Source organism: Tursiops truncatus, chromosome 1 (genome assembly GCF_011762595.2).
Source record: "Tursiops truncatus isolate mTurTru1 chromosome 1, mTurTru1.mat.Y, whole genome shotgun sequence".
Taxonomy (NCBI): domain Eukaryota; kingdom Metazoa; phylum Chordata; class Mammalia; order Artiodactyla; family Delphinidae; genus Tursiops; species Tursiops truncatus.
Window position 1 is genome coordinate 146,427,427 of NC_047034.1, and position 286,683 is coordinate 146,714,109.

The following is a 286,683-nucleotide window of genomic DNA, read 5'->3' on the forward strand; positions in this document are numbered from 1 at the left end:
CCTCACATCTGGAGCATAATCCATTGCCTTCCACCATGGCCTTGCCTACAAAGGTCAGAACAAGAATTTTATTTCCGTCCAGGTTCAGACATACTGAGAAAGATTCTTGGGGAGGATTCTTATTCCAGTCTGTCAAGACTCAGGCAGTTTGAAATATTTAGGGATAAAGACCTGGACCTGCGGGCTTCCCTGGTGGCACAGTTAAGAATCCGCCTGCCAATGCAGGGGACACAGGTTCAATCCCTGGTCCGGGAAGATCCCACATGCTGTGGAGCAGTTAAGCCCCTGCACGCCACAGCTACTGAGCCTGCGCTCTAGAGCCCGCGTGCCGCAACTACTGAAGCCTGCGTGCCTAGAGCCCGAGCTCCACAACAAGAGAAGCCACCACAATGAGAAGCCCGTGCAATGCAATGAAGAGTAGCACCCGCTCGCGGCAACTAGAGAAAGCCCGTGTGCAGCAACACAGCCAAAAATAAATAAATACATAAATAAGTTAATTTAAAAAAAATAAAAAGAAGCAGTTAGACCTTCTAAATCATCTTCCCCAGGGCAATGGAAAACTGGAAGTTTATTTTTTGGAGAGGGTAAAACAAAAAGGAGGTTAAACTGAGAGAAAGTTGAGGGTAGAAGAAGTATATGGAAAAGACAGGGATTAAATGAATGATTACATACAAAACACTGAGATCTTGTGATAGACTCCTAGTTGTCTTCCAATATCGATTTTTCTCTCCTATAGTAGTAATAGAACCCTGATTCTTATTTATTTATGCATTTATTTTAGTGCATAACCCCCAGAATAAAAACCAAAATTGTCAATGTCCCCTGGAACTAGAAGTGCTCGCATGATGACACTCTGGTCAATGGAAAGTGAACAAAAGCAATTTGTGCATCTTCCATATAGTGATATCAAAGGGAAGGGGCTTCTCTTTTCAGAAGGTGAGGTGGTGAACTAACTTGGACCAAGTCAATCAGGGCAATGCACCAGGAATGACAAATTAGTAAGATGCCTAGGTTCCTAGCATCACAGAGCCACCATACAAGCTCTGGTCTGCTTACTCCAAAAATGTTATATAAGAGTGAAATAAACTTCTTAAATATATCCATCATATATTAAGCAACAACTATAAGAATTTCAGAAGAAATAGAGATAAGTCAACAATTGTAGCTGAAATTGTGACTCATGTCACTCAGAAACAAGCAGACGAAAAAGTAAGCAGAGATAGAGAAGACATGACTAATATTATTAATATGCTCTAGTGACTAAATATATAGAAATCTATGCTCAAAAATCAGCAAATACACATTACATTCAAACATCATAGATCACTTACAGAAATGGACCATTATTAGGCCACAAAGAAAGCCTCAATACATTCTAAAGAATCATTATCATTTTCATATAGACCATCTTCTCTAACCACAAAGCTTTATTGCACTGCAAATTAACATTTATATATTGTATAAATAAATAGCCCTTGGGTTAAAAAATCATGAAGGAAGTTAAATACTTAGAGCTGAATGACAATAAATACACTACATGTTAAAATTCATAGGACAAAAAAAATTCATAGGACACAGATAAAGCTGTATTTTGATGAATTATAGCTTTCAAAAAATTTTATCAGGAAACAAATAGAAAAATTGCTCAAAGAATTCAACTCATGAAGTTAGAAAAAGAGCAAGAGAGAGATCTCAAACAAGAGGGGAAGTACATAAGGAAGATAGGGCAGAAATCAAGAGAGAAATAAAAGATTAACTAGAAACTGGTTCTTTGAAAAAATAAAAATATATAGACAGAAAAATATAGATAGCAAATGCAAAATAGAAAATGCAGAAGAAATAACTACAGAAATCATAGACACAATGGAAAGATAATTGTATTAAGAATAATTATATGCTGGGACTTCCCTGGTGGTGCAGTGGATAAGACTCTGTGCTCCCAATGCAGGGGGCCTGGGGTTCGATCCCTGGTCAGTGAACTAGATTCCACATGCATGCCGCAACTAAGACCCAGTGCAAACAAATAAATAAATAAATATTGAAAAAAAAGAATAATTATGTGCTAATAAATTTGAAAACCTAATGGAGTGATCCTAGAAATAAACAAAGTGTCAAAATTGGCACAAGAAAAAACAGACCTTAAGTAGATCAATAAATAATAAACATTTGAAAATGGTAGTCAGACGTCCCACCATTCCCCCCAAATGCCCAGATGGTTTTATAGGTGAGGTTAACACATTTTCAAGAAACATTTCCATACGTAGAAAAAAAGCAAAAACTTTTCTAGGATAATAATAGAACTCTGATTTTTATTAATAAGATTTAGGGAAGACTTTCAGTTAAAGATGGTGGGTTGAACACATACATTTATGTATAGCAAAAAATTAAAAAAAGAAAGAATTAATGTAGTCTTTTTTTTAATTTATTTTATTTATTTTATTTTTGGCTGCTTTGGGTCTTTGTTGCTGCACGCAGGCTTTCTCTAGCTTCGGCGAGCGGGGGCTACTCTTCCTTGCAGTGTGCGGGCTTCTCATTGCAGTGGCTTCTTTTGTTGCGGAGCACGGGCTCTAGGCACGCGGGCTTCAGTAGTTGCGGCACACGGGCTGTAGAGCGCAGGCTCAGTAGTTGTGGCGCACGGGCTTAGTTGCTCCACGGCATGTGGTATCTTCCTGGACCAGGGCTCGAACCCGTGTCCCCTACATTGGCAGGCGGATTCTTAACCACTGCACCACCAGGGAAGTCCCAATGTAGTCTTTTTTATTTTTTTAAGCCGTGCAGTACAGCATGTGGGATCTTAGTTTCCTGACCAGGGATTGAACCCATGCCCCTGCAGTGGAAGCACAGAGTGTTAACCCCTGGAACTCCAGGGAATTCCCAAAGGTAATGTAGTCTTGATTCCAGAAATAGGAAAATATAAAAAATAAAACTGTAAGCCCCTTTCACTTATGAATGTCACTGCATACATCATAAATAAAATATTAGCTAACTGTACTAATTAAGACAGGGTAGGGACTTCCCTGGTGGCCCAGTGGGTAAGACATCACACTTCCAAGGCAGGGAGCCCAGTTTTCATCCCTGGTCAGGGGACTAGATCCTACATGCACACCGCAACTAAGAAGTTTGCACGTCGCAGCTAAGAATCCCAAATGCTGCAACTAAGACCCGGCGCAGCCAAAATAAATAAATAAAATTTTTTTTAATTAAGAGAAAAAAAAGACAGGGTAATTTTTGCTGTGGTAGCAAGTAAACCCAAAACTTCAGCGGCTTCATTCAATAAGATTCAGTTTCCACTCTTACTATATTTTCATCTCAGGTCAGCTGGAGGCTTTGCTCTGTGTCATCCTCATTCTGGGTCTCAAGCTGATGGAACAGCAACCATAAATAATATAGAGTATTGCTTGTCACTGTTTCAGAGGGTAAGAGAGAATATGTTGGAACTCACACTTGTTCTTAAAGCTTTCACCCGGAACCAACACATAATCACTTTTTTTTCCATTGGCCAGCACAAGTCATGTTAATATCTCTGGAATACTAGAGTAAAGCTTTAATGCAAAAAATGACACCCTGGATCTCCACAAATAGAAGTATCATCTACCTCTGTTGTGGCAGAATTGAATGGCTCTTGACCTCATGATGATAGCTCAAGGTGATGTTTACACTGTTGTCAACACAAGTCATTAAACTATAAAGTGAATTAGAAAGAAACATCCCTAAAATTAAAGAAACAGTCTTGGTTCTCCACTCCATTGAGAGAGAAACAACTGTTTAATTAATTCAGGTAGATCCTGGATGTAGGGAAATGAAACAGAATGAGATTTAAATGCAATTAAATGTGTGTTAATTATCCTGGCAAAAATATATGCTCTCCATGTATTCATTATACTAGCTGAGGCTTGCTTGTCATGTTGTATAAAACAACCTATTAAAACCTCAAAAGGCCAAAGGCCCAAGAGGTAGTGAAACAAAACAAAGACACATCTGGACAGGCATATTTATAGCCTTATGAATATACAGATGTCAAAGTGCAGATGATCCTCAAAGAGGAAAATCAACGGAACTTGTCATGAACATTCTAGAAGTTAACATCTCAAACCAATAAAGTGATTTTCAATGTTTTAATTCTTTGGACAAATATCAGGACTCCTTCATAGATCACATTTTCCTGGACAAATACTGTGACCTCTTTCATATGTATGTTATCAGTCCCCTTTCACCAAGTATTCTTTTTTGGTTTGCCAGACTTTTTTATTTTTTTAGTATAGTTGATTTACAATGGTGTGCCAATCTCTGCTGTACAGCAAATGACTCAGTTATACACACATATACATTCTTTTTTTTTACATTCTTTTCCATTATGGTTTATCACAGGATATTGAATATAGTTCCCTGTGCTATACAGTAGGACCTTGTTTATCTGTTTGCCAGACTTTGACTACAAGGTTCATATTCTCTCTCCTACATAATGTCACAAGGTCTCAGTTTTCCTACTTGACTGTGAGATATCCCCTCCTCCCTGCAGACTGCAGGGCAGTTTCTGAAAGGGGTCTTAGATTGTACTTGTGTACAAAAAATTTTGATGTAAGGAACTGGAGTGTGGTGGTGCTAGCCTCTGGCTGGTAAGCACTCCCTTCCTCTAGAATGTAGTCTAATAAAGGCAAATCTCATTTTAAAATCTGAGTTTGTGGTCTTTTACTCAAAACAATCATATAAAGAATCCTTTTTGCAAAAATACTTAAGGACTTCATAGTTTTCCCAAAGGCCTTCCTTAATACTTTGATAAGCCAAATATCCTCTTTTGAAGTCTAGTGTCTTCATCTTTGATTTTCTTTCCCAATTAACTGTCAGATCCTCACTTTTCGATAGCTTTGGGTATGATGTGTTAAGTTTCTAACATCACTTCCATTGCTTCATAAAGTACTGTTAACTTTTGCAAGATTTGCAATTTCACTTTTCACTGGATGTGCACTGTACTGCCCAGTGATTTAGACAAAGATGTCAACAGAGAAATGCTAATGTTAAGCACGGTGAGATGTTTGAGTTAAGAATAATTTCTAAGTAGTCAACTTATTAGTGAATAATTTGATGTTATGACAACTTTCACTTCCTGATATGAGCTGAATTGTGTCCTCCCTCCTCAAAATCATATACTTAAGTACTCACCCCTAGTACCTCAGAATGTAACTGTATACGGAGACAGGGTCTTCAGTTAAAATAAGATCATTAGGATGGGCCCTACTCCAATATGACAGCCTTATAAGAAATTTGGGCACAGGGAATTCCCTAGCAGTCCAGTGGTTAGGACTCCACGCTTTCACTGCTGGGGCCCACGCTTTCACTGCTGGGGCCCAGGTTCGATCCCTGGTCAGGGAACTAAGATCCTGCAAGTCATGTGGTGCAGCCAAAAAACAAAACAAAACAAAGAAACAAAAAAAGAAATTTGGACACAGATGTGCACAGAGGGAAGACAATGTAAAGTCACAGGGAGAAGATGTCCATCTACAAACCAAGGAGAGAGGCCTGGAACAAACCCTTCCCTTATGCCACTCAGAAGGAACCAATCCTGCTGATGCTTTAATCTCAGATTTCTAATTTCCAGAACTGTAAGAAAACAAATTTCTGTTGTTTAAATCACCCACTCTGTGGTACTGCTATGGCAGCCCCAACAAACTAATACATTTCAAACTCATGTTACCTCATAACTGTGGGTTGGATCGTGAAAGGGTATAAGGGAGCTATGGAATCATATAGCAAGCCACCTGGGGAGGGTGAGATCAGGAAAGATGTTCCAGAGGAAGTGACAGCTAAACTGAATATTTAAGTAATAGATGTTCATCCAACAGTAGGCTAACAGGTGGATTGTTCCAGGTAGAAAGGACCACAGACAAAAGATTAACTTCTCAGGTTGGTAGATGCAAACTATTACATTTAGAATCGATAAACAAGGTCCTAATGTATAGCACAGGGAACAATATTCAATATCCTGTGATAAACCATAATGGAAAAGAATATTTAAAATAATAGTGTATGTGTATAACTGAGTCACTTTGCTGTACAGCAGAGACTGGCACATTGTAAATCAACTATATTTCAATAAAATAAAATAAAAAGACTAACTTCCAACATGCCTCCCTACAACCACTTGGCCTCTCCCGTTGCGGAGCACAGGCTCCGGACGCACAGGCTCAGCGGCCATGGCTCACGGGCCCAGCCGCTCCGCAGCATGTGGGATCGTCCCGGACCGGGGCACGAAGCCGTGTCCCCTGCATCAGCAGGCAGACTCTCAACCAACTGCGCCACCAGGGAAGCCCCCCTGCAACCACTTTTTATCGTACTAATCCATTTTCCCCACTGCACTAGCACTGTACTTCTAAAACACAAATCATGCCATGTTATTCCTGCTCAAAACTCTTACATGGCTTCCTGCTTCATTCAGGATTAAAAAGCCTAAAGTCTTGGACTTCCCTGGTAGCACAGTGGTTAAGAATCCACCTGCCAATACAGGGGATACGGGTTTGAGCCCTGGTCCGGGAAGATCCCACATGTCACGGAGCAACTAACCCCGTGCGCTCTAGAGCCCACAAGCCACAGCTACTGAAGCCCGTGCGCCTAGAGCCTGTGCTCCACAATGATAAGCCATCACAATGAGAAGCCCGCGCACCGCAACGAAGAATAGACCCCGCTCGCTGACACTAGAGAAAACCCCGCGCAGCAACAAAGACCCAACGCAGCCAAAAATAAATAAATAAATAAATGTATAAATGTATTAAATAAAATTAAAAACCTAAAGTCTCCTAGGCCTTACATCACCAGGTCCCTACCTTATTCCAGCATTGTTTCATGCCATTCCACCCCTGCTCACTTTCAGTTTGTCACAAAGACTTTTCTTTAGGTTTTTCCAACAACTTCTTTCAGTTTCAAGGCTATCCAATTTGCATGGAACACTATTACCACTCTCACCTCTTTTAACTAATTATTCTCTACTCATCCTTCAGATCTCAGCCGATTAAATCAGTAAGCTTCTCACTCTGCGCTTTTTCATAGCACTTCTTCCAACTGTAATTAAACTAATTACACCATTACTTAGTCTGTCTCAAGTAAACTATAGGGACCTATGTGTCTTGATTATAGCTATATCCCCAGAGTCTCGCATCGTGACCAAGTACTCCATAAATATTTTCTGAATGAAGAGCAATGGTTCAACTAGAAAACTAAAATGAGTTTTGTGACCGGAGTTTAGAGGGATTTTCCAAAAACCCTGCTAAAAACCCAAAACTTCAGTCTCTAGTGGGACCACAAAATATATAAGATAGGACCTTAGGTACAGTGACAAACTTTGGTGCTGACTCTGCCTCCTTCAGGTAGCCTATGCACACTGACTATAGTGTCTGAGAGAAAAAGACCCTGTCCCCAGTTTTGCTGATTTTCCAAGCTGGGACTCCCAAACTTCAGAATGTAAGTTTTGTTGGCTCTTCATATTCTTAAATCTAGGCACTGACTAGATGGGTGGCGGGATGCAGGAACTCAAGACCCATGCCCAGAAGTGTGAAGAAACCACAGGATTCTCGCTGCCCTGATCTCAGTCCGTAAGTGACCAATTTTTGGCATTCCCACTAAGACTACACTGGGATGGCATGTAGTGCTAAGAGATGCCTCTAGGTGGCGCTACTCCACTAATACACCTTATAATTTATGAAGGCGGACATGGAATTCAGCTACACACTGGTTTCTCCAGAATCAAGAAAGATAAGGGAGTTTGGACTCATCGCAGGTCACACCCAGCATCCGTAAAAGAAACTGTTTCCATATCAGGTCTGACCAGACAAATAAGACAAGCAAGTATCATGGATGGATACTCCAATGGCTTTATTAACTCCTTCTTTCTGGGGATGGCAGGACGTTATAGCTGGAGAGATGAAAAGGAAGCCAGGAAGCTGTGGTCTCAATATGGGTCACTGAAGGGGTAGAGAGGGTGACCTGCATCTCTCGGGACCCTCTTCCCATCCACCTGGAAAGAGAAACAGATGACTCCATTAGTAGGAGCTGACATTCCAAAGACCCAGAACATCTTTTCCCAAGAATCTTACTCAACAGCCTCACCTGTGTACAGCACTATGACAGATGGCACAGACTGAGGCTAGGGCCTCAGAGAATGCCACAGTACCAAGAGCATTCCAGCACCAAACCCACAGCCTGGTACGTGGCTGACCCTGCCCCTAAGAGTTTGCAGTCTCAGCTGGGATAATGAACTCTTTATTTCCCTATGTGCAACAGGGAAACCTCTAACAAGGTTGAGAATGTCCCATTCATATCATTTACTGGGTAATTGTTATGTGTCAGGAACTGGGATCTTTTTACACATAGGAAGCTGAAGGTTGGAGAAGTTAAATAACTTGTTCTAGGTTACAAGGTATCGAGATGCAGGACTGGAACTCACAGGCTACATGCCTTATCCCTCACCCAGACTACTTCCCGGAGCTCAGTAAAGAAAAAAGAGCCCACTGTGTCCAGGACAGCAATCCTACCAACAACATCCTGTGACCAGGAAGGTTGAGGCCAGACTTAGGGCAGAATCCTGCCCCAAATCTCATATTCCCTGCCTCTGGGGGGGTGATACACACTCACCGTAAGCATGGGCACGATGAATCGCAAATTTTTATTCAGGGCATCCAGCTGCTTCATCTCCTCCAGGCTAAAAGTGAAGTCAAACACCTGGGGATGGGAGGCGGGGGCGGGTGGTCAGGAAAGCCAGTTTTGCGAGTGGAAGTTGGGATTCCAGAACAATGCCTTCTTAGCCAAACAGTCAGGGCCAGACTGTGTCCCAATGGACTAAAGAAGACAGGACAGACACATCACCAAGTACCTGGATGTTCTGAAGGATATGGGAAGGTGTGACACTCTTGGGGATGCAGCTCACTTTCCGCTGGACCTGCCACCTGAGTGGGGAATTGAGGTATAGATGAGGAAGTGGAGTCAGTACACATAAGCACTTTTTTTTTTTTTGGTCCTCCATGCAGTCTTCTCTGAGCTCCTGGAACCCCTGAGCCTCACTGGAATAGGGAACATGCCTCAGAGTGGCCTCTCCCCAGATGACACGGCAGGATTCTCAGCCTCATCCAGGCATTTGGATAAGGAACCCCTCAACCCTTGCCTCCCAACCCAGAAGCCTTCTCCCTAACCTGACTATCTTTCCCCAAGATTGCTCATACCTGAGCAAGATCTGAGCTGGAGACCGGCCATACTTTTCAGCCAGTGCCAGGACCACTGGCTCCTCAAGCAGGACAGGCTCATCAGGATCACGCCAAGCACGATCAGAGGAGCCCAGGGGGCTATAAGCAGTCACCTCCAGGCCACGTGCTCGGCAGTGGGCAATCAGCTCATTCTGAGCCATGTATGGGTGGCATTCCACCTGAGCCAAGAAACAACCTATCATCATGAGGTGGCCACAGCCAGCTTGCTGGCCCCACCCAGACATGCACATCCTGACCAACCCTGCATCGCTGACCCCCTGCTTCCCCTCAACCTGCTTTTCTCACTCTCTAGACAGTTTTCCACTATTTCATTCTCTTCCCACACTTCAATGCCCTTCCTTAAGCAGAGGATTTCTGCACCACACTTCTGACAACTTTCTGGCCATCTCTCTGAAGTAGACCCATCATCTGCTCACTCATGCTCATTTACACACACACACACACACACACACACACACACACAGCCCCCAAACCAACTGATCTTTGCTGTGTTCACCTGCAGGACAGCTGGGCGCACAGAGGCCACACTGAGCACATCATCGATCTGCCGACTGCTGAAGTTGGACAGGCCCAGTGCCCGCACCAGCCCTTTAGCCACCAGTGCCTCCAGAGCCTTCCAGGTCTCCTTGTAGTGGGTGGAGTCATAGCGTATAGTCCCATCAGCATTCTTAGGAAAGGGGTTGTCACCCCGCCTGAGTGAAAGACGGCCCCCCCGCTGTGGGCACAAATGCCAGGCTCCTGCCTACCTGCCCGTCTAGCCATGCTACATCCCATGATCCAAGCCCAGAAAGGGTAAAGGGCCAAGAATGAGAAGCAAGCATGGTTTTTCACCTTTCCAGGTCATAACCCAAGTGTTAACTCTATATGGAATGCCCATCCCCCGTCTTCTTCTTCCTAGACACATTATACCTCCTCTCCTCTGGAAAGTCTTCCTTAACTCCTTTCACCTCGGGGAGTTGCATGCCCCTGCAGCCCTCTCCAAGCACAGAGCACAGAGCTAATGGTCGGCTCCTCTCACACCCTCTGTGGGAGCTTACTCTACTGCAACCCCAGGGCCTAGGTCAGCAGAAGCTAGTACGTTTCCCAAATGTACAAAGGCAGCAGGAGGGACCACCCATGTACCCCCTAGGATACACACCATGTGAGGCTGCACTCCTTTTTTGTAGCTAAACTGTAGCAGAAAAGGCTGAGTGTTCCTCTCCTGTTCTGCTACTGTGACTTACAAAAGGTTACTAACATGACTCTGCCAACCCCTGATTCCCTGGATGAAGACTGGCAAGGCTCACTCAAAGGCATAAGGCCAGTGCACCAGGTACAGGTCCAAATACTCCAGCTGGAGGTCAGCGAGTGTCTTCCGGAGGGCAGGCTCCACATCGTCAGGGTGGTGCTTCGTGTTCCACAGCTTGGAAGTCACAAACAGCTCCTCCCGAGGCACCAACTAGTACAGGGGGCAGGGTCCATAGTTAGAAGAGCCACGGGCACCCAATCTCACCCACCCTCATCTCTGGGAGAGGAATTAGAAGGAAGCTGATGCCAGATCCCTCTCGCCAGGCCTCAGCCCCAGCCTCTGAGTTTTCTCACCCCACCCCTCTGTAGCCCCAGTCCTCACCTTGCCAGGTCCCACATTCTCCTTCAGGGCCTCCCCAATCTCAGTCTCGTTGCCGTAGATAGCAGCACAGTCAATGTGGCGGTAGCCTATACTCAAGGCATACTTAATAACTGCTTTTACCTGCCAGGTGAGAAAAGCAGAAGTTTTAGCTCTGTTGGTCTGGACCAGAAACTGCCCTCCCGAGGGTCACTGATGCGGGGAGGGGGCAGGAATTTACCACTGCAGTCATCCATGCAGTGGAAGTGAGAAGATGGCTCTAGTCTCGGGGACCAGAAGTCTCTTCAGAGACCCCAAACCCTTTGTCCCCACCCCACTAACCTCCAAGGTTCCTTCCAAGCAATCTCAGCAGGGCCCAGCTAAAACAAACAATGTGTTCTCACCTAGATGTTCAGAAGGTGGATGGACACATTGACACGGGACAGAAGGCAGAAGTGTAGTCATGGAGACAGGTCCCCAGCCCTGGGGAGCTGTTTAGGGAAACATGATACACAGGTAAATAGTTCCCAGGGCAAAGCCACATGGAGAGAGACCCTTAGGAAGCCATGTAGACCAAGAGAGCTCAGGCGAGCAGAAGAGGTGAGGGGGGAGAAAATGAAGGAAGGCAGAGAAGTGAGATGGAAGCTGGGCCCAGAGTCCCCCGCCAGAAGAGAAGCAAGCAGATACCAAGGAGGAGGACAGGTCAGTCAATTTGTTAAAAACCAGACTCACACAGCATTAGGAGCAGAACCAAGGGTGCCAGGCCCCTGCCACTCAAGATCCCCATTTAGGTGTAGCTCTTACTATCCAGACATATGCCCCTCACACCTGACCCTACTCCTGCCGCTCCATACCCTTCCCCATCCCCTCCATCCCTGCCCCCAATCTTGGCCCTGGCTCTGGTTGTCACCAACTGCCTTCATCTAGCTCCTGGACTTGCCCCAGGCCATGTCAGTGCCTGCCTACAGAACCAGCCTCCTAGGCAGCTGTAGGAAGGAAAGCAAAGGTAAAAAAGGCAGAGTTCATCCAGCCACACCAGCCTAAATTCCAGAGAGACGAGGCCATTCTCCTTGCCAGAGTCCCTCCCAAACTTCTCTAAACTCTGACTCAGATTCCAAGCACAAGGAACAAGTCCTGAGGAGATGCTCCACCCCAGGTGCAAGCTGAATCTCTACCTGTGTCAATCTAGAAAAACAGGTCTCTCCTCCTAGGCTCCCTGGGCTGGAAGGGTCTACACCAGGGGTTGCTAAACTCTAGCAGTTTTCTTTTGGTTTTTTTTGGCCCTTGAGCTAAGAATGATTTTTATATTTTTAAATAGTTACATAAGTACATAATCACCTCCATTTTGCAAACTGTCTAACAAAATCTAAATTATTAACCACCTCGTTCTTTAAGAAAAAGTTTGCTGACCTTCAGTCTAAACAGTTGACCTAGTTATTCTTTAAACCCTAATACCTGCTGTGTGCCTACCTCTGGCCTCAAGGAACCCAGCGTGGAACAGGAGACATGATCACAGCACAGGGTGATAAGTGGCATATTAGGGGTCAGCATAAGGCCAGGCACAGAGGGGTCCCATGCCTTCACAGCAGTGCAGGTCCAGTCAGCGAAAGGGCTCCTTCCTACACTCTAGGCAGTGCTGGGCCCCTCAACCACTCCTCTGAATCAGCTGTGGAAGCCAAGTGCTCACTGCTGGTCCCTTCTTCCCTTGTTTCTTCCCACTGCCCTCCAGGCTCAGCCCACCTGAGGTGAAGTATAGTCGGCGGGCGGGGGTGCTGCTAGAAAAAACACAGACACCCTCTCCTGAATAGTGCCTTTTCCCGAGCAGAGGAGCAAGAAGCCCCCCTCCTAACCTCCCATCCCTCACCTGGCCAGGCTCACTCTTCCAGGTGCCCAGTCCAATCAGGGGCATCTTCTGTCCAGTGTGCAGGATACAGGAAGCCGCCATTGCCCCCTGAAACATAGATGGGAAGAGAATGGTATGGGGTCAGTGCCGTTGCTTGGGCCCACTGATCAAGACTCCTGTAAAACAGGAAGGGGGCACAGGGGTGATAGGAGAAAAAACACAGAGTCATGTGTATATGCCTATGAGCTGAGACGAGGTGCCTGGAACCACGCAAAGCCAGTAACTCCTGGACAAACACTAACGGGACCACCAGCCTGGATGCCCTTCTTCCATCAGGCTAAAGTTCTGCTTAAAGAGCTCTAAAACCTAAAAACAAAGGCGAGGTGGCTTCCCAGAAGTACCCAGCCTTAACTACATGAGGTCTCAAACCACTGTAAGACAGACAAAGGCCTTTATGAGACAAAGTGAGACCAGGTGACAGAACTGGCTCAGGAAAGGGTCCCTTTTCAAAGGATGAAATGAATGTTCCCAGGAGGTTGTCAGAACTACAGAGACTCTGAGTCCCTCTTTCAGAGGTCTGATTGGCCATGCTGCTAGGCCTGAGTACGGTCTTACAAGAGAAGTATACTATTTTTTAGATGAAAAAAACAGGCTCAGAGAGGTAAAATTATTTGCCCCAAATCAACAGCTAAGTGGCAGAGCCAACTATTCAAGGAGAAGCTGATGGTAAAGGCGGGAAAAGGCAAGTAAACACAGACCTATAAAATACATGTGCATGTACACTGTGCTACAGAAAAGCAAATGACTTCTGTAGGGCAAGAACCAGGGAATAATGACACTGGCTTTTAAGAATTAGTTGGGACAGTCCCAAGAGTCAAGGGTAAGAGTCTTTCCAGGAAGAGGAACTAGACACAGGACTTCAATGCAGCAGAAAGCAGGAAATTACAGATACATGAAAATTTCTAACTGAACGAAGCAGGTGGGTGATTGAAGCAACCCTGTTTGGAGAGCTATGAAAATCAGAAGTCTCCAAATGGGGAACTTCCCTGGTGGCGCAGTGGTTAAGAATCCTCCTGCCAATGCAGGGCACAAGGTTTCAATCCCTGGCCCAGGAAGATCCCACATGCCACAGAGCAACTAAGCCCATGCACCACAACTACTAAGCCTGCACTCTAGAGCCCGCGAGCCACAGCTACTGAAGCCCGCATGCCTAGAGCCCGTACTCCGCAACAAGAGAAGCCACCGCAGTGAGAAGCCCGCACACCACAAGGAAGAGTAGCCCCCCCACCCCCGTTCGCCGCAACAGTACAGAAAAGCCCGTGCGCAGCAACAAAAACCCAACTCAGACAAAAATAAATAAATAAGTAAATAAACTTATTAAAAAAAAAAAAGAGTATTATGGTAGAGCAGGTAACTGGACAAGTTGTAACTATAACCAACACACCAAAATTGTCTTTCCTAATACTTCTGACTCAGGAAGAATTTTATAGTCTAGCATAACCTTATGGAGACTACCCTTTCTGCTAAAACAAAAACAGAAAGAAAAATGTTCAACCTGGGCAGCAAACCACAGACCACTGAAGGCAATACTCTTCATTACCAAACTTCCCAGGGACACCAACCTGCCCAAGGATCAGGCAAACATGTCTGGACTTCACAGGAGGAACTAGCCTGCTAGCTGCTACCAGGGTCTGTGGCTGGTTTCCTGGGCTTGATCAACCCATGACCTGTTGACCTCTCCCAGATTTACCAGAACACAAGGGATGGCTCTGAAATTACACCCAGGCTGAAGAGTATGAACAAAAACCTGGCCTCAGGGGAAAAGGAAGAAACCTCATGCTTGCCTCTCCCTTTTGCTTGTGAAACTGAAAACCAAAAAGGCTAAGCCTTGAGGTGGCGGACTGGTCCCAAGGCGTGCAGGTGCCCTGTGACTATTCAGCAGTTCCCTCCTGAAGACTGGAGTGCTCAGCCTGCCACTGAAGACTGGTCTGCAGCTCCCACTGCTCAGGCCACTGAGTGGGTAGGAACAACCACTGAGTGGTCTTAAGCTGTTCTTCCACAAACTCTTAAAATGGAAATAGGTTGACGGAAAATAAACAGTTTCTGAAAAAAAAAAAAAAAAGGCTAAGGCTTGGAGGGGCAGGAATCATAGAGGTAGAAACGGCAAACACAGATCTGCAAAGAACAAGAGCTCCAAAGGACAGAACAGAAGGCAGAAGACAGATGTTTTCCTCTAGGACAGGAAGTCATCCTCTACCAGCTCCTGACTTCCTCATCTTCTGCCTGGTGCCACAGCCTTTCAGCCAGCCCTGCATTAATAGGCTCTGAGCTTGTCAGCATCTGCCTAGCTGGACCTCTGGCAGAATTCAGAACCCTCATGTTATCTTGGGAGAGGTTCTAGATGGAAAAGAGAGAAAAGCTGGGTGTGTGGGGAGAGGCGGGTGAGGGTAGTACCAGGATTCAGGTTTTATTATTCCCGGGTCAGTGCCTAGGTTCCTTCTCTCTGAGGCTCAGTCTTCCTTTCTCAGAGGAGGGCTCTAGAGCTGCCTTGATACAGGAAACTTGAAAACACAGGAAGAAGAGGAAGCAGTATTCATGTGAGTGTTCCCTGGCTGGATGGGCCTTTCTTCTCTGCTCCCCATAAATATTGATGTCCCTCAGGGTTCTGTCCTCAATCCCTTCTCACTCCCTAGTCAAGCTCAAGTCTTCAGTGATCACCTTAATCACTAATTCTTCCCACCCCAGTTCTATATATTCACCTCCCTCTGGACATCTCCACCTGTATATCCTACAGATAAGTGAGACTCAACATGTCCAAAAGTATACTTATCAAGTCCAGCAACACAGCACAGATTTCAAGCTCTGGGGTGGCACAGACCTGGGCTTGAATCTCAGCTCCCCCATTCTAAAGAGATTTTTAAGCACTCTGCACAGTGCCTGACCATGTTCTTCTTTCTGTATACTCTATCTCACCAGGGACTCAAGGCCCTGGGTGACAAGTGTTAAAGCAAACCAGACAACCGGTCTACAGTATAATCCATGGGGGCCTTAAAAAAGCCCTCTAATGTATTTCAGTTTGTTTGAGGCATTTCTGAGTATTATCAGATTAGGGTTTCGGCAGGTGATGGGGGGGAGTTTATCTTCTTCTTCTGGTTTCGAAGAAGCCAGGACAGAAAGCCACCTTAAATATGTAGCAGTGGCCAAGATTTGGTCTATCTGGCTGCATTAAAAATCCTGTAAATACTTGTAAATATTACAAAAGACACTGTTTGCTCTAAACTGTAATGTAAAACCTAAGATTGCAATAACACTTCCTGGACTTCTTGATGTATGTGAAAAGAATATATACTTCCTAAATCTTTATCCAGCCTACCTCTGTCCAACTCCAGGGCCACTGCTCTAGCTGTGACCACCCCTCCCAGAACCAGGGATCTCTCTGCTTCCGGTGTGTCCCCTCTCCCCACAAAGCAGTCCCCAAATCTGACCACGTGATTCCCAGGATCTCTTCCAGTAGATCTCTCCTACCCTCAGGATAAGGTCCAGACTTCCTGGTAATACCCTTTATAACCTGGCTCCCACCTCCCCCATCTCTCCACCTCTTCATTTCAGACTCCATATTCCAGGCTTTGCAGAACCAGCCACCATATTTGACTCCAGGCCTCTGCACACTTTCCTTCCCCAAGTCCCACCCTTGCCTGGCTAACTGCAAGTCACCCTTCAGCTAGCAGTTTAAATTTCTGGTTCCTCCCATGTCCTGACAGTTGTGCACATCACTGCATTTGTTTGTTCATTTTCCCTCACAAATCTCGGTACTCCTTGAGGTCAGGGCCTATCATCTACCTAAACCTGTAGCTGCTAGAGTGCCTGCTCCCTCCTCCACCCCACACACAGCGGCAAATGGGGGAGATCTTGTCAGCAGGAGGGGCATTTGATAAAGTCACTGCCTCCATCACCTTCTTCCCTTACTTCTTGGATAACCTGGAAAAAATCATCTCTGGAAAATAACAAAGCATTTACCATCATCTTCGGTAAAAAGAAAAAAAAAAAAATCCCAGTGACTCCAGAAAGGATGATATTCGGATTGTTCTTGTATTACAGATAAGAAAACTGAGACCTTGGGAAAAGTAACAGGACTGATCAGAATCATCAAGACTCTTCTAAGGGAGGTCCTGCAGCCCAGAGTATGGACAGGCTGAAGGGAGAGTTAATTTATACTAACCCCATCTGGTGAAGGTTCAGATTCCAGTCTCACTTTAACAGAGCACTGGGTCAACAGAAAAACATGCCCTGGCTTTCCCAAACCCAAGGCAGGTGCCTAAGCAAGCGAACCCACACGCCTCCTGCCACTTATGAGAAGCGTCTCTGCAATTCCACATTAAAGCCGGAGTTCCTGAAAAAATCGTGTTGGTGGGTAGACAAAAGGAAGATGGCAACCAAAACTTACTGACAGTATGTGCTGGGAGCTTTAAGACCTTTATCTCACTTTAACTCTTGTTACATACAGTTCTGATGTAGGAACAGATTTTACCGCTGAGAAAACTGAGGTCCAGAGAAACTGAGAACTTATCCAAGATCATTCAGCGAATAAGAGGAAGCTCAAATCAGAAACCAAGTCGGGCCGCCTCCTCAGCATTTGCTCTTCACTCTAACCCGGGGGCGGACACATCTGTAGTGAAGGTTCGAGGCCATCTCCACTACGACAAAGATGGGGCAGCAGAAGAGAAACTCACCTCGGCACGAGCACAGGACGTTAGCAGGGAAGTATGGCTTTTCAGCTCAGTCCTGTGCCCTGCTAGCGACCCAATGGGCCTCAGCTTCCGGTATTGGTGAGCAGCAAAAAACTGGCCTGAGATTGGACAGCGGGACTTAAGTCTGGCGGTGAGGAGGAAGCTCCTCCCAGAGGAGGGGCTGGGGCCGGGCATTCAACATCACGCGCAGTGGTGAACCCCGCCCCTGTCCCCAGAAACAAGCTGGGGAGTGGACGCCTCAGCTGGGGGGCTGCACCATCTCTTCCTCAGGACGCTGGTGGGTGGATTGGCGGAGTCTGGGCATACTCCACAGCGCGAGTTTGGAGAACTCCCGGGTGAGTGAAGCCTGCGCCGACCGCCAAGTAAGCGGCCTCGGAGGCGGGGCCAGGGGGCGCCTCTGCCTGGCCCATATTGCAGCGCGCGCCCCCGCGAGGCCGCTCTGGGCAACTTCTGCTCGTTCTGCGGCCAGAGGGAGGAGACCCCGGCTGCCACGTGGTGACTTATGCAGTCGACTCCCCCTAAGGACTACAGGCCCCACTCTGATCTGTTCTCTTCCTTAGAGCCGGGTTGGCCAAGTTCCCTGAAAACACCTAAACTGGTCCCATTATTTGGTCAGGCAAACTGAGGTCCAGAGAACAGCCGCAGCACAGAGGTTGACAGTAACAGGGAAGACCTTGGGACTACAGGCTTCAAGAGGTAAACGTTAGTGCTCTCTGTATCCGGACTGTGGACCCTGGCAGCGCATTTATGTTTTATGTATATTTAGGCTTTATAAACATTAATTTATTGAGTCTTCACAACAATCCTGGAAGGGGAATGTTCTTTTTTATTTTATTTACTGCAAGCCTTTTTATTAAAGTATAGCATACTGGTAAATGGAATATTGCCTGCCATATCAGGAAACAAAGGATGTCGCAATCATCAGCGATTGAAGCTGTGCAGCCGCCACCGAAGGTGAGCTAGTGAGCCCTAAGGGAATTTAGGAAGGAAACAAAGAATACCTGCCATCTAGCAGCCATCAGACTGCAGCCACTCCCTAAGGTGATCCCTGATTTCAAGATAGGAAAACACAGGATACTGGCCCCAGATAGCTGAGTTGCATAGCAAAGGCATGATTTCAGTGAGCCCAGACCCTTTCTTGCATCTTCCCATGCAGAGAAAAGCGCTAAATTCCTTAACTTGGGATTTCTGGTTTTCTTTAATTAACGGTAATCTTATGACGTTCTGACTACCTGCCCTTTGTTACAAAGCTCCTATATATCCTAGCTCCCCCCTTGCCTCCTTGGAGCAGTTCTCTCAGTGTTACTTGAGATGCTGCCTTCTGGGCTTGAAGTCCTAAAAACTGCCACCAAATAAAACAACTCTAACTTTTAGTTTGTGAATATTTTTTTAGTCGACAATACAGACAGAACAATGCACAAATCTTAAACGTACAACTCTGTGATTTTTTTTTCAACATAACCACCATCCAGATGAATATACAGTATTACCAGCACACTTGAAGCCTCCTGTGAGGAAGGTATTCAGTTCCATTTTACAGACTGTGCAGACTCAGCAAGGTTTCCCTTGCTCAGAGTCACACAGTTATTAAGTTACAGTTTTGTTTTTTGGTGGGTTTTTTGTTTTTGGCTGCGTTGGGTCTTCGTTGCTGCGTGCGGGCTTTCTCTAGTTGCGGCAAGCGGGGGCTACTCTTCTTTGAGGTGCACTGACTTCTCATTGCGGTGACTTTTCTCGTTGTGGAGCACGGGCTCTAGGCGCACGGGCTTCAGTAGTTGTGGCACACGGGCTCAGTAGTTGTGGCTCGTGGGCTCTAGAGTGTGGGCTCAGTAGTTGTGGTGCACGGGCTTAGTTGCTCTGCGGCATGTGGGATCTTCCTAGACCATGGATTGAACCCGTGTCCCCTGCATTGGCAGGCGGATTCTTAACCACTGCGCCACCAGGGAAGTCCCAAGTTACAGTTCTGAGATTTGAAATCCCGTTTGCCATTTAGGCTGAGAGGTGTCTTGAATTGATGTTTTCCTTGGTGGAAGTGGGCAAGAAGCAGATTTGTCCTGGTGTAGCTCTGCCTTTTTCTCCCCTCAACTCCTCCCCCACCCATCTGTACTCCCCCAGTACCACTCTTCCCCATCTTTTTTTTTTTTTTTTTTCTTGCGGTACGCGGGCCTCTCACTGTTGTGGCCTCTCCCGTTGTGGAGCACAGGCTCCGGACGCACAGGCTCAGTGGCCATGGCTCACGGGCCTAGCCGCTCTGTGGCATGTGGGATCTTCCCAGACCGGGGCACGAACCCGTGTCCCCTGCATCGGCAGGCGGACTCTCAACCACTGCGCCACCAGGGAAGCCCTTCCCCATCTTTTTTTACACCCAGATTACTCCCCACTGTCTCCCAAGTAGGAGTGGTGTCCTGATGGACTAAATGTCCGACATTTCACACCATCTGTCCTCATAAAGACACTCAGATTCCAGCTTATGTGATTGTTACCGAGTCCAAGCTTGCTCTGCTCACCACACGACAGGCCAATGAATCAGAGGCGAGGCGTTGAGGCAAGGAATACCACCTTATTTGGAAAGCCAGCAGACGGAGAAGGTGTCAGACTAGTGTCTCTGAAAAACTGTCCTATCTGGGCCTGGATGCCAATTTCTTTTGTAGAATCAGAGAGAGAGGGGCAGTGAGGAAGTAAAGCAAAAGGGCCATCAGTCTTGCAAAACATCTCCTGGAATGACCAACCTCCGTGAGGGGATGTGTTAGTTTCTTTTTTCTTGCAGCCACTCACAGGTGGGCATGGTTACCTGAGGCAGGCCATTTATATATGATTATAATAACAAAAGCAACAAAAAGCAAAGTTTAAAGGCAATGAAACAGATCAGACATGGAGTCTGATTTAGCTCTTCCCTGTTACCTGATCAGAATTTAGAATCTCTCAAGTTCATCTTAGCCCAGCAAAGACCATTATAAGCAGGTAGGGCAGGGGGTCCCCAGAGAAAGAGAACTGTTACCAGAAAAACTGGGTTCATCCCTTGGTGGGTGTCAAGCCAAAAGACACAACCAAGCCAAAGATCAGGAGAAGGGAGAATTTATTATTGAAACCTAGCAGGACCCTGTAGGACTCCTGGGTACAAAGCCTTTCTGTTGTCCCCCATTTCTTGTTTGTAGGAAATAGGCTTCATTCAGCCTCCTTGACCTTCCCTAAGTTCCAAAGGGCAGGTTAAAACAGTTTCTAATCAGAGAAGGGAGGAAATGCAGAAACAACAGAGGAACAATCAAGAAATACTAATGCAGCCTTGGGGCAGGGTCCTGGTTCCTCCTCAAGGAATATACATAACAATATTTTTGAGATCTTCTGCAGGAACTAAGACCCCCACCCAGGGAGAGGATAGCAACCTCAGGCTGAGCACAAGATTCCTGGAGCACTGCCTTGTACCTCACCACCAACCAATCAGAAGAAAGCCATACACCCTGCAGCCCTCATCCCAAATTTTGCCTATAAAAAGCTTTCCCCAAAAACCATTGGGGAGTTCAGGGTTTTTGAGCATGAGCCACCCATTCTCCTTGCTTGGTCTTGCAATAGACCTTTCTCTGCTTCAATGTTTGATGTTTAGGTTTATTTGGCCTCACTGTACACGGGGCACATGAACTTTTGTTCAGTCATTATTGCAACAAGTAAAGAGAACAACAGGGATCTTTCCCAAAGCAGAAAGGCAAAGGTTTTGCTGCTCCCTGACAGCAAAAATGGGAACGTTTAAGCTAAGGGCACATGCATATTCATGAAAGGGCTTGGGGGGTCAACAGAGTCCAAACTTTAGTTGATTAAAGTCACAAAAGTCAGAAAATCTCGACATCAGCATCCCTTACGTTCTAACTGATCTGGTGGTTGAGTGCTTCAGGCTAATCTTTTTTTTGTAAAACAGAACTGGAAGTCTTCTCTTTGCTGTTGTTACTCCTCTGGCCTGATAACAGTTTGTTCTTGCATAATTTTGTTCCCTTAAAAGATCACTAATTACTGAGACCTGTTCAAGGACAAGCACTGTGGCCAGGCTTAGATCACAAAATGGCTTAGGCCATAAAGGACTCTCCCACAATCCACAATCTTCTGCCCCATCTAATGGACTCCCTCCTGCCCACTCCTTCCCCAGATCTGAGACTTTTGCTCTTAGTTCTGGCCACTGGGATTGTTCCATGCAAGGCACAACACTAGCCTTCCAAGAGTTTTCAGAGCAATAGTCATCAAATTGGTGGTATATTCTTCTAAAAGAGATCAGCATGAGAACGCACCATCCCTTTTACAATCTTCCTCCTCCGTTTTAAAAGAGACAAACCTCTCAGCCAGCTCATAGGATGCATTGCCCCCGTGTGCATTGAGGCTACTAAACAAAGGAACTTTTGGAAATACTGATGACTCTAATGACTGGATCATAAACCCTTATGCAAGTCATTTCCAATTCTTTGTTTTGAAAACTATTGGTAAAAGTTGATAGACCATTAAAAATAATTTTGCGTGGGCTTCCCTGGTGGCGCAGTGGTTGAGGGTCCGCCTGCTGATGCAGGGGACATGGGTTCGTGCCCCGGTCCGGGAGGATCCCACATGCCGTGGAGCGGCTGGACCCGTGAGCCATGGCCACTGAGCCTGTGCCTCTGGAGCCTGTGCTCCGCAACGGGAGAGGCCACAACAGTGAGAGGCCTGCATACTGCAAACATATATATATATAGGTCTTCACATAGAGGGAAACTGTACTTAATGAGCCTTATCTAGATGAGGCTAGCCTGATCTAGATGATAGAAAATTTTTAAATTAATTTATTTATTTTTTGGCTGCATTGGGTCTTCGTTACGGCATGTGGGCTTTCTCTAGTTGCTGCAAGCAGGGGCTACTCTTCGTTGCAGCGCATGGGCTTTCTCATTGTGGTGGCTTCTCTTGTTGTGGAGCACGGGTTCTAGGTGCGAGAGCTCAGTAGTTGTGGCCCACGGGCTTAGTTACTCTGCAGCGTGTGGGATTTCCCGGACCGGGGATCGAACCCATGTCCCCTGCATTGGCAGGCAGATTCTTAACCGCTGCACCACCAGGGAAGTTCCGGCAGGTGGATTCTTAACTACTGTGCCACCAGGGAAGTCCCTAGATGACAGGATTCTTGACCTCCAGTCTACACCTGAAATATCCTAATGTGATGTGACTTTGGAGGTTCTCCAAGGAGAGGTGAGTGGACTGTGCATACAGGAAAAAATTCATTGTTGTGGCTAGAGGGTAGAATGTGGAAGATTGGATTTTCTGGAAAAGGTCACAGCAGTATTTCTGGCTCATCTGACAGAAAATTGATAATCCCCTTTAAGAGATAGGGTCTATTTCCCCTCTCCTTGAAACTGGGAAGGATTTGTGACTGTTCATTGAAGATAATATGGTTAAACTGTGTGATTTCAGGCTAGTCTAACAAAGGCAATGCAACTTCCACTTGGCCATCCATTCCTCTCTTGGGAAATCTACCTTTGAAATCCAGTCATCATGCTGGGAAGAAGTATCCCAAACTAGCCAACATGGAGACCCCATATGGCAAAGTCTGTGTGCAGAGTACCTAATATTCTAGTTTATAGCCATTATCAACCAGTAGACCTGTGAGGGAACAAGAACTCATATATGAGTCTAGCACCTGCCTTTCATGTCATCTAGTTGAAGCTCCAGATATCATGGATGAAAGACAAACTATCACTGCTGTGCCTTATCTAAATTCATGACGCACAGAACTTTTGAGCATGATAAATGGTCATTTCACATGGCTTAGTTATGGGATAATTTGTGACTCAGTTGAAGTAACAAGGATAAACTCCTCTAGAAGCTTAATGCAGAAACTTAGTGTGTAGAAATTTTTTTTTCAGCTTTATTGAAATATAATTGGCATACAACATTGTGAATAATATGTTTGTTTGTTACACTTATATACAGTGGACCCTTGAACAACAAGGTTTATACGTGGATTTTCTTCAGTAAATGCATACTACAGTACGTCACAATCCAAGATTGATTGAATCCGTAGATGCGGAATCACAGACAGGGAGGGCCAGTTGTGAAGTTATAAGCATATTTTTGACTGCACGAGGGTCAGTGCCCTAACCCCTGTATTGTTCGAGGATCAACTGTATTTTAAAATGATTACCATCACAGCATTAGCTAACACCTCTGTCCTGTTATATAATTACCATTTCTTTCTTTGTGGTGAGAACATTTCAGATCTATTCTTTTAGCCGCCTTCAAGTATATAATACAGTATTATTTGCTGTAACCACCATGATGTACATTAGATCCCTAGAACTTGTTACTGTTACAACTAGATATTTGTACCCTTTGACCAATGTCTTCTCATTCCCCCCACACCACAGGCCCCTGGTAACCACTCCTTTACCATCTCTTTCTCTGAACTTGGCTTTTTAAGAATTCACATGTAAGTGATACCATACTATACTGTATTTGTCTTTCTCTGCAGACCGTGTTATTTCACTTAACATAATGCCCTCAAGGTCCATCCATGTTGCAAATTGCAGGATTTTCTTCTTTCTTCATGGCTGGATAATAAGTGTGTGTGTGTGTGTGTGTGTGTGTGTGTATCTTTATCCATTTATTTGCTGATGACACGTGTTTTTCCATGTCTTGGCTATTGTGAATGGTGCTGCAATGAACATGAAGATGCAGGTATCTCTGCAAACGAATTGACAGCAATGTATAAACTGCTCACATTTATGTATTAGGTGTTTAATTTAGTATAAGTAAATAGTACATTCAGTCAATTGAAAATTTCATTGTAAAAAAAGTTTGTCTTAAAATATTTATTGTTTTAAAGATTTTTTTGATGTGGACCATTTTTAAAGTCTTTATTGGATTTATTACAATATTGCTTCTGTTTTACGTTTTGGTTTTTTGGCCATGAGGCATGGGAATCTTAGCTCCCTGACCAGGGATCGAACCCATACCCCCTACATTGGAAGGTGAAGTCTTAACCACTGGACCACCACAGAGGTCCCTTAAAATATTTATTTTATTTATTAAAAAAATTTATTTTATTTTATTATTTATTTTTTGGTTGTGTTGGGTCTTCGTTGCTGTGCGCAGCTTTCTCTAGTTGTGGCAAGTGGGGGCGACTCTTTGTTGCAGTGTGTGGGCTTCTCATTGCGGTGGCTTCTCTTGCTGTAGAACACGGACTTTAAGTACGTGGGCTTCAGTAGTTGTGGAACGCCGGCTAGTTGTGGCTCGTGGGCTGCAGAGCACAGGCTCAGTAGTTGTGGTGCACGGGCTTAGTTGCTCCATGGCATGTGGGATCTTCCCGGACCAGGGCTCGAACCCATGTCCCCTGCATTGGCAGGCAGATTCTTAACTACTGTGCCACCAGGGAAGCCGCACATTCTGTCTGTTGAGTGTGTTTCTCCCAGGGTCTGTCCTAGGACAGCAGCTCACACTCATCATGGAGCAGACACAAATTTTAGAAATATTTAGGAGTAGAATTGGCAGCACTCAGTGATCCACTAGCTGTAGGAGATTAAAAAAAAAAAAAAAAACAGGGCTTCCCTGGTGGCGCAGTGGTTGAAAATCCTCCTGCCAATGCAGGGGACACGGGTTCGAGCCCTGCTCCAGGAAGATCCCACATGCCACAGAGCAACTAAGCCCGTGCGCCACAACTACTGAGCCTGTGCTCTAGAGCCCGTGAGTCACAACTACTGAGCCTGCGTGCTGCAACTACTGAAGCCCACGTGCCTAGAGCCCGTGCTCTGCAATGAAAGAAGCCACTGCAATGAGAAGCCCGCACACCGCAATGAAGAGTATCCCCCGCTTGCTGCAACCAAGACCCAATGCAGCCAAAATTAAAATAAGTAAATAAATAAATTTTTTAAAAAAAGACTCTGTTGCTCTTAACAGAAAACCTAATTTAAGCTGGCTTTGACAGTAGAGGAAATTTATGGACTCACATAGACAGGCTTCAAGGTTGGTTTGATTCAGCAGCTCAACAATGTCATCAGGATCCCAGTTTGTTTCTGTTTCTTCTCTCTGCTTTCCAATCTCATATTCATCCTGAAGTTGACCTCCTTATGGTGGCAAAATGATTATGACACTTGTAGCCTTCATATCAGCTACCACATTCTCCAGAGCACTAACTTCTGGGAGCTCTCTCAAATGAGTGAGGGGCACTCCTTCCCTAAGACCATCAGAAACTCTCTTTAGCCTTCCAAAATCCAAACTGAGTCAGAAGATAAGAATGCAATGGCATGAAAGAAAGAGTCAGTTTCAAAAAAGTGCTAAATAGAAATTCTGGAACATCTGGAGATGTTATACAGCAGTGAAAAGGAACAGCATGAATAAATTTCCCAAATTTACTGTTGAGTGAAATAAAGCAGACAAGAAAGAGTACATATAGTGTATAATTCCATTTTTATGAAGTATAAAACCAGTAAAAACGAATCTATGGGGACTTCCCTGGTGGTGCAGTGGTTAAGAATCTGCCTGCCAATGCAGGGGACACAGGTTCAAGCCCTGGTCTGGGAAGATCCCACATGCCATGAAGCAACTAAGCCCGTGCACCACAATTACTGAACCTCCATTCTAGAGCCTGCAAGCCACAACTACTGAGCCCACGCACCGCAACTACTGAAGCCTGGGTGTTCTAGGGCCCATGTTCCACAACAAGAGAAGCCGCTGCACTGAGAAGCCTGCGCACCACAATGAAGAGTAGCCCCCACTCCCCACAACTAGAGAAAGCCTGTGTGCAGCAATGAAGGCCCAACACAGCCAAAAATAAGTTAACTAATTAATTTTTTAAAAATTTTTAAAAAAACTATGTTGTCAGAAGTCAGGATAGTGATTACCCTTGGAGATGTAGAGACTGGAAATGAGCAAGAGGCGAAGCTTGTAGGGTGATATTAATGATCTATTTCTTGATTTAATTTATAAGGATATGATAAATTTGTGAAAATTTATCAAGTTATGCACTTAATATGTACACTTTTCCATTATGTTATACTCCAATTAAAAAGTTAGAAAATATTTTCAAATTAAAAAAAAATGAAAAACCTATATGTATAAGGAAAGAGATTGGATGGAAACACACCAAAATAATTGCAATAGTTGCATTTGATTAGTGGATATATAGGTTATTTTGTTTTTCTTCTGTATTTATAAAGTTTTTGAAACATAGGTCTTTTATTGAATCCAGTTGAGTACCTCTCCAGATTCACTTGGACCTACCTGCTTCCAGCCTCTCCACTCTGTAGAGAGCTAGTCACTACTGTGGACCGACCCACTTCCTGATGCAGTAGTCTGCCTCAGCTTCCCCAAGTGTGTGGACCAGACTTCTGTATTTTCTCTATTGCACCTGCTATAGCAGGAGCTGCAGCTGCTATGACACTCAGGTCCGACTTAACGAGGCCCACAGAGAATCTGGCCACTTAACACCACTTCCAGAGTAAGCTGAAGCCCTTGCTGTAATTGGGATCAATCTCCCAAGACTGCACTGAAGAGCGAGGAAACAACCTGGAAGTACAGTGGAGTTAATATCTCATACGGTATAAGGAAATTGACAAATGAGAGATAGAAGCAAAGAGCCAACAGATAGTTTTCTCTTCCTCTCTCCAGTAAACAGTTCCTAGACACCGTAACGTCATTTTATATGGTTTCTCAGTCCTATATAACTGAGTAATTAGCTGTATCTTCTTATAAAGCTGTGGCTAGCTCTGAGGCACTTCACCTTTTTTTTTTTTTTGTGGTACGTGGGCCTCTCACTGTTGTGGCCTCTCCCGTTGCGGAGCATAGGCTCCGGACGCGCAGGCTCAGCGGCCATGGCTCACGGGCCCAGCCGCTCCGCGGCATGTGGGATCCTCCCGGACCGGGGCACGAACCCGCGACCCCTGCATCGGCAGGCGGACTCTCAACCACTGCGCCACCAGGGAAGCCCAGCACTTCACCTTTTGTTTTCTTTCCCTTCCTTTCTGTTTTTCCCTTATTCTTGTCCTGAATATTGTTTGTAGAACCTCACAATGAAGCCTTAGCATGTAAATTTTGCTCTGAGCTCTGGTTTTCTAGGTAAAGAGGCTAGGATACAACTATATTACCTTTATAATGAGTGGAGGGAGGGAGAGAAAAAAAATTAAAAAGAGGTACCAGGGACTTCCCTGGTGTCACAGTGGTTAAGAATCTACCTGCCAATGCAGGGGACATGGGTTCAATCCCTGGTCCAGGAAGATCCCACAAGCTGTGGAGCAACTAGGCCCGTGCTCCACAGCTACTGAGCCTGCGTTCTAGAGCCCGCGTACCACAACTACTGAAGCCTGCATGCCTAGGGTCCGTGCTCCATAACAAGAGAGGCCACCGCAATGAGAAGCCCATACACCACAGCAAAGAGTGGCCCCCACTCACCACAACTAGAGAAAGCCCGGGCACAGCAATGAAGACCCAATGCAGCCAATAAATAAATAAATTAACAAATTATAAAAAGTAAGTGAGTAATGTTAGGGAAACTAAAACAAATAAGAACAACTACCATTTTATTGAGCATATGCTATCTGCCATACTCTTTATATTCATACTTTCTAATCTCCACAGCAGAAACTTTTGGATTCGGTTGACATGAAGGTCATTGGTGACTTTGTGGAGAGCTGGCTCAGTGGAGTGGTTAATCCTGAGCCTGATTGGATGTAGGAGTGAAGAGGAGACAGACATGTGGAGAATCAGAGGGCAGACTTCTCAAGCATATAGTAAAGGGAAGGAAAGTGATGGGTTAGTGGCTTGAGAGAAAAGCAGATGGAGGAAGAGTTTTTCACTATGTGGGGAATTTGAACGTGAACATGTGCTAAGGGGAAGGGTCCAGTGGAAGAAACTGGAGCTAAGAAAAGGGAGAGAATGATGGAGGGAATCATGCTTTCAGCTAACATTTACTGGGCATTTACTAAGCACTAGTATCTTCGTCTGTTTGGGCTGCTTTGGATACCACAGACTGGGTGGTTTATAAACAGCAGAAATTTATTGCTAACCATTCTGGAGGCTGGAAGTCTGAGGTCAGGGTGCCAGCATGATCAGCGAAGGGCCCTCTTCTAGGTCACAGACTTATTGTATCCTCACAGGGCAGAAGGGTCAAGGGATCTCTCCGGAAGAGCCTCTTTTATAAGGCACTAATCCCATTCATGACGGTTCCACCCTCATGACTTATACACCTTCCAAATGCACATGTACTAATACCATCAACTTGGGTAGTAGGATTTCAACATATTAATGGTGGGGGGGGCGGTGTGCAGAGAGGCAGACATTCAGACCGTAGCACCTAGTCCTTTTTCTAGGTGCAAAAAAGGACACAAAAATGGATCAGCCTTGTCCTCTGGCTATAACATTCACAGTCCAGAGGGGCTAAAGTAGAAGAGGTGGAATGCAGGCCCAGAGATGGGTGCACAGAGGCAGCTTCATGGGATGCCAGGGGAAGAGGCTCAAACAGATGAAAAGCTGGAAAGTAATAGGTGTCTCCTAGGAAGCAGGAGAAAATGTCCCCCTCTGGACTATTAGGTGGGAGGGACAAGTTCTCAGCCTTGCTTCACTGAGCATTTCAGCATTTCAGAGGGATGAGGAAATGTCCTCTTCCCAAGTTTCTGAGTCTATACTGGTGTTTTATTTGCTGGCACTTCCTGCTTACTTTGGGTTGGGCTTTCTGAGAATTCAAGAACAGAGTCCAAGTTCTCAGAGGACCCATGTGCAAATCAAGGCAATAAAAGGGCCACTCTGGAAGCTTACAGCCAGCAGAAGCAGGGGCCTATGTACTTTACCTAGATGAAAGGAATCTGAGACAAGAAAGTGAGGAGAGGTCCATACCCTCCAGCCTGCCCCTCAGCAGGGCCTCTCAAACCCTTGGATCCAAACCCCTCGTCAGTGTCAGTCAAAATCCCCGGAAAGAGAGGGAGACCTTAAATCTAGACTCACCTCCAGGTGCTCACGGCCGAGTGTCTTTTCATTCAGTAGTCATTCATTCAACTAATACTTACTGAACTCTTACTGTGTGCTAGGTATTCTGCTAGGGCGCTGGAGATACCTTAAACAAGATCTTGCCTTCATGAGCTGACCCTCTAGTGACATAATAGTAGAGGGCAGGAGCACATTTAAGGAAAATCTGAATTCTTTCCAATCCATGAATGTCCCTAAAGGGCAGAATTATTTCTAAACCCTGGACAGCTCAGAACCAGCCTTCAATGTGGGATCTTCTAACAAATGGATGATACCAACTTGACAAGACCTGACTAATTTTCCCCAAGAGTGAGAATCCCTGCCTGGGGAGCTATTGGGAGTGTCCATGGGTTTGTGCATGGAGGCATCGCTCTCTTTCTCAGCCCCTTGGATCCTGTGGTCCAAATCAAGAGCCTGCTGAGGGCCAGCAAGGCTGGCACCAGGCCCTGAGAACTATGCCATGCAGTCTGCTTCTTCATCATTCCAGATCCAAGCTCCAATGCCCTCATTTCCCCAGCATGTCATTGCATCTGTGCATGATTCCGCTGTACCATATTTCACTGTGAACTAAGATTGTGTGCTCTATCCTGTGTTACCCATAGAACTGGGACCATCTCTTCGAGGCCAGAGACTGGTTTAGGAAACATGCCTTAGCTACTTTTTTTTTTTCTTAATATTTATTTATTAAGGCTGCGCTGGGTCTTTAGTTCCCCCTGCAATGGGAGCCTGGAATCTTACCCACTGGACCACCAGGGAAGTCTCTCTTTTTTTTTTTTTAATTAAAAAAATTTTTTTTTAATTTGGCCGCACTGCACGGCATGCGGGATCTTAGTTCCCTGACCAGGGAACCCGGACCCTGGCAGTGAAAGAGCCTAGTCCTAACCACTGGACCACCAGGGTATTCCTAGCTACCATTTTTAATAGCAAAACAATAGCTAGTATTTATTGGTTTCTTTCTATATGCATCAGGCACTGTATTGAATATTTCATAGAAATTACCTTACTTAATCTCCACAACAACCCTATAAGTAGAGACCATTATCCCCCTTTTGCAGTTGAGAAGAGCCTAAATGACTTATGCAGGGTCAGACAGTAATGGAACTACTACAACCTACATCTGTGACTCCAAAGTCCTTGCTTTTTCCAGGACACCCCTTTGCCTTTCCTAGTGGGTTATTGATCTCTGTGACCCTGAAGCCAAGAATGACATTTGGCTCATACTAAGGGCTCAATGAATAAACGTCTGAGAATTGTTTTCACATATGGTCCATGCGCTCAAAGGAGTAACAAACTAGTAGGGATTAGTAGTGACTAGAGTCGGGCCTTTGTAGGTCAGTGGTTCTCAAGAGTACCACCTATGGTAGGTTCACACCCCTAGGCGCTTCTACAGGTACCATCAGCTGGAAATAGAAGTGGGCACAGAATTTCCCAACAATTATTCTGTCTTTCTTGTTGTAGGAGATTTGTGTGATGCATCAACCTGTGTGTTCTAACACTGCTGTGGAGGTCAGTAACTCACAGTATCAATCATGTACTATGATGTCTCTTTGCTTTGCTGCCCCAGGGCTTTCTCCACACTATGAAAGGCTGCTTGGCTGTGTGCACCTGCAATCTGGAAGTGTGAGGGAGTTAAGGTTTCCAGGGGAAACCCTCAAAAAATGGAAGGAAAGGGATCCTGTCCCTGTCCCTGTCCCTCCAGCCTCCCCAGCCTCCACTGGGACAATTCTGATGTGTGGTTTTTATAGTTTTTCATAAGATTCCCTAGGTGGATTTATTCCAGTTGCCCATAGTATTAAGCAGTTAATGTATTGGCTTTTTCCCCTTTTCTGTCTCATGTCCCCTCTCCCTTCCTTCTAATTCCTCGGGTCATCTCCCAAATAAATGACCAGTACCTAAGCCCTAGTCTCAGGGTCTGACTTTAGAGGGACCCCAACTAAGATACTTGCCATTTAGGTATTGCGTTTCTTTAAAAAAAAATTGGTGTATTTCCTTTATAAAGCTAGTACATATTTTCATTGCAACTTTTGAAAATATAAAAACAAGTAGGGCTTCCCTGGTGGCACAGTGGTTAAGAATCCGCCTGCCAATGCAGGGGACACGGGTTCGAGCCCTGGTCCGGGAAGATCCCACATGCCACGGAGCAACTAAGCCCGTGCGCCACAACTACTGAACCTGCGCTCTAGAGCCCGTGAGCCACAACTACTGAGCCCACGAGCCACAACTACTGAAGCCCACGTGCCTAGAGCCCATGCTCCGCAACAAGAGAAGCCACCGCAATGAGAAGCCCACACACTGCCACGAAGAGTAGCCCCTGGGCTTCCCTGGTGGCGCAGTGGTTGGGAGTCCGCCTGCTGATGCAGGGGACTCGGGTTCGTGCCCCGGTCCGGGAGGATCCCACGTGCCGCGGAGCGGCTGTGTCCGTGAGCCATGGCCGCTGAGCCTGCGCGTCCGGAGCCTGTTGCTCCGCGACGGGAGAGGCCACAGCAGTGAGAGGCCTGCGTACCGCAAAAAAAAAAAAAAAAAAAAGAGTAGCCCCTGCTCACCACAACTAGAGAAAGCCAGTACGCAGCAACGAAGACCCAACGCAGCCAAAAATAAATAAATAAATTAGTTTTTTAAAAAAATGTTAAAAAAAAACACAGGATGAATGATGCCTGCCTGCCTCCAAAGTCAAAGGGAAGAAGAACTCCTGAGTCCACCAGGATAACAAACTCCTGCTAAAACTCTAACAAACTATGATCTGTCATAGTATACCTAGGGAGTCAACTTAATTAACATCATTCTAATGACAATGACGAAAGGAATTGAAATGCTATAAATTACTATGGAAGGGAGGGAGTCATTGGGTAAGGCACCTCTGATGGAGGAATGATGGGCTTGAGAGCCCATTAGGCTTTCCTTAACTCAGAGTGAATTAGTCCTTAGAACCATTTTATTGCCTTTTCCCTAATTCCACATACATCAAAGCAAAGTTCTTAGTAATGTTTTGCTTTCTATATTTCTTAATGCCAAGAAGAGAGTGTTCTGGAGGGCAGGCAGGAACATACACATTCTTGAAAAGCAGTCTTTCCATGGTGAATTAATATATTGATTTTCTAATTTATATATCAGGTTTTTTTTTTGGCCATGCCATGGGCCATGGCATGAGGGATCTTCATCCCCCCAACCAGGGATCAAACCCACACCCGCTGTGGTGGAAGTGCGGAGTCTTAACCACTGGACTGCCAAGGAATTCCCTATATCAGTCCTTTTTGAGCTTGTAAATGATAGTAAGCTCCCCTGAGTTAGGATTCCCTAACAAAAGTTGAGCTGAGGCTTAGGCCCTGGGCTGCAGTGATCAAGTAAGGTCTTGCGCAGGCATCAGGCCTGCATCCTTGGCTGCTGTGTGAGGAATAGTTAGGAAGCTCTAAGAGTAAACCACACTTGAGGTGACAGTGACTTAAAAAAGGGTGAAGATAATAAGGTGGTGAAAAGCAGTCAGATTCAGGATCCATTTTGAAGCGAGAGCTGACAGGATGGATAAGATAAGGAGTATGAGGGAGAGAGGAATAAAGGATGACTCCTGGTATTTTGACCTGAGCAACTGGGCAAATGTTGGGTCCTTTCCTAAATGGGGAAAACTGAGAAAGCGGTATGTGAGTGGTAGGGAGAAAAGAGTTCTTTTTGGAAAAGTTGAATTTAAAATGTCTATAAGGCATAAAAGAGGGGAGCCAAGTAGGCTTTTAGGTATATGAGTGCAGAGCTCAGCAGTCCCATTTACATGGACTGTATAAATGATGTCTGAGGTCCTGAACCTGGAGGAGCTCACCTAGGGAATGAATGAGACATAAGAGAAATGAAGACCAAAGACTTTGTTCTGGACGGCCCTGCAAAATTCCGAAGTCAGAAAAAGAACCCAGGAAAAAAACCATAAAACAAAAGAAAAATCAGGAGAGGGAAAAATCCCAGAAGCCAAGTAGAGACAGCTTTTCAGGGAGAGAATGATCAATCAGGACAAATGCTGCCGAGAGCTCATGTAAGATGAGAAACAAGGCTTGCCTATTGGATTTGGCATAATGGCAGCCATTAGAGATCTCGACAATAGAGTCTTCATTTAAGCAGTATAGACAAAGCTTGTTTAGAGTGAATTAAAGTAATTGGAGGTGGGGACTTCCCTGGTGGCGCAGTGGTTAAGAATCCGCCTGCCAATGCAGGCAACGACGTGTTCTGAGCCCTGGTCCGGGAAGATCCCACATGTCGCGGAGCAACTAAGCCCGTGCGCTACAACTATTGAAGCCTGTGCGCCTAGAGCCCGTGCTCCGCAACAAGAGAAGCCACCGCAATGAGCGGCCTGTGCACCGCAACGAAGAGTAGCCCCTGCTCGCCACAACTAGAGAAAGCCCGTGTGCAGCAACAAGACCCAACACAGCCAAAAATAAATTTAAAAATTAATTTAAAAAATATTTAAGGGCTTTCCTGGTGGCACAGCGGTTGAGAGTCCGCCTGACGATGCAGGGGACGCGGGTTCGTGCCGCGGTCCGGGAGGATCCCACATGCTGCGGAGCGGCTGGGCCCGTGAGCCATGGCCGCTGAGCCTGCGCGTCCGGAGCCTGTGCTCTGCAACGGGAGAGGCCACAACAGTGAGAGGCCCGCATACCGCAAAAAAAATAAAAAGATAAAAGGTAAAAAGAATTGGAGGTGAAGAAGTGGACAAAGGGCATATAAGCAACCTGTTTAGGAATTTTGCTATAGTGAAATGGGATGGTAGTTGGATGTGTAATGAAGTCAAAAGTGGGATTTTTTTTCCCGCCTGAATTGGCAGATACATTAGTATAGTAGATTATGTGCTGATCCAGCAGAGTGAGGAAAATTGACAATTTAGGAGAAAGAGAAGATAATTGCAGGGGCAACATCCTTGAGTAGGCGAGAGAGCATAGACTGTCTGCCTCAGACTGGAGGGCAGACTGATAGATACTTTTTTTTTTGGCCACTCTGCACGGCTTGTGGGATCTTAGTTCCCCAACCAGGGATTTAACCTGGGCCTTCAGCAGTGAAAGCACGGAGTCCTAACTACTGGACAGCCAGGGAATTCCCCTGTCAAATACTTTTTAAAGTGATTGATGCCTCCTGATCTCCAGTATCTCATTTAATCCTCGCGGTAATCCAGCATGTTGGTATTATCATCCTTATTAAATTAATTTTAATTAATTAATTAATTAATTTTGTCTGCATTGGGTCTTCGCTGCGAGCGGGCTTTCTGTAGTTGCGGTGAGAAGGGGCTACTCTTCGTTGTGATGCTCGGGCTTCTCTTGTTGTAGAGCCCAGGCTCTAGGTGCCCGGGGTCCAGTAGTTGCAGCATGCGGGCTCAGTAGTTGTGGTGCAGTGGCTTAGTTATGCTCGAGGGCATGTGGGACCTTCCCGAACCCGGGATCGAACCAGTATCCCCTGCACTTGCAGGTGGATTCTTAACCACTGCACCACCAGGCAAGTCCTATCATTCTTATTTTAAAGTGGGGTAAATTGAGTGTCAGGCTTAGCAACTTGCTTAAAATGATAGAGTAGTGAAGACGGGATTAAGAATTTTGGCTAGGGAATTCCCTGGCAGTCCACTGGTAGGAATCCGTGCTTTCAGTGCTGGGGCCCCGGGTTCGATCCCTGGTTGGGGAACTAACATCCCGCAAGCTGCCTGGTGTGACCAAAAAAAAAAAAATGTGGCTAATTTCAAAGAGAGTGTCCGTTTCACCAAGATCAACAACAGCTGTTGAATCAGTGAATGAGAATGTGCACACAAGTGTACCACTCAAGAAGCTGGATAGTAGCTGTGTACACAGCTGTGTACAGCTGTGTCTGGAATGTCAGGCTGGGGAACTGGAAATCTCACAGACCTGAACCTCCAACCTTGAGGCTGCCCAACTAGATGGATTGTGAATCAACCAGGACAGGTGTTGTTTAGATGCAATTGTGTTTAAATCCTTGCTGTACCCCTTAATAGCTGTGTGACCTTGGGCACATTTCCTCATGTGTGAAATAGAGATTTGAATATCTACCTTGCTGATATGTTTTGGAATTAAATGAAACAATGGATGTAAATTGCCTCCCAGTATACATAGTAGGGATTTAGTGAATAGTTGTGATTGGTTATTGTTTATATTCAGAGTAGACATGTTTGCAAGCTAGGCAGGGGTGACAACAGTCTCCTCCCCACCCAGTGAAGCTGCTGAAACTGCTCCCCAGACCTGAGAGAGATAGCAGGACTCCTGAATGGAAGAGGATCCTGCAGAAGGGTTGCACTCTCTTCTCTCTCTCTGTCTCTCTGGCACACACCTGTGTGCACACACATTTATGTAGAGTGCTAGCTGTATTTGTATCAGGGCAGGATTCACAGTCACAAAGATCAATGCTGCAGTAAAGTGGTGGGAAGGAGGCTGCAGCCAACTGAAACCATTGGTCTGGGGCTGGAAAAGGGAGGGGAAGAGGAGGGAGTGCTGTGAGCAGGCCTGGCAAGGCGAGGGCAGAACCACGGCAGGAAGCAGAGGGCCTGTCATATGGCAGTGCGGATTTCCCCTGTCAACTTCACTTCCCAATTTTACATCCTTTCACTGCATATGTGTCCCGCAGAGCCCGCCCCGTGCTAAAAGTGGGTAGAAGTGATTGATTGATTTATTCAACTGACAAATGCTTAATGATACCTACCACATGCCAGGAATTTTCTGGAAGGATTAATAGTTGTTGGTCAGGGAGCTAAACGGAGCTAGGGAAGAACAGTCTGGGCAGAGGAACGAACATGTGTTAAGTTGTGGAGGAATGAAGTAGAATGTTACATTCCAGGAACTACATGTAGTTTGATAAAAAGAGAGCATAGAGTTCCAGGGAGAAAAGTGGTAGATGAAACTGGAGAGGTAGGATAAGTCCAGTTCATAAAGAGCCTTAGTTACCACATTAAAATGTCTGGGTTAACTGACTAACCATTTGGAAAAAAATAAAGGTTAGACTCCTACCTTGTACTAGACACAAAAGTAAATTTCAGGAGGTTTAAAGGTTTGAATTTGGAATTCCCTGGCGTTCCAGTGGTTAGGACTCAGCGCTTTCATGCTTTCACTGCAGGGACCCTTGTTCAATCCCTGGTCAGGGAACTAAGATCCTGCAAGCCGTGCAGTGCAGCCAAATAAATAAACAAATAAATAAAGGTTTGAATATCAAATAAATAAATTTTTTAAATGCTAAAAGAAGAAATAGGAGAATATTTGTACAATCTTGGGGTGAAGAAGGCCTTCCTTAAGTTTAAAGCAAAAGTTAGAAAGTATAAAGGAAAATATTGACAGTTTTTACAGACAAAAGTGAAAATTGTGCAGCAAAAGACAACATAAACAAGATTAAAAGACAAATGACATAGTAGGAAAAGAGTCTGCAATATTTAATGGTTGAAGAGTTCAAATATTACTTTGTAAAGAACTGCTAGAGGGCTTCCCTGTTGGTGCAGTTGTTGAGAGTCTGCCTACCGATGCAGGGGACGCGGGTTCGTGCCCCGGTCCAGGAGGGTCCCACATGCTGCGGAGCGGCTGGGCCCGTGAGCCATGGCTGCTGAGCCTGCGCGTCCGGAGCCCGTGCTCCGCAACGGGAGAGGCCACTGCAACGAGAAGCCCTCGCACCGCAACAAAGAGTAGCCCCTACTCGCCGCAACTAGAGAAAGCCCACCCGCAGCAACGAAGACCCAGTGCAGCCAAAAATAAAAATAAATAAAATAAATAAATTCATAAAAAAAGAAAAAAAATGGCTATAAAAAGGTTATTCAGGGCTTCCGTTGTGGCGAAAGGAATTAACTACTCCTACACTCAACAACGTGAATAAATTTCCCAAACTTAATGTTGAGTGAAATAAAACAGACATGAAAGAGTACATATACTGTATAATTCCATTTTTATAAAGTATGAAACCAGTAGAAACTAATCTATGGGGGCTTGCCCTGGTGGCGCAGTGGTTAAGAATCCGCCTGCCAATGCAGGGGACACGGGTTCTATCCCTGGTCTGGGAAGATCCCAAATGCCGTGGAGCAACTAAGCCCATGCACCACAATTACTGAGCCTGCACTCTAGAGCCTGCGAGCCACAACTACTGAGCCCACGTGCCACAACTACTGAAGCCCGCACACCTAGAGCCCGTGCTCCACAACAAGAGAAGCCACCGCAATGAGAAGCCCGTGCACCGCAAGGAAGAGTAGCCTCCGCTCGCCGCAACAAGAGAAAGCTCGTGCACAGCAACAAAGACCCAATACAACCAAGAATAAATAATAAATAAATAAATTTTTTTTAAAAAGGTCATTCAAACACACTAACAATGAAAGAAACACAAATCACTTTCCCTGTCAGATTGATAAAATTAAAAAGATCAAGTCCCTGGGCTTCCCTGGTGGCGCAGTGGTTGAGAGTCCGCCTGACGATGCAAGGGACACGGGTTCATGCCCCGGTCCGGGAAGATCCCACATGCCGCGGTAGCGGCTGGGCCCGTGAGCCATGGCCGCTGAGCCTGAGCGTCCGGAGCTCTGTGCTCCACAACGGGAGAGGCCACAACAGTGAGAGGCTCGTGTACCGCAAAAGAAAAAAAAAAGCCTCAGTGTTGGGGACAGTATAAAAAAAGAGACCTACCCATACACTGTTGATGGAAGTGCAAAATAGTATAATCTTTCTATAGGGTAATTTGGTAATATGTATTAAAATTTTTAATGTGCATCCCTTCCGAATTTCCTTCTGAACCAGGAATTTTAAGGAATTTAGTCAAAGGAAATAATAAAAACATGACACCGTTGTTTAGTGTGTTGTTTAGAGGAAAGCAAATTCACCCGAATATTCATAAGAAGGGAATTGGCAAAACAAATTATTGTGCATTCACACAATAAAAGTGATACAGGGCTTCCCTGATGGTGTAGTTAAGAATCCGCCTGCCAATGCAGGGGACACGAGTTCGAGACTTGGTCTGGGAAGACCCCACATACCACGGAGCAACTAAGCCCATGCGCCACAACTACTGAGCCTGCGCTCTAGAGCCCTCAAGCCACAACTACTGAAGCCCGCGCTCCTAGAGCCCGTGCTCCACAACAAGAGAAGCCACCTCAATGAGAAGCCCACGCACCGCAACGAAGAGTGGCCCCCACTCGCCACAACTAGAGAAAAGCCTGGGCGCAGCAACAAAGACCCAACACAACCAAAAAAAAAAAAAGAGTGATACAGCCACAGGAAGAAGTAGATCTGTAACTGTTGTAGTAGAAAAGTGTCCAGGATATGTTGTTAAATGGAGGAAAAAACAGCAAACAAAAAGGTCATCGAAGGCAGGTTGGGCACTAGCTGTGCTCAGTTCATTCAGATTCAAAGATCAAAGTCCTAGGGCCTCAAAAGGCCAGGGTGCCACCACCTGCTTCTGGATCAAGGTTGTGCAAGGTAAGGGAGGAGGCTGGCCATGAGCCCCAGGTGGGGATGGGCATTTCTTCTCCAGCTCTGCCACAGCCATGACAAAGCCTAGGAGCCAGATACCTGCATTGGAGCCTGCATTTCCTTCTCCAGACAGAATGTGGATGAGGGTTAAAACTCTGGGTACATTCTGGTGCCCTTCATTAGGCAAGAAGGTGACTTCTCTGAACTCTGCTAGTGCTGGACTTTGGGAATCTGATTTCCTTTTTCTCAGGAATCTAGCAGATAAGCCTTTGCTATAAGGCTGTCCTTTTAGTCATAGAACAACTATAGCCAAGGTGCTTGGTTGTGTTCTATTAGAGGAGATGTATTCGAGTCCATTTCTGAGGATTAGAGGATCATAAGATTTCAGGGTCCCCAGAAATAGAAGAGTAGGCACTCAATAAATACTAATTAAGCTTCACATAAGCCTGGATTTCCAGTAAGATACTAGGAAGCAAAATAGTTTCATTAGATGAAATATTTCAGGATCTGAACGTTGGACAAACCAAGCTATTATTATGTAAATGGCCAATTAGTAGCTAATTAGAACTCTGGAACTCCCTGGCCAGGCCCCATCCGGAGACCCTCTTGAAATCGATATAGTAAATCCAGCTTATAACACTTACTGATCAAAACATTCTCCAGTGAAAATCCCCACATTGGCCTTTCCCATCAAAGGTACTAGGGGCCCAATTCTTATACACTTAAAAAAAAACCTGCAGTTTTTTTTTCTGCAAAGGAGGAGGACAGAATTCACAGTGCAATTCTCAGGCCCAGGTTAATTCCATATAAGTAAATCTCCCTCCTGCCTGAAGAAAACAAAACAGGAATTCGAAAAGAAATATGCACACCGATATTCATCGCAGCGTTATTTACAATAGTCAAGATATGGAAGCAACCTGAGTGTCTCTTGATAGCTGAATGGATAAAGAAGATGTGGTATATATATCGTGATATATGTGGTATGTATTCAATATATCATGATACATGTGAACCATAAAAATGAAATCTTGCAATTTGCAGGAACATGGATGGATCTAGAGGGTATTATGCTAAGTGAAATAAGTCAGAAAGAGAAAGACAAATACTGTATGATCTTACTTATATGTGAAATCTAAAAAATAAAACAGGGACTTCTCTGGCAGTCCACTGGTTGGGACTCTGCACTTCCACTGCAGGTTCGATCCCTGGTCGGGAAAATAAGATCCCACATGCCTGTGCAACACGGCCAAAAAATAAAGTAAAATAATAAAATAAAAGTAAAATAAAATAAAGTGAAATAAAATAAAATAAACAGATAAACAAAACAAAATGAAAACAGACTCATAGATACAGAGAACAACTGGTTTCCAGAAGGGAAGTGGGGGATGAAATAGGTGAGGAGGAATAAGAGGTACAAAGCTCCAGTTAGAAAATGAATAATCTGGGCTTCCCTGGTGGCGCAGTGGTTGAGAGTCCGCCTGCTGATGCAAGGGACGCAGGTTCGTGCCCCGGTGCGGAAAAATCCCACATGCCGCGGAGCGGCTGCGCCCGTGAGCCATGGCTGCTGACTCTGCGTGTCCGGAGCCTGTGCTCCGCAACGGGAGAGGCCACAACAGTGAGAGGCCAGCGTACCGCAAAAAAAAAAAAAAAAAAAGTCACAGGGATGTAATATGAAGCATAAGGAATATGCTTATTCCTTAATTATTACAGTAATATTGTAATAATTTTGTATGGGGACAGATGGTTACTAGACATCGTGGTAACCATTTCATAATGTATGCAAATGTCAAATCACTATGTAGTGCATCTGAAACGAACATAATATTTTTAATTAATTAATTAATTATTTTGGCTGCATTGGGGTCTTCATTGCTGCATACAGGCTTTCTCTAGTTGTGGCGAGCGGGGGCTACTCTTCATTGCCGTGCACAGTGTTCTCATTGCGGTGGCTTCTTTTGTTGCGGAGCACGGGCTCTAGGCACGCGGGCTTCAGTAGTTGTGGTACACGAACTTAGTTGCTCTGCAGCATGCGGGATCTTCCCAGACCAGGGCTCAAACCCGTGTCCCCTGTATTGGCAGGCGGATTCTTAACCACTGCACCACTAGGGAAGTCCCCTAACATAATACTGTATATCAACGATATTTCAATTTTTTGAAAAAATATTTATTTGGCTGCACCAGATCTTAGTTGCGGCACGCAGTATCTTTGTTGCTGCATGCAGGATCTTCATTGCGGCATGCAGGATCTTTAGTTACAGCATGTGGGCTGTTAGTTGCGGCATGCAGGATCTAGTACCCTGACCAGGGATCGAACCTGGGACCCTGCATTGGGAGCATGGAGTCTTAGCCACTGGACCACCAGGGAAGTCCCTCCATTAAAATAAATAAATAAATAAATAAAAGTAAAGCTCTATCCTGTCAGTTTTCCAGGCCATCCTCCAGACCTGAGTGGCTATGGTTGGCTCAGTTTTAATGGAGCTGATTCATAATCCTCTCTGCCTCCAGGGAACTCAGAAAGTAATACTAAATACTTAGGAAGGCTGTTCTTTATTTTATATTTGATCTTGCTAGCCTATGGTGGAGGGGAGCAGGAACCTCAGTTCTTAAAAATGGGGAAATTGAGGGCTTCCCTGGTGGCGCAGTGGTTGAGAGTCCGCCTGCCGATGCAGGGGATACGGGTTCGTGCCCCGGTCTGGGAAGATCCCACATGCCGCGGAGCGGCTGGGCCCGTGGGCCATGGCCGCTGAGCCTGCGTGTCCGGAGCCTGTGCTCCGCAACGGGAGAGGCCACAACAGTGAGAGGCCCGCGTACAGCAAAAAAAAAAAAAATGGGGAAATTGAGACATTGACTAATTCAGCAAGTACCCATTCAGCAGTTTCTCTGCTCCCGACATGAATAAGGAACTTGTCATGAGTGTCCTCATGACACTCAAAGATAAGATCACCAAATGTGTGGCTAGCCACCTGAGAGCAATTCCCCTCTGCCTGAGGCATTCATGCATACTCCACATTCACTGAGCACCAGCTGCTTACAGACCATGTGCTGGATGCTGGAGATGCAGAGGTGAAGATGTGGCCCTGCCCTCAAGGAATGGCAGTCCAATGCAGTGCTTCTTAATCTGTTATCTCTTCAATGCTATGAAGTACTTACTACCACCATAACCTTGACTCACTAAGATCATGGTCCATTGGGGGAAGGGAAAAAAATTAAGAATTACAGAACGATGTGATAAGTGCTAGCTGTGATAGAAATAAGCACAAAGTATGGTGGAAATTCACAGGGAGGAATACTGAAAATCAGTTTGAGAATGGAGAGGTTGTTAGGAAAGGTATCCCAGAATGGTGACACTTTAGCCTAATTTTGAGAGACAAGCAGGAGTCAGGCAAAGAAGAGTCAGCAAACAGGATGTGGGAGATCTGTAATATCATGATATATTTAAGGATTGCACACAGTCCTTTATGGTTCGAGCACCTTGCAGTGTATGTGAGGGAGGAGAGACAAGGTGGAGAGCCTGGGTGTCAAGATATGGAACGTTACGCTGAACGCTTGCTAAGCTAAATACTGTGGGGAGATATCAGCAAGGGGGTTGGAAATCATATCACATAAGGAGCAGTTAGGGAAGTGGGGCTACTTAAATTGAAGAACTGAGAAGACAGGAGAGAAGAGTTTTGAAGAGTTTTTTAATGTGTTACTTCAGAATTAGAAACGGCCGACTTTTATCCTGGCTTGGTAAGCCATACATGATGAGCAGTTTAGCTAGACAATTAGGTCGGTGGCCCAAACTGTTCAACCATTTGGGATGGCCCTGCCTCCTATCCAGCTCTGGTCTTAGATTAGAGTTCTCAGATTCCAGTGCGCTTGTCAGATCTGCTGTTCCTCTGGGGAAGGTGGTAGGAAAGAATGTGGAGATGCCTCTAGTTGCAGAATTATGGCCTGTAGAGGGTCAAGGGAACGTGACTAATGGCTCCAGGAAAGGCGAGATCCCAGCTTGTGGTTAAAGGTGTGGTTAAGGCTAGGAACGTATCAGTGAAGACTTGCCCAGAGGTAAAGCTCTCCTTTTCCATTTGTGTGCTTTCTCAGAGACTTTTATCCTTTGCCTCCCTTTCTCTCCCATCTGTCAGTGGCAAAGTAGGCTTCAGAAGAACAAGCCAAAGAGTCATTACAATGGGTGTGAGTCTTTCTGGTCCCAACATCATCGCTCTCCTAATTGCAGTGCTTCTAATGAGTGAGGCACTCTTTTCTGGGAGATTTGGCCAAGATGTCTAGAAGTAAAATATGAATGCATGAAAGAAGTAAAAGACTGTTTTCCCTGCTTCTAAGCAGAGAATACCCTACCAGCCAGGACAAATGGCTCAGAAGGTTAGATAGGCTGGGAGAGACCTCAAGTCATTTATCTGACTTTCTCTAACTGAGAGGTTCTCAACCTGAGGCAATTTCATCCCCCAGGGGACATTTGGCAATGTGTTGTTGGAGGGGGTGCCACTGGCATCTCGAGGGTAGGATATTGCTAAACATCCAATTATGCACAGGACAGCCACTCCCTCCAACAACTAATTATCAGACTCAAAATGTTGATGGCACTGAGGTTGAGAAATAACTGATAAATGCTTATGTTTAGAAAGATTTGGTTGTGGGGAGGATGAGGGTTTGAGCATTAGTACCTAAGGCATGAGGTGGCTAGAGGTAAAAACCAAGTTTAATTCTGTAAACATAAAGTGCAAGTGCTAGTCTAGCTTACAGCTGTACCATTGTTGATCCAGCTTGGGCACTTCCTTCCCCTTTACTGTTCTGGTCTGGATGTATCTGTGCATTCATTCCAGTTCTCCTAAAATTGGAGGGGAAGGAAGATGGAAGAAGAGAAGGAAAATCAACACTTTAGTTAGGTGTGGAAGGGTGAAAACTTGAGCCAAAAATCAAGAGTTTGATATTCTAAGCACATGCCTTATTTAATTATGAACAGCAGCTTAGTATAAAACAGGACAATGGGGCTTCCCTGATGGTGCAGTGGTTAAGAATCCACCTGCCAATGCAGGGGACACAGGTTCGTGCCCTCGTCTGGGAAGATCCCACATGCCGTGGAGCAACTAAGCCTATGCGCCACAGCTACTGAGCCTGCGCTCTAGAGCCTGCGAGCCACAACTGCTGAAACCTGCACGCCTAGAGCCGGTGCTCCGCAACAAGAGAAGCCACTGCAATGAGAAGCCCGTGCGCTGCAAGGAAGAGCAGTCCCCGCTCGCTGCAACTAGAGAAAGCCCGTGCATAGCAACGAAGACCAAATGCAGCTTAAAAGAAAAAAAATCAGGACAGTGATGGAAGAATAACAAATACCAAATCATAGTTGAATTTAAGGTTTGGAATCATAGTTGAATTTAAGGTTTGGAATTGAAAATGTAGGATTGGGCAGTTTAATAAAACGAATTGCCACCTCTAGCCAGAGAAGGAAAACAACGTAACTTAGTCTCTTTTTCTAGCATTTCAACATCCTTACACAGCCACAGTCAGAATCCTAAGTTTTTCCTTTCAGATTCATCAAGGTCAGTTACCTATCTAATACCCTTCCTTTCTTCCTTCCTTCCTTCCCCTTCCTTCCATCCATCCTTCCTTCCCCTTCCTTCCATCCATCCATCCTTCCTTCCTTCCTTCCTTCCTTCCGATTCTCAATTTTGTTAGGACTGGTAGTATGCCCAATTAATAGACACAGTTTCCAGCCTCCCTTACAGCTAGGAGCAGCCATGTGACATACTTAGGCAAATTCTATGTAAACTGAGGGTTTCTGGGAATGCTTTGCCTCCCCATTATAGTTCCCACATACTTCTGGCTGCCTTTTTCCTTCTCCCTGCCTGGAATATAGGTATGAAGTTGGAAGTAGAGCAGACATTTTGTGACTATAAGGTAGTTGTAAGAATAAAAGCTGCATGCTAGGGATTTGGGACGAGAAAGTTAAAACTCTGGGTTCCTGGGCTTCCCTGGTGGCGCAGTGGTTGAGAGTCCGCCTGCCGATGCAGGGGATGCGGGTTCGTGCCCCAGTCCGGGAAGATCCCACATGCCGCGGAGCGGCTGGGCCCGTGAGCCATGGCCGCTGAGCCTGCGCGTCCGGAGCACAGGCTCCGCAACGGGAGAGGCCACAACAGTGAGAGGCCCGCGTACCACACAAAAAAAATAAACAGAAAAAAACAAAACAAAAAAAACTCAGGGTTCGTGATCGCAGCCTTAGACTTCCTACTTGTTAAATGGGAAAAATTAATCCCCTATTTGGTTGAGCTTGTTATTTGAGTTTAATCTGTTAGTTACAGCTGTATTCAATTCTAACAAACATCATTCTTGATAACAGTGTTTCGGTTGGTATCTGTAGGCCTTTGTGTGCCCCAAATATAATTTTATAAATTGAATTCTTTGTAAATTAAAGGATTCAAGTGTTCTTTGAGCTGTTAAATGTAATGTTTTCCTTTCAGCGATAATTTAAAAAATTAACATAATCCTATTTTGAATCATCTGAATGCACTCATAACTGAATGCTGCCCTGGGATTTTTATTTCCATGATTGCATTTATTGTTACAATTACATTAAAGCATTTAGCTTTAATAGTTTATAGGTTTAACTTTAATGGTTTATAATTTTATGACAGGCTGCTATTAGGTTAGCAAGTTCTAATGTTAAGATGATCATTGCTCTAGGACATCTGCTTTATACTCACGTTGAATTGCCTTACCTGTTGCATCTAGTTAGTTATGAAGAAGGTGTGTCAGTTAACTGTGTCTACCGCAGCAAATCAGTGGAGTGATATAACTACCGCTTAAAGCTAAGTGAGGGCCAGATGATGTCAAAAAACACCGTATGAACCAAGGTTTCATGGCTAGATTGAATAGAGAAAGGTTGTGGGAGAACTGAGTCAACAACTCAAGGTGTTGGCAAGAATAAGTATGCAGAACCCAGGGGGTGATGAACTATAACAGTATTAGGACCATATTCATGAAGGGTATTGCTTGAATGAAACTCATCTTGCATATTACAACTGGCAATAATTCATCAGCAACAAGTGTAGTAGTGATTAACAAGAAAAACATTTTCAGGAAGCAGTATTTTATTTCCTCTTTTGAAACAGTATTTTAAATTACATTCAATGTTGCATCCTGGGGTAACCTATCAAAATATTAAGTACCCACTTAAAGCCCTCAGCAACCAGCAACTTAGTAATGGATTTTTTTTTTTTTTAATTTAAAGGATTTTAGAGAAAACTCGGTAGTAAATCTCACAGGTGGCAGCACATATACCTACAAGTTGACTCACTTCTTAACTCATTCCTTTTTTGTTTGCTTTTTTGTTACCCTTTCCCAAGTGCAATAAACTTCAATGCTGATGGTGGAGATCAAAGGAAATTATTCTGGGTAGAAACAGTCCATCTTCATGAGTGACCCTTTGCCCTCAAAATGCTGTTTTGTTTTTGTTTTTTTGTTTGTTTTTGTTAGTTTTGTTTTTTGGGTTTTTTTTGAGTTGCCTTTAATTGTTTTTGTCCTTCCTCTTACCCTCATAGAAAATCTTTGAGGTTCTGGTCTTGGCTCACCTCTTTCCACTTTCTCAGGGATTTCATTTATTCCTACAGTTTCAAGTATCCTTGATATTACAACTGATGTCAAAAAATATAATTCATTAATTTATTTGACAAATACCTAGGGACTGGACTTCCCTGGTGGCACAGTGGTTAAGAATCCGCCTGCCAATGCAGGAGACACGGGTTCGAGCCCTGGTCGGGGAAGATCCCACATGCCATGGAGCAACTAAGCCCGTGCACCACAACTACTGAGCCTGCACTCTAGAGCCCAACGAGCCACAACTACTGAGCCCACATGCCACAACTACTAAAGCCCGTACACCTAGAGTCCGTGCTCCGCAAAAAGAGAAGCCACCGCAATGAGAAGCCCGTGCACCGCAATGGAGAGTAGCCCCCGCTCGCCGCAACTAGAGAAAGCCTGTGCGCAGCAACGAAGACCCAATGTAGCCAAAAATAAATTACAAAACAAAACAAAACAAAACAAACCCTAGGGACTTCCCTGGTGGTCCAGCTGGTGAGACTCTTCACTCCAGCAGGGGGTCCAGGTTTGAACCCTGGTAGGGGAACTAGATCCCGCATGCATGCCACAACTAAGAAACCTGCATGCTTCAACTAAGAAGCCTGCATGCCACAACTAAAAGATCCTGCATGCTGCAACTAAAGATCCCTCATACCGCAACTAAAAGAAAAACCAAAAAACAAGTATCTACTGTACCTGTCATGTGCCAGGAACCATGCTGATAAGTATTAGGGTAATAACTTGATGAACAGGATAGGCAGGGTCCCTGCCTTCCCACAAGCTTACACTCAAGTTTCCACATTTCCAACTTTCTTCCTATCTCCTGCTGGAATCTCAAATTCAGCATGTCCCAAACTGGACTTGTGATCTCCTCCAAAATCTGTTTCATTACATTTCTGTGAATTGCACCATCTTCATCCAATTCCCCTGGGACTCATCCTCGACTTCTTCCTCTCTTTCAATTCTCATAACTGATGCCCAGATCTTACAAACTCTGCCATCTGATCCCATCTCTCCACACTTGGCACTACTGCCTTCACTCAGGCTCTTGACCTCTTTCCCCCAATCATGGCAATAGCTTCCTTCTTGGTCTCCTTATCCTATATCTTCTTGCTCCCCTAAATCTATTTTCACTGCAGCTGCCAGAATGATAAATAATACAACCTGATGTCATTTTCCTATTCAAAACTCTTACTTTCTTTCTATACTTCCATATTCAATTTTGCCCCCTGGGATAAAATTCAAACTCCTCAGTCAAGCTTATGGGGTACATCATAACCAATCTGTGTTCTGTGTCTCTGCATTCTAGTCTTTGGCATTTACATTCTACTAATATTCGACTTTTTGTACTTCCCCAAACATATTATATTGTTTTCCACTTCTTTTGCTGTTTTCTCTGCCTGGAGCTCTTTCCACACTTTTCTTCTCCTTAACTAACTTTTTAGTGATCCTTCAAAACACCTCAATAGATGGTGTTTTATTCATCTTTGCATGTCTGGTACCTAGCAGAGAATAGGCCTCCTGTAAATAGAAGAACAATAAATATATAACTAAACCTCTGTGCTGCTGATTTTCAAATCTGTATCTCCAACAGTGACCTCTGGATACATCTACCTGGATGTCTTGTGAGCATCTCAATGATGTTTTCCTCAAACCAAACTGATTATCTTCTCCTTTAAGAGAGGAGTCAGTAATAAGTTAGACTCCAGAGTTAGCCTAGCCAAACCAGGATAAGGCACAACTCCATTACAGGCTATGTAAAAAATTTAAAAAATATTTATTATTTATTTTATTTATTTATTTTGGCTGCGCCAGGTCTTAGTTGCGGCATGTGGGATCTTCGCTGTGGCATGCGGGATCTTTAGTTGTGGCATGCGGACTTCTTAGTTGCATAGTGCATGCAGGACCTAGTTCCCGGACCAGGGATTGAAACTGGGCCTCCTGCACTGGGAGCTCAGAGTCTTACCCAATGGACCACCAGGGAAGTCCCAGTCTATGTAAATGTGACACCTGCATAGTGTGCAACATGATGGCTCTGCTGCCTGGGATGGCATCTGGCTCCAAAACCTATTGAAGCCAAATCCGGCCTCTGTACCCCGACACCGAATTAAAGCTTGGAGACAGAATTTTGGTTGAAGTAGAAAAGAAGAGCTTTATTGCTTTGCCAGGCAAAGAAGGCCACAGTGGGCTAATGCCCTCAAAACCTGTGTCCCAACTTGGAGAGGGTAGTGAGAAGTTTTATAGTAATGGCTCTGAGGGCATGATCAGCTTGTGGACATTCTTCTGATTGGTTGGTGGTGAGGTAAGTAGGAGTCAGCATCATCAACCTTCAAGTTCCACCTGGTCTGGGGTCTATGTGCCTGTGGGCAGCATACCATTGTTAAACTTCTCCCACCTGGAGGGGGTTTCAGCATCTGCAAAACTCAAAGACATTGTTATGTGTATCCTTTGAGGGGTAACCAGGACATTGCCCCAAGGCTGCATTATTGTTTCTCTTGATTGTTTGTTTCTCCCTTGTCTCCAATCCCCTCCCTTCCCTAATTAAAAACTGCTTGAATCTGCCCATTGGAACGCAGGGAAGGTCTTTGAGGCTGAAAGAAGGCTATTTCCTGTAATCAAAGGAATGGGGGACACAGAGAGGCTTTGTGTTCAGAAGCCCCACAGGGCCCTGCTTGGTATTACTATTAGTTGTTACTTTAGATAATTAAATTCTTTGGGCATCAGGCATCTCATCTATAAAATAGGTAGTACTCGATAAACGTTCATCATTTTTTTTTTTAAATTATTTATTTATTTATTTTTGGCTGCGTTGGGCCTTCATTGCTGCGCATGGGGCTTTCTATAGTTGCAGTGAGCAGGGGCTACTCTTCGTTGTGGTGGGCGGGTTTCTCATTGCGGTGGCTTCTCTTGTTGCAGAGCCCAGGCTCTAGGCAAGCGGGCTCTAGAGCACAGGCTCAGTAGTTGTGGCTCACGGACTTAGTTACTCCGTGGCATGTGGGATCTTCCCGGACCAGGGCTCAAACCCGTCTCCCCTGCATTGGCAGGTGGATTCTCTTCACTGCGACACCAGGGAAGCCCTCATCACTATTTTTAACCTCAAAACTTCTCCTTCTCCAGTGTTTCCTACATCACTGGTTAGTGACATTACTCACATGGCACCAAGATATGAAACCAAGAAATCAGATTGAACTTCCTCTTTCATCTCACCCTAAATGCAATCAATCCAAAAGCCTGTGGAAATATTCTTTCTCTCCTTCTTCCCTTTCTGCTGCCAATGTCATTTTACAGTTCTGAGACTTCTCTAATCTGGACCATTGCAGTAGCCTCCCAGTTGGTCTCTTTGCCTATTGTCTCCTAGTCATTACATCGATCACACAGCTGCTAGAATCATCTTCCTAAAATGTGGTTCAAGTAGCTTAACTCCACATCTCAAAAATCTGCAATACACTCCAAAATTAATGAAGCACGTCTCCTAGGCCAGTTAGTGTGCCAGGTTCTGGTACTACAAATATAAATAAAACAGATAAAATCCTTCCCAGACTACTGGTGAACAAGGGAGGATAAAGGTCCTGTAGAAGGATAAAGTTCCCCTGCCCCCATTTCCAAAATCTTTACTGTTCTGTGAGGAAACAGATTCTATGATCACTTAATCAGACAAGTGTTCAACAGATTTCTTCTCATAATAATTGTTCTGCTATTTTGTTTTTTTATATTCCCACGAGGATTGGATGTTAATATTTCCCTGGGCCAGGATAACTCTTTTGGTTCTTAAATGAGACAAATAAGCTCAAGTGCCCAGCCCAGGGCCTGGCACATGGTAAATACAATAAATGGTAATTTTCTTCTGGCTGATGTAGGACTGTGTGTTGTTGGTTTAACCTGCTCACAGCAATAACCATCCACTATTAAGCTCTGAATGTCTGTCTCCCCTGAGTCCTCAAGAAGAAGATGAGTAATGGCCAAATAATTGTTCAGTCTCAGGCAGAGAACGAAAAAAAAAAAATCACTACTGTTGCATGGTAGGATGATAAATGCCAAAAAATTTTGAGATGCTCAGGCAGCATGACACAGCACTTCCCTATCTCTTATCCTGCTATAATGTCCAAGGGAGTTAGGAGGATAGTGGGGGTTGGGGGCAGAAAGGCGGACACAATACTATTTATTAAACACTCCTATTTTATATCAGGTGCTACATTGTGACGTGGGGACACAGAGATGGTTGTGACCCAAACCCTACCCTTCAGAAAGTCAGTCTAACACGGAGAGATAGACATATAAACAAGTAAAATAGCTTTAAAGTTTTCTTTTTGCTATACAGGCTACTGTTTGGTCAGAAAGGAGGGAATGGTCAATTCTGAGGATGAGTGAAAGAATTTCAGAGGAAGTAGTGCTTCAGCTGAGTCTTCAAACACGTTTTCTGTAGGTCAAATAAAGAACGGGTTCCTCATGCTTGAACAAAAGGCTGAAGGCTTAAAACAGCTACACTCTGCTCTGGGTGTTATAATATAGAAGCAAGGAAGAGTTACAGTAGTAACAATGGCTAACACTTCTAGTGTATAATAAGAACTAGGTACTGTGCTAAATAAACTACAGAGATGATTTCAACAAAGAATAGTATTCCCATTTTACAGACGAGAAAAGTAAGGTTAATGGATTAAGATTCTTTTATGAAGGCCACACATGAAATAACCATGAAGAGTTTTAACTCAGGAATACAGAGCCCCAGTTTTTATGAGCCACAAATCAGAGGGGTGAGTGAGTGACAAGATCAGATTTCAGAAAGATTTCCTCCAGCCACCGTGGAATGGATGGGATGGGAACTCATGGATAGCAGAGAGAAAGCAGCAACCCCGTTAATCAGAACAATAAAAGGGAGGCTCTCTAAGCAATGAGGGTTACTGAGGATCAGCACTAGAGCAGAGGCTGCGGGAATCGGTGTAGGGGGGTAATATTTGATAAATATTTGAAGAGACAGTTCTCAGGGCTTGGTTAGACGTGGTCTTCCGTGGGCAGCAGCTAGAACCCTTACTCTGGTTCAGGCTTTAAGGGCAAGGCGGAGGCGTTCGGGTTTGGAAGTGATCAAAAGAACGCCTCAAACCTCGGCGGCGCGGGGTGGGGGGTTGGTAGTCCGCTAGGCCGCCCCCAGCGAGAGAAATAGCTGAGTCATACTGGCGGGCCGCGTTGGGTCGGGGCGGTGCTCGGGCCAGATCCCCCCCCCTTACCTCTCCCCCGTCCGCACCCCGGGCCCGCCCTGACTCTCGCGAGAGCCTTACAGGCTATAAAGGCCAGCGCCCGGCGCATGCTTTGCGTGTGTGCTTCCTGACTGTTCTTTGTGGCTTGTGAGGAGTGGTGAGTACATGGGCAGCGCGGCCTCTGCGTACCGCTACGCCCCATGTCCCCCGTTCGTCGCCTTTTACTCCTCCTCCTCCTCCCCTCCCCCTCCCCGGGGCCTGCCCAGCTCAACTGGGGTTCTTTGACGGAGAAGGTGGCCGGGCGAGGTGGCCCTCACGTTGGACCCCCTTGTGGGTGCGGGGACGTGGTTGAAACCGGAGGCTAAAGGCGGCTTGAGTATCCTCTTCCCCCGGCAACCAAGGCAGAGGGCGCTGATTGGCTTGGCGTGGCTTGGTGGTGATGGGGCCTCCTGCGGGTTTGTGTGTGTGGGAAGCTTCTAGAGTGGATCTGCAAACTGATTAGAAACTGAGGATACTCGTCCGTCCGTCGTGTATTAGGGGGAAAGGCTGTTCTTGGTCCTGAGCTGTGACTAGCAGTGGAGCTTCAGATATTAAGATTCCGTTCTCCGTCTTTAGTTCTCTATCTGCAGAATGGGTTTGTGGTGATCCTAAATGCCCTCTGTGAAGACTGCGCACTCTTCTGCTGGTGTTTTCTTAAGTGCTAGGGTGGGGGTGATGATGGGAGTGGCAGAGAGGGTACCTGAAGTGAGTTTTTGGGGAGTGGCTTCCTCCACAGAAGTTCAAGGGGAGATTTCCTGAAGGGAACACACCGACTAGAAGTCCAGCAGTGAGTTTTTGGGGAGTGGCTTCCTCCACAGAAGTTCAAGGGGAGATTTCCTGAAGGGAACACACAGACTAGAAGTCCAGCAGCTTCCCATCCCCCACCACTGGTTGTGCTTTAGTGGTCTTGGGGGCCCCCTGGAAAATCAGGTTTGGACAAGAAAGCCATTTATGTTAGGGTCACATCCTGTGTTTGGTTGCCAAGTTGCTTTGTGCCTTGCTGGTTGGTTTTTTGGTTTGCTATTAAAGGTGTTAAGCGGTAAAGTTTGTGGCAATCGATGCTTACAACGTTTCTTTTGGTTGTGGTATTATGAAGCAAGAACTTGGGGACTTGAAAAGTTAGTTTCTTGGCGCTTTCAAACTGATGGCTTACTGGGTTAAATCTTAACTTCTTATTTTGGTCTTGACCTGGGTGAATTCAGTGTAACATTACTCTTTGGCAATAAATTGACTCTTGTTCTACTTATTATTGCCCCAGAATCTTGGCCCCGAGGTAAGAAACCCATTTTTGAAAGGACTTCTGGGCCTTAAACACAACACCTAGAATTTTGAAATAGAGCCGATGCCATAAATCTTGGTTTTGCGTCTTGAAAAAGTTGGATTGGCTTTAGGGTGTGTGCTGTCTTGGGCAAATCTACCTGGAGAAAGGTCAAAGTGTGCTTACCACATTCTGAAGGCAGATGGAGGTGCAGTCCAGGGAAGGGGCAGCATGGCAGCTTCTGGGAAGCAGGTGCTCAGTGTTAATGGCATTGTGCATTTGGGTCCAGGTTTGAGAGTTTCCACCTCTTTCTGTCTCTGCATGTGTGTAATGAAAGTACAGAAGAAAATGTAATTGTACGAATGATGGTTCAGGAACAGTAAGAGTTTACTCCAATTGATAAAGAAATTTCCATTTTAAAATGAAAACATAACATTGTAAATCAACTGTACTCCAATAAAAGGTAAAAAAATAAAAACAAAAATAAACTTCAGGGGCTTCCCTGGTGGCGCAGTGGTTGAGAGTCCGCCTGCTGATGTGGGGGACGCGGGTTTGTGACCCGGTCCGGGAGGATCCCACATGCCGCGGAGCGGCTGGGCCCGAGAGCCATGGCCGCTGAGCCTGCACGTCCGGAGCCTGTGCTCTGCAATGGGAGAGGCCACAACAGTGAGAGGCCTGGCGTACCACAAAAAAAAAAAAAAAAAGGCTTGTTTCTAATTGACTTCCTCTTATCTTTTCCAGCTGATCGCAATATGTCTTCAGGAAATGCCAAAATTGGGCACCATGCCCCCCAGTTCAAAGCAACTGCTGTAATGCCAGATGGTCAGTTCAAAGATATCAGCCTATCTGACTACAAAGGTAAGAGTAGTTAGGTTCATTAATGTGGAATTATGTTACAATCTAGGGATGGCTTGTTCATTTTCTGTATCTCTTGTCATATTTTTGATTGTAAAATGATTTTTATATCTCCTGTGTCTTCAGGGTAAGAGGCTTTGTCTTTCTATTGAATTGAAGTGGTGATTATCATCAGTGAACACAGGGTAGCTATCCTAAGTCCAAACTGCTTCTGGAGAAAGCACAAGCTTCATTATGTCTGGACATATATCTTTATTATTTTCCCAGTATTGCTCCTCATTATATTATTGGAGATATTCTCATTATCGTGTTATAAAAGGCCTTCAACAATTTAAAGTCTCAGAGCTAAAGTCTTTGGAGCTGTGAGACTGTATATTCAGTTCAGTTTAAGAAATATGTGTGTCATGATTGCTGTATTAGGCAGAGGGCTTAGGCACATTCCCTTGACTGTTTTGCCCCCAGAGAAAAATTGGTGTCACAATTAGAATAACTCTCCTTTCTGTTAAATAGTTTCAAGTAGACAGCTAGCAAGTTCTAATGAGGTTCTTTTTATTTTGCAGTCATGGAGCAGCAGGGTCTTCTGGGACAATTGAAAATAGAAATTCCTTAGAATGCAAACCTGAAACTCAGGTGTCAAGTATACCTTTCTTGATGGTGTAGCAGTTGGTTCCAAGAGTCAGCTTTTGGGTAGAACCTGTAACTAGGTTTCTTAACAAATTACACATATTGGTTGGAATGAGAGCAGATAAGTGGGGCCCTATGGAGAGAAGCTCCTGGCAAACAAGGTAAGTAGCACCATAGGGAGGTGACTCTGGCTCAAGGGCAAAGGCATGAGGTTTAGGAAGAGCTATTGTGTTCCCTCCAGGGCTTGACCTGCTGTGTAGCTTGTTAGGCAAAGCCTCTGAGGAAGGTTGTTTTCTTCGGTGAGTGTGTTTATAGTGATTTTGGCTTTCAAAGTGAATGTCCAAAGGATCTGCTTGTTTTTGACTTTCAAACATTGTTGCTATCTGGAAATAAGTGAATATTTGGAATTGTTCCAAATAGCTCAGCCCATTAGGTATGGTGAGAAGCTGCCCTCAGGTTGAAGATCTAGAATACTTCAATTGGTAATCAGAATGAGTTTCATAAAATTGCAACTAGAAATTCTGTTACCTACCAGGAGAAGTTTTGGAACTTTTGCCTTATAAATTTTTTTTTTGCTTGTCCTGTCAGGCTTGTTTGAAACATATCTGTGGTTATTCAGGTGATCACTTAAACCTTAGCCATCAGAGACTTCCCTGGTGGTCCAGTGGTTAAGAGTCCCCCTTCCAGTGCAGGGGACGTGGGTTCAATCCCCAGTCGGGGAACTAAGATCCCACATGCTGCGGGCATGCTGTGGGGCAACTTAAGCCCGTGCGCCACAACTACAGAGCCTGCACACTACAACTAGAGTGAAGCTCGTGCACACTGCAGGGAAGATCCCTAGTGCCGCAAGGAAGACCCGCTGCAGCCTAAATAAATAAACAAATAAACAAATCTTACCCATCACATTACTGTGGTTCCTTGTGGAAGAATTGCAGAGGTTCTGACTTTCTCTTGTTGGTCTTACTGCCTTGCAGCAGAGAATGCAGCAATTCGGCTCTTTCTGGGCACTGATTATATAAGCATTGGCATTAGATTGTCCAGTAGATAATTGCGTCTTTGCTTTTTTTCTTCACTGGAGAACTTGGTGTTTGTGCTAATTTTAACTATCCAGAGATCAAAAATAGATGGAACAGTGTTTATCTGTAGTTGGCAGCTAACATGGAGGCAGGAAAATAAAGCATGGAAATGAAGAACTTTTTCTTGTGGAAGAGGTTCTGACAGTAGGTGCAAGGAATCTTCTCTGTTGAGCATCTTGGCATTTTAACAAATGTGTCTGCCATCATCTTGGAAAGGCTGCTTTTTTCCATAGGAGAATGTCTTCAGGTTTACATTCTCTATAAGGCAAGGAAGTCTGTTTCTTTCCTTTTTTTTTTAAAATACATTTATTTACTTATTTATGGCTGCGTTGGGTTTTCGTTGCTGCACGCGGGCTTTCTCTAGTTGCAGAGAGTGGGGGCTTCTCTTGTTGCCGAGCACGGGCTCTAGGCGTGCGGGCTTGAGTAGTTGTGGCACGTGGGCTTAGTTGCTCTGCGGCCTGTGGGATCTTCCCAGACCAGGGCTCAAACCCGTGTCCCCTGCATTGGCAGGTGGATTTTTAACTACTGCGCCACCAGGGAATTCCCAGGAAGTCTATTTCAAAGGCTAACTTGGGCTTTTTTATTTCCCCCCAGGAAAATATGTTGTGTTCTTCTTTTACCCTCTTGACTTCACCTTTGTGTGCCCCACGGAGATCATTGCTTTCAGTGATAAGGCAGAAGAATTTAAGAAACTCAACTGCCAAGTGATTGGTGCTTCTGTGGATTCTCACTTTTGTCACCTGGCATGGTAAACCTCTTGGTCCATTTGGCATGGAGATTTTTTGTTTTTCTTTTTTTAAAATTACTACTTTTTTTTTTTTGGCTGCGCTGTGTGGCATGTGGGATCTTAATTCCCCGACCAGGGATGGAACCTGTGCCCCCTGCAGTGGAAGCGCAGAGTCTTAACCACTGTACCACCAGGGAAGTCCAGGCATATGGACTTTTAAATTAAGCAGCAACTGGGACTGGGAGGCTTTGGCAATAGACTTTCTCAAGTATTGATTTCTGGCTCATAGAAGGAGAACAAATGCTCTGACTTGTTGTTACTACCTGGCAGCAGAGAAAAAGCAGCTTGGATTACAGCTGAGTGTACCCTGGTGACCTTAACTGTCCTCAGCCGGTTATTTTACTGCTGGAAAAAGTTTGAAGTTTTCTGGGGAGTAAGATTAGGAATGTTGGACAGGAGAAGGAATAGTTATAGTTAATGCTTTTGCTACACAAGAGTTCGAATGAATGTATGTGTGCTTTTTGCTGTAGGATCAACACACCCAAGAAGCAAGGAGGACTGGGACCCATGAACATTCCCTTGATATCAGACCCCAAGCACACCATTGCTCAGGACTATGGGGTCTTAAAGGCTGATGAAGGCATCTCATTCAGGTATATACCTGCTGGGGGGCTGACAGTCATCAGGAGAATTATCTGATTGGCTGAGGACCTTTTATTTGAAAGGTAGAGCCCTGATCTGTGGAGTCTTTTTTCTTATTTCATTTTTTTTCCTGTTGTATTGAGAAATAATTGATAGACATCACTGTAAGTTTAAGGTGTATGGCATGATTTCATTTCATTCTTTTATGCTGGGCCTAAGGGGAAGGCCAGTGCAAGTGTGGGAGACCAGCCTATTTCCATTTCTTCTCTATTCTAAGAAAGCAATTTCTAAAACTGTACTGTCTTTCTCAAACCTTTAATACTTTTTTCCAGGGGCCTTTTTATTATTGATGATAAAGGTATCCTTCGACAGATCACCATAAATGACCTTCCTGTTGGCCGTTCTGTGGATGAGACACTGAGACTGGTTCAGGCCTTCCAGTTCACTGACAAACATGGGGAAGGTAAGTCAGTCTGCCTGGTGACAGGACAGCGGAGTGGGAAAGATGGGAGGAACAAAGTCTACCAGATAAAAGGGTGATTATGTCTCTTCAAGAAGTTGCCATCTCTGAATTATAGTGGGTTGTGGGGGTGGGGCAATGGAAAAGCCTGGGGAGGAGAATATAAAGGCTTCTTGTTCCAACCGCGTATTCCCAGCTTCTGCCCTGATCACTTAGTATCGCTCACTGCTGCAGATTCAACTTATTAAAAGAGTGTAGGAGGATCCCATAGGGTGTGTTAAGGGCGAAACAAAAGGCTGGGAATCACACCTAGACATGAACCATGCCGCTCTTGACAAGTGTTTACTGGGGGGAGAGCTTAATCCCTGTAGACCATATTTGTTTCATTGGGGTAATGTCCAACCAGTTTTGGAAAATGAAACGAAAATAGGACTAAGATAACTTATCCAAAGACAGTAGGTAGAAACAGTTAATACATTTTTATCTTTTAAAAATCCATTCTGTTGGTGCAATGTGGTTGTATTTGTAAGACTTATAATCAACAAATACCAAACTATATATATGCTCAATATAAAAATTTTTCTAAGGAAGGAGGGGTTAGGGCTGAAGGGTTTGAGATGAAATACCAAGGTTCTTCGTTAGAAGTTTCAGGATGAAAGACGATGTTCTTGTGAGTCTGAACATGACCGAGTAGATTCAATTTACGGTTTTTATCTAGCATTTGCTAGAGTGCAGGTCTTTCTTACTGCTCTAGCCCTTCTCTCCTTATATATTCTCTCATTGCAGTGTTTTGATAAAGTCCTGAACTACTTGCTCCCAGCCTTTGAGTTTATAAGGCTGTAGCTTTTGACAGCTCCCCACTTCTGCCCAGTGTAGTTGTTGCTTGGAATGAGATAGCCTTATCCCAACTGGGTTGAGTTTTAAGAACTCGGCTCCTCCATCTGCTGCAGGTGCTGGGTATGTAGGGGGAGGGGATCTTGAACCCCACCCCCACCCCAGCTTAATATGATTGAGGGTAAGATGGTTGTGATCAAGTGCTACTGATATCAAGTGCGCAGGTGGACTTGGACAAATTTCTTGTCTTATTACATCTCATTTTCTTTCTCTAGAAAATAAGTAGTTCTGACTAGCTCTCTAAGGCTCATTTCAGCTCTGATCTTGTGAGTTAAAGGAGGTGGAAGTTAAGAGTCTGGATTAGTGGTGTTTTTTTGGGGGACCCAAAAGTGCTAGCTTGACTAGAGTGGAAGGCTAATAGGTAATGGGAATCAGAAGGCACCATTTGCAGAAGCATGTGTGGGCTTTACTCTGGATTAAAGGAGCAGACAGCTGCTGAGACTGCCCCCTGGTGGAGAATGAAGTTCAGTACAAAGACGGAAGGCACTGTGGAGTGGCCAAGTCGGCCCTTTACTGGACTTTGCTAGGACCTTGCATAGACTCTTGAACCCAAGCTTTCATGACTCTGTGAAGCTTGCTTCTTCACACTCTATTGTTCTCTGCTGCTTCCCATCCCATTAGAACAGGCACAGCTTTCTGTGCGCAGCCTTTTATGGCTTATAGTATGATAGTTCCCACTTGAGAGCATGTAAATACCAACCAGGCAGTCTATATGACGTGCTGTCATGTGTTGTTTATTTGACAAATAACCCCGCATTCCTATTTTTTAAATTGAGATATAATTGACATATAACATTATATTATTTTCAGGTGTACAACATAATGACCTTATGTTTGTATATCCTATGTTCCTATTTTTACCTAAAAATTTTTTTTGATCTTGAATTTTACACTTTTTTGCGGGGAAGGGGTCTTTAAGTGAACTACATTACATTTTAGCAGAGAGAAGGGTGGAACTGACAATTTCCATAGAGAAATTTTTTACTGAAAAAATCCTATATTCCTATTTTTAAGGACAAATAAACCAATATTTAAACACAGTATATATTCATAGTTAATGGTGGAACTGGGATCCAAATTCAAAGCCCTCTTTTTCTTAGGTAATTTCAAATGCTGAAAAAGTCATTGTTTAGGGCCTTCTGTGTTGGCGAGAGTTGTGGTACTTCAGCTGCACTTGAAAGCTGGTAAATGTGGGACTCAGCCAGTTCTTCTGGGCTCCATATTGATTCTGAAAAACCAGCACTGTTGGGTATGAGTGAAACATCCAAGTGTGGATCTTTCTGTCCTGTCATTAGTTATGGTACAGTCTTAAGTGCCAAGAGGCTTTAGTGCCAAGGAGACTAAATTGTCAAGGTCCTTCTTTCTGGTTCATTATTCCTCCTATCTTTGTATCATTTGTATTCCTGGACAGAAGAATCTTTGGTCTCCCTGCTGGCAAACTACAGGGTGGCTCTGGGTCTGGTCTCTGTTTTTATGTTGCTTTTTATTCTTGGAAGCTTGTTTATGCTTAGGACCTGTGTTCTAATCCTTTGGTGCCACTAAAGCTAATGACTGTGTCACAATCAAATGGAGATTTTGTAAAGCAGCTGGGTTTGCCATTTAGTGCTTGTTCCCTCCATACCTTGTTCCCAGACTGCTGTTTGCAGTGTCTGACATCTGAGGCTTTGACATCCTTGGACTGAAAGGGGCTTCCCCTCTCTCACCTGAGCAAGTGAGATTTTTGCTGCTCCATTACTGAACTTTGCTGACTACATGCTTCCTAGAAGACTAAACAGCAAATAGAGTAGAAAATCAGAGATTGGTTCCCTTGCCTCACTTTCCTCAGGTTTGCCCAAGGAGCATTGCTAACTTAGGATCGTTGGAAAGGTTGAAAGGTGCTTTTCTGCATAAAGTGTGCGAAAGATTCAAACTTGGACCTTTTGCTTACCAAGGTATAGCAGGCAGTTACTTAGTGAAACAAGCAGGACCTTCTGTGGAGGTTGTGCCCCTTATTTCAGGCATTCTTGTTTGGCAGAGTTAAGGAACACTGAGAAGGAAAACTGTTTGCTGCTTTCAGATCTCTGAAGGGCTGCTAGAGGGAAGAAGCAGCTTAGTGTTAGGGTTTACACAGTCCTAGCTTTGTCATTTTTTAGCTTACATTTTTCTTGGGTATGGGGGCAAGTCACTACCTTAATCAATTTTTATTGTGGTTATATATAATTTACCTTTTTTTTTTTTTTTTTTTTTTTTGCATTACGCGGGCCTCTCACTGTTGTGGCCTCTCCCGTTGCGGAGCACAGGCTCCGGACGCGCAGGCTCAGCGGCCATGGCTCATGGGCCCAGCCACTCTGCGGCATGTGGGATCTTCCTGGACGGGGGCACGAACCCGTGTCCCCTGCATTGGCAGGCGGACTCTCAACCACTGCGCCACCAGGGAAGCCCCTAATTTACCTTTTTGAGTGCATAATTCAGTGGCATTAATTACATTCACAGTGTTGTACATCTATCACCACTGTTTCTCTTTTTCATCATCCCAAACAGGCAGTAGTAACCATGAAGCAATAACTTACCATTCCCCTTTCCCTCCAGCCTTTGGTAAACTTCTACTTTCTGTGTCTATGAATTTGCCTATTCTAGGTGTTTCATGTGAGTGAAATCATATAGTATTATCCATTGGTGTTTGGATTCTTTCACCTAGCATAATGTTTTCAAGGTTTATCCAGGCTGTAGTATGTATCAGAACATTATTATTTTCAAAGGCTGAATAATATTCCGACACACACACACACACACACACACACAGAGTTATGTGTATCCATCTGTTAGCAGGTTGTTTCCACCTTTTGGCTATTGTGAATAATATTGCTAAAATATTGGTGAACTGGTGTCTGAATCCTTGTTTCCAGTTACTTTGGGGCTATATATAGGAGTAGAATTGCTGGGTCACATGGTAATTCTATGTTTAGATTCTTGAGGAACTGCCGAACTGTTTTCCACAGCACATGCACCATTTTACATTCCCACCAGCAATACCAAGGGCTCTTTACATCCTTCCCAACATTTACTTTCCTTTTTTTTTTAAACTAGCCATCCTAGGGGATGTGAAGTGGTATCTCATTGTAGTTTTGACTAGTGACGGCATATTTTCATATGTTTATTTGACCATTTGTATATCTTTGGAGATATGTCTTTTTTCAAGTCCTTTGCCCATTTTTGAATTGGGTTGTCTGTTGAGCTGTGGGAGTTCTGGATTTCAATTTTGGCTATTAATCCCTTATCAGATATGATTTATAAATATTTTTTCCCATTCTGTGGGTTGTCTTCACTCCATAATGTCCTTTAATCTACAAAAGTCCTTAATGTCAATCAAGTCCAATTTACCTTATGTTTTTTACTGTTGTTTGTGTTTTCAGTATCATGTCTAAGAATACATTTCCAAATCTAAGGTCATGAAGTTTGACCACCCTGTGTTTTCTTCAAAGAGTTTATGGTATATAGGCTGTTGATCCATTTGCGAGTAAACTTTTTGTGTATGGTATGAATAGATGTCCAATTTCATTGTTCTACATGTGGAAATCCAGCTGTTCCAGCACCATCTGTTGAAGAGCATTTAAGCTTATTTTTCAAAGGTGCATTTTTGAAGCATACATAAAATTACTGAGAACACATGAATACCCACTTACCTACTACCTACTGTTAACAAAATCGTAATATTTTGCTGTACATGCTTTAGACAGATTATTTTTAGAACAAAGTATAAAGTTGAAGCTGTTACTTAATTTCTTTAAATTTCAGTTACTCTGTGAACAAATTAGGTATCATAGTAATTAGGGCTCTGGTGAGGATTAAATTACATATTTATAGCTTTGAACTAAAAGGCTGAATGATCTCAGACTGCAGGGTAGGTTTCCTGGTGCCTGAATGTTGCTCTTTAGGGCTCACATTTGGTTTTGAGGCATCCACTTGTCCTTGGGAGGGTGGAGCTCACCACTGATCAGGTTATTAATTAGTATCCTTTCTTTTGCAGTGTGCCCAGCTGGCTGGAAGCCTGGCAGTGATACCATCAAGCCTGATGTCCAGAAGAGCAAAGAATATTTCTCTAAGCAGAAGTGAGCACTGGGCCATTTTAGGGCCAGGCTGCAGTAGGTGGCCATGAGAACAAAACCTCTTTTGTACTATTATCATACTTAAAACACAAGACCTTGCACTCAGCCCAGATGTGGTGTGGGACAGGACAGGCCTTTCCTGCAGGGGCTGGGGAGGCCAGGCTTTCTTCCTCTGGGGGGAATGGCCTGAGCTGTATTATGGGGCAGGCAAACTGATGTGTATAGTAGTAGGTTATCGCTTTTGGTCTTTTGTAGTTTTATTAAACTTGAGCTGAGACCTTGTTGATTCTTCATTTCAGGGGGGACATTAGCCTTTGAGTGTAAGAGGAATTTACCTTTTGCTTTTCCCTCTTTAGGGGAAAATGAGGTGTGAGAGTGTCTCAGAATCAGGAAATTATATTGAGGGGAAATGCAAGTACATACAGAGGATGGACCTCGAAGCAAGGTGTTTCATTTCACCATATCTGGAGAAGAGCAAGGCCTCCTACTACAGTACTGGCCAAGGCACTGCAATTTTTGCTATAGGCTGGGTTGCAGGTTAAGAGCCCAATGAGATTACTGACATTTACTTTTACACTACTGGGAGGGCTGTATGAAAACCTGAAGCTTGGCCTCTTCTGATAAATGCCTGGTACTGGTTCTGTAAAAAGATCAGAGTTAGAGGCTTCAGTACCTTTGGAACTAAAAGGGGGAGGGGGAGACAAACACAGCGCTGGTGTTCATAGGGTAGGTTTCTGTGTCAAAAGCACAGTGCTGAGCACCTCTTGGCTTCCCTGGGTTTCTATCCTTGATTTAAGGGTAGTTCTTATTCTCATATCATTGTCCTGAGGGAGGGTTGTCAGTGGGGCAAAGGTGGATTCCTCCTGGGCTCTTGAGGCTAGGGCAGATTCAGGACTGAGAATCCTTCTGTATATCATGTGGTGCCCTTCTAGACACCTTCCAGACACGGCTACCCCAGCCTACCTACCCCTCCAGTATTCAGACAAGTACGAACTATGAGCGGCAGTATAGGATTCCTGGGGCCTTTAATAATAGCTTATTATATGCCAGGTACTATTTCATATTTATTCAGTCTCCATAAGAACCCTCTGAGGCAGGTACCGTTATTTAGGGGATAGTTGCTTCTTAAACCCTGTAACAAGTAGCATCTTGAAGCACTGCAGAGAAATGGTAACAGGTAATAATCCCACATTCCAAGGCAGGTGGCAAGTCTGGATCTGCTTTGGTCTTTTGACCAAACTTCTTTAAGCCTTGTTATCTTCATTTAATATCTCTACTATAATTCTTTATCAAAAATGATCATCTTGTACCCAATAAAATCTTGTCTAGCCAAATAAGTCCCAGCAGGTGCAACTGTCATAAATGAGGATCCCACAGGGGAGGGGAGGGTATCAAGGGCCAGAGGATGCAGGTGGTGAGACCCTGGGGCTGAGCCAGCCTCTGCTGGGATTCTGAGGCTTCCTGGGGATGAATGTGGTGAAATGAAGCTCTTGGGATGTAGAGCTAGGCTCCTCTGAGGTCTGGGCCAAGCCCAGTAAGGCCAAGCGTTGGGCAGGCGGAGTGGAAAAGTAGGCCTTCTGCTCTTCTGAGTAGCGCTCCTGAGGTGGTACAGCATCCCGGTAAGTCCAGTCACGCCAATGGAAGTTGAAGCGTTCAAGCAGGGTGATCCGGTCAGCTCTTGCAGGTACACAGTCGAGGGGCTTTGTGGGTGGCAGATCTGGCACCTCTATTCCTCGCAGCAGCACGACCCCTCGGATGGCAAACCAGCCCCCAAATCTGGGATGTATGCACACACCTGATATGTGCTGGGGAGTGGGTAAAAAAGAAGACAGTCATGGAGGTCGTCTTGGCACCAAATCCAGCTACCAGCAATGCAAGCTAGGTTTGTTCACTTACTCATTCTCATTTCTCATTCTGAGTCTACATGTGAGCCTCTGTCAGTCCTTGACTGGACTCCTCTATTCCCTCTCCTGGCAACTTTTTTCATGAAGTCACTGACCACAAGGAAACGTTCCTTGAGCTGAACTTCAGCTTCCCAGTCTCACCACTCTAATCACAGCTCTGCCCCCTCCATTCTATCACAAAGACTAAGAACAGACTAGTTCTCTGTGTCCCTAGGAACCAGACCCCTGACCATGGTGCATCTTTGTCCTGGATTGTACCCATCAATTCCTTTACCCAGGGGAGGTGGAAGAATGACACCTGAAATCTTTTTTTTCTTTTGGCTGTGCTTCGCGGTTTGCGGGATTCTCAGTTCCCCAACCAGGTAATGAACCCGGGCCATGGCAGTGAAACCCTGGAATCCTAAACACTAGGCCTCCAGGGAACGCCTGGGACTTGAAATCTTGAGGGATTTTCCTTTCCTTTTCTTTCTCAGCCCCTATTCATTAATATTTACCCTCTGACCTGGGTTCCCCAGGGGTCAGACTCCACATCCTGTCGTTGGTAGTAATAAGCTGCCCCTGCCACATGGGCTGCTGTCTGGGCCAGAATCTTGGGGCGCCGGTTTGGGTGTACCTCGTAGTCAGCGATGATTTCTACTTGCATCTCTGGGAGGCTCTGTGATAGAGAACGAGATGGAAGCTTTTAGCACAAGAAGAATCATGACCATGTCCAACAGAGCCTTAAGTTGTGTTAACACGGCCCTGTCCTCAGAAGTCATGTTTAAAGGGGAAACATGATCTTAAACTTGGAGTGGGGCTGGGGGCTCCAGCGTGAAGAAAGCAATATTGTGTCTAAGAGGGCCCATGTTTGAAGGGAAATACAGTCTTGTTCAGAAACCTTTATGAGGGGTGACTTGGCTCTGCCCTCCGGAGGCCCAATGTGGAGGAAGACATGGCCCAGCTTTGGGGAGACCCAGTGTATGTGTACGTGTGTATATACATGTAAAGTGTGTAGTGGGGGAGTATTCTGTCCTCAAAAGACCCCAAAGACAGCATAAAGCTTCCAGGTCTAGGGCAAAGAAAGGTGAGAGATGCGTGGGGAATGTTGGGCTTATTCCCATTTCCCTTGGAGGCCAAGGGAAATCTGATCATATAGTTGTCCATCAGTGAAGGGTGAGTGAGACTGGTTTCAGACCTGGGGGGCTGCTAGAGGTGGTGGCCAAACCCGGGGTGAGAAGGCAGAATGGGGAGAGATCACATTGTCAAGGCTGGCTTTAGGATACCCTTCTGCCCGGGAAGTGGCTCCTAGCCCTAGGCAGGTCTAGATCCTGCACTAAGCTTCAAGGAGCTGGAAGCAGATGCAGGTTTTGAAGCTGGGGAAGGCTACAGCCAGCGTTGCTCACCTCTCTAACACGGCCCAGGTGGTATGCCACACACTGGTCCACAGGGTCAGTCAGTGGTTGGAGGTGGCAGCTCTGCAGGAAGGGCTTGAGGGCCCGGTCAAACATGGCAGGTGTGCTGAGTACCAGGAAGGCCAGGGTAGGTCCTGGCAGGGGCAGGTGGAAGGCTGGAGGCAGGAGTGCATTGTACCATGCCACCTGGAACAGAGAAAATTCAGGCCACACAAGAGGGCCAACTTAGGCCTTAGCCAGGCCCATACCTTAGCTTTGCATTCAAGGCTTCATGCATCTTGCCCAGCCTCCCTCTTATTCAATCAATGAAATTCTACTGATGTATGATGTGTGTTTATGGGGACGCATCTGAATCTGACATGGAGTTACAATAGAGAGGCAAAGAATTCATAAAAAACTAAGGACAAAAAAAATTGATTATATTGTGATTAGTGCAATAACAGAGCCAGTGAAGGCCCTCTGAAATTTGAAAAGGCTTGGAAGCTGAGTCTTGAAGGCTAGGAAGGAAACTTACAGGCTGACGTGGAGAGGGAGAATCTGGTATGTGTTTTAAATAGGTCCCAGCATAAACAAAGAGGTAAAAAGTGCAAGGCATAGTTGGAGAATAGCAAATTGTCTAGTTTGACAGAAGTGAAGCATCTGTAGAGGGGAGCAGAGGGAGAGAAGCCTGGAGAGATCAGTAGGAGTAAGACTGACTGGCCTTGAATACTACCAATTTGAGGAATATGGGTCTAATTTGGTGACAATGAGGGGCTAGCCATTGAAGATTTAAGGAGTAAACTGACATGATCAGTTTTAGATCAGTCTGGCTGCAGTGTGGAGGATGGAATGGAGGTAAAGTGACAGCAAGTAGGTTACTGCAGAAATTCAAATGATAAATAGTGGCCTGGACCAAGAGCATAGATGGGTTGAATGGAAGGAAATGGATCTGGGATAGGAGACAGATTGCTAAAGGTCTCAGTGGCTGATTGTATGTGGAGCTAGGGAGGTGAGAGAAGGAGGAGCTTAGGATGATTGGCAGGGCTGTATATGGCACTGTTCAATACCATAGCTCCCCCTATCCAGGCCTACCTGATTGCACCAGCTAGGCATCCCCACTCTCCCTCATACCTGCCATCCACCACTACTACCTCAACACCTTTATTCAAGCTCTTCCTGATATTTGGGATGTACATAACCTTCCAATCTATCTTTTCATATATAGTTCAACTCCATTTTTTCCAGGGAAGCCTCTCTGAGGCTAGATCCAACCTACTTCTTCCTCTATAATCCTCTCCCAGCACTGCTGTGTGCCACTCAGTGGAAGGGGTGGAAGTGGGCTGCCTCGTAAGCATCAGGCAAAAGGCTCAAGCTGAGTTGACTTAGCTTTGTTTCCAAGCACAGGGTTCAGTGCAGGGGACACTGGATATAGGGAAATGGACCTATGGGAACAAGGGTAGGTGGTGATGCCAGACTTCTGTGTCAGGCAAGTGTATAGTTTATATACCCAGCCCAGCACTGGTGACTGGCAACATCATGAATGTAACCTTTTATTGGTAGATGGAACAACCCAGCCAACTGTCTGCTTGCTCAACACCATGAATGCCCTTCGCTAATCAGATGACCAAAATTCTAGCCATGCAAACATTCCAGGCCTTGCCCTCCTCCCAACTCCTTCGGGAAGCTTCCAAAATGACTCTGGCCCCACAGTACCTTTCTTCCTGTAAACTACATAGGTGACAAAGCCACAGAGTTACTGGATCATATGGTGTCTCCTATTCATCAATCCGGCATTGTATGAGGGTAAAAGGACAAACCTGCAACAGTTCTCTACCCGTTTAGCCCAAGCGCCCGTTGAGACCCTGTCCCGATACGTCAAACGAACACGGGGCCAGAAGAGCTCGGGAAAGTTCAGAGGACTCCAGGGCCTCACGCCGGTGGCACCGAAGCCAACCATACACTTCGCCCTAGCACCACAGTAGGGATAAACCAACCTGGAAGGGGTAAACCTCGAAGCCGAAAGGGCACAACGTGTCCTCAATCTTCTGCTTCAGCTCTGCTACTTGCGGCTCCATAGCGCACGCTACACGCTGAGCCTGCTGGGGAATGGAGTCTCAAGGTAACTCGGGACGTTAAGCTTTGAGGCAGCTTGGACTCCATTTCCCCAGAACTACTGGGATCGGCAGCGGGACTTCGTTGGCTCTGCGCGATGCATCCTGGCACACGTAGTTCATTCGGTCCTTAGAGACAGCCACTACAGAAGCCGAAAGACTCAGTTTCCCGGCAAGCTTCACGGTGGGGCTGTGACTGCGCGTGTTGCTTCTAGGGAAACGTAGTTCGGTAGCCTGCATCACCAGCTGTCTCCAGTAGAGGTGAACTCAGTTTCCCAAGTGGCACCGCGGAGACCAGTGCGAAGGCGGGCTTTCCCGGCCTACCGTAAGGTTTGAACCGGGCGGCGGCAGTAGTTCGGTGTGATGGCGCAAGTGTCGTGCGTCTGGAGAGGTCTCGACCAAGATTCGGTACCTTTTAACTCCCACCTGATATCTGCGTATCAGGGCATCCCGCTTTTCCACCAGTTCCCCAAGGACGTTGCTCCCCTGACTAGTCCCAGAGGCGTAGTTTTGGTCTGATACTGCATCCTTACCTTTATTATTGCATCCCCCACTCACCTCTTTAGATCTGACGTTGTGGTCTTTCCTGGGCTGTGCCTTGGGTGCCCACAGTTGGGAGAGCAAGGGCACAAGATGCCAGGGAGCCAGAGCTCTGCCGCAGGCTATGAGTAGGAGCCTGAGATGGTCTGAGCACCTCGATGCGCTTCTCAATGCTACTGACGGAAATGTGGCCAGGATTAAGGTGAGGAGGCGCCTGAGTCCCCCGCCTTCTGGTTTAGGGGCTGTGGGTTAAAGGACTGCAAGACAGAACTCATTGGCCTGTGCATTTGTTTTTTTGCAGCAAAGGCTGTATCCCCTTGGAGTCTCCACCACGGGTATTGTTCCTTTTTCTACCTATCCCTCAGCCTTTTCTCTTTCCAGAATCTGCCTTTTTCCAGTGCCTATGCCGTCCACTAGTCCTTGCAAATTCCAGCTTTTTATTTTCCTGAATAAACATTTCGCCCCCCCACCCCCCCAATAGGCTTTGCACTCGTCCCTTCCTTATTCCCTCAGCAGGAGACCTGACTGGGACCTGGATTTCCCCTCATTACTTGCCTCCCCAGTCAGGAGTCCAAGCTCAACAGCCTTGGGCTCTAGAGACTCCCATTGTCCCAGAGAGACTAAGTTGGGCTGAGGCCCGTAGTGCATCTTCTCTCTGGGATGAATTTACTATTCTTCGATCCCAGCTTCGATCCCAGGCTCAGGTGAGGCATGGAATCCTAGGTGAGTATGTTTGGGGTTTGCGTGAGAGGAGGATACCAGGGGTTGGGGGAACCCCTTGCATAATAGATCGTGTGGTTTTTCTGCCTGGGTAGGTGACTGAGGCACTAAGGCAGGCTGTGCAGGGCCTGCTGGAAGAGCGAGAGCAGCAGAAGTACCAGATCTCTGCCCTAGAAGGTATCTGATCAGTTCTTTTCTTCATATACACAGTCTCATATGTGTGAACACATTTTGTTGCACTCCTGTTGTGTGTGTGCTTGTGTCTTGATTTGCAAGTGGAGTCTCTAGGCTCATGTGTGAAGTTCTTAGAGGGGCTGATCCCCAACTTGTCCCACTACAGCATCACTAAGGTTGCTGCAGGGGGGCCCAGAGCAAAGGGTCCTTCTCCTGGAGCAACGCCTGGAGGGGCTGAGAAGGGAACTGCAGGGCCTTCGAAGCTAGGTACAGGAACAGGCGTGAGCCCAAATACAAACAGGACCACAAAAGTGCAGTGCTACCAGTGGCCTTCACCAAGAGCTGCAGAATGAGTAAGTGATGGGCAAAACCTCGCCTTCTTCAGGCCTCTGAACTCCTGGTACTCTGGTAGCCTCCTCTGGGCTTGTTAATTGGCTTTAGAATGACACTGCTGTCATTCCTGCAGGCTGCAACTGCTGTGGGAGGAGTCAGAGATTCTTTGGGAGGAATTGAAGTTGCTGCAGGACCAGCTGAGTGAGTAAAAGATTGGGGGTGGGTATGAAGTCACCTGTTCCCTTTTCTGGAAAGCCTTCTTGCTTTCCTAATAAATGACCATAGCTCTGACTGCTTGAGCTTCCTAGAAATCTGGCCAAATATTTTGTCTTACCTCTCATGGTGTGAGTCTAGTCTCCCCAGTCAGCTTGGAAACTTCTCAGCAGCTGGACCAGAATGCTTCTGTCCTAGTTTTCAGTGCCAGAGAAGGGGAAGGAAGCAAGTTGGAGAACATCCCCCTTACATTTTCTCTCATCCGCAGGCCAGCACCAGGAGCTGCTGCTGAAACAGATGACTGAGGGGCGGCAAGCTCAGGCCCACAGCTGGTAGGTAGGACCAGGATCGGACCTATCTGTTCACATCTCCCTTTGGAGGCCCCGTCCTTTCTCTGTCTATCCTGTTTTGCTGGCGGGCCAGGATACCCTCTCCTATCTCTATCTCTTTCCTTCTCTTCCCTGTGCTGACTCCACCTGCCTCCAAATCTCTTCTTCCCAAGCCCTCTGCTCCAGGCCATGAGAAACTATCTTTGTCCACATGAGGGTTCCAAGTGTGCTGAAGAGGCTAATTGTGGGGAGGGGGAGTTGCTTCTGGAGAGGGAGAGGTTTGGTCCTACCTGGGCCCATGGTCTGGCAGATGTTGGATCAGCTGGAAAGTGGCCAGGAGGGCAAAAGTCACACCCTGGAGACTGCCAGGACAGAGGTCCAGGATGCCCGGTGGGAGCACGACCCCCTCAGTTCAGGGAGTGTGGGTGCTTGCGGTAGTGGAAGGGATTCGTCTCACAGAGACCAGGCACTAGGGACCAAAGTTCAGCTAGCTATCTTAAATTTGAAATGGGCTGGTAGGGGTGGTATGGTAGGGGTTGCAGCCCATACGGGCAGTACTGGGCATTCTTTACTTGACACAGAGTCACCGAGGTATTTCTATATATTTGGAGGATAAAGGGGGAGGGGACTGGAGTCCTAGCCTCAGGAAGGAGGACAGTTCTGTGCTGGGAGGGCCCCCTTGACCCACCATCACCATCTCTGCCTCTGATTCTTTCCCCTTTGCAGGACCTCCGTTCACGTCCTCCAGTCTAAGCTGCCCCTGGCTGCCACCTTCGCCATGTCTCTTTCTTCATCTAGCTCTGAAGTCAGTCTTCCAGACAGTAACAGTAGTTGGGAACTTTTAAGGTAGCTAGGTGGGGGTAAGGCATGGATCTTGGGGAAGCTGAATCTGAATGGTGCCTGGATGCCAGCTGCCTAATTGTTTGACATTGGGTAGAATGGAGTCTCTGCCTCTTTCTTTGTGAATCCATCAACCTCCGTTGCTCCTTATCCCGAGTCAGGCCTTTATGTCCTTCCCCATCAGGGCCCACAGCCTAGGTCTGTATGTATCACAGTGCTTGCTGATGATTTGTTCTCTCTTCCCTTTCTTTCCTCTTAGATCTCCAGAGGCATACCCTTTCTAACCTGCAGCCCAGCAGCTTTCAGCTCCAGGCCCAGAGCCCTATACTTTAAGGGCCCCAAGATGCTCCTGAGTGACTGTAAGGACTTGTAAGAGCAGTAGGATGATGTCTTCTTTGCTCACCTTCCCTTCCAAGGTCCTGTTTCTGGGTCCCCTTCCCCTCCCCTCTTGATCTAGCTGGTGTTTGCCCTCCCTACTGAGGTTTGTCACTGCCTGTCCAGCCTTACCCACAAGCAATAAAATGGTTTAATCCTGCCTGATGTGTTTTCTGTGAATCAGCACCCACATGGGATAGACTCAGCTGTACCTGTGACTTGACTGCTTCCTGTCACCTCTCTCTCTGAAGTCCAAGTTCATAGACATTTATAACTGTATCTTCTGAGTGCAAGCCCTGTGCTCAGTGGACGTTGGAAGGAAGAGCTCCCATTCTGGTGGGTAGAATGAGGTAGGACAATGCTCTGGGGCAGTACTGCTATGGGGATGCAGAGGAGGGCAAGACACTCTGGTGGGCCTTTGACCTGGCAAATAGAAGGCTTCCTCTCCTTTTTTTTCAGCTTCTGCCTCTTGAGGCTCACTCTAGCCCCTCCATATTTCTTCATCCTCAGCAGTCCAGGCTGCATTTCTGCAGCAGTCTCCTCCTTAGTGTCTCTTCTTTCAGTCTCTACCTCTAGTCCAATGGCGTTCAGGGCTTTTTGACTGTGACCTCCAGTAAGAAATACAGTTTACATTGTAGCATAGTAAATATAAATGTATGTATTTATTAATTGAAACAAATTTTATGATTCAATACTATTCTTTAAATTTTTTTTTTTTTGATGATGAGAAACAATGCTGTATTTAATTTAATTAATTAATTAATTTATTTTTGCGGTACGCGGGCCTTTCACTGTTGTGGCCTCTCCCGTTGCGGAGCACAGGCTCTGGACGCGCAGGCTCAGCGGCCGTGGCTCATGGGCCCAGCCGCTCCGCGGCATGTGGGATCTTCCCAGACCGGGGCGCGAACCCGTGTCCCCTGCATCAGCAGGTGGACTCTCAACCACTGCGCCACCAGGGAAGCCCTTATTCAATACTATTCTTACTAAGAGTTATGCACTCTGATATTTCCTATTATATTTTTTAAAATGCTTTGTGGCTATTGGTTCTGATCCTTCTACCACTTGGTTGCTCTCTGGAAGTATACCTTCCTGGGTAGATTAGGGAAGCTTTACTTTTTCCTTACCTGGGCTTTGTGTTCTAGACAGTGCAGTCCAGGGTTTCCCTAGAAGTAGCAGCATCTCACTGAGGTCTCATTAGGTCTCTTCCAGTGCTAAATACAGCCCAAAAAATAATGTCATTTATCCACCAAGTGGATGTTTATTGAGCATAATACATAACAGTCCTGGTATATATTTGTCCTAAGCTAAGATGTGCAGTGGACTCCCATCTCTTAGCTCAGTCTAGCTGGGAAGAGGAGACAGTTATCTGAAATAAAAGCATAATAAAAGGCTGGGGTGAGTAGAGCAGGAACTACTTCCTGTTTTGGGGTACATTCAAGGCCCTGGCCTAATCAGCAGACAGGTCATGAAGGGTGGGCCTTTGACACCTGAATAGCTATAAGGCAATCCTCATGTTTTCTTCCCCCTCAGCATTAGGGAGATTGATGAGAATGGAATGGTAGAGATGAGACCTGGGTCCAACAGAACCTGTTCAAAAAACAAAACCCAAAAGTTCCCATGAAGGCTCATCTTCCTGCTGAAGCAGATACAAGGAACCCCTGTCTTTGACATCTTTTACTGGGCAGGTGATATATCTGGCATAATGGCACTATTTAATCTACTTGCTACCAGTGCTCTACTTATTTATCAACTACTTTGCATCAAGGTCTGTGGAAGACAGGTTTGCAAGGGTGCCAGGGCTCCAACAGAAACATTAAATAGCAATGTGGAACAATGGTATTTGAACAGTCACCAGGTGGCAGCACATGATTTGTTGCCAGGCGAATGATACAGAAAAGGCTTGCCAAGGGGACTGGGTGATGGTGACCTCTTTTCTCCCTTTAGAGATCCTGTGAGCTATCAATCTTCCTAAAACAGTGTCCTGTAAAGGCTACTCTCCTGCTAAAGAACCTCTGATAATTCTCCCAGCATAAAAAAGAAAGGACAAGTTTGGCATTTAAGCTGAACCCACATTTAACCTCTTATCTCTGCCTTCTATCTCTTACCACACATCTTTCTTAAACTTTATTGCCACCAAAAATGCACACCACCTATACTCCAACTGTTCAAATTCCACTCATCTGTCAAGACCCTTGCAACAGGAGGCAAGTCTAAAGATGGCACAAAGGAGGTCTCTAACCCCAGGGAACGTGGGTGCAGGAAGGCCATACTCCACTGTTTGCCTGCTCTTGCCCTGGAAGCTTCAATCTGCTCAGGCTCATACCTTGATGGCATGAGGTCCAGGCGTATGGAAAGCATGAGGAAATATGTGCCTGTTGAACAGCTGAATAGCATTCTTATTCTCTAACCTGTTTTCAAGCCAGCTCAAGTGTTAACCTCCTGGAAGAAGGCTTCACCAAATCGAATCTCTTAGTTTAGAGGTATTGCTCGCTCAGCATTTATACCCATTGCTCTTACTATCTCAAGTCGCTAATAATTGTTTATTTCAGTTTTCCCTCCACACTATAGTGAGATCCTGTCCGACTCTGCGTTCATACGGCTTTTGCCTACTCAAGTCCTTATTCAGCTATATCTTCACGAAGCCAAAAGCCGCGCCAGTAGAATCCATTTTCTGTTGCCTCTATCAATTACCAAGCGCTTATATGTTTGGCATTTTGATTGGCCCATTTTGTGTTTACTCTCCCGCCCTCTGAGAGGCTCCTGGGCTCGGGTTTTCCCCAGGTGTATTCTCTCCTCCTTGGTTCCGCCCTTGGTTCCGCCTTTCCCGCACACTGCCTCTTCTGTTTTTACTTCTACTTCCTTCCGATTGGTTCCCTTCGTCCTCCGGAGTTGGCGCTTTGGGCTGATGATTGGCTTTTCTGAACGCCCATTGTGTCCACCCTCATACCACGTGGCATTCCTAGTGCTAATTGGGCAATTCCACTAGCTCGTTTTTCCAGGATTAACGATTGATTGGCTGCTCTGAGGGAGGGCTTGAGAAGAGGGGCGTGACCGTTGAAACCCCGCCCCTAGCTTCCCTGCCCGCTTGGGCAGGAGTTTCAGTCGCTCGCGGCCGGGCAGCCCAGGGCTCTTCCAGCTGCGCTCTTTGGCTCGCCGGCCGGATCATTCTCCTGGCCTCGCCGAACAGGCGAGGGGAGCGGCCCCGGCTGCGGGGTCATGGCAGTAGCCTCCTCGTACTCCGCCGCCGCTGGCCCAGCCGAGTCGCCGGCTTCTGCGCGAGGGAGCCCTACCGCCTCCGCAGGCTAAGAGCCGCTGCCGCCTCCGAGCTGTGAGGGCTACTATGCTCCCTCTTTGCCTCCGCCTCCCCCTCCCGCCCGCGCAGGCACCCCTCTGGCTGCTCAGTCCCGCCTCAGGTAACGCCAAGAGAGCGCGTGGGGCACTAACCCAGGGCACCCCGGCCCGCGTGCGCGGCTACCGCCCGCATGGGCTTAGGAGCATTGGTGCTCCGGTCTTTTAGCACTGGCAAGACTCCTTCGCTTCCCGGAGCCTCCTCTCAGCGGCTGGGGACACTCCTCGACCCCTTCCCCTACTCTTTTCACTTCCTTCAGGTTCCCGGGACGGCTTCTTACCCCTGCCCCGCGCCTTCTCCCTCCCCACCTTAGAGGCCCGGAACCCGTAGAAGTTCCTTCGTATCAGGGACTTGGTCCCCGACTCCTTCAGGCTCTTTCCCCACTTCAGAGACTCAGGACTTCTTCATTTCGTCGCAGAACTCCCTTTTCTGAGACCTCCAGCTCCACCCTGTCAGCTCGCTCAGAGATCTGGACTCCCTCACTTTTTTTCTCAAACGTAACACCCTCGAAAACACCCACTTCTACCCTCGAAAGATACTTCCCTCCCCTCGGACACTACTGACTCCTTTTTTTCACTCCTCCCCTGTCATCCCTCCTCTCCGCATCTTTCCTTTTCCCTCCTCTGCCTTTTACCCTTAACTTTGAACACTCTGGACTAAGCCAGTATTCAGATTTAGCTAGAAGTGAAACCGGGTTTGTCGAATTTAAAAACCTTTCAATGTATCCCTCTGAAAAAAACTTTGCTAAATAATTTGGACTTTATTCTGTAGGTATGGGGAGCCATTGAAGCTTTTAAGCAGGAGTTTGGTATGGTTGATTATCTCTGGTGAAAATATGGAGGAAGAATTCAAAGTGAAGAGCGTGGAGGCAGAAAGCCTAGGTAGGCAGGAAAGTAGTGTGCTAATCCAGGTCAGAGGGGAATAGTGGTAGGAAAATGAAGAGAATGGCATGCAGTTCCATGAGGTTTCAAAATAGAGTTGACTGTATGATTCCATTTATACGAAATGTCCAGAGTAGGCAAAACTAAAGAAACAGAATGTAGATTAGTGATTGCCTATGGCTGGAGTTGGGGGTACACACATGCAACAAGACCTAGGAGTAGGGTCATGGGGTATATGCACTTTAACTTCATAAGATATCAGATTGTTTTCCAAAGTGGTTGCAGCAATTTACACTCCTATAGCAGAGTATGAATGTTATCACTGCTTCATATTCTTATTAGTATTTGGTAGTATCTGACATTTAAATTTCTACCAATTTAGAGGGTATAAAAAGGTACTGTGGTCTTTATTTGCATTTCCCCAATTATTAATAATGTTGAGTATCTTGTGTTTCCCAATTTGGTTTCTTCTGTGAATTGCTTGTTAAGTCTCTTGCCCATTTTTCTACTTTGTGGGGTTTTTTCTTACTAAGTTCTAAAAGTTTTTTTTAATATACTTTGAGTACAATTAGTTACAAAAATTCTCTTCTGATCTGTAACTTGTATTTTCACTTTTGTCTTTTAATAGATAGTATTTATTATGAAAAAAATAGAGTTGAGAGAATTAGTGGGGGATTTCTAACTTGGCTGATGGGATGGATTGATAGTGTTAATTGAAATAGGGAACATAAAGAAGCAATTTTGAGGGGAGGTAATGTGATTTTGGATAAGTTTAGTTTGAGGTGTTTTTCAGGTATCATTGTGGGTAGATGGAAATTTGGGTCTGAAAACTGGGAGAAAGTTTGGAACTGAATACATATATTTGAGGGTCAACAAAGAGTATATGGGGGATGTTTGAAGCCTTAGTATGGGGTGGTAATACTGAAAGAAGAGAAGAAAAGGGCTGTGGACCAGAAGGAATATCATTGTTTGAAGGGTAATAGACACTGAGAAAGAGAGGTTAAAACAGTGGGACAAGAACTAGAACAGAATGGCATTATGATAGAAGCCAAAGGAAGAAAGGGTTTCAAGAAGGGAGAGGGCGACCATCAGTGTATGATGTGGTGTATGACCAGTAGAATGAGAATTCGGAAGAAACCACTGAATTTAGTAATTAGAAGATCACTTGCTTTCTTTGAAAGACACTTTAGATAGCGTGATGGTGGGAATGATGGCAGTAGTCAGATCGTGATGGATTGAGGAGCAAATGTGAGACAGTAAAATTACTCTTTCAGGGCTTCCCTGGTGGCGCAGCGGTTGAGAGTCCGCCTGCCGATGCAGGGGACACGGGTTCGTGCCCCGGTCCGGGAAGATCCCACATGCCACGGAACGGCTGGGCCCGTGAGCCATGGCTGCTGAGCCTGGGCGTATGGAGCCTGTGCTCCGCAACGGGAGAGGCCACAACAGTGAGAGGCCCGCGTACCGCAAAAATAAAAAAAAAAAAAAAAAAAAAAAAATTACTCTTTCAACAACTGTGATTATGAAGGAGAGCTGATAGTAGTGAAACACCTTTGTTGAGGTTATGCTATATGCCAGGTATCATAAAGATGCGTTATAGATCACAACAGCCTTGTTTATGTATCAGTATCCCTCTTTTACAGTTGGGAAGCTATAGGCAAGAATTTGAAAAAGTCTGTCTAGCTCTGAAACCTGTGTTCTTTCCACTATGGCACATGTGTGTTTTTCTTTTTAGTATGGTAGGTTGAGGGGAAATTTTATTTAGGAGATACGTTGGGCATTTCATTCTTTGACACCGAAAGGATAGACATCGAGATGGATAATGATGTGGTAGGAGAGAAGGAAGGTGAGAGAGTTTAAAAGATGGTTTTATTTTGTTGATGTGATAAGTTATCTGTGGAGACGTCAATTATCTTTGGAGACTGAAGGAACTATGGTGAGTTTCTGGCTTGAGTATTATGGCCATGGAAATATTCAATGGAAAATGAAAGAGGAATGGATTAAGGATTCTTCTTTTAATTAATTAATTAATTTTTATTTTTGGCTGCGTTGGGTCTTCGTTGCTGCACGTGGGCTTTCTCTAGTTGCGGCGAGCGGGGACTACTCTTCATTCAGTGTGCAGGCTTCTCATTACGGTGGCTTCTTGTTGCGGAGCACAGGCTCTAGGCATGTGGGCCCAGTAGTTGTGGCTCGCAGGCTCAGTAGTTGTGGTGCACAGGCTTAGTTGCTCTGTGGCATGTGGGATCTTCCCGGACCAGGGCTCGAACCTGTGTCCCCTGCATTGGCAGGCATATTCTTAACCACTGCGCCACCAGGGAGGGAAGTCCCTGGATTAAGGATTAAATAAAAAAGATTGCTGACACATTTAAGCCAAGTTAAAGTTAGAAATATATATTTGTAGTGGGGCCCAGGAGCATGCATTTTCCACTCCAGCAGCCTAAGAGCAAGAGGGCAAAAAAGATGATTGGGTTGATCCAGAATTGGAATTTACAAGAAAGAAAGGTAAAATGGAGAGTAATTTTACATTGCTAGTGATAGTGTGGGAGGTATGATGGTATGATGCACTTTGAGCGTCAGAGCTGGGGCTGTGAGAAATAAAACCTTCTTTGGGGCTGGTGTACTTGGAAAATAAGGAGACAATCAGAAATGTGGTTGAAGACTAGGTTTTGTAAGAAAAACAGAATGAGAAAGCTGAGAGTTCAGTATAAATATAGTTTCAAGGTAAAACAAAAAACAGTGTAGGGACTTCCCTGATGGCGCAGTGGTTAAGAATCCGCCCACCAATGCAGGGGACACGTGTTCGAGCCCTGGTCTGGGAATATCCCACATGCCGCGGAGCAACTAAGTCTGTGTGCCACAACTACTGAGCCTGCACTCTAGAGCCTGCGAGCCACAACTACTGAAGCCCGCGTGCTTAGAGCCCATGCTCCGCAACACGAGAAACCACCACAGTGAGAAGACTGCGCACCACAATGGACTAGCCCCCACTCGCTGCAACTATAGAAAGCCCATGTACAGCAACAAAGACCCAACGCAGCCAAAATAAATGAATGAACAAATGAATAAATATGTAAATAAATAAACTTAAAAAAAAAAACCAGAGTGTAACTGTCTCAGTGCTGTTGAAGGGGAATAGACGCATAGATTATTGAAGTAGTGGGAGGTTAAGGGGCTATAAAGGATATTGATATGTCATCAGTATGGATGTCATAGTTGCCCACTATGAAGCGGGAAATGGAACAGAGAAGATATTGGGTCCTATATGTGGGGCTGCTCAGAACTAAGGGACCCAGAATTGAGTTGGACGTTCCTTGGCACTTGTTCAAAAGCAGTACTAGGTGGTACAGATATTTGTGTGTGAATTAATGTCGAGATCCTCAAATACTTGATGCCCTGGATGTATGATGTATTATTCTCTCAAACAGATGTCTATTTGGGATGGTCTGAAACACAGATCTTTTGTGATTTGGCATATGATAGGCCTGTTTAGCTCTGTTTAAAAGTGTACGTGCTGAGAAGCTAGACTAGGGAATCTCCAACCCAGTATCCCCAATGACATTTTGTACTTACGTTATTTGTAAAAAGTAAATTACATATTTACATATTTACATGTACTCATTCCCTGGCTTATTTAGAGTAGAAAGCTGACTTGCTTTAATGATTTTTTCTCTATGTGAAAGTGTTTATAAATATAATCTTTGTGTCGTACATTTCATCTTTTCTGCAAAATGAATGTTGTGTTGGAATTTGAAATCTATGATAAGGGCTTTTATGAGAATTTTGTCTCCTTCTGGTAAATGAAGCCCAAGTATTACATTGTATAGTGTGGGTGATGGTGAATGTTTTGGGCCAACAATGAGTATTATACTGTTTTCCAAGTTGTCATATGGAGATGACTTCAGTGTAGTCTCACTGGTGTTATTTCTACTGAGCACTCGGAGTGGTTGTTTCAGAGAAAGGCTTACTTGTGATAATTTTTAAATCTTACATTCCTGAAAATTTCAGAAAGGCAGTGTGATATAAGGAAAAAAGTGGAAGTCCTAACTGTCATCGACCCTGTTATGATTGGCTATATGATTGTAGGCAAATTTTTTATCCTCTGAGCGTTAGGTTTTTTTAAATTTGATTTTTGAATAGGTAATACATTCAAATGGTTAAATAAATAGTTGAATATTTATATATTTTATATAAACAGTGAAAGTCTCACTCCTATGCCTATTCCTCATCCACGCAGTTTCATGTCCCTTGCCCAACCACTTTTACTGGTTTCTTTACACTCTTTTAGACTTTCTTTAGGCAAACGCTTACAATTATGAATGTATTTTTCCTACTTTTCATGCAAAAGTTAGTCCATAGTCCCCACTGTTCTGTACCTTCAACCCATTACCCCCCAAATTTTTTTTCACTTAATGTATCTTGGAGATCTTTCCAGATCAGTACATAGAGAGTTTCTGCTTTTTTTATGAAATCTGCACAGTATTTCATTGAATGGATGTATCATAATTTAACTAGTTCCTTATTGTTGTACATGTATGTTGCTTCTACTCTTTTGATATTATAAGCAATTCTGTAATGGAGACCCTTGAACATGTGTCATTTTACATGGGTAAAAGGATATTTGTGGGATCACTTTATAGAAAGTGGGATTTCTAAGTCAAAGGATATATGCATTTATAACTGTGAAATATGTTGCCAAATTGCTTCCCTTTGGGGTTGCTCCAAAAGGTGCATTGCCTGTTCACTCACCAACATTAGCTGTATCATAGCTAATACTTACATGGTACTTACTGTGTACCAGATACTGTTCTAAGTGCTTTATATACATTACTTCATTTTATCTTAATAACATCCTTTGAGGTAGGTACTGTTATTATCTCCGTTTTTCAGGTTAATAATTTGAGGAATAGAGACTTTAAGTGATTTGCTCAAATCATACAGTTACTGTGGCAGAAATTCAAACCAAGTATTCTGGCTTCAGGATTGGTGTTACTAAGATTATGTTTTACTGTTATCAAAGTTGAATTTTTGCCAATCTGATAGAGAAAAATGATACCTCAGAGTAGTTTTAAATTTTAAAATATTACGTTAAGGTTAAGGATCTTTTTATATTGTTTGATCACTCATGTTTCCTTTTCTGTAAACTACGTGTTTAAATTCTTCACCTGTTTTTCTTTTGAGTCATAGGCCTCTTTCCTATTAATTTCTAAGTTTCTCTCTCTTTTTATATATGATATAAATATGTATATATATTTATTTATGTATTGATATATATGTATTTATGTATATATATCATATATACATGTAATAAGATAAACTTTTTTGTCTGGGGTATGTATTGCAAATATTTTCCCATTTTGACATTTGTCTTCTGACTTCTTTTATTCCCATGCAGAACTTCTAGATTTTTATGTAGACAGACTTATCAATCTTGTCTTCTATGGCTTTTGGATTTTGAGTCATAGTTAGAAAGACCTTCTTCATCTCAATCATTAGTTTTTTTTTTTTTCAATCATTAGTTTTTTAATCTATCCAGTGGGAACAAGAAAATAGAATTATTGTTAAGGTCAAAGTGCTTTGTGAACTGTAAACTGTAAATCATTACACAGATGAAATATGGTGTTACTTATTAATTTGTCTTCTGAACAAATTGTATAGAGATTGTCATCTCTTCTCCTGCATTAAATGGAATAGGATGACAAATTTTTGTTTTCTGCAGTGTGGGAAACTAGGGTGGTATTGATCTTGTGGTCAGTGTTTTTCTTGGACAATTTGCATGGGATCTTTTTCAAAAGTAGGCACAGTGGAAATCCTGAAGTATTTTTGCATACTTTAGTCTTTGTTGTTCTTTGTATTAGGTATAATTGGAATCTGACTAAAAGTTCTCAAAAATTGTTTTGCTTTCACATTAGCTATGGTTGACAAATTTGCACATTATTTACTTTGCGTATTGTATTCTTACTGATTGGTAGGAATTTGTAATTTGGGAGGACCCCTCATTTGTGTGTGTGTGTGTGTGTGTGTGTGTGTGTGTAAGATTATAAAATTAATGCATGTTCATTAAGGAGGAATTGGGGAATAGAGATGATTTTCAATTATTCAAATCTCCCCAAGATTCAAAGAGTTAATAGCCAATGTTAACATTTTGGACTCTCAGGATTCTTTTTGTGTATGTGTTTGCATTGTCATTACCAACTCCCTAGGGTCTGGCATAGTGCCTGGCCCTTAGTAGGTGCTAAATAAATATTTGTTGACTGAGTGAATGAAAGAATGAATATGTTTTTACATAGGAAGTACGGAATCTCAATGTCTTACTTATTTTCATTTTTTTATCCACTGTAGATTTTGATTCATATAGTAGTATTAAAATTTGTATGCCATAATTCATTTGGAGGTGAGTAAGTTCAAGTCTAACCCTCACGGAGCTCAGAGTCCAGTGAAAGAGACAGATAAGCAACAATTAAAATACTGTGTGATAACTATAATAACAGAGCTTTGTGGAAGGCATTATCAAAACACAGAAAAAAGAGATTGAAGGGTCAGAGAACACTTTCCTTATGAGGTGATCACTGGAGAGCCATGTAGAAGAGGTCAAGAAGAACATGCCAGGGAGAAGGAATATTCCTTCTAGGTATTGAAGTGTGAGCAGGACTCTACAAGTAGTTCTCTATGTTTGGAGCAGATTGTGTCTGTGGGTAGAGGAATAGAGATAGATGAGGCTGGAGATGTGGGCAGGGGCCAGCTAAGAAAGAGCCTTTGTATCACACATGAAAAGTTCTCAAAAGTTTACTTATTTTGGAGAATAGATTGGGAGAGGTGTGAGAGTGAAGCTAGGAAGACCAAGAAGATGTTAACTGAGCACAACAGCTGGAATGAGATGAACATCACTTAAGCCAAGTTAGGAGGGGAAAGCTACACTTGAAAGGAGGGTTAAGTCTGGGGGCTAATGGTTAGGCCAGTTTTAGTAGAGCAAAGTCTTTGAATGCCAAGCTAAGGAATTTTATATGCAACAAATGTCATTGAATTTTTTTTTTAATTTAAAAATTTTTAGTTTTGGCTGCGTTGGGCCTTCGTTGCTGCATGTGGGCTTTCTCTAGTTGTGGCAAGCGGGGCCGACTCTTCGTTGCGGTGTGCGGGCTTCTCATTGTGGTGGCTTCTCTTGTTGCGGAGCATGGGCTCCAGGCGCATGGGCTTCAGTAGTTGTGGCACACGGGCTCAGTAGTTGTGGTGCACAGGCTTAGTTGCTCCGCAGCATGTGGGATATCCCCAGATCAGGGATCGAACCCGTGTCTCCTGCATTGGCAGGCGGATTCTTAATCACTGCGCCACCAGGGAAGCCGCCATTGAATTTTTTTTTAACTGTCATGTGTGTTATGTGAACTGTTACAGGTTGCAGTTTGCTTCCTTCCCACTAGTCTGAAATGATGTTGAAATCTTTCATGCTTATGAAATAGTAGAGATATTATCAAAGACAATTGTATTTAAACAGAAGTGAAATTTCAGACTGGAATATGACCCTTTATTTGAAAAGTATATATGTGTATATATATTAAAGAACTATGAAAATAGGCATTGTTTGAAAATACCTTTTATAATAGTTATGTACTCTTTCCTTTGGATTCTTAAGACCAGATAACCCTGTGGCATGGTAAGGCTCTGGTCTTGTTGAAGCTTTACAAGTATAAGGAAATCACATTAAAAGTCCTCTTAAAGCTCCATAGTTACATTAGAGAATACATTTTTAACTGGAATTAGAATTTTTTTCCTGAATTTAAATCAGAAAGAAAATATTTTAAGGAAGCAAACCCGTTTCAGAAAAAAGAAATACCAGGGAGTATGCTGTAGTTAATATGAATTTCGTTGAATTACTACAGGTCAGCTTTTATGTTTGTATTTCTGTATATTAATAATTAAATGCTTTAAGAGATTCATTTTCATTATACATTGATTGTGAAATTATGTTCAGTTTGCTATATTTATTGTCAATATAACATTATAGAAAGTTTAGAATAAGAGTAAAGAATAAGTCATACATTTTCTACCCAAAATAACATTATCACTTTGGTATAATTCCTTTATTTTTTCCAGTGCATACTTTTATATAATTATAATCATTGATTATTCAATTTTTATATTTTTGCCCCTCCCTCTTCACACTTAACATATAAATTTCATCTCATGTAGTCTAAGCTATTGTAGTGGGAGGGATGAGAGGGTGATTTTTAGTTGTTCTAAGCTTTTTTTTTTTTTTTTTGCGGTACGCGGGCCTCTCACTGCTGTGGCCTCTCCCGTTGAGGAGCACAGGCTCCGGAGGCGCAGGCCCAGCGGCCATGGCTCACGGGCCCAGCCGCTCCGTGGCATGTGGGATCTTCCTGGACCGGGGCACGAACCCGTGTCCCCTGCATCGGCAGGCAGACTCTCAACCACTGTGCCACCAGGGAAGCCCTGTTCTAAGCTTTTAATCTTCATTTTTTAAACAAAAGTAATGCAAGATCATTGTAAAAAAACTGAACAGAAACGTATTCCATAAAAAAATGAGTCTTGGGACTTCCCTGGTGGCACAGTGGTTAAGAATCCACCTGCCAATGCAGGGGACATGGGTTTGAGCCCTGGTCCGGAAAGATCCCACATGCTGGGGAGCAACTAAGCCCATGTGCCACAACTACTGAGCCTGTGCTCTAGAGCCTGCGAACCACAACTACTGAGTCCACATGCCACAACTACTGAAGCCCGCGTGCCTAGAGCCTGTGCTCCACAACAAGAGAAGCCACTGCAATGAGAAGCCTACACACAGCAAGGAACAGTAGACCCTGCTTGCCGCAACTAGAGAAAACCCGCATGCAGCAATGAAGACCCAACACAGCCAAAAATAAATTAAAAAAAAAAGTCTTTCTTATAATCACCTCTTCCACCAAGATAAAGTTTAATATATGCATTCCTTTAAATTTTTTTGATATATACTAATGTTTACTATTATATTAAAAAATAAAAATACGATTGCACTATACATTCTATTTTGCCAACAGTGACGCTGTCAAGTGACAATACCAATATCTTGGTATTGTCACTTGACAGTGAAACTTTGACATCTCTCCATGTTAGTATATATAGAATTTACCTCATTCTTTTTTTTTTTTTTTTTTGTGGTACGCGGGCCCCTCACTGTTGTGGCCTCTCCCGCTGCGGAGCACAGGGTCCGGACGTGCAGGCTCAGCGGCCATGGCTCACGGGCCCAGCCGCTCCGTGGCACGTTGGATCCTCCCAGACCGGGGCAAGAACCCGTGTCCCCTGCATCGGCAGGCGGACTCTTAACCACTGCGCCACCAGGGAAGCCCTACCTCATTCTTTTAATGACTATATAATACATTATTTGGATGTATTCCAGTTTATTTAACCTACCCTATTGATGGACATTTGGATTGTCTCCAGTTTTTTTCTGTTACTGACAACATGTAAGTTAATACATTCTTGTACATTTATCTTATGTCTGCTTATAGTAACTCACTTATTTTGTTTGTTTGTTTTTGTTTTTTTTGCGGTACGTGGGCCTCTCACTGTTGTGGCCTCTCCTGTTGCGGAGCACAGGCTCCGGACGCGCAGGCTTAGCGGCCATGGCTCACCGGCCCAGCCGCTCCGCGGCATGTGGGATCTTCCCGGACCGGGGCACGAACCCGTGTCCCCTGCATCGGCAGGCGGACTCTCAACCACTGCGCCACCAGGGAAGCCCAGTAACTCACTTTTAATGGCTATAAAATATTCCCTTTAGTGGAAATAATACACTTGAGAGAGAAATAAGGTTGAAAATATTTTTTGGTGAATATTTTTTGACAATACTTCATGTTATTAATTTTGTTTTGCCTTTTATCAGATTCCTCCTTTGACCTTTGTAATGTAAACTATAGAAGAGCCTGCCCTAACCCCAGGAATCTAACTTCCTTTTTCTCTTGATTGCTTTCTTTACCAGCCTCTGAAATAGACTTCTAACCACTTTATCAGAAGAGGTGAGTTGCCTATTTGACCTAAGTGGTCTTCTTAAATCAAATAGGAAAATTCATCAAAATAAAGATTAACCTGGAAATTTATTTATTTATCTATCTATTTATTTTATTTATTTATTTTTGGCTGCATTGGGTCTTCGTTGCTGTGCGCGGGCTTTCTCTAGTTGTGGCGAGTGGGGGATACTGTTCGTTGAGGTGTGTGGGCTTCTCATTGCGGTGGCTTCTCTTGCTGTGGAGCACGGGCTCTAGGCATGCGGGCTTCAGTACTTGAGGCCCGCGGGCTCTAGAGTGCAGGCTCAGTAGTTGTGGCCCACGTGCTTAGTTGTTCCGTGGCATGTGGGATCTTCCCGGACCAGGGATTGAACCCGTGTCCCCTGCCTTGGCAGGTGGATTCTTAACCACTGGACCACTAGGGAAGTCCTATCCTGGAAATTCATAATCCTCTTAGTACTGTAGCATCTCAGCTTATTTGAATGGGCCTAATATCAATCGGTTGATCTTGTGTCAAGTTTCATGTTCCAGCATAAAAAGCTTTAGATACATTTAGTGTACTTAGAAGATCAGAAACTATGTTTTTTATATCCAGATTATGGGAAATAATAATCCTACTCAATTCTGTCCTAGTTAGACCATATATGTAATATTGTGTACTTTTTTTGCTATTGTGTTTTAGAAGAGCTTTGACAATTTGGAGGGCAATTAAGGCTAAACTTTAAAGAAGATAACCAGGGAGCACTTGATGCCATGTTTCATGGGAAACTTGAAAGACTTGTGTATATGTGCCCTGGAGAAAACTTGGTAACTGAAAATGTATAATAAAGAAGAAAACCAGACTTAATTTGTTGTATACTTGCAGCATCCAGAGCTAGGATTAAGGTTGGGCTGGGGAAGAGAGAGGAAAGGGAACTCATTTTTATTGAATGCTTACTGTGTGTTATGCACCCTGCCTTTTGCTTCATTTATGCATTTTTATCCTTTAATTCCTTAGTGTGTTGTCATTAATTCTCATTATAACTCAGTGAGATATAGTTAATATTTACCTCTATTTTATAAATGAGGGGGAGAAGTTAAGTAACATGCCCAAGATGATTCAGCTACTTAGCTGGAATCAATTTTTTAAACTTGTCTTGTTTAATTTATTTTGGTCACATACGTATGTTTTAAATAATATGTAACAGTGTTATTTTAGAAAATTTTTTTTCTGCTCTCATTTCATGAAATTTTATGTCTTTACATGCTTTTTCAATCTCAGTATCTTTGCCATCACTAGATCTTTTCTGAATTATCTAGCACAGTTTGCCATGGTATATCATCTGCTCTTCCCTCTAAGCTCTTTTATTTTTTTATTCTAGCAAAATTTTTTTTAGTAGAACTTGAGATTTTTAACTTAATTGTGATGCTATTTATTTATTTATGGCTACGTTGGGTCTTCATTGCTGTGCGTGGGCTTACTCTAGTTGTCGCAAGTGGGGGCTACTCTTCGTTGCAGTGAACGGGCTTGTCATTGCTGTGGCTTCTCTTGTTGTGGAGCATGGGCTCTAGGCGTGCGGGCTTCAGTAGATGTGGAACGAGGGCTTCAGTAGTTGTGGCACTTGAGCTCCAGGAGTTGTGGCTTGAGGGCTCTAGAGCGCAGGCTCAGTATTTGTGGTGCATGGGCTTAGTTGCTCTGCGGCATGTGGGATCTTCCTGGAGCAGGGGTCGAACCCGTGTCCCCTGCACTGGTAGGCGGATTCTTTACCACTGCGCCACCAGGGAAGCCCTGGATTCTTTTTTTTTTTTTTAACATCTTTATTGGAGTTATAATTGCTTTACTATAGTGTGTTAGTTTCTGCTTTATAACAAAGTGAATCAGCTATACATATAAATATATTCCCATATCTCTTCCATCTTGCGTCTCCCTCCCTTCCACCCTCCCTATCTCACCCCTGTACGTGGTCACAAAGCCCCAAGCTGATCTCCCTATGCTATGTGGCTGCTTCCCACTAGCTATCGGTTTAACATTTGGTAGTGTATATATGTCCATGCCACTCTCTCACTTTGTCCCAGCTTACCCTTCCTCCTCCCCGTGTCCTCAAGTCCATTCTCTAATAGGTCCGCATCTTTATTCCTGTCCTGCCCCTAGGTTTTTCATGACCATTGTTTTTTTTTTTTTAGATTCCTTATATATATGTTAGCATATGGTATTTGATTTTCTCTTTCTGACTTACTTCACTCTGTATGACAGATTCTAGGTCCATCCACCTCACTACAAATAACTCAATTTTGTTGCTTTTTATGGCTGAGTAATATTCCATTGTATATATGTGCCACATCTTCTTTATCCATTTATCTGTCGATGGACACTTAGGTTGCTTCCATGTCCTGGCTATTGTAAATAGAGCTTCAATGAACATTGTGGTACATGACTCTTTTTGAATTATGGTCTTCTCAGGGTATATGCCCAGTAGTGGGATTGCTGGGTCGTATGGTAGTTCTATTTTTAGTTTTTTAAGGAACCTCCATACTGTTGTCCATAGTGTCTGTATCAATTTATATTCCCACCAACAGTGTAAAAGGGTTCCCTTTTCTCAACACCCTCTCCAGCATTTATTGTTTGTAGATTTTTTGATGATGGCCATTCTGACTGTTGTGAGATGATATCTCATTGTAGTTTTGATTTGCATTTCTCTCATGATTAATGATGTTGAGCATTCTTTCATGTGTTTGTTGGTAATCTGTATATCTTCTTTGGAGAAATGTCTATTTAGGTCTTCTGCCCATTTTTGGATTGGGTTGTTTGTTCTTTTGATATTGAGCTTCATGAGCTACTTGTAAATTTTGGAGATTAATCCTTTGTCAGTTGCTTCATTTGCAAACATTTTCTCCCATTCTGAGGGTTGTCTTGGTTGTCTTTTCATCTTGTTTATGGTTTCCTTTGCTGTGCAAAAGCTTTTAAGTTTCATTAGGTCCCATTTGTTTATTTTTGTTTTTAGTTCCATTCCTCTAGAAAGTGGGTCTAAAAGGATTTTGCTGTGATTTATGTCATAGAGTGTTCTGCCTATGTTTTCCTCTAAGAGTTTTATAGTGCCTGGCCTTACATTTAGGTCTTTAATTCATTTTGAGTTTATTTTTGTGTATGGTGTTAGAGACTGTTGTAATTTCATTCTTTTACATGTAGCTGTCCAGTTTTCCCAGCACCACTTATTGAAGAGGCTGTCTTTTCTCCATTGTATATTCTTGCCTCCTTTATCAAAAATAAGGTGACCATATGTGCGTGGGTTTATCTCTGGGCTTTCTGTCCTGTTCCGTTGATCTATATTTCTGTTTTTGTGTCAGTACCATACTGTCTTGATTACTGTAGCTTTGTAGTAGAGTCTGAAGTCGGGGAGCCTGATTCCTCCAGCTCCGTTTTTCGTTCTCAAGATTGCTTTGGCTATTCGGAGTCTTTTGTGTTTCCATACAAATTGTGAAATTTTTTGTTCTAGTTCTGTGAAAAATGCCAGTGGTAGTTTCATAGGGATTGCATTGAATCTGTAGATTGCTTTGGGTAGTAGAGTCATTTTCACAATGTTGATTCTTCCAATCCAAGAACATGGTATATCTCTCCATCTATTTGTATCATCTTTAATTTCTTTCATCAGTGTCTTATAGTTTTCTGCATACAGGTCTTTTGTCTTCTTAGGTAGGTTTATTCCTAGGTATTTTATTCTTTTTGTTGCAATGGTAAATGGGAGTGTTTCCTTAATTTCTCTTTCAGATTTTTCATCATTAGCGTATAGGAATGTAAGAGATTTCTGTGCATTAATTTTGTATCCTGCTACTTTACCAAATTCATTGATTAGCTCTAGTAGTTTTCTGGTAGTATCTTTAGGATTCTCTATGTATAGTATCATGCCATCTGCAAGCAGTGACAACTTTACTTCTTCTTTTCCGATTTGGATTCCTTTTATTTCTTTTTCTTCTCTGATTGCTGTGGCTAAAACTTCCCAAACAATGTTGAATAATAGTGGTGGGAGTGGGCAACCTTGTCTTGTTCCTGATCTTAGTGGAAATGGTTTCAGTTTTTCAGTATTCTTTTTTTTAATTGACAAATAGTTTATCATCTTTTGTTTCTGAAGCCTTTTTTGTTATTATTATGAGAAAAATGTAACAAACACCCATTTACCCATATAAGAATTGTATTTAACAATTAACATTTTGTAAGATTTACTACATCTTTTTTTTCTGATATATTTTAACACAAGTACAGACATGATATTTCACTTCTATTTCTGTGTGCAGTGCATCTCCAAAAGTAAGTCTTATACAATCTTAATATCATTATCCCACTTAAATTAATAGAACTTTCTTTTATCAGCTAATAGTATTTCTTATTAAAATTTCCCCAGCTCTCTTCTATAACTAGTTTGTTCAAATCAAGATCCAATAAAGTCTCATTATTGTATTTAGTTGTTAAACTTCTTAATTCTCCTTCAGAGTCAGAATTTGAGTATAGTACTGTGCTTTCTCTATGCTTTCCTTTCCTTGTAAAGAAAAAGCTTTGTAACGATCAGAACTTTTCAATAATAGAATAGGCATGGAGGAATTAGTGAGCTCTTTGTTAGTGGTTTGTTTCAGTAGGCTGAGTTAACTCTGGCCTCTGTAGTGTCCAATCCAGTGGACACTTTTCTTCATATTTTTTGACTGATTTGTGACATCTGATATGTTTGTCGTTACCACCTTTTTTTTAAAAAAAAAATTTATTTATTTATTATTGGCTGCATTTGGTCTTAGTTGGTGTGTGCAGGCTTTTCTCTAGTTGTGGTGAGTGGGGGGCTACTCTTTGTTGTGGTGCATGGGCTTCCAATTGCGGTGGCTTCTCTTGTTGCGGAGTGCGGGCTCTAGGCACACGGGCTTCAGTAGCCATGGCTTGCCGGCTCTAGATTGCAGGCTCAGTAGTTGTGGCTCATGGGCTTCGTTGCTCCGCGGCATGTGGGATCTTCCTGGACCAGGGCTTGAACCCGTGTCCCCTGCATTGGCAGGTGGTTCCTTAACCACTGTGCCACCAGGGAAGCCCTATCGTTCCCACCTTTGACCTGTGTGACTTACTTCCTCTTGGTTTTATTCTTACCTCTGTTGTTTCTTTTTGTCCTGTATATGTTGATGTTCCCTTGGCCTCTTTTTAAAAATAAAAAAAAAATAAATAAATAAATAAATAATTTGGCTGCATCGCGTCTTCTTTGCTGCACGCAGGCTTTCTCTAGTTGCGGCATGTGGGCCCTAGGGAGCACAGGCTTCAGTAGTTGAGGCACGTGGGCTCAGTAGTTGAGGTGTGTGGGCTCTAGGGCTCACGGGCTTCAGTACTTGTGGCACGTGAGCTCAGTAGTTGTGGCTCATGGACTCTAGAGCACAGGCTCAGTAGTTGTGGCGCATGAGCTTAGTTACTCTGCAGTGTGTGGGATCTTCCTGGACCAGGGTTTGAACCTGTGTCCCCTGCATTGGCAGGTGGATTCTTAACCACTGCACCACCAGGGAAGTCTGCATGTATCTTTCTGAATTAGAGTTTTGTCTGCATATATGCCAAGGAGTGGGATTGCTGGATCATATGGCAACTCTATTTTTAGTTTTTAAAGGAACCTCCATACTGTTTTCCATAGTGGCTGCACCAATTTGCCTTCCCATCAACAGTGTAGGAGGGTTCCCTTTTATCCACACCCTCTTCATCACTTATTATTTGTAGACTTTTTAATCATGGCCATTCTGACCAGTGTTTTGTATTTCTCTAATAGTTAACGGTGTTGAGCACCTTTTCATTTGCCCATTGGCCATCTGTATGTCTTCTTTGGAGAAATGTGTATTTAAGTCTTCTGCCCATTTTTTGATTGGGCTGTTTTTTTTTTGTTATTGCGTTGTATGAACTGTTTGTATATTTTGGAAATTAAGCTCTCATTGGTCACATCGTGTGCAGATATTTTCTCCCAATCTGTAGGTTGTCTTTTCATTTTGTTTATGGTTTCCTTTTGCTGTGCAAAAGCTTGTAAGTTTGATTAAGTCCCATTTGTTTATTTTTGCTTTTATTTCTATTGCCTTGGGAGACTGACCTAAGAAAGTAGTGGTATAATTTATGTCAGAGAATGTTTTGCCTATGTTCTCTTCTAGGAGTTTTATGGTGTCATGGCTTATATTTAAGTCTTTAAACCATTTTGAGTTTATTTTTGTGTATGGTGTGAGAGACTGTTCTAACTTCACTGATTTCTATGCAGCTGTCCAACTTTTCCTAACATCACTTACTGAAGAGACTGTCTTCATTGTATATTCTTGCCTCCTTTGTTGAAGATTAATTGACCGTAGGTGTGTGGGTTTATTTCTGGGCTTTCTATTCTGTTCCATTAAGCATATGTCTGTTTTTGTGCCAATACCACACTGTTTTGATTATGGTAGCTTTGTACTATTGTCTGAAGTCTGGGAGGGTTTTGCCTCTTGATTTGTTTTTTCCCTCAGGATTGCTTTGGGACTTCTGGGTCTTTTATGGTTCCATATAAATTTTAGGATTATTTGTTCTAGTTATGTGAAAAATGTCATGAGTAATTGATAGGGATCACATTAAATCTGGAGATTGCTTTTGGTTTTTCCTCACCTTTTAAAAATTTTTTATTTATTCTTTTTACTTTTCAGTTTTTTTGGCTGCACCACGAGGCTTGTGGATCTTAGTTCCCCAACCAGGGATTGATCCTGGGGCATGGCAGTGAAAGCCCTGAGTCCTAACCACTGCACCGCCAGGAAACTCCCATTTTGTTCACCTTTTTAAAGTCACTTCTTTGGGACTTCCCTGATGGTCCAGCAGTTAAGACTCTGTGCTCCCAATGCAGGGGGCCTGGGTTTGATCCCTGGTCAGGGAACTAGATCCTGCATGCTGCAACTAAGCTGCAACTAAAAAAAAAAGATCCTGCATGCCACAACTAAGACCCAGCACAGCCAAATAAATATTAAAAAAAGAAAACAAACCTTGTAATGCCCTATACCTAGTGGGAACCCAATTAACATTTGATTTTTTAACAGAGGGGATTCTTGAATTGGCCAAAAGATTGGACTAGTTAACCTCTAAATGCTTTTTCAACTTTCAACCTAAGTTTCAGTTTTATGTCATGACCTAGGGCCTGGTGGATTGTAGTTACAACAGCATATAATATGCGTATCCAAAAGAGATAATAACAGTTTTAAGAACTGGCTTTTGATCTGTCTGGCACTAATATATGCCATTGTGTATACTCATGGCTAATTAAATAGGGGATGCCACTTTTTATGTTAGATTGCTTTTGGTTTGAATGGAAACTGCAACTCATTATTTCACAGCAGGATGGCAAGTTCAGCAGTGTTGCTTTTATTTTTAATTAGGCAGTCATCCTGAAATGTGTCTGTATTTGCTTTGTTGGTCCATAGAAAGGACAGCAGCTGAGCAGACTGTGATGTAGATTTGCCATGTGGTTGGTCATGATATACAGCTAATGTACTTATCGGTATTCCTGTTCAGGAAAATGGCCAGTTTTCTGGGCTACATCTTACCCGTAATGAATCCTTGTTTTATTTTGAATTAGAGAGGGGATTTTTATGATGATAGAAAGAAAACAAAGTATGATTAGGATATTAGGATATTATGTTTGCATTCTTTTTCTACTCTTTATACCCAGGGTATAAAAGTCCACTGAATTCTCAGAAATCCTTTTTTACTCACTTGTGGGACTTCATTACCAACTCTGTACACACATGATTCCATATTTGGGTGGATGTTGAAGATTATGGGTGCTGACTGACACTTTGCCACATCCTGTTACCTGTTGGTTGATAGCTGTTCAGTGCGTTACAGGATTTTATTTACATCTATGTTGTTGTGAAGTTCCATCTACTTCATTCCTGTGGAATGAAAGTGTAAGAAACAACTAATGCTGTACATTAGAATGGAAAAGAAGGGCTGATTGGGGGTTGGCATATCTTTCCTGTCAGCTTGGCATCCATTCTTTAAATAGTCTGTTTAAACCAATGCTAATTTATTTATTTATTTAGTTTTTGGCTGCGTTGGGTCTTTGTTGCTGTGCGCGGGCGTTCTCTAGTTGCGGCGAGTGGGGGCTACTCTTCGTTGCATTGTGTGGGCTTCTCATTGCGGTGGCTTCTCTTGTTGTGGAGCACGGGCTCTAGGCGTGCGGGCTTCAGTAGTTGTAGCACGCGGGCTCTGTAGTTGTGGCTCGCAGGCTCTAGAGTGCAGGCTCAGTAGTTGTGGCGCACAGGCTTAGTTGCTCCGCGGCATGTGGGATCTTCCTGGACCAGGGCTTGAACCGGTGTCCCCTGCATTGGTGGATGGATTCTTAACCACTGCGCCACCAGGGAAGCCCAATGCTAATTTTTTGATCTATAGAAAGTGATGAAGAGACTAAAGGCTTTTGCTTCAGCGGCTGGTGGAGCTATCATCTGTGCTCTTTAGTCTCTGTTGTTAAATTAGGGTGGAGAATAGTAGTAGCTTAGTACCTAGCTAGTAAGCTGTAATTTTCCACAGAAATTTAGCTGTTTTTCTGGAGGAGACATGTCATAGTGGGAAGTATTTGGATTTGGAACTCTTGATTTGAATCCAGAGTCTGTCACTAGTTGTTTGAATTTGTTTGAATTTAATCTCTCAGTGTTTTAATTTCTTTCTCTTTAAATTGGAGATGATAACACCTACCTTAAAGAGTTGTCATAAAGGTTATCAAAAACGCAAAAACATTTGGTAGAATGCATGGCCTGTGGTAAATGGTGGCTACAGTGGTTATTATTTCCATAAGCATTTCAGATGGGCGTATGGTCTACTTGGGAGTCCTAAAAGTTTCTTGATTCTCTGGAAAATGATTTGTGGAATTCCTACTTTGAAAAGATAAAATATATAATATTGGTTATAGGATATTTAGTTCACTGACATTTTGTTTTTCTTTTTGAGAGAGAAACTTTTTTTTTTTTTTTGCGGTACACAGGCCTCTCACTGCTGTGGCTGCGCAGGCTCAGAGGCCATGGCTCACGGGCCCAGCCGCTCCGCGGCATGTGGGATCTTCCCGGACCGGGGCACTAACCCGTGTCCCCTGCATCGGCAGGCGGACGGCAGGCGGACGCTCAACCACTGCGCCACCAGGGAAGCCCCACTGACTTTTTTATTGATAGCTTTTCAAATTACTTTCTCCAATCAAAGCTTTTAATTGTACTTTCTCCAATCAAAGCTTTTAATTGTACTTTTAATCCCAGTGTAAGTGAAAATTAGCCTTTGAAAAGACAAACCTTCCTATGCAGAAAAGAAAGGAAAAAAATTTTGAACTTTCCAGTTTATAAATATTGAAATTGAGAACAAAATTACTAAAAAATTATTTGTGTCCTTGTAAGCAACATAATTTTGGCATTTTTGAAAGACTGCTGAAGGCTGTTTCCTGGTTTAAGAACAAAACTGATTAAGCTTTTCTGACACAGTGCTTCTTAACGGGGGCACTATTGGCATTTAGGGCAAGACAGTTCTTTGTTGTGCAGAACTGTTCTGTGCATTGTAGGACATTTAGCTTCCCTGGCCACTGCCCACTAAAATGCCAATAGTGCCCACCCTACACCCCCACCATTGTGACAGTAGCTCCTCGCTGACAACAACCTCCTTCCCCCTAAATCTTCACATGACCCTAATTAAGAACCACTGGGACTCTCGCTGGGATATTTTTAGGGAAGCAGCTCACAGTATCATCAGTTTCCATTTAGGAATTCCAAGTTTTTACAAGCTTAAAATTCTTGATCAACAATGTGTAGTCTCTTGAATCAAATAGCCTCTTTACAGCAAGAGTAATTGTAGTTGTTTTTTTGTTCCACCCAAAATGTATACTTTAAAGGGCACTATTTGTATCAAAAGGTAATATTGCTTAAGTGAGACCAAGAGAGGTAACCCAGAGTCTGAAAACAGCATAAAATCCCACAAGTTTCAAAGAATGTATTGTCTGATTTTAAAATTAGTTATTTTCAGATTTTAAAAAATAGGGTATGGTTTTAGAGTCTGTTCATACACACCTTTGCTGCCTTTTATGGCTAATTAAAATTTATCAAATTAAATTGAAAGCTATTTGTAACTTGGTTGGTTTCATTTAAAATGTGGTCATTCAGTATGCTGGCCAAGGAAGCAGAAGGCATGGTCTGGAAGTTTTCCCATGCTCAGCACTTTTCCAAAATGGATTAATAAAGTTCTTACTCCCATAAGGGGACTGTACTTTTTATCCCTCAGCTGTCTAGTAATTAGTATTGCTTTAGCATATAATAGGGGCTCTACAACTAAATATCAGTGTTTGTCATGAGTGCTTTTATATTTTAAGTTTGTGGACTTGAATAAGTAAGGCTATCCAAAAATTCTCCTAATGCTTTTGAGTTTTTAGGCTAAGATATAAATATTCCTTGGACCAAAAACTATAGTCGAACTATTGCAGAATAAAAGGTTGAGAATCTTGAGACTTGGCTTGCACAGTGGGATGCTATTTATTTGCCAAATTGTTTTCAGTTTTTTTGGGCTGAGCATACTACATAGCTGTTGTATTGGCAATAGACTTAAAAAAAAAAGAAAACAACTGTTAAAATTCTCTTTTTATTAGGAAAATTAAATATAGGAAAGAGTACAATATAATACCACCCAGAATTAACAAATATTAGTGAAAAAAATAACAAAATTAGCAAACATACCGTTTTGTGTTTGTTATAGGTTTGTTTTTTAATAAAAGGAAACAAAACATTATTGTTATAGTTGAAATCTCCTTTATTTCCCTTCCTTATCTCATTTTTCTTCTTTCCCACCAAGGCAACTACTACAATGAATTTAGTGGCTGGCTTTCTAGTTCATGCTTTTATCTTTTTTTTTTTTTCTGGCTGCGCCTTGCGGCATGTGGGATCTGAGTTCCCTGATGAGGGGTCCAACCCGAGCCCCCTGCATTGGAAGCACGGAGTCTTTTTTAAAAAATATTTTATTTTATTTATTTATTTTTGGATGCATTGGGTCTTCGTTACTGCCCGTGGGCTTTCTCTAGTTGCGGTGAGTGGGGGCTACTCTTGGTTGTGGTGCGCGGGCTTCTCATTGCAGTGGCTTCTCTTGTTGCGGAGCATGGGCTCTAGGCACGCGGGCTTCGGTAGTTGTGGCACGCAGGCTCTAGAGCGCAGGCTCAGTAGTTGTGGCGCACAGGCTTAGTTGCTCTGCGGCATGTGGGATCTTCCCAGACCAGGGCTTGAACCCGTGTCCCCTGCATTGGCAGGTGGATTCTTAACTACTGCGCCACCAGGGAAGCCCAAGAAACACGGAGTCTTAACCACTGCACTGCCAGGGAAGTCCCCCTAGTTCATGCTTTTAGACATTTACTATAAATATATATCTTTATATAATAATCATAATAAGCAACAGAACTTGAATGCTTACTATTTTCCAGGCACTGTTCATTTAATCAATACCCTATGGTGATTGTAAGGATTAAATGAGTTAATACATATAAAATATTATAATGTAGGTACTAATTTATTTCCATTTTATAGATGGGGAACTGGAGATGTAGAGAGGTTTTGAAATAACTTGACCAGGTTCACATAGCTGCAAGTTACAGAGCAAGGATTTGAATACAGATTTGTTCTGAAGGCTATACCTTTAATCAGTATGCTGTCCTGCCTCTCTATAATATATGTTATTTTATATGTTTAAAAAATACATTTTTTTATTAAAATGGTATCATCCTATAGGATGGTCCTACAGTTTTTTTGGTAACTTCTTAAAAATTGCTTTGAATTCAGTTTGAAAAAAAATTTATTTATTTAGGGCTGCATCGGGTCTTAGTTGTGGCACTCAGGATCTTTCATTGTGGCTCACAGGCTTCTATCTAGTTGTGGCGCACGGGCTTAGTAGCTGTGGCTCGCAGCCTCAGTAGTTGTGGCGCACCAGCTTAGTTGCCCTGCGGCATGTGGGATCTTCCTGGACCAGGGCTCGAACCCGTGTCCCCTGCATTGGCAGGCGGATTCTTAACTGCTGTGCCACCAGGGAAGCCCTACATCATCTTTTTAAAAAAATTTTTATTGGAGTATAATTGATTTACAGTGTTGTGTTAGTTTCTGCTGTACAATAAAGTGAATCAGTTATACATATACATATATCATTCTTTTTTTAGATTCTTTTCCCATATAGGTCATTACAGAGTATTGAGTAGAGCTCCCTGTGCTATACAGTAGGTCCTTATTAGTTATCTATTTTATGTATAGTAGTGTGCCTATGTTAATCCAAATCTCCCAATTTATCTCTCTCCCTCTTTACCCCCTGGTAACCATAAGGTTGTTTTCTGCATCTGTGACTCTATTTCTGTTTTGTAGATAAGTTCATTTGTACCTTTTTTTAGATTCCACATTATACCACATGGTCTTTATCCATTCATCTGTTGATGGACACTTAGGCTGCTTCCATGTCTTGGTTGTTGTAAATAGTGCTGCAGTGAACATTGGGGTGTATATATCCTTTTTTTTTCTTTTTCAAATTTTATTGAAATGTAGTTGATTTACAATGTCATGTTAGTTTCAGGTATACAGCACAGTGATTCAGTTATACATATACATATATATATATATGTATATATTCTTTTTCAGATTCTTTTCCCTCATAGGTTATTAAAAAATACTGAGTATAGTTCCTTGTGCTATACAGTAGGTCCTTGTTTGTTATCTAGTTTATATGTAGCAGTGTGTATCTGTTAATGCCAAGCTCCTAATTTATCCCTCCCCCCTTCCCCTTTGGAAACCATAAGTTTGTTTTCTATGTCTGTGCGTCTATTTCTGTTTTGTAAATAAGTTCATTTGTATCTCTCTCTTTTTTTAGATTCCACATATAAGTGATGTCATATGCTATTTGTCTTTGTCTGGCTTACTTCACTTAGTATGGTAATCTCTGGGTCCATCCATGTTGCTGCAAATGGCATTATTTCATTCTTTTTTTATAGCTGAGTAATATTCCATTGTATATATGTAGCACATCTTCTTTATCCATTCCTCTGTCAGTGGACATTTAGGTTGCTTCCATGTCCTGGCTATTGTAAATAGTGCTGCAATGAACGTTGGGATGCATGTATCTTTTTGAATTATAGTTTTCTCTGGATATATGCCCAGGAGTGGGATTGCAGGATCATGTGGTAGTTCTGTTTTTATTTTTTTAAGGAACCTCCCTACTGTTTTCCATAGTGGTTCTACCAATTTACATTCCCCCCAACAGTGTAGGAGGGTTTCCTTTTCTCCTGAACTTCTCTAGCATTTATTGTTTGTAGACTTTTTTTTTTTTTTTTTTTTTTTTGAGGTACGCGGGCCTCTCACTGTTGTGGCCTCTCCTGTTGCGGAGCACAGGCTCCGGACACGCAGGCTCAGTGGCCATGGCTCACGGGCCCAGCCGCTCCGCAGCATGTGGGATCTTCCCGGACCGGGGCACGAACCCGTGTCCCCTGCATCGGCAGGCAGACTCTCAACCACTGCGCCACCAGGGAAGCCCTGTAGACTTTTTAATGATGGCCATTCTGACTGGCGTGGGGTGATACCTCACTGTAGTTTTGATTTGCATTTCTCTAATAATTAGCGATATTGAGCATCTTTTCATGTGCCTGTTGGCCGTCTGTATGTCTTCTTTGGAGAAATGTCTGTTTCGGTCTTCTGCCGACTTTTTGATTTGGTTGTTTGTTTCTTTTGATATTGAGTTGCATGAGCTGTTTGTATATTTTGGAGATTAATCCCTTGGTTTGGTTGCTTTATTTTACAAATATTTTTGTACACTAAGTTGGTTGCTTTATTTTACATTTTCTCCCATTCTGTATTTTTCTAAAGTTTCTTTTTCTTTTCCATCTCTGTCCAAATTGTAATTGGCCTGGACTTCCTCTGCACTCAAATCCTGATCCTCTTTTATATGCGGATGACTAGCTTAACTCCTTACAACTCTCATAGTGGAAAAACACTGAACTAAGTAATAATGAAATGGAAAAAGCTTGAGCTTTGGTGCTGGGTGGACCTTTGTTCCAGTTCTGGTTCTACCAGGTCTGTTTCCTTAGACAAGTTACTTAACCTCCTGAGCCTACATTTGTTTTTCTGTAAAATCGGGATCATACCTGCCTTGGTGGTATATTTTGAGGATTAAATGAGAAAGTGCCTGTGAAATTCTTGGTGTTTTTTTAAAAAAGCTATTAATATTCCCCTTCCCTGCTGTAGGGGATCTTCAACTCTTAGTGTACATAAGAATCACTGGGAAACTTGGTAAAATTTCTAGGCCTCACTCCAAGAGATTCTGATTTAGTGGGTCAAGGTTGAGACCCAAGAATCTGAGTTTTAAATGAAGTCCTTGGGTAATTTTGAAGCAGATGATCAACAGACATACTTTTAGAAGTGCATTATCCTTGGTTCTAAGTCTAGCTTTGCTAGTAAATACCTTATAGCTGTGGGCACATTATTTATGCTTTCTGGTCCTTGTGTTTCCTAAAATATAAAATGAACTTCATGGTCTCTACTGGCTGTAAAATTTTAAAAATGTTGGTCTTATAATGCTAAATTTTTGATCTGGTGAGTTGTTGCCACTTTTTGGCAGAGGTTCAATAGAGATACTTAAATGTTTCATTCTTTTTTTCTTCTTTTTTTTGGCCGCGTCGGGTCTTAGTTGCGGCACGTGGGATCTTTTTTTTCTTGTGGCATGCGGGCTGTTCGTTGCGGCGTGCAGGCTTCTCTCTAGTTGTGGCATGCGGGTTCTCTCTCTAGTTGTGGCACGTGGGCTCCAGAATGCATGGGTTCTGTACTTGGCAGCATGCGGGCTCTCTTGTTGAAGCCTCAGTAGTTGTGGCACGTGGGCTTAGTTGCCCCATGTCACGTGGGACCTTAGTTCTCCGACCAGGAATTGAACCCACTTCCCCTGCACTGGAAGGCAAATTCTTTACCACTGGACCACGAGGAAAGTCTCAAATGTTTCATTCTTTAGGAACTTGGATTATTCTTCCTTCTGTGAAGAATGGTGACACTAGCTAGGCAAAAATAATTTGTTTTAAAGATACAGTTATATCTCATGGAACCTTAAGCCAGGATACAGTTAGGCCTCAGGAATCAGGGATTAGAGCACATTAGGAAAATCAAGAAGTTCTTGTCTGTGCCTTTTTTTCCTCTGCAAATTTGCCTTAATCCCTTGGCTTATTCTGCCTTCAAGCCTGCATGGTAGAAAATCGCCATGGCCAACAGCTCCTGAGTTTACATGGTTTCCATTTTAGAAAGCAGCCAGACTGAGGCTGGAATATCTTAATTCCAATTCCAAATTGCCCAGAAAGGAAATGTGATTGGTCCATATTGAGTAGAACGCTATCAACTTTGGCTACAGCAGGGTCATATTGTAAGGATATCCCTGCAAGCCCTGCTGCTAATTCTCCATGATTGGAGGTGGCAGAGGTATTCTGGGTTAGGTATTCATCACATTTATGGAAGTGTTTCACTAATTGTAGAATCACAATGTTGTATTTTGCATAGGACTCTTATAATTGATTCTTTTTAAAAAATCTTTTTCAATACTAATTTTATTTTTATTAAAAAATTTTTTTATTTTAAAAATATTTTATTTATTTGGTTGCACTGGGTCTTAGTTGTGGCAGGCGGGCTCCTTAGTTGGGGCTCACGGACTCCTTAGTTGCTGCTCGCTGGCTCCTTAGTTGCGGCTTGCTGGCTTCTTAGTTGTGGCATGCATGTGGGATCTAGTTCCTTGACCAGGGATTGAACCTGGGGTCCCTGCATTGGGAGCATGGAGTCTTAACCACTGTGCCACCAGGGAAGTCCCCAGATTTTTATTTTATATTGGAGTATAGTTGATTAACAGTGTTGTGTTAGTTTCACGTGTACAGCAGAGTGATTCATTTATACATATACATGTAACTATTCTTTTTCAAATTCTTTTCCCATTTAGGTGATTACAGATTATTGAGCAGAGTTCCCTGTGCTACACAGTAGGTCCTTATTAGTTATCTGTTTTATATATAGAAGTGTGCATGTGTCAATCCCAGTCTCCCAATTTATCCTCCCCCCATATTCCTGGTAACTGTAAGTTTGTTTTCTACATCTGTGACTCTATTTCTGTTTTGTAAGTACGTTCATTTGTACCATTTTTTTTTTAGATTCCACATGTAAGTGATATCATATGATATTTGTCTTTCTCTGACTTACTTCACTCAGTATGACAATCTCTAGATCCATCCATGTTGCTGCAAATGGCATTATTTTGTTCTTTTTTATGGCTGAGTAATATTCCATTGTACATATGTACCACATCTTCTTTATCCATTCTTCTGTCAGTGGACATTAAGGTTGCTTCCATGTCCTGGCTATTGTAAATAGTGCTGCAATGAACGTTGGGGTGCAGATATTGTTTCAAATTATGGTTTTCTCTGGATATATGCCCAGGAGCGGGATTGCTGGATCATATGGTAGCTCTGTTTTTAGTATTTTAAGGAATCTCCATACTGTTCTCCATAGTGGGTGTACTAATTTACATTCCCACCAACAGTGTAAGAGGGTTCCCTATTCTCCACACCCTCTCCAGCATTTATTGTTTGCAGATTTTTTGATGATGGCCATTCTGACTGGTGTGAAGTGATACCTCATTGTAGTTTTGATTTGCATTTCTCTAATAATTAGCCATGTTGAGCGTCTTTTCATGTGCCTATTGGCCATCTGTGTGTCTTCTTTGGAGAAATGTCTATTTAGGTCTTCTGCCCATTTTTTGATTGGGTTGTTTGGTTTTTTGATATTGAACTGCATGATATGTTTGTAAATTTTGGAGATCAGTTGCATCATTTGCAAATATTTTCTCCCATTTTGTGGGTTGTCTTTTTGTTTTGTTTGTGGTGTCCTTTGCTATGCAAAAGCTTTTGAGTTTAATTAGGTCCCAGTTGTTTATTTTTGTTTTTATTTCCATTACTCTGGGAGACAGATCGAAAAAGATATTGCAATTTATGTGAAAGAGTGTTCTGCCTGTATTTTCCTCTACCAGTTTTTAAAAAAATATTTATTTGTTTGTTTGTTTAGGCTGTGTTAGGTCTTAGTTGGGGCATGTGGGAACTTTAGTTGCAGCATGCAGACTTCTTAGTTGCAGCATGCACACGGCATCTAGTTCCCTGACCAGGGATTGAACCTGGGCCCCCTGCATTGGGAGTGTGGAGTCTTACCCGCTGGAGCACAGGGAAGTCTCTTCTGAGAGTTTTATAGATGCTGGGAAAACTGGACAACTACATGTAAAAAAAAAAATTAAATTAGAACATCTTTTTAACACCGTACACAAAAATAAACTTAAAATGGATTAAAGGGACTTCCCTGGTGGTCCAGTGGTAAAGAATCCACCTTACAATGCAGGGGGCACAGGTTCCATCCCTGGTCAGGGAACTAGAATCCCACATACTGCGGGACAACTAAGCCCCTCGTGCCACAACTACTGAGCTCGCGCCTCAACTAAAGTAGAGAAAACCCACATGCCACAACTAGAGAGAAGCCTGCGCGCTGCAATGAAAGATCCCGCATGCCTCAACGAAGATCCATGCGTGCCACAACTAAGACCTGACACAACCAAAAATAAATAAATAATAAATAAATCTTTAAAAAAAATGGATTAAAGGCCTAAATATAATTGATTCTTGTGGAAAAAGTAGATGTTGGGAGAGACAGGCTAAAAGAAAAAGTGGGTTTTTGTTTTTATTCTTAGGTGCCAGATGGGATGGAGCCTTCTGTAGTCACTTCTGCTGGACTGGGTTGTTTAATCAAGAGTGGAATTTTAAATTGCTTTTGGATATAGTTTTCTTTTAAAATTATACAATTTTATAGTATAAAATATTTGTCATCCTTGTTTTATATATTTGGACTTAATGATTTTTCAAATGAAGAGAAAATTATATGAGGCTGTGAAGGGCATTGGCAGGAGCACAGGCTTTTGAATCAGACAATCTGGCATGTTAACTTTATCTGTACCATTTGGTGACTGTATGATTGCTTGACCTCTCTGTGAAATGAACATAATCTTATATCATGGGTTATTTGAGAATCAAATGACATGACATATGCATAACTCTTATAGTATGTTTCTTAGATAATAGGTACTCAACGAATAATAGATGTATCACCGCTTTTTGAAGGTAAAAGCATAAAGTGTTTTTTAGATCTGAAAATCAGGAGCTAGAATATGAAAGAGGAAATATTTTTACATTGATAGTGTTCTGTATGCCTGTATTTATTATTCGTTAATGGTTTTAATGAAATATCATTTTAATCTCTTATTTAGTGACAAGCCAGAAGAGAAGTAAAACTCAACAGAAATTTACTATGTGTGGAATTCATTCCTAAAAGAAGAAAAAAAGTGATTATTGAGACTATGGATCGGAGCAAACGGAATTCAATTGCAGGATTTCCTCCACGTGTGGAGCGTCTTGAAGATTTTGAAGGAGGTGGTGGAGGGGACGGGAACATGACCCAGGTGGGAAGAGTTTGGCCCTCTTCATATCGAGCTCTTATAAGTGCCTTTTCCAGACTGACGCGTTTAGATGACTTCACCTGTGAAAAAATAGGGTCTGGCTTCTTCTCTGAAGTGTTCAAGGTGAGTGATGCATCAGTTTTTCTTATATTGTCTTGTTGATGGTCAGTTTCACTGCAGAGTTGACAGTTGTGTTTAATTAAGACATAGGCTTTGCCTTGTCAGGGTGCTATGGATCTTGAGCAGTGTTACAAACTGTCCTCTTGAGCTATCTATTAACTTGTAAGATATTTTATTTATTTTAATTATAAAAATACTACATGCTGATCAAAAATTAAAATAATATAGGAGCCTCTTCCACTCCCCCAGAATTCTTCATCAGCCCAAATGGAAACTTTGTACCCATTAAAAAATAACTCCCTCCACTACCCTTAGCCCTGTTAATGTCTGTTCTACCTTCTGTCTCTATGAATATGTCTATTCTAGGTATCTCATATTAATGGAATTATACAATATTTTTCCTTTTATGCCTGGATTATTTCACTTAGCATAATGTCCTCAAGATTCATCCATGTTAAAGCATATACCAGAATTTCGTTTCTTTGGAATTCTCTGGCGATCCAGTGATTAGGACTTGGTGCTGTCACTGCTGGGGCTCTGATTTGATCCCTGGTCTGGGAGTTAAGATCCTGCAAGCCACATGGCAGGGCAAAAAAAAAAAAAAAAAAAAAAGAATTTCATTTCATTTTATATCTGAATAATATCCCATTGTATGTATATACCACATTTTTTTTATCCGTTCACCTGCTGATGGACATTTAGGTTGTTTCCTCCTTTTGATTATTGTAAATGATGCTGCTATGAACACTGATGTACAAGTAACTGAGTCCCTGCTTTCAGTTCTTTTGGGTATTTACCTATAAGTGAAACTGATGGGTCATATAGTAATTCTGTGTTTAGCTTTTTAAAGAAATTGTGGTAAAATACACATAACATAAAATTCACTATCTTAACCATTTTTAAGTGTACAGTTTTAAGTATATTCACATTGCTGTGCAACCAATCTTCAGAACTTTTTCATCTTGCAAAACTGAAACTCTGTACCTACTAAATAATTCTTCCCTTCCCTCTCCCCGCAGCTCCTGGCAACAACCATTCTACTTTCTGTTTCTATGAGTTTGACTACTCTAGATACCCTATATAAATGAAATCATGTAGTTTTTGTCTTTTTGTGATTACCTTATTTCACTTAGTCTGTTTTACTTTTTAAGGAACCACCATACTATTTTATGTAGAATTGTACCATTTTACATTCCCACCAGCAACGTACAACAGTTCTCATTTCTCCATATTCTTACTAACACTTGTTCGTTCTTTCTTTCTTTCTTTCCTTCTTCCTTCCTTCCTTCCTTCCTCCCTCCCTTCCTTCCTTCCTTCCTTCCTTCCTTCCTCCCTCCCTTCCTTCCTTCCTCCCTTCCTTCCTTCCTTCCTTCCTTCCTTCCTTCCTTCCTTCCTTTCTTTCTTTCTTTCTGATATTAGCAATTCTGGTGGGTATGTAGTGATATTCATGTGGCTTTGATTTGCATTTCTCTAATGACTAGTGATGTTGAGCATCTTTGCATTGGCCTTTTGTGTATCTTCTTTGGAAAAATATCTATTCAAGTCTTTTGTCCTTTTTTTTTTTTTTTTTTTGTGGTATGCGGGCCTCCCACCGCTGCGACCTTTCCCATTGCGGAGCACAGGCTCTGGACGCGCAGGCCCAGCAGCCACGTCCCACGGGCCCAGCCGCTCCGCGGCACGCGGGATCCTCCCAGACCAGGGCACGAACCCGCACCCCCCGCATCGGCAGGCGGACTCCCAACCACTGCGCCACCAGGGAAGCCTTTTTTGTCCAGTTTTGAGTTCGATTTTATTTGTATGTAAGGGTCATATCCTTTATCAGATATATGATTTGAAAATATTTTCTTTTATTCTGTGGGTTGTCTTTTTACACTCTTATAGTGTCCTTTGATGCACACAAGTTTTTAATTCTGATTATGTCTAGTTTACCTAGTTTTTCTTTTGTTGCCTGTGCTTTTGGTGTCATGCCCCAAAATAACTTCCAAATCCAATATCATGATTTTCCCCAATGATTTCTTCTAAGAGTTTTATAGTTTTAGCTCTTACATTTATGTCTTTGATCCATTTAATTTTTGTATGTAGTGAAAGGAAAGGTCTAACTTCATTCATTCAATGGTGCTGAGTTTTCCCAGCACCATTTGTTGAAAAAAACTGTTCTTTCCCCATTGAATGGTCTTGGCACCCTGTTGAAAATCAGTTGATCATATGTGCCAGTGTTGATAACGCTTTTATTTTATTTTATTTAAAAACATTTATTTAGGGACTTCCCTGGTGGCACAGTGGTTAAGAATCCACCTGCCAATTCAGGGGACACGGGTTTGATCCCTGGTCCGGGAAGATCCCACATACCACAGAGCAACTAAGCTCGTGTGCCACAACTGCTGAGCCTGCGCTCTAGAGCCTGCGAGCCACAACTACTGAGCCTATGTGCCACAACTACTGAAGCCCACACACCTAGAGCCCATGCTCTGCAACAAGAGAAGCCACTGCAATGAGAAGCCTGTGCACCACAACGAAGAGGAGCCCCCGCTCGCTGCAACCAAAGAAAAGCCCACGCACACAACAAAGACCCAACGTAGCCAAAAATAAAATAAATAAAAAATAAAATAAATAAAAAATAAAATAAATAAATTTATAAAAAAAAGAAAGTCATTGCCATACCCAAGGTCATCTAGGTTTTCTTCTGTGTTATCTTCTAGGAGTTTTACAGTTTTGCATTTTATGTTTAGGTCTGTGATCCATTTTGAGTTAATTTTTATGAAGGTGTAAAGTCTATGTCTAGATTCATTTTTTTGCATGTGAATCTCTAGTTCTTCCAGCCGCATTTCCTGAAAAGACTATTTTTGCTCTGTTTTATTGCCTTTGCTTCTTTGTCAAAGATCAATTGACTGTATTTATGTGGATTTCTGGGCTCTGTATTCTATTCCATTCATCTGTTTGTTTATTCTTTCATCAGTACAACAAAGTCTTGATTACTGTAGCTTTATAATATGTTTTGAGGTCAAGTATTTGCTCTTCTTTAACACTGAGTTGGCTATTCTGGGTTTTTTGCCTCTCTATATACACTTTAGAATCAGTTTGTTGATATATACAAGATAACTTGCTGGGATTTTGGGATTGCATTGAGTCTATAGATTAAATTGGGAAAAACTGACATTTTGACAATATTGAGTCTTATCCATGAACATGGAATACCTCTCCATGTATGTAGTTCTTCTTTGTTATCTTTCATCAGAGTTTTGTAGTTTTCTTCATACAGATCTTGTACATATTTTGTTAGATTTACACCCAAATATTTTATTTTGGGGGTTGCTGATGTAAATAGTAATTTGTAATTTTAAATTCTACTTATTCATTGCCTGTATATAGGAATGTAATTGGGCTTTTTTGTACTAACCTTGTATCTTGCAACCTTACTATAATTGCTTATTAATTTCAGGAGGTTTTTAAAAAATTAATTAATTAATTAATTAATTTGGCTGCCTCAGGTCTTAGTTGTGGCATGTGGGATCTTCATTGTGGCATGTGGAATCTTTTGTTGCAGCACACAGGCTTCTCTCTAGTTGTGGTGCTCAGGCTCCAGACGCTCAGGCTCAGTAGTTGTGGCTCACGGGCCTAGTTGCTCCACGGCATGTGGGATCTTCCCAGACCAGGGCTCAAACCCGTGTCCCCTGCATTGGCAGGCAGATTCTCAACCACTGCACCACCAGGGAAGCCCCGGAAGGTGGATTCTTAACCACTGGACCACCAGGGAAGTCCCTGTATGCTCTCATCATTTCTAGTGTAATTTGGTTTGATTTTCTTTTTTTTTTTTTAAACACCTTTATTGGAGTATAATTGCTTTACAATGGTATGTTACTTTCTGCTTTATAACAAAGTGAATCAGCTATACATATACATATATCCCCATATCTCCTCCCTCTAGTGTCTCCCTCCCACCCTGATTTCCTTTTTAATCTAAGAATTATATAATATGAGATTTTAAAATTTCCACACAGTAAGTTTTCTTTTGGTAATTGTTTGATATTTAATTTCTAATTTTAGTGCATCATGATCAGAGAAAATGGCTTATATGAAGTCTGCCTTTGGAGTATAATTTAGATTTTGTTTTGGTGTAATGCATGATCAGATTTTTTTGAATGCTGCAAATGTGTTTGAAACAAATATGAATTTCTATTTGTTTGCATAAAGTTCTATATATCTCTGTTAGATTAAGCTTTTGTATTGTGTTATTCAGATGTTATATGGCCTTCTTTATTTTAGTCTAATCTATTTCTTTGAAAAAGTTCTATTAATAGTTCCTAATGTGTTTATAGATTTCTCCTTGTGTTTCTCTCAGCGTGTTATTTGTTTACAGGCCATTTTGTGAAGTAGATATTAATAGAAATTCATGATTATTATTGGATTGTATGCTATAGATAGATTGTATATTTTATAAATGCTGGTTTTTTATTTTTATCCCACCTTATGCTTTTAGCTTTGATTTCTACTTTATCTGATATCAATATTGTGTACCTTCTTCCTCACTGTATGCATTTGTCTGTTGTTTCGGTTATTATTTTCCCAGTATGTCTTTTTCCATCTCTATTTTTATTCTGTCTGTGATAGTACATTTTTAATGTGTGTCCTGTGAAAGAGTTTTATATTTAGTTTTTTTGATCCAAAATTAAATTTGCCCATAAAGAGAGAGATTGTAATCTGTTTACATTTATTGTGATTACTTCTGTCTTTATACTGAGTAAACTCTTAAATGGTAATTTAATGAGTATAGAATTTAGGACAGTAGTTATTTTCCTCAGCACTTTGAAATTACTCTTCCCCTTTTTCTTCTTCTTTTTGTAGTTCACCTCTATTTTTGCTGATAAGTTAATTCTTAGTCTGGTTGTTACCCTTTTTATTTTTCATTTATTTATGTATTTTTTTTAAAGACTATGTTTTCTTTTTTTTTTTGGCTGCAGTTGGTCTTCATTACTGCACATGGGCTTTCTCTAGTTGCGGCGAGTGGGGCCTACTCTTTGTTCTGGTGCGTGGGCTTCTCATTGCAGTGGCTTCTCTTGTTGTGGAGCATGGGCACTAGGCACATAGGCCTCAGTAGTCGTGGCACATGGGCTCAGTAGTTGTGGCTCACAGGCTCTAGAGCACAGGCTCAGTAGTTGTGGTGCACGGGCTTAGTTGCTCTGCAGCATGTGGGATCTTCCTGGACCAGGGATCGAACCTGTGTCCCCTGCATTGGCAGGTAGATTCTTAACCACTGCGCCACCAAGGAAGCCCCAGTGTGTTTATTTTTATGGTTCATGATGAATTTAGCTAGTTTGCTCTCTTAGGAAATAATTAAGATTGATAAACTAGGGCAGTGGTTCTCAACTGGGGTCAGTTTTGCCCTCCTAAGAGATATTTTGCAATGTCTGGAGATATTTTTGGTTGTCACAATTGGGCAGGGGGTGCTACTGGCATCTAGTGGGTAGAGGCCAGTGATGCTATTAACATTCTACAATGCACAGGATAGCCCTCCACAACAAAGAATTGTCTGGCCCAAAATGTTAATAGTGCTGAGGTTATAAATCCCTGGTCTAAAAGCACTAAAAAGATGAAAGTATAACATCTGTTACTGAATTTAGGAAAAATATACTTTTAGAAACAAAACAGTTTGGATTTACATTTAAAACCATTTGTGAGCTTCAAAGAGTTTCCTTTGATTATTAATCTTTTTCACGTTTTTAAAAACTATAAAACAGATTAGGGTAATTTCATTGTTTCTAGGAAAATGACTTAGAATATTTTGGTTGTTAGTGAAACCTATTTAGGGAAGAACTGAGGTATGTGTAAGAAGAGGTGACATGAGTGTTTATAAAGTAAGGGAAAAGAAAGTAAAACCAAATGGCACAATGGCCCTAATCTCTTACCTTCTGGTAAGTGGAAAATCTATTCAGCTTTACTGTAGCACTGGCTGACAACCTGTTCAGTGTTTTAAATTAAGAGTGCTTCTGGTAGGATACAGTAGAAGCCTCTTAATTTCTTTTTTTAAAAAATTAATTAATTTCTTTATTTTTTTGGCTGTGTTGGGTCTTTGCTTCTACGCGCGGGCTTTCTTTTTGCTTGCGGCGAGCGGGGGCTCCTCTTTGTTGCAGTGTGTGGGCTCTCATTTTGGTAGCTTCTCTTGTGGAGCACGGGCTCTAGGTGTGCGGGCTTCAGTAGTTGTGGCACACGGGCTTCAGTAGTTGTGGCTCGTGGGCTCTAGAGCACAGACTCAGTAGCTGTGGCACATGGGCTTTGTTGCTCCGCGGCATGTCGGGATCTTCCCGGACCAGGGCTCGAACCCGTGTTCCCTGCATTGGCAGGCAGATTCTCAACCACTGCGCCACCAGGGAAGCCCTTAATTTCTTTTTATACTAATCCTTGTTTTGTTTGGGAATATAATTGGAAGAAGAATTTCTAGGAAGATGACTTTTCCAGTCTCTTGAGATAACTGAAGTACCCCATGAGATACTAAAACACAGAATTATTTTAGTATGTATTGTGAAACCTATAAAACCTGGAATCCCATTCTAGAACAAAGTATCAATGTGATTTCTTTTTAATAAGAGCTTTGCTGAGAGATAATTCATATACCTTAAAATTCTCCTTTTTTAAATACATAATTCAATGGTTTTTAGTATATTTACAAGATTGTACATCCCTCACCACTGTCTAATTTAAAAATGTTTTTATCATCCTAAACAGAAATCCTGTACTTATTAATAGTCACTGCCCATTCCTCCCTTCCCCCATCTCCAGGCAACCACTAGTATTCTACTTCATGTCTCTATAGACTTGCTTCTTCTGGACATTTCATATAAATGGAATCATACAATATGTGACCCTTATGACTGACTTCTTTTACTTAGCATAATGTTTTTAACATTGATCCATGTTACAGCATGTATCACTATTTCATTCCTTTTTATGGCCCAGTAATATTACAATGTATAGGTAATACCACATTTTGTTTATATAGTCATTTGTTGATAGACATTTGGATTGTTCCCATCTTTTGGTTATTGTGAATAGTGCAGCTATGAATATTTGTGTACAAGTATTTGTTTGAGTACTTGTTTTCAATTATTTTGAGTATATACCTAGAAGTGGGATTACTGGGTCATATAGTAATTCCATTTTACTTTTTGAGGTACTACCAGACTTCTCCACTGTGGCTGTTTCATTTTACATTCTACCAGCAATGTATAAGGGTTCCAGTTTCTGTAAAACTCACCAACATTTGTTATTCTATCTCTTTATTATTTAAAAAAATTTTTATTATTATGACTACCCTAGTGCATGTGAAGTAGTATCTCGTGGGTTTTTTTTTTAGATAATAATTGATTTACAATATTATATTAGTTTCAGGTATACAACATAGTGATTCAAAAGTTTTATAGATTATACCCCATGTATAGTTATTATAAAAATTGACTATATTCTCTGTGCTGTACAATATATCCTTGTAACTTATTTTTTTGGGGTTTTTTTGTTTTGTTTCGTTTTTTTTGTGGTACGCGGGCCTCTCACTGTTGTGGCCTCTCCCGTTGTGGATCACAGGCTCCGGACGCGCAGGTTCAGCGGCCATGGCTTACAGGCCCAGCTGCTCCGCGGCATGTGGGATCCTCCCGGACCGGGGCACGAACCCGTGTCCCCTGCATCGGCAGGCGGACTCTCAACCACTGCGCCACCAGGGAAGCCCTTGTAACTTATTTTTATACATAGTGGGTTGTACCTCTTAATCTCCTACCCCTATATTGCCCCTTTCCCTTTCCCTTTCTCCATTGGTAACCACTAGTTTGTTCTCTGTATCTGTTTCTTTTCTGTTATATTCACTAGTTTTATTTTTTTTAGATTCCACATACAAGTGATAACACATAGTATTTGTCTTTTTCTGTCTGACTTATTTCACTAAGTGTGATATCCTCCAGGTTTATCCATGTTGTTGCAAATGGTAAATTTCATTGTTTTTTATGGCTACGTAGTAATCCATTGTATATGTATGTATACCACATCTTCTTTATCCATTTGTCTGTTGATGGACACTTAGGTTGCTTCCGTATCTTGGCTATTGTAAATAATGCTGCTATGAACATGGGAGTGCATGTATTCTTTCGAATTAGTGTTATCCTTTTCTTCGGATATATACCCAGGAGAGGAATTGCTGGATCTCATAGTAGTTCTATTTTTAGTTTTTTGAGGAACCTCCATGCTGTTTTCCACAGTGGCTGTACCAGTTTACATTCCCTTCAACAGTGTGCAAGTGTTCCCTTTTCTCCATTTCCTCGCCAACACTTGTTATTTGTGATCTTTTTGGTGACCGCCATTCTGACAAGTGTGAGGTGATATGTCTTTGTGGTTTTAATTTTCACTTCCCTGATCGTTAGTGATGTTAGTGATGCGCATCTTTTCATGTGCCCGTTAGCCACATTATGTCTTCTTTGGAAAAATGTCTATTCAGGTTTTCTATTTTTAAATCGGGTATTTGTTTTTTTGATGTTGAGTTGTATGAGCTGTTTACAAATGTTGTATATTAACCCCTTATCAGTCATGTCATTTGCAAATATTTTCTCATTCAGTAGATTGTCTTTTTTTTTTGGTTGCATTGGAGGTCTTGGTTGCTACGTGCAGCCTTTCTGTAGTTGCGGCGAGCGGGGGCTACTCTTCATTGTGTGCAGGCTTCTCATTGCAGTGGCTTCTCTTTGTTGTGGAGCACGGGCTCTAAGCGTGCGGGCTTCAGCAGTTGCGGCACGTGGGCTCAGTAGTTGTGGCTCGTGGACTCTAGAGTGCAGGCCCAGTAGTTGTGGCACATGGGCCCAGTTGCTCCATGGCATGTGGTATCTTCCTGGCGCAGGGCTCGAACCCATGTCCCCTTTATTGGCAGGTGGATTCTTAACCACTGTACCACCAGGGAAATCCCTTCCCTGTTTATCTATTTTATATATAGTAGTTTGTATCTGCTAATCCCAGACTCGTAATTTATCCCTCCCCCACTAAGTGAAGTGACTTACTTCACTTAGTATGATAATCTCTGGGTTCATCCATGTTGCTGCAAATGGCATAATTTTATTCCTTTTTATGGCTGAATAGTATTCCATTGTGTTTGTTTGTGTGTGTGTGTGTGTGTGTGTGTGTGTGTGTACATATATATATCACATCTTCTTTATGCATTCATCTGTTGATGGACATTTAGGTTGCTTCCATGTCTTGGCTATTGTAAAATGGTGCTGCTATGAACATTGGGGTGCATGTATCTTTTCAAATTAGAGTTTTTTCCTTATATATACTCAGGAGTGGGACTGCAGGATCATACGGCAACTCTATTTTTGTTTTTTTAAGGAACCCCCATACTGTTTTCCTTAGTGGCTGTAACAATTTACATTCCCACCCACAATGTAGGAGGGTTCCCTTTTCTCCACGCTCTCTCCAGCATTTGTTATTTGTAGACTTTTGGATGATGGCCATTCTGACTGGTGTGAGTTGATATCTCATTGTAGTTTTGATTTGCATTGGGCTCCATAGTTGTGTCTCACGGGCTCTAGAGCGCAGGCTCAGTAGTTTTGGTGCACGGGCTCAGTTGCTCCGTGGCATGTGAGATCTTCCCGGACCAGAGCTCGAACCCGTGTCCCCTGCATCGGCAGGCAGATTCTTAACCACTGTGCCACCAAGAAAGTCCCCTGCCCTTTTTTTTTTTTTTGCGGTATGCGGGCCTCTCATTGTTGTGGCCTCTCCCGTTGCGGAGCACAGGCTCCGGACGCGCAGGCTCAGCGGCCATGGCTCACGGGCCCAGCCGCTCTGCGGCATGTGGGATCTTCCTGGACCGGGGCACGAACCCGTGTCCCCTGCATCGGCAGGCGGACTCTGGGCCTCTCACCGCTGCGGCCTCTCCCATCGCGGAGCACAGGCTCCGGACGCGCAGGCCCAGCGGCCATGACTCACGGTCCCAGCCGCTCCGCAGCACGCGGGATCCTCCCGGACCGGGGCACGAACCCGTGTCCCCCGCATTGGCAGGCGGACTCTCAACCACTGTACCACCAGGGAAGCCCCCCTGCCCATTTTTAAGTTGGGTTGTTTTTGTTGAGTCGTAGGAGTTCTTTATGTAGTGTCCTTTAATGCAGAAAAGTTATTAATTTTGTTGAGATTCAATTTTCAGTTTTCCTTTTGTTGCCTGTGCTTTTGATGTCATATCCACGAAATTGTTGCCAAATTCAATGTCATGAAGATTTTCCCTAATGTTTTTTTCTAAGAATTCTGTAGTTTTAGCTCTTAAGTTTTGGTGCTTTTTTAAATGGAATTGTCTTCTTTTCTTTTCTTTCTCTCTTTCTTTCTTCCTTCCTCCCTCCCTCCCTCCCTTCCTTCCTTCCTGGGTCTTAAAAAAAGGAATATTTTATTAAAACAAAAGTGACTACAATGAAAGGGATTTTAAAAAGAAAACTAAGAAAGTGGTGTTTTGCTTGGGAGGATTCTTATACTCATGCAATGAGGACTCTTTCTTTAACTTCAACAGTGGAAGTGTTGGAAGGATGCAGTGGCTGAGATCAAACTAAGAATGCCAATGTCAGGCCAAAGCCAGTTGGTGTCTTCCAAAGTGACAGAAGGGGATACTATAGGGAAAAACACAGGAAGAGCTGAAATCTTTTTGTCTCCTCTAGAAGAGAACTTTAAGGAGAATGCTCTAGCTACCCTGCGTTCTAAGGATAGGACTTTGTTTCTTGCAGTTTTTAAAAAATATTTATTTATTTATTTGGCTGTGCCAGGTCTTAGCTGCGGCACGTGGGATCTTCATTGCCACATGCGGGATCTTTAGTTGTGGCATGTAGGCTCTTTTAGTTGCAGCATGCGGGCTCTTAGTTGCGGCGTGTGGGATCTAGTTCCCTGTTCAGGGATCAAACGCAGGCCCCCGGCATTGGGAGTGTGGAGTCTCAACCACTGGACCACCAGGGAAGTCCCTCTAGCAGTTTTGTTGTCGGGGGAATTGTCTTCTTAATTTCATTTTCAGATTGCTTATTGCTAGTGTAGAATACAATTGATTTTTATGTATTTATCTTATATCCTGTAACCTGGCTGAACTCTTCTATTAGTTCTAATAGTTTTTGTAGTGTGGATTTTTTTTTTTTTAGAGTTTTCTATATACAAGATCATGTTGCCTGATCAATATGAATCTTGATTGCATAGGTGATCTCTTGAGAATCAATCCCCAAACATACATTCCTTTAGAAGATTAATTGAATTTCTTTGGAATCAGCTTTTCTTGTTAACTAATACAGTTAAAATGTGTCTTCTCATATAACAAGAGGTATGGCTTCTTGTTTTTAAGCCCACCATATCAAATACTTTGTCAGTTTGGAACCAGATTATATTCTAAAGGCGTTGTTGGTAATGATGTCAGTCTTGAGAGAGTGGTACTCATAGTACTGATTTGATCATCCCTCCCAAAGCCTTGTTTGTCTTACTACTCTTGGGGAGATTTTCTCCTCTCCCATATCTGGACCCTTGCAGTCTGAGTTAAATGCCCATATTCTGTGTCTTCACAGAAACCTATGTTACCTTATCATATTCTTTTGACATCATCTGTTTAAAGTGTCTTGTCATCCCACTTAGCTTTAAGCTCCATGAGAACAGGGACCATGTCCTATTTACCTTCATTTCTCCAGGATATAGCACTGTGCCTAGAATAGAGTAGGCATTCATTCATCCATCTATCCATCCATTCATTCCTTCAATGTATTGTGGTCTTTCTAAATACCAGGCACTGTGAAAAGTGCTGAGACACAGTGATGATTAAAACTTGTTAATCCTGACCTTGTGGAAATTATAATCTAATGGTAAGCAGTTACATTAAGTAATTACAAGGGTAATTGCCACATAAAGGGAAGCATAGTATATTATTTATTGTTGCATAACAAGTTTACCACCAATGCGGTGGTTTAAAAGAACACATATTATTATATCTGTTTCTGTAGTTCAAGAGTCCAGGTATGACTTAGCTGGGTGCCCTGCTTCAGAGTCTTACAAAGCTGCAATCAAGGTGTCAGCTGGGGCGGCCGTTTTACATGAGGCTCAAGTGGGGAACGATCTGCTGTTAAGCCTGCGTGGTTGTTGGCAGCATTCAATTCCTGGCATGCTGCTGAATTTGAGGGCTTCTGGTCCTTGCTATGTTTCCTTCTCCATATGGCAGCTTGATTCTTCAAAGCCAGCAAACAAGAGAGTCTCCGAGCAAGATGTGGGTTAGTCTTATGTAACATCATTATATTTAGGTTGCAGTTAATTCTTCTTTAATGTTTTAATTTACATTAAAGTCACTTTTCCCATATTGAATTCGTGTGGAGTAAGTCACTGATCCTGCCAAGGGTCGGGGGACAGAATCACATAATGGCATGACACCAGGAGGCGGAGATTATAGCGTCCAATCTGTCGCCACACACAGATTGCAGTGGGGCTACAAAAAAGCCATACGCTTAATTTGAAGAGGGATGATGGTTTTCTTGAACAAGTGGAGTTTAAGTTGAGACCTGAAGGGTGAGTAGGAACTAGCCAAGTGAAGAAATAGGTTGGAGATGAGCATTTCTAGGAGAAGGAACAGTCTATTCATAGGCCAGTGAATGGAGTCTGAGGTGCAGTTGAGGATTTGAGAGAAGTCTAGAATGGCTAGAGCAGAAGGTCAGTGGGACATTGGTAAGAGATGTAAGCAGAGGTTTATTGTTGAGGACCTCATCATCTATAGAGGTCCTAAAAGGTAATGATTTTGGACTTTATCTTAAGAAACTTGCTTTTATTCAAGGGTGTAATATGTTCTGATGTGCATTATAAAAAATTACTGGCTGCAAATATCAAATGAATTGGAGAGGGTAAGAATAGATTCAGTTTGGCAATGGTCCAGGTGAAAGATGTAATGTGTAACTTGTGGTGGAAGTGTTGTGTGGTAGCAATGGAGGTGGAGAAGAATGAAATGATTTGAAATACTAGACATGCTTTTTAATTTACCAATTTAAGTATGCTTGTAAAAAAAATGGAGAGATATTTAGAAGGTATTATCTGTAGCATTTGGTGAATGATTGGATGTGATGGTGAGAGGAAAGAGGAATCAAAGATGATTTCAAGGGACTTCCCTGGTGGCGCAGTGGTTAAGAATCCTCCTGCCAATGCAGGGGACTCGTGTTTGAACCCTGGTCTGGGAAGGTCCCACATGCCGCAGAGCAACTAAGCCCGTGCACCACAACTACTGAGCCCGCATGCCACAACTACTGAAGCCTGCGCACCTAGAGCCTGTGCTCCACAACAAGGGAAGCCACCTCAATGAGAAGCCTGCACACTGCAACGAAGGGTAGCCCCTGCTCTCCGCAACTAGAGAAAGCCTGTGCACAGCAACGAAGAACCAATGCAGCCAGAAATAAATTAAATAAATTTTAAGAAAAAAGAGATGATTTCAAGTATGAGCCCTGAAGGAGGAGCACATTTGATGATTTTAAATTTGGATTGGTGTGAGGTGCTTATGAGACCTATATGTGGAAATGATCCATACGCAGTTTCTTTCTTTCTTTTTCTTTTTCTTTCTTTTTTTTTTTTTTTTGCAGTACGCGGGCCTCTTACTGTTGTGGCCTCTCCCGTTGTGGAGCACAGGCTCCGGATGCGCAGGCTCAGCGGCCATAGCTCATGGGCCTAGCCGCTCTGCGGCATGTGGGATCTTCCTGGACCGGGGCACGAACCCGTGTCCCCTGCATCGGCAGGCGGACTCTCAACCACTGCGCCACCAGGGGAGCCCTGCTTTTTTTTTTTTTAATATTTATTTATTTGGCTGCATCGGGTCTTAGTTGCGGCATGTGGGATCTTTGTTGCAGCATGCTGCGCCTTTCGTTGCACCATGCAGGCTTTTCTCTAGTTGTGGCGCATGGTCTCCAGAGCGTGCGGGCTCAGTAGTTGAGGCATGAGGGGTCTCTGGTTGTGGCACGCGGGCTCTAGAGTGTGTGGGCTTAGTTGCCCCATGGCATGTGGGATCTTAGTTCCCCGACCAGGGATCGAACCTGCATCCCCTGCATTGGAAGGCGGATTCTTAACCCCTGGACCACCAGGAAGTCCCAATAAGCAGTTTCTTATAAAGATCTAGGGCTCAGAGAATAGATCTTGTTTGGAAATGTAAATTTAAGAGCCATTTACATAGAGTAGCTGAAGCCAAGGATATGAATGAGATTATACAGAGGGCTTGGGACCAAGCATTGAGGAACTCCAACATTTAAGGGTTGTGTAGAGGAAGGAAGAGCTGGCAAAGGAGTCTAAATAGGACTACCAACAGAGGTAAGAGAAGCAGTGTGTGTATGTGTGTATCTGTGCGTTAGAATGAGTGGAAGAGTGAGAGTGATGAAGAAATTCACACCTAAGATGAACACAGAGTTTTTGTTCATTTCACTGTACCCTGTATAACAATGCCCAACTTGTAGTGTTGGAAGGATCAAATGAAATATGTAGATCACCTTGTACAATGCCTAGTCCATCAAGCTCTTAAAATTTTTGATATTGTTATTTTCTCTATTTCAGTTTTACACAACAGTTCAAATTTGATCTTAGGTCAGCCCACTATTTTTTTATTTTATTTTATTAAAAATTTTTTATTGAAGTATAGTTGATTTACAATGTTGTGTTGGTTTCAGGTATACAGCAAAGTGATTCAGTTATACATACATTCATATTTTTTTCAGATTCTTTACCACTATAGGTTATTACAAGGTATTGAATATAGTTCCCTGTGCTATATAGTAGGTCCTTGTTGTTTATCTATTTTATATATAGCAGTGTATATCTGTAGTTTGTTAATCCAAAACTCCTAATTTATCCCTCCCCCACCCCCCTTTCCCTTTGGTAACCATATGATTGTTTTCTGTGTCTGTGAGTCTGTTACTGTTTTGTAAAATAAGTAGATGTGTATCATTTTTTTTAAAGATTCCACAAATAAGTGTTATAGTATGATACTTGTTTTTCTCTGACTTGCTTCACTTAGTATGATAATCTCCAGGTCCATCCATGTGGCTGCAAATGGCATTATTTCATTCTTTTTTATCAGCCTACTACTTTTTAGATGTGATTTCAGTTTTGAAGGTTATATGAAATCAGATGCCTTCTTTTCTTACTATTAGTATCATATTTTTCATAGCATGAATGAGTGTTCCCTTCTTTATGCCTCCTATATACCGTCTACAGACTTTATCAGAGCAATGATACATTTTTGTTTACTTGTTTGCCTTTCTCTGTTAGATCAAAACTCCTGTGTTTTTCATGTCTGTATGTTTAGCGCAGACTGCCACATAGAGGGCACTCACTAAATATTCATTGCATAAGAAAAAATGTATATATGTACATTATAAGAATACATTAAGAGGCAAAGTAGCTGAGAGACTGGAGCTAGGCTGCCTTGGTTTGAATCTTGACTCTACCACTTATAAACTTTCTGATCTTGGGCAAGTTACTTGACTTTTGTGCCTTGGTTTCCTCATTTGCAAAATGGAGATAATAATAGTGGTGTTGTTGAGAAGATATAATGAACTAGTATATATGAAGTACTTAGAATAATGTCTAGCACGTAATACACCCTATATAAGGGCTAGTTACTATTTCTATTATATATAGTTAAGATCTGTCGAGTTCTTTGTGATAAGTACTGTGTCAAGAACTCATACACGTTATCTTTTAAAATGACTACAACAATCCTATAAGTAGTTAGACTTCCATTATATAAATGAGGAAACTGAGGTTAAAAATATTTAGCATCTTGGGCTTCCCTGGTGGCTCAGTGGTTGAGAGTCTGCCTGCTGACACAGGGGACACAGGTTCGTGCCCCAGTCCTGGAGGATCCCACATGCCGCGGAGCGGCTGGGCCCGTGAGCCATGGCCGCTGAGCCTGTGCGTCCAGAGCCTGTGCTCCGCAATGGGAGAGGCCACAACAGTGAGAGGCCAGCGTACTGCAAAAAAAAAAATATTTAGCATCTTGCCAAATATATTACAAGTAAATGGAACAACTAGGATTTGAATTCCTATCTACCTAATTGATGAATGGACTATTGCATCTAATTTTGATTTGGTATACAAGAAATAGATTATTAATTTGTATGTATTTATGATATTTCTGGACTATGATAGCATATATAATAAGAGTTTTTTATAGAGTTCAACCTGATTAAATTCATGTGGCAAGTACAATATATAACGAGGTATAAAAGATAAGACAGGGCTTCCCTGGTGGTGCAGTGGTTAAGAATCTGCCTACCAATGCAGGGGACACGGGTTTGAGCCCTGGTCTGGGAAGATCCCACATGCTGCAGAGCAGCTAAGCCCGTGAGACACAACTACTGAGCCTGAGTGCCACAACTACTGAAGCCCACGCGCCTAGAGCCCGTGCTCTGCAACAAGAGAAGCCACCCACTGAGAAGCCCACGCACCACAACAAAGAGTAGCCCCTGCTTGCGGCAACTAGAGAAAAGCCCGCGGGCAGCAACAAAGACCCAATGCAGCCAAAAATTAAAAAATAAATAAATTTAAAAAAAAAAGATAAGACAAAGGCTTAGGTTCCCACTTTCTCTCCTTGGTATATTTTCTGAAATTGACAGCACTGTATCTAGAAATGCTAAGCCATAAGATTAGTAAACTTATAAACAAGAAGAGCCAGATATCTGCTGTCTGCTTGGTACTGAAAAACAGATTTTTTCACATTCATGGCTGTACATTTATTATTTAGTGCACATGGAGTTTGTCACGCAAACTTTAAATCTGTAGGGTGAACAGTTGTATATGGAAAGTAAAGGAAACATTTTAGTATGTGAATGTTATTTTGTTCTGGGATGTTTTATTTTTGTGCTTAGGAATGTAAAGGTTCTGTGTTCTCTGGTAGCCTTGTCTGCTTTGTCTGAAAAGTAAGATACTGGATCTCATTATTGCTAGTGTTGCTGCTGTGGTTTCAGTGCCCCAAGTGACTATAATTTTTTATCCTCTCAAACTATAACTTGTGAAATTTGTATGAGAGTGAATCTTCTCTTTTAAATGTTGCAATCTGAATCTACAAGTACTTAAGGATTTTTCTCAGATTGTCTATATTTTATCCTTTTTTTTTGCCATGCCACGTGGCTTGTGGGATCTCAGTTCCCCGACCAGGAATTGAACCCCTGCCACAGCAGAGAAAGTCCGGAATCCTATCCACTAGGCTACCAGGGAACTCGCAGATTGTTTATATTTTATTTCACGGTTGTGTTTGTGCTTCTCTATACACCTTTCTGAGACCTCACTGTAAACAGTGTTTTCATCAGTACTGCATGTGACTCTTCTAATAAGATGCAGTGCCTGTATGTTTTAATAATTACTGTATCAGAAAAGAGTTAAGCTCTATAGTCTTAGAGGTGTATAAGGCAGCTTTTGTAAGATGACTAAGAATTGGACAGTGAGGATGATGTGAGACAGTACATGTTCTACCTGAAGATGAAGGTTAGGAGAAAGCCTATTAGGTATTTCTGATGTTACCAGTTTTCAGAGTTTTTGCTCTGACTGAGATGTCAGTTTATACCAAGGCCATTTGGGGAACAAAGTAGTGAGTTCTGGGAGTGATGTGAATCACCCTCAACTCCAAAACTTCCATGAGCAAGATTTGTGTGTGGGGTGTGTGTGTGTGTGTGTGTGTGTGTCTGTTTATCTCTTCATATCAAACCAGCTGTTTCAGAATTAAACTACCCCATGTAGTTAGAGAATTAATGTAACCTTCAATATAAAGAATGGAATTAAAGGGTAATGAATGTAGAGAAAACCCTTAATTGTACCATATTACTCTGGCACGAATGCAGTGTTTTTTAGGAATTGAACACATTTTTAATCATCAGAGAATGTTTACAATGTCAGAAACAGTTAAGGAAAAGAGTATGGACAGAGAAGACTAGAGCAGCAAGGACTGAATCTTCACAGGTCCCTTTACTTGGGGAGGATGTGGAGAAAAAAGAGACAAGCAACAGTTAGAGACAGGTTCCTAAAGATCAGGGAAGCTACCAAATCTACCAAACATGAATTCCAAGGGGCTGACACCATATTACGGAGATTTACAAAAGAGAGAATAGAGAGGAAAGAACTTCCTTCCCATCTCCCACCACCTTTTAAAAAGGAGTTTAGCATTGAAAAGCCTGGGAGAAAGAGGATGATAGCAGTCCAAGGCTTCTTAGGGCTCTGCACCTTGGAAATGGTCTTTATTGCATATCCTTATTGTCTGTCAAAACTGCTTCTTGCTAAATTTCCTGTTGTTTTCCATGTTGCATTTATCTGGTTTTGCAACCTCTTTGAGCTACAGGGGGTTTCAGAGATGGAGCTGTCATGGGGAGGTTCAGTTTTTTGGGGTGAAGTGATGTGTTTTAAAGGAGATTATTTGTATCACATGTGTTCTTAAGGTTTACACACAGTAGTATATGATTGTAGTTTTGGGCCATATTCAGTACATTTACTAGTTCCTCCAGAGCTGATGTGGAAAGTTGGGCTGCTAATTAGTAAAGAATTTTGCAGATGTGTCTGTGGGGTGAGCCCAGCACTAGGTGACATCAAGGGATAATTTATCAGGTAGAAAATTTTACTTTGTGCATATTGCTATACAAAAGTATCTCCCAAGATCCTTTACCTTAATTGAAAATCCAGCTGGAAAAACAAAAACTGGAAGCACACAAGTTGTATGTACAGCTTGGATTCACTCAGTGCATAGATGTATTTCTGTAGATGATATGATATATGTGAAAGCATGTGAGAGATATTATAAAAAGCTGATGTTAGAGTATATTATTTTTGCAGTGAGGCAAGTGAGAGGGTTGGTTGCTTCCCCTTTGAGACCTCATAGCACTCTGCTAATACTTCTGTTCTAGCATGTAATAAACACTGCAGTTATTTGCTATCTTAATCATTCATTCATTTACTCAGCAAGTATTTAGTTAATGCTCATTAGGTGTAGTTCATTGAGCTAGTGCTAGGGATAGAGAAATAAATAAAATCCTGCCCTAAAAGAGCTCTTTGCTTAGGGTGGAAGACAGGAAATGTATTTAAAATACAGTATTTGCTGAAACAGAGCCTTTATCAAGAGCCTCAAATTGCTTAATAGATAGTTGCTGAGTGTGTGAAAGTATGCATAGGGTGCTAAGGGACTTAATAAGGGGCACCAGTACAAACCTTGTTTGAAGGGGTCAGAGAATGCTTCCCAGAGTTCACCCTTGAGTTTTCTTGAAGGGGAAGAAAGAGCTTGTCAGATAGACAAGCAGGGAAAGGGCATTTCAAGCATGAAGAAAAGCATTCGCAGAGGCACAGAGGAATAAGAGCGTGGAATATTTTCAGAATGGTGGGTGAAAAATTAGGTTTGGTTCAAGTCTGGTGGGTGCATGGAAAGAAATGGCAAGCCTGTGATGAGTCTAGAGAAGTAGGCAGAGACCCGAAAATGCAAAATTTCTGTAGATACATATATTTTATTAGTTTTTTTCTCTCCCAAATCAACTTTTGTTTTGTTGAACCTCTTTATTGTTTCATTTTCTATTTCATTAATTTTTTGTTTTTATCTTTATTATACTTTTTTTCCCTAGAATCTTTAGTTGAACTCTAAATTATTTATTTTGAACCTTTTACAGATCAGTTAGGATTGTCTTAGGCAGTATGCTACAGAAACCTGAACACAGTGGCTTTTTCAAATAATATATTAATTTTTTTCAGGAAATCTTGAGAAATTCCTGTGCTTTACAACTGCTTGAGGAAGTCATCAACAATCCAGGCTTCCTCTAGCTCTCTCTTTAGTGTGTGGCTTTTGTCCTTTTGGTTACAAGTTAGCTGCTCTTGATGCAAGCACCACATCTTTGCTTCAGACTAGAAAAAGGACAATTTCATCAGGAAAACATTAGCATTCCCAGAATCCCCCACCAAGCAATTCCCACTTACATCGCCTTACTAGGACTATGTCATCTGGCCACCCTAGCTGCAAGGAAGATAGCCAGATTGAATGTTTTAATTAAGCAGGATGCCACCTAATTGGAGTTACGTCAGTTAAGAAAAGGGGAAAATAGATGTTGGGTAAACAATTAGTATTGCCCACTATGCTTATTTTTAATTATCTCTTTATTTTTGACTTTTAATTTTATTTCATAGTGGTCTGAGAATGTGATTCAACCATCATGATGTAGTATCCATGCATTTTGGTAAATTGTTTCACATACACTTGAAAAAATCAACAAAACTTACCTTTGTGGGACAAGATTGGATCAAGCATGTCAGTTTTGTTATTAAAAAAACCATATCCATACTCATTTCTTGTCTGCTTAAGCTTTCAGTTTCTGAGAGGTATTTTAAAATATCCTGTGGAGATTCTGGATTTGTCAAATTTGCCTTTTATTTTGTCAGTTTTTGTTTGGTATATTATAAGGGTATGTTGTTAGATACATACAAGATCATGATTATTATTTCTTGACAAAATTATTATTATGTAGTGTGCACGCAGTGCTTTTTTCCTTAGCCCACTTGTTTTCAACCCTGTCAGGCCGAATGTTCTTTGCATTATCTGGGTTCAAATTCTGTCTCTGCCATTTACTAGGTCTCTCATTTTGAAAAAGTCATTTAATCTCCCCTTGCCTCCGTTTCCATAGCTGTAAAATGGGAAATATTAATACATATCTCACAGAATTATTTTGAGAATTAACTGAGTTAATACATCTAAAGCAGTTACACAGCGGAACCTAGTATGTAGCAAGTGCTATAAATTTAGGTATTACAGCAATTTTTAAAAACATGACTCTTAACTACCCTGAAATGAAATCGATAGGTAACTTTGGTAGTATTGCTTTATAATTATATAACATCGACATGATACCCTGTGTAATAAACGAAAAGTAAAAGAAAATTAAATTAGTAAAAATGATTTCAATATACACATTTTGGGGCCTAACTATGCTAGAAGACATAGTAAAGTGGTTAGATGCTTTTACCTTCCTAAACATGACAGGTTTAGTTTTAAGAGAGGACAAAAGCCACTCCACGAAAGGGGAAAAATTAAAGAGCAGAGATGCCAGTGAATATTAGAATAAAAGTGTAATAACAGGCCAGACTTATTTGTGATATGATAAGGGAAAGAGGTAACTTCAGCTGAAATAGGAATAGCTTGCCAAGACAAACTACAGATTGATTAAGGAGAGAAAACAGGGAGGTATAATATATCTTTGCCAACTTTATCAGAGTGTTTCTTTCTAAATGTTCATTTAACTGGAATGTTCCATCAGGAAAAAAAGTTGGCAGAGTAGTCACATTGATAATTTTATTTGTGGGTAAAGCAAAAACACACTTCTTGTTTATCCATGTTGTACTTTTGTGTTGGCCGTGAGACATGTGCAATCTTAGTTCCCTGACCAGGGATCGAACCTGGGCCCCTGGCAGTGAAAGCGCCAAGTCCTAACCACTGGACCACCAGGATTCCCCACTTTTTATTTATATATTTGATTTTTTTTAATAAAGGCTAAATAAATCACCATGAATATAAAAACTACAAATGGATTCTGATACAGATGTGTTATATTGGGATTCAGAAGCAGCATTGCCATTGGTGGTCTGATCTTCTGAAATGTTGACCAGTTCTTAATGATATTCTTAACAAAACAAAAAAACAATTTTCCTCAATTTACAGGTAGTTACATTCCTAGGAAGTTCAGTATATTTTAAAACTATGCGAGATGACTTTGTTTTTATGTAAAATGGAGTTAGAATCCAAGCTTAGTTAATAATAAATATGTTCTTTATTTACATGAATGTCTGGTAAGACATTTGCATTTCATACTGGACATGGAACAATGCTTCCTTGTGCGGTATTGTCCCGTACCTGCAGGATGTCTAGCATCTCAGGCCTGCGACACTCCCTGCCTCCAATCGTTGTTATAACCAAAACACTTCACCTGAAAACTTCAAAGACCCCTCTGAAGTGAGATGTTACAGCCTCCCTTGAAAACTACTGCTTTAAACTTTATTTGCCTAATACTAATGTTGCTATACCAGCTTACTGTATACTTATTGTACACTCACTGTGACTTCTTGGCTCGAAGTCCTAAGCCACTCATCTAATAGTTAATTTAATGATTAATTACTTTGTTACAGTTCTTACCTTGTTGTCCTTTTTTTGTTATTTAATTCTCCCCTTATTAGTTCTCTGCGGTGGTCAGAGGTTTATGCTTTTCTCCACTTCTAGAAAATAACCATCCCGACTCAAGTTATCCATTTAAATTCAGCAAACATTTTTTGAGCAGTCAACTACTAAATACTAGGCACTTTGCCAGAGAAGAGATTCTCAGTTTGGTTTCATACCACACTGCTAAAGGATGAAGTTATTGCATGTGATTTGTTATTTAAAATGGTTAAAGTATCAACATATGCAAATAATTTAAAACATATAAATTAGAGTTGAATTAGAGGCACCCCTATATTTACTGTCACTCATTTGCATGTTAATATGCTTACTTGAATGGAATAAAAATGGATAGAGTAGTAGCTAATGGACATAGGATTGTATATAACCTGTAATCTGCTTTTTCTATTCCAGAGTCTACCAGTGTCTGTTGATAGTTATGTAATAATTGCCATACTTTTCTTTCCTGCTTACCTTTTAACAATTTTTGCCAAAAATCTAGGTTTGTCCATATAAGAAGAAGTCCTGCTTGTCAGAATGTGTGTTTTGGGGAGGCGGGGAGCTGAATAACTATTCTGGGGATAAAGAAATGAATAAGGCAGTCTTTGCTCTTAGGCATATAGGAAATTGTTCCATATGCAGTTGTAGATTCTGTGTCTCAGGGAGGAGGTAAGTTCAGGAGCTTCCTAGTTGCCACCTTGAATTGGAACTGCCCTTAGGTATATTGGAGATAAATAGATACGTAGACTAACAGCATACAATATGCAAGTGCTGTAACAGAGATAAATAAGAACAGAGTACTAAGAAAACAGAGTGGAGCCATCCAACTTTCCTTGAAATAAAGTAAGATTTTCCCAGGGAAAGTGATGTTTCTTATATCTTGAATAATTGAAGGGAATTTGGAAGGGAGATTGGGATAGGGATCAGGGGATTGAGGATTACATCAAGGCATTGAGAATAGCATGTGTCAAGGCAAGTAAGTGTGGAGAGGGTGATACCTTTGGAAAGAATTACAAATATTAGTATGTAATAACTAAAGGTAAGGGGAGAAGATGGTGGGAATATACAGGGAGCAGAAGATGGATTAAATTTTGTTAAGGAGTTTGGACTTTATTCCCCAGGTAGTGGTGAGCTATTGAAGAATTTTAAGCTGGAGAGCAACAAGATAACTTTGCAATTTGGGGGCAAAGATTGCTGGAAGATCTGACAAACTGATGTCTCATGTTGATCTGTAAGAGCCTTCTCAACATCTAGCACAGTGCCTTGTGTATAGAAGATTATAGTATTTGCTGTTATTTGAATGTGGCTGAAAAGTCTAATGAAAGATTATCAGTTACTTCCAGTTACTTCCAGGCTGCATGCACACACTTGACTGACCTTTAGTTTGTGGTTTGTTCCTTTGTTTGTAGACCTTGAAGTCATCTTTAACACTAGTTTTATTTATTTATTTATTTTTGGCTGCGTTGGGTCTTTGTTGCTGCCCGCGGGCTTTCTCTAGTTGAGGGGCTTTCTCTAGTTGAGGCAAACAGGGGCTACTCTTCGTTGTGGTGCGCGGGCTGCTTTTTTTTTTTTTTTAAACATCTTTATTGGAGTATAATTGCTTTACAATGGTGTGTTAGTTTCTGCTGTATAACAAAATGAATCAGCTATACATATACATATATCCTCGTATCTCCTCCCTCTTGCGTCTCCCTCCCACCCTCCCTATCCCACCCCTCTAGGTGGACACAAAGCACCGAACTGATCTCCCTGTGCTATGTGGCAGCTTCCCACTAGCTATCTGTTTTACATTTGGTATGTATATATGTCCATGCCACTCTCTCACTTCGTCCCAGCTTCCCCTTCCCCCTCCCCATGTCCTCAAGTCCATTCTCTACGTCTGTGTCTTTATTCCTTCCTGCCCCTAAGTTCTTCAGAACCATTTTTTTTAAGATTCCATATATATGTGTTAGCATATGGTATTTGTTTTTCTCTTTCTGACTTACTTCACTTTGTATGTATGGACCTTCACTCTAGGTCCATCCACCTCACTGCAAATAACTCAACTTTGTTTCTTTTTATGGCTGAGTAATATTCCATTGTATATATGTGCCACATCTTCTTTATCCATTCATCTGTTGTGGACACTTAGGTTGCTTCCATGTCCTGGCTATTGTAAATAGAGCTGCAATGAACATTGTGGTACATAACTCTTTGAATTATGGTTTTCTCAGGGTATATGGTGCGCGGGCTTCTCATTGCAGTGGCTTTTTGTTGCGGAGCACAGGCTCTAGGCACACGGGCTTCAGTAGTTGTGGCACTTGGACTCAGCAGTTGTGGCTTTGTTGCCACGGACTTAGTTGCTCCACGGCATGTGGGATCTTCCTGGACCAGGGCTTGAACCCGTGTCCCCTGCGTTGGCAGGCGGATTCTTAACCACTGCGCCACCAGGGAAGTCCCGTGGAAACTTTTAAAATCTGTAGAAAATTGAAAGACTAATGCAATAGACGTCTGTTAAGTCCCTTCAACTAGAATCACCAATTATTAATATTTTGTTACATTGCTTTATCTCTCTGTATTTTTTCCGGCAAACCACTTGAAAGCAAATTGCAGACATCGTGACACTTAAATACTTTAGTATGTATCTTCCAAGAATATATTCTCCTACAAAGCCATAGTATCACTATTTATACCTTAGACAATTAACCTTAATTCAGTAAAATAATTTAATATACAGTCCCTATTTAAAATTTCCCTGGGAATTCCCTGGTTGTCCAGTGGTTAGGACTCAGCACTTTTACTGTTGGGGCCTGGGTTCAATCCCTGACTGGGAAGCTAAGATCCCACAAGCCTCAGGGCACAGCAAAAAAATTAAAAAAATAAATAAATAATTCCATTAAAAATTTTTTTTCCTGTTTGCCTCCAAAAAGTCTTTTACAGCTTTTTTTGACCCAGAATCCAATCAAGGTTTCATGCATTTCATTTCAGTGGTTATGACTATCAGTCTCTTTTAATGTGGAATATTCCCCCACACTTTGTCTGAAGAGTACCATCCAGTTGTATTTTAGATATTCTGAATATGTCTAATTTTTTTCTTATAATTAGATTTGAGTTAAACATTTTGGCAAGTATAATACATTGTATCAGAAGGTTGATAATGTTGCATGTCTTACTTTCGATAATGTTGCATGTCTTACTTTCGGTAATGCTAAATAAGATCCCTTGGTTAAGTGCTAGCCGCCAGACCGCTCCATTGTAAAAGTACCTTTTCCCCTTTGTAATAAATAAGCAATCTCAGGGGCATATACAGATTTGAATATTGCTATTTTTACTTAAAATTACAAGTGTACATTTTCTATATCATCTCAAACTCACCTGATATGCTAAATTCTTATGAACATATAGTTTCTTATTTTTATTAAAAACAACACCTATTTATATGAATGTTTACTATGTGCCAAGCACTGTGTTAAGTATGTTATACACATTATTTTGTTTATCTAACATAACAACATCATTTTATCCTCCATGTGAGACAGAGACTATTATTCTCTTCATTTTACAACAGAAGACTTCAACGAGAAGTCACTCTAATCATTTAAGTGTTAAAACTTGGATTCGGTCTGCTCATCTCCAAAGCTCGAGTACTTCACCACTCTGCTATGCTCTTCTTTAGAAAGTGGATTTGAAGATCCTGTGGTAGCATCAGATGAGTTTAAAAGTCAAGGAGAGGTAGTAATTTCCTTACCTTGGTGATCCTCTCCCTTACCCTTCGCTCCTCACATCTCCTCTCCTCTTTTCTCTCCATCTCTTCTTTCTTTTCTTCCTTACCTTCCTTCTTTTTTTTTTTTAACCTTCCTTCTTTTATTTATAATTGTGATAAAGGATATATAACATAAAATTTACCATCCTAACCATTTTTTTTTTTTTTCCGTACGTGGGCCTCTCACTGTTGTGGCCTCTCCCGTTGCGGAGCACAGGCTCCGGACGCGCAGGCTCAGCGGCCATGGCTCACGGGCCCAGCCGCTCGGCGGCATGTGGGATCTTCCCGGACCGGGGCACGAACCCATGTCCCCTGCATCGGCAGGCGGACTCTCAACCACTGCGCCACCAGGGAAGCCCCATCTTAACCATTTTTAAGTGTATAGTTCAGTTCACGGTTTTGTGCTATACTCTCCAGAACTCTTTTCATCTTGCAAAGCTGAAATTCTGTACCAATTAAACAGCTCCAAATTCCTCCCCTCCCCACAACCCTTAGCAACCACCATTCTACCATATTTCTGTATGAGTTTGACTACCCTAGGAACCTCATATAAGTGGAATCATACAGTATTTGTCATTTTGTGACTAACTTACTTCATGTAGCGTATAATATCTTCAAGGTTCATCCGTGTTGCAGCACGTGTCAGAATTTCCTTCCTTTTTAAGGCTGAATAATATTCCATTATGGTATATACCACATTTTGTTTATCTGTTCATCTATCGATGGATGGATTGCTTTTGCCTTTTGGCTATTGTAAATAATGCTGCTATGAACTTGGGTGTACAAATATATTTTCAAGACTCTGTTTTCAATTATTTTGGGTATATACCCAGAAGTAGAATTGCTGGATCATATGGCAATTCTATATATTAAAAAAAAAATTAAAGATATTTAAAGATATCAATCTCTTGGGAATCCTCTTAGTAGTAGTAACAATGATCTATGTGTAGAGGACAAACTTAGGCAGAAATAGGCCTTCCCTTTAATCTGAAAATCTAAGTAGATTTGAGGGCTAATTAATTTTCATGGTTTTGACAACTTGGAATGAAGATCCTCCTGCATTTAGGCAGGTTCCCTATATTCTGTGAACCTCTAAATTTGATGGTACTTTTTTCTTTATCACCTGTAGTCTGTTCTGTACTTTAAAAAAATCTATCCAAATCTGTTAATTCTTGGAGGTGTCACTGAAGTCCCATGAAGTTTTTCCCTAAGTGCATCAACATTCATATAAATACCTCTCATGCTGTATTTGATTCTTTATTCTCTTTCTTATCTGACTAGTCACATAGCTTATTGTTTGTCCCTTTCTAGATGGTAAACTCCAGAAAATTTAAGCCAAATCTTATACTACTTTTCTGTTTGCATCCTCCCCCGCAAATCTCTGCCACCAAAAAAAGAAAAACAAAGAAAAGCACCACCCCCCAAAGAAATTACCTGGATAAATAAATGATTCACTGTCCTTAGGAAGTACATTAGAAGTATCATTTAACTAACTGTTGTTGCTGTTGTTTTCACTGTGACCTTATGATGTGCCAGGCCTTCTGCAAGACAAAGACAAATACAACATAGAGCCTGGTCTCAAGATGCTTTATAGCCTAGCAAGGAGGTATTTATGTACAGAACTGTGTGGTGAGTGGTATACTGGTGTTCCGAATGTTGTTCTGAGGCAGTATAAAGAGGGATACCACAAATAGGTCCTAGAGAGAGTCAAGGAAGACTTCAGAGAGGAAGGGGATATTTGAGTGTGGCCTTCAAAGATAGGTAGAATTTGAGGGGCTAAGAAGAAAGAAGAAAAATATTTTATGCAAATGAAAGACAACTACAATGTTATGGACATTTTCATCACTTGTTTAAGGAAGTAAGGTGTTTTTTTTAATACATTTATTTATTTATTTATTTTTGGCTGCGTTGGGTCTTCGTTTCTGTGTGAGGGCTTTCTCTAGTTGCGGCGAGCGGGGTCCACTCACTCTTCATTGCGGTGCGCGGGCCTCTCACTGTCGCGGCCTCGCTTGTTGCAGAGCACAGGCTCCAGACGTGCAAGCTCAGTAGTTGTGGCTCACGGACCTAGTGGCTCCGCGGCATGTGGGATCTTCCCAGATCAGAGCTCGAACCCGTGTCTCCTGCATTGGCAGGCAGATTCTCAACCACTGCGCCACCAGGGAAGCCCGGAAGTAAGGTTTTTTATGATTAGTTTGAAACAGATTTTTATCCCTAAATTTCACACATTATTTTAATATTAAACTTTCTTTTATTTATATATTTATTTATTTATTTGGTTGCACCGGGTCTTAGTTGCGTCAGGTGGGCTCCTTAGTTGAGGCTCCAGGGCTCCTTAGTTGCAGCTCGCAGGCTCCTTAATTGCAGCACATGGGATCCTTAGTTGTGGCAGGTGAACTCTTAGTTGCAGCATGCATTTGGGATCTAGTTCCCTGACTAGGGATCGAACCCAGGGCCCCTGCATTGAGAGCGTGGACTCTTATCCACTGTGCCACCAGGGAAGTCCCAATATTAAACTTTCTTAAAAGCAGACTTTTTTAAAAAAAACCTCAGTGATTGTTTTCAGATGATGAAAAAAAAAAAAGAGGAGTGAGTTTCAGAATGGAGAGCGCTTATTACAACACAGATGTTTTCTGTAAATAGAGTTGGAAAAATACTGTCAGTGTGTTCTTTGTATATAAATGTCTCTTTTAACTTATCCATGCAGGATCTGAAAAGGAAAGCCACTTCTCTTTCATCAATCACGAGGTACATGACAACAGAATCATTGATGCACTAGGAAGAGAGTTGGGTTCCAAATCTCACTAAGTGATCTAGAAGAGGGGAGAGACAGCCAGTGTTCTGCCTCAGTTCTTCTGTTCAGGGTTCCTGTGGCTCTGAGTGTTTTGCTTCTTCCTTCCCCTTCTTATGTCTGGCTACTCTGAAGCATTGTTTCTTTGAATTTTAAGATAAGCTGTGATGTCTGTTCTATATTAACACTAAACTTCTGGGGCTATTGTCATGTCAAAGAATTTCTGGAGATTGAAGAATTAAGTAGATTGTCATGATTTCTACTGGAATTTCCACTTGGTCAACTGGAAATAATATACTGAAACAATACTCTGAAAGTCCATAGGATGATGACATTTTTGCATAGCAAGTCCCTGTTGTGCATGATCTGAAGTGAATTTTTTTTTAATCATTCTTTTTTTTTTTAAATTTATTTTATTTTTGGCTGAGTTGGGTCTTCGTTGTTGCACACAGGCTTTCTCTAGTTGCGGCAAGCGGGGGCTACTTTTTGTTGCCGTGTGCAGGCTTCTCATTGCGGTGGCTTCTCTTGTTGTGGAGCACGGGCTCTAGGCACGTGGGCTTCAGTAGTTGTGGCATGTGGGCTCAGTAGTTGTGGCTTGCGGGCTGTAGAGCGCAGGCTCAGTAGTTGTGGCGCACGGGCTTAGTTGCTCTGCGGCATGTGGGATCTTCCTGGACCAGGGCTCGAACCCGTGTCCCCTGCATTGGCAGGTGGATTCTTAATCACTGCTCCACCAGGGAAACCCTGAAATGAATTTTTTTTAACCAGAAAGTAATGAGGTCCTTGGTACTTAATAACTTTTCTACTGCCTCATTCATAATTCAGTAGGAAACACATGTCTAAGTGAATAATTGAGCTTTTTTTGGGTAAGGCAAAATATTTTCTCTGATAGTCTCATTTTGCTACTACTGACACCACATTTAGAGGCTGAAAACATAGTTAATTTTCTTGCAAGTATTGTGTTTCTTTTTAAACCTGTTGAGTGTGCATTGAAATTATAAAATAATATTTTTATATGTAAAATAGATTGAACCTACAGAGAATGAATGTTTTAGAAGTAGACTTTGCTCTGTGCATATGGGTAATAGTGTGAGTGGTGTGGCTCATGTTTTTATATCTGACTTGAGTGTGTGTAAATAATTATAAGGTACTTTGTGTTGGGTTACTACAGTATTAGCTCCAAAGGATTCACTGCCTTCTTTCTATATTTAACATGCAATACGTTTTTTTCTTATAGATATACATTTTATGGTGCTTGGGGGAGATTTTGAGGATGTGGGTTTAGTGTCCTGTAAAGACAGTTTTATAGTTCATTATGTGTTATATAAGGCTTATGCATGAATCTTTTTTGTGCACAATTAAAATTCCACAAAAGAGACTTTTTCCTTTCAGTTTGCTAAGACTCAGCAATGTTGGCCTTAAGAAACCAGCCTAATAAATTTTCCCCATTTTTTCCTAAGGTTTTTTTTTTTAATTTTAAAGACATGATTTCTTGAGGTATTATTAACAATGTGTTTCTAGCCAGTTTAATGTGAAACAATTTTGGTCTTCGATGGAATAAATCTTTGTTAATGGAAGTGAGATCCTAATGTAATCAGAGTTTATAGAAAAACATCCCTTACCATGTCTACTTTATCTAAATTGGCAGTAAAACATCTTGGCATGTTCTACACCTGGAGGCTTTGACCTCATTATATAGCTGCCGCCCTTGAGCCTCTTTTTTTGTCCCATTTTATTTTCTAGGTGCGCCACCGAGCTTCTGGCCAGGTGATGGCTCTTAAGATGAACACGTTGAGCAGTAACCGTGCAAACATGCTGAAAGAAGTGCAGCTCATGAATAGACTCTCCCATCCCAACATCCTTAGGTAATGGCTTTTCCTTCCTTCTGGGGATCAGTGAGAAAGCTGAAACATTATTGGAGACTTGTTAGAATAGTATTAAAAGCTGAAAAGAGGGATTCAAGATTTCATACTAAATCTGTCTTGCTGGGATTTAGCTGTGCTCTAGGTCTTTTTCTAGCTACTGAGACTTAATTTTCTGGTAATTAACTGCATTTAATAGGGCAACTTGGGACTTCCCTGATGGTCCAGTGGCTAAGACTCCGCTCTCCTAATGCAGGGGACCTGGGTTTGATCCCTGGTCAGGGAACTAGATCCCACATGCCGCAACTAACAGTTCGCATGCCACAGCTAAAAATCCCGCATGCCGCAACTAAAAGATCCCGCGTGCCGCAACTAAGACCCAGCACAGCCAGATAAACAAAGCAAATAAATAAAATATTTTTAAAAAATAAAGCAACTTCCTTATGTCTCTCAAATTGCTTTACTCTTAGTAGCAGCTCATTAGAACTGTTGTTACCTATTGCTGCATTGGTAATTTATCCAAGAGAGATGATTTTAGTTGTTATTTAATTTTCTTAAATTGGTTTAGGAGGAATCATAATTAAATCAGTGAAAATAAAAATAAAATTATTCCCCCAGGCTATCTACTCTTAACTGTTAGCACTCACTTGAGGAGACATAGTTTACCTTTTTAAAGGAGAATTATTCGTATGTATAATAAGGTTATATAATCATTGCTTTCTAGTAATTAGTACAGTCAGCTCTCCATATCGGCAGGTTCTGCATCCACAGATTCAATTAATCACAGCCTGAAAATATTTGGGAAAAAAATTCCAGAAAGTTCCAAAAAGCAATACTTGAATTTGCTGTGCCTAGCAACTGTTTACATTGTATTTACAATATTTATATAACATTTACATTGTATTAGGTATTGTAAGTAATCTAGAGATGATTTAAAGTATATGGGAGTATATGCATATGTGTAGTTATATGTGAATACTATGCCTTTTTATACAAGGAACTTGGGCATCTGTGGATTTTGGTATCCTCACAGGGTAGGGGGTGGGGTGGTCCTAGAACCAATGCCCTGCAGATACCAAGGGGTTACTGTATATGAATCTTTCTCACTCTATCTTGACTTTTTCTAAAAAATAAATTTATTTATTTTTGGCTGCATTGGGTCTTCTTTGCCGTGCACGGGCTTTCTCTAGTTGCGGCGAGTGGGGGCTACTCTTCGTTGCGGTGCGCGGGCTTCTCATGGCGGTGGCTTCTCTTGTTGCGGAGCATGGGCTCTAGGCATGCAGGCTCTAGAGCGCAGGCTCAGTAGTTGTGGCGCAAGGGCTTAGTTGCTCCGCGGCATGTGGGATCTTCCCAGACCCCGGCTCTAACCTGTGTCCCCTGCATTGGCAAGAGGATTCCTAACCATTGCGCCACCAGGTAAGTCCCTATCTTGACTTTTTTTTTTTTTTGGCGGTACGCGGGCCTCTCACTGTCGTGGCCTCTCCCGCCACAGAGCACAGACTCCGGACGCTCAGGCTCAGCGGCCATGGCTCACGGGCCCAGCCGCTCCGCGGCATGTGGAATCTCCCGGACCGGGGCACGAACCCGTGTCCCCTGCATCGGCAGGCAGACTCTCAACCACTGCGCCACCAGTGAAGCCCCCTATCTTGACTTTTTAGTGAGGGGAGTATATTTCTAAATGAAACCAAATAAGAAAATTTAAGTCAATATATTATTAAAGTAGGGCATATGTGTAAGAGAGTTGGAAAAGTTAAAAGTGCAATTTACTTAGGGTTGTTTAAGGCTAATATTTATATTGGACTAAAGAGAAATCATATAACTTAAGTATGACTTACATGTGTGGTCAGTGGTAGAAAATTATGGAATTAGATTATACTGATTAATTGAAACTTTATACCTTTGTATAGTATTATTGGCTTCCTAGTCCACTACAAAAATGTTCAGCCAGTAATTTTATTTATTTATTTAAAAAATAAATTTATTTTATTTATTTTTGGCTGTGTTGGGTCCTCATTGCTGTGTGTGGGCCTTCTATAGTTGTGGTGAACTGGGGCTACTCTTTGTTTTGGTGTGTAGGCTTCTCATTGCGGTGGCTTCTCTTGTTGCGGAGCATGGGCTCTAGGCACGTGGGCTTCAGTAGTTGTGGTGCACGGGCTCAGTAGTTGTGGTTTGCGGGCTCTAGAGTGCAGGCTCAGTAGTTGTGGTGCATGGGCTTAGTTGCTCCGTGGCATGTGGGATCTTTCCGGAGCAGGGATCGAACCCGTGTCGCCTGCATTGGCAGGCAGATTCTTAACCACTGTGCCACTGGGGAAGTCCCAGTCATTTTATTATGACTTTTTTCCCTACCCACAAATCAGATTAACAATTTTTTGAGCATCTAGTATATGCCTAGTGATGTCAGACATCAAAAAGGTATATGTAAAATGGAATGTCTGCTAGCAAGGAATTTGCACTCTAATTGGAGATCTAGGACTTACATACATGAAAAGAGAACTAATAAAATCAGCCAGGACGCTACCACTTGGGTAAACTCTTAAGTCATATAGAATTTCAAAGGAGTCGGAGATCATATTAGCTTGGCAGAGTCAGCAAAGCTTTCTTGGAGGAGGTTGACTCAACCTGGAACTTGAATTGTTTTTGAAGATTTATTATTTTATTTTTGGCTGCATCGGGTCTTAGTTGCAGCACGTGGGATCTTCCTTGCAGCTCATGGGCTTCTCTCTAGTTGTGGTGCACAGGCTCCAGGACGCGTGGGCTCTGTAGTTGTGGTGCGTGGGTTCCAGAGCACGTGGGTTCTGTAGTTTGCGGCACGCAGACTCTCTAGTTGAGGCATGCGAGCACAGTAGTTGTGGCTCACGGACTTAGTTGCCCCGTGGCATGTGGTATCTTAGTTCCCTGACCAGGGATCGAACCCTCATCCCCAGCATTGTAAGGTGGATTCTTTTTTGTTGTTTGTTTTAAAGACTAGGATTTAGTTTCAGTTTAAGGAGAACACTTATTTTATTTTTTTGGCTTCATAGGGTCTTCGTTGCTGCGCGCGGGCTTTCTCTAGTTGCAGCGAGCAGGGGCTACTTTTCGTTGCGATGTGCCGGCTTCTCATTGTGTTGGCTTATCTTGTTGCAGAGCACAGGCTGTAGGCGCACGGGCTTCAGTAGTTGTGGCACACGGGCTCTAGAGTGCAGGCTCAGTAGTTGTGGTGCATGGGCTTAGTTGCTCCGCGGCATGTGGGATCTTCCCAGACCAGGGCTCGAACCTGTGTCCCCTGCATTGGCAGGCAGATTCTTAACCACTGCATGACCAGGAAAGTCCCAAGGCGGACTCTTTACCACTGGACCACCAGGGAAGTCCCTGGAACTTGAATTTTAATAGGATTTTAGAAGATAGCGAAGGAACTCAGAAAGGAGCAAAATAATAATGATAAATAAAGCACAGAGGTAAAAGCGCAAAGCTTTTTGAGGAGTCAGTGAATTAAAAACCCATTTGGTTATGGAGGGTGCGGGCGAGGAGAAAAATAATGTTCCTGCTGTGCCAGAAACCCTTAAGAAAAAGTAAAGGAATTTTGCAGAGCTGAAGACCAAGTGCCTGGGGAAAAAGTTTGCCCAAAAGGTGCTTCAAAAGGCAAGGATGAAGCTTGTCTATGAAGAAGCTAAGCGCTATCACAAAGAGTATAGGCAGATGTACAGAACTGAGATTCTAATGGCTAGGATGGTAAGAAAAGCTGGCAACTTCTATGCACCTGTGGAACCCAAATTGGCATCTGTCATCAGGATCAGAGGTATCAGTGGTGTGAGCCCAAAGGTCTGAAAGATGTTACAGCTCCTTACCTTTGCCAAGTCTTCAATGGCACCTTTGTTAAGATCAACAAAGCTCCATTTAACATGCTGAGGACTGTGGAACCATATATTTAGTGGGGGTAACCGAACCTGAACTCAATAAATGAATTCAGGTGTGGTTATGGCAAAATCAACAAGAAGCAAATTGCCCTGACAGATGATACACTGATTGCCTGATCTCTTGGTAAATATGGCATTATCTACATGGAGGATCCTATTTATGAGACCTATACCATTGGAAAATGCTTCAAAGAAGCAAACAACTTCCTGTGACCCTTCAAATTATCTTCTCCGTGAGGTGGAATGAAGAAAATGACCACCCATTTTGTAGAAGGTGGAGTTGCTGGCAACAGGGAGGACCAGATCAACAGCTTGTTAGAAGGATGAACTAAGATACCTATGATGATTATTTTTGTGATCTGGTCAGTTAATTAACAATGACTGCTTTCAGATTGAAAAAAAATTTTTTTTGGACTAATAATAACAATGAGAAAACCACCATTTCTTGAAGTCTTTGTCGTATGCTGCATGCTTTACCTATTAAAAGATTTAATCTTCACAACGATTCTCCCTTTAAGAAACTGAGGCCAAGAGATTATGTGTTGGCTGAGGTCTGTGACTCTGAGGTCTGGGCTCTTTCTACCATGCTTCTAGAAGAACTCTTTCTATCATGCCTCTCCTAGAGGATTTGATAGGATAGTACTGGTAGATAAACATGGAAAGGTAGAATTGGGCCAGACTATTCAGAAATGTTTTGCATAAAGCCAAGAATATTTTATTTTATGCTTTGTGTATTGGATTCTGAGCAGGGACTAGATGACAGAGGGTAACTGGTGGCAAATGTGGAATGGTTTAGTGTTGGGGAGACTGGTAGCCAAGAGATCAGTTTAGGGGGCATCTACAATGTTTGAGAGTGAGATGGTTGAGTCCTGATTTGATGTTCTGCTTAGGAATTTTTTAAAAAAATAAATTTATTTATTTATTTTTGGCTGCATTGGGTCTTCGTTTCTGCGCACAGGCTTTCTCTAGTTGTGGCGAGCAGGGGCTACTCTTCGTTGCAGTGTGCAGGCTTCTCATTTTGGTGGCTTCTCTTGTTGTGGAGCACGGGCTCTAGGCATGTGGGCTTCCGTAGTTGTGGCACATAGGCTCAGTAGTTGTTGCTTGCGGGTTCTAGAGCGTAGGCTCAGTAGTTGTGGTGCATGGGCTTAGTTGCTCTGCGGCATGTGGGATCTTCCTGGACCAGGGTTCAAACCTGTGTCCCCTGCATTGGCAGGCGGATTCTTAACCACTGCGCCACCAGGGAAGTCCCTGCTTAGGAATTCTTAAGCTGATTATATTTTCATCTTGTTTAAAAAGTAGTATTTTTATTGTCTTATTATTATTGCAGAAGGGATACATCATCACTATGGAACATTTAGAAAATAGAATTAGCAAAAACAGTAAAATAAAAATTTTCCTTAATCGCAGCATCTAGGGATCAAACTAGTGTTAACGTTTGGCGTATTTCCTGCCAATCTTTTTTATTCACCACTTCTTTTTTTTATTCTCTTCACTATGAACTTGACTGGTGATTGCATGGGAAGATTGACTTTAAACAAATTTTATTCCATGACAGCAAAATTAAAAAATATAGTTGTTATAGGGACTTCCCTTGTGATCCAGTGGTTAAGACTTTGCCTTCCAGTGCAGGGGGTGCAGGTTTGATCCCTGGTTGGGGAGGTAAGATCCCACATGCCTCGTGACCAAAAAACCAAAATATGAAACAGAAGCAATATTTAACAAATTCAATAAAGACTTTAAAAATGGTCCACATCAAAAAAATCTAAAAAAAAATAAAAATATAATTGTTATATAAGAAGTAGAATAGTATAGTATAATGATTAAAAACAGGCTCTAGATTCTAGATTAAGCTGCCTGGATTCAAATTGTGGATCTTGGGAAAGTTACTTAACCTCTGAGATCCTTAGTTTTCCCATCTATAATGAGGTAAATTACAGTAAATCCCTCACAGAGTTGTTATTGAGGATTAATTTAGTCCATATAAAGCACCTGGCTTGTGTTAAGTGCCCAGTAAATGTTAGCTATTATTATTAGTTTCTTTTCCTCTGGCTAGTTTTTTAAATGTCTCATTGCATCCCATCTGTCTTTTATCATTCATTCACTCACCAAGCATTTGTTGAGGGTCTGCTGCTGTTTTTTGTCTTTTTTTAAAAAATTTATTCGTTTATTTATTTTGGCTGCCCTGGATCTTAGTTGCGGCACTCAGGATCTTCATTGCGGCATACAGGGTCTGTGTTTTTTTTTTTTTTTGCAGCATGCATGAGGGATCTAGTTCCCTGACCAGGGATCGAACCCGGGCCCCCTGCATTGGGAGTGCAGAGTCTTACCCGTGGACCACCAGGGAGGTCCCTGCAGCTGTTTTTAATACATTCAAGGGTTTTCTGCTAGAGTAATGCTGTTGAATAGAATAGAACTTTCTGAAATGATGGAAATGTTCTTTATCTGTGCTGTCCAATAGCCACATGTGGCTAATGAGCATTGACATGTGACTAGTACAAACAACGAACTAAAATTAAATTACCCCATGAAGCTTAGTGGCTACTATATTGGACATCCTGGCCTACAGTCCATGTACATCTTTGCTCTTGTTTCACTAAATATATATGTGTTTCAGCCTAGAAACGTGGTGGTGTGATGAATACCATTCCTATTCTGATGTCACCTTGATCTACTTTCTTAGCCTATCTCTTTTGCTCAGGAATGACACACCTTTCCCTTTTATATAAAAAATCATATTTGCTGTCAGCTAAGTTTTCTAATATGTAAAAGGTAGTGTTAATTCTATCTTGATCTTTACAGTGAACCAACAAATGAGATAATGTACATAAAGCCTATGGATCTGTTATAATCCACAGTAAGCATGAAAATTATGATGATTATTGTTAACCATGGTGGGTTTGCACTCTGATGGTGACTTTTTTGTTCTGCATACGCCATCTGTCTCAAATATAGTGCAGTTAAAAGCATGGACATGGATTACTTTTTAAAGAAGTTCTAGTTGTTTATATCTTTCATGTTTTTGTGTCTTTACTTTCAATGTATATTTTGAATACAACAAAAGGAAATTATCCTACTAGGGGCCTAGAGCAAGCAGAGTCCTCTTGGCTTTTGTTACCCAGAGGAGTACTATAGCAGTAGAAGCATTTTTTTATACTTCCCTAGGATGCCTTAAATATCAAACTATGCATAACTATGTTCCAGTCTCAAAATGCTTAGAATTTTTATTTCCTAAATGCTTTTCAAGTTGTCTTAGAAATGTATTGTTAATACTTTATATTTTTTATAATTCAAATTTTTTGTTACTGTTTGTTAGTATGGCTCTTAGTCTATTTTCAAGCTGTTAGTATAGGTTAGTTAGTTTTTATAGGTGCAAAAGCTGAGGCAGAAGTATGAACCAAAGTTTCCCCTCATACTGAGATTATGAGATTTAAATTGGGACGAATCCATCTCTTGGAACCCTAGGATTTTCACAGATATGCCTCCTCAGGGGCTTGGCCGCGGGAGGGAGGTTGCTGAGCAGCTAAGGCTTTCGGTTTCCATTTTTGCTTCATCCAGCCAGAGTAGCTTCACTTTGTATCTGTTTTATATTGAACTTCCATATAAGAATTTTGAAGAAAAGGTCTCCACTTAAAACAAAGAAAACGTTGAAAATTGCTGCATTAGTGATTTTGAAGGCCTACTTGGGAAAAAAGGGTATCTGTATGACCTGCCAGATGGTGGGTATCTAATCCTCTGGGCATGGCTTGGTCCTCTGCTGCCACAGCTATTTTGTGCCCAGCAGGAGTGAGTGAGCTGAATTTTTGCAGTTTTATTTCTCTCTTTTTCTTGACCCCAACCTCCCTACTTCCTCTTTTCCTTTTATCTTTCTCCCTTCTAAGATTTCTAGTTGGAAGGAAAGGAGTGGGCCTGACGAGTCACAGAGGCAAGTAGGTGTGTATATTTTGTTTGTGTGTATGTATTTTTTTTAATACATGGATACAGTTAAGATTGGTTGTTTTATCATCAGTTGCTCTAATTTATCAGTTTAAAAAAAGAACAATGAAGTGCTTTGTTGAGTGCAGGGACTGATAGTTTGGGCCTCTTGTGAATAAGGTTGTTTATGCCAGGAAGTCTTACGCTCAAGATCTGTAACCCAATACCATGCCTTGCTCACTTCCACTCCCCAATGGCCTTTTTGAGGACCTGTACCAAGATTTGTTCTCATACCTCTTTGTTATTCTTCATGCCATGAGAAATTTAATATTTCTTTTAGACTCCTTGTTCACATTCTCATGCTTACTTTTCTTTAGGTCACATTCTGAATTTATTTTCCTATCTACCAATTTTTTTCAGAATTGTTTTAGCTCCCCTTCAGAATCCATTTGCAACAATATGATTGCCATTTTGTTAAAATGAAGAATATGCTTTCAAATAACCAAATATTTGTTTGGAGCTACTCAGTCCAGCCCTGTGCTAGGTAATATCATGGTGAATAGAAGAGAAGTAGAGGGCTGTCTCCCAGACAGTCTCCTGAGGAAGCAAACTGTACATCTAGGAAACAGATTAATATCCGCTAATGCTATGAGGATACGGCAGGGTATTTTCCCAATCTCAGCTATTAAGAGAGCACTCTTTCCAGTTACCCATTATGAAAATCCCAAAGTCATCTTTGGTTATTTCTTTTATTCTTTGCTTCTAATCAGAAGCTAAGCTCTTGATTCTAAATCTTCAAAGACTTTTGCATCTGTTCCTTCCTTTATGCATCTGTCAATTCAGTCCTCTTCACTTTTGCCTGGAGTGAGTTATTTTTCCTATCTTTTTGCCCACCTTTCACTCTTCCTGATACATAGCTCTAATTGTATAGCTTATTTCTTAAAAACCTTTTGTGGCTCCCATTTATTTCAGAATTGAGTCAAAAATTCTTTAGGCTGACAGCTAATGTCTGACCTGTTTTTCCAGCCTTATCTTCAACTATTCCTCTTATGCATTTAACACCACTCCATGATTTCCTAATTGTGTTCTCTTGGACAAGTTATTTGACCTAACACCAATCAATCCACGATTTCCTAATTGTGTTCTCTTGGACAAGTTATTTGACCTCTGGGCTTTGGTTTCTCCTTTTGTTAAACGAGGGGAATGGACCAGGTTAGAAATCACATTGAGTTAATGTTGAATAATTTTTATTTTATTTTATGTTAAAATATTTATTTATTCATTTGGATGCGCTGGGTCTTAGTTATGGCACGTGGGATCTTTGTTGCTGCATGTGGACTCTTAGTCGCGGCATGCAGTCTCAGTTGCAGTATGCATGTGGGATCTAGTTTTCTGACCAGGGATTGAACCCGGGCCCCCTGCATTGGAAGCACAGAGTCTTAACCACTGGACCACCAGAGAAGTCCTTGAATAATTTTTAAATAATCAGGTTTGAAAAATATATTATCTCAGAGTATGTGTGTGTGTGTGTGTGTGTGTGTGTGTGTGTGTCTGTGTGTGTGCTGTTCAGAATAAATGGGAAGCATTTAAAAATGATGGATTGGGACTTCCCTGGTGGTCCAGTGGTTAAGACTCTGTGCTTCCAATGCAGGGGGCCTGGGTTCAATCCCTGGTCAGAGAACTAGATCCCACATGCCGCAACTAAAAGATTCCACATGTTGCAACTAAAAGATCCCATGTGTTGCAACGAAGATCCCATATGCCTTAACTAAGACCCGGCTCAGCCACATAAATAAATTTTTAAAAAGTATTTTAAATAAGGCTTCCCTGGTGGCGCAGTGGTTGAGAGTCTGCCTGCCAATGCAGGGGACATGGGTTCGTGCCCCGGTCTGGGAAGATATCACATGCCGTGGAGCGGCTGGGCCATGGCCGCTGAGCCTGCGCGTCCAGAGCCTGTGCTCCGCAACGGGAGAGGCCACACAGTGAGAGGCCCGCGTACCAGAAAAAAAAAAAAAAAAAATTATTTTAAACAAATAAATAAATAAATAAAAATGATGGATTAAGGTGCATCTTTTTGATTTTATCATTGAAATCCTAGTGAGTAACTAGGTGAAAGAGTGTCGATATAGCCCTCAAAGCAAATTTTATAATACTAGCATATTGGTAAGGGGGGGTCTTAATATTGTTTTCTCTTCTCTGTACTAAGGTAGAAAGTCTAATGACTTAGGAATTGAGTCTAAGTTCTAATTTCATATAACCAGAAAGTTTCTGTAAAATAAAATGTGGAATAAGCTTCAGTACTGTTTATGTCATCATCTGTGGAGAGTGAAGTAGTACAACCCCAGAAAGAAGGTGATTTTAAAAAAATTTATTGAGATATAATTGACATATAATGGAAGATGATTTTTAATATAAACAATGGCTACCATTTATTGAGTATGTATTATGGACCCCCGTTGATCGTTTTCCTACCCCGCCCCCATATTTTACTTTCCAGACCTCTCCCATCTCAGCAAATGGAATTGCCATTCATCTATTATTTAGGCCAAAAACCTAGGTGTCATCCTTAATATCTTTCCTTTACACCCTACCTCAAACCTTCAGGTAGTTTAGCATTATCTTTAAAATATGCCCTGTCTGCCTACTACTTACTACCTCCACAAGCCAGCATCCTAGCTCAGTTCCCCTCTTGCCCCATGGTAGCCAGATTGAACTTTAAAAAGGTAAATCAGATCATACCATCCCCCACTGCTGAATTTCCTTCTGTGACTTTTTGTCACCCTTCAAATGAAATCTAAACTCTGGGCTTTGATGTACAAGGCCTTAATTTGTCCTGCCTGCCTCTCTGACCTTATTTCTGATCACTCTTCCTGTAGCTTACACCATCCTAACCACCACCCTTACTGACCTTTTTGTTTCTCAAATGCACCAACCTCTTTCCTACTTCAGTCTTTGTACTTTCTTTTCCCATTTCCTATAGTAATATCTTTATCCCAGAATTATTTGGCATGCTTCTTCTGAGATATCCCCTCCTCATAGAGACTTTTGTTGACTAGCCTGTCTAAAATAGCCATCCAATATCACTATTTATCCCCTCATTCTGCTTTGTCTTTATAGTTCTTATCATCTTTGAAAATATCTTATTTATTCATTTGTTTACTTATTGTTTATAGCCTCCAGGGTAGGGTGAGCTCCCTGAGGGTAGAACTTTACCACTGTGTTGGGTTAGCTAAAAAGTTTGTTCGGGTTTTTCCGTAACATCTTATGGAAAACCCGAATGAACTTTTTAGCCAACCCAATATTTCCAGTGCCTATAAAATAGTATCTATAGAAGCAGGTACTACATAGAAGCAAGCCAGTTTGCATCACAGAAACCTACAAAACTTAGAGTTCACCTCTGGATCTGAAGGTGGATGTCAGGCTTGGGCTGAAAATAGGAGGACTATTGAAAGTCTTTTTTAGGAATAACTGGGCCTAAAAGTCACCATCCCCATTCTTTGCAACAATCAGTTAAGTCTCACCCACCCCGACAAGAGATGAATTTTTATTTTGGGGAAAAAATTGAACCAGAATGTTAGAATGCTTACCGACCTTCATACTAGGTAAGCATCTGAAATGACAGCAGATGGGAAAGGAACGTTATACTGAGAAGAGGGAGATGAAGGGATTGTCTGCATACTGAATGGTGAGGCTCTTGAGACTTCTAGTCCTCTTCTATCATGTGGCTCTTAAGCAGGTAGGAATCATCTGCCTCCCACCCACACCCCCACCACCTGCCAGGAAATTGGTGGATTTGGAGAAATTGAAGAGCCCCAAGTAAAAGAAGAAAACTTTAAAATGTAACTACCAAAAAACCTTCTAATTACTATCTTCTAAATATATATCCTTCCAGGAGAGGTTAGAGAAGGAGCTGCATCAATGAAACAAGAATGGTATACTATAAAATAGGAATAATTAGAGAACCACAAAGCTTCTTGGAAATTTAAAAATATAATTATTTATTTATATATGGTTCTATATGATTATTTAGTTATGGTTTTATTTAAACCATTTGACTAGAAGGCCAAGGAGATAAAATTGAGGAAATCATCCGTTAATGGAGAAAAGCCAAAGATGGAAAATAAGAGAGAAAAGAAAATTAAAGGATCAATCTAGGAAGTCTGTTTTTGACTAATACAAGAACATTTTCTACAACTGAAGAGCATGAACTTCCAAAGTGAAAGGTCCTACCAAGTGCCCAGCACAATGAATGAAAAAAAAGACCCACCCCAGAGCATATGATTATGAAATTTTAGAATATGGGCAATAAAAATAAGATTCTAAGCACTTCTATGGGCGGGGGGGAATGAGATGCCATATAAAAGACTGAAAATTAAAATGGTATCAGACTTCTCAACACCAGCTCTGGAAGCTCTACCGATGGAACAATGCTTTCTGAGAGAAAATTATTTCCTACTTAGAATTCTATATCCAGTCAAACTACCAGTCAGGCATGAGAGTAAAGACATTTTCAGACATGCAACATTTTGAAAACTTTGCCCTTGCAAAAGCTTTTCTTTTGAAGCTTCTGGGGGATGTATCCCATCAAAAACAAGGGGTAAACAAAACAATTAAGTAAAAATAAAAAGGAAGGTGTAAGATCTGGAAAGAAGGGTGATAGCAAGACCCAGGGTGACTGCTGGATAACAGTCTAGAGAATAAGCGGTCCAAACTGGAGTGGGAGGATCAAGAACTCTAGGAGAAATATTGGGGAGTGGGGTTTAAGGAAAGAATTCATGGATTTCCAGATGTGTTTGACATGGTGGACATTCATATTCAGAAGAATTTTACAATTCTGTTGGAGACTTTGGGAAGAATTAATGGTAGGCATATAGTAACTAAGCAAATGAAAAATTAGGTAAAACGTTAAAAATTGTGCAAGAAATAAAGTGTATTCATAATATATTACTTGGCTTAGTAGTGATTATAATCAGTCATAATAATGCAAATGCTGAGTTTTTGTTTCTCCTAAATATTGATTTTACCCAAAATTGTCTTTTACCCAGTATTTGAAAGGAAGTAATTTAAGAGGGTGGAACCCTCAGCTTCCACACTGGAAAGTCAGTAGAAGGTCAGAAATAGCAGTATAAGTATGTTAGCTAGAGCTGTATTGGTAAATAGAAGAAACAGTAAAAGAATTGTTACTTACTCAGGGGAGTAGGATTCAGTGGTGATATGGGCAGCCCTGGGTTCTATTTTCATTATATACCTATTTGAAGCTTTGTAAATTGTAACTGAGGAAAATTAAGTTAGGAGGCAATTGCAGTCATCTAGAGAGAGCTTGGACTATGGGTAGCAGTGTAGGTGGAAAGAAGTAATTGGATTCTGGATATTTTTGAAAGTAGAGGCAATAGAATTTCCTAATGGATTGGGTGTGGGATATTAGCACAAGGAAGCAGGAATCTAGAATGACTCTTACTTAGGTTTTTGACTTGAATGACTGGGAGAATTGAATTGCCAGTAACTACATTGGGGAAGACTGAATAGGGGACAGGTTTGGGGATGGGAGATCAGGAGATATCAAGTTGACAGTTGGGTAAACAAGTCTGGAATTCAGAGAGGTTCAGGATGGTTGTGTCTCTTAGTAGTTAGGGGACCTTAGGTAAGTTATATAACCTCTGTAATCTCAGTTTTCTCATCTGTGAAGTAGAGAATAATAATAGTACTACTGTACCAGGTTGATGGTGATGCCGAAAACTTGGCCTCTCTGCACTGGTGCCAAATCGAATCTCGGAGACAGAGTTTTGGGTGAAGTGAAAAGGAATAGCTTTATTGCTTTGCCAGGCAAAGGGGGACACAGCGGGCTTGTGCCCTGAAAAACTGTGTGTCCCAACCTGGGGAGATTTGATGAGTTTTATAGCAGTGGTTCCAGGGTGGGGTTGCTGATAAGGATCAGGGTGTGTACAGGGCCTGCATGCCTTTAATCTGGCCTAGGTGGTCTCCTGATGAGCTTCTTGAAGTTAATCGAACTGTGATCTTCTCTGGAATGAAGAATGCTAAGTCTTCCATTTGTTGGGGGTTTTAGTTCTGTAGAAGAGCTCAAAGATATTGTTATGTGTATCCCTTGAGGTGGAACCAGGGCCCTGTCCCAAGGCTGCACTTTGTTTTTCTCTCTCTCTTTTTTTGGTTTAAAATAATTTTTTATTGCCCAGGGTATTTTTTTCTAGTGTCTTATTTTGTTTGTTTGTTTTTGTTTTCTTTTTTAATAACTGTAAATTCGAGCTTAGAGAAGCTTGTCTTTGTCTTGAAAAACAAAACAATAAAGCTTTTATATCAATTGCTAACCTGGTCTCATTTTAAGAGAATGATGGGAGTTATCTTGCAAGAGTAGAATTTATACCATGAATGATGCAGGTCTAAGTCTGATGGTACTAAAAGGAGACAACAGCATTGTTGACAAAATTAAAAATAATCTGCTGGTGGCATTTGCAGAAAAGAAGCCCTTGCAAATATCTAAACAACAGTAAACTCTGTTAGGAAATTCTGAAGTGTTTTATGGGCCAAAAAGGGAATAAGGTTAGTAAAATGCCTCAACAGAGTTTGAATAAAATACTGGATTTGAGAGTTACTGGAACTTGGATATGTAAAAATAGGTTGTAGGTTGGGTCATGCTTACAATGGTCTCAAGTTCAAATAAACTACTGTGACAGTACACCACTTCATAAGTCACACTCTTTCCCAGGGGCTCTTCTTTTCCCTCAGTAGGTACTGGCAGAAGATGTGCTTAGTCATTTTCCAGTGTAGATGCCTAGCCCCAAAGCCAAAACATGGGAGAGGAAGAGAGATGGAATGAACACCTTAAGAAATTCTTCAGAGAAAATCCCCCCTTTTTTCATGGCTCCACTTTTCCTCATGCTTAAGGAAATGGAATGTTTAGGGTGCCTGAAGTGGAACTCCTTAGGTGGAACGTTTTCAGGTCTACTGAACCAGTCAGATACCCAGTCTACGATTTTCTTCAAAGAATTCACTTCTTTCTCTCCTTCTGCAATTTCTTTTTCTGTCTGAGAGCTATGGTCCCTGCTGGTGTGCATTTCCACATCAAACATGATCTGCCCAACTTCTTGTGGGGAAGGACTATCTCAGTGAGAACTGCCTCTTGAACTACTCTGTCCAGATTCATGTTGTGCATCCAAAAGAATCTTTTCCATATCTCCATTGTGGATAGAGGATGAGGAGGGTACATGTTCTAGCCCCCCATTTTTCCCATTGCCATTGTCATTGGCCTTGCTGCTGTTCATGGGGAGCTCCACCTCAGCTCCACGCTGAGGCCGGCTGGTTGGGGCAGAGACTGTTAACCTTCCTCACAGTTGTTGTTGTCTGGGGCCGGCGGCTGCTGTACTGAGACGACATTGTCGCAGCAGGACTGTCTGGTTCTCAGGCAGCAACACTAGACTTTGTTTCTTTTCTTTTATTTTTTTTTTAACGAATATCTTGTTTATTTATTTATTTTTTATTTTTGGCTGCATTGGGTCTTAGTTACGGTACATGGGCTCTCTAGTTGAGGCGTGCAGGCTTAGTTGCTCCGCGGCATGTGGGAATTTAGTTCCCCAACCAGAGATCAAACCTGTGTCCCCTGCATGATTCTTTACCACTGGACCACCGCGGAAGTCCCCTGCACTTTGTTTCTTGACTGCTCCTCCCTTGTCTCTGCATCCCCTCCCTTCCCAGATTAGCAGCTGTTTGAAAGGCTTCTGTGCCAAGGAGCCCCACAAGGTCCTACTAGGTTTCACTGGGAGGATTAAATGAAATAACATACATAAAGAACTTATCATGGGACTTCCCTGGTGGTGCAGTGGTTAAGAATCAGCCTGACAGTGCAGAGAACACAGGTTCAAGCTCTGGTCGGGGAAGATCCCACATGCTGCTAGAGCAGCTAAGCCCGTGCGCCACAGCTACTGAGCCTGCCCTCTAGAGCCCGCACACCACAACTACTGAAGCACGTGCGCCTACAGCCGTGCTCCACAAGAGAAGCCACCTCACCACAGGGAAGAGTAGCCCCCGCTCACCGCAACTAGAGAAAGCCTGCACACAGCAACGAAGACCCAACGCAGTCAAAAATAAAGTAAATAAATTAATTTTTTTAAAAAAGAACTTATCACAATGCAAGGCACTAAATCTTAGCTATTATTTTATTTTATTTTTTTTAGCTATTATTTTTATTACTGATGCTGCTATTATTATAATCATCTGAAGCATCATATAATAAGGCTGTATAGCATAAAGCTTAAGAGTTAAGGATCCAAACAACAATAAACAGATAGCGTATTAAGCAAAACAAAGAGTTAAGGATCCAGTCCTGACTGCCATTTGCTAGTTGTGTGACCTGGGGGAAGCCACTTAATCTGTCTTCAGTTTCATCTGTAAAACGGAGATAGTAGTAGTACCTATTACATAATGTCTTCATAAGGATTAAATGAGGTAATTCCTATAAAGTATTTAGAACAGTGTCTGACACATTATAAGTGCTCAGTAAATGTTATCTACTATTATCATTATTTGTGAACTCCTTAAAGAAAGAACCATCATGTTTATTTCTATGGCCCCCACTTGATCCTCATTGCCTGGCACTGTGCTTAGTATATATGTGACAGGCCGTAAAAAAAAAAATTTAAGTGTTTATCTATGGAGAGTACAAACCTTGCACTTAGTATTTACTTGATACCTGCCTGTTGTATTGAATTTGGGAAGAAATAAATCATTGGGAGAGTGTTTCAGAAGTATGCTCACATAATTTGAAGTTTGTGTTTATATTTTGCTATTTTGGTGTGAGTTTATGAGTAATTGTAGAGTAAAGGATAAATTTGGGAAGGGAGAAGAAGCTTTTTCAGTGCTTGGGGAGACAATCTATATACTTGGGTTTGTGGATTTTAGTTCTCCTGAACTTCCTGGATTTTAAAAAAAAAGCATTTGGGGAACATTTAAAGTCACTGCACATATATGTATTAATAGTTCTGCCTTTGTCAGGAGACTTGGTATTTTGCTGCTTGCATGGCAGTTTTGAGCAATGTGGTTTAAAATTTTCTATGAAATAATGAAAATACAGAATGAATTCATTCTTAGTCTCATTTTACTTTCAGTTGTTATTCAAGATAGAGGATATTTTTCTCTCAGAAATCTAGGATGTATTTATATTTATTAAACTGGTTTAATATTTATAAGCAAGCAGATCTAATTTAAACTTTTTATATATTTGTATTGTTTCACTAAGAAAAAGTAAAATTTGACCATGAACTTGATTTGTCCTTTTGTTATTATATATAGTGCTATTGACATGATCTAGTGATGGCTGCGGAATGTTTATTCTGCCTGTAGCTATCTTAAAATTGGACTATAAAAACCATGGAGAGGGCTCCCCTGGTGGCGCAGTGGTTGAGAGTCCGCCTGCCGATGCAGGGGACACGGGTTTGTGCCCCGGTCCGGAAAGATCCCACATGCCGCAGAGCAGCTGGGCCCGTGAGCCATGGCCGCTGAGCCTGCGCGTCCGGAGACTGTGCTCCACAACGAGAGAGGCCACAACAGTGAGAGGCCCTCGTACCGGAAAAAAAAAAAAAAAACATGGAGAGAAAAGGGAAAGCCAGACTGAACCAGCTCTGCTTAGTGTCACCTGATGTGAGGCTCTGGTGGTTAATGTCTGTTCAGCTGAGTTTTCCTTATGAGTTTTCGTATCTATGACCTCGCACAACCAGTTTTCCATGATGTAATACCTCTAAAACACGTTTGAACTGCAGCAAGCCTTACCCAAGGATAGTACTCCTTTTTTTATGGATCTAACATTCATAGCTCTTTTGGGCCTTGAGTTCTGAGCCATTTCCCTCTCTTCTCCTTTTTGATTATTGGTAATTTTTTCTAGTCTAAGAGAGCATTGGTATCTTTGCTTTATTTGGGAGTAAGATGCAAAGCATCTTACTTTTTAAGATCTTCTTTTAAGATCTACTTTTTAAGCATCTTCATTTTATTTTTTTATTATTATCTTTTAATTAATTAATTAATTAATTAATTTATGGCTGCGTTGGGTCTTTGTTGCTGCACGCAGACTTTCTCTAGTTGTGGCGAGCAGGGGCTACTCTTCACTGTGGTGCACAAGCTTCTCATTGCGGTGGCTTCTCTTGTTGCGGAGCACAGGCTCTAGGTGCGTGGGCTTCATTAGTTGTAGCACACAGGCTCAGTAGTTGTGGCTCGCAGGCTCTAGAGCACAGGCTTAGTAGTTGTGGCACACGGGTTTAGTTGCTCCGTGACACGTGGGATCTTCCTGGACCAGGGCTCGAACCTGTGTCCCCTGCGTTGGCAGGCGGATTCTCAACCACTGCGCCACCAGGGAAGCCCCACACTTTAATATTTTACTGTAGGTTTATTTCAGGCCTCTTAATTGTTTTTTTACCAAACTTTGGAGTCAGACATTTTTCTGGAAAGACAAGTACAGGTCAGAAGAACTCTTACAATATGGATGGTGCTTTTATTGCTCAAAGTTGGCAGTAGAAAGACTTTTAAAGCTAACCAGTAAGATTTTCATTAGTTTACAGATAGATAGTTTTTTATGAATCAAAATGAAATTATTATTGAACCACTGGCCTTTTTCTTCCATACTGATTGTCACAGAGCAAAGCATAGGCTTTGGAGCCTAATAGATCCAGATTCCAGTACCTTCTCTAATCTTTGTCAAGTCACTTAAATACTCTGAACCTCATTTTCCTAGATGATAAAATGGGGGTAATTTCATCTCAGGAAGTACCTATAAAACATCTAGCACAGTTTCCAGGTATATTGTAGGTGAGCAATAAGTAGTAATTTTCTTGACAGCTTTGATACAATGGCCACAGACCTCTTACTAGGTCCTGTTATGCAGAATTGAAGAGGTCCAAGTTTGACAGTAATGTCAGTGTTTTGTTTTTCAGAATGAGGATAGATAGATGTGTTTTAGACTGTAATCACACCTTTCCCTCATTCTTCTGTTTAGGTAATAAACTTTTGAGAAGGCATAACATTTAAACTTTAATGTTTAACTGTGAGCTTTATACATAACTGAGAGTTCAATAAATATTTGACCCACTGGATGTAAATGCCACGAAGGAACATAATAACATTATTATTTTCCTTATGCTTGTTTAGAAAGAGTCAAATCCCAAAGTCTATCCTAGATCTGTGAGCATTATAACATAGAATAGTGACCCATAAATTTTTTTGGTTATGTATTATTAGTTTTCTATGGCTGCTATAGCAAATTGCCACAAACCTAATGGCTTAAAACAACATAAAAGTATTATCTTACAGTTCTGTAGGTCAGAAGTCTGATGGGTCTTACTGGGCTAAATTCAAGGAGAGCTATGTTCCTTTCTGGAGGCTCTAGGGGAGAATCTATTTTCTTACTTTCTTCAGCTTCTAGAGTCTGTTTTGCATTCCTTGGCTTGTAGTGCCCTTCCATCTTCAAAGCCAGCCAAGGCCAGTTGAGTCTTTTTCACATTGAATCCCTCTGATACTGACTGTTCTGCCTCCCTCTTCCACCTTTGAATACCTCTTGTGATTACATTGCACCCACTTTGCTAATCCAGGATAATCTCCCTAATTTAAAGCGAGCTGATTAGCAGTCTTAATTCCATCTGCAGTTTAATTTATTCTACTTGCCTACTAACATAACATATTCACAGGTTCTAGGGATTAGGACATGGACATCTTTGGATATCTTCTGTCTTCCATAGTATTCCATTAGAAAAACATTTTTGAGCACATCCCCAGGTGCTACGATCAACCCTTATTAAATATTAGTAAAACTTAATTTCTCTTTTTCATATTAAAAAAAAGTAAAAATTCTAATTTTCTTTCCATTCTTCAGTCTTGCTCATTCCCCAGTTTTGGAGACTGCTGGGTAATAGTAGGGCCTTGACAGGTCCTGCCTTGGAATAAGATTTTTTTTTTTTTTTTTTTTTTTTTTTGCGGTATGCGGGCCTCTCACTGTTGTGGCCTCTCCCGTTGCTGAGCAACAGGCAACAGGCTCCGGACACTCAGGCTCAGCGGCCATGGCTCACGGGCCCAGCCGCTCCGCGGCATGTGGGATCTTCCCGGACCGGGGCACGAACCCGTGTCCCCTGCATCAGCAGGCGGACTCTCAACCACTGTGCCACCAGGGAAGCCCTGGAATAAGAATTTTAACTTTTAATTGAATTCAGTAAATATTTACTGAGCAGTAACTATGAACAAGGCAGTATTTAAGGTATATATAGAGACACAAAAGCTTGTTTCTTACTCATGTTCCAGTCCAATGCATGTTGCGTGGAGGTTGAAGGGGAGCGCTTTTTAACCTTGGACAGGGCCTCAGTTTCCTCTACTGGGTCTTCTGCATCTGCTGGCAGACGAAGGAATGAAGTATGGAGGACAGTGTTGAGGTTTTTAATGGGACAGGCCTGGAAATAATCACTTCTGCCCCTATACTGCTGGCCAGAACTCAGTTTTATGGTCTTAACCAACTAGGAAATGTAGTCTACTTCAGGAGGAAAAAAGGAAGTGAACAAGTAGCCATTCCCTTCCATACGTAATATCCCTGCCCTCAAGAATCCTCTGACTGAGTGGAAGAGGTGGACGTAGCTAAAACATGTAGAAGGCAGGCCTGATAAGTGTTACAATAGAAGTTTAAATGGAGTGATATGAGTGTATAGGGAAGAGAAAGATTAATTTTGATTAGAAAGGTAGACTCATTCTAGCAACAAAATGAAAGTGGAAATGGGAGAATTCAGGACATATTTAGGAGAGGCAGATTATATAACTGAAATGTAGAGAATGCAGGTCGATGTAATAGATAAGGTAAGAGAAGTTGGGGTCAGATCATTCAGACTCTTGAATAACACGCTAAAGAATTTGGACTTTGATCAGGGACTGTGAGCTGCCACAACAATTTTTTGAGTAGCCAATAGCTTCTTAAGTGGAGGGGTTGTATCTTAATCATTTTTATATCCTTTTTATAACTATATGGAGAGGTAACATAACATTGTGGTTAAGAGCACAGACTTTGGGGAAAAAAAAAAAAAAAGCACAGACTTTGGGAATTCCCTAGCAGTCCAGTGGTTAAAATTCCATGCTTCCATTGCAGGGTGCGGGTTTGCCCTGTTCGGGGAACTAAGATCCCGCGTGACACGTGGTGCGGCCAAAAAAAAAAGAGAGAGAGCACAGACTTTGGAACCCACTGTTTAGGTCTGACTCCTGGCTCTGCCACTTATTAGCTGTTATGACTTTGGGCAAGTTACTTAATTTCTGTGAGCCTGTTTCTTCATCTATATGATTAGATTAATAAAAGTGTTACTTCGTTGGGTTATCGTGAGAATTAAATGAATACAACGTAGGACATACCTGGTGGCACAGTGGTTGAGAATACGCCTGCCAATGCAGGGGACGTGGGTTCGAGCCCTGGTCCGGGAAGATCCCACGTGCCACGGAGCAACTAAGCCTGTGCACCACAACTACTGAACCTGTGTGCCACAACTACTGAAGTCCGCGCACCTAGAGCCTGTGCTCCATAGCAAGAGAAGCCACTGCAATGAGAAGACAGCGCACAGAGGCAAAGAGTAGCTACTGCTCGCCGCAGCTAGAGAAAGCCCACGTGCAGCAACAAAGACCAACACAGCCAAAAGTAAATAAATAAATTTATTACAACAGTGAATATAACATAAAGTACTTAGAGCAATGCCTAGATGGTAAGTGCACTTTGAGTTAGTTGTTATCATAATTATTATGATCATTACCAGTGCCTGGCACGCAGTGGCACTCAGTAATTTTTGAGTGGTCAGAGTTGTGTTTTAAATTATCCCGCAGGTGTTTATATACTGTCATATGCCAGGCAAGGGAATGCTATTAAGAAGCTTATAGTCTAGTAGGGGAGATATAAGGCATATTATAAAACAGTTAAAGGTAGAAAATGATGATGCTATAGCAGTGTGTTGTTGATGGAGTGCCTTGGTAATTCAGAAGCATGCTCGGTCAAAAATACTTCTACTTAGAGGGAGCCAAAGTCTCTGGTCAAAGTCTAGTTTACCAGTAGTATCAGAGTTGGGAGTTTCCTGTTGTAGTCTTACTAACTTTAGAGTAGTGATCAGCTAGCTATCCTTGGTCTACACTGAGCCTTGCCACTCAACATGTAAGTCCATAGACCAAGCAGCATTAGCATCACCTGGGAGCTTTTTAGAAATTCAGAATTTCAAGTCCCCCCTGACCTATAGAATCTAAGTCTGCAGTTTACATGATTTCTAGGTGATCTGTTTCCACATTAAAATTTAGGAAGCACTGGTCTAAAAAAATCAAAAGCAATGTGTGTGTAATATGAAATTAAAAATAACAAAGTTGAGTAATCTAATCACTCACTCTCAAGCATATCCATTAAGAAAGTGCTCCCTTCCCGAGCTAAGTAATTTTACCTTGCATGATTTTGGGTGGTGGTAGTGGAGAGTAAGAATCAATCAGAATGTAACATTTTTTAGATCCTGTCTCTTACCAAAAGTGATTTTAAGCCTCAGCCACAGTTTAGATTTTCATTAAAGAAGCAATAAAAATTTCAGTAAAAACTTATTGTTGATATGAAATGCTTTTCTAGACATAAATCTCTTCCCTGTTAAGGATGAGTAATATTTCCCTTTTAAAGTATATTCTGTTTATAGCAACTGGAATGATTAACTCTGCTCAAGCTCTTCTTCCAATATAAAGCTAATGCCTGTCTCAGCTTGCCAGCTCTGTAACACCATTTTCGACATGGTGGTGGTGGGGAGGAAGTGGGGGGAGGAGGCCTGGCAGAAAAGTTTCACATATAGGTAGAATTGTGCGATACCACTGTGATGTGGCGATGAGAGTAGGAAGTGGGGAAGACTGTCACATGAAGCCAGTGCCTGCCTGAATGTGTCATCTGTGACATCTCTGTGGATGATGTGGTCATAGTGACGGTGGGTCTGGGGGGAAGGGAAGCAAGGGTGTATCACACCCAAACCAAATACTTTCAGCTTCTAGGAGATCCATAACTTTAGAATGTAGCCATTGTTTTGCTAGTAGAATCCTATTGCCTAGCTTCTATATAAATATTTGATTAAATAAAGTAAACACCTCTTGGCTTTCCAGCCTTGTACCTGCCTCTAAATGTTCTTTCTTATAAAACGAGTTTACATTGTGAAGCTAATTTGGTGATTACTGCTTTTTCATTCAAGAAATGCTTGTTTAGCATCTTACGTGCAAAGCATTGTATGTCAGGCACTGTATATAGAAATAAATTAGATGAGATCTGTACTCTTAAAAACCTTTCCTATATTCCAGTCTGGAGAAGAAGTCAGAAAGGTTAAGAGAAGAATAGCTAACATTCTCTAGTGCTTATTATGTTCCAGGAGCTCAAGTTGTCTCATTTTATCTTACAATAACCATATAGGTTAGGTAATATTAACATTGCCATTTTACATGTGGAAAACTCTGAAATACAGAGAGGTCATCAGTAAGTGGCAGAGCCAGGATTCAAATCCAAGTAGTCTGACTCCACACCCTGGACTACTTCACTTATGCTAATGAGCAATCTTTCAAAGAAGGATGTTAGGAGTACTGGGGGGCAGGAAAAGAGAGAAAGAGTACTGATGTTTACTGAGGGCATCCTGGAGATCATTGTAGAGAAGATGAAATTTTAACTGATCCTAGAAGGATAATTTTCAGTAAGTAAATGAAGTCTTCCAGCTCAGGGAAGAGCTTTAACTTAAGTTTCCAGGTCATAAAAATCATTCATGCGGGGCTTCCCTGGTGGCGCAGTGGTTGAGGGTCCGCCTGCCGATGCAGGGGACACGGGTTCGTGCCCCGGTCTGGGAAGATCCCACATGCCACAGAGTGGCTAGGCCCATGAGCCATGGCTGCTGAGCCTGCACGTCCAGAGCCTGTGCTCCACAACGGGAGAGGCCACAACAGTGAGAGGCCCGCGTACCAAAAAAAAAAAAAAAAATCATTCATGCCTTTCAACAAGTCTTTACTGAGAGCTTCCTTACTGTGTGCAAGGTACTATACTAGGTGCTAGAAATACAGAGATAAATAAAACTCTGAATCTTCCACAGTAAGGAAAGTTACAAGAGAGTAATGTGGGCAGAAGGCAGGTTATAATGCGTTTAGAAACGAAGGAAGGTTAAAGATATGTAGATAGTGTATGTAACCTTAAAGTTTGGTTACAAGTGCAAAGAGTGTATTAGGATCATATTTTAGGGAGAGGGACAAGGGAAGCTTTTTTTTTTTTTTTTAACCTCACCAACAACCAATTAGAAGAATGTCCATGAGCTGATCATACACCCCGCAACCCTCTCTCTCATCCTGTCTTTAAAAATCTTTCCCTGAAAGCCATCAGTGAATTTGGGCCTTTTGAGCATTACCTACCTTGACTGCTTGCTTGGTGCGTGCAATAAATGCTGCACTTTCCTTCACCACAACCCAGTGTCAGTAGATTGGCTTTACTGTGCACGGTGGAGCAAATACAAGTTTGCTTTGGCAACACTAATACAACTGCTTCAGCCTTCTCAATCCCCACTTCCTTGAGAACTACAAATCTTAAAAGAACTCAAATTAAACGACGGCCATTTTTTACAAGTAAGACACTTAGCTACTTTGGCTGTTTAACTACTTCTACTTTTTAGAAAAATAGAAATAAACCTCTAGAACTGGACTGAAGTCCTTCGGATATCCATACTTCAAAGTGGACTTTAAAACTCCCTGAAATTGGTATAAAATTTCTATGCGTCATATTCGAGTCAACAACTGAGACAAGAGCTTACATTTTTGTAGCGCTTTATACCGCGCTTCAAGTTGCTCAGGAGTCTTTTCCACACTGTCAAGGGCAGGTAAAAAGTTTCTGATAGAGTTGGTGATGGAGAGCCGGAGGAGGAGGCCGGATGGAGGTCGGGAGAGTCGGATGGAGGTAGGGAGAGTCGAGTACGCTTGGGGGAGGTGTAAGCATGGCAGGGTCGGAGGGTCGCTACTGGGGAGGGAAGAAACTGAGAGACACCGCGAAAGAAGAGGAAAAGGGAGCGTCAGGAGGAGCCTCCCTCCAGGGGCGACAAAAGAGGGGCGGGCGCGTTGTCTCTGAGACGCGAGGAAAACGACGTGATAGAAGAACCTAGAGGCTGCGAGGAAGCGAACAGAGGGGCTGCCTCAGGGAGGGAAGCAGCCCGGCTGAAGCCCCCCATCTCGAGGCGGCTTGTTTGACTCAGCGTCCCTGCACCTCGGCCGCCCTTATCGTCCTTCTCCCCTCAAGGTCACTCACCACCGAGTTTGTCGGCTCCAGCAAGACGCCCAGCTCCACTCCGCACCTCACGCACTCCCGGCGCCACAAATTCAAATATGAGTTCCGGAGTCCCGCAGCCCGGAAACTCTCCCAGAGTGAAGGACGGATGGCGGGAAGCATTTTTTAAGTTGGGTAAATTTAAATATATTTGTAGGATAGAACCAGAGGAAAGGGAGAGATGACTGAAGAATAAGGCTCATGGAAAAGTGTGAACTTCCAAAGATAAGCTGGAGCAAATCATGGAAAGTTTCAAGTGCTGTGGTAAGGAATTTTGACATTATTCTATAGGCAGAAGGGAACCATTGAAGGTTTATAAAGAAGGAAATGACATATTTTGTGTTTTGAAAAGGTAACTCTAATAGCCATGTAAGGGATGGCATAATTTAGAATCATTAATAATAACAAAATAAAAAAACAATTAACCTTTATTTGATCATAGGCTAGACATTGCTAAACATTGTCCCTGAAATATCCATTTAACCCTCCTAACAATCCTTTAAGATAGTGTTATTTTCAGGTCCATTTTTTTTCAGATAAGGAAATGGGAGATTTATAAAGGTTAAGTAACTTGTTTTAAGTTCCCCTAGGTGGATATGGATAGATTTCTATGCTCTAGTGCAAAGGTGAGCAAACTCTTTCTGTAAAGGACTAGATAGTAAATGTTTTACTCTTTGCAAGCCATACAGTCTCTGTCACAACTATTCAACTCTGCTGTTGTAGCACAAAAGCAGCCATAGAAAATACCATGTCTGTTGCAATAAAACTTTATGAAAACGAGTAGTAGACCATAGTTATTAACCACTGTTAGTGCCCATTATAGTTTAGAAAGATGTAGTGAAGGAAGAAACGTAGCTTATTGTATTTTACTTTACCTCTTTTTGCTATGGAGGGGTAATGAGAATAGAATTATCCTTAGGTAGGAATACCATTTAATCTCAGAGAAGCATCCTTTCTGTAAGAGGTTCACTAGAAACTGCTATTTTAAAAAAAAATTTATTTATTTTTGGCTGCGTTGGGTCTTCGTTGCTGCACGCGGGCTTTCTCTAGTTGCGGTGAGCAGGGGCTACTCCTTGTTGCAGTGCACAGGCTTCTCATTGTGGTGGCTTCTCTTGTTGTGGAGCATGGGTTCTAGGCGCGTGGGCTTCAGTGGTTGCAGCACGCGGGCTCAGTAGTTGTGGCATGCGGGCCCTAGAGTGCGCAGGGTTTAGTAGCTGCGGTGTGTGGGCTCAGTATTTGCAGCACATGGAGTCTAGAGCGCAGGCTCAGTAGTTGTGGCACATGGGCTTAGTTGCTTCGCAGCATGTGGGATCTTCCTGGACCAGGGATTGAACCTGTCACCCCTGCATTGGCAGGCAGATTCCTAACCAGTACGCCACCAAGGAAGTCCCTAGAAACAGCTATTTATGCATACAATTTAACCACATTCTGCAAAACATCTACTTAACCTTTTATTACAATTGCTTTCCAACAGAATTACCCCTAGAATGAAAATTCTGTGAGAGAAGGGACTTTGTTTTATTCACTGTCCTGTCCCTAGTGCCTTACAAATAGTGGCCATTCAATAAATAGTTGTTGAATAAATGAATGGAATACTGACTGTCATAATTCCAGTGATTGGGGAGTTGTACGAACACTTAGAGAACAGTGACCTATTTTTAAGATACCTCTACAGTAAAGAAGATGTGGTATATATACACAATGGAATATTACTCAGCCGTAAAAAGAATGAAATAATGCCATTTGCAGCAACATGGATGGACCTAGAGATTATCATACTAAATGAAGACAGAGAAATACAAATGTCATATGATATCGCTTATATGTGGAATGTGAAAAAAAATGATACAGATGAACTTATATACAAAAATAGAAATAGACCCACAGACATAGAAAATAATCTTATGATTACCAAAAGAGAAGGGTGTGGGGGAAGGAGTTTGGGATTAATATATACACACTACTAAATATAAAATATAAAACCAAGAAGGACCTACTATATGGTACAGGGAACTATACTCAGTATTTTGTAATAAACTCTAAGGGAAATGAATCTGAAAAAGTATATGTAAATATATGAATCACTTTACATCTGAAAGTAATACAACATTGTAAATCAGCTGTACTTCAATAAAAAAATTATTACCAATAAAATAAAATAAAATAAAATGTCTTTAATAAGAATAAAGAAGATACCTCTACAACTGCATCTCCCCTAGATTGATTGTTTTCTCATTTATCTTGCCTGGATTTCCTTTGCTCTAGTACAGCTTCCTATCTTTTACCCAACTAGTTTGTGATGTTAACTGCAACTCTCAGATGCTCTATCTGCATAGCTTATAGACACTATACTGTGCTGGCCAGAAACATTCAGGAGTCCAGATTCAGTCTTCCAGCACTCTGTGTTACTTATGTTCATTATTCTTTAGACTTTTACCTGTCCCACATTCCTCCCCTCATTCTCTTCTGTATTAGATAGTTAGTTTCATAGTAAAGAAACTGACAGATGAATAAAGTTAAATGTCCCACTTTTACAAAGCAGGGGATGGAGGTAGGGACAAAGGATGGGGAATGGAGGGGAGAGTAGGCATACGTAGAAACCAGCTTCTGCCCAGCCACCTGTGACCAAATTGGATTCTTACCTGGTCCACTTCTAAGTTATAATTATGAAAATGGCTTACATTTTTTGAACTCTTACTATGTACCAGTCACTGTGCTATGAACTTTACATTCATTATTTCATTCAGTCTTTCCAACAACCTTACGTTGTGGACACTATTATCCTATTTTACAGAGAGGGAAACTAATGCTTGCCTAGTAAAGAGTGGAGGTGGGATTTGAACCCACACCATCTAACTTCAAAGCTCTTTTAACTACTCTGTTATTTTGCTCCCTATTTATTCCCAAGCCAGAGGTAAGTTTCAGCTAGTCATTGGAACCTGCATCCTATTTTCCGTACTACCTAGATATTTCCTTGGGTTCTTTCCTTTCTCAAGTCCCCACCGTGTCTCTGGATGCACTTAGAGAAAACCAGTGGTCCAGAAACCACCTCTTGGAGAAACTCTGAAATTTCCACATTAGTAATTTTGGTTGAAGCAGCATGTCTTTAAAACTCTGCTGTGATGTTACAGCGACCAGGCATTCTCCCTCACTTTCTTTTCACTCAACAATTATTTACTGAGTGAGCAAACTATTTGCTAGGCACTGTTAGGTGCTTGAGCACAGGGAAGAATATGACCTGGACTCTGCCTTCCTGGAACTTTATGGTCCTTTCCAGCACAGTAACTGCTGTGCCTTCACTCTTACTTTAGTCAGTCTCTTCCCTTTCCTTTGCCCTTCTAAACTAGAACTTACTTGGGACCTGTGGATATTGTTAATGAGACTTCCTTCTTGACAACCCAAGCCCCAAGTGTCATTGACTTTATGTCATTTATTTTCTTCTACTTTATAATCATCAGTCATAATAATTGATTTATGATTTTTATTTAAAAATTATTTTTATATATAAATGTAGCCTGTTGGTTGAAAAAACTTCAAATATGACATAAGTATGTGCACTAAAAAATAAAAATCACCCTTTTCTCCCTCAGTACCATTTATTATTAATGCTTCTAGACATTTTCTATTAATATACAAAATTTTTTTTTACACAAATGGGATTTTAAAGCTCGATGTTTTCATTTAATGGTATATTTTGGGTATGTTCTCCTGTCAGTGCATAAAGTTTAATTCATTCTTTTTAATGCTATATAGTATTCCAATCTATGAATAAAGCCATAAATTTTAAAAATATTTATTTATTTTTGGCTGTGTTGGGTCTTTGTTGCTGCGCATTTGCTTTCTCTAGTTGGGGCAAGCAGGGGCTACTCTTTGTTGCGGTGCGCGGGCTTCTCATCGCTGTGGCTTCTCTTGCTGTGGAGCACGGGCTCTAGGCGTGTGGGCTTTAGTAGTTGTGGTGCGTGGGCTCAGAAGTTGTGGCCTGCGGGCTCTAGAGCACAGTCTCAGTAGTTGTGGAAACACGGGCTTAGCTGCTCCGCGGCATGTGGGATCTTCCTGGACCAGGGCTCAAACCCGTGTCCCCTTCATTGGCAGGGGCATTCTTAAACACTGCGCCACCAGAGAAGCCCTATACCATAAATATTTAACAAGTTTTTATTGGTGGGTATTTAGATTCACATACACCGGTGAAGTAGATGTCCTTTTATGTGAATTTTTGCTCACCCAAATTGAGTATACTTGTAAGATAAATTCCTAGAGGTGGAATTGTTGGAGCAATTAAAATTTTTGCTAGATGTGATCAATTAATTACCCTTTGAAAAAGTTGGGCCAAGAGCTCAACAGTGTTTCCTATCCCAGTTTCCTTACCTTATGGACAACACTGAGCATTAGCATTCTTTTTTTTTTTTCCGGCTGTGCCGCGCGGCTTATGGGATCCTAATTCCTTGACCAGGGACTCAACCTAACCACTGGACCACCAGGGAATTCGCCAAGCATTATCATTCTTAATCTTTGTTCATTGATAGATTTAAAAGGTAGTATCTCCTGTTTTAGTGTATATCTCTCTAATTATGAGGGAATTAGAGTACATTTTGATATTATTAGCCCTTTATTATTTTTGTGTGAGTTACACATGTACCTTTTGCTTATTTTTCTACTGGGTTCTTTTTAAAAGTACATATTTAGAAGAGTTCTTTTTATGTCAAGGAAGTTAGCCCTTTGTCATCCAGCCAATGCGGGTGCTCCCAACCCGTTTGTTGTTTGTAAATTACAGACCGTCAGATTGGGTAGTTCAACCTACTTACTTTCTAGGTGAGGAAGCTGAGCCCCATAGGGTTAGTGACCTTTCTGTGTGTGTGAGCACGTAGTCAGATAATGGCAGAGCTAAACCAGCACCAGGTTTCTTTGCTTCCAGTTTGGTGCTTGTTCCATTATACTATGCTGTTTTTAAAGGCTTACTCCCCTCCCTCTTCTACCATTGCTTTTTTTTTTTGCTGTATGCGGGCCTCTCACTGTTGTGGCCTCTCCCGTTGCGGAGCACAGGCTCCGGACGCGCAGGATCAGTGGCCATGGCTCACAGGCCCAGCCGCTCTGCAGCATGTGGGATCTTCCCTGATCAGGGCACGAATCCGTGTCCCCTGCATCGGCAGGCGGACTCTCAACCACTGTGCCACCAGGGAAGTCCCTACCATTGCTTTTTACCACTAGGTCTTGCCGCAACCAGATGTTTCATGATAAACTTAGAAAGTTACAGGAGTGCTATCAAGGTTTGTTATACAGCAGGGGTCCCCAAGCCACGGGCCGAGGACCAGCACCAGTCTGAGGCATGTTAGGAACCACACAGCAGGAGGTGAATGGCAGGCGAGCGATCCAAGCTTCATCTGCCGCGGCCCAATGCTCCCCATTGCTCACGTTACCACCCGAACCATTCCTCCCCCACCCAACCCCACCCCACCCCCTTCCCGGGAAAATTGTCTTCCATGAAACCCATTCCTGGTGGCGAAAAGGTTGGGGACCGCTGTTATACAGGAACCCAGTAGACTTCACAGGTATTGGATTGTCTCGCATGTGCAACTACACTAGTTATGTTCATGTCCTTTTCATTTGTTTAAAAAAACATCTGTTTCGTTTTGTAGGTTCATGGGTGTGTGTGTACATCAAGGACAATTGCATGCACTCACAGAGGTAAGACTTCAATGAGCGTGTTGAAGTGACTTCTTTGCCTTAGTTTCAGCATGTATGGTTCCACTGTAATTGTTACTCGCATATGTACGCAAAATATGTGTGCATTTATGGTTATGCAAAAATGGCATGTTAACAATGTTTTCTTCTGTAGCCTGGGGACAATGGCCATATCTATTAATACTCTTGGATTCCCTAATAACATGTGGTGAGTTCTCAGGGAATGAGTGCTCAAATGTTATATTGGTTCTTGCTGCCCAGATGACCCCCTCCTAAACTAAAGGATGGCATCACTTGGCTGCAAACTCTATCATGGCAACAAATTCCCAGACTACCCAGAAATTTGTGGTGTCCTGATCTAAAATTCCACTGCTGCTGCTCTAGTTTCCTGATTGAAGGAAACTACTCCTTGGAGAATTTACATCTTTATTCTCATTTCATTTTCAGCCTCTTATAGGCAGGTAAATATGTGGTAGTCATTACTCAGCCTCTGAGGACCAGAGAATCCTCTCTGGAACAAAGGCTTCCCAAATTCAGGTACTGGGTTACCAACTTCAGAATTTGCTTGGGTGCTTCTTAGAAGCACAGATTCCTGGAATACTCTAGGTTTAGTAGGTCTTCAGAGGGCCCATATGTATTCTTGAAAGCTCTTCAGATTATTCTAATGAGCATCTAGGTTTGAGAATCTATGTTCTAGAATGTTTTCACATTTCTCCTTGAGAAGTACCAAAACACAAAGTGAAGAAATTTAGGAAGGAAAATTGTTTAACAGAATTTGCAAGAGCATTGGTTTCCTGCTGGCTTGGTACCTGGTATTAATCGTTAATATCTTATCAAGGAGGGTCCCGTGTGCCTTACCCTATGTCTTTTTTCTCAATTACTGAGGATACCAGAATTTGAAGTGTGTGTAGCTATATCCTGCCTCTTGTATGGAAGACCAAAGAAAGTGGGTTAGTGAGGTAGTGAAGAGCATGGGCTCTGTAGTATTGATTGCCTAGGTTTGAATCTCCCTGTGCTGCAGTGTTTTCACTTGTAAAACAGGAATAATGATAGTAGTACCTATCCCAGGGAATCTAGATAGGGAAGAGGACTATAGCTGGGCCCTAAAGTATTTGAATTTTAAAAGTCTGGGGTAAAAGGCAGATCGAAGAGTAGCTAGGGAGATAGGAAGAAAACCCAGGAGTGTGTTGGCCTGGAATGGAAAGGAAGGGGTTTCAAGGAGGAAGGAGTAATTATGTAATTGTGGCAAATAACTGTTGGTTAGATCATGACCTCACAGTGATATTGTGAGGATGAAATATAAAACGCTTATTTAACACAGTACCTGGCATGTAGTGATTGCTTAATACATTTTAACTATTACAGCTTTTATTAACAGTGACTAGTCCCTCCTGAACTCCTTGAATTGTCAATATTTTTCATTTGGTACTTAGTTCTGTACTACTGTTAATGTCATTAGATTTTAAAAAATTTTTACAAAGTATAACATAACAGAAAAGCACACATGAAAAGTGTGCATCTCACTAGGTTTTCACAAATGAACACACCCATAACCAGCATCCTGGATCAAGAAACATTTTCTGTGTATTTCTTTTCTCAGAAGTAAGTCTATAAATTCCTCAAAGACAAAACTCTGTCCTCTCAAGCCTTCTATCCACCAAAGCTCTGGCACTAATAAACTAATAAACACTTGTAAAAGTATTTGTTGCACTCTCTGTTTATATCACTGTTTACTGAAACGTGAGTTCATTGGAAGGGCTTGTGTGTTGGTTTTACTGACAAAGAAAAACCTGCTTTGAAATCTGTGATCATGTCTCAAGTTTAAAAGTGGGTGTAGTAGAAATGGCAGAAATGTATGATCATAATGCAACATTCTTTTAGCCATGTTGCACTTAAATAATATTTTCTGTTGCTTATTAGCTTGTTTATAGCCATATACAACATACAGTAAGTGCTTTGTGAGTATATTTCCAGTATCATTAATGAGATATTGATATAGTTTATGATATTAACAATCTTTATTATGATGTTAATAGGCTGAAGGCCGTGAGGCCCAAATATCCAAATGTTCTTGCTTGTTTTCAGAAGCGGATCAGCAAAGGCCATCATGCCATAGATTTCTGGAGACTCCTAGGTTTAATTGCCTTATAATTTGACTTGACAGCACAGCTATTGGTTTCACTAAGGATCATAAAAATAAATTACTAATAACATCAAGCATACTGCTTGGAACTTGGATGATATTTAGTAGATATTTCTTGGTTGGCAGAATGCCTGCCCTCCACAGTAATGTGAGCACCATTCCTTATTTCTCTTAAAATAGTTTACCAATAATTACAGGAGACAAGCATAGCTCTTATTAATGCCTATAAAGTATTGATATTATTAAGAAGAATATTTCTCATATACAATGGTGATATAGACTTTTCTGGGCTTCAGCCATTTCCACAAGTCTTCATTGTAATTGTAGACATTAATTGAACTTGGAACAGTAAGACATTTAGGTGTGTTTTCTTTAAACTACCTATAGTAAGGATAGACTTCTAAGTTTTTAAGCAAATGAGTATTTGTTAAAGAGAAAGAAGTTGATAAAAGATCAGGTAGGGCTTCCCTGGTGGCGCAGTGGTTGAGAGTCCACCTGCCGATGCAGGGGACACGGGTTCATGCCCTGGTCCGGGAAGATCCCACATGCCGCGGAGCGGCTGGGCCCGTGGGCCATGGCCGCTGAGCCTGCGTGTCCGGAGCCTGTGCTCCGCAACGGGGGAGGCCACAACAGTGATCAGGTAGAGGGACTTCCCTGGTGATGCAGTGGTTAAGAATCTGCCTGCCAACGCAGGGGACACGGGTTTGATCCCTGGTCTGGGGAGATACCACATGCCGCGGAGCAACTAAGCCCGTGTGTCACAACTACTGAGCCCGCGTGCCACAACTGAACCCCTGACACCTAGAGCCCATCTTCGCAACGAGAAGCCACCACAATGAGAAGCCCGTGTGCTGCAACAAAGAGTAGTCGCCGCTCACCACAACTAGAGAAACCCTGTGCAGCAATGAGGACCCAAAGCAGCCAAAAATAAATAAATAAATGTTCCTTTAAAGAAAAAAAAAAAGATTAGGTGTAGAACCTTTTGAGTTTAATAAGTTGAATTAAGAATCTAAAAGTGTGTCTTTGACTCAGAAGACCTAACCATATCTTTCATTTGGTCACGAATATCAAGGAAGTGGAAATCTTTGGCTTTTAAAGACAGAAAATATAACCGTGTGGTCAGTTAGCTATTGCTGTATAATATCCAGCCACAAAACCATGCAGCAGTAAACATTTATTTCTGATACCTCTGCAGGTTCAGCTAAGCTGAGCTGGGCCCAGTTGGGCAGTTCTGCTGCTCTCACTTTTGCTCATTCATGCATCTGCAGGTCAGCTGGTGGTCTGCTCTAGGCTGGGCTTTGTGGGGCACTTTGCTCCAGCTGTTTCTCATTCTCTTCTGGGACCAGTGGGCTAACCTGGACATGTCCTTTTTAAGATGAAACCAGAATAGCAAGAGTATGCTAGCCCATTTGCACAAGTGCTTTTCATGATTCTGCTTATGTTCAAGTTTGCTTGGCCAACATCCTGTTGGACAAAGCAAGTCACATGCCCGAGTCCACACTGGGAGCATACTGCAAAGTTACATGTCAAAGGACAGTGATTCAGTAAGGGGTGAAGAATTGGAACCTTTGTTTGCAATTTCCCATACCCTATAAATATCCCAGTCAGCACATCATAATTATTTGTCTTTTCTACCCTACTTGAGGGTAAAGACTTGCTCTCATTTTAAAAATTATAACTACCAGTTACTAAACTCCCACTATGGGCTAAGTGCTATGCTTGGTGTTTTATATATTAGATATAATTCTCACAATTCTACAGTCCTATTTCCTCCGTTTTATAGATGAAAAAACTAAGGCTGAGAGAAATTAAATGATTTCCCCAAAGTAGGATTTAGATCCAGGTTCATCTGACTTCAAAGCCTGTACTGTTTCCATTACAACATGATGTCCTTAATTCACGTCTGTATTCTTCATAGTGCTGAGCACAGGTTCTTGTATGTGTAGCATGTGTAGTATTTGTAGAATTCGATTCTGACTAACTTTGTATATTTTGGGTTATTTGGGAAAGCTGTTTTCTGGTTACTGGATATATTAGAATGTATTTGGGTACAAGTAACAGAAAATAGTTAAATGGCCTTAAGCAACAAAAGGACATGTAAACTGGAATTCCAGCAGTTTATTAGGTTAGGGGTTGGTTTAATTCAACAGCTAAATAGATGTTATCCAGAGACACCCCCCACCACCACCACCTCTTTCCATCTCTTTGTTCTGTGCTTATATTGTCAGCTTCACCCTAAGGTTGGCTGTCATTCATAAAAAGTGGCTGCCACCAACTTACATGCTATATGTTTTCTCTTCTGTATTCAAGATGGGGGGGGGGGCTGTCAGAGAAAGAGAGGAGAGAGAGATGCTTCCAGACAGATTATACGACATCTCATAATGTTTTTTTGTGCTTTTTGTTTTTGTTGTTGTTTTGTTTTTATTCTTGTTTTTTAGTTTGTTAAGAAAAGCACAAAGAGGGAAATATCCTCATAATCAAACAGTTTGGGGAGCCTCTTTGTGCAGAACCTCTTAGTGCCTAGAAGATTGGGAATTTGGGGGATGAGTAGGGTATAAGCTTATGGGGCAGGGGCCTCAAGTGACAATACTCTGGTCCAGGGAGTCAGCAAAAGAATTGCTGGGCGGGTAGGATGTTTTGGGGTCTTTCTTGCCATTTCTGCCATGGAGAAACTATTCTTTTTTCCACTGTGGCAATGAGAACCACTTAGCTATAAACAGAGCAATTGCTTGGCCTCTTTACAGCGAAGTCGCCTCAGCCAGGTAGATACTTGGTACTGAAAGAAATGCTCTTCCCTCATGAAGGAATGGTCAGCCCTGCAGGTGGCTGAAGAGAATTTTTTAATTCACATAGCCCTCATCCTCTTCTCACTCACCATTTCCACCCCAACTCTACACCTTCTTTCTTAAAGAAGAGTTACTTTGGAAACTCCTTGTTTCTGTGGGTTGATATGTGTTGTTTCTGAGTCGGTTTCTGTCAGACTTGTAAGAAGCCTTATATAATCAGAGAGCTTACAATGAAAGGAAACTCTGTGGGTTCAGTGACCAAACTCATGCATTATTTATAAAAATGAGCAGCCAGACCCCGATTCCAGTTTCTTGGTGTGCAGTGATATTGCCATTAGTTTTGCCTGCTGCTTTTCTTGCTTTTGTGTGACCCAGTACAGAGTATTCTCCTGGCCTTATTTACCTTGAGCCAAATGCAAAGTTGTCTGGTGCCTGCCTTGGGTTAACTTTGGCAGCATACCCATACCCTATCTTTCAAGCATGTGGCTGCTTTTCCTGTCCCTAATATATCTTTGCTTCAATTTGATATGCTACTACATGAGTAATCTTCATTAGACATACTTTGATAATGTGATGCTTCTGTTTAAAAACTTCTGTTTAGCATTCTAGACTCTCTCTAATCGGATTTCAGAATTCAAATTGCTCCCTTTAGTTGGGTGGGTCTTTTTGCTGTCTTCTACACATGCTGGCCTTAGATATGCCTTCCAGGACCCTTGTCTCTCTTCTCCCTTCCACTTTCCAAGTTATGTCAAATCCCTCTAGTGGAACTCAGTCTCTTAAATAGGGTCTGTATAAGGCCCCATGTGGCTGGGCCCATAGTATATATAAGAAAGCTGAATTAACTCCAGTGGAAAGAGCCAAAAGTCAAAAATAGTGTGAAATGTTACATCTCAAGTCCTTTCACAATTAGAAGTTTATTTCATTTATACTTGTAAAAATAGCTAAAGCATTCCTATTAATACATGTTGGCATCTTCTTTACTTTTGAAAAAAGTAGCTTTTGTTTAACTTTTTGGTTTGGTCATTTAGTAATAAAGAAATCTCTAAATAAATTGTGGTACATATTTTCTGCCCTTATTTTTAGTAACTCCCTAAGACATTTGAGAAATAAGAATTTGCGGTTGGCAGTTTAACCCACAAATAATAGAAGAGTTCATTTAGTTTACTTTATTCTTAAAGAAGTTTTTCCCTGACTTGCTAGCTTGCCTCCAGCTCATTTAGTCATTCAAAAAAAAAAAAAAAAATTACTGGCTCTCACTATGTGTCCAGCACTATTCCAGGTACTGGGAATATAATAATGAACAAATAATGATCTCTACCCTCATGGAAATTACATTGTAATGAGCAGGGGGTGGGCAGAGGAGTTAGATTAAACAGGAAAACAAATTGTAATATATATGGTGTTTTGTGCTGTGGGGTTTGCAATTTTGAATATGTGATTAGGGGAAGTATCACAGAAGAGACAAAAATTAAGGAGGTAATAGAGCTACCTATGTGACTATCTGGGGAAAGAGTGTTCTAGGCAGTGGGAACAGTAAGTGCGAAGACATAGAGGCAGAAATGCCTGGTGCTGAATGTGGTCGAAGAACTCCAAAGACGGTGATGTGGCTGCAGCAGAGAGAGTAAAAAAGAATAGTAGTAGATGAAGGTAAGAGAGGAAACATGGGCCAGAGCACGTAGTGTCTTACAGACCGTTGTAAGAGTTTCAGCTTTACTCAGGGTGAATTGAGAAGTCTTTGGAGGTTTTTGAGTAGAGTTGTGACATGATGTGACTTACCTTTTAACAGAATCACCCTGGCTACTGTGTGGTGAATAGACTGAAAAGGAGGCAAGGTTGAAAGCAGGAAGACGAGTTAAGAGAGACTATTGCAACAGAGTCCATGCAATAAATAGAGACTATGCCAAAAATAGTGAGAAATAATGGTAACTTGGACCAGAGTGGTAGCAGTGGACCTTGTGATTCTGGATCTATTTTGAAAGCAGAGAAAACAGGCTTTCCTGATGTGTTCGGTGAGAGGTTTGAGAAGATGAAATAACTCAAGGATAACCAAGGTTTTTGGCCTGAGCATCTGGATAGAGTTGCTGTTAATGGAGATGGGGAAGACTACAGGAGATACAAGATGGGAAATGATCAAGAGGTCAGTTTTGAACAGGTTGAGTTTGAACCTGTTCAAGTTCAAGTTATCTCCAAGTGGAGATAACTTCATAGAGCATTGGGATTCCAGGGAGTACTCTGAATGATACCTTCCGTGTGCACATTCCTGTTTCTGTTTATCAGCTTTTTCACTAGAAAATATTTTATTGATTTAGAAGGAGGCGTTTTTCAACTGCTGTATTACTTCCCAAGTAATAATAATGAAAATCATTAAGTCATTTTTCTTATTTCAGTGTGCCAGGTCCTGCTAAGCCTCTCCCTTGGCGGTGGGGGTGGGGATAAATTAGTGTACAATCCCATGGAATATATGCTATTTTCCCCATTTTACAGGTGAGAAATCTGAGGTTCAGAGAGAAATTAATTTATCTGAGGTCTCTTAGCTAAGTAGTGGAGCTAGGATTGAGTCAAGTTCCACCTGACTGTAATCCAGTTTACTCGACTTTAAGCTCCTTGATCCTGGCTATTTTGTTCACTGCTGAATCTTCAATGGAGAGAGGGTGGTCTCCCAATATACCTCTCACACATTCCTACTATTCAAGGGCATTTCAGCATTCCTACACCTGATACCTAATTACTGTCTGTACCTTCTGTGTTTACTTGCTCTTTATGTTGGTCTTTTCTTGTTATCATGGTCACCATTGCTTGCTTATATAGTAAATTCTTAGATCAGTGATTTCCAAAGTGAATTATAAGCTTTTCTTTCCTCAACATGCTCATTTTAGCTCATTTCACCTTCTCATAGTAATTGCTTGTGTCTATTTCCTACTCAACAAATAATTATTAAGCAGACACTTTGTGTCAACGGCCAGTTTAGGTGAACTTCAAAAAGGAGAAGTTGTTCTGTGAAGGGGCAGAAAAGTTGTTTAAAGCCTTCTGTAGTACTTGGCACAAGTAGCTACTTCATACATGTTTATTAAATGAATTACTAACTTGTAAAAGTATTAGTTGAGTGCTTAGCTTTTCTACAAATGATAGTTCTCTTTTCCTTCATCCCTGATCTCTCCCATTTTCTACATCTTCTCAGTCACCATGACCTGACCATTTTACCTCTTACTACCCTGAATGCATTTACCTTAGGGCAGTTCCTTCTGCCATTGCCATCTCTTTCACCACAACCTTCTAAACTAGTCTCCCTGTCAGTTTTATTCCTCACCTTAAATCCATACTGTCCATATTGCGAGCCAGAGTGGTCCTTTTAAAATACAGATCTCTTTTTTAACCATCTTAGCAATTTTTAAGTGTACAATTCAATAGTTAGTATTAAATATGTTTTTATTGTTGTGCAACAGATTTCTGGATCTTCTTCATCTTGCAAAATTGAAACTCTGTACTATTAAACAACTCCCCATTTCCCCCTTCCTCCAGTCCCTGGTAACCACTATTCTATTTTCTGTTTCTATGATTCTGACAATTCTAGGTACCTCAGAAAAGTGGAATCACACAGTATTTGTCTTTTTGTGACTGGCTCATTTTTCTTAGCTTAGTGTCCTAAACGTTCATCCATATTGTAACATGTGACAGGATTTCCATTCTTTTTAAGCCTGAATAATATTCCATTATAAGTATATACATACTATATTTTACTTATCTATTCATCTGTCAATGGACATTTGGGTTGCTTTTACCTCTTGACTATTGTGAATGATACTGCTTTGAACATAGGTGTGCATATGTCTCTCTGAGACCCTGTTTTCAGTTTTTTTGCAAATATACCCAGAAGTGGAATTGCTGAATGATATAATAGTTCTATTTTTAATTTTTTGAGGAACCACCATACTGTTTTCCATAGCTATTATACCATTTTACAGTCCCACCAATAGTGCACAAGGGTTCTAATTTCTCCACATCCTTGTCAATACTTGCTATTTCCTGGGTTTTTTTTTTTTTTAATAGTTGCATTCTAATGGGTGTGAGGTGATATCTCACTGTGGTTTTCATTTGCATTTCTCCATCTCTAATTTGTTGCAGAGACTATCCTTTCTCTTTGATACATGAGGGTGTATTTCTGGGCTTTCTATTCTATTCCATTAGTCTATATGTCTGTCTTTTTGCCAACACCACAGTGTTTAATACAAATCTAATTTTGTTTTTCCCTGCATAAACCCTTCTATGGCTCCTCATTGCCCTCAGGTTAAAGTCAAAACATCTAATCCTGGTACTCATTATCTCTGTGGCCTCACTGCTCATTCTTATCTGACCTGTTGGTTCTTGTCTCAGTTGTGCACTACAGCTGTACTGAACCTCTTTCTCTTTCAGTTCCACAAATGGGATGTGACCCTTTCCACCTTCGGGTCTCTGCACCAGCTCTTCCCTCTGCCTAGGACACAATCCTTCCATCTCCCAATGGTCTGGCCAACTCCTATTTAACCTTCAGGACTCAGCTTAGATATTACTATCTCTGGGAGCCTTTTCTAATCTCCCAAGATTAGTTAGGTACCCCTCCTACACGCTCCCATGATACAATAGTATTTATCATTGACTTTAATTCACTGTTTGCTTGTGTATGTAGTTTATAAATTCCTTGAAGGCAAGGACTGTTTTGTTTGCATTGACATCCACTGGGTCCTGTATAGTGCCTGACAATGATAGCTGCTTATCATATATTTTTTTAATACCATCTTTTAAAATTTTTTAATTAATTAATTAAGTAATTTATTTGGGTTGTGCCAGGTTTAGTTGTGGCACGTGGGATCTTTGTTGCGGCATGCAGGATCTCTAGTTGTGGCATGTAGGATCTAGTTCCCCGACCAGGGATTGAACCTGGGCCGCCTGCCTTGGGAGCACAGAGTCTTAACCACTGGACCACCAGGGAAGTCCCTTATCATATTTGTTGATTGAATGAATAAATGAATAATCAGTGGCATTTTCTGGCTCAAAAGCATTCAGTGATTTCCTCACTGATTACAGTATAGTTTTGTAACCTTAGTTGCTTACCAGAATTGCTTAGGAGCTTTTTAGAAAGTGCAGATGCCAGGACCTCACACAAGGCCTATTGAGTTAAAGTCTTGGGTGAGGCCCAGGCATCTGTTTTTAAAAATAAATTAATAAAGTGCCATAAGTTATTTTGATGCACAGCCAGTGTTAAAACATGGAACTCAGGATTAACTCTTAGCCTGATATTCGGTCCTCTGTGCTCTAGCATCATCCTGCCTTTTTTTCTTCTAGTTCTCCTCCTCTTTAACAAGTACTCTATAACTCAGGCAAACTGGGTTTAATGTGTTTACTAAACACTGTGTGTTTTCCTGCCTCTTTATTCATATTATTTCTTCAGCCCAGAATACACTCTTTGCTTTTATCCTATAGAAATCTTCCCTCCCTTCAAGACTTGGCTCAAAGTCCACTTATTCCTCCATAAAACCTTTCCTCATTCTTTCTCTGCCACTGCTAAACCTCCCTACCTCTCCCTTATGTAGTCAAAATGTTTCCTTCCATTGACCTTCTCTTACACTTTTTTTGGCACCTCTTTTTAAACATTTTGCCATATATTAAAGTTATTTTTGCTTTAGTTTCCCTGCACAAGTGTAAGCTCCTAGAATAGAGGAGAAACCCAGGCTTCAGGGTCAAAAGACTTGGGTACAAATCCAGGTTCCACCATTACTAGTTGAATAACCATAGACAAGTTATTTAAATCTCTGGGCTTGATTTCCTCATTCATAAGAAAAGGATGACAGGGCTTCCCTGGTGGCGCAGTGGTTAAGAATCTGCCCGCCAATGCAGGGGAAACGGGTTCGAGCCGTGCTCCAGGAACATCCCACCTGCCGCGGAGCAACTAAGCCCGTGCACCACAACTACTGAAGCCTGCGCGCCCTAGAGTCTCTGCTCGGCAACAAGAGAAGCCTGCGCACTGCAACGAAGAGTAGCCCCTGCTCGCTGCAACTAGAGAAAGCCTGCGTGCAGCAACAAAGACCCAACACAGCCAAAAAATAATAATAAATAAATAGAAATAAATAAATTTATTAAAAGAAAATAAAGAAAAGGATGACAGAATGTTTCAAGATCTTGCAAAGTTCAAATGAGGTAACTGTGAAAGTGCTATGTAAAACCAGTTGCTGGCTATTATATAATGGCAGGGATAGTGTCTTACTTATCTGTATGCTCCTAATCTCCCAGCAGTACCTTGTGTTTAGGACACTCATTTATAGACATTGGCTGAATGATTGAATAGGGAGAAAGGAAGCAAACAACAAACATTTTATGTCATCTAAAAAGTGAAGTTGAGGTAAATTTTCCAATGCATTTTAGTACCTGTGTGAATGGCTGGAACTCTTGCCTCATGAATGGAGTAATTTCTAAATGGCCTCTTATGTTGTTCAATTGTAAGGCCTCTTGCATAGTCATCCTTTTCCTCTGTAACTAATTTGCTCAACAATTTCTTTTCTACCCAGATTAGCTAGTCAATCAAACATACGTTTCTGGTACACCCAGAAGGAACAGAACCGAGCACTAACTTACAAATAAAACAACAGACATGTTACTTACCTGATAAGTCTTTAAGTCAACTAAGGTGTTTGGATGAGAAAATATTTCATTTTTTTAACCAATAATTTATTGTACTTGGCAGTATCAGGGACACTTTTTAAAAAAAATAACATTTTTCTGATTATAAAATCATAATACTTGTTAGAGAAATAGCTAATATATCTGGAATGTAAAGTTTTGCATGCATTTTCTTTTTTTCATCCTATGACAACCCTGTGAGATATAGCTATTATGATTGCTATTTTATATAAAAAGAAGCTAAGAATTAGATTAAATAATAACTGAAAAGCTGTTTTTCCATTTTTACCTACTTAACTCAATTTTCAAGTCTTAGTTAAAATTTTCACTTTACTGTAGTGGCTTTTCCCAATGATCTCCCTGCATCTAGATCGTTACTTAGATTATTATTCTCTTTGATAGCACTCTTTCCTTTTTCATTGTAGCACATTTCATAACATATAGATCTTCATTTATTTGAATGTTTGTTTATTGTCTCTTTCATATGTCAGTTCCAGTAGGACTGGGACCATGTTCTGTTTTGTTTACCACTAGCAACGAATAGGTAACAGGTCATTGAAGAGCTTGGGGTTGGTAGAGGAAATAGCAGGCTTCCTCAGGCACTGCCGTTTTATTAAGCTCAGGAAACTAAAGACCACATTCTTAGATGTTGGAAAGTTGGAGTATTGGTTAGAGGGCACCACAGTTAAGGAGGACAGTTGTGTTTAGTATGATTATTCTCTTCCCTAACTATTCTCTTCATAAAGCTAATATGGGTTACTTTGGCCCCTTGGCAAGGATGTTATAGAAGGACTTCAATTGTATGATGCGGGGCTTAGAATGGACTGCCTTTCAGATCTATCCCATCATATTATATTGTTATTCCATACCCTTGGGCATTATTTTCCTCATGAGTATGTACCTTTGAAAAAACTGTTGATCCATCCATGAGATAAGTAAGGACAATGTATATATGCTGATACTGACTAGCTTATCCTGTACATAAGGTCATAGAAATACTTTTCTGAGAATACCTAAAAGAAAAGGAGATATTCATGAAGATTAGGGAGGAGAAGAAGATTAAAAATTTGAGAGAAAGAGGCTGGATCATACAGGGCCTTATAGGCCATGGTGAGGATTTTGAATTTTGTTTTAAATACAGCAGGAAGCAGTTGAAGGATTTTAGACAGGAGAGTAGTAGGATACAATTTGCATTTTAAAATAGCACTTTGGCTGCTCTGGAGAATTGACTGTAGAGGGACGGAAGTGAGGGCAAGGAGACCAGTGAGGAGAAATGTATAGATTATATGAGAGATGTGGGTAGCTTGAACTGCGGTGGTATCTGTGAAGATTTTTAAAGATCTGTTTTCGAAATAGAAAGACAAGGTCTTGTGACTTAGGTAAGAAAGAAGAGTGAGGAATCAAATGATGCCCATTTTCGGGCTTCCCTGGTGGCGCAGTGGTTGAGAGTCCGCCTGCCGATGCAGGGGACACGGATTCGTGTCCCGGTCCGGGAAGATCCCACATGCCGCGGAGCGGCTAGGCCCGTGAGCCGTGGCCGCTGAGCCTGCGCGTCCGGAGCCTGTGCTCCGCAACGGGAGAGGCCACAACAGTGAGAGGCCCGCGTACTGCAAGAAAAAAAAAAAAAAAAAGATGCCCATTTTCTAGGTGGGTGGTTGTTTCATTTACTGAGATGTGGAAAACTTGGAGAGTGCTGCTGGAGAACTTCCTCAGCTGTGTGTGTATTACCTGGGATTTTTTTTTTTTTTTTTTTTTTGCTGTACGCGGGCCTCTCACTGTTGTGGCCTCTCCCGTTGCGGAGCACAGGTTCCGGACGCGCAGGCTCAGCGGCCATGGCTCACGGGCCTAGCTGCTACGCGGCATGTGGGATCCTCCCGGACCGGGGCACGAACCCATGTCCCCTGCATCGGCAGGCGGACTCTCAACCACTGTGCCACCAGGGAAGCCCCCTTTTTTTTTTTTTTAACATAACACTGTAATCGGCATAGTCTCTTCGCTACAGAAGACCAGACTCAGCATTTGAGCTTTTCAGGGATAACACATCACTACATCTTAAAGCCCTTCCTTGGGCAAGAGCTTTCTGGTCTAAAGTCTAAGGACTGAGGTAGCTGATGAGAGCTGATTCATGGAGAGTGTAGAAGGAATTTCTATATGTAGATAGATAGTTAGGGACATTTAATTTGTTCATTAATTCAATTAGTATTTATTGGGGCTTATTCTGCTAGACACTGATCTAGGAATGGCATTGAACCTCTTCTCAGTGAACTCAAGAAGTGAAGTTAATTGTGCGTTAGGACTTTCTGAATTTATTTGGAAAGGGTTTAGAATTCAGTGCTATGGTCATTCTCTGCCTTTAGTCATTTAGAAAAATGTTTTAGAATTTAGCATCCCTAGAACGCTTCTGAGTGACATGATATCCAGATCTGCTGCTTTGTTTGAATTGAGAGTTGGCCTTAGACCAGGATTGGCTGCTTCCCAGAGAGTCCAGTGGCTAATAGAGGAAAGATAATTTGGAACATGGTAAAATAAATCCAGACTTAACTTCACTCAAGATTAATCATCTGATTTTTCTCATTTACTCTCTCTCTCTCTCTCTCTCTCTTTTTTTTTTTTTGGCCATGCAGTATGTAGGATCTTAGTTCCCCAACCAGGAATCGAACCCATGCCCCCTGCAGTGGAACTGCAGAGTCCTAACCACTGGACTGCCAGGGAATTACAGAGGGCACATCATTCTGACACTTGAGATGGTCTGAAACCAAAGAAAAGGCTCTCTCTTTTTCCCTACAGCTGTAGATACTTATGTATACACCAGACCTCAAGTCTGTTTTCTCTGCAGTAGAACCAGAACTGGCTGAGTCCTCTGTTCCCACCCCTTCCTTCGATAACTCCAACTAGTCTTTGTGAATTTTTGTGAACTTGCGGGTAATTAGTTACCTATCTGACCCTTAGCCTTCAGAGGAGATTTCTGCCTGTACTTGGCGTGACTATTGGGTTGGGAAGTTGTCTTCCACATAGAAATTGGAAACCTTTCCTCCCTTTCTACCCCCCTACCTACCGTTTGCCACTAGAAGATACCATTTAAGCTTATAGTTGCCTCTAACTTTTGCTTGACTTCTTCCTTACCCAGAGACCAAGTAGTGTGTTGATATGGGCAGAAGAGGTAGAAGAAATGATTAGCTTATTTGAGGACAGTCTCCTTTGATATAAATCACCTTAATTAGAAACTTAACCTCTTTTGGTTTCCATTTTCATTTTGTCCACTGTCAAGCCCTTACTCCTGAGATCTGCTAAGGGGAGGCAGGATGTGTTGTCTTCCTTAATAGATTGCTTTGTTCACTCTGAGCCCAATCACCAGGTGAATGTCAGAGGTTCCTGTCTGAAGCTGGAGGATGTGGGGTTGTAGTAGATGTGGGGTAGCAAGCTGGAGGGAAGAATGCTTTTAAACATGACCTTAATAGCCATGTTGCTGGTAGAGATATTATGGATTTGGGGATAGGAAAGCAAGCTGGATGGAATAGTCAGGAGCCCTGGGCTGATCATAAATCATGTCTGGAACCATTGATTGCTAGTAGAGCTTTATGGGGCAAAGAAAATAGTCTTATTGTTATCTTAGTTCATTTCTTTGAGAAGATTTGTTTTACAGATTTATCTTTTAATGTTTATTTAAACAAATTTGATTTTGATTATGAGATGTTTGCTGTAAATTAAAAATCTGTGGGAAAAGCTTAGTCATTCCTTTTTTTTGTTTTTGTCTGTGTTGGGTCTTAGTTGGATCTAAGGATCTTTGTTGCGGTATGCAGGGTCTTTAGTCGTGGTGCATGGGCTGTCTAGTTGTGGCACGTGGGCTCAGTAGTTGTGGCGCGAGGGCTTAGTTGTCCTTCGGCATGTGGGATCTTAGTTCCCCGACCAGGGATCAAACCTGTGTCCCCTGCATTGGAAGGTGGATTCTTAACCACTGGACCACCAGGGATGTCCCAGTCATACTGTTTTGAATCTTGTGGGTAAACAGTCATTTTGTTGTTTATAGTAGTTTATGTGCATAGAAAAACACTCTTACTACTTCAGGTGCGTTAAACAAACATCTTTTTTTTTTTTTTTTGTGATACGCGGGCGTCTCACTGTTGTGGCCTCTCCCGTTGCGGAGCACAGGCTCCGGACGTGTAGGCTCAGCGGCCATGGCTCACGGGCCCAGCCGCTTCGTGGCACGTGGGATCTTCGCGGACCGGGGCACGAACCCATGTCCCCTGCATCGGCAGGCAGACTCTCAACCACTGCGCCACCAGGGAAGCCCAACAAACATGTTCTTAAAGTGGTGAATGGGTTATGCTAAGTGTCTGTGGGAAGTGTGAGGAAAGAGGGGGCGATATCTTTATGGCCTCTTCTACTTGGCTTTCAGCTACTGATGAAAGAAATACCCTCTATAATTCTCAAAAGGAGATCTTAGATATATTTTTTAAGTCCATGTGATTCTGACCATTTTAAGGAATCTGCTGACAGAGTGTCAAAGGATCCTCAAAATTTCATATTACCGAGTGGCCAAACACACTGTTTTGTATTTTGCTTTAAATTCATTGCTACCATAGTATCTGCCATATAGTAAGCATTATTAAATGTTTGTTTTGCATGATATTTATCAGAAAATTCCTCTCAAAACACACTGTTTTGTATTTTGCTTTAAATTCATTGCTACCATAGTATCTGCCATATAGTAAGCATTATTAAATGTTTGTTTTGCATGATATTTATCAGAAAATTCCTCTCAAAGCACATTTCTCTTTTTGATCTTAAGTTACATTAATGACAGAGTTGGGAGGGCTTCAGATAAAAGAGGGAACTTAAAATCTGCCTCTATTTATTTAAATGTACTTATTCATTTGTTAATTCAACAATTTATTGTTTGTGTCACTGGATACTGGGCTTACAAAGTTGAGAAAGATCTGGTCCCTGCCATCAAGGTTATAGTACAATATGATAAGCAATAGTAGAAGTACATACAGGGGGCCAAAGTGGCACAAAGTATGGGATGGGGTATCAGGAAATGGTTTCCAAAATAAGAGACTCAAGCTGGGTTTAGAAGGATGAATAAGAATTAGCAAAGCTGTGAAGGGGAAGAAGAGTATTCTGGGCAGTAAACATATATGAAGGCAGAGAGAGTGAAACATTTAAATATTCTGAAACACATTTTGGGTTCCCTTTCTCTTTGAATCAGTCCATTACTACTGACTGTTTGAGTCAGGCAGGTCCCGGTGGACCTCCTGGAGTGGAGGCTGAACCGTGGCAAACTCAGGCCTTGGCAGATGTGTGGATGTGCACTTGTAGTGGCTGTGGAACCTCGAGCTGAGAACAGGAGGCTCCTTTGGAGCATGAGCCTCCCACAGGGCGCTCTTGGGATGCCTGTCCTGGAATTACCCAGGGCAGTAACAAAGCTTTCTTTTCTTCTTTAAACCAAGCCAGCAGGATGGGATGTCTGCTAGCCTTTGTGTTTGGAGCCAACCAACAAATATACAGTGGCCAGCACAATGGCATTGTTGGGCTTCAGTGAAAACTAGGTCGGGGCCTAGGCCCTCCTCTGCAGAGGGCCCATCCAGAGAAGAGGTTTGACAAGCCACTGATTTGGCTATTTGGCATTGATGCTGGTTTCTGATGAGCTTCTGACTGACTTTTGGTATATAAGATTGTAGGCTCTCTTCCCGTTGTTTCTCTCAACACATCTATTTGGAATCTCTGAGTTGCCTCTGACGGTTTCTGATGAGCTTCTGACTTACTTTTGGTATATAAGATTGTAGGATCTCTTCCCGTTGTTTCTCTCAACACATCTATTTGGAATCTCTGAGTTGCCTCTGACTCTTTTTCCTCAGTTCTCATGTCTACCATTCAGTTGCTAAATCCTTTAGGTTCTACCTCTGCTTGTTCTAACTCTAGCCCACTTTTTCATACCTATGGTAGCATTCTAAGTCAGGCGTTTGGTCGTCTCTCATCTGGACTGATGCAGTACCCTTCAAACCTCCCTCTAGCTCCTCCTCTATCCTGCTACCACCATGGGCTTTCTGAAATGTAGTTTTGGTCCTGTATTAGTTTCCTAGGGCTGCCATAACAAAGCACCACAATGTGAGTGGCTTATAAAGACAGAAATTTATTCCCTCATAGTTCTGAAAGCTAGGAGTCTGAAATCAAAGTGTTGGCAGGGTCTTGCTTTCTCTGAAGGCTCTAGGGGAAGATCCTGCCTTGCTTCTTCCTAGTCTCTCTTGATGTTCCTTGGCTTACAGATGCATCACTCAAATCTTTGCCTCCATCGATACATGACATTCTCCTTGTATGTCTGTATCTCCTCTCCTCTTCTTGTTAAGATATTGGATTAAGGATCCACCTTACTCCAATAGGACCTCATCTTACTTGATTACATCTGCAAAGACCTTGTTTTCAAATAAGGTCACATTCACAGGTACCAGGGGTTAGGAATTGGGCCTATCTTTTTGGGAGACATAGTTCAACACACAATAGATTATATTATACCTTTACCTATAAACCTTTAGTGGTCCCCATGATCTGCTAAATTAGCTATAGATGTTTCATCTTGGTGTTCCAGAACTTCTACACTAACAATAAATATAATAATAATAGCAATAATAACAACATTGAGAACTTCCTTGGACATTGTTCTAAGCATTTTATACATTAGTTCATTAAATTTTCATAATTCTATGGATTAGGTTCTATTATTATTCCCATTTTATAGATGAATATTAAAGAGTAACCAACCCAGGGTCACACAACTAGTCAGAGGTGAGATTCAGTCCTAGGCAGTCTAACTCTGCAGTATGTGGGCTTCACCACTATAATTTACTGACCAGCTTTACTTTTTAGCTTTATCCCTTCTCCCCTACTTATACTTTACACAGGGAAAGAAAAACAAAAAGGAATGACTACTAATCTCTGCACTTTATCTTTGTGTTCCTTTCGCATAGAATGTCTTTTTTACTCCCAACCCTACATATGGGCTTCCAGGAAACAGAACTGAATCCTCAATGAGTGATTAGCCAGGCCTATGTGGGGGAAGGTATTCTAGGTAAAGGGACCAGCAATGTGCACAAACGTGCATGTAAGCAGGGGTCAGACCCTTATAAGCAGGAGTGAAAGACTGTGTGCCATGCTAAGGATTGTGGATTTTATCCTAAGAGTAATAGGGCATCAGTGAATAATTTTAACAAGGGAGTGGCTTCAGGTTGGTATTTTAGAAGGTTAATCTTGGCTGTATTAAGGAAAATGGATTGGAATGAGAGCTAAGTCTGTTCAAGATGTAAGAAGGGGAAAAGAAGACTAGTTAGAAAGCTAATGGCGTAACCAAGGGGAGGGATGATGATGATTAGATATTGATAGTGGGGAGAATGAGTTGTGTACTGTCAGCTAAGCACTGTGCTAGACATACTTTGTATACCGTATCTCTTTTAATTATTCCCTGCCTTTAATTAAATACCAAATCATATTGGTTCTACCTCCGAGATATCTCCAGGTATTAACCTCCTTTCCATTCTTGCTGCCATTGTCTTTCTCAGGCATTTGTTACTTCTCACCTGGATGATTCCAGTAGCCTTCTAACTGTTCTTCCAGCCTCAATTTTCTTTTTTCTTTTTTTTTTTTTTTTTGTGGCACGCAGGCCTCTCACTGTTGTGGCCTCTGCTGTTGGGGAGCACAGGCTCCGGACGCGCAGGCTCAGCGGCCATGGCTCACGGGCCCAGCCGCTCTGTGGCATGTGGGATCTTCCCGGACCGGGGCACGAACCCGTGTCCCCTGCATCGGCAGGTGGACTCCCAACCACTGCGCCACCAGGGAAGCCACCCAGCCTCAATTCTTGACCTTTCCATACAGTTTTTACATTACTGTTAGAATGATATTTCTGTGAAGCATGTCTGATCATTGTCCTGTATGAAAAAAAATTGTTAGTTGATTATATGTCATCTCTACTGGACTGTGAACTCGACTAGACTAGACTGTGAACTAAGGGCAGGGACTGGCCCCACTTAGTTTTATGTTTTTATGTAGTAGGTTTTCAGTGTTTGTGTAGGTGGATGGATAGAGAGATGAATGGGTCTACCTCAGGACAGCTGTGCTAATTAAGTGGCAGCAAATGATCTCTGTTAGTTGGATGGCAGCACATTTATCTGCCTTGGGTAAGTGCCTTAGCTCTAGGCTATTTGGGTAGATTCATCAAAAAGGTATAATAATTCTTACAGTTGATGTTTTCTTCAGAACCTCTCTGAATATGTCTTTGAACCACTGTTCATAGATGTTTGTTTGATTACAGATATCAGTATATTGATAATTCAAAGTTAAAAAAAAAAAAGGTAGCCGTTTGCCTTGTTCTTCTGACTGGTTATAATTGGGTGAGGTTATGATCAGAATCAGCAAGAATTGAGAACAGGAGCCCTGGGTGTAGTGAATGTTACTTCAGGGAGAGGTAAGTATTGCCTAGTCCTGCTCCAGAATATTCTTTGTATGGGCATGTTTATGTGTCTGTCTGTGTCTGAGTGGTACCATCAGAGCCTATAGGGTGTATGTGGGAAGAACCATACTCTCAGCCTAGACAACTCTTAACTATCTTTTTAGGATCCAACCCAGGTGTTACTTTTTCTGTGAAACTTTCTAAACTCCTCAGTATCTACTTTCATACCCAAGTATTTACCTCTGCTAAAGGGTTATTAGTATTACTTACTTACCTAGGTGTCTTTCATTGAACTTCTTTAAGGTGTAAACTGAGTGTTTACATACCTACATTTACTATGTGGATGGGACTCTTCCAATCACTGGGAGATATAATGTTGATGTAAATGGATAGGTTCTTAGTCTCATATGGGGGCGACAGGAATGGGAGGAGCGCTCAATAAATCTTTGTAGAAATAACCTGAATTGATGTTCCTTTTTATTTTTGGGCCACACCGTGAGGCTTGCGGGATCTTAGTTCCCCAGCGACCAGGGATTGAACCTGGGCCCATGGCAATGAAAGTGCCCCTGAACAGCAAGGGAATTCCCTGAATTGATATTCCTGAGTGGAGAATTAAGTGTCCACTTACCCGTCCCTTTGATGATTTTCTAGGGTGTTGGCATATGATTTCTTACATACATAGTAATATTGTTTAGTCACCAAACACACATTTGTTTACTGAGTGCCTTCCAAGAAAAGAGTCTTTAATGAAATCAAGTATCAAACACAAATGAAATGGCAGAAACGCTAACATTTTATTAGACCATGAAGAGGAGAGGTTTTGGTGTAGGTATATTTGGGGAACAGTCACTTAGAGGTATTGAAGTACCTTTAACACATTTGATTGGCTGATATTATAGTTTTCTGAACTTTAAAAGAACAACAATAAAAATTGTGAAATTTTCTCTCTCTAGTAGGTATTTAAATGTGTTGCCAGTGCCTTAGGTTGTTTTGTAGAGCTCCCAAGGGAGTGGTCTGGAAGAAAATGAAAGCAAAGCAGCTGTTATCCCCAACCCGGAAAGCTGAATGTGCTGGAACAGTTGTTCTTGCCTCTGCTTCCCACAGAGGGATTTGTTCAGAGAACACACCAGCTGAGTCTGCACAGGGAGTTGCTTATAGGGAAGTGGACGTTCCGACTAATGGGCACACAGTGTAGCAACTTAGAAATCTTCCTTCTTGGCAGATCTCAAACTTCCTTTCCTCATACATGCAAAGGTCTTGAGACATTGAGAAGTTGTGGTTTCTGAGGGCCCAGAGGCTTACCAGCTCCACCAAAGTATTCACCGAAGGCAGGCAAGAGAAGTGGGTTGTAACAATAAATTCCATTTGGTTTCCCTCTCTGGATCTGGTTTGTGCTTTTTCCATCTTGCCAGGAAAAGTCAGAGCCTACTAGCCAGTGTGGTTCCTCACCTTGTCTCGCCTCTCTCCTCTGCTCTCCACCCTGTGGCTTGGTCTGTGGATTTCTCAGGCTTTCAGAGACATGACTGGACAAGAGTAATAAACATGTGTTTCTCCGAACCAGAATCAAGAGTCCTGGCTTAGCCTGGCCCACAGAGAATGCACATACAGGCTTTTCACCAGTCTTTTCTGCCTGGCCCTCAGTAGGAAGCCTGAGTGGCTCCCAAAGTCAGGCCTTCCATGTCACACTGTCACCACGCCAAACAAGTGAACCACCACTTCTTCATATCTTTTTCACTCTCAGAGCCAAAGAAATTTGTCTGCATGTTTAGCTGTCAGCTTCATTGCCCCCATATAGCTTGGAATTTGCAAGTTCAATTTCTTTTTAGCAAATGAGCACCTCAGACGTAAACTGTGAACAGATTCAACTAGAGTGAGGAGACGAGGGCACTATGCTAATGCTGTCGTTATACCTCGTTTTGAGATTTCCAAAGCTGGATTATCAAGCAAGATGAAGCAGATCAACAGGTTTCCCTTTTGAGAAGTTTGGCGTATTTTTAGCCATTCTCTCTGCCTTGCCAAACCTGATCCACTTCATCCAAGGATCTGAAGTGCTGCATCGTGCTGCCCCCAACTGGTTCTTTTTGGTGCTATGTTACCACATCAGAAAATCTCATTATATGGAACTTATATTTTTTTCTTAGCACTTTCATGTATTCGTATTCGATTCTTATAATAACATTGTGAGTAATATGGATCATGGATTATCATACCTACTTTTTATGTGGGAAAACTGAAGGGTAGCCTTATTAGTTGATTTGTCCAAAGTAAAATGGCTGTTGAGGCAGACTTGGACTAAAATTCAGATTTAAAAATGTGTGTGTGTGTGTGTACATATATATATATATATACACACACACACATATATATATATTTTTTTTTTCTTTTTTTTGCGGTATGCGGGCCTCTCACTGTTGTGGCCTCTCCCGCTGTGGAGCACAGGCTCCGGATGCACAGGCTCAGCAGCCATGGCTCACGGGCCCAGCCACTCCGCGGCATGTGGGATCCTCCCGGACGGGGGCACGAACCCGTGTCCCCTGCATCAGCAGGCGGACTCTCAACCACTGCGCCACCAGGGAAGCCCTACATATATATTTATTTATTTGGTTGCACTGGGTCTTAGTTGTGGCAGGCGGGCTCCTTAGTTGTGGCTCCAGGTCTCCTCAGTTGTGGCTCGCAGGCTCCTTAGTTGCAGCTCACGGACTCCTTAGCTGTGGCATGCAAACTCTTAGTTGTGGCAGGCACGTGGGATATAGTTCCTTGACCAGGGATAGAACCTGGGCCCCCTGCATTGGGAGCGTGGAGTCTTATCCACTGCGCCACCAGGGAAGTCCCTAAAATTCAGATTTTTTGCCTTCTCTCCCATTAGGTTCCCTAGTCTTTTATAAATTCAATATCACCCCCACTCCAAAAAGGTATTAAGAGCTTAATTTTAGGCTTAGAGGAATTTTCCCCTTTTTCTCCCTTGGAAAGAGGAGGGAGATAATACATCATGTAAGGTTTGAATAAATTCATGAATTTAATTGGCAAAAAATTTTGAGCTCCTGTTCTGCATGAGGCTCTCTGTACCCAGACACCATGGCTCTCCAGTGTAATGTAGGGGTAGAGCATGAACTCTGGAGCCAGACTGCCTGAGTTGGAACCCTGGCTCTGCTGCTTAATAATTGGGTAACCTTGAGCAAGCTGCTTAACGTCTAAATGCCTTTTGTAAAATGAGAATAATAGTACACTTACCTTAGGGTTATATGAAGATTAAATGATGTAATTAATGGAAAGTTCTCAGAGTAGTGCCTGGCACAAAGCAAGTAACAAGTAAATAAATATTAGCTGCAGCTGCTGCTGCTATTTTTGTTATTATTATTTATTATCTCTATATAAATAGGCTTATTTGCTCTTAAAAAAAAAAGGCAAAGCAGCTCTTCATGGGTATGTAGGAATGACGAACACCCAAATTTCTTGAAAGAGTACATCTTCATGTCATTTCCCCTTAGCCTTATCTCCTACTCACAACTCAATTCACTTTGATCTTACTCTGGTCTTAACCACTTTACTGTAACTGCTCTGGCCATGGTTGCCAGTGACTTCTCAGTTGCAAATTCAGTAGACACTTTTCAGGCTCATCTTACTTGATCTATAGCATTTGATACTATTGGTCATTTCCTCTTTGGAATGTTTTCCTCCTTTGTCTTCTGTGGTGACATTCTTGCTTGCTTCTTCCTCCTCTGCCTGCTCCTTTAAATGCTACAGTTGCTTGGGATTCTGGTAATTTCCCACCTTACATGTTAACCCCTGGGCAGCTCCATACATTCCTTAGCCTCAGTGACTACTTCAGCTCATTGTCATTGCCTCCTAAATGTTAGTCTCTAGCCCAGGCTTTGCTCCTAAACTTCAAACTGACTCTCTATAGGACATCTCCACATGCCCTTAAACCCAACATGTCCGACTTGAACTCACTATCTTTTAACATTGCCTCTTCTAAAAATCTGCTCCTCTCCCTGTATTCTGGATATTTAATAATGGCACCCAGGGACCAGTAGCCTGCGATCAACCTAGGAGCTTTTCATTGCCCTTATCCCCCCATCCAGCATTCATCAAGTTTTTTTTGACTTTGCCATCTAAATCTTGAATCTTGCTCTATTCCAGTGCCTCAACTATTGCCTTAACTCAGGCATTCTTCTTTCACCAGGATTATCGCAATAATCTCCTAACCTATTTTCCCTTCTCCGTATTCTCCACTCTAATCCATCTATCATACCATTGCTAAAATAATCTTTTCTTTAAAAAACAAACATGAACATGTTGCTCTTTTGCTTTAAAAGGCTTCTTTTGTTCCTTATAGACAGGATAAAGTCCATATACCTTAGCAAAGCATATCAGCCTCACCCGTCTCTCCTCTCATGCACTCTGGCCATATTGAGTAAATTAGTTTCCTGAATACACCATGCTCTTCACCTATAACTTTACATATGCGGCTCCCTCTGTGTGGACTTTCTTTCCTGCTCCCCCAAGTCATCCTTTGGACTCCTTTATTTCCTTTGTGCAGCTTTCTCTGACATGCCTAGACTGAGTTAGTAACTTTATCCTCTGTGCTGCACAGTGCTGTCGTACCTGTACAAAGCCATCTTTTAGCATTTACTACATTATATTGTTTGTCTATATCCCTTAATAGATTGTGATCTTCTCAAAGGAAGGTGCAGCACCTACCATAGTGCCTGGATGCAGAATAAGCCCTCAGTAACTTCAAAAAAAAAATACAGTCTTTATCTTCTAGGTGTCTACTCTTTAGTGGTTTCACCACCATCCTAAGCATTCCTGACAAATGGTAGCTGGGTTTTCCTTCTGTTTTGCAGTATATCAACTCTGGAAACCTGGAACAGTTGCTAGACAGTAACCTGCATTTGCCCTGGACTGTGAGGGTGAAACTGGCTTATGACATAGCAGTGGGCCTCAGCTACCTTCACTTCAAAGGCATTTTCCATCGGGACCTCACATCTAAGGTACGAAGGCTTTACATGCACTACTCTTTGAGACACTGTCTTCCATTACGAAGAAAACTGTGTTAAGAAACCAGTCATTAATGTGCTTGAATATGATGGAGATCTCTTATAAATTCAACATTCAATCACAGAGGATACAACTTATTACTATGTACAGCTAGTCCTTAGAAAGCCAATCTCGGCTCACAGCGGATAGGTACCTTTCATTGCTGAGTCTGGCAACACATACATCTTGAGAACCTTCACTCTTGGCTTCAGGTCCTGAATGTGTGTTGCAGGAGTAGATGGCATGAGGACACTTAAGAGGTTCTTGCCCTATAGGAGTGACAGCAGTCAAGGCAATATGGGAGCCTGTCTCTTAGTATTCTGTCCCATGGCCTCCAGCAGGAGTTCTGTGATTTTTAGTCACTTGAGTGTAGGTTTTGAAAGCCATAATGTACTGACCCATTTTCTTTCTGTGTGATTGAGTTTCTGCCATCCTGCCAGTTCCTCTTTGGCGTCAGCTGGTCTCTGTAGTATTCTCTTGCTGTCCAAATTGCTGTGTGACCAGGTTAGAAAAGAGTTGCTTTTAGAGGAAGTTGGCCATACTACAAGGCAGACACCTCAGGGCCAAGTAGCACAGGACATCACGTGACAAGGCTTATATAAATAGTACTGTTTGATCATTGATATGGGAACTATAAATCATCTAATATAACTTCTGTCCAAGAGCTGATTTAAAGTCTTCTAGGGAGGTATTATAGAAGTTTTGTACCTGCCCAAGAATAGCTCTTATTTCATTCTGCACCCTCAACACAAACATATGCACACACACGCACATGCATACACATACTCCTACAGCTCTTCTGTCATGGATGAGGGGTATGGGAGCCTGTTATAAGAAAAAGTTTGCAAAGGGAACGAAAGCAGGCTGTGCTCTCAGAGCCAGTAAGGCCTAGAGCAGTGAGTCCCTGGCTACCTCACATTAGAATGGTTCTGGTGTTCCAAACAGCAGTACTGTCCCCAAGGGACCCTGGCCATTGGTTTGTGAGTACTACACAGAAAATAGCTTCGGGGAGGTGCTTGTAGGGCCCCTAGGTGTGGCAGGGCCATTTGTAGTCAGCTGCACTGTTACTAAAGGAGCAATAAGAGTGGCAGGTGGAATCTGGTGACCAGCTGAGACCTAGTTGTGAGGAGTCCTTTATCTTCATTGGTATAAGCAAGGGCTGGACAGTTGGACAGCTGGGACCTGGAAGGTGGTATCATTTCCTTTCATCAGACTTTTCTCCTTCCTTAGAACGTTTTAGAAACTCAAAACTTAGAAAACTGCACTTGTTCCAGGCAAATGGGTGGGGTTGTATCAACTTAGATACTGCCTTAAGTTGGTAGTATACTCTCACCTCAGGCATGCAACTAAAATCAAATTGCTGGGGCTTCCCTGGTGGCGCAGTGGTTAAGAATCCGCCTGCCAAGGCAGGGGACACAGGTTCGAGCCCTGGTCCGGAAAGATCCTACATGCCACGGAGCAACTAAGCCCGTGCGCCACAACTACTGAGCCTGCGCTCTAGAGCCCGTGAGCCACAACTACTGAGCCCTTGTGCCACAACTACTGAAGCCTGCGTGCCTAGAGCCCATGCTCTGCAACAAGAGAAGCCACCACAGTGAGAAGCCCACGCACCGCAACGAAGAGTAGCCCTAGCTCATTGCAACTAGAGAAAGCCTGCGTGCAGCAACGAAGAGCCAATGCAGCCAAAAATAAATTAATTAAATTAAAATAAAAAAAATATCAAATTGTTGCTTCCTACTCAGAGAGCATCATTTCTTCTAAGGTGGAGGGAGGTCATGACAAGTTATCTGTCAGTCACACAGATATTTCCTGTACACCTACATGAGTGTCTCTGGTGCCTGGTACCATGAATGAAGGGATATTTGAAATAGATAATTTCTGACCAGAGGTAGTCTTGTTGGAAAATAACTGAAAAATAGTTCATAGCATTTTATAATTGAGTGTTTAGCTATAGACTGTAGGTTTTCAGTCAAAGGAAAGATCACTAGGCTAGGTAGCTAGGCTTTCTGGAGGAAAGTCCTCCACTACCAATGAGTTCCTAAGAACTCATCATATTATCTTCAGTGCCCCCAAAACACCTTGTCCCATTGTGCTAGTGTCCAAGTGTGATTCTGTCTGGGATTGTCATAGTGTATGTATTGTAAAAATGACTAACCTTTTTGGAACTATAGGGTAAGACCACTATCCTTTGGTTTTCCTAATAGGGAGTGGGTATTCCCATGTCAGTTGGCTTGAGATGAGAAACTAGGAATTTAGGAGGAAGAACTCCCTGGTATCACTGGGCTGTACTTTCTTGGGTCTGAACTTTAGGGGATGGGGAGAACAAATGACTTTGCAACCTGGAGACAGGCTGGGAAGTACACTCTAGGGAATCTCAAGTTGAAGAAAAACTTCATTGCCCTTTTTATCATCTCTGAGCTTTTGGTAAAGTTTTGTCCAAATGTTTTATCTTCATAGTGTTGCAGAGATTAAGGAGAAGGTGGTGTGTCCCCACCTAGACCAGAGCAGCCCCATCCAGGAGACCTGTGTGATGGTGATGGTGACCATAAGAATGAGAAGCCCAAGGGAGAAGTCTAAAGGGACAGAGTAGGGCTTTGAAATTTCCAAATTATCTCCTTATTGTCAACCTTGGGTCTGAGTTTGATTTCTTTAAGGACAATAAAAGGTTTACTTATATTTTAGCATGTACACTTCCTATTATTTGATGGTTCTATTGTGTCCGTGTCCCCCACCAACACATGAGTTTCTCAAGTGCTGCTCATATTCACCTTTTTATTCCTAGCACCTAACATATAGAGCCTGTCAGAGTAGGGGCTTCCTGGCCCTCTTTCAGAGAATGTGCTTGATGGCACAGAGGCCAAAACATCTGCTTGAGAACTGAGACTTTGAGTCCCACACCCAGTTTTGTCCCACCTCTTTAAATGACCTCAGTGCTCTTGGGTCCTGAGTGTCCCCAGTCTATTGACCTCATAGGAGTGATCAGTCTGGGCTTTTCAGGCCAGAGCTAACAGGAAGGATTTAAAGTAGTAGGAGCGTGTTCCAGGTAGGTAAACCGGGATAGAGAGAAGCACATGCCTTTTTCCAAATGATCCTGAGCCTATGGCAGCGGCAAAGAGGATCACTGGTTTCCAGTCAGAGTGCCTGTTGAAAGCAGTATTGCCTTTGTAGGATTCACACATCAGTAGTTACTGCAGTACTGTTTTCAAGAGTGAAGAGTCTGTCAGATATAGCTGTTCTGTCTAATTTTGTAATTATTGCGATGCTGATGATTTACTTAGAAGCAAGTGGGATGCAGTGTGGCTTTAAAAACATTCCGTTCTTGAGCTCCATCAAGAAGTGGCAACAGCCACACACAGGCTAGGAGTGGCTGGTACAACTGTACGTGAGCCTTGGCTCTTAGGGGCAGCTGGGAGAGCAGTTTCTTTCTGCTTAATACTGTTACTGCCCAGGATCAGGCAAGCACCACTAGTCTTTTTGGATTTCCCCTAGGAGTGTGAATTATACCTCTCTTCTTGGTTGCTGTGTTTTTTGGGGGGTGGGAATGGTTTTTTTCTTTTTTTTTTTAACTCCAAAGAATCCACTCTGGCCATTCCACTAGAGTGAAAAGCCTATCTAGCTGTGGTCTTAGGCTATACCCCACAACTAGGAACAGAAAATGCCAATTTTCAGAGACTGAAGAGAGCATGAATTAGAAACAAAGTTGAATGCTGGTGGGAGGTAGAGAGTGTGTATTAGGGCACCCTGTAGTCATTCTTTTAAAAAAAATTATTTATTTACTTATTTATTTTTGGTTGTGTTGAGTCTTCATTTCTGTGCGAGGGCTTTCTCTAGTTGTGGCAAGCGGGGGCCACTCTTCATCGCGATGCGCGGGCCTCTCACTGTCGCGGCCTCTCTTGTTGTGGACCACAGGCTCCAGACGCACAGGCTTAGTAGTTGTGGCTCACGGGCCTAGTTGCTCCGCGGCATGTGGGATCTTCCCAGACCAGGGCTCGAACCCGTGTCCCCTGCATTAGCAGGCAGATTCTCAACCACTGCGCCACCAGGGAAGCCCAAGTAGTCATTTTTTATAAAGAGAACCATCAACAGCCTTTGGGAACCATTTATACTGTGCTACTAGAGGACATAGAAATTACTAGAATGCAATCTGTACCATCCATGGGCTCTTAGTCAAGTTGGAGAGACAGATATGTGAGTAGATTTTTTCCCAAGAATTATAGAAAAGAGACGGGATCACATGGTGGGATGGAGGGGAAGGGAAGGGATGGGACACATTACAGCAAACCAGATAATCTTTTGAGACTTGGACTGCCACCGTCTCTGGGACATTTAGGAGGGCAATTCAGTCTCTGATCTCTCCCTGTGGTATGAAAAGAAACTTTTAACCCTTCTTGAGATGTAGAATCAGTACTTTCTTTCTAAGTGGGTTTATGGAGTGAATTTGTTGGGGATAAGTGGAGAGAGTTGTTGGCACATGGAAAGCCTTTTTTGTTGTTATAGAAATAACTTTAGCTTAGAGCTAACACTCACAAATGGACTTGGCATTTCTCCGCTCAGGTGGTTTTATTCAATGCCAATACTGAATGTACAGCTGTTCTAGGAGACCTCAGGATCTGCTCTTAGGTGTCTACTCTGGCCCAGTTCTGAAGGATTTGTGTTGGCTTCCAGAAGTGCATTCATGGCCACCTTTTGAGTCTTTTGTCAGCTCAGTCCCCATTATGGAGAGTCGAATGTATGATTAGTGTATGCCTTTTCACCTGCTTTTGAAAGAAGCTTCAGTCATCTATCCAGGCTTTCATATAACAAACTTTTGCTAAGTTCTTTCTGTGTGTCTGTGCTAGGTTAGAGATACAGAGATGAATGGGATCATTCCCTTCCCTTGATGAGGCAAACATGTAAGTCTCTCTGCTATGGTGTGATGTATTATAATAGGAGTAGGACAAAGAAGAATGGGAGCCAGGCAGCAGCAGTGCCTGGGCTCCTCTTTGAACCTGAAAAGGTCACCTGTCGCCTCACGGAAGTCTGACTGGGCCTTTCTTATGTCTGCTGCTTATTCCAGGCATACTTTTGAATAAAGCATTCTTCTTCCTCTATTTAGTGGACTTTGCATCCCACACAGCCTGAAAATTAGTCTGGCTTCTTCAGAACCCCACAGTGGTCTGAGCTTCATATTTTGTACTCTGTAGTCAAATAGTCTGTACTGGGGCCATGTCCAAGTTGGGTGAGAAATGCAAGCATTACACTAGGTGCCCTTGGATTAACCAACGTTGGAGGTAGGGGTTAGCATCCCAGATGAAGGGGTCTTATTGTATTGCCTGCACAAACAGTGCTGCCTTCTCCATGGGCCCTGGCCCCTTTTGCTATCTTAAGACTACATTGTTCCTGCCATGGCCTTGCTGTCTCTAGTGGAAAGCTTTTTAGCCAGTTCCTCTGGAGAGGCCAAAATCATTAGGAGGGATCTCTTTAGAATCAGGAGACCTGCATCTTTACCACTTATAGTTGTAAGCTACACTTTTCTCATCTTAAATGTAAAAATCTCAGATCTGCCCATCTGACAATGCTGTTTGAATCACTTGGATTATGTTTATGAAAAACGTTTTATAATTCGTAAGGTACCACACAGACAGAAGTAGACAATCTTTCCTTTGCCCAAGGGGCTAGGAAGTATTCTCTAGGCCACTTCCTCTAGGCCACTTCCCTCTTAAGACATCCCTGCTTTGCTAAAGCTTACAGTCTATAGCTTACAGTCTATAGCTATAGGAAGGGACTATAGAAACAGATACTTTCATTATAATATCTCAAATGCTAAGGTTAGAGAGAGGAGAAGCATAGGGTGCTTTGAAAAAGGATATTTAACCCAACCTGAGGGTACAGAGAAGACTTCTTGGAGAAGGTGATGCCTGAGCTGAACCTTGAAAATTGAATTCTGCTTAGTAAGTATTGTATGTATGGAGGGGGGTTATATTCCAGACCAGACAAGACTGCATAAACAAAGGCATAGAGGCATAAACGGTCTGATGTGCAGACTGTGAAGCTGAAGTGGTAGGGGATAAGAATTGAAAAGAGAGGAGTCTGATCATATACTATCTAATTGGATTTTATCTTCTAGGTAGGAAATGAAGAATCATTGTGGCTTTTTTAAAGTAACAGCTTTTTGAGATATTACTCACATAAAATAAAATTCACCCTTGCAAAGTATACATTTCAGTATATTCAATAATCACCACTAGCTAATTTCAAAACTTTTCATCACTCCAAAAGGAAAACCCCATGCCCTGTTCTCCTCTCCCTTTAGCATTTGGCAATCACTAATCTTTTATCAGTTTCTATGGATTTGCTTATTCTGGACATTTCATATAATGGAATCATACAGTATGTCATTGCCAGCTTTTAAGTAGGGGAGTAACGCAGATTTGCATTTTACAGAGATCATACTGGCAGAAATGAGGAAGGTGGATTATGGAGATCAAGCCTGGCCCAAGCCACAGAGACCAGTTGGAATATTGCAGTATTCAGGGGAGGATGTGAACTAGGGTAATAGCAGTGGGGATGAAGAGGGAGGGACCAATTTGAAAAACATTTAGAAGCTAAAATTACTTGGAGTAAGAGTAAAAAGTCTAGGCTGAATCTCAAGTTTCTAGCTTAGCAAACTGGGTGGAAAATGGCAGTGCCAGCTGACATAAAAATATAGCTAGAGTTTTAGTTTTGGAGGAAAAAAGATGAGTTCAGGTTTGCATGAATGGAGTTCAGTGTGAATAATCCAGGAGGAGATGTCCAGAAATAGATGAGATGTGCAAAGCTGAAGCTTGAGGATAAAGGTCAGTGCCGAGGATATACGTTTGGGAGTCATCAGCACAGAGGAGGTAATTAGAAATGTGGAATAGCCTCCACAATAGAGCACAAGCTGTAGGCCCAAGATAGAACCCTGAGACCATCATCCTCGTGGGTTAGGGCCTGCATTGGAGTGTGTAAAGGTGGAGAAGGAAATCCATAGTGTCACAGAAGCCAGCAGAGAAGAATCAAAAGGAACAAGAATAGCCTGTAACTAGCCTCTAATGGCTAGTCTGTTAGCTCCAGGACCACAACGGCTTAGTCTCTGCATGCCCAGTACTAATATGATTCCTGAATCATATGTAAAAATGCTGAAGAAAATAATCAGCAATGTCAGCAGCAGCAAGATCAAGTAATATAAGGACTGATTTTGTCTACTGAGCTTAATGCCACAGAACTCATGGGGATCCTCAGTGAGAACACTTCCAGCAGAAGCCAGTGAGGAAGGAATGGGAGATAAGGAACTAAAAACAGCAAGTGTTGCCAGCCAAACTTCACTAGCCTGGACCCCACTAAGGGCAGGCTCAGGAGTTTATTGAAAAACCCTATAGGAACTAATCTTGGTCAGAGTTGCTCTCCATTTTCCTTCTCGCCTCAGATACAGACTCCTGAAGTTTGCTCTTTTGGTTTTCAGTATCCCATCTCTGTCTTTGGCTCTAATGCCCAGCTGTTGGCTGTGGAGAAGCTTTAAGAGAGGCAGTGGTCACACTCCAGACCAGAGGCAGACCGGGCTAGGCAGGCTTGCCCCATGTTGTAGGGCCCTGATCATCCCTGCCGTAGTCATTTCTTAGCTGCTCAGAGAAGCTACTATGAAGTCACTTCCTCCTGGATGGGTGGTTTACAATGAGCGAACAAGAGGTCTCCATGAATGTGAAGATGGGGCAGAAACTGAACAGCTTTGACAAAGGCAGTATACTGTGGTCCTGTTCTGTTCCTTACTTGCTGAATCTAAGCTGAATTTAACAGGGTTGTTTCTGAGGGCTATAAAGCAAATAGTAAATCGGACTTCAGACTGAGCCTTGGAGACAGGAACCTGAGTTGCTGGTGAAAGAGGAGGAGGAGGGGAGAAAAACAAGTGACAGATCTGAGGTGCCACTGCCTCACAGTGGCATAAGCCAGTATAAGCCAGTGCCCAATAGCCTAGGCTTTGGCTGTCTAATAGACAAGCTGGCCTAGAGCCTGTCTTCTCACAGACAGTAAAGTCAGGGAGCTGGGGTGAGGGTGGCGGAGTGCTGAGCCAGTGGACTGATGGGAAGGCCAAAGCCAGGACAAGCACAAGGACGGTCCTGCTTAGAAGCCAGAGACACTTATGTCTGCCAGGAATCAAGGGTAGGAGAGGATGTAATGAAATCACATTACGTGAAATCACATTTCCCTTCCAACTCAGGGAAAGAGAGAATAGTGTGATCACATCAAAGCCAGAGTAAGGGACTAATTTGTACCTGATGTGGAGGAAGCAGGTGACTTGGCAATGCCTTGGCAACTGGAGGCCAAGGCAAGGAAGGGGGGAGGCTGGTTTGGTGATATAGGGCCTTGCTGGCCCCAGAAATGTCCCTGGGAGCCAAGGATCCCTGCTCCCTGCTACCTCTGGAGGAAGGTGGGCAGAGTGAGTTGCCTCCTGAGCCAGAGTGGTGTAGGGCCATTTTGAATGCAGCTATTTGGGGAGAGCTTGTTGCTGCTTTGTGCTTATTTTCAAGTCACTTGGGTCATCCTTTCTTGGGAGACAGCAGCATTTGTTCAGTGAGCTTGTCCTGAGCCTCTCTCATGAATTGAATACTGTGAGGAAGGAAGGCCCAAACCTGAACTTGCTCCTGAGGAGCTGATGGCCTCTGATAGGCTGTAAGAGGGAATGATACAGAGGGGTTAAAGGAGTTGAGATGAGAGAGAGATGAAGGTGAGAGCTGGAGAGGTCAGGACTGGAAAGGTAAGCTTGTCTTAAAACACACAAAATTTTCTGAAGTGAAAAGAATTGGAAGAACATTCCAAATGGAAGGGAACAGTATAAGCAAAGGCAAAGGTTTGAAGGGGCTGTTCAGGCTTCCCAAATCAAGCTTGTCTGTTACAAGTTTGGATGAAGATGTGTACATAGGGGCACCAAGGCATGGGGAGGTTGGTAGCTGGTTGGTTAGAGCCAGATCATGGAATTTTTTTCTTTGGCTGCATTGGGTCTCGGTTGCTCTGCATGGGCTTTCTCTAGTTGCGGCGAGCAGGGGCTACTCTTCGTTGCGGTGCACGGGCTTCTCATTGCGGTGGCTTCTCTTGTTGCGGAGCACGGGCTCTAGGTGCGTGGGCTTCAGTAGTTGCAGCACGTGGGCTCAGTAGTTGCGGCTCACAGGTTTAGTTGCTCCACGGCATTTGGGATCTTCCCGGACCAGGGATTGAACCTGTGTCCCCTGCATTGGCAGGCAGATTCTTAACCACTGCGCCACCAGGGAAGTCCCAGAGGTCATGGAATTTTAACGCCAGAAAAGAGGTTGGTTGTGATCTTGTGGGCAGTGTAAGTTGGTGTAGGCTTGGGCACTTGTCCTGTGCTTACATTACTTGGCAAGATCAGACCTGGCCTTGCTTGGGTCTCTATGTTCTGAGGGAAGGATGAAGGGAGGCCAGGGGCCTGATGATAGCCTGTCTTCCTCCACTAGATTGTAAGCTCCAAGAGGACAAGGGTTTCTGTTCATTGAGGTATCTCTGACACTTAGAACCATGCCTAGCACATAGAAAGTAAGATAAATATTTGTTTGGAGCATGATATAATCCTCGGGCAGCCACCAAAGATCCAGGCCTAACTCATCTCACATGGCTATCAGAGCCCCCAAGTCTGACCACAGGGGTCAGCCCAAGAGTGTGGTTTCACCAAGGAACAGAGGACAAGGTGCCCTATGGCAGGGAGGGGTGGTGGTAAAGTCTATGGCTGGCTGGTCCCACTTCTGAGCCACATTGTCTTCTTTTTTGGGAACCCTAGAACTGCCTGATAAAGAGGGATGAGAATGGTTACTCTGCAGTGGTAGGTGACTTTGGCCTGGCTGAGAAGATCCCTGATGTCAGGTGGGTAGCCTTAATGGGTGCTGGGGTCACAGAAGGGACTGAGGCAAAGGGAAGACTCCAGCTTCCTTCTCAGCGGCCAGGACTTGGTCACAGCCCAACCTCAGCTCCCTAAATTCAGTCAATTCTAGTGTGTGCCCATCCTTGGGGGAGAGGAATTCCCAGTGGTCAGATATCTCATTGCACCTGCCAGCGGCAAGCTCATTTTCCGTGTAATCTCACCCCACAGCATGGGGAGTGAGAAGCTGGCTGTGGTGGGCTCACCCTTCTGGATGGCACCCGAGGTTCTCCGAGATGAGCCCTACAATGAAAAGGTGAGTCTGGGGACCCCAAGGTCTGGTTCTCTGTAGAATCCATTCTTAGCAGAAAGTGTCCTGAGTCACACTTCATGCATGGGGTGAGGATCTACATCCTTCGTGCCAGAAACAGGGCTGGTACCTGTCAGCTGCCTAGTGAATGAATTGAATGAAATATGGACAGTAGGGCCCAGGCCTGGGCTAGTGGACATGAGGGACAGAAACCCCACCTCTCACCCCATTGAGAGGGAAACTGAGATCTCACTTCCCACCAGGCGGACGTGTTCTCTTATGGTATCATCCTCTGTGAGATCATCGCCCGCATACAGGCTGATCCAGACTATCTTCCCCGAACAGAGGTGAGCTACAGGATGGGGATCAGTGCCACTGGGATGGGGCTGCTTTTGAGGCCATGGAATTGTTTTTTTCTTGGGTGGAGTTGCTGGAACTTAGTCTGTGGTTACTTCTCTGGGGCAGTTCCCAGACTCTCCTGAGCAGGCCAGGATGGGTGGAGGGATTAATGACCTGGCTACCAATGTCCCCTGGTCCTTCCCCACCATACCCGTCCACAGAATTTCGGGCTGGACTATGATGCTTTCCAGCACATGGTGGGAGACTGTCCCCCAGACTTTCTGCAGCTCACCTTCAACTGTTGTAATGTGAGTATCTTTTTCCTCCTGGCTTTGGTTGGGGCTGGCTGAACCCTGTTCACCTGGTTAGGACTTTAGGGAGAGGCTGCTAATTAGCCTCACAGGGACCTGTTTTTCACTGATGAGTGACAGTGCCCACATTCCTTCCTTTAGGCCTGCCAGACTCTGGTCCAGAGCCTTGGACCAAGGAAAGGAAAATTGCTTTGTATTATCCTGTCCTCAGCTTGTAGTGTAGACCTACCACCCCTTGCCTTAGATATTGATGGAGCTCCGGTCAGGTTTTAGTTGGACTGTGCGTCCAGCTGGTCCAAGACCCGTGAGAAAAGCTCTTGTTAGCCTTTATTTTATATAGCTCTGGGGTTGGACCTACCTGTTATGACTAAGTGGGTAGCTGGGCCTTGTCCAGGTAGCTTCCAGAAACATGTTAGCTGCAGAACTCAACAAAGAATAGAACCAACCAATGTGAACATACCCTTTTGGAGGGTTCTCTGCCAAACAAGGGGATAAGACATATACAGAAAGGCTGCTGAGATAGGGGAGGGTATTAGACAATAGCATCTTCCCTGACCTTAATTTTGGGACTCACTCTTGTGGTCTGGGGCCTTCAGAAAAGATCTCTTAGATGCACATCTGAATCTTAAAAGATGCCAGACAGACTCAAATGCCATCCTTGGGATGGAAGATGGGAGGGCAGGGCTAATGGCTGGTGTGGATGACTACAGATGGACCCCAAACTGCGCCCATCCTTTGTGGAGATTGGGAAGATCTTGGAGGAAATTCTGAGCCGCCTAGAGGAGGAAGAGCTGGAGAGGGACAGGAAGCTGCAGTCCACAGCCAAAGGTAAGAGATTAGACCAGACTGTCCAACCTGACCCCAAGGGAGGATATTAGGATGGTGGGGGGAGGGGGATTTCCCTCTAGGGCTGTGATTACAGGATCCCATGTCCAGAAGAAAGGCAAAGGAGCAGGGGATGACTGAAAAAGTCCTGGAGCTGTGGGCTGGCATATTGCCTCCCTTCTGAGTCTGTTTTCTCATTGGTGCAATGGGGACAACAGAACCTACTTTGCTTTCCTGAGTGGTGACACTTTGTGGTATGAAGTGCTGCTTCTATTTTTTATGACTAGTGAGAGTAACGCTGACTTGACTCACTATTCTTCAGGACTCTTGGAGAAAGGACCTGGGGTGAAGCGACTGAGCTTACTGGATGACAAGATCCCTCCCAAGTCCCCACGCCCAAGACGTACTATCTGGCTGTCTCGAAGCCAGTCAGACATCTTCTCCAGTAAGCCCCCACGTACAGTGAATGTCTTGGATCCCTACTACCAGCCACAACGAGGTGATGCTGCCCGAGCCCCCAAAATCAACCCTTTCAGTGCTCGCCAGGACCTCAAAGGTGGCAAGGTCAAGTTCTTTGACCTGCCCAGCAAGTCTGTCATCTCCTTGGTATTTGACCTGGATGCACCAGGGCCTGGAACTATGCCCATGGCTGATTGGCAGGAGCCCCTCGCCCCACCTGTTCGCCGGTGGCGTTCTTTGCCTAGTTCACCAGAGTTCTTGCATCAAGAGGCTTGTCCGTTTGTGGGCCGAGAAGAATCACTATCTGATGGGCCCCTACCACGCCTCAGTAGTCACAAGTACAGAGTAAGGGAGATCCCACCATTCCGAGCATCTGCCCTACCAGCTGCTCCAGCCCATGAAGCCATGGACTGCTCCAGTCCCCAGGAAGAAAACGGTTTTGGGCCCAGGTCTCAGGGGGCCAGTCCATGCCTTGCAGGTGCCCCTGAGGAGATGGAGGTAGAAGAAAGGCCAAGAGACTTGGCTCCAGTCCCCTTTTCTGTCTCAGGCATAGGCCTGAAAACCCAGGGAGAGCTGGATGGGTAAGGGGCATTAATCCCCACCTCACCTTGGGGATGGACCTTCAGCTGAAGCCACAGGGCCCCCTTGCTGCAGAGCCTTGACTCTTCCCTGGGGCCCACAGAGCAGGCAGGCTAAGCCAAGCCAGGCTCAACTTTGGGGTTCCCAGTGCCCAATGGCTATGTATGAGGTGAGGCAGCAGTGAGACACCTTCCTAGTTAGGGCAAACAGCTAATACCAAGCCTCTGAAATCCAGCAAGGAGCTCTGGCCCCCACCCAGACTTCCCCAGACAGGACCAGAGGACTCCTAGTTCTAGTGTGCACTGGCAGGCAGCTATTACCCCAGGTTCTTCTCCTATCCCGGGTCTGTCTCCTTTCCTTTCCTGGGGCATATAAGCTAAAATGGATGGAACCTGGAGCTGACCAGGAGACCATAAAGGGCATGGCTATTTCTCAGACCTGAAGACTGGGGTGCTTCTTGCCAGAATGTTTAAGACACTTGAATAATTGCTGTTTGCACTTACTGCACGGTCAGACCACGTCACTACACTTTCTATGCAAGGGGAGGGCAAGGCAGAGTGGTGGTCATGGCTCTCAGCTAACCTATTCAAAGATCTTTTCCAGTTGATTAATCTATTTTCATATTTATGAAGGAGTCTTAATGTTCTGCCCTATAAAACTTTCAACTTTGTGTTGGGAGTAGGGCTGGTTTTGTAGGCCCTAGGGCCTGCTCTATGTATTTGTCAACACGTGATACACCCAGTTGGTTAAATGGTTTATACGTGGACTGATTTCTTCCCTTTCTGCTACAGCCGGAGCTATGGGAAGAGTCTGTCCTTATAGAGCCGCAATAAGAAATAACCAAAGATGAAGCTGGTCAAATATTTTCATATCTTGTTTCTGTTGATTTTTTTTTTTTTTTGAAACTTTCCCAGGACACTTTGAGATTTAAAAATGAATAAAGTCTGTGTTACAGGTGCTGGTCAGCCTTCTTACTTGTATCCTTGTTCCTCATCCTCTGGAGTAAAGACAAAGGTCCAGGAGTGATGCAGCAGTATCTCTGCCAGGACCCTGTCCCCGTCCCCTAGTAGTTGGGAGTAGGACACTCACAGGCTAGAGGGATCCAGACCCCTCTGTTCCACCCTCAGCTTCTCTTCCTGGGCCCTGAGTGCTGGGTAGAAGTTGGGTCAGCTGCTGCCCCAAGCCAGCTTCATCTTCTGGTTGTGGGCTTTGGAAGAACGGGAGAACTGGCTCTTAGCCACTGTGAGGGGGACAGCTTTGCCACTCAGGTATACCTTGTTGTGGCATTCAGGTAGCCATGGTTCAGAGTTACAGGGCTGGGGTCCTTGGCCCACTCCCACGTAGGCCATCACGTAACCTGTCATAAAGGCATCGAAACCAGCCCGATGCAATCCATCCCCAGGCACTGGGTTAGGATTGACTTGACTCTCTGGAGCTTCCGAGCTGGCCATGTCAGCTGTGTCAGGCCTTGCTGCTCTCTGCTCCATCTCCAAGTCATTTTTGTGACCTTGCTTAGAGCCAGGTTGGTTCCCAGTCTCATCCTCAGGCACCTCCTGCTCAATTTCCTCAGGCTTGAGGCCAACCCTACAGACCTGCTTGGTGGGAGGACCATCCTCGGTTTCCCCAGAAGTCTGTTTCTCAGGCAGGCCCAACAAAGACCTCCGCCGTTTCTCTCTACGTCGTCGCCGTCGCCTCTTGTCCTCCACCACAGCTTCATCAGTGTCAATGATAAGGTCAATATCATGGGACCGAGGACACTGTGGTCCCAGGGGGCACCAGCCATAGGCCTAGAGGTAGGAAAAAAGCTTAGAGAGGGGTTCCAGGCATCAAACGTCCCTCCCCCAGGAAATGGGCAGGTGCTCTCACCGAGAAGTTGTCACAGATGCTGGTGGAATGAATACGGTAGGTTGCAGGGGGCATGCAGCAGCGGTAGTCAATATGGGCCCTCATGCTAGAAGGATAGCTGCAGAACTCCAGGGTGAGGTGTGGGCTGCCAGCTGCCCGCTGCTTCCCATTTTCCCGCTCACTGTAACATCGCAAGAGGGTATTGGTCCACTAGCATATAAGCTCCATGAGAGTAGGGGTTTCTGTCTGTTTTGTTCACTGCTGAACCCTCAGCACCTAAAACAGTGCCTGGCACATGATAGGTGCTCACTAAATATCTTAAGTGAATGAAATAGTCAAGCTTATACCAGGCCCCACCCCATTCTCTCAACCAGTTCCTCACCATTTCCGGAAGGCATATTCTAGGTAGGAGGCCACGAAGCGGGCGTGAAACTCAGCAGCATATTTGGTGTCATAAATGCCAGCTGGGAACATTTCACATAGGTCAGCAGTAAAGGTACCCAAGCTCTCAGGCAGGTGTGCATAGAAGTTCTGGTACAGGAACACCAAGTCTATAAGACCGTTGTGTAGTACCAGGGGCCGGCGGGCCCGGATTAGCTCCAGGAATAGAGTCCTCACTGATTGGCTCTGGCTCTCATCACCCTGGGTGGAAAGAAAGGGGTCATCAGGAAGGACAGAGTCCCCTAGGGAGCCTTGCAGGACACTTATCCCAGGGTCCCTCACCTGGAAAGCTCTCCCTTGCTTTCACCTAATTCAATGCTATTCACCAGTGTAACAGTGTTGTTTCCCCAGCTCTGTCACTAGTGATTCCCCATACTCCCTAAGAAGCAGATCCTCCCCATGCACCCAGCCTAGAGTAGTAAGAAATGAAGTCACAGAAGGGGCAGTCTCTAGGCTGGAGGCCTACCTTGTCATTGCCCTTGTGGTAGGGGATACCCTGGGCGTACTGCTGGTTGAAGTTGAAGCCATGCTGTACCAGGAACTGCACAGACTTTGGTTCTATGACATACTCTTCCATGCACAGCAGGGTCAGATTGAACACCTGGGCCAGGTATGAGTGTTCACCCTGGGAGAGGAAGAGATTCTGCTACATCCAGCCTTGGGAGAAAAAAACCTCATAGCTGATGTTCCCCAGGATCTCAACCCTCCTCCCCCCAGCCACAGACCTGGGATGCAGGTGAGATCAGCCCATACCTTGTCTGGCTGCTGCTTGAAGCAGGCGAGGCCCAGGGAGAGGATAGAACGGGTCCTGGCAGCATGACACACGGCCTTGTAACGTTCCTCGATGCACCTTGGGGTTGGGTTTGGGGGTGGCTGTGGCTGGGAGTTAGCTTCATGAAAGACCCAAACCACCCAGGACTGTGACCTCCACTACAGGGTTGAGGTCTGCCCCTCCTTCCAAGGCTAGGACTAAAGAGATCAGGGCTTATACTTACTGGTTCAGCAAACTCTTCCTGTCCCCAAGCCCACTCAGTTCCTATGGCGCAGTAAAGGGAGAGTTGTGTTAGGTCCACAGTATCAGCCCTTTCACAACCACCTGCTCTCCCAACTCCCAACTCTCACCGTGTCCACAGCCACAAAGCTAGACGTCTTTATGGCCAGCAGGAGGGATGGCCACATCTCCTTGAAGTTGTCACTTTGCACATCCACCACGGGAACCTGGACTACTAGCTCCTCCCCAGATTTTGTGCTTTGGCTGGCACCACCTGGGGATAAGGAGGGTGACGGATGTTAATGCTCAGGCAAGGGCCTAAGAAAAAAGATACCAAGCTAGGCCATGGCTGGGGGCAGGGGCAGTTTCCTTCAAGGCAAGAAATGGCAGCTTTCTCCTCAAGCGTATCACATATGCTCTATACACAGGCCTTGGAGTGAACAGTGTCCTGAATTTGGGGAGAGAAAGCCTGGGTCTTCCAGTGGCTTATGTGAGACTCTGGGAAAATTTCTTCCCCCTCAGCATCAAAACCTGTAAAAGAGGAAGGTAGGACTAGATGATCTGTGAGGTTCCTTTTCCTCACATCCTGCAGGAAATAGTTTGCAAGGCTTGATGATTTCAGCCCCTTTACTATCCCAAAGGCTCTATACTACTGTTCATGGCCACAAGCGGCGGCAGTAGCCAGTATGCCCCAGAGCCTGATAAATAACGCCCCAACACGTCCCACTTCCTGTGGACCACAACTCCCAACCTCCCTAACTTAACAGAGCCATGAACTCCAGACTACATCTCCCGACATGCCCCCACATGCCCTGCGCCCAAGACTCTAGGCTTTTGCAGGCGGAACTGTGGTGCACACCGGGACTTGTAGTCTCCTCGTGGCTGGTTCAGAAAGAAGGCGCTATTCCTCTGAAACTTGAGATCGGTTTCTTAGAACTACGAGCCCGAGACCCTCCCCCCACCGGACCGCACAGGCTTTTAAAGCGGCCCCTGGGAAGCCACTCACCGTCAGAGACGGCTGGAGCTGAGGCTGCGCCATCGTCACCGTCGGCGGCCATGACACCGAGGTCCCTCGCTTGTATAGTCAGTGTGCACGCGGGACTTCCTCTTCGTCTCCTCACTCCGCTCCTGCAGTCGGGGACGGGGCGGAGCTTCGCCCCCGGAGTCGCCGACCGGTCGGACTTCCGTTCAGACCTCCCGGGTCTGGCGCGGTGGAGCCAGCCTGGCGCGCGCTAGGAGCCTATTGGCTGGCGTGGGCCGGTTCACCGCCCGGATTGGCCGGAGCCACGCCCCCTGGAGTTCGTCTGGGAGCTGGGCGCTGGAGATCGCGCAGGAGGTAATTTTTTCTCTGCGTACAACGCAATTGGAACGTGGGCCTTCGCGTTACCCTGTCTTCATCGATTCGGCCCCGGGGTGGGGATCCCCAGAGGATGTGGCGCTGCCTGAGCTAAGCTTAAAGCACGCGTAGGAGTTATACAAAGACTGGGGAGTGTAGGGGAAGGAAGGATATTTGGGAAGGGGCAAGCTGCCAGGGAGGGTGGAGAGCTCACGGCGTTCCAGGAAGTGAAAGAAGCCGGGACGGAGACAGGAGATGAGGCTGCGGAGGTTGAGAGCGACCGGCTAGCAGGAACACTTTTGAAACAATCCGTGCGCGTGGTAATAAGGATTTGAATTAAGCCTCCGGTAGGGACAGATTGTAAGTAATTAGGAGATATAGTTGACCTTGAGGGGTTTTGGACATGATTCCTGCTACCGTGAGTGTTGTCCCTACCGTAGACTAGCCCTTTCCCAAGGGCTCTGCTTCCCACCAAGGACTCTCAACCCTTTATCTCTTTGATTATTTGCTGTTTCCAGTCCATCTTCAACCTTTCTCTCGAGTCTTTTCATTATTCTGAATTGTTTGGATTTTTCCCATTCTGGAAAAAGGGGAACCTCCTTTTACTCTACCCCATCCCAAATTAGTTTAACAAGTATTATATACAATTTGCCTGGCACCGTGCTCGGCTCTGGGGACACAACAGCCAACAAAAGATACCCAGTCCTAGCTTATATGGAGTTTTACAGTTAAGTGGGGGAAGCAGACACTGATCAAAGAATCACAAATAAATATGGAATTAAAATTGGTATAAGAGCAACAATGGAGAAGTACACAAGAGGGTAAGACTGGGGGGGATCTGATTTGGACATTTAAGTCAAGACCTGAAAAATGACTGTTAGGTAAAACATAGAAGAGCTCTTCAAGCAGAGGAAATGGACTGGGTGAGGCCTCAAGGAGGACAGACACTTGGGGATTTTGAACCAACTATTTCAGGACAACATAGTTGTTCCGTAGTGAGCGAGGGGGATGGGGCTTGTTGGAGCCTACAAAGCTTATGTTAAGAGGATTGGCTTTTAAGAGAAATGGGTGTGACAGCCAAAGCCCTCTCCAGTGGCCTACAAGGTACTTGTAGTCCTGGGCTCTCCACTTTCTTTACCTCTCTGACCTCATCAACTCCTCACCCTTTCCTCATTCCATTCTAACCATGCTGGCTTCCTCATTGTTCTACAAACACCAGGCAACCTCCTTAGGGCCTTTGCACTAGCTTCTTAGGATTCCTTTCCCACAGGTATCCATTCACATGGCTAACTCCTTCAACTGCTTTAAGTCATTGGCCAAATATCACTTTAATAAGGCCCACCTTGACCACCTTCTTTAAAATTGCAACACTCCCACACCCCTACCCACCCATCCCCTTCACTGCTCTACTTTTCCTCTTTATGTTAGTATTTATCACCTAACATCCTATATAATTTACTGATTGTATGCATTATTTATTTCCCATTAGACCCTAAGCTCTGGGACTTCCCTGGTGGTCCAGTGGTTAAGACTCCATGCTCCCAATGCAGGGGACACGGGTTCAATCCCCGGTCGGGGAACTAAGATTCTGCATGCCACACAGTGTGGCCAAAAAATAAAATAAACCATCTATAGACTTCAAATAATGAAATTAAAAATAATAATAATATAAACTCCAGGAGCCTTTGATGTTTTATTTACTGAAGTATTCCAAGTACCTAAAACTGCTCCATAAATATTTGTTTAATGAGTTAATGGGAAGCTCTTGAAGGTTTTAAGTAAAAAAGTGACATGATCATGTCTTAAAAGATTGTTTTAGTCTTTAGAGAACGGATTGTAGAATGAATGATGGAAGTCAGCGAGTTTGGTTAAGGAAGATTGGCTAGGAAGTGGAGGGGGTGGGTCTTGTGGAAGGGATTGGAGGAGGGGGAGGGAACATTCCTCCATATAATGGGATAAAGGACAAGGAAAGTGCAGATGGAGGTACGTTTGTACATTCATTCATTCTTTTCTCGGAAGGAGGAAGCAATCTCTTGATGAAAATGAGGTGTGAATTAAAAAGTTTGAGGAGAGAGTTTGAACCAGAGGCTCAGCAGGGACTGCAGTATAGCCAGGTGCAAGCTCTGCAGGCAGACCTTCGGAGTTTGAATCGAAAAGTTGCTTAATCACAAGCCTGTTTCCTTATAACTGAAATGAAGGTAATCCTAGAACATACCTCATGGAGTTGTCAGGAGATTGAGAAATCTGGTAAAGCACTTAGCATAGGGTCTGACATATAACACTGACTAACTGTTAGCTACTGTTCTGTTAGGCAGCCAGAACAATAAGGGAAGAGTGAAGATCAACCAGATGTGTTTTCTCATTCATTACTAATGGATAGGCGGCTATGATCTACTAAATCAGGAGATTAGGAATAAAAATAGCTCATCCCCGTGCCCGCCCTGCCTCCCCCGCCCCCCCCCCCCGCCCCCCGCCACAGTTTGCCATCTTCTCTCGGGCAAATCTTTCCCCTCTCTGATCCTTGGTTTCTCCTTTTTTTTTTCCCTCTTTGCATTTTATGCTTTAAATCATTATCACAGAGGTTTCTCCTTTCCATAGAATGAGGGTTTGGACTAGATGATTACTAAATGCTGTTTCAGTGTAAATGTGCTACATCTCTAAGCAGATAAACCTCCTACCTACACCTGTACTCCCAGGGATACACAGGTGCTCCCGCACAGGAGGCTTTGGTCCTTGACTCAGCCCAGCCCTGGCCTCTTATTTTGTTTATGTCTCCAAGACTATACTAATGCTGGTTCCTCTGAGGCCACTTGCAGGACCTCAGCCCTACTGGTCATACCTCAGTGCCACAGGCAGCCAAGAGCAAACCCATGAGCATCTGGGGAGTGCTTGGAGAAAAGCTAGACACTTTATATGAATGGTGTGGGGAGGGAGGTAGCTTTACCTTCTGCGGGGCCCTAAGATTCAGCCTCATGGCGACTGACTACTTTGGCTGGGCCTTTCCTTTCTAGTCAATCATGAGGAAGCCACGAGCAGCTGTGGGAAGTCGAAGTCGTTGCAGGAAGCAGGCATCCAGCCAGGAGGGAAGGGAGAAACGTGCCCTCAGCAGCAGCCAGGCCAAGCCGTCTGCACCTGACGGTGAGGAGCTTGGTCTTAGAGACTCAGGGGCTGGTTTAATTGGCCATGAAAGGGGACAGATTCAGGCTGGGAAGGGAGCATGGTATGTATCAAGGCATTAAGGAACTAATTAAGGTTCTAATTCTGACTTTCCTCTGTGGCTTTGGGATAATTGCTCTGAATAGCTGCTTTCTTACCAGTGACATGGCGTAGTAGTCTGTGCATTTCCTTCCTCACTTGGCTCTCATGGGATCAAATGAGTTTATCAACCTGTCAGTGTTTTGTAAATGGGAAGGCCCTGCACAGGTATATATTATGCTTAGCTGAAACATGGATTTTCATTATGACCCAGAGACAAAGGAGCCAGGGGTATCACCCTGGGAAATGAAGGCCAGAAACTTGGCTAAGGCTACCCACGGCTAGAGACTCCAGGTCCCAAGCTTAAGCAAGGGCTTGGGGGTGGGGGAAGCTTTAAGTGGAACAGACTGAAACCAGGCCACAGTGCCCCAGATTGCTGGTGCACAGCCTGTGCAAGGACGATCCCTGAGTTTTCTGAGGCTCCAGCAGGCCTGGCCAGGCAGCAGGAGGAGGTGAGATTGCAGGCCCCTGTCTCCCCGTACCATCTATTCAGAGACACAGCTGAGGTGACAGTCTTCCGGAAGAGCCTGCTGAGCTGGTATGACCGAGAGAAGCGGGACCTACCCTGGAGAAGGCGGGTAGGTGGGTGAGGGGTGGGGATGGTGGAGTGGGGGAGGCTGGTGCCCAGCCCCCTCCACACTAACTGCCCATCTGGAATTTCATTGGCAGGTGGAGGGTGAGGTGGACCTGGACAGGCGGGCATACGCTGGTGAGTACATCTCCTGAGAGCAGGGCTGCTTTGCCTGGACGCTCTCAGGTCTGGGTCTGTGGGCTAGGAGCAGGGCTGGTTAGCCGTGTCCTCATACCAACCCCTCTTCCCCAGTGTGGGTCTCAGAGGTCATGCTGCAGCAGACCCAGGTTGCCACGGTGATCGACTATTATAACCGATGGATGCAGGTGACTTCAGGGAATGAAGGGGAGGGTCATGGTCCAGACCCCAGATGACTCCTTTGGGGTGGGAATAAAGAAGGCTTCTTCCACCTCCTTCACCTTTGGCTTCATCTCTTTTTGCCTGCCTTCGGGCTGTAGAAGTGGCCAACGCTGCAGGACCTGGCCAGTGCTTCCCTGGAGGTGAGAGCCACCCTAAGGTCGGGGAATGGGGACTACTGAGGACCGACCTCTGATCCCTCTGACCTCTGACCCCACCCACAGGAGGTAAACCAGCTCTGGGCTGGCCTGGGCTATTACTCTCGAGGCCGGCGGCTACAGGAAGGAGCCCGGAAGGTAAGAGGGTGGCGGGGGGCGTGGGAGCCCCGGGGCCTCAGGTATCTTATAACCTTAAGCCTTCGCATCCCAATCAGGTGGTAGAGGAGCTAGGGGGCCACATGCCACGTACAGCAGAGACCCTGCAGTGGCTCCTGCCTGGTGTGGGGCGGTACACAGCCAGAGCCATTGCTTCCATTGCCTTTGGCCAGGTGAGCCCATAGCCCACCCCCATATTGTGTGTGCCCACCTTCCCTCCTCCCAGACCAGGCTGACTCCTGGACTCCTCTGTGCCAGGCAACCGGTGTGGTGGATGGGAACGTAGTACGGGTGCTATGCCGTGTCCGAGCCATTGGTGCTGATCCCAGCAGCACCCTTGTTTCCCAGCAGCTCTGGTAGGATATTGGAGTAATGGGGGAGATTGGGAGAGTTGTCTCCAAAGGATCTTTGGCTCACAGCAACGTTCCCTTCTTGTAGGAGCCTAGCCCAGCAGCTGGTGGAGCCAGCCCGGCCAGGAGACTTTAATCAAGCAGCCATGGAGCTGGGGGCCACAGTGTGCACCCCGCAGCGCCCGCTCTGCAGCCAGTGCCCTGTGCAGAGCCTGTGCCGGGCACACCAGAGGGTGAGCCAGCTGGGGAAGGGGCAGTCAGGGGTCCTAGGGAGTGACCCCTGCCCCGTGACATCCTGCCCTGTCTCTGACTCTCAGGTGGAGCGGGAGCAGCTCTCAGCCTCACGGAGCCCGCCAGGCAGTCGTGACGTGGAGGAGTGTGGTGAGTGCCAGCCCTAGCCCTTCCCTGTACTGTCGAGGAGCTGCCTGTGGCCGCCTCATTCCATTTCATTCTACAGTCTGAGTAAGATTCTACAGAGCTGGGCCAAGGCCTGCTGTCTGGGCTTGGCACCTAAGCCCACGTGGCCTGAGTGGGGCTCTTGGATCTCTGTTCCCAGCTCCCAACACTGGACAGTGCCAGCTGTGTGCGCCTCCCACAGAGCCCTGGGACCAGACCCTGGGAGTGGCCAACTTTCCCAGAAAGGTCAGTCGCAGGCCCCCCAGGGAGGAGTGCTCTGCCACCTGTGTTCTGGAGCAGCCCAGGGCCCTTGGGGGTGCCCGAATTCTGCTGGTGCAGAGGCCCAACTCAGGTACCTTGATCCTCGGAGTGCAGGGAGGTGGCATGAGCAACAAGGAAGAAATAGAGGCATCAGTAGCTAAGGCCTAACAGATACCTGGCTGCCCTCCCTCTCAGGTCTGCTGGCAGGACTGTGGGAGTTCCCATCTGTGACCGCAGAGCCCTCAGGGCAGCACCAGCGCAAGGCCCTGCTGCAGAAACTGCAGAGTTGGGTTGGGCCCGTCCCGGCCACCCGCCTTCGGCACCTGGGACAGGTGAGTGAGCAGAGGAGGGGCCAGGAATGATGGCTTCTGTGGCCACATCCGCAGGTCTGTTTCAGCCTCTTGACGCTCCCCCCAGGTGGTCCACACCTTCTCTCACATCAAGCTGACATATCAAGTATACGGTCTGGCCCTGGAAGAACAGACCCCAGTGGCCATTGTACCACCTGGAGCTCGCTGGCTGACCCGGGAGGAGTTTCACACCGCTGCTGTCTCCACCGCCATGAAAAAGGCACTACCTTTGTTGTCTTCGTTGTACTTTTTGTGTTTCCTACATGTTCTAAGTGAACCTGTTACTATGTAAGCAAACAAAAAAGCATATTTTAAACAAAGGTGCTGGGGTATGAAGTTGAGGGCTCTTTGGGGTCAGATGCCAGCCCTGCACTTTCCTCCTCTCTTCTTGTCTAGGTGTTCCGTGTATACGAGGGCCAGCAGCCAGGGACCTGCAAGGTGAGTGTCTTGGCCCTCACCCAGCCATCTCTCTCCAGGACCAAATCCACAGGTTTTCAGTGAGGCAAATGATGCACGTTTGGGTGAACAGTCTCCATGACAGACTTCACTGGGGCGAGAGAAATAGTTCTTGACCAGACTTTACAATCTGGGTCCAGGGTAGAGAGGGGACAAGAGCAAATGATGGAGACAGTAGTGTCACAGGTGTGTGAAATGTTTGTACAAGATTTTGTGGGATATGAAGTGGGGAGCTATCATTTTTATCTAGGAGGCAAGAATCAGGAATGGCTGCTTGGAAGGAGTGGCTGGTAACCTGGGTCCTGGAAATGAATTGTTTTCTCCAGGTTTGGAAGGGGAATCAGCTGTAAAGACGTTCTTTCCAGGCCCAAGAGTAGTGTGAGCAAAGGTGGGGTACAGTACAGTCTGCAGCGCTCAAGGAGCTGTGAGCATTTGGTTTAGTTGGAGCGGTGAGCAGGGCCTGCCCAGGCCAGTCAGGAACGTGAACGCCAGGCCACTGAAGCATTTTAGGTGGAGGGAGGAGTCATCTTTGCATCTTAGGAAGACTGCCTCAGTCTGCCTTTTTAAATTAATTAATTAATTTCTGGCTGCGTTGTGTCTTCGTTGCTGTGTTCGGGCTTTCTCTAGTTGCAGCGAGTGGGGGCTACTCTCTGTTGCGGTGCGGGCTTCTCATCGCGGTGGCTTCTCTCGTTTTGAGCACGGGCTCTAGGGCTTTAGGTGTGCGGGCTTCAGTAGTTGTGGCTCGCGGGCTCTAGAGTGCAGGCTCAGTAGTTGTGGCGCACGGGCTTAGTTGCTCCGCGGCATGTGGGATCTTCCCGGACCAGGGCTCGAACCCATGTCCCCGGCATTGGCAGGCGGATTCTTAATCACTGCGTCACCAGGGAAGTCCTCAGGCTGCCTTTTAGAGAGTTGATCGAAGAGTTAGATACTGGTAACAGGATGGAAGCTTTACAATATAAGGCTAGAATCTGAGCTAGATCAGTGGTGTGGGGGGAGGGGTGGAAGGAGAAGATTCTTTGTTGCCCCCTCAGTACCTCCTTCCTTCGGCTTCTGCACAGGGTTCCAAAAGATCCCAGGTGTCCACCCTGTCCAGATGGAAAAAGCCCAGCGCAGGCCAGCAAGTCCTGGATAGTTTCTTTCGGCCCCACATCCCCTGCTGATGCACCCAGCCTCAACAGTGCAACACAGTGATGCCTCTGGAAGCCCCCACCCCCTGAGAATCCTGTTTAATAAAGTGCTGATTTTTGTAGTCATTCTGGAGACTTTCCACCTTCTCCTTAGCCCCCTCACTCCTCACCTCTGAGGGACCCAGGAAGTGGTAAAGTCCTGCTTGGTCGTGACTTCCACTGCTGAGCTCCTAGCCAGCCCTGGGCAGATGGAGGAGGGGAGTGTTCTGTCCTGAGTGATCTGTCCTCCTCCAGCCCCAGAAGAGAAGAAGGCAGCTGCAGGGAGCCCCTGCCAGTGGCTGACATCCAGCGCTCTCAGTCCATGTCTCTGGTCAGCTCTGATTGGAGTTGTGTTATCACCCTAGAGCAGGTGGTTGAGCTCAGCTCTGACTCAGCCCCTCCCACCTGCAGTGGCTGGTCCCTAGGGAGAGGGGAATCACAGAGGAGGATTTGTTTTGTCTTAGATTCCTACCTCAAATAATAAACCATTTATTTAGGGGTACATTACATATGCAGTGAAACAATACAGAAAAGCAGAGGGTTTTTAATCATAATATTGGGAGTGTGGTGGAGAGAAATGGGGTCAGAGAAGGACACAAGGAGGGTTCAAAAATATTGGTTATGTTCTATTTCCTAATTGTGTAATTCCTTTATTCTTTACATTTTGCATATATGTTAGATATAGACAATATGAGAAACGTTTCACAGTTTAAAAAAAAGTCCCATCTCTTTGGACCCCTGTGAGATTCAACTTCTGGCACGATGAGATGGAGGCCACACCTGGCTCCTAAAGACAAAGCCTTTCACTCCAGGCCTCTGTGGGTGTCTCTCAGTTCCAGCAGGCCCTGTGCTGGACTCCCCAGTGCTCCAGGACAGGCGGCTACACCCAGCTTCAGCCCTTCTCAGGCTTCCTGGACCCTGGCAGCTTGCTCCTGCACGGACTGCCACAGGGCCCGAATGTTGCCCTGGCCAAATCCAGTGGCCCCCTGCCTCTGAATCAGCTCCAGGAAGAAAGTGTCCTCTGCAAAGAGCGACTTGGTGAAGACCTGAAGCAGAAACTTGCCTCTGTCACCATCTAGCAAGACCCCCTGTCGGGCCAGCAGGCTAGGCTCTAGCCCTGCAGCCAGGATCTGCTTCTCCTTGCCTGGCTGCTGGTAGTAGGCCTCAGGAGGAGTCAGGAGCTGACCCCCGGCCCCTACCACACCCTCAGTGGCTTTCATGATATTTGGTGTGTATAACCCCACGTGCTGCAGTCCAGGTCCCCCGTTCCGGGCCAGGAACTGCTCCACCTGGTCCTGTCGGCTGGTGACCCCCAGCAGGGACTCGGCCAGCACGAGGGTAGGGACAGCACTACCCGTAGGGGCCCGCAGGGCGGTGAGCCTCAGCCCCCCGGGCCCGGACTCTGCTGCCACCTCCAGGCCCAGCTCCGGATCCTCACCTGGGCTCAGCGGCAGGTGGTGAAAGCCTAGACAGTCGTGGAACCAGCGCATCAGTTTTGGGGAGCTGCTGGGGGTGCAGGCCAAGGTCAGGTGGTCCACGTGGCTGACCCAGCCCGGGCCAGGTGCGGAGGGCACAGGCCTAAAGCCGGGCAGAAAGGGCCCGCAGAAGCCAGTGCGGTCCAGCAGCGTCAGGCTGAGGTTGCCGGCCGGCGAGCTGATCACGGCGTAGGTGGCGGTGCCCTGCTCATCCCGCACGCTGACAGGGGGCACCGGCACGCTGCAGCCGAGCGCCGCCAGCGCCCGGGCGGCGGCGCCCGCGTCCGCCACGTCGAAGCACAGGTTCGTGGCACTGGGCACCGCATGATGCGGGTCCAGGCCGTACAGCGGCTCTGCGGGCCCCGCGCCCTCGTTCACCAAAAAGACCGCGTCGCCGCTCCGCAGAGCCAGCTGCCGCCAGCCGTCTGCTTCCCGCACCGCCATGGGCTGGAAGCCGAAGAGGCGCTGCAGATCCCGGGCGAGGGGCAGCCCCGCCGGCGCGTGGAAAGCGATATGGCACAGACGGCGGGCGGGCGCGGCCATGGCGGTCTGGATGGCGTCCCCGGCCTGTCCCTCCCCTGGGGACAATCACTTGTCCGGGACTCGGAGACTCTCAGTCCCTGGCTTGTCGTCAGAAGCCGGTGGAGTCCAATTTTGCCTGCAGACCGCGTTCCTCGATCTTTTTCGGGGAGAAGCCACAAACGGACCACTTGGGGTCTTGCGGTTCCCTCTGCCGAAGCACGCCAAACTGGGGCTGCCTGGAGACCACCGAGTCTGAGCTGTGGCTCTAGAGAACCACGCGGAGCCAGTACAGGGGCGGGGCGAGAGAGGGGGGCGGAGCCAGTGACTGCCACTCTCCACCCTCTCGCTCAGCCTGTGTGGCCGAGAGTACACCGGGGGCACAGGACTGACCCTTCCCATGACCTCTGGCTGGGCCTCACTCTTGGGCACTGACCTTCCCACGGCCTCTGGCTGGGCCACACACCTTTGGGCACTGAGCCTCCCATCCCCGGACCCTGGAGATCACAATAGCTGCCTTCACTAGGTTCTAGGCACTGGGTTCCTACTCATGCCCCAACCTCAGAGCAAAGGGAATCAGCCCTAGTCGGGGGAAGAGTCCGAATTTTCCCTCTACAAGCACGGAATTTCTTAGCAATTTCATGTTTTAGCTTAAAATTTTTGGAGAATTTTGCTTTTAATTGCCTAATGTTCCTTTAAAACTTAGAATAAAATGCTTTAAGTTACAGATTTTCACTTTTTCCCCAAAATGGTCCAGAGAAATTTATGTTATAGGAAGATAGACCATTTATTTAGCTCCTAAATGCATCTCTCTTTTGGGAAATCTTTCAGCTGCACCTTTTCAACCCCACTTCTCCCTTAACATTTTTTACGCCCTTGTCCCAAACAAGATTTGGAGAAAAAACAGTGGCTCAGGATCTGAAAGGAACAGCTGCACAGGCATCCTTTCTCACCCTCCTGACTCTATTAGGACTAGAATAAGTCCTCTTTGCTCTTTCCAGCTTCCTGACTGGGTATTAGGCCAGAGGAGCTTTCTGGGGGCATTTCAGGCCTTGCCACTGAGAACTGTGTGAGATCACTGGATTGAGGAAATTCGGAGTCTTCTGGAACTTCACCTGGTAGCTCTTGAAGGGTTTGGAAGGGCATTCCATGAAGAGCAAATGGCATAAGCAAAAGCTCAGTGAGGAATGTGAGCCAAACCCTCAGAGGAGCAATGGAGCATAAGGTTGGGGAGACAGTTGGGTTGGATGCCTGTGGTCTGAGGCAATGCAAAAGAGATTCATTTGTCAGGCAGCCTGGTGTGATGACTTACTGTTGAGTTTCATTGGCAGGAGGGAGAAGGATGTGATGAGGGGACAGGGCTTAGAAAAACACCTGGCTGGGTGTTCAGGCCTACAGCCAGGAAGGCAGTACCTGAAGCAGTGGTGAAAGGTACTTGGTGCTACTCTGCACTCCAGTGAATTGGAGAACATGGACTCCAAAAGCCAGACAGACCTGGGTTTAAAAATCTACCTCCAACACTTACTAGCACATGTATAACTTTGGGCAAATTGCTTAACTTCTGAATCTTAGTTTCGTCATCTATAAAAATGGGAATAATAATAGTACCTACTTAGTGGGATTGTTTTGATTAAATGAAATAGTATATGGTGCAGCCTGGCAAAAGATCCAGGTTTTAGCCTGTGAACCTGGGCCTGACTGTGGGGTCAGGGCATACAAAGGGCTACTCCTCCGTAGTCCTGAGCACTGGGAAGGCACTGGGAGGGCTCTGGCTTTGGTGGTGTATTCTGGGGGAGGGGGCCCTGGGAATAGGGATCTGAGAGGGCTGGTACAGAAAAGACAATGCTCTGCCCCAGCTCTCATGATTGGGGCCCCAAGGGAGCAGCTTCCAGGCCTTTGGTCCGGGAGAAGGAATTTCCACTCAAGGGCTCCAGGTATGGACAAAGGGAACAGAAACAGGACCCCTGACCAATCACTTCTGACCTGGGGGAGGGTAGATTTCTGGAAGCTAAGTGGGGGTTGTCTTAAAGAAAAGGATGGGGCTTCCCTGGTGGCGCAGTGGTTGAGAGTCCACCTGCCGATGCAGGGGACACAGGTTCGTGCCCTGGTCCGGGAAGATCCCACATGCCGCGGAGCGGCTGGGCCTGTGAGCCATGGCCACTGAGCCTGCGCGTCCGGAGCCTGTGCTCCGCAACGGGAGAAGCCACAGCAGTGAGAGGCCCGCGTACCGCAAAAAAAAAAAAAGAAAAAGAAAAAGAAAAGGGTGACCTTGTCTGGGGTACACTGCCCAGCAAGGGCACTGTGCTTGACTTTGGCCCAGTGCACAGACGGCTCTGGAGACCAGTTGGGGTTAGAGAACTAGACTCTACTTCCTGCAGCCCTGCTGGCGTCTTGGCCGTGACCTCCTGGGATCAGACTGGTGTCCTCCTGCGATCAGGACCCTGCGGAACTTTCCCAAGATAGGTCCTCCGAGCCTGGCCGCGGTTGCACTCCTCCTGGAGCTATTGATAACGAGGGTGGGCGCGCAGGTCGAGACCTGAGGGAACCGGCCAATACCACTGGAGGGCGCGCGCGCGGGTCGGAGAGTTTAGGTGGTGACGCCTCTCCTATACATCCGCCTTTTACAACGACAAGGTCAGCAGAGGTGGAGATGGGAGCTGTGGAGGGCGGAGGAGTCGAACTCTCGGAGCTCGCAGACCCGAGGCACACTCGGCCCCTACAGAAATCCTGACCCCCGCCCGCTCCCCGCTCCTTCCCCTCCCCTTCTCCTCCCCTCTCCCCTCTCCTCCGCCCTCCCTCTCCCAGCCGCAAAGGAGGCCCCAAAGCTCGCACCTTTCAGGGCCTACCCCTCCCCTCCCCTCCCCTCCCCCTCCCCTCCCCTCCCCTCCCCTCCCCTCCCCCTCCCCTCCCCTCCCCTCCCCTCCCCTCCCCCTCCCCTCCCCCTCCCCCTCCCCTCCCCTCCCCTCCCCTCCCCCTCCCCCTCCCCTCCCCTCCCCTCCCTTACCTCACCCCGCCCCTCCCCTCCCCTCCCCCTCCCTTCCCCTCCCCTCCCCCTCCCCTCCCTTACCTCACCCCGCCCCTCCCAAGTTCCCTCCTTCCTTGCTTCCCCTGAAATCCGCTCCCGGAAACTCCCGCCTTTCTGGCCGCGCCCATCCGGAGCTCCCTCCCCATCCAGGAGGCGACCTCGGATGCTCCCTCCTTTCTGGCCTTGCCCTTGCCCTCACTCCCCGTGATTCCGTTCTTCTCCTTGAGCCCTTGACTTTTTATAAGGAGTGACCTGGAAGACCTCAGAGAAGGTGACTTTGTGTGTTTGTTTGTGTGTGTGTGTGTGTGTGGTAAAACACACATAATATTCACCACGTTACATTTTTAAGGTACGGTTCAGTGGTATTAAGTACATTCATGTCACGCAACCATCACTTCATCCATATGCTGAACCCTTCCTCCACAGCTGACACTGTACCCTTTAGATAGCTCGCCACTCTCCCCTCCCCCCGCCCCTGGCAACCACTGTTCTATTTTCTGTCTCTGTTATGATTTTGACTACTCTAGGTACCTCATGTAAGTGAAATCGTGCAGTGTGTGTGTGTGTGTGTGTGTGTGACTGGCCTATTTCACTTAGCATAATGCCTGTAAGTTTCATCCATGTTGTAGTATATGTCAGAATTGCCAGAAGGTGACTTTTGAGTTAATTCCTGAAGGAAGTGAAGGGGCAAGAGGAACAAATGTAAAGGCCCTGAGGCAGGAATGGGGCTGGTGTATTGGAGCAAAAGTCCAGTGCAGCTGGAATAGGATAGGGAGGAGGGGGAATAGTAGCCATAAGGCAAACTTTGGCTTTTACTCTGAACAATATAGGAAGCCACTGGAGGTCACCTTTAAGCTGAAGGGTGACCGGATCAGACTCCACATTTCTATTGAACCTCGCTGGCTGCTGAGTTGATAATAGGATGGAGGGTAGCAAGGGCAGAATGGGGAGGCCAGTGAAGAGGCTGTTGCTTCTAACATTGTCTGGAGGACTAGGGAAGGCTTCCCAGGAGAAGCTGAGACCAGAAGTTTGAGTAGGAATTGACAAGGTGAGGGGTACCTTTATGTGTCGGAGGTTGGGAGTGAAGTATTCCAGGTGGAGGACACGGCTTATACAAAGGTGTGGAGGTGAGAGCAAGTGTAGTTGATTGGCAATTGTTAGTACAGTTGGCCCTTTTTTTAAAAAAAGTTTTTGGCCGCACTGCGCAGCATGCAGTTTATTAGTTCCCCTGACCAGGGATCGAACCCGCATCCCCTGCAGTGGGAGTGTGGAGTCTTAACCACTGGACTGCCAGGGAAGTCCCAGTTGACCCTTGAATAACACGGGTTTGAACTTACATGCGGGTCCACTCATATGCAGGGTTTTTTTTCAGTAAATACATACTACAGTAGTACATCATTCGTGGTGCGTTAAATCCGAGGATGCGGAACTGCAGGTGTGGAGAGCCGACTCTAAAGTTATATGCAGATTTTACAGGGATTTCCAACTGCACAGGGATTGACCCCTTAACCCTACCACCCCCCACCATGTTGTTCAAGGGTCAGCTCATTAAACCCCTAGATTGGGAGCTTCCTGGGGAAGAGATGTATTTTCATTTCCATAGGGCAGGGCCTCTACAGGCGCCCTGAAGACCTGCTGATACCACCCTCTCCTCCCCTGTCACTGTGAAGTAAGAGTGCCACCTGGGTTAGACTAACCAGGGCTCTGGGTCTCACCAACACTCACATCATCAGTGAGCTTGCTTTACTGATTTTCCTCTCTCCTATATATCTTCATTCTGTCCCTTTTAAGAGAGATCATCAGGTCTCTTTCATCTTAAAAAAAAACAAACCAAAAAGCCCTCCCTCTATCCTGCTTACTTCTACAACTATTTTTGTATAATTCTCCTACCCTTCACAGCCAAACTTATAAAAATAAGGATTTTTAAAAATTAAAGTATAGTTGATTTACAATATTGTGCTAGTTTCATGTGTACAGCAAAGTGATTCAGTTATATATATATATATTTTTTTCAGATTATTTTCCTTCATAGGTTACTACAAGATATTGAATATAGTTCCCTGTGCTATACAGTAAATTCTTGTTGCTTATTTATTTTATGTATAGTAGTTTGTATCTGTTAGTCCCACACTCCTAATTTATTCTCCTCCCGACCCCCGTCCCTTTCCCCTTTGATAACTATAAGTTTGTCTTCTATGTCTGTGAGTCTGTTTCTGTTTTGTATATATATATTCATTTGTGTTATATTTTAGATTCCACATATAAGTGATATATATTTGTCTTTCTCTAACTTCATTTAGTGTGATATTCTCTAGGTCCACCCATATTGCTGCAAATGGCAATATTTCATTATTTTTATGGTTAATATTCCATTGTATATATGTGTGTGTATATATATATATATATATATATATATACACCACATTTTTAAAAGAAGATATTTATTTGGTTACACCGGGTCTTAGTTGCGGCAGGCGGGCTCCTTCGTTGCGGCTCCAGGGCTCCTTAGCTGTGGCATGCATGTGAGATCTAGTTCCCTGACCAGGGATCAAACCCTGGCCCCTGCAGTGGGAGCGCGGAGTCTTATCCACTGTGCCACCAGGGAAGTCCCATATACCACGTTTTTTTTTAATTTAACATTTTATTTCATGGAACTAACATATACAAAGTAAAAAAAAGTGTCTGAGAACAAAAAATGATTTTCCGAGTACTTTTTTCTTTCTAGTGTATCATTTATTTAATAAATATTTGTTTTACTCATACTACGTATGGGGAACTTTGCTATCTGCTAAGAACACACACACACACTTGGCATTGCCCCTACTTTTAATTTAATTATGGATAATGGCTATTTGTAATAAGAACAAAGGCTTCTATGCTTAACATACATTAACTCATTAAACAAAAATACTATAATCATGTCCACTTTGTAGTTGGGGAGACTGAGGCAAAGAAGAGTTAAATAATTTGCACAAGGCAGACAGCTGGTAAATGGAGAGGATGGAATTTCAAATCTGGCTTAGTTTTTAGTTTTTAGTCTCTTAACCATTATAGTGCATTTATTCTCTTAGCTCCCCGCCCACCGCTGGCGCCTCTCCGCTTGTGGGATCTTAGTTCCCCAGCCAGGGATTGAAGCCAGGCCCACGGCAGTGAAAGTGCTTTCTTAACCACTGGACTGCCAGGGAGTTCCCTGCATGTATCTTTTTGAATTAAGAGTTTTCATCTTTTCTGGATATATGCCCAGGAGTGGGACTGCTGGATCATACGGTAGCTCTATTTTTAGTTTTTTAAGGAACCTCCATACTGTTTTCCATAGAGGCTGCACCAATTTACATTCCCACCAACAGTGTAGGAGGGTTCCCTTTTCCCCACACCCTCTCCAGCATTTATTGTTTGATGATTTGATTTTTGACCATTGTGAGGTGGTACCTCATTATCGTTTTGATTTGCATTTATCTAATAATTAGTGATGTTGAGTGTCTTTTCATGTGCCTATTGACCATCTGTATGTCTTCTTTGGAGAAATGTCTATTTAGGTCTTCTGCCCATTGAAAATTAGTTTTTAAAGACATAAATTATGTAAAATTTCACTGTACATGCTTGCAATAAATATCCAAACATATAGGGACTTCTCTGGTGGTCCAGTGGCTAAGACTCCACGTTCCCAATGCAGGGGGCCTGGGTTTGATCCCTGGTCAGGGAACGAGATCCCACATGCCTCAACTAAAAACCCCACATGCCGCAATGAAGATCCCATGTGCTGCAACTAAGACCCGGCGCAGCCAAATAAATAAATAAATATTTTTAAAAATCCAAACATGAAAAAACATAAAATCAAAAGTAAAATTCTCCTTCGCTGACTACCCTGCAGAAATAACCACTGTGAAGAGTTTCTTGTGTATCCTTTTTAAGCATTTTCTATGCATTTATACAAGCATATATGGCTGTCCTTTTTCCTTGATGCATCCAGTCTTTTTTTTTAATTAATTAATTAATTAATTTATATATATATATATTTTTTGCGGTACGCAGGCCTCCCACTGTTGTGGCCTCTCCCATTGCGGAGCACAGGCTCCGGACGTGCAGGCTCAGCGGCCACGGCTCACGGGCCTAGCCGCTCCGCGGCACGTGGGATCTTCCCGGACCGGGGCACGAACCCGTGTCCCCTGCATCAGCAGGCGGACTCTCAACCACTGCACCACCAGGGAAGCCCTAATTAATTTATTTTTTATTTATTTATTTTTTTGGCTGCATTGGGTCTTCGTTGCTACACGCGGGCCCCCTCTAGCTGTGACGAGCAGGGACCACTCTTCATTGTGGTGCGTGGGCCTCTCAGTGCGGTTTCCTGTCTTGTTGCAGAGCACGGACTCTAGGCGCGTGGGCTTCAGTAGTTGTGGCACATGGGCTTAGTAGTTGTGGCTCACGGGCTCTAGAGCGCAGGCTCAGTAGTTGTGGCACACGGGCTTAGTTGCTCCACGGCATGTGGGATCTTCCTGGACCAGGGCTTGAACCCGTGTCCCCTGCTTTGGCAGGTGGGCTCCCAACCACCGTGCCACCAGGGAAGTCCTGATGCATCCAGTCTTGATGTATCCATTTCAATACATATAAATCTAGCATGTTATTTTTTTAAATTTAATTTATTTTTTTATACAGCAGGTTCTTATTAGTTATCTATTTTATGCATTAATATATGTCAATCCCAATCTCCCAATTCATCCCACCAACACCACCCCCAGCATGTTCTTTTTAACAGATATATAATATCCTGTTGTGTGGCTGTTTTATAGCTAATTTAACCAGCCCGCTGTTGAGTATGCAAATTGTACTTCACTTTAGCTATTTATAAAATGCCACAGTAAATATCCTCTCTGTAAATCTTTGTGCATGGGTGAAGTACATTTGTAGGCTAACTTCTTGGAAGTAGAATTGTTGGGGTAAAGGCTGTGTGTATTTTTAATTTTCATAAATTCTGCCTAATTGCCATTCAAAAAAGTTGTACCTAATTACACTCTCACTGATAACTTTGATAGTTTAGCTACACTTATTGAAAGAGTTGTCTACAGTTGCTTTCTCCACCTCTTCACCTCCTGCTTACAGCACAACTCACTCTAACTTGGCTTCTCTCCACCACTTCACTTTGAAAGGATCTAAGGAGAGGTTGACCGCTCTCTCCTTTCTGAAACACTCTTGCCCTGGCTTTTATAATACCGTACTTGCCTGGTCTTCCTCTGCCCACTTGTGAATGTTGGTGCTGCTTAGGGCTTCAGTTACCATCTGCATGCAGATGACCCCCACATTATTTCCTTCTTCCTAATCTTTATCCACCTGCTTATTTGCCATCTTGATGTGCACGCATGTCCCACAGGCACCTCAGATTCAACATGCCCAACATCCTCCTCCTCTGGTGCTCCCTTCTCAGCAGCTGTTCCACTGCTGTCCAGTGGTCCTAGCCAGAAACCTGCAAGGCATTTTTGAACCTCACTGTCCCTCAACCTTCACCTCCAGTCAATCACCGTGTCCCTGCCCATTCTATCTCCATAATGCCTCTCAAACTATCACATCTCTCATCATCTCCCCACACTACCCAAGTCCAGGTCCTCACTGTGTACCACCTGGACACTGCAATGACCTTCTAATTGCCTCCCTGGCTTTAGACTTACTACTCTCCAAACCAGTCTCCACCCTGTAGCCAGAGAGTGAGCTTTGAAAAATGCAGATCTGATTATGTTACAGTCCCGCTTAAAACCCTTCACTAAGTTCTGATTGCACTTAGGGTAAAGACAAATAAATCTCCCCTGGCTGATTAGGCCTTGGCAACCTAACTGTTGTCACCACTAACAATTGTTAGTCACCAACTGTTGTCACTACCAACCCCCTCCTTCATACTGTAATTAGTTTCTTGAATGTTTTATGCTCCTTCCCACTCAAGAGTTTTTGTCTTTGCTGTTCCTTCCTGCCTGGAATACTCTCTATTTCCCTCCTGCCTTGACCTGGCAAACACCTTCTCAATAAGTAGGTCTCAGCATAAATTTAACTTGTTTGAGGATGCCTTCCAAGACCCTGAGACTTATGCCCAGTGCCTAACACAAGGGTTGGTATGTGTTGAGAGCTCAATAAATATTTACTAATGAACAAGCGAAGGCCTCAAGGGCCAGGTGGGTGATTACCAGACTGCAGTTTTTCACATGACCTCTGGGTGTCACCCTTGGCCTCAACTTAACCAGGTCTTGGCTGGGAACCCAGAAGGAAGGGCAGATTTGATGCCCAGCCTGGCCCCATCCATCCAGCAAACTGGGAAAGGTTATGGGAAGCCCAGCTACTTCCTGGGTCTGACACGTTCTCCATCTGCTGTGGGTCAGCTGACTTGATAGGGTGACCGATCATACCAGTTTTCCCAAGACTGAACTGCCTGTGCTCCCAGGATGTGGAAATTTTAGTCGTAAATCTGGGACAATCCCAGGCAAATCAGGAGGATTGGTCACTGAACCGTGGACAGAGGGGTTGAAACCCCCACCAATGCACTAGACTAAGGTCTAGGCCAAGCAGGAGAGCTGGCTCCAACCCAGCCAAGCTCCTTGCAGCAACACCACTGGTGGGCTGACCCTGTAGCCTGGTGGTTGTAAGAATTTAGGGAGAGAAAGTATATATACTTTAAAGGAATATAAAGAGACCAACTTATGTCTGACAATGTCTACCATTTATTCAGTGCTGCTGGGCATAACATACTTATGCATATCTTTTCTAATCCTCACAGAAACCCTAAGAGTACCGAAGATTGTTTTCCTTTCAGAGATTAGAAAACTGAGACTCGAGACCAGACTCAAGTAACCAGACCAAGTCACGCAGCTGTTAAGTAACATGGTGAAATTCAAACCCTTATCTGTCCGAGTACAAAGCTTCAGCTATTTTCACTGAATCTTTAGCCTGGCCATTTCCTTCCTTCTCTAGTCACCATTTGAGAGCCCCAGGAGTGTGAGTAGGAGGCAAGAGGCAGGTGTGGGTGGAAAGGGTTGAGGAAGAGGGTCTGTGATCAGGGCCTGAGTGGGGGGTAGGGGATCCACATAGCATTGACAGCTTGCCTGTCCACATCAGAGAAGTCTCTGCTGTCTTGAACTAGGTGTGGGCATAGCCTGGGGACTTCAGGGAGGCCCCTGCACAGGCTGTCATCCTGACACCAGGCTGTATATTCATCAAGAAGCCAAGGCTATGTTTCCCAGAGTCCAGGATGAACCCAACCAGGCCTTATCTGATTGCAAATGGACATCTGGACAGGAGAGAGGCACAGGGGAGGGGCCATCAGGAGCTAGCCATAAACTCAAGAGATAAGTGAGGGGTGGGGGGATGGGTGGGGATGTGACAAGGGTCATGGTAAGTACAGTGCCTTGCCCAGAGTTTAGGCTCAGTGAGTGTTGCAATTAATGAGATAGCCAACTGCCCCTCTTTCCTAGAAATATCTGTAAGGCTGAGTTTTATTTTTGCCCAGATGGTTGTTTAGGAATTGAACTGCTTTTGAATACAAAACAAGAGTTGGTTGTGTAGAAGCATGAGCAGAGGCCTGACTTTGGTTATGTGGAAGAATGGGCAGAGGCCTGACTAGGCTGTGCAGTGGTCAGAGCCCTGATGAACACTTATTGGTCTGGCAGCCAGATATCCACTCCACAGGAGGTGTGATAAGCCAGACTCTGGGATTCCTTTACATTAAAAGACAAAATGCAGGCATCCTTCAAGAATTTTAAGTTCTCCGGCAGGAAGGTGCTTTGGGCTGTGCTGTTTTACTTTATTTTATTGGTGATGTCCAAAGATTTTTAGGGTGCAAGATCTGTCCTGGATCATCTTGGCCTCAAACCTGCCAGCCCCTGGCACTGGTGTGGCCTGGCACCCCATGGCCAGGTTCTTCCCTGTGGCTCCACTCTGCCAGCCAAGCCATCAGATGGGTGGTACTTGAGCAAGTCTTACCCAGAGCTGGGCCATGTCTCTGCTCTTCCCTAGCTGGCTTTCCAGCTTCCACTAGAGAACTGGGCCTTGTACATTCTAGGGAAGGCTGAGGATCTGGGCGTAAAGCAGGGGCAGAGAGAAGAGAAACCTTGCTTAAGCTGCCTTGTCCACAGGATTCCTCTTTCCTTCATTCTGAAAATACCTAGTTCTAACTGTGATGAAAGGGAAGAGGAATTTGTGAAAGTTACCAATACTGTACCATCACATTGATGTGGGACCTCTTGCCAGGAGCTCATGGAAGACAGTGACCTGGTGCAGTGGAAAGCACAAGACTTTAGGGTCAGTCAGAATTGGATTCTGTTACTTTCTTGCTGGGTAACCTTGGGAAAGTTACTCAACCTCTCTGAGTCTTGATTTCCTCAATTGATAAATAGGGATAATAATAATAATGATAATGTCTACATCATATGTTTGTTTTGAGGTCTAAATTTGCTGACCAATGTATATAAAAATATAATATTTATTGAGTGCTTATTATGTGGTAGGTCATGTTTAAGTGCTTTATAAGCATAATATGAACTCACATAACCCTATGAGTTGTGTACTTCCATTGTCCGTGCTTTATAGATACAAAACTGAGACTCAAAGAGCGTGAGTAACTTGCCCACACTGGTAAATAGCAGAGCCAGGATTTGGACCCAGGCAGTCAGGCTCCAGTTCACATGTACTTAACTACCAAGCCATGATGCCATATGGAGTAGGGCTGAATGAAGAATAGCTATTATGATCATAGTAATTTAGTATTAAATGCTTTTTATATCCATGGTGTTAAGTGTTAATTATTAGCATATTTGGATGCAACGTTTATCCCTTTTGTTCCTATTTCTTCCACAGCCATGGCAACAAAGGGCCTTGTGCTCACTACAGCAGAGCATCCTGTCTTTGTCCAACCCAGCCCAGAACATCAGTCTCTGCAAATAACAAAAGATGTGGCCACTCGGCCGCCTGTCGGTACCCCCACCATAACACTGAGAAGGGTTGAGGCCTCTCCAACTGGAACTGAACTAGGAGAGCAGCAGACAGGTACTACATATCGGCTGACTGGGAGCAGGGCTTACAAAAGAGAGGTCATGCTTAATAAACCTGATTAATTTCTTTGAGTGGCAACAATGTAATCAGACAGGAGTGAAAGGAGGGATAGTAATTTATCCTAATTCCAAAGCACAGGAGTGCAGCTAAAACCAACACACAGATTTTATGGAGTTGCTGCTGGGGCCTGGAGGGTTCTGGTGGCATTCAGCCTTGGGGACAGCCAGAGGGAAACTCAGTGAGTTGCTCACAGTGACCTAGTGAAGAGGAAACCCAGAGCAGGGACAGAGCACAACCTGCCTAAGCCATCTAACCTAGACACAAATCTGCCTGTTAATTCCCTTCCAGTGGCTTCCTGCCACCTATATATAATAATGTGGATGATAATAAAACAATGATGGCTGCATTTATTTGATATCTACTATGTGTACGGTACTATACAAAAAGGAAACTGAGGCAGAAAGCTTAAGAAACCTACCCAGTCACATACGTATTAACACACAGCTGGGCCTCCAACCCAGTCTGCTCTCAAATTCCAGTCCATTTGCAACTGTGTTTAATGATGCGTCTCTTCCATCAGACAGGAAGCCCCTCTGTAGCAGGAACTGATTCAACCTTTGCTCCTTTAGCCCTCAGTAGATGGAAATGCTGAAGCTCCTACGTCCTCTGTGCTTCTCTTTCTGAATACTCTTCCCTGGATGAGCTCATCCTTGCTTTTGGCTTCAGGTTCCACCTCCTGGAGGAAGACTTCTAGAGAAGAGAGTCTAGAAGACTCCCTAACCTCTGACGCACCCCAATCTGAGCCCATCGTATAAATTCCTTCCTTCTTGCCAGTAACTGGTTTAGGAATGGGGTTATACCCAGTGAGACTAAGAGGACACTTGCTGGGGGGCTTCTGGGAAAGGTTTTCTCACTCCTAGGAGAGAATCACTGGAAGCGACATGCCCAGTGGCTCTCTTCCTGGGAATGTTGTCAAGTCTAGATATGTCCTGGACCTACTGAAGCTGGTGTGCTCCCAAGCTGAGAATGGAGCCAACAGAGGGATGGCAGAGTGGAGAGCTGGAAGGAGTGTTTGTCCTTGAGGGCATGAGTGCCCCGCCATCCCTGGAGGCCACCCTAATGCTGAACAAGGGAAATTAAATATTGTCACTGCTGAAGCTATTGAGAGTGGGCTTTCTGATATTTTGTGGTAGAAAGCATCCTTACTAATATAACCAGGGCAGCATTACGACTTTTGTGGGCCCCTTCCTATAGAACAATTTCTTTCTTTTTTTTTTTTTGCGGTATGCAGGCCTCTCACTGTTGTGGCCTCTCCTGTTGCGGAGCACAGGCTCCAGACGCACAGGCTCAGCGGCCATGGCTCACAGGCCCAGCCGCTCCGCGGCATGTGGGATCTTCCCGGACCGGGGCACAAACCCATGTCCCCTGCATCGGCAGGCGGACTCTCAAGCACTGCGCCACCAGGGAAGCCCAAACAATTTCTTTTTTATGTTTTATGACTGCATTGGTGTAAAGATGAATATATTAATATTATCTATTAAAACATCTTTATTAAAACTTTTTTCTGGGACTTCCCTGGTGGCGCAGTGGTTGGCAATCTGCTTGCCAATGCAGGGGACACGGGTTCAAGCCCTGGTCTAGGAAGATCCCACATGCCGCGAAGCAACTAAGCCCATGTGCCACTACTACTGAGCCAGTGCTCTAGAGCCCGCGAGCCACAACTACTGAGCCCACATGCCACAACTACTGAAGCCCACGCACCTAGAGCCCGTGCTCTGCAACAAGGGCAGCCACCGCAGTGAGAAGCCTGCACACCACAACGAAGAGTAGCCCCCGCTTGCTGCAACTAGAGAAAGCCTGCGCGCAGCAACGAAGACCCAAGGCAGCCAAAAAAAAAAAAAAGAAATAGAAGTGTCTTTAAAAAAATAAAATAAAATAAACTTTTTTTCTGATTTAAAGGAGATTAAAGCTTTTTTTTTTTTTTGAGGAGCCCTAAGAGTATTGGGGCACTAATAGGCCTACCCATGCCTAGTAGATAGACTGGTCCTGGATACGACTCCCAAATAGTCATGTCCAGGCCATACCTCCCTTTTGACCTTCAAACCTGCATACCCCACTGCTTATTGGATAGTTCCACTTGAGTGTCTTACCTCAAATTCAGCATACCTAAGGCTGAACACACAGTTTCTCCCACACCTTTTCTTTGTCCAGTGTTCCCTGTCTGAATGAACTATGTACTGACCAGCTAGTTGTACCAGCCAGAAATGTGGGACCTCAACTTCTGCCTCACCCTGTGTCCAATCTATCACCAAATGCTGTCACTTTCCCTCTTAAAGAGCTCTTAAAAGCATTTATTTATTTCCCTTTCCATTCCTTTTTTTTTCTTTTATTTATTTGACCGTGCCATGTGGCATGCAGGATCTTAGATCCCCAACAGGGAATTGAACCCGTGCCCCCTGCAGTGGAAGCACAGAGTCCTAACCACTGGACCACCAGGGAAGTCCCTCCATCTACACTCCTACCTCCACTGCTATTGTCCTAATCCATGTTACCTGGATTACTGCCATGGACCCTAATGCTCTCCCTACACTCTCCCTGTAATCTTTTATCTACACTGTCCTCAGAAAGAGTTTTTTCAAACTGCAAACCTGATTCCGTCATCTCCCTGGTTAAAACCTGATGGCTTCCTGTTGCTCTTATGACATAGACCCAAACCTTCAGCGAGGCCTCCGAGGCCCTGCCTAGCATAGCCCCTGCCTCATCTTACTCTTCTCTCCTCTTACTCTGGGCTTCAGCCACATGATCTTCCCTTAGCACCTCAAACGCAAAGGCTCCACCCTGCCATTGGATCTTTGCACATGCTGTTCTTCCATTTTCTAGTCCTCTCTCAGCTCAAATGTGCTTTCTCAAGGAGGCCTTCCCTGACTCCTAGGAAGGTCAAGTGTCACTATGTGGTATTGGGCAAGTTTCTTAATTGCTTGGTGCCTCTGTTTTCTCATCTGTAAAATGAAGATGGTAGTAATGCCTAACTCAGGTTTGTTGTGAGGATTAAGTAAAATGCTGTATGGGAACCACCCTGAGGTCGGACTGGTGCAGTGCTCTGCTTGGACAATTGTCCTGCCCTCTGGCTAGCTTTCTAGATGAGGACAGTAGTGGAGAGACCCCGCCCCCACCTCCACTAACTCTAGTTCGTGATATTGGGGTGAGACAGACCCTAAAATGTTAGGGCTTCAAGAAAGAGCATCTACACAAGGGCACTCAAAGATTTCTGAGTGTCTTGAATGAGACCAAGGAGCTAGTTGTGCCAGGAAGTCATTGACAATGCCTGAGGTTAGGGTGGGGTGCTCAGAGAGAGGGAGACATCAAGGGAACCCTCAAAGGTCAAGGAGAGAGGAAAGGTCAGTGGGAGCACACCACAGTTTTGTCAGATCTCTGAGTGGCCCAGAGCCCTGAGAATGAAGGACATTGGTTACCATGGGGTCTCTATGTTGGGTAAACCTAGGCTCCCATCCCACCCTATCACTTGTGGGCTGGAAGATGGGGAAGTCATTTCACTTCTCCTTGCCTCAGTTTCCTTATCTATAAAATGGAGCTAATAATTTATTTTTTAGATTGATAGGAGGATTAAATGGGACTGTATTAACTTGCTTGGGCTGACATAACAAAGTAGCACAAACTGGGTGGCTTTTTATTTTTTTGCGGTACGTGGGCCTCTCACTGTTGTGGCCTCTCCCGTTGCGGAGCAGAGGCTCCGGACGTGCAGGCTCAGCGGCCATGTCTCATGGGCCCAGCCACTCCGCGGCACGTAGGATCCTCCCGGACCGGGGCACGAACCCGTGTCCCCTGCATCGGCAGGCAGACTCTCAACCACTGCGCCACCAGGGAAGCCCTAAACTGGGTGGCTTAAACAACAAATTTGTTTTCTCATAATTCTGGAGGCTAGAAGTCTGAGATCAAATTTTCTGTAGGATTGATTGCTTTTAAGGGCTCTCTCCTTGGCTTATTGATGGCCATCTTCCTCCTATGTCTTCACATGGCCTTTCCTCAGTGTGTGTCTCTGTCCTAATCTCTTCTTATAAGGACGCCAGTTATATTGGATTAGGGCTCACCCATATGACCTCATTTTAGCTTAACTACCTCTTTAAAGACCCTATCTCCAAATATAGTCTCATTTCAAGGTACTGGGCATAAGGACTTCAGCATAGGAATTTTGGGGGCACACAACTTAGCCCATAACAGCGATGTAGACATAGGTTAAGTAACCAGCACGCAGCAAGGGCTCAGTAATGCTAACTCTTTTTTCTCTGTCATGGTAAAAGCAGACAATGGCAATGCACTCAGCCCCAGAACTCCACAGATAAATGTGGCGTTAAGCCATTTGGTGCCTATGACTTTCCCAAACACTGGAGGCAAGGACTTTGCTCTTCCTCTCTCCTCCTTGGGCTGGGAATTTTGATAAATCACATCGTGTCCAAAAGCAATTGGGAACTCTGGGAGTTATTTTTAGTATATTAACTTAGCTAAAAAAATCTAAAACATTACACTGCCAATCACCAAAGCAATTCTACTCTGACAGTATCTGCTTGCAGCCTTTGCTAAAATGAACCTATAATTGATTTGAGTAAGGTAGCCCAAACTCAACCCACTAACTAATCAGTGTTTATTTACCAAGTGTGAGTTTTTGTGCCAGATGCTGTGGAAGACACAAAGAAATCCAGGACACAGTCCCTGCCTCAGGACCTAGAGGCTTTGATTGGGATGTTAGCTCCTGTCTGGAAAAGAGAATAGAAAGCAGCCTTTGATGTGAGTGAAATGAAGGATCAGACAGAGTTTGATGTGCCTGTGGGACATCCAAGTGGAGCTGCCCAGGGGCCGGTTGGATGGACACCTGTGGAGCTCCAGAGGCTGGTCTGGTGATATAGGTGTGGGAGTCATTATAATAGGGATGAAGCCACGGGGAAGGGTGGTAGCTTTGAGGGATGGTATGGTACGTGTGGAGAGAAGAGGGCCAAAACTAAGTCCCACTTTCATGGGAGAGAAATCTGACTGGCCCAGCTTGAGTCCAGTCAGCTGGGGTTAAGGGGTTAAGAGTCAAGTCAGATAAACATGGCTTCCAGGGCCCCAGGGCTCCAGCTGTGTAGGTGGATTGGGGAAAGGCGATTCTCAGGGAAGGCAGTTGGTGAGCTGAGTTGGCATCAAAAAGATGGTTACCAGAGAGAGCACGCACTGATGGAGTTGGCACTCACATTTAGTAAACACTCAACAAACATATGCAGAATCAGTGAGTATATTAGCAAATCAATGAATTAATGAAGGGATGAGTAATCCTGCCACAGACTTTTTGGTAACACTATTTTTTCTTTTTTTTTGGCCGTGCCACGTGGCCTGCAGGATCTTAGTTCCCTGACCAAGGATTGAACCTGGGCCCCTGGCAGTGAAACTGCCGAGTCCTAACCACTGGACCACCAGGGAACTCCCAATAACACTATTTTTTTTTTTTTTTTTTTTTTTTTTTTTGCGGTACGCGGGCCTCTCACTGCTGTGGCCTCTCCCGTTGCAGAGCACAGGCTCCGGACGCGCAGACCCAGCGGCCGCGGCTCAGGGGCCCAGCCGCTCCGCGGCACGTGGGATCTTCCCGGACCGGGGCACGAACCCGCGTCCCCTGCATCGGCAGGCGGACTCTCAACCACTGTGCCACCAGGGAAGCCCACCAGTAACACTATTTTTTAAAACTGATTTGCAGTTCACACACTGTAAAATTTTCAGGAATTCCCTGGCGGTCCAGTGGTTAGGACTCAGCCCTTTCACTGCTGGAGGCCCGGGTTTGATCCCTGGTCGGCGAACTAAGCCATGTGGTGTGGCCCCCCAAAAAATTAATTTTAAATTGTACAGTTCAGTGGTTTTTAGTATTACCACATATATTTGATTTCGTGCTTCCTTCCATGAGACACAGATTTGAGTAGAGTCCTCTGTGGACATAGAGTACCAGAATGACTTCATGTTTAGTTTCCCTTACACAGAAGGCAGTTTGAGGAAAGGAACCCCCTTCCCTTTGGAGGATGCCCAAGGACAGGAGCTGGAGAAGGCCCAATGTGGGAAAGCTACAGAAGGGCAGTGAGGAGTCCCGAAGTTGCACACAGCATCATTGCACAGTGTCACTGCCCCCAACCCATCTGTGAGGCTGCAGCAGGCAGGATGTGCAACCAGATGGCCCTGGACAAGGAAATACCCATGGACAGCAAGACCTTCCTCAACAGTGGAGGCTGGGACATTCAGAGAGCATGGACGGGCTTGGAAAGAGTTCGTATTTATTCCTTTATCCCCTCTGTTGGAAGAGTAATGGACCCTCAAAGATATTCACATCCTAATCTCTGGAACCTGTGACTGTGTTCTGTTATATAACAAAGGGGAATCAAGGTTGTTAATTAGCTGATTGATTATCCTGGTGGGTCCAGTGTAATCACAAGGGTCTTTAAAAGTGGAAGATGGAGGCCAAAGAGGAATCAGAGTCAGAGAGGGAGGTGTGACAATAGAAGCAGAAGCTGAAGTGATTCTGTGTGAGAAGTGATTCAACCATTGCTGGCTTTGAAGATAGGAAGGAGCCACATGTCAAGGAATGGGGCTGCCTCTGGCAGATGGAAAAGGCAAGGAAATGGATTCTCCCCATTTCCACAGTCCTGCCAATCAGTCAGTTGATTTTAACCCTGTGAGACCCTTGTCAAACTTCTGATCTCCGGAACGGTAAGATAACAAATTTGTGTTGCTTTAAGCTACTAATTTTGTGGTAATTTGTTACAGCAGCAATAGGAAACTAACACACCCTCCTAGATAACTAAAAGGGACAACAGCAAGATTCACTTTTAGATCTTCGTTTCTTTTTATTCCTTTTGAGTAGTCTCTATTTTCTCTAAGATCTGCTCTTTTGTCCTCCTGGTCCCCATTTTCCACTCTAGGCAGAGGACCTTTTGGGATGTTGCTGAGTCCTTGATCCCAAGAACATGCCTACCCAAATCCATTTGTCCTTCCAAGGCCTGTCCCCAAATGCCACCTTCTGCTTGAAGCCCTCATCATTTTCCCCAATGAATACGATTTCTCCCTCTCAATCTCTGCACCACACCCCTCGCTGTGACACCTCTACATTCATGACTCGACTCTTCTAGGAGTCTACAATTATTTTTCCTTTGCTATTTTAAAATGCCAGGGACTTCCCTGGCAGTTCAGTGGTTGAGACTCCACGCTTCCACTGCAGGGCGGTGTGAATTTGATTCTTGGTTGGAGAACTAGGATTCTGCATGCCGCATGGTGCGGCCAAAAAAATAAAAATAAAGCCAGCCTTTGTAATCAGGGGCAGTCATGTATGGATGTCCCTCATTACCTGTGGGGGATTGGTTCCAGGACACCCCCCCTCCCCTGTGTGTACCAAAATCCATGGATGCTTAAGTCCCTTATATAAAATGGCAGAGTACAGTCAGCCCTCCAATTCCACGGATGTGGAACCCGTGGCTTTTGGGGGGCTGACTGTACTTGGTCCTCAGTTTGGAGAGAGAGCTCAGCACAAGATAAAGAACAGAGATACGTTTCTTTAGGACTCTAATTTAGCTGTTTCTTGCCCCTGCCAGCAGATGAAGTCAACCACCATGAAAAAACAACAATTAATCCCATGCTGAAGGCCAACTAGTAGCTGATTCACTCACTGTGTTGGCTATCTCTTGTGCTCGCCTCATATCCTCTTGGTCCTGTTTTTTTTTTTTTTTTTTTGCAGTACGTGGGCCTCTCACTGTTGTGGCCTCTCCCGTTGCGGAGCACAGGCTCCGGACGCGCAGGCTCAGTGGCCATGGCTTACGGGCCCAGCCACTCCGTGGCATGTGGGATCTTCCCGGACTGGAGCACGAACCCGTGTCCCCTGCATCAGCAGGCGGACTCTCAACAACTGCGCCACCAGGGAAGCCCCTCTTGGTCCTGTTATGACACCATCATTGCTGGGGAAGCAGCTTCACACATGTGTCATGTAACAACACCTCACCTAAGCTCCTCCAGGCATCTCTCTTTCCTTCTCAGGCTTCTGTAGGAACCACCTGGCACTCACACTGGTGCTTCTGGAAGTGTGAGGGTACTAACAACTCATGAGAAAACCCTTGACCCAACAGGATAGGAGTTGAAGGATAAATTCTCCCCTCCTCTGGCCTATGGGCAGACAATTTTGAGGTGGTTTTCACAGTTCTTCAGAAGGTTCCAGCATGATCAAGCCCCAGTTTCCACAGCTGTGATCAACTCAAGTATGGACCCTTGAATTAGCTTTCCCTTCTTTGTTTCCCTATCCCTAGTCACCCCCTTTGGTCCCTGGGATTACTTCCTGCAGTGAACTACTTGCCCCTGAACAGTAATCTCAGGCTGTACCTTCTGGGGGAATCCAGCCTAAGGTGTCCACCTTGTGGCTAGAGTCATAGCTGTACCACATGACTGGACTGACCAATAGGTGAACAGCCCAAAGCCATTTTGAGTGTCAGCCTTGTAGGTCTGACCCAGATACAGAGTCTGTGGGAATCACTTATCTTCATATATCACTTCATCTAGATGCAGCAGCCTCTGAGGTCCCTTTTTTAAACACATTTTAAGGACCAAGTAAGCCATCGACAATTTCAACAAAGGCAGAAAGAGCCCCAGGCTATTCCTTACTATTTTGGAATCTTCTGTATTTTATTGCATGTATCAGGTACTCAATCTAAGTAAACTGAAATACCATACCTATTACACAGTTCCCTTCACGTGTTTCCAGAGAAACGTGTTTCTATTCCTGCCTAACACAAACAGTATGGTGAAATAATAATAATACTTTTGAGTATTTATTATGTTCCAGAACGAAGTGCTTTATGAACATTATCATAGTTATTGTTAACAACCTCCCCTTGTAATAGATACTATTATTAACGCCATTTACGGATGTGAAAATGGAGGCTCTGAGAGGTTAAGTAATTGCCTAAAGTTGTACAGCAAGTAAGTAGTAGAGCCAGGATTCAAATTCAGCATTCTGACCCCAGAGCGCAATGACAATGATCTACTGTCATGAAAAGAAAGACTACTGGAATAGATCAATGGAATAGAATTGAGAGCCCCCCAAAAACTCATACACCTGTGGTCAATTGATTTTTGACAAGGATGCCAAGAGTATTCAGTGGGGAAAAAATAGTTTTTTCAGTAAATGATGCAATTGAACGTCAACAGCAAAAGAATAAACTGGACCCCTAACTCTCACCATATAAAAAATTAACTCGGGCTTCCCTGGTGACGCAGTGGTTGAGAGTCCGCCTGCCGATGCAGGGGACACGGGTTCGTGCCCCGGTCTGGGAAGATCCCACATGCCGCGGAGCGGCTGGGCCCGTGAGCCATGGCCGCTGAGCCTGTGCGTCCGGAGCCTGTGCGCCGCAACGGGAGAGACCACAACAGTGAGAGGCCCGTGTATCACCAAAAAAAATAAAAATAAAAATAACTCAAAATGGATCAAAAACCTAAATGTAAAACTCTTAGAAGAAAATATAGTATAAATATTCTTGATGTTGGATGAGGCAATGGTTTATTGGATATGACACCAAAAGCTCAAGCAACAAAAGGGCAGAAAAAACCAGATAAATTGGACTTCATCAAAATTAAAAATTTTTGTGATTCAAATTACATTCCCAAGAAAGTGAAAAGACAGCCACAAAATGGAGAAAATATTTGCAAATAATATATCTGATGAATCTAATGTCCAGAATAAATAAAGAACTCATAACTCAAGAACAAAAAGACAAATAACCCAATTTTTTAAATGGGCAAAAGATTTTTTTCTGTGTGGAAGAAATCTAAATATATTCATAGGGCTTAAAATTTTTTTTAATTTATTTTTTAGTGTGATGCACTTTATTTCCTAGACTATTCAAATTTATTGGGGTTTGGGTCAGTTTTACATTATTATTTTTTATTATTTATTTATTTTTATTTGGCTGCACTGTGTGGCTTGTGGGATCATAGTTCCCTGACCAAGGATTGAACCTGGGCCCATCCAAGCCCTAACCACTGGACCGCCAGGGAATTCCCATTACATTATTATTTTTTTATTGAAGTATAAGTATAGTTGATTTACAATATTATATTAGTAACGGGCAAAGGATTTGAATAGACATTTCTCCAAAGCAGCTCAGTATCATTAGTCATTAGGGAAATGCAAATCAAAATCACAGTGGGTTACCACTTTACATCTCCTAGGATGGCTATAATAGTTTTTAAAATGGAAAATAGCAAGTGTTGATGAGGGTATGGAAAAAATTGGAACCTTCATACATTGGTGGTGAGAATATAAAATGGTGCAGCTGCTGTGGAAGACAGCAGTGTTGTAATAATAATAATTGCTATCATTTTTTGACCACTCTCCATGTGCCAGGCACTGGGCTGATTGCTTTAAATGCTTCATCTCTTTAAACCCTCAAAAAAGCCAATGAGGTTCAGTATAGGAAACAGAAACCATTCAAATGGAACAAAAAGGAACTTAATGTGGGGAATTAGATGCTTACAAAAGAGCACCTGTAGGATGAGAAAAATCTAGGATAAGCCTCAAGGAATGATCCTCAGAATACTGAAGAAGTGACTTGCCACGGAAGTTACTCTGTCACAGTAAGGTAGGTGGGGAATCAGAAGGCTGTCACTGGAATCATTGAGTTTGAGAACACATAATTGTAGATGTATTCTGAGGACCAGGAAGCTGCTGTAGCTGTTGCCACAATGGCTGTTTAACTCATCAAGCTGATGACTGGACATTGGAACAAGTAGTCCAGTTATCACCTTTGCTGCTACTATTTTTTGACCCCCACTATGCAGACTGGAACTGGAATAGTGCTGTGGTAAAACTCCATGTTACCATAACCTTGAAAACAGCCAGAAGCCTAAGTTGACTTCCATTTTATGTAAGTGCGTTAATTAATGGAACCCAATTCTCATCCAGAACCCTAGCTGCAAGGACATTTGGGAAACATAGTTATCTCTGTGGTACAGAAGGCATGCTAGAGGGAAACAAAAATGGATTATGAGTGAAATTGACTAAATCCTGATGTATCTGCTCTTCAGGTGAAAAAATGAAAGGCTTATAAGCATCAACTACTTTGTCCAAGGTCATGCAGTCAGTCGGTGGCAGGGTTGGGATTTGAATCCAGATCTGTTTTCCCAAGACCCATATACCTTAGAAGACTATCTCTGCTGGGTTTCTGTTTGTGAGTGGGGAGTGGGAGCACTGAGACCATGGTGAATAGACACTTTCCCAGCATCCTGACTGAGCATAAACCATTGTAATAGGCACGCAGTTATCATGTGTACCCTAGAGCACATCAGAGGTGACATGTATGATGCTCTCTAGAGAGAAGGGCTCAATTTGTAAAGGATATTGAAGAAACTGTGCAAAATAATTTTTTTTCTTTTCTCATTCAAAAGACAGCAGGCTTTGTGCTTTGATGCTTTGGGAGAGGTTTGGGACAAACCTTCCTGGCTTCTCTTTCCATTGAGAGAATAGGCTGGAGGAAAGAGACGTGTCCCCCAAACTAAAAAGAGATTCTGTTGGTGTGGAGGAAGGAGAGGCCTGTGTTTTCCCCAAGTAAAAGGGCCTCTACCCTCCCCTCCAGAGGTGGCAGGACTCTGAGGGCGTGACTGTGTGGTCATCCCAAGACTACGGGCCTAGGCATAGTCCTATACCCCAAGCAGGGCAGGAAGCAGCTGAGTGGCAGATCTGAGAGGGTTTGTGAGCTGTGCCTTCACAGAGACAAGCCATATGGGCAAGGGACTGATCACTGATGACCAGAGGGGACTTCTGGACACTTTGGCCCTGGAATCTTCATGTAACCCCACAAAGGTTACACAGGTTAAGTTTCCTACATGCCCATTAGGAAGTTGCTTTATAGAAAATAAAGAAATGTGCCATCTCTTTGAGGAGACAGAGACTTACCAGTACAAAAAGGCTTTATACAGATCTTACTCTCTTCCTCAGACTTCACTACAATCCCAACCCCCCCCCCAACAACTCAGCAAAAGGAAGATTTATATGTAACTATTTAGTAGTATTGGATCATTGCTGTTGCTTTCAAGTACTGTATGTCACTGAAATAAAAGAATAAAAATATGCATATAATTGAAAAACAGAATGCTCTCTATCCATTTGTATAAGAGAAGGAATAATTTCATTACTTTTTTGTTTATGGGTACCGTTTTGTTACTTTTCTTTCATTTTTAAAAAATGGGGATGAAATTCATGTAACGTACAATTAACCATTTTGAAGTGTCCCTTTCGGTGTCATTTAGTGCATTCACAATGTTGTAGACAACCACCTCTCTCTAGTTTCAAACTTTTTTATCACTCCAGAAGACACCCATTGAGCAATCCCTCCCCATTCCTCCTCTCTTCCAGCGCCTGGCAACTACTAATTTGCTTTAATGTCTTTATAGATTTCCCATTCTGGATATTTCATATAAAATGAACCATGCAGTGTGTGCTAGTTTCTGTCTGGCTTATTTCATTTTGCATGCTTTTGAGGTTCATCCAAGTTGTAGCGTGTATCAGTGCTTCATTTGTTTTTATGGATAAATTATATTCCATGGTATGGATATACCACAATTCTAAAAATCCATTCATTCACCTTTTTGGCTATTGTGAATAGTGCTGCTGTGAACCTTCATGGACAGTTGTCTGTTGAAGTACTTGTTTACTTTTTCTTTTTTTTTTTAAATGTATTTTTTTTAAAGTCTTTACTGAATTTACCACAACACTGCTTCTGTTCCATGCTTTTTGGTTTTTTGGCCGTGAGGCATTCTGATATAAAAACATTTCCAAACTGAAGGTTTTTCTGAGAAAGAGACAAAAAGCTCCAGTCCAGACAAGACATTTGCAAACACTGACACATGAAATATATAGTTCCAGTTTACATTCAGATGGCCACCCACCTCATGTACTAGTGCTGGCTACACACATTAAAAATCTTTCATGGCTATGGACATGGTGTTCTTGCTCTTCCTAGCATTCTCTGCCCAGAAGTCTCCTCTGCTCCCTTACATCAGCATCATTAAAAAGAATTGCCCATTAACATCCTCAGGTGAGTAATTGTTGCAAAAAATCGTTAGTGGCATTAACTTTAGAAAGATTGTCAAAAGTGCAGTAGGTGTAGTTCTTGACTTACTTACAACCTGTACTTTTGTACATTACACTTTGATACCTCTAAATAAAGCATTTTGAATGTTTGCACATTTGCTGATAAGTGAGCGTTTTGATCCATCACGCAACGCCAAGCAACAGTTTGGTCTTTCCATTTTTGCTGGTGCAGTAATATTTGTCCAACTTTGAATTTTTTATGTATTTTACTGGTATTTTATATAAATAGGTGGAAAATTGAAAAATGAAATTGCTGATAGTGGTGATAAAATATAAACATATTGCAATTGAGGTAAAATAGTTACCATTCAGTTAAGCTGGAAGTGCTGACTTTATTCTCATTTGGATGAGAATGTAACTCAGTTCATTTTGTGTTGATTTGGATGGAAAAATAATTAAAGAATAGGTAAAAAAATGCTGGAAATATATCATCAGATATGTAATTTGAGATTTTATATATATTTATACACATATATATTTGCACATTAAGAATAGATGTCTTTCTCTTCCTTGATAAATAGAAAGTTAAATTTTCACACATTTGATTTTTATACAAGATTTTATGAACAAATCATGTATGAAAGTAGATTATTTACTGCTTACACTTTTTCCTGGGACACCACTGATCAAAACAGGCAAGGAACCTTGAGGGGAAAGTGGGAATTTTTCAGATCCTAAAGGCACAATAATAATAATAGTAGTAGTAGTAGAGTAGTAACTCCTGTTTAAGCACTTGCTGTGTTTCAGGCTCTATGCTTGCTGTGTCACAAGTCTAAAATCATTTCATTCTTACAATCCGTAGTTGAAATCCTTAGTTATTATGTAGCCTCCCATTTTATAAAGTAGCATCCTAGAGTTCATAAAATTGAAATGACTTGTCCAAAGTCACAGCCAGTATGTAGAGGGGTTTATTGATTCCAAAGCCCATGTAGTAATCACTACCTTGTTTTACTCTCCTGTTTGCTCAATAGTCAAGTTTGAACAAACCTCTTTTAAAGTCAGATTATGACCAGATGATAAAACCTGTGTGAAAAAAAAAAAACGGCATAAGTCTCTGTGTCTTGTACGGATAGATGAAACATTTTCAGGAACAAGAAATAATAAGCTTTGTTATAACACCTCAAAATAATTTTAATAAAAGTATTGAAAAGGGAAACAACAGAACACCCAATATATTATGAGTTAATGATAGGACATTTTGCAGAAGACTGGGGCCAATGAAACACTTGCTTTGCTAACCTGCAATGTATATAGGAATGCTATAGGTAAATAGAACCAACAACACAATAAGTGATTATCAAAATATTACTGTTACGTTGCATAGTTACCTGTCTCTACCTTAAGAGTGAATCTGACGCAACATTGTAAAACAACTATACCCCAATTTAAAAAAGAAGACTGAGTCTGAATGAATGTTTGCATTCCTTTTTTCTAAATTGGCCTCTTACTTACAATGTGAAAGCAGCCCTTTTCCAAACTTATCTGGAGAAGAATTTGTAAGAAATGGAAGAACTGTGTTATTAGCTAATCGCCACTGTTGCAGCTATTCCACTTGCAGAGGCAGAAATGCAAACCCCAAATGTTGACCATATGACAACATGCCAGAAAGATTTTGAAAATGGTGTACAGACCACAGGGAGGCAGCTGGGTTTCTGATGAGCAGCATACTCCATCAAAAGCCATTTCCATTCCTTCTGGAAATACATCAATTAAAGGAGCAAAGGAACATGAGGGAGGAAAGAGCAGCATGTTCCAGTCTTGGCTAACCTTCTACTTGGAGGAGCCAATGCAAATTCTAGAAATAACAGCAGCAGAAGCAGAAACTGATGGCAGTAGTAACTCAGAATATGAGATCCACTAGATTAAGTCTGAGTCAATCTTGCTCTATTTTTCTTGAAGATCTTTTCTAGAAACAAATGCTGTTTGTATTTGACAGTTGAGAAGACATAATGAATGTATTTATTCAGTCAGTAAACATGTACCAAGTGATGGGGATGGTGATGCTTGAGTGAGACTTGAAGTTGGGTAGGATGTGTGGGCCATGAAGGGGGTTGGGAGGAGTGTGGAGGCTGTTCCAGGCAGAGGGAACAGTATATGCTGAGGCACAGAGGCAGATGTTGATGTTAAAGGAATGATTTTCTCTCTGGAGTGGGAAGAAATTGATCTTCAGAAAAAAAAATCATGGCTCATTTTCACTTTCAGGAGATAGATAGCATTTCATGGCACAGATAGGTGGTTCTTTTGGTTGAGGAAAACAATGTGTGATTCTCAGGGGTGGGAAGAGGAATGGTCAGGGAGAGAGGAGGGCAGAAGAGATGAGATGAAGATGGAAAAGTTGTTCTGCCAGAGAAAGTAAGAAGTGAGGGGAATTTGGAGTTTGGGGGCAGCCTGGGGGAATTGGCCTGGACAACTTGGAGAGACTGGAACAGTAAGAAGAAATGAAAAGATGGCAAGGCCAGGTCCAAGAAAGATACTTGAGCAAAATAAAGAAGTCCTTGTGAACTGGAGAACAGGACAATCAGTGATAAGGAGAACACGAGTTCTTCCCAAGGAATATACAGAACACTGCCACAGACTTCTACATTCTGTGGGGCAGTGGCTTGAGTAATCTTTATTTGGATATTAAAGAGTAACCCCAGCAGGCAGGAGGACTCAGAGTGGTTGCCAAGTGACATCGTATTCTTAATATTTGTAAATTTTGCTGGCTTTTTCTGACTGGCAAACAATACTTTGTTCTTAAAGTTCTGCAGTTTGTGGGCTCCATTTTTTTATATTTAAAAATAATTTAGGGCTTCCCTGGTGGCGCAGTGGTTGAGAGTCCGCCTGCCAATGCAGGGGACACGGGTTCGTGCCCCGGTCCAGGAGGATCCCACATGCCGCGGAGCGGCTGGGCCCGTGAGCCATGGACACTGAGCCCGCGCGTCCGGAGCCTGTGCTCCACAACGGGAGAGGCCACAACAGTGAGAGGCCCGCGTACCGCAAAAAAAAAAGGAAAAAAAAATAATTTAAATTAGTGAATTTGTAATTTATGTTCTGAATTTAAAATGTTTTAAAACATAATATGTAAAATAAAATAATCTTTTTTTTTTGGCTGCACTGCACAGCATGTGGGATCTTAATTCCCCAGCCAGAGATTGAACACATGTCCCCTGCAATGCAAGTGCAGAGTCTTAACCACTGGACCGCCAGGAAGTCCCTAAAATATAATAATCTTGAACAAATAAAATTATATACAAGTTTATGTTCTTAACCCAACAAAAAAGAATTTCATGTATTTAAAACATTTTCCCCAATGTCTGGTTAAAAAGCACCTTCTCTCTTATTTAAATATTTCTTCGGAATTTGCAAGCCTAACCTGCAGGCTGAATCAGTTCTCTGATCTAGAGGAAGGGCATTACAGGCGAAGGATGAAGCAAAATACCTGTTACTGTGTCTCTGCTTCATTAGTCCCTTAAAAGAGACTGAACCATCCAGGCTGCATGCTCCAGGGACTATAAAACAGTGTATTCTCTATGTTCTTTCGTCCTCTCCACTCCCAGTCCAACCTGTCCCTCCTGTTTGATTTGGACACACCAGCATTCACTCCCACTTCTCTGGCCCTGGACTCTTGTTCTGTCTTCAATGCCATGAAATGAGTAGGTAGAAAATGTCAAGTAGACAGAGTGTTCAGAGCTCAGAAGGGAAGTCTAGGTTGGAAACATAAATTTGAATTATTGTTATATAGCTAGTTATTAAAGATATGGGTGTGGATGAAATTGTGTAGAGAGAGAAGGTTGAATGAGAAGGGAAATGCAATAAAAAAATTTACAGTCCCAGTCAGGGAAAATGAGTCGACAGTGGAGAAAGAGAAGGAGTAGGTGCAGAGGTGAGAGATCAACCAGAAGAGTGTGGTGCCACAGAAAGTAAGAGAAAGTGTTTCAGGAAGGAAGCGGTGACCAGCTGAGTCATACTGCTGAGACATCTAGTAAGATGGACCCTGGAATGTGTCCATAGGACTTGGCAATGTGGAGGTTATTAGTGACCTTGGTGAGAGAAATTTTGGTGAAGTGGTGTGTGTAGAAGCCAGGTTGAAGACTATCAAAAAGTGAGTAGAGGGCTTCCCTGGTGGCGCAGTGGTTGAGAGTCCACCTGCCGATGCAGGTGACACGGGTTCGTGCCCCGATCCGGGAAGATCCCACATGCCGCGGAGCGGCTGGGCCCGTGAGCCATGGCCGCTGAGCCTGCGCGTCCGGAGCCTGTGCTCCGCAACGGGAGAGGCCGCAACAGTGAGAGGCCCGCGTAGTGCAAAAAAAAAAAAAAAAAAAAAAAAAAAAAGTGAGTAGAGGGCTTCCTTGGTGGCGGAGTGGTTAAGAATCCGCCTGCCAATGCAGGGGACACGGGTTCGATCCCTGGTCCAGGAAGATCCCACATGCTGCAGAGCAACTAAGCCCGTGCGCCACAACTACTGAGCCTGCGCTCTAGAGTCCGCGAGCCACAGTTACTGAGCCCATGTGCCACAACTACTGAACCCTGTGCTTCTAGAGCCCGTGCTCCGCAACAAGCGAAGCCACTGCAGTGAGAAGCCTGTGCACCACAACGAAGGGTAGCCCCTACTCGCTGCGACTAGAGAAAGCCCGCATGCAACAATGAAGACCCAAAGCAGCCAAAAATAAATAAAATAAATAAATTTATTTTTTTAAAAAAGTGAGTAGAATGCAGAAAATTGAGAAAGTATGAGAAGATAATTCTTGAAAAAACTTGGCTGTTGAGGGGAGAAGAGAGATAGGGCAGTAGGTGGAAGGGGTATTGGATCAAGGGAGGGATTTCCTATTTTTAATGAGAGGATCCTAGCCTTTTGAGTTCTGATGGAAACAATTCAGTAAAGGATGTATTAGTTAAGATAATTTTAGCTGCCAGATAAACCTTCCCAATTACGCATAATGGCTCAAACATGATAGAAATTTATGTCTTTTTTTTTCTTTTTTTTTCTTCTTCCTCGTTCCTTGTCAGAGTTCAGGGAATGTGATACATTTTATTGATAATACAAGCTTTAAGGAGTTTTGTTTTTTGAATTTTATTTTATTTATTTTTTTATACAGCAGGTTCTTAATAGTCATCCATTTTATACACACCAGTGTATACATGTCAATCCCAATCGCCCAATTCATCACACTGCCCCCCATCCCCCCGCCGCTTTCCCCCCTTGGTGTCCATACTTTTGTTCTCTATGTCTGTGTCTCAATTTCTGCCGTGCAAACCGGTTCATCTGTACCATTTTTCTAGGTTCCACATATATGAGTTAATATATGACATTTGTTTTTCTCTTTCTGACTTACTTCACTCTGTATGACAGTCTCTACATTCATCCACATCTCAACAAATGACCCAATTTCATTCCTTTTCACGGCCGAGTAATATTCCATTGTATATATGTACCACAGCTTCTTTATCCATTCATCTGTTGATGGGCATTTAGGTTGCTTCCATGACCTGTCTATTGTAAATAGTGCTGCAATGAACAATGGGGTGCATGTGTCTTTTTGAATTATGGTTTTCTCTGGGTATATGCCCACTAGTGGGATTGCTGGGTCATATGGTAATTCCATTTTTAGTTCTTTAAGGAACCTCTGTACTGTTCTCCATAGTGGCTGTATCAATTTACATTCCCATCAACAGTGCAAGAGGGTTCCCTTTTCTCCACACCCTCTCCAGCATTTGTTGTTTGTAGATTTTTTGATGATGCCCATTCTAACTGGTGTGAGGTGATGCCTCATTGTAGTTTTGATTTGCATTTCTCTAATAATTAGTGATGTTGAGCAGCTTTTCATGTGCTTCTTGGCCATCTGTATGTCTTCTTTGGAGAAATGTCTATTTAGGTCTTCTTCCCATTTTTGGATTGGGTTGTTTGTTTTTTTAATATTGAGCTGCATGAGCTGTTTATATATTTTGGAGATTAATCCTTTGTCCGATGATTCATTTGCAAATATTTTCTCCCATTCTGAGGGTTGTCTTTTCGTCTTGTTTATGGTTTCCTTTGCTGTGCAAAAGCTTTTAAGTTTCATTAGGTCCCATTTGTTTATTTTTGTTTTTATTTCCATTACTCTAGGAGGCAGATCAAAAAAATATCTGGCTGTGATGTATGTCAAAGAGTGTTCATCCTATGTTTTCCTCTAAGAGTTTTATAGTGCCCGGTCTTACATTTAGGTCTCTAATCCATTTTGAGTTTATTTTTGTGTGTGGTGTTAGGGAGTGTTCTAATTTCATTCTTTTACATGTAGCTGTCCAGTTATCCCAGCACCACTTATTGAAGAGACTGTCTTTTCTCCATTGTATATCCTTGCCTCCTTTGTCATAGATTAGTTGACCATAGGTGTGTGGGTTTATCTCTGTGCTTTCTATCTTGTTCCATTGATCTGTGTTTCTCTTTTTGTGCCAGTATCATATTTTCTTGATTACTGTAGCTTTGTAGTATAATATGAGGTCAGGGAGTCTGATTCCTCCAGCTCCGTTTTTTTCCCTCAAGACTGCTTTAGCTATTTGGGGTCTTTTGTGTCTGCATATAAATTTTAAGATTTTTTGTTCTGGTTCCATAAAAAAATGCCATTGGTAATTTGATAGGGATTGCATTGAATCTGTAGATTGCTTTGGGTAGTAGAGTCATTTTCACAATATTGATTCTTCCAATCCAAGAACATGGTATATCTCTCCATCTGTTGGTATCATCTTTAATTTCTTTCATCAGTGTCTTATAGTTTTCTGCATACAGGTCTTTTGTCTCCCTAGGTAGGTTTATTCCTAAGTATTTTATTCTTTTTGTTGCAATAGTAAATGGGAGAGTTTCCTTAATTTCTCTTTCAGATTTTTCATCATTAGTGTATAGGAATGCAAGAGATTTCTGTGCATTAATTTTGTAACCTGCAACTTTACCAAATTCATTGATTAGCTCTAGTAGTTTTCTGGTGGCATCTTTAGGATTCTCTATGTATAGTATCATGGCATCTGCAAACAGTGACACTTTTACTTCTTCTTTTCCAAATTGTATTCCTTTTATTTCTTTTTCTTCCCGGATTGTCGTGGCTAGGACTTCCAAAACTATCTTGAATAGTGGTGAGAGTGGGCTTCCTTGTCTTGTTCCTTATCTTAGAGGAAATGCTTTCAGTTTTTCACCATTGAGAATGATGTTTGTTGTGGGTTTGTCGTATATGGCCTTTATTATGTTGAGGTAGGTTCCCTCTATGCCCACTTTCTGGAGAGTTTTTATCATAAATAGGTGTTGAATTTTGTCAAAAGCTTTTTCTGCATCTTTTGAGATGATCATATGGTTTTTATTCTTCAATTTGTTAATATGGTGTATCACACGATTGATTTGTGTATATTGAAAAATCCTTGCATCTCTGGGATAAATCCCACTTGATGATGGTGTATGATCCTTTTAATGTGCTGTTGGATTCTGTTTGCTAGCATTTTGTTGAGGATTTTTGCATCTTCATTCATCAGTGATATTGGTCTGTAATTTTCTTTTTTTGTAGTATCTTTGTCTGGCTTTTATATCAGTGTGACGGTGGCCTCATAGAATGAGTTTGGGAGTGTTCCTTCTTCTGCAATGTTTTGGAAGAGTTTGAGAAGGATGGGTGTTAGCTCTTCTCTAAATGTTTGATAGAATTCACCTGTGAAGCCATCTGGTCCTGGACTTTTTGTTGGAAGATTTTTAATCAAAGTTTCAAATTCATTACTTGTGATTGATCTGTTCATATTTTCTATTTCTTCCTGGTTCAGTCTTGGAAACTTATACCTTTCTAAGAATTTGTCCATTTCTTCCAGGTTGTCCATTTTATTGGCATAGAGTTGCTTGTAGTAGTCTCTTAGGATGCTTCGTATTTCTGCGGTCTCTCTTCTACTTCTCCTTTTTCATTTCTAATTTTATTGATTTGAGTTCTCTCCCTCTTTTTCTTGATGAGTCTCCCTAATGGTTTATCAGTTTTGTTTATCGTCTCAAAGAACCAGTTTTTAGTTTTATTGATCTTTGCTATTGTTTTCCTTGTTTCTATTTCATTTATTTCTGCTCTGATCTTTATGATTTCTTTCCTTCTGCTAACTTTGGGTTTTGTTTGTTCTTCTTTCTCTAGTTCCTTTAGGTGTAAGGTTAGATTGCTTTATTTGAGATTTTTCTTGTTTCTTGAGGTAGGCTTGTATAGCTATAAACTTCTCTCTTAGAACTGCTTTTGCTGCATCCCATAGGTTTTGGATCGTCGTGTTTTCATTGTCATTTGTCTCTAGGTATTTTTTGATTTCCTCTTTGATTTCTTCAGTGATCTCTTGGTTATTTAGTAACGTATTGTTTAGCCCCCATGTGTTTGTGTTTTTTTCCCTGTAACTGATTTCTAATCTCATAGCGTTGTGGTCAGAAAAGATGCTTGATATGATTTCAATTTTCTTAAATTTATTGAGGCTTGATTTGTGACCCAAGATGTGATCTATCCTGGAGAATGTTCTGTGTGCACTTGAGAAGAAATTGTAATCTGCTGTTTTTGGAGGGAATGTCCTATAAATACCAATTAAATCTTTCTGGTCTATTGTGTCATTTTAAGCTTCTGTTTCCTTATTTATTTTCATTTTGGATGATCTGTCCATTGGTGTAAGTGAGGTGTTAAAGTCCCCCACTATTATTGTGTTACTGTCGATATCCCCTTTTATAGCTGTTAGCAGTTGCCTTATGTATTGAGGTGCTCCTATGTTGGGTGCATATATATTTATAATTGTTGTATCTTCTTTTTGGATTGATCCCTTGATCTTTATGTAGTGTCCTTCCTTGTCGCTTGTAACAGTCTTTATTTTAAAGTCTATTTTATCTGACATGAGTATTGCTACTCCAGCTTCCTTTTGGTTTCCATTTACGTGGAATATCTTTTTCCATCCCCTCACTTTCAGTCTGTATGTGTCCCTAGGCCTGAAGTGGGTCTCTTGTAGACAGCATATATATGGGTCTTGTTTTTGTATCCATTCAGCAAGCCTGTGTCTTTTGGTTGGAGAATTTAATCCATTCACGTTTAAGGTAATTATGTATATGTATGTTCCTGTGACCATTTTCTTAATTGTTTTGGTTTGTTTTTGTATGTCCTTTTCTTCTCTTGTGTTTCCCACTTAGAGAAGTTCCTTTAGCATTTGTTGTAGAGCTGGTTTGGTGGTACTGAATTCTCTTAGCTTGTCTGTAAAGCTTTTGATTTCGCCATCAAATCTGAATGAGATCCTTGCCAGGTAGAGTAATCCTGGTTGTAGGTTCTTCCCTTTCCTCCCTTTAAGTATATCATGCCACTCCCTCTGGCTTGTAGAGTTTCTGCTGAGAAATCAGCTGTTAACCTTATGGGAGTTCCCTCGTATGTTATATGTCATTTTTCCCTTGCTGCTTTCAATAATTTTTCTTTGTCTTTAATTTTTGCCAATTTGATTACTATGTGTCTTGGAGTGTTTCTCCTTGGGTTTATCCTGCCTGGGACTCTCTGCGCCTCCTGGACTTGGGTGGCTATTTCCTTTCCCATGTTAGGGAAGTTTTCGACTATAATCTCTTCAAATATTTTCTCGGGTCCTTTCTCTCCCTCTTCTCCTTCTGGGACCCCTATAATGCGAATGTTTTTGTGTTAGTGTTGCCCCAGAGGTCTCTTGGGCTGTCTTCATTTCTTTTCATTCTTTTTTCTTTATTCTGTTCCGCAGCAGTGAATTCCACCATTCTGTCTTCCAGGTCACTTATCCGTTCTTCTGCCTCAGTTATTCTGCTATTGACTCCTTCTAGTGTAATTTTCATTTCAGTTATTGTATTGTTCATCTCTGTTTGTTTGTTCTTTAATTCTTCTAGGTCTTTGTTAAACATTTCTTGCATCTTCTCGATCTTTGTCTCCATTGTTTTTCCGAGGTCCTGGATCATCTTCACTATCATTATTCTGAATTCTTTTTCTGGAAGGTTGCCTATCTCCACTTCATTTAGTTGTTTTTCTCAAGTTTCATCTTGTTCCTTCATCTGGTACATAGCGCTCTGCCTTTTCATCTTGTCTATCTTTCTGTGAATGTGGTTTTTGTTCCACAGGCTGCAGGATTGTAGCTCTTCTTGCTTCTGCTGTGTGCCCTCTGGTGGATGAGGCTATCTCTGAAGTTTATGTCTTGAAAACTTAAAATCTAAAGCAACAGATTTGCTCCAGACTGTAATTCAGGACCATGAACTCCTACATCTTGTGACTCACTCACCTTGAACAAGACTCCTATGGTTCCAAGCTTGTTTGCATCAAGCCATGAAAGGGAAAGGAACATGAATGATATCCAAGGGATGTTTTTATGGGTCTAGCCTGGAAGTTGCAGCTATCACTTCAGCACAGATAACATCAGTCACACGGAACCATACTCCATACCTAACTGCCAGAGAGGTTGGGAAATTTAGTCTAGCTGTGTGCCCAGGAAGAGGAAGTGATGAGTTTGGTGAACAGCTAGCAGTCTTTGCTATAGAGGGAGAAGTTAAAGATGTGCGAGATGGTGTGGGGGTCGGAGGAGGGGATAATAGAAAGAGTGAGCTTTCTGAGAAAGCAAGAGAGGTAGAAACTAGGCTCGAGAGCCCATGAGGATAGATTTTTTTTCCCAGCCAGGAAAAGGGGGTAGGGTGGTCAAGGGTATTTACAAGAGAATGATCACAAAGATAGAACAAGGAGGGTGCTGATGGACAGAATGGAGCAAAGCTAATAAAGTTGGAGGTTCTGATAAGGCCAAGAATAGCTTCCATGGGGATTCTTAAATAAATAAGCTGGAATGAGAGGGTCTTGTGATGTTTGCCCTCTCAAAAATGAGATGTTTGAACAAGTTATTTAGGCAGTGATTGGATTCTGACGATGACAAGGTCCATATGTAACCATGGACGTGGGAGGCTGAGATGGAATGGAGAAAATAGTCATTGACAGTGAGGAAGTCAAGGAAACTGAGAGCCCAGGGCATTTGAAGGTTTAGCTGTGTGGGTACTGGTACTACCCAGAAGGGTAATAGGAGTTGTAAATAAGAGGAAGTCTTGAATCATATGCCAAAGTCTTTAGAAGATGGAAAATGATAGTTTTGTGGGGGTGGGGGAGAAGATGGTGGTAAACCTGGGTGAGGTGAAACTTCAAAGGCATATAATTTTTCTTTTACAAGAGGGAGAAGTAGTAAAGGTCTGGAAGTTGTACATGGTGGTGAGAAGGACATTGATTTCACTTTCCAATTTTCAGTAGATGATCAATTAGAGAGGAAGCTTTGGCAGCAGGCAAGGGTTGGGGAGGGGGAGAGAGAGAGAGAGGGAGAGATGTGGTACTCCCAAGGGACTACCAGGCTTTAGTTAGGCAGAAGGTAGAGGTTCCAGTCTAAGAAAAACTTGGGAATGTAGGTATCTAAGGGAGTTTATAGATTTCAGAATGGAAGTTCAAGAAGATACAAAGGAATGATTGGGGAGCAAGACCAGGAAGGAGTGCTGAATCAGTTGAGGGGATGTAGAGAATAGGTGAGAAGGAGAGTTCCAAAGGTAGGGTGACCCTTTTGGATCGGATTCGTCCTGAGAATTCCTTGGTGAAAGAAGTACACACCGGCTGAGCATAGCTGGGAGCCTTCTTGTGGTGATTTGGCAATAATACAGTACTGTGGCCCCTGCAGCTTCACATGGGGGTGCAGCACGTGGAGGGAGGTTAGACGACTCAGGGCATCTGCCCCCAGGTTCACGTGGAACAGCCACTCAGACCCAGAGCTCGACTCATGGTAGGTCCCTGCCCCTCTCACCACCCTCCTCTCACTTCATTGCTCTCTCTGCTCCAGACACTGCAGCCACCATGTAGGTCCTCCATCCTCGCATGTTCTTCTCTTCTCACAGGAGGACATGCCCTTCTCTCTGCTCTCTCTCTCTCTCTTTTTTTTTTGGCCTCGCGGCATGGCATGCAGGATCATAGTTCCCTGACCAGGGATCGAACCCACACTCCCTGCAGTGGAACCACAGAGTCTTAACCACTGGACCACCAGAGAAGTCCCTCTGTGCCCTCTCTTATTCATCCTTCAGATCTTGACTAAAACATCCCTCCTTCAGGACACCCCAGGCTCCCCTCTTATTCTCTCTCATCACATTGTGTACTTTTCCTTCACAGAGCTTATCACAGTTGTAATTTTGCAATTTTTTGTGTGCTCATTAAATTAAAGCCTCTCTCCTCCTCTTGTCTGTAAATTTTACGAGGGTCATGTCTGTTTTATACACATGGTATTCTAGTATTTGCATATAATAGGTGTGGTGGTTTTAAAATATGTCCACAAATGCTTTGACACTCCCCTTTCAAGGCAGAAGTCTAATTTTCCTCCTCTTGAATGTGGACCAGACTTAGTGACTTGCTTCTAACAAATAGAATGTGATAGAAGTGACAGTATATGACTTCTGAGGTTATAGAAAGAATATGGCTTCATCCTGGTGCTTTCTTGCCCTTGGATCACTTGCTCAGGGGGAGCCAGGGCATGCTGTGAGGTCACTCAAGAAACACTGTGGTAAGGCCCACGTGGAGAGGAACTGAGGTCTCCCACCAATAGTCAGTACCAAGTTATCAGTCATGGGAGGAAGGCACCTTGAAAGTAGATCCTCCAGCCCTGGTCAAGGCTTCAGATAGATGCAGCTCTGACCAGCATCTGACTACAACCTTATGAGAGAATCTAAGACGGAACCACTGCAACAAGTTGCTCCCTATGTGAGATAATATATGATTATTATTGGTTTAAGCATCTAAGTTCTGGGGAAATTTGTAACACAACAATAGATAACTAATATAATAGGTTTTTAATGAATACTTACTAGATGAATGAATCAGCAAATTCATGAACACCTTTGTTGTTTGTTTTCCTTTTTTTTCTGGTTTGGCATCAATCAATAATGACATCAGTAATGATTCTAATTGGTGCCTGAAACTTCCTGTTACATCTCTGCATTTCACTTTGTACATATACCTTTTCATCCTTATGAATGGGAGAAAAAAACGCAAACAAGTCAGCAAAAATACTTAACCCTTAAAGACTGCATTTATCTGAGTGATTTCAGTATAAGGAAAGATTAATTATATTTGCTCTTCCATTACACACTACCAGAGATTAGTTGGCATAAAAGTAAAACAGACAAGGCAAAATTCTTAAGGATCTTCAAATCATGATGAAATTTTGGTCAAGAGAGGTTTTTTTAAAAAAATAAATCTCTAGGGACTTCCCTGGTGGCACAGTGGTTAAAGACTCTGGCTCCCAATGCAGGGGGCCCAGGTTCGATCTCTGGTCAGGGAACTGGATCCCATGTGCATGCCGAAACTAAGAGTTCACACGCCACAACTAAGGAGCCAGTGAACTGCAACTAAGTAGCCAGTGAGCCACAGCTAAAGAGCCCACCTGCTGCAATTAAGACCCGGCACAACCTAATTAATTAATTAAAAAAAATCTCTACTGTAGATTTTTTTACACAGTTTTTATGTCAATAAAGTTGACTTACATGTTACTGCATCAAATGTTTGCACCTTTTGGGTTTAAAAGGCCAAGTACTTAAGGGGCATTTACCATTGCAACTGCTTTGTTTTTGCCTATGTCAGCAGAACCCCCAGGATCCTTTCAGTCTCACAGAGACAGAGGGAATTTTCAAAGGGAATCTTGACCAAGTAGGATGTAACATTCATTGTTCCCTGTTATAGCCGCAGCACAAAAGCAATGGCTGGCACACAGCAGGCATTGAAAACATATTTGCTGAATAAGTGAATGAGTGAATAAATCTCTTCACTTGTCATAATGATTGAGATGTTACAAGCTGTTTCAGTTGCCTAAGTAGGCAAGAATACACAACTAATAATGCTATCTGGCAAAAAGAGAGGAAGTCTGAATTATGTAGCATCAGTCTGACAAGTGCAGTGAACTACTGTGTCATTGTTTGCTCATATTTGCATTTTCTTCACAAAAATATAATTTTTGTTTTACAACTGTGTGGTCAATTAGGGGTGTGGCAAATTCTGTGGACTGGCTCATTCGTCATCTATTCCAGTCTTATTACAGTGTGTCTTCCTGGAATGAAGAGACTGAAAAGTTTAAAACTACATTTCCCAGACTCCTTTGCTGCTAGGGTTCAGAATGAGACAAAGCTTCCTTCATTCAAATGCATTCACCGGGAACCTGAAAATGAACAGTTAAGAGGGAGAGTTTGAGGCATCTGTTTTGCTGGTTCTGATGGTTTAGAGGGAAGCAGTTTGATCTGGACCTTGAAAGTAGATCCTCCAGCCCTGGTCAAGGCTTCAGATAGCAGAGGTGATGGCTCCCTAATTTGGCAGGTAACTTCCTGGTATGGAAGAGGTGGCAGGATTCCAGAGCTAGTGCCTATGAGCGGTTACTCCCTGATTCAGCAGGTGGGTCTCCTGTTTTGGTAGGAGCAGCAGCCTCCTTCACAGCCCAGTTCTGCCAGGTGCACTGGAGAACTCACCCATGATGATCAGCCTGGAGTCTGTTTCCTTAGCCCATCTAGCAACATTGTAAGCCATTTAATACCTTGCACTAAGTCCCTTTCTGCCCAAGTGAATAGTTTTCTCTGCCGCTGAACCCTAACCAAAGCAAGAGGCCAAGAATTATTATACAAGTGACAAAATGACATATTACTATGTGGATCATTAGAATATGGATGTACTTTAATATTTATGAAATACCACATACTCTATTGTCAGGAAGATCCAGTTTCAAACAAAAATATGTGCTCTTGCTCAACATCATTAATCATTAGAGAAATGCAAATCAAAACTACAATGAGATATCATCTCACACCCGTCAGAATGGCCATCATCAAAAAATCTTAAAACAATAAATGCTGAAGAGGGTGTGGAGAAAAGGGAACACTCTTGCACTGCTGGTGGGAATGTAAATTGATACAGCCACTATGGAGAACAGTATGGAGGTTCCTTAAAAACTAAAAATAGAATTACCATATGACCCAGCAATCCCACTACTGGGCATATACCCTGAGAAAACCATAATTCAAAAAGAGTCATGTACCAAAATGTTCATTGCAGCTCTATTTACAATAGCCAGGACATGGAAGCAACCTAAGTGTCCATCAACAGATGAATGGATAAAGAAGATGTGGCACATACATACAATGGAATATTACTCAGCCATAAAAAGAAACGAAATTGAGTTATTTGTAGTGAGATGGATGGACCTAGAGTCTGTCATACAGAGTGAAGTAAGTCAGAAAGAGAAAAACAAATACCGTATGCTAACACATATATATAGGATCTAAGAAAAAAAAAAAAAGGTCATGAAGAACCTAGGGGTAAGACGGGAATAAAGACACAGACCTACTAGAGAATGGACTTGGGGCTTCCCTGGTGGCGCAGTGGTTGAGAGTCCGCCTGCCGATGCAGGGGACGCGGGTTCGTGCCCCGGTCCGGGAAGATCCCACATGCCGCGGAGCCTGCGCGTCTGGAGCCTGTGCTCCGCATACGGGAGAGGCCAAAACAGTGAGAGGCCCGCGTACCACAAAAAAAAAAAAAAAAAAAGGCATAAGCCCTTGGGAGAATGGACTTGAAGATATGGGGAGGGGGAAGGGTAAGCTGTTACAAAGTGAGAGAGTGGCATGGACATATATACATTACCAAACGTAAAATAGATAGCTAGTGGGAAGCAGCTGCATAGCACAGGGAGATCAGCTCGGTGGTTTGTGACCACCTAGAGGTGTGGGATAGGGAGGGTGGGAGGGAGGGAGATGCAAGAGGGAAGAGATGTGGGAACATATGTATATGTATAACTGATTCATTTTGTTATGAAGCAGAAACTAACACACCATTGTAAAGCAATTATACTCCAATAAAGATGTTAAAAAAAAATGTGCTCTTGCAGCAATCTATACATTGATTTTTAAAAAAATCCTACAAAATTTGAATTCTACTGAAGAACTTTTTTGTTACTTACTAATGCTATTAGGACTGTAGTTTGCATGCTACAGAGTTCTACTGGATTTAAGCAAAAGAAAAATGAATTTATATAATGTCCTCTCCTAGAACCCAAGGGCAAGGATGCAGCTGGACCTCAGGGATGACCTGGAGCCGGTGATTGCAGTGCTATTGAAAACCCAGGAAACCCCTCTCACCAGCTCTCACCATTGTTTCTCTCTGAATATATGCTTCATTCTTTCTCTCTACTAACTTTCTGTGTATTCCAATAAACAGAGTTAAAAAAAAAAAAAAGCTCCGTCTCCACGTATGTATCCTCCATTTAAGAGAACAGATGGACAGCCTAAAACAGGAGTCTCCTAGACCTAATTCTAGAATCTTAAGGAAAGGCTATGAGTAGTCCACTTTAGTCAGGTACCCAGTGCAGCCAAGTTCACAGCTTAAGGAGGCCTTCACCTTGTTTTCCATGTAAAGGGCAGCCCTGGAGCACAACATTCTGTGGACTAGAATGTGAATGATGCCCCTTGGAGTTGTGCCACCACCCTGAACCAATCTGCTGGAGTCTGGAGTCAGAGTCCCGTTATGAGAGCCTGGTAGTGGGTGCTCTGCTCCTGGCATCATATAGATTGTGGGGAGGGGGAGGTAGATCTGGAGGAAGGGGAAGTTACCACATAAGAGGGCATTATTGGGCACTCAGGTGACAAGCTCACTGATGTCCATTACAAGAATGATATGCTGATTTTAACTATATTAGATAAAGGGTAGGTAAACTACAGCCCACAGGCCAAATCCAGTCTGCCCCAGGCTTTTGTAAATACAGTTTTATCGGAACACTGTCATGCCTATTTATTTGCATGTTGTCTATGGCCGCTCTTTTTCTGTACTGGCAGAGTTAAGCAGTTGCAGCAGGAATCATACAGTTCACAAAGCTACAATATTTACTCTCTGGCCCCCTACAGAAAACGTTTGTTCACCCCTGTATTAGACCCCTGCTACTCAAAATGAGGTTCCCCAAGCCAGCAGTCTCAGCATCACCTGGGAGCTTGTCCGACCTTCACTTGGAACTACTGACTCAGAACCTGCTTTTTTTTCCCCCATTGAGGCATTTTATTTGCATTGTATGTATTACATCCCTAGAAAAAGAATCCCAAGATTTTCCCTCCCGTGTGTTTTCGTCTCGCTTCTTCGTGGTTCATGCTGCCGGCTAAGGTTATCAGTATAATGAAACCAAACTGACTGGATGGGAGCAGGTTATTCTGCCATTTTTCTAGATCTTTGAGGTGTATATCAAACAGGGGGCTGATCTCCACACTTGTGTAACCTGCCTGTGAGGTTCACGACAATTTTCCAAGCCCTGTGATCATCAGTGTTTCCAAATTGGCCAATATAACCACGCTTCATCATCACAGCTAGAAACTGGACGATGGCTTTGGAGCACAGCCTAATAAGAACCTAGCATTTGCCTCTCTTTTTGGCATTGTTGATGCTCTTGAGAATATCAGTCAGGACATTCATGTGCACCGTTATGACGGCACAGAAAGATGGCAGGCAGAACCTGCATTTTAACAAGAGCCCTAGGTGACTTGGAGGCACGTTAAGGTTTGAGAAGCACTATATTAAACTCCTCAGTGGCACAATCAATATTATTGAAACTTTTGTTTCACACAAGCCCCCTTTAACCTGTGGGACATGATGCAATCTCCCAGGCACATTAGACTAGTGTGCCACCATCTCAGGATTCGATTCAGTGAGGTTTTTTTGGACTGTGTCAGGGCAGAGTATCACTGCGATCAGCCAGAATCAGTGCAGACAAAGGGATACCTGGCTACGGTTTGTTAGGTACCTACTCATTCATTCAATTATAACAAGTATTTATTGAGGGCACACTCTGTGCCAGGCATTGAACTACAAATGGTGAACAAATTGGCCCAGCCTCAGCCCTCACAGCTGTGAGGCTTTCACACATCACCTCACTTAATTCTTCCTATAATCTGTGAGGTGGGGACTTCAATCCCCATGAGTACACTGAGGCTCAGAGAGGTTAATGACTTGCTCAAGCTCATGTGACTGTGAGTGGCAGAGCTGAAAATAGAACCTATGTCTATCTGACACCACAGTTTATGCTTTTTCCTATGTGGCACTGCTAGACATGGTTCTAGGAGATTATAATCTAAATTAGGTCTACAGCCAGAGAGCCAGTGTTCTATAGATAAGAAGCAGAGTACTCTTATCTCCCACTTCCCAGATACAGCCAAGGTGATGCTGCAAGATTGGGGAAGGCTGGAAACTAGAGGACCTTCTCTTCAAAGTGGCAGACTTGGCACCTTTATCTGTGAGGAAGACAGATGACTTTGGTTCAATTACTTCTTCCAGACACTTAGAAAGAGGGATTCACCTAAGGTCCTAGGGTAGGACAAGAATAGCACTGCCCTGGGGAGAAAAGAGTCAGGGTTAAAGCTTCCTCCTCCAAGAGACTCTCAGGATGAATCCCATTCACTGGTGTCCCCCTGCCTTTCTGACCCTCCTCTAACCTGTTCTATACATCCCCTCCACTGACCCAGCCCTTCTTCCTTGCCTTGCTTCTCCGTCATTCTGTTGTACCCTCTTGAACTTCCATTCTGAGACCTACAAATATACCTCTCCTATGTCCTTATATCCTCAACCAGAGGAGAGAGATGAGGTAGGGAGAAGGAGGTGAGAGAGGCGGGAGGGACCACAATGGAGAGAGATCTTGGGCTAGGCCCGGGTAGTGAGGGAAGGGACATGAGGTTGAGGAAGTGGCTGGATAGGGGGAGGGGGAGGGAAGTGCAGGAATGACAGGCACGGAGTAGGGTGCCGTCTGCTGGAGCAGGAGGAAGAAGGCAGTGAGAAGCCTGCAGGGATGAGCAAAAAACAACAGCAAGATTATCATCCCATCCCCATCTCAATAACAGCAACCTTGTGAGATAGGTACTATTACCAATTCTAATTTATAATTGAGGCAACTAATAACTAGATGGATTGGGTAGATGGTTCGAGATCACATGGCTGTAAGTGGTGAAAGCAGATTGAAAACAGAGGCAGGCTGGCTTCAAAATCTGTGCTCTTATCTACCATTTTATATCGTTTCACAAGGGCACCTCACGGAAAGCAGAAAGACGTGTTTCTCTTCAGATATCTCTGGTCCCGGACTAGCCTGCTTGCTTTCATTTCAAGCAGTGCATTTGCATTTTATTAATAAGCAGAAATTAAAAAACAATTACCTCAGTTTATTGTCACAACCTAAATCAAAGCACCCAGCATAAGCAATGGTTTTTTTTTAAAAAGAAAACTGTCAAAATTTAAATATCTAAACGTAATAAATTATTGGATTTGTTTTTCTAGCTGATTTCTGGTTCACACTGAAGAAGAATTTATTCTGACACTGTTACAACTTTATGTATCTTGATTTGACCTGTATATAGGTCTCAGTTAATGGATAATACAAGGTTTCCTGGGAGGTGATGAGGATTAATCAGATCAAATGTAAGAAGGACTTCCAACCATTCAGCCCGTTCAGCAGACATGCAATGAGCAGTTCTGGTGTGCTGTGAGCAAGGAAGACAAGGAAGACGAGGGCATCAGCTCTGAGCTGTTCAAAGTGGGCCAGGCAGACCTGCCATTAGAATGGCTTCAGGATAGTATGAAGAAGCCTCCAGGAGTTGGAGCAAAGCAGGTGGAAGGAGGGAGCACAAACTGTGCCTGGGCTTGAGGGAAGGCTTTGCTGATGCTGCACAAGGAAGACCCTCTGTCTTAGTCTGTGCTCCCCTAAGTAGCCCCGGAGAAAGCACAAGGAGCTTATTTGAGGGTAATCCCAAGAAGTATGGTGAAGGGGTAGGAAAGTGAGACAGAAAAGGTAAGAAAGCCAATAAAATGTTCATTCACAAGATGGTTACAGCTATGGGCAACTAGGGCTCCATCCTGCTGGGTGCCCTTGGAGGGATTGTGTAGAATGTACCTCCAAATTGTCCCATCAAAGGATGAGGAAGCTGGGGTATTTTCCACCAACGGCCACCCCGCACTGGTTGAGGATTGCTCCTGAGGGTGCTAATTCCCTATCACCTCAGCCTGCTCCCCACATGGGCCGAGTCCTCCTGCAACAAGATAAAGCCTTCAGGCCAAGAGATGCCGGTGTGTGTAGCATGAGGCATCCTTAGTCTTCAGAAGCTGCAGGTGCCTCTGGGCTGAGCCAAGGGCACATAGATGGAGCACCCATACCTTTGGTTACACCCTCAATTAATGTTTGTTTGTTTGTTTGTAACATCTTTATTGGAGTATAATTGCTTTACAATGGTGTGTTAGTTTCTACTTTATAACAAAGTGAATCAGCTATACATATACATATGTTCCCATATCTCTTCCCTCTTGCATCTCCCTCCCACCCTCCGTATCCCACCCCTCTAGGTGGTCACAAAGCACCAAGCTGACCTCCCTGTGCTATGCGGCTGCTTCCACTAGCTAGCTATTTTACGTTTGGTTGTGTATATATGTCCATGCTACTCTCTCAGTTCGTCCCAGCTTCCCCTTCCCCCTCCCCGTGTCCTCAAGTCCATTCTTTACGTCTGCATCTTTATTCCTGTCCTGCCCCTAGGTTCATCAGAACCCTTTTTTTTTTTTTTAGATTCCATATATATGTGTTAGCATACAGTATTTGTTTTTCTCTTTCTGACTTACTTCAATCTATATGACAGGCTCTAGGTCCATCCACCTCACTACAAATAACTCAATTTCGTTTCTTTTTATGGCTGAGTAATATTCCATTGTATGTATGTGCCACATCTTCCTTATCCATTCATCTGTCGATGGACACTTAGGTTGCTTCCATGTCCTGGCTATTGTAAATAGAGCTGCAGTGAATACTGTGGTACATGACTCTTTTTGAATTATGGTATTCTCAGGGTATATGCCCAGTAGTGGGATTGCTGGGTCATATGGTAGTTCTATTTGTAGCTTTTTAAGGAACCTCCATACTGTTCTCCACAGTGGCTGTATCAATTTACATTCCCACCAACAGTGTAAGAGGGTTCCCTTTTCTCCACACCCTCTCCAGCATTTATTGTTTCTAGATTTTTTGATGATGGCCATTCTGACTGGTGTGAGATGATATCTCATTGTAGTTTTGATTTGCATTTCTGTAATCATTACTGATGTTGAGCATCCTTTCATGTGTTTGTTGGCAATCTGTATATCTTCTTGGGAGGAATATCTATTTAGGTCTTCTGCCCATTTTTGGATTTGGTTGTATTTTTTTTTTTTTTAACATCTTTATTGGAGTATAATTGCTTTACAATGGTATGTTAGTTTCAGCTTCACAACAAAATGAATCAGTTATATATATACATATATTCCCATATCTCTTCCCGCTTGCATCTCCCTCCCTCCCACCCTCCCTATCCCACCCCTCCAGGCGGTCACAAACCACCGAGCTGATCTCCCTGTGCTATGCGGCTGCTTCCCACTAGCTATCTACCTTACGTTTGGTAGTGTATATATGTCCATGCCTCTTTATCGCTTTGTCACCGTTTACCCTTCCCCCTCCCCATAGCCTCAAGTCCATTCTCTAGTAAGTCTGTGTCTTTATTCCTGTTTCACCCCTAGGTTTTTCATGTCATTTTTTTTAAAATTCCATATATATGTGTTAGCATACGGTATTTGTCTCTCTCTTTCTGACTTACTTCACTCTGTATGACAGACTCTAGGTCTATCCACCTCATTACAAATAGCTCAATTTCGTCTCTTTTTATGGCTGAGTAATATTCCATTGTATATATGTGCCACATCTTCTTTATCCATTCACCCGATGATGGACACTTAGGTTGTTTCCATCTCTGGGCTATTGTAAATAGAGCTGCAATGAACATTTTGGTACATGACTCTTTTTGAATTATGGTTTCCTCAGGGTATATGCCCAGTAGTGGAATTGCTGGGTCATATGGTAGTTCTATTTGTAGCTTTTTAAGGAACCTCCATACTGTTCTCCACAGTGGCTGTATCAATTTACATTCCCACCAACAGTGTAAGAGGGTTCCCTTTTCTCCACACCCTCTCCAGCATTTAATGTTGTCTAGATTTTTTGATGATGGCCATTCTGACTGGTGTGAGATGATATCTCATTGTAGTTTTGATTTGCATTTCTGTAATCATTACTGATGTTGAGCATCCTTTCATGTGTTTGTTGGCAATCTGTATATCTTCTTGGGAGGAATATCTATTTAGGTCTTCTGCCCATTTTTGGATTTGGTTGTATGTTTTTTTGATATTGAGCTGCATGAGCTGCTTGTAAATTTTGGAGATTAATCCTTTTTCAGTTGCTTCATTTGCAAATATTTTCTTCCATTCTGAGGGTTGTCTTTTCATCTTGTTTATGGTTTCCTTTGCTGTGCAAAAGCTTTTAAGTTTCATTAGGTCCCGTTTGTTTATTTTTGTTTTTATTTCCATTTCTCTAGGAGGTGGGTCAAAAAGGATCTTGCTTGTCACAAAGAAAGAAAACTACAGGCCAATATCACTGATGAACATAGATACAAAAATCCTCAACAAAATACTAGCAAACAGAATCCAACAGCACATTAAACGGATCATACACCATGATCAAGTGGGGTTTATTCCAGGAATGCAAGGATTCTTCAATATACGCAAATCAATCAATGTGATACACCATATTAACAAATTGAAGGAGAAAAACCATATGATCATCTCAATAGATGCAGAAAAAGCTTTCGACAAAATTCAACACCCATTTATGATAAAAACCACGCAGAAGGTAGGCAAAGAGGGAACTTTCCTCAACATAATAAAGGCCATATATGACAAACCCACAGCCAACATCGTCCTCAATGGTGAAAAACTGAAACCATTTCCACTAAGATCAGGAACAAGACAAGGTTGCCCACTCTCACCACTATTATTCAACATAGTTTTGGAAGTTTTAGCCATAGCAATCAGAGAAGAAAAAGAAATAAAAGGAATCCAAATTGGAAAAGAAGAAGTAAAGCTCTCACTGTTTGCAGATGACATGATACTATATATAGAGAATCCTAAAGATGCTACCAGAAAACTACTAGAGCTCATCAATGACTTTGGTAAAGTAGCAGGATACAAAATTAATGCACAGAAATCTCTTGCATTCCTATACACTAATGATGAAAAATCGAAAGTGAAATTAAGAAAACACTCACATTTACCATTGCAACAAAAAGAATAAAATATCTAGGAATAAACCTACCTAAGGAGACAAAAGACCTGTATGCAGAAAATTATAAGACACTGATGAAAGAAATTAAAGATGATACAAATAGATGGAGAGATATACTATGCTCTTGGATTGGAAGTACCAACATTGTGAAAATGACTCTACTACCCAAAGCAATCTACAGATTCAATGCAATCCCTATCAAACTACCACTGGCATTTTTCACAGAACTAGAACAAAAAATTTCACAATTTGTATGGAAACACAAAAGACTCCGAATAGCCAAAGCAATCCTGAGAATGAAAAACGGAGCTGGAGGAATCAGGCTCCCTGACTTCACACTATACTACAAAGCTACAGTAATCAAGACAGTATGGTACTGGCACAAAAATAGAAATATAGATCAATGGAACAGGATAGAAAGCCCAGAGATAAACCCACGCACATATGGTCACCTTATCTTTGATATAGGAGGCAAGAATATACACTGGAGAAAAGACAGCCTCTTCAATAAGTGGTGCGGAGAAAACTGGACAGCTACATGTAAAAGAATGAAATTACAACACTCCCTAACACCATACACAAAAATAAACTCAAAATGGATTAAAGACCTAAATGTAAGGCCAGACACTATCAGACTCTTAGATGAAAACATAGGCAGAACACTCTATGACATAAATCACAGCAAGATCCTTTTTGACCCACCTCCTAGAGAAATGGAAATTAAAACAAAAATAAACAAATGGGACCTAATGAAACTTCAGAGCTTTTGCACAGCAAAGGAAACCATAAATAAGACCAAAAGACAACCCTCAGAATGGGAGAAAATAATTGCAAATGAAGCAACTGAAAAAGGATTAATCTCCAAAATTTACAAGCAGCCCATGCAGCTCAATAACAAAAAAACAAACAACCCAATCCATAAATGGGACAAAGACCTAAATAGACATTTTTCCAAAGAAGATATACAGATTGCCAACAAACACATGAAAGAATGCTCAACATCATTAATCATTAGAGAAATGCAAATCAAAATTATAATGAGATATCATCTCACACCGGTCACAATGGCCATCATCAAAAACTCTACAAACAATAAATGCTGGAAAGGGTGTGGAGAAAAGGGAACCCTCTTGCACTGTTGGTGGGTTGCAAATTGATACAGCCACTATGGAGAACAGTATGGAGGTTCCTTAGAAAACTAAAAATAAAACTACCATATGACCCAGCAATCCCACTACTGGGCATATACCCTGAGAAAACCATAATTCAAAAAGAGTCATGTACCAAAATGTTCATTGCAGCTCTATTTACAATAACCAGGAGACGGAAGCAGCCTAAGTGTCCATCAACAGATGAACGGATAAAGAAGAAGTGGCACATATATACAATGGAATATTCCTCAGCCATAAAAAGAAACGAAATTGAGTTATTTGTAGTGAGGTGGATGGACCTAGAGTCTATCATACAGAGTTAAGTAAGTCAGAAAGAGAAAAACAAATACTGTATGCTAACACATATATATGGAATCTAAGAAAAAAAAAAAAAGGTCATGAAGAACCTAGGGGTAAGATGGGAATAAAGACACAGACCTACTAGAGAATGGACTTGAAGGTATGGGGAGGGGGAAGGGTAAGTTGTGACAAAGTGAGAGGGGGCATGGACATATATACACTACCAAATGTAAAATAGATAGCTAGTGGGAAGCAGTCGCATAGCACAGGGAGATCAGCTCGGTGGTTTGTGACCACCTAGAGGTGTGGGATAGGGAGGGTGGGACGGAGGGAGACGCAAGAGGGAAGAGATATGGGAACCTATGTACATGTATAACTGATTCAGTTTGTTATAAAGCAGAAACTAACACAGCATTGTAAACCAATTATACTCCAATAAAGATGTTAAAAAAAAGAAAAGGATCTTGCTGTGATTTATGTCATAGAGTGGTCTGCCTATGTTTTCCTCTAATCAATTAATGTTTGAATGAATGAATACTGAATCAGAAAATGGAGTTGACATTTGAGCTGGGTCAAGGAATGGAAGCTAAGTGCAGTAAGGCCAGAGTGGAAAGGTAGGACAGACTGCTATAATGGAAAGACATGTTTTAAGTTCAGATGACCATGGATTTAAATCTCAGCTTTACCGTTTCCTGAGTGACCTGGAATATTACATTTAAACTCAACTTTCTCATTTGTAAAATGAGAATAACAATATCTACTTCATAAGTCTGTTGTCAGGATTAAATACAATAGTATCTGTAAAGTTACTGGCACATGGTAGGTGTTCTATACATAGTGGCCAGGATTGCAGTCGGCTGTCACAAAATGGCAGCTACAATTGTTAATCCCTGGGAGCAGGAGTGATGCAAGCAAATATTTAGTTCAGGGAGCAAGTGAGCTATGTCTTGGGCATAGTGACCTGTTTAGCTTGGCTAGAGGCTGGAAATACAGGTTGAGGCCTTGCACGTCTTTTTTTTTTTTTTTTTTTTTACATCTTTATTGGAGTATAATTGGTTTACAATGCTGTGTTAGTTTCTGCTTTATAACAAACTGAATCAGTTATACATATACATATGTTCCCATATCTCTTCCCTCTTGCGTCTCCCTCCCTCCCACCCTCCCTGTCCCAACCCTCTAGGTGGTCACAAAGCACCGAGCTGATCTCCTTGTGCTATGCGGCTGCTTCCCACTAGTTATCTATTTTACATTTGGTAGTGTGTATATGTCCATGCCACTCTCTTGCTTTGTCACAGCTTACCCTTGCACGTCTTTAAGACTCAGCTCAAATGGTACCTCCCCTTCACTTCTCACCACTGCATTCAGCCTTTGCTCCCACCTCCTATTGACACTGCTCTTACTAAGGCCAACTACCCCAATTTAACAATCTATTTCAAAAGGTCCTTTCTTCCCAACTTTAACAAATTATGAAATATCACTGCATGCAAAAGACAATAGAAAATAAAAGAATGCTTCTCCATGTGTTCCACTATCCAGTTAAAGAAGTGAATTATTACAATACGTGAAGTCCTCCTGTATCCCTTTTTTCCTCCAATCTTCCTGCTCTTTTCCGGAGGTAACCAAATTCCTGAGTGGATTTAGTATTTAATATTCACGTGTATATTTTTATAATCTTACTACATAAGTATACCAAAGTAATGTATGGTATTATTTTACATCTATTCAAACTTCATGTAAGTGGTATCATACTATACTTATCCTTCTGCGACTTTTTTCATTCAACAATCTAGGTTTGAGATTTATCTACATTGGTGTACAGACTCTGCTTTAGTCATTTCACTGCTGTGTAGCATCATTCTAAATGTAACTAGGGACTTACCCGGTGGTCCAGTGGTCAAGAATCCACCTTCCAATGCAGGGGACGTGGGTTCAACCCCTGGTTGGGGAAATAAGATCCCACATACCATGGGGCAACTAAGCCCACATGCCACAACTACTGAGCCCACGCGCCTCAAGTAGAGAGCCCGCGTGCTGTAAACTTCAGAGTCCATGCACCACAACTTAGGGAGAGAAAACCCACACACCACAACTAGAGAGTAGCCCTGCGCATGGCAACGGAAGGTCCTGACGCAACGAAGATCCCGTGTGCTGCAACTAAGACCCGACACAGCCCAAAATAAATAAAAAAGATTAAAAAATATACAAATGTAACTAATACTTTGAACAAGCACAACATTTGGGAGGTCACGTTAAAGCAGCTTTATTTTCGTTTTCCACTGACCCCTTAAATTTATTCTACAGAGTTACTTCTTCCCTTGCTCCTAGATAAAATTTAGGGTGGGCCCCCTAAATTTTCTGATCACTCTTGGGTAGTGAAAAGTGTTCTGGTCCCTTTAGTTACAAAACACAATCTCAGAAGGCATTTGAATCTGTGTCATGCGGTGCTTTGGTGAGTTCTTTGGAGACTCACCTGCCCATAATGGAGATCTGTCACTGGCATTTCTCTGATGTGGGCAAAAACACCTTTCTCAAATCTGGACAGCTGCATGTAAATCAATGAAGTTAGAACACTCCCTCACACCAAAAATAAACTCAAAATGGCTGAAAGACTTAAACATAAGACATACACCGTAAAACTCCTAGAAGAGAACATAAGTAATACATTCTGTGATATAAATCACAGCAATGTTTTCTTAGGTCGGTCTCCCAAGGCAATAGAAATAAAAGCAAAAATAAACAAATGGGACCTAATCAAACTTATAAGCTTTTGCACAGCAAAGGAAACCATAAACAAAATGAAAAGACAACCTACAGAATGGGAGAAAATGTTTGCAAATGATGCAACTACAAGGGCTTAATTTCCAAAATATATAAACAGCTCATACAACTCAATAACAGAAAAACAAACAACCCAATCAAAAAATGGGCAGAAGACCTAAATAGACATTTCTCCAAAGACATGCAGATGGCCCATGGGCACATGAAAAAATGTTCAACACTGCTAATTATTAGAGAAATGCAAATCAAAACTACAATGAGGTACCACTTCACACCGGTCAGGATGGTCATAATTTAAAAAGTCTACAAATAATAAATGTTGGAGAGGGTGTGGAGAAAAGGGAACCCTCCTACACTGTTGGTGGGAATGTAAGTTGGTGCAGTCACTATGAAAAACAATATGAAAATTCCTTAAAAAACTAAAAATAGAGTTGCCATACGATCCAGCAATCCCACTCCTGGAGAAAATATATATCTGGAGAAAACTATAATTCAAAAAGATATGTGCACCCCAATGTTCATAGCAGCACTATTTACAACAGCCAAGACATGGAAGCAACCTAAATGTCCATTGACAGATGAATGGATAAAGAAGATGTGGTATACATACAATGGAATATTACTCAGCCATAAAAAAGAATGAAATAATGCCATCTGCAGCAACATGGATGGCCCTAGAGATTATCATACTAAGTGTAGTAAGTCAGACAGAGAAAGACAAATGCCATATGATATTACTTATATGTGGAATCTAAAATATGATACAAATGAACTTATTTACAAAATAGAAACAGACTCACAGACATAGAAAACAAACTTACGGTTACCAAAGGGGAAAGGGGGTTGGGGGGATAAATTAGGAGTTTGGGATTACCAGATACAAAGTACTATATATAAAACAGATGAACAACAAGGTCCTACTATATAGGACAGGGAACTATAGTCAATATTCTGTAATAAACCATAATGGAAAAGAATATGAAAAAGTATGGCTCACACGTGCATTCTTTGCCCAGACCAACTCCTAGAGCACAGGTCCATTCTAACATGACTTCTGTACCTCTCCTCTTTCCATCTCCAATTCCCAAGCCTTTTGTTACCCTCAGTGTGGTACAAAGTAAAGAATTGAGACTGGTTTTCAAAAATCTTTTTTACAAGTCCTGCATGGTGATTCTGCATTTCACTTTGGAATGAGACTAAAACAGTTCAATTTTAACATCTGTCACATATTTGATAAAGATACGATATTTATCCAGTCTCCTGATTATCATTTAAATCATTTGCAATGTTCTACTGTCATGAATAATGCAACAAGGAATAGTCTTGACTTCTTTTATTCATATCTCACATGTACATATATATGCAATTTTATTTTGCATATATATCTAAGAGTATAGTTGCTTGACCAGAGGTATGTATATCTTAACTTTTACTAGGTATTGTCAGATTTTTCTTCTAGATGGTTTTATGAGTTTTTACTCTCTAGAGCAATGTATGAGAGTTCCAATTTCTCCACATCTTCTCCAAAACTTGCTCTTGCTAGACTTTTAGATTTTAGTCAATTTGATGATGATGAGGTTCAGGGCAGGCCACCCCCAAATATGCCACTTTGGCATAATGATTATTTTAAATTAAATTGAATTACTTAAGAAACAGCTGATGCAAAAAGGACCCTCTGGGGGACTTCCCTGGTGGTCCAGTTGTTACGACTCTGCGCTCCCATTGTGGGGGGGCCCAGGTTCGGTCCCTGGTCAGGGAACTAGGATCCCACATACTGCAACTAGAGAGCCCACACACTGCAGCTAGAGAAGCCCACGCACCGCAATGAAGACCCAGTGCAGCCAAAATAAACAAACAAACAAACAAACAAATAAATAAATAAATAAATAAATAAAAAAGAAGGACACTCTGACCCTCCTTTGTATCCCTACAAACAGAAAGTAAATCTCCCAGGTGAAAGGTACCCACCCTGTACCAGGAGGTAGAGAGAAATCCTCATCATCAGCGATAGAGAATTTAGAGCCAAGAAGGCTGTATAAACAAAGCTTGTTACTTCTTTACTAAATTACTACCCCAAGACCAAACTTCTTTGTCTTGTCAATTCTTCACAAATTTATTTTTTTTCTGTTTGTTTGTTTTTGTTTTTTGTATAAAAGGTATAAAATTTACCTTCTTTGGTCATGTCTTTGGGTCCTATACTTATGAGACCTCTGTACATAAAAAATTAATTTTTTTCTCTGGTTAACTTGTCTTGTGTCAATTTAATTATTAGACCACTCAAAAGAACCAAGAGGAGTAGGGGGAAATTTTCCCCTCCCTGACAATGGTATGTTAACATATTTCACTCTTGTTTTAATTTACATTTTAATTTTCAGATTTATTCATCATTTATTTTGTGGTTAGAACTTTTGGAGTCTTATTTAAGAACTCTTACTGTACCCTGAGGTCAAAAATATTCTAGATTGACCCCCTTTTTTTTTTTTTTTGGCTGCATTGGGTTTTCGTTGCTGCGTGGGCTTTCTCTAGTTGCGGCGAGCAGGGGCTACTCTTCACTGAGGTGCACGGGCTTCTCACTGCGGTGGCTTCTCTTGTTGTGGAGCAGGGCTCTAGGTGCGGGGGCTTCAGTAGTTGCAGTGCATGGGCTCAGTAGTTGTGGCATATGGGCTTAGTTGCTCCGCAGCATGTGGGATCTTCCTGGCCCAGGGATCTAACCCGTGTCCCCTGCATTGGCGGTCAGATTCTTAACCACTGTGCCACCAGGGAAGTCCCCCAAAAATTCTCCCATAGTTTCTTCTCAAAGGTTTATATACTTTTTTTTCGTATCAAGTCTGATCTACCTAACATTGATAGGGATCTACTTTCCCCCCATATGGGTAACTAATTGCTCCCAAAATATTTGTTGAATAATCCATCATTTTCCCCACTGATTTGTAAGGCCACCTTGCTATATATTGTTTCCATTTAGGTGTTGGCCTCTTTCTGGGCTTTTTATTCTATTTCCTTGTGAACATTTAAGTCCTTACCTTACTAGACTTCTTGGCATTGGATCCTACTGACACTCTCCTAAACATTACTCTCCTGACCTCAGTAATGGTTCTTGTCTTTTCTCCTTTCTCTGATTGCCATGTACATGTTGGTTTTCCCCAGGGGCAATTCTCTGTTCATGGTTTTCTCACTCTACACCCAGGGAGAAAAATCTTTTTTGCCTAAAAGCTAATTCAAGGAAAACATGTTTACTGACTGCATTTAAAAACTACACTTTTTGTTTTGCAATAGTTTTAGATTTGCAGAAAATTTGCAAGGATTGTACAGAGACTTTTTGTAGACCTTCACCCAGTTTCCCCTACTGTTAACATCCTATGTCACCATGGTGCATTTTTTACAACGAACTAACCAACATTGGTACATTACTATTAACTAAAACACTTTATTTGGCTTTCACCTACTTTCCCCCAAAGCCCTTTTTATGTTCCATGATCCCATCCAGGATATTACATTACATTTAGTCATCATGTCCCCCTAGCCTATTCTGGCCTGTGGCAGTTTCTCATACTTTCCCACCCTTGATAACTTTGACAGTTTTGAGAAGCACTGGCCAGGTTTTCTTGCAGCATGTCTCTCAGTTTGGGTTTGCCTGATGTTTTCTCATGGTTAGAGTGTAGTCGTCGGTTTTGGGGAGAAAGGCCACAGAGGTGAAGTGCCATTCTCATCACATCATGTCAAGGGTACCTGTTTTTAACGTGACTTATCACTGATGACGTTAACCTTGACCGCCTAGCTGTGTCAGTGTTTGACAGGTTTCTTCACTGTAAAATTGTACCCCAGCCTCTACCTCCATCACCCCTTTCTAAGTGCATTTTAAAAACTCAAATGGAATGAAAAATGGAATAAATCTTCGTTCAATACCATGGAGAAAAAAATTATCATAATTTAGGTTACTCACTTTATTGACCAGAAGATTGTCACAAAGAAATTGACATTCCTTTTTATCCATTAATATTTTAATGTCTGGGCATATTTGATTTATCACTTATCCTGTTTTAACTGTACCTGTATGCTGATGACTCACAAATCTTTCCCAGTCTTGACCTCTCCCCAGATCTGCCACTTCATGTATTCAAGCTCCTGCTAAATATTTCCCCTCTGATGTCTCAGAGACACTTCAAACTCAATATACCCCAAACTGAACTTTTCATATCCCCTCCATTACTCTCCCGTCTTCTCCTTCAATGTTCTCTTGCTCAGTAAATGGCACCAAGTCTAACCATTTGCCCAAACCATAAATCCACCCTCCACCTCATAGGCTGAGTGACTTTTCTAAAACACAAACCTGTCTATAGCACCACCTCCTTAGTTATAATATTTAATCCCATTCTAGGCTTCTGTTTCCCTCTTTGGTCTCATCTCTTAGCACTCCTGGTCTGTCCTTTACCCTCCACGAATAACAAAAGGCATGTGGTTCTTTGCACAGGTCCTGAGGTTTTGTGCCTCTGTTTTTATTTAGGCTGTTACCCTGCCTGGATGAGTTCCCTCCTCCACCTCTGCCCTATATCTTCTTATCCTTCAAGACTCAGCCTAGCCATTTCCTCTTTGTAAGCCTCAAGGCATCTTACCCCATTCAGTCTCTCCCACTAGACTGTGACTCCTGAGGGTGGGGACCATATGTGATTCATCTTTGTACCCGCCTCCCTCTCAGCTCAGCATAGGGCCTGCCAATCAGACTGAAGTCGCTCAGAAAATGTTTGTGACCAAGCCGGTCTTCCATTGTGCTCCCGGGACACTTAGAACAGTCATTACCTCCTACCGTAATTATTAGTCAAAATGCCTGGTGTGCCACTGGAGGGGAGCTCCAGGAAGACAGGCTGAGTCTGATTCATCCTAAAGGCCCAGTGCATGGAATACTTAATAAGTGTCTGTTGGATGAATGCTTAGAGTAGGAACATTAAAAATTGAATTGCTATGACTCTTCAACAAAACTTCAGCCAAACCATACTAAGGGAATTTTTCTTTGTCAGGAAGGCATTACCCAATCCACTTAAGTACATAAGAAATACATAGCTAAACATGGTGTGAAAATGGCTAAATAGGTAATGTGAGCATCACTGGGTAAAAAAATTTAAAGCTAAATTATTTCTCATAAAAGTAACATTACAAAATAGGCATCAGGGCTTCCCTGGTGGCGCAGTGGCTGGGAGTCCACCTGCCGATGCAGGGGACATGGGTTTGTGCCCCGGTCCAGGAAGATCCCACGTGCCTCGGAAAGGCTGGACCCGTGAGCGTTGGCCGCTGAGCCTGCGCGTCCGGAGCCTGTGCTCCACAACGGGAGGGGCACAACAGTGAGAGGCCCGCGTATGGGAAAAAAAAAACAAAAACAGAAACAAAATAGGCATCAATTTCCTTTAGCCAGCTACAGTAATCCACAATAAGGTAGAATTAATCTATGCCTAAAGCATTACTCTTCAGAAAAAGTAAAAAGGTAATTGAAAAGTTGCAAAATTCAGCAACTGGAATCAGGAGTTCTCCAAGAATTAGGTCTAAAGGAGACTGAGAATCCAGCACTCAGAAAAGGAGAGGTTGGGCACGAATGGGAGGAGATGAGGGTAGGGGTGATGTAAGACTAAGTAGAAGAAAGTTTGGCAATCAGGACAGGAAGGAAATAGTTTGACGGTGGAAAGTGCCTGGCAAGTAAAATGAGAACCTGGCAAGGGCAGGACAGGTGACAAATCAATTACAACAGATCTTGCCTGCCATTGAATGGGCTTCGGAAATAAGTTGATGAGGTTTGGATTTAATAAATATTAAAATTCTAAGAACACTTAAGAACTGCCGAGGGAGGCTGTGGAACAATCATCATATGAGTAGATTTCTAAGGCTAGACTAGAACCCATCTATTATGGATGGTTTGAGACCAACACATCCATCCTGCTACCACAGAGAGAATTTAATGACCCTGCAGACCTTCTTTTCAAACTTCTGAAAGGCTGGGGTGGGCAGGGAGGAAGGTTAAATGGTGCTAACTTTCATTCTTCTGTTTTATCATGGATTCCCTGCTATGATTATTGTATTAATTCAGGTACAACTGACAAGCATTTTCTCTCTAAACAAAAGAAGAGATTTTTTTTTTTGACGAATCCTTTCCAATTTTATTTTTATTTATTTATTTTTAGTTTTTATTTTATATTGGAGTATAGTTGATTCATGATGTTGTGTTAGCTTCATGTGTACAGCAAAGTTATACATATATCTATTCTTTTTCAGATTCTTTTCCTATATGGGTAATTACAGAACTTTGAGTAGGGTTCCCTGTGATATACAGTAGGTCCTTGTTGATTATCTATTTTATATATAGTAGTGTGTATATGTTAATCCAAAACTCTTAATTTATCTCTCCCCCTGACCTTTCCCCTTTGGTAACCATAAGTTTCTTTTCGAAGTCTGTGAGTCTGTTTCTGTTTTATAAATAAAATCATTTGTATCATTTTTTGGATTCCACATATAAGTGATATCATATGATATTTGTCTTTCTCTGTCTGACTTCACTTAGTATGATAATCTCTAGGTCCATCCATGTTGCTGCAAATGGCATTATTTCGTTCTTTTTTATGGCTGAGTAATATTCCACTGTATATATGTAACACATCTTTTTTTTTTTTTTTTTTTTTGCGGTACACGGACCTCTCACTGCCATGGCCTATCCCGTTGTGGAGCACAGGCTCCGGACGCGCAGGCTCAGCGGCCATGGCTCACGGCCCCAGCTGCTCCGCGGCATGTGGGATCTTCCCGGACCGGGGCATGAACCTGTGTCCCCTGCATCAGCAGGTGGACTCTCAACTACTGTGCCACCAGGGAAGCCCTTTTTTTAAAAACATGTTTATTGGAGTATAATTGCTTTACAATGGTGTGTTAGTTTCTGCTTTATAGCAAAGTGAATCAGTTATACATATACATATGTTCCCATATCTCTTCCTTCTTGCGTCTCCCTCCCTCCCACCCTCCCTATCCCACACCTCTAGGTGGTCACAAACCACCTAGCTGATCTCCCTGTGCTATGCGGCTGCTTCCCACTAGCTAGCTATTTTACGTTTGGTAGTGTATATATGTCCATGCCACTCTCTCACTTTGTCACACCTTACCCTTCCCCCTCCCCATATCCTCAAGTCCATTCTCTAGTAGGTCTGTGCCTTTATTCCCGTCTTACCCCTAGGTACTTCATGACCTTTTTTTTTTTTGTCTTGGATTCCATATATATGTATTAGCATACAGTATTTGTTTTTCTCTTTCTGACTTACTTCACTCTGTATTACAGACTCTAGGTCCATCCACCTCACTATAAATAACTCAGTTTCGTTTCTTTTTATGGCTGAGTAATATTCCATTGTATATATGTACCACATCTTCTTTATCCATTCCTCTGTTGGTGGTATTTAGGTCGCTTTCATGTCTTAGCCATTGTAAATAGTGTTGCTATGAACATTGGGACGCATGTATCACTTATTTTTAACATCTTTATTGGAGTATAATTGCTTTGCAATGGTGTGCTGGTTTCTGCTGTCTAACAAGGTGAATCAGCTCTATGTATACATATATCCCCATATCCCCTCCCTCTTGCATCTCCCTCCCACCCTCCCTATCCCACCCCTCTAGCTGGGCACAAAGCACCGAGCTGATCTCCCTGTGCGATACAGCTGCTTCCCACTAGCTATCTATTTTACATTTGGTAGTGTATATATGTCCATGTCACTCTCTTACCTCGTCCCAGCTTACCCTTCCCCCTCCTCGTGTCCTCAAGTCCATTCTCTACGTCTGCATCTTTATTCCTGTCCTGCCCCTGGGTTGGTCAGAAACTTTTTTTTTTTTTTTAGATTCCATATATATGTGTTAGCATACGGTATTTGTTTTTCTCTTTCTGACTTACTTCACTCTGTATGACAGACTCTAGGTCCATCCACCTCACTACAAATAACTCAGTTTCATTTCTTTTTATGGCTGAGTAATATTCCATTGTATATATGTGCCACATCTTCTTTATCCATTCATCTGTTGATGGACACTTAGGTTGCTTCCATGTCTTGGCTATTGTAAATAGAGCTGCAATGAACATTTTGGTACATGACTCTTTTTGAATTAGGGTTTTCTCAGGGTATATGCCCAGTAGTGGGATTGCTGGGTCATATGGTAGTTCTATTTTTAGTTTTTTAAGGAACCTCCATACTGTTCTCCATAGTGTCTCTATCAATTTGCATGTATCTTTTTGAACTACGGTTTTCTCTGGATATATGCCCAGGAGTGGGGTTGCTGGATCATATGGTAGCTCTATTTTTAGTTTTTTTAAGGAGCCTCCATACTGTTCCCTATAGTGGCTGCACCAATTTACATTCCCATCAAAAGAAAAGATTTAATTGTTGGTCTTTATTGCTGTCCACTTTTTGTATACAGTCTTTGCCCTACATTTACATACCCATAAGAGTAAAATTCCACTTGATAAGTATATTTGGAATTTGCAGTAACTTGAACAGGGGCTGGGTTAAAGTTGAACTTTGCTTAGCAAACCCTTTCCATCATGGATTAAAATTCAGATTTAAACAAAATTTGGGAGTACATAGGATCACAGGTATCCTTGAATGCTTTGAGAGCACTATTTCTTGATAGGAAACTGAGGTGATGGTTACCCTCTGCAGCAGCATTTTAGGAGAGATTGTCTGTCCCCATGTTTATCTTCCCGCTAGACTCTGAACTCTACAAGGGCAGGGGCTCTGGTTTATTTGCTGGGTGTTCCCACCATTCAACCCAGGCTGGCACATAAAGGGTGTACAGTGAGTTTTCTGATAAAATCAGTCAATCAGTAGAAAACCTGCTGGGATTTGGAAGTCCTGTCTTAGGACAGGATGAGAACTATCTTATTTTAGGGAGTTTTACTAAAGTTTATATCCAGGTTCCAGCAATTACTGACAAATGTGTGATCTAGGACCTTCACTCAACCTCAGAGCCACAGATTTCTCATCTGTAAAGTAAGGATAGTGGTAGTACCTATCGCATAGAGTTATTTTGAGGTTTCAGTGAGATAATGCAGTGTCCTATCAGATACTAAGTCTTCTATAAAGCAGGGTCTCTCTACCTCAGTGCCACTGACACGTGGGGTGGGACAATTCCTTGTTGTGGAGACTGGTCTGTGCATTGTAGGGTGTTTGGCAGCATTTCTAGCTTCTACCCTTAGATGCCAGTAGTACCCCCAACCCCCTTTATGACAACCAAAAATGTCTCCTGATTTGCCAAATGTCTCCTGGGAGGTAAAATCACCCTTAGTTGAGAACCACTGCTATAAAGTTACAGTAATTGATGTGTAATTGGTGCAAGGATAGACAAATAGATCCATGGAACAGAAGAGAGAGATCAAAAACAGACTCCTGAATATATGGAATGTGATATACGATAGAGATGGAATTACATATCAGTGGAGAAGAGACAGACTATTTAGTAAATGGTGTTGGAGCAACTGACTGAAAAAATTTACAGTTCTATCTCATACCATTCATAAAAACTTATAGAAGAAAATAAGGGAGAATATCTTCATTATTTCAGGGTAAGAAGGATTTCTTAAACAGGACACAAAAAGCACAAAACATGAAGGAAAATATTTATATCTTTTATGTCAAAAATTATGTAGGTCAATGGCATCATAGACAAAGCGAAAATCTAAGTGGAAGAAATTATTTGTGACCTGGTATCCAACAAAAGATATGTATTTAGAATATAATGATAAAGTACCAATCAATACCTAAAGGCTGCTGTATTAGTTTCTCAGTCATGCTGTAACAAATTACCACAAACTGAGTGGCTTAAAACAACAGAAATATACTCCCATAGTTCTGGAGGCTAGAAGTCCAAAATCAAGGTGTCAGCAGCTCTGGTTCCTTCTGGAGGCTCTAAGGGAGAATTGTTCCATGTCTCTTTCCCAGCTTCTGGTGGTTGCCAGCAATCCTTGGCATTTCTTGGCTTATAGCTGCATAACTCTAAACTCTGCCTTTGTTTTTACATGTTCTTCTTCTTGTGTCTCTGTCTGTGTCTTAACACAGGCTTCTTAGGACACTAATCATTATATTTGGGGCCACCCTGATCTAGTATTACTCCATCTTAACTTGATTGCATCAGCAATGACCCTACCTCCAAATAAGGTCACATTCTTAGGTTCTGGCGGACATGGAGTATTTATTTACTTACTTATTTATTTATTTTTGGCTGCCTTGGGTCTTCATTGCTGCGCATGGGCTTTCTCTAGTTGTGGCGATCAGGGGCTACTCTTCGTTGCGGTGCATGGGCTTCAGTAGCTGTGGCTCGTGGGCTCTAGAGTGCAGGCTCAGTAGTTGTTGTGCATGGGCTTAGTTGCTCTGCGGCATGTAGGATCTTCCCGGGCCAGGGATCGAACCTGTGTCCCCTGCATTGGCAGGAGGATTCTTTTTTCTCTTTTTAAAAAAATGTTTATTTATTTATTTTCTTATTAGTCATCCATTTTATACACATCGGTGTACACATGTCAATCCCAATCGCCAAATTCATCACACCACCACCGCCACTCCCTGCCACTTTCCCCCCTTGGTGTCCATACTTTGTTCTCTACATCTGTGTCGCAATTTCTGCTCTGCAAACTGGTTCATCTGTACCACTTTCTAGGTTCCACATATGTGCGTTAATATACAATATTTGTTTTTCTCTTTCTGACTTACGTCACTCTGTATGATAGTCTATAGGTCCATCCACGTCTCTACAAATGACTCAACTTCATTGCTTTTTATGGCTGAGTAATATTCCATTGTATATATGTACTACATCTTCTTTATCCATTCATCTGTCGATGGGCATTTAGGTTGCTCCCATAACCTGTCCATTGTAAATACTGCTGCAATGAACATTGGGGTGCATGTGTCATTTTGAATTATGGTTTTCTCTGGGTATATGTCCACTAGCGGGATTGCTGGATCATATGGTAATTCCATTTTTAGTTCTTTAAGGAACCTCCATACTGTTCTCCATAGTGGCTGCACCAATTTACATTCCCACCAACAGTGCAAGAGGGTTCCCTTTTCTCCCCACCCTCTCCAGCATTTGTTGTTTGTAGATTTTCTGATGATGCCAATTCTAACTGGTGTGAGGTGATACCTCATTGTAGTTTTGATTTGCATTTCTCTAATAATTAGTGATGTTGAGCAGCTTTTCATGTGCTTCTTGGCCATCTGTAGGTCTTCTTTGGAGAAATGTCTATTTAGGTCTTCTTCCCATTTTTGGATTGGGTTGTTTGTTTTTTTAATATTGAGCTGCATGAGCTGTTTATATATTTTGGAGATTAATCCTTTGTTCGATGATTCATTTGCAAATATTTTCTCCCATTCTGAGGGTTGTCTTTTCGTCTTGTTTATGGTTTCCTTTGCTGTGCAAAAGCTTTTAAGTTTCATTAGGTCCCATTTGTTTATTTTTGTTTTTATTCCATTACTCTAGGAGGTGGATCAAAAAAATATCTGGCTGTGATGTAATTTCTAATTTCATTCTTTTACATGTAGCTGTCCAGTTTTCCCAGCACCAAAAGACAGAAGAGACTGTCTTTTCTCCACTGTATACCCTTCCCTCCTTTGTCATAGATTAGTTGACCATAGGTGCATGGGTTTACCTTTGGGCTTTCTATCCTGTTCCATTGATCTATATTTCTCTTTTTGTGCCAGTACCATAACGTCTTGATTACTGTAGCTTTGTAGTATAGTCTGAAGTCAAGGAGTCTGATTCCTCCAGCTCCGTTTTTTTCCCTCAAGACTGCTTTGGCTATTCGGGGTCTTTTGTGTCTCCATATAGATTTTAAGATTTTTTGTTCTAGTTCCATAAAAAAATGCCATTGGTAATTTGATAGAGATTGCATTGAATCTGTAGATTGCTTTGGATAGTATAGTCATTTTCACAATATTGATTCTTCCAATCCAAGAACATGGTATATCTCTCTATCTGTTGGCACCATCTTTTATTTCTTTCATCAGTGTCTTATAGTTTTCTGCATACAGGTCTTTTGTCTCCCTAGGTAGGTTATTCCTAGGTATTTCATTCTTTTTTGTTGCAGTGGTAAATGGGAGTGTTTCCTTAATTTCTCTTTCAGATTTTTCATCATTAGTGTGTAGGAATGCAAGAGACTTCTGTGCATTAATTTTGTAACCTGTTACTTTACCAAAATCATTGATTAGCTCTAGTAGTTTTCTGTTGGTATCTTTTGGATTCTCTATGTATAGTATCATGTCATCTGCAAACGGTGACAGTTTTACTTCTTCTTTTCCGAATTGTATTCCTTTTATTTCTTTTTCTTCCCGGATTGTCATGGCTAGGACTTCCAAAACCAAGCTGAATAATGGTGAGAGTGGACATCCTTGTCTTGTTCCTGATCTTAGAGGAAATGCTTTCAGTTTTTCACCATTGAGAATGATGTTGGCTGTGGGTTTGTCACATATGGCCTTTATTATGTTGAGGTAGGTTCCCTCTATGCATACTTTCTGGAGAGTTTTCATCATAAATGGGTGTTGAATTTTGTCAAAAGCTTTTTCTGCATCTATTGAGATGATCATATGGTTTTTATTCTTCAACTTGTTAATATAGTGTATCACATTGATATATTGTGATCACATATATATCACATTGGCATATAGTTGCTTATAGTAATCTCTCATGATCCTTTGTATTTCTGTTGTAACTTCTCCTTTTCATTTCTAATTTAATTGATTTGAGTCCTCTCCCTCTTTTTCTTTTTCTTTTTTTTTTTGCGGTACACGGGCCTCTCACTGTTGTGGTCTCTCCCGTTGTGGAGCACAGGATCCAGACGCACTGGCTCAGTGGCCATGGCTCACAGGCCCAGCCACTCCACAGCATGTGGGATCCTCCCAGACCGGGGCACGAACCCACATCCCCTGCATCGGCAGGCAGACTCTCAACCACTGCGCCACCAGGGAAGCCCTCCCTCTTTTTCTTGATGAGACTGGCTAATGGTTTACCAATTTTGTTTATCTTCTCAAAGAATCACTTTTAGTTTTATTGATCTTTGCTTTTGTTTTCTTTGTTTCTCTTTCATTTATTTCTGGTCTGATCTTTACAAGTTCTTTCCTTCTGCTAACTTTGGGTTTTGTTTGTTCTTCTTTCTCTAGTTCCTTTAGGTGTAACATTAGATTGTTTATTGGAGATTTTTCTTGAGGTAGGCTTGTATAGCTATAAACTTCCCTCTTAGACCTGCTTTTGCTGCATCTCATAAGTTTTAGATCATTGTGTTTTCATTGTCATTTTTCTCTAGATAGATATTTTTTGATTTCCTCTTTGATTTCTTCAGTTATCTCTTGGTTACTTAGTAATGTGTTGTTTAGCTTCCATGTGTTTGTGTTTTTTACGGTTTTTTTTCCCTTTAATTGATTTCTAATCTCATAGTGTTGTGGTCAGAAAAGATGCTTGATATGATTTCAATTATCTTAAATTTACTGAGGCTTGATTTGTGACCCAAGATGTGATCTATCCTGGAGAATGTTCTGTGAGCACTTGAGAAGAAATTGTAATCTGCTGTTTTTGGATGGAAGGTCCTATAAATACCAATTAAATCTTTCTGGTCTATTGTGTCATTTTACGCTTCTGTTTCCTTATTTATTTTCATTTTGGATGATCTGTCCATTGGTGTAAGTGAGGTGTTAAAGTCCCCCACTATTATTGTGTTACTGTCAATATCCCCTTTTATAGCTGTTAGCAGTTGCCTTATGTATTGAGGTGCTCCTATGTTGGGTGCATATATATTTATAATTGTTGTATCTTCTTTTTGGATTGATCCCTTGATCATTATGTAGTGTCCTTCCTTGTTGCTTGTAACAGTCTTTATTTTAAAGTCTATTTTATCTGACATGAGTATTGCTACTCCAGCTTCCTTTTGGTTTCCATTTGCGTGGAATATCTTTTTCCATCCCCTCACTTTCAGTCTGTATGTGTCCCTAGGCCTGAAGTGGGTCTCTTGTAGACAGCATATATATGGGTCTTGTTTTTGTATCCATTCAGCAAGCCTGTGTCTTTTGGTTGGAGCATTTAATCCATTCACATTTAAGGTAATTATGTATATGTATGTTCCTGTGACCATTTTCTTAATTGTTTTGGGTGTGTTTTTGTATGTCCTTTTCTTCTCTTGTGTTTCCCACTTAGAGAAGTTCCTTTAGCATTTGTTGTAGAGCTGGTTTGGTGGTACTGAATTCTCTTAGCTTTTGCTTGTCTGTAAAGCTTTTGACTTCGCCGTCGAATCTGAATGAGATCCTTGCCAGGTAGAGTAATCCTGGTTGTAGGTTCTTCCCTTTCCTCCCTTTAAGTATATCATGCCACTCCCTCTGGCTTGTAGAGTTTCTGCTGAGAAATCAGCTGTTAACCTTATGGGTGTTCCCTTGTATGTTATTTGTCATTTTTCCCTTGCTGCTTTCAATAATTTTTCTTTGTCTTTAATTTTTGCCAATTTGATTACTATCTGTCTCAGTGTGTTTCACCTTGGGTTTATCCTGTATTGGACTCTCTGCGCCTCCTGGACTTGGGTGGCTATTTCTTTTCCCATGTTAGGAAAGTTTTCGACTATAATCTCTTCAAATATTTTCTCGGGTCCTTTCTCTCTCTCTTCTCCTTCTGGGACCCCTATAATGCGAATGTTTTTGCGTTAGTGTTGCCCCAGAGATTTCTTGGGCTGTCCTCATTTCTTTTCATTCTTTTTCTTTATTCTGTTCCGCAGCAGTGAATTCCACCATTCTGTCTTCCTGGTCACTTATCCATTCTTCTGCCTCAGTTATTCTGCTATTGACTCCTTCTAGTGTAATTTTCATTTCAGTTATTGTATTGTTCATCTCTGTTTGTTTGTTCTTTAATTCTTCTAGGTCTTTGTTAAACATTTCTTGCATCTTCTCGATCTTTGTCTCCATTGTTTTTCCGAGGTCCTGGATCATCTTCACTATTATTATTCTGAATTCTTTTTCTGGAAGATTGCCTATCTCCATTTCATTTAGTTGTTTTTCTGGGGTTTTATCTTGTTCCTTCATCTGGTACATAGCCCTCTGCCTTTTCATCTTGTCTATCTTTCTGTGAATGTGGTTTTTATTCCACAGTACTGTAGCTCTTCTTGTTTCTGCTGTGTGCCCTCTGGTGCATGAAGCTATCTAAGAGGCTTGTGGAAGTTTCGTGATGGGAGGGATTAGTGGTGGGTAGAGCCAGCTGTTGCTATGGTGGGCAGAGATCAGTAAAACTTTAATCCGCTTGTCTGCTGATGGGTGAGGCTGTGTTCCCTCCCTGTTCATTGTTTGGCCTGAGGTGACCCAACACTGGAGCTACCCGGGCTCTTTTGTGGGGCTAATGGCTGACTCTGGGAGGCCTCATGCCAAGGAGTACTTCCCAGAATTTCTGCTGCCAGTGTCCTTGTCCCTTGGTGAGCCACAGCTGCCTCTACCTCTGCAGGAGACCCTCCAACACTAGCAGGTAGGTCTGGTTCAGTCTCCTATGGGGTCACTGCTCCTTGCCCTGGGTCCCGCTGCACATACTACTTTGTGTGTGTCTTCCAAGGGTGGAGTCTCTGTTTCCCCCAGTCCTGCTGAAGTTCTGCAATCAAATCCCACTAGCCTTCAAAGTCTGATTCTCTAGGAATTCCTCCTCCCATTGCCAGACCCCCAGGTTTGGAAGCCTGACGTGTGGCTCAGAACCTTCACTCCAGTAGGTGGACTTTGCTGGTATAAGTGTTCTTCAGTTTGTGAGTCACCCACCCAGCAGCTATGGAATTTGGTTTTATTGTGATAGCACCCCTCCTAACGTCTCATTGCGGCGTCTCCTTTGTCTTTGCATGTGGGGTATCATTTTGGTGAGTTCCAGTGTCTTCCTGCTGATGATTGTTCAGCAGTTAGTTGTGATTCCAGTGTTCTCGAAAAAGGGAGTGAGAGCATGTCCTTCTACTCCGCTGTCTTGAACCAATCTTGGCAGGTGGATTCTTAACCACTGCACCACCAGGGAAGTCCCTGGACATGGATTTTTGAAGAACACTATTCAACCCAGTACAATCTGCTCTTTGAACCCCCAAATTCACATCTGTGCCATGTGCAAAATACCTTTACCCCATCCCAACATCCCCAAAAGTCTTAACTCTTTCCAGCATCAACTCTAAGTCCCACATCTCATCATCTTAATTATCTAAATCAGGTATGGGTCAAACTCTGGGTATGCTTCACCATGAGACAAAATTCCTCTCCATCTGTGGACCTGTGAAGCTAGAAAACAAGCTTCTTCTTTCCAAATACAAGGGTAGGACAGGCATAGGATAGACACTCCTGTTCCAAAAAGGAGAAAACTGAAAGAATAAACAAGTCACTGATCTCAAGCAAGTTCAAAAACTAGCAGGACAATTTCCATTAGTTTTTGAGGCCTGAGAATCGTTATTTGTGGCTCTGTCTGCCCTCTGAGCCCAAGGAGGTCTCTTCAGCTCCTGATTCTGGGTGCATCTCTCTGGCCTCTCCCTCTGTGTTCAAGGTACTGTCCTTGGAATCATTCTTCCTTTTACTCGAAGGATAGCATATATTTGCAGCTGAGTAATTCTGGCAGCTCGTTTCCTGCCTGTAGAACCCCTGAAGTCTGACAGCCTTCCTTCATTTCATTCTGTCTTTGTCCCCTTCAGTCCAGGTTGGCAGTACTTCTGTTGATATGACATTCTCAAAAACCTTTGTTAGTCTTCTGTGTATGTCAAGGGGATCCATGCCATTACACAAGAGGGTTCTCCACAGATCCCTCATGGATAACCCATCTGTATTCCTGGATTCTGCTGAGGTGGTTGATTTGATCTGTAAGTCACACATCTAAGCTCATCCACAACAGTGTGTCCAGCTACACCCTTGGCTCTGTTCCCAGAGTGTACATGTTATCTGAATATGCTGAAAAATTTCCAAAATCATCAAGTGTTTGTTCCTTTTTGTTTGATAGTTCTTTCCTCAATTTATTTCTTTCTGCTTACA

The 286,683-nt window shown here is 43.0% G+C and overlaps 8 protein-coding genes and 3 pseudogenes across 35 annotated transcripts; 5 read left to right on the forward strand and 6 right to left on the reverse strand.

The window, feature by feature from the left end:
* Window positions 1-7,839: 7,839 nt before the first annotated feature.
* AKR1A1 (aldo-keto reductase family 1 member A1) lies at window positions 7,840-17,556 on the reverse strand. 2 transcript variants are annotated; one of them, XM_033867389.2, is made up of 9 exons: window positions 17,407-17,556; window positions 12,698-12,784; window positions 10,858-10,977; window positions 10,535-10,686; window positions 9,745-9,940; window positions 9,207-9,406; window positions 8,861-8,933; window positions 8,623-8,709; window positions 7,840-8,005 (listed from the first exon to the last, which is right to left on the reverse strand). In XM_033867389.2, exons 2-9 carry the CDS (start codon window positions 12,776-12,778, stop codon window positions 7,940-7,942), a joined length of 975 nt encoding a protein of 324 aa, XP_033723280.1. In that variant the 5' UTR covers window positions 12,779-12,784; window positions 17,407-17,556; the 3' UTR covers window positions 7,840-7,939. The 2 variants fall into 2 exon arrangements, with proteins under 2 accessions (XP_033723280.1, XP_073646573.1); XM_073790472.1 differs by lacking the exon at window positions 17,407-17,556 and adding an exon at window positions 17,205-17,224.
* A 63-nt stretch (window positions 17,557-17,619) lies between these two features.
* On the forward strand, window positions 17,620-62,478 carry PRDX1 (peroxiredoxin 1). Of its 2 annotated transcripts, none has more exons than XM_019937898.3 (6): window positions 17,620-17,759; window positions 53,580-53,696; window positions 55,988-56,141; window positions 56,651-56,773; window positions 57,095-57,225; window positions 62,123-62,478. In XM_019937898.3, exons 2-6 carry the CDS (start codon window positions 53,591-53,593, stop codon window positions 62,206-62,208), a joined length of 600 nt encoding a protein of 199 aa, XP_019793457.1. In that variant the 5' UTR covers window positions 17,620-17,759; window positions 53,580-53,590; the 3' UTR covers window positions 62,209-62,478. The 2 variants fall into 2 exon arrangements, with proteins under 2 accessions (XP_019793457.1, XP_004326280.1); XM_004326232.4 differs by lacking the exon at window positions 17,620-17,759 and adding an exon at window positions 51,572-51,698.
* A 724-nt stretch (window positions 62,479-63,202) lies between these two features.
* MMACHC (metabolism of cobalamin associated C) lies at window positions 63,203-67,606 on the reverse strand. 2 transcript variants are annotated; one of them, XM_004326235.4, is made up of 4 exons: window positions 67,470-67,606; window positions 65,488-65,682; window positions 64,608-64,760; window positions 63,203-64,006 (listed from the first exon to the last, which is right to left on the reverse strand). In XM_004326235.4, exons 1-4 carry the CDS (start codon window positions 67,548-67,550, stop codon window positions 63,593-63,595), a joined length of 843 nt encoding a protein of 280 aa, XP_004326283.1. In that variant the 5' UTR covers window positions 67,551-67,606; the 3' UTR covers window positions 63,203-63,592. The 2 variants fall into 2 exon arrangements, with proteins under 2 accessions (XP_004326283.1, XP_019793456.1); XM_019937897.3 differs by lacking the exon at window positions 67,470-67,606 and adding an exon at window positions 67,189-67,342.
* A 55-nt stretch (window positions 67,607-67,661) lies between these two features.
* LOC109550386 (uncharacterized) lies at window positions 67,662-71,270 on the forward strand. 10 transcript variants are annotated; one of them, XM_073790503.1, is made up of 9 exons: window positions 67,662-67,994; window positions 68,153-68,328; window positions 68,428-68,461; window positions 68,640-68,830; window positions 68,942-69,023; window positions 69,187-69,373; window positions 69,487-69,554; window positions 69,835-69,902; window positions 70,995-71,270. In XM_073790503.1, exons 2-6 carry the CDS (start codon window positions 68,251-68,253, stop codon window positions 69,285-69,287), a joined length of 486 nt encoding a protein of 161 aa, XP_073646604.1. In that variant the 5' UTR covers window positions 67,662-67,994; window positions 68,153-68,250; the 3' UTR covers window positions 69,288-69,373; window positions 69,487-69,554; window positions 69,835-69,902; window positions 70,995-71,270. The 10 variants fall into 10 exon arrangements, 6 of the variants coding, with proteins under 6 accessions (XP_073646604.1, XP_073646593.1, XP_073646615.1 ...); XR_004529191.2 differs by having other exon boundaries at window positions 67,662-68,328; window positions 68,640-68,849; XR_012325315.1 differs by having other exon boundaries at window positions 67,662-68,328; window positions 68,813-68,849.
* Window positions 71,271-74,067: 2,797 nt separating this feature from the next.
* On the forward strand, window positions 74,068-203,976 carry TESK2 (testis associated actin remodelling kinase 2). 5 transcript variants are annotated; one of them, XM_033867450.2, is made up of 11 exons: window positions 74,070-74,523; window positions 103,622-103,933; window positions 134,363-134,484; window positions 165,225-165,273; window positions 190,138-190,284; window positions 200,118-200,200; window positions 200,427-200,511; window positions 200,769-200,852; window positions 201,066-201,152; window positions 201,866-201,983; window positions 202,303-203,976. In XM_033867450.2, the coding sequence occupies exons 2-11, from the start codon at window positions 103,712-103,714 to the stop codon at window positions 203,022-203,024; spliced, it is 1,719 nt and encodes a 572-aa protein (XP_033723341.1). In that variant the 5' UTR covers window positions 74,070-74,523; window positions 103,622-103,711; the 3' UTR covers window positions 203,025-203,976. The 5 variants fall into 5 exon arrangements, with proteins under 5 accessions (XP_033723349.1, XP_033723350.1, XP_033723341.1 ...); XM_033867455.1 differs by lacking the exon at window positions 74,070-74,523 and adding an exon at window positions 85,299-85,335; XM_073790538.1 differs by lacking the exon at window positions 74,070-74,523 and adding an exon at window positions 101,261-101,300.
* On the forward strand, window positions 134,506-148,684 carry LOC141276188 (large ribosomal subunit protein uL30 pseudogene; annotated as a pseudogene).
* LOC101327026 (BCL2/adenovirus E1B 19 kDa protein-interacting protein 3-like pseudogene) lies at window positions 148,734-149,725 on the reverse strand (annotated as a pseudogene).
* Window positions 203,877-207,432, reverse strand: TOE1 (target of EGR1, exonuclease). Of its 3 annotated transcripts, none has more exons than XM_019937899.3 (8): window positions 207,302-207,432; window positions 206,427-206,826; window positions 206,300-206,340; window positions 206,058-206,154; window positions 205,771-205,929; window positions 205,246-205,505; window positions 204,885-205,044; window positions 203,877-204,805 (listed from the first exon to the last, which is right to left on the reverse strand). In XM_019937899.3, exons 2-8 carry the CDS (start codon window positions 206,481-206,483, stop codon window positions 204,185-204,187), a joined length of 1,395 nt encoding a protein of 464 aa, XP_019793458.1. In that variant the 5' UTR covers window positions 206,484-206,826; window positions 207,302-207,432; the 3' UTR covers window positions 203,877-204,184. The 3 variants fall into 3 exon arrangements, with proteins under 3 accessions (XP_019793458.1, XP_033723422.1, XP_004327657.1); XM_033867531.2 differs by having other exon boundaries at window positions 206,058-206,112; window positions 206,427-206,569; window positions 207,302-207,431; XM_004327609.4 differs by having other exon boundaries at window positions 206,427-206,569; window positions 207,302-207,431.
* A 65-nt stretch (window positions 207,433-207,497) lies between these two features.
* On the forward strand, window positions 207,498-215,195 carry MUTYH (mutY DNA glycosylase). 10 transcript variants are annotated; one of them, XM_033867463.2, is made up of 16 exons: window positions 207,498-207,631; window positions 210,643-210,769; window positions 211,316-211,464; window positions 211,556-211,595; window positions 211,710-211,783; window positions 211,916-211,957; window positions 212,039-212,110; window positions 212,188-212,301; window positions 212,387-212,484; window positions 212,567-212,711; window positions 212,796-212,859; window positions 213,035-213,226; window positions 213,331-213,467; window positions 213,553-213,773; window positions 213,882-213,923; window positions 215,000-215,195. In XM_033867463.2, exons 2-16 carry the CDS (start codon window positions 210,649-210,651, stop codon window positions 215,130-215,132), a joined length of 1,644 nt encoding a protein of 547 aa, XP_033723354.1. In that variant the 5' UTR covers window positions 207,498-207,631; window positions 210,643-210,648; the 3' UTR covers window positions 215,133-215,195. The 10 variants fall into 10 exon arrangements, 9 of the variants coding, with proteins under 9 accessions (XP_033723354.1, XP_033723352.1, XP_033723355.1 ...); XM_033867461.2 differs by lacking the exon at window positions 207,498-207,631 and adding an exon at window positions 207,687-207,991; XM_033867464.2 differs by lacking the exon at window positions 207,498-207,631 and adding an exon at window positions 207,687-207,951.
* Window positions 215,196-215,726: 531 nt separating this feature from the next.
* HPDL (4-hydroxyphenylpyruvate dioxygenase like) lies at window positions 215,727-218,736 on the reverse strand. The gene has a single exon (XM_019937904.3). The coding sequence runs from the start codon at window positions 217,123-217,125 to the stop codon at window positions 216,010-216,012; it is 1,116 nt and encodes a 371-aa protein (XP_019793463.1). The 5' UTR covers window positions 217,126-218,736; the 3' UTR covers window positions 215,727-216,009.
* Window positions 218,737-259,362: 40,626 nt separating this feature from the next.
* On the reverse strand, window positions 259,363-259,744 carry LOC117311711 (small ribosomal subunit protein uS8-like; annotated as a pseudogene).
* Between the last annotated feature and the right edge of the window lie 26,939 nt (window positions 259,745-286,683).

Coding starts and splice junctions, on each gene's coding strand:
- AKR1A1 (XM_033867389.2), bottom strand. CDS start 12,778: ATGGCGGCTTCCTGTATCCTGCACACTGGACAGAAGATGCCCCTGATT. Junction 9,407..9,744: donor TGCGCCCAGCTGTCCTGCAG/GTGAACACAGCA, acceptor TTCTTGGCTCAG/GTGGAATGCCACCCATACAT. Junction 8,710..8,860: donor ATATCCTTCAGAACATCCAG/GTACTTGGTGAT, acceptor TCCCATCCCCAG/GTGTTTGACTTCACTTTTAG.
- PRDX1 (XM_019937898.3), top strand. CDS start 53,591: ATGTCTTCAGGAAATGCCAAAATTGGGCACCATGCCCCCCAGTTCAAA. Junction 53,697..55,987: donor CAGCCTATCTGACTACAAAG/GTAAGAGTAGTT, acceptor ATTTCCCCCCAG/GAAAATATGTTGTGTTCTTC. Junction 56,142..56,650: donor CACTTTTGTCACCTGGCATG/GTAAACCTCTTG, acceptor TTTTTGCTGTAG/GATCAACACACCCAAGAAGC.
- MMACHC (XM_004326235.4), bottom strand. CDS start 67,550: ATGGAGCCGCAAGTAGCAGAGCTGAAGCAGAAGATTGAGGACACGTTG. Junction 65,683..67,469: donor TCGAGGTTTACCCCTTCCAG/GTTGGTTTATCC, acceptor TCTCTGTTCCAG/GTGGCATGGTACAATGCACT. Junction 64,761..65,487: donor ACCTGGGCCGTGTTAGAGAG/GTGAGCAACGCT, acceptor TCTCTATCACAG/AGCCTCCCAGAGATGCAAGT.
- LOC109550386 (XM_073790492.1), top strand. CDS start 68,251: ATGAGTAGGAGCCTGAGATGGTCTGAGCACCTCGATGCGCTTCTCAAT. Junction 68,831..68,941: donor AGCTTCGATCCCAGGCTCAG/GTGAGGCATGGA, acceptor CTGCCTGGGTAG/GTGACTGAGGCACTAAGGCA. Junction 69,024..69,186: donor CCAGATCTCTGCCCTAGAAG/GTATCTGATCAG, acceptor GTCCCACTACAG/CATCACTAAGGTTGCTGCAG.
- TESK2 (XM_033867450.2), top strand. CDS start 103,712: ATGGATCGGAGCAAACGGAATTCAATTGCAGGATTTCCTCCACGTGTG. Junction 165,274..190,137: donor AATTGCATGCACTCACAGAG/GTAAGACTTCAA, acceptor TCTGTTTTGCAG/TATATCAACTCTGGAAACCT. Junction 201,984..202,302: donor GCTGCAGTCCACAGCCAAAG/GTAAGAGATTAG, acceptor ACTATTCTTCAG/GACTCTTGGAGAAAGGACCT.
- TOE1 (XM_004327609.4), bottom strand. CDS start 207,353: ATGGCCGCCGACGGTGACGATGGCGCAGCCTCAGCTCCAGCCGTCTCT. Junction 205,506..205,770: donor ACCACAAGGGCAATGACAAG/GTAGGCCTCCAG, acceptor CTTTCCACCCAG/GGTGATGAGAGCCAGAGCCA. Junction 205,045..205,245: donor GAATATGCCTTCCGGAAATG/GTGAGGAACTGG, acceptor GCGATGTTACAG/TGAGCGGGAAAATGGGAAGC.
- MUTYH (XM_033867463.2), top strand. CDS start 210,649: ATGAGGAAGCCACGAGCAGCTGTGGGAAGTCGAAGTCGTTGCAGGAAG. Junction 212,111..212,187: donor TACAGGAAGGAGCCCGGAAG/GTAAGAGGGTGG, acceptor CATCCCAATCAG/GTGGTAGAGGAGCTAGGGGG. Junction 213,774..213,881: donor CTAAGTGAACCTGTTACTAT/GTAAGCAAACAA, acceptor CTTCTTGTCTAG/GTGTTCCGTGTATACGAGGG.
- HPDL (XM_019937904.3), bottom strand. CDS start 217,125: ATGGCCGCGCCCGCCCGCCGTCTGTGCCATATCGCTTTCCACGCGCCG.